Source organism: Trachurus trachurus (genome assembly GCF_905171665.1).
Source record: "Trachurus trachurus genome assembly, chromosome: 5".
NCBI lineage: Eukaryota > Metazoa > Chordata > Actinopteri > Carangiformes > Carangidae > Trachurus > Trachurus trachurus.
In genome coordinates, this window is record NC_139896.1 from 10,396,935 (window position 1) to 10,639,058 (window position 242,124).

Here is a 242,124-nt window from a genome sequence, read left to right on the forward strand (position 1 = left end):
CGCTAAGACTCGCCGCGGCTCGCCCGGTCCAAGTGCTGATTAGAGCGGCAGGGATCAGCTGCGGTGACCGCCGTGTAGCGGTTCTGTTGCGCTGACGGACCCGGTTTAAATTGGGGGGTGACAAGCTGCTGTGGCGGCAGTGTCATTATTACGTGACGCTTAGGGAGACGTTCAAAAAGTACCGATAAGAGTACCGTTAGTCCAGAATCTTAACGGTACTCTGTTACCGACGCAATTACGGACCGGTACCAAAAAGTACCGGTCCACGGTATACATCCCTAGTCAGCACTGCAGTAAAGAAAGCAGGAAAGCTATCATCAACTCCTCTGAACTTAAAGAACTGTGAGAGCTGTTGATCACACTCAATGATGACAGGCTGGGACATCTACAGTCCATTAGAGGTGTCTACATGACTGTTGATGTCCACCTTGCTGATGGACAGGTTAGATGGTGAGTCCAGGCAGCTGAAGGTCATTAGGTTAGTGGTGGTGGTGACACACTCGAGGTCAAACAACACAGAGATCATGTCAGCATTTACCAATTTGGGTGACACCAGGTTATTCAGACTATTGATTTTTCTTTTCTTTCCTTTTCTTTTCTTTTGAAAGGCAATCGACTTCCACTGATTTGGGATGTGGAGTGTCGCTTTGAGTGCAAAGTAAGAAAATACTTGCGTATACTTATATATTTTTTTTCACTGATTGTGTACTTTCCAGACATATGTTTTAGGCATTTAAGGCACAAAACGCTCCCAGTTTCAGAATCTTCAGCACATATTATTCTCCTCTTTCCTCTAATCAACAATCGTATCGTCATCCCTCTTTAAAAGGAATGGTTAAATCTTTTGGCTAATCTTTCGCTATGCTAGTTAGTTTCCTTTTTGAAATTCCTTTTTTGGCTGTGGCTGCAGATAAATTCAACACAGAAGAGAGAAGACATTGCAGTTAAAGACAGACATCAAACAGCATACTACTGCTTCACAATAATATCATTAAGAATCAAATCTCAAGTATTTGCCAAGAGTTAAATGACAAGTTTGATATCACTTTCATGTTGCTAAATTTGAAGCTAGAGCCAGTGGGCAATTAGCTTAGCCTAGCATAAAGTCTGAAAGACGGCAACAGCCAGCTTGTCTCTCTCCAGAGTTTAATAACGTACATATTGATCTTCACTGCCACTAGATGATGCTGTCAATCACTAGTGTCTCAAATCAAAACAAATGCTTTGTCGGCCTCATCCGGCCTCCCTTCAGCCGCAATGCTACAGAACGCACAGCACACAACAACACACATTACTACTGAATAATGACACAGCGAACAACAATGCAGCCACAGCCGTTATCCAATAGCAATTATTCTCTATTGCAAAGCCAGCGAGCAGTAGCAACATTTGCGGAAAACAAAACTCATTTCGGTCACATCTAGTTAGCGAACATCATCAATGGCCTCAGACACTTAATGACAACCGATACAGTATGTGTAGTACCCTTAAAACTACTTTAGGATAGAGGGCAGGAAAAGTCGGCTCTCCCTTGGAAAAACAAGAGCATTATTGACTGGGAAACAAATTCAGCCTCTCTGACTGACTGATACACTGGGACTGACTGGCTGCACAAATGACACAGATGAAACCTGTAAAACTTTATGGATGTTTTGGCCGACTGAGATTTGAGCTGGTAGTCCCCCTTATGTCTTTATTTGCCGGATGCCTTCTTAGCTGAAAAGAAGTGATTTCTTCACTGGAGGGTTGCTGTCACCTGATCGCTGCATACTGCGCTGTGCAATCTTGCGTGCAGGCAGTCGCTGTGTGTTCATAAACGTGAGGAGGACCCACAGTTTATCAGAGACAGGGTCACATGCACTAACTTGCATGTTCTGCTTTCCCGGATATAAGAACAAAGAACAGAGAGGCTCAGATTACAACACATACAGAAGGGGTTTGACTGTTAAAAATGCAAAATTACTGATATGTTTTTATATTAAAAATAAAATAGTTGTCAAATGCTATATAATTGCTTTTAAAATCTCATTTATAAACTATTTGTGACTCCTGTTGTTTAGTGTAACCCCAGGTAGTCATCACTGTGTCAAGTGAGCAATAGTGTAAATACATTTCTTTACCTAGCACTTTGCAATTGATGCTTCTGTCACCAGTGTTGCTCTGGAGAACATTAGTCACTGTTGTACGGTGGGTCAGTATTCATCTAATTATGGTACAGGCTGCAGGAAACAGGATCTGTTAAGTGTTTACACATACAGTGCGTACACACACACACACAGGTCCGTGCATACATAGTCATGCTTGAATTGAAGTTCACACACATGCACTCACACAGCTGCAAGAGCATGGTGTCATGTTAGGTCACAGTGCAGCAGTGGTGTGTCTCGTGGGGATTACTCTAGAGGGCAGGGGTTTCCCTAATTACAGTTTACGTGGCAGCCAGGCAGTGCACAGGCTATACATCCTCTCAATGGTCTCACTGAAGCACAGTCATCTCCAAGAAAACATTATACTTTATTTAATAAACTGCTTGTATGTTAGGATATAGCTATTGATCTTGATTGTTTTGTGAACGCCCATATTAAAGAGGGCCTATAGATTTGTAGTTTGAGCATTGGGATTAATAGGAGCTTGTTGGAAAAAAGAAATCATTGAATATCAAAAGCTTTGATAAAGCTCAGGAGATTGTTTGGCCTTGGGGAGGGGCGCAGAGGAAAAAAAGCTGGAATCAAAGGTGCAAAGATTATCAAAGCATCTACTCTCAAAGAAGAGATGCAAAGAAACGAGAGGATCAGTGGTGAAACCTAAAAAGCATAAAAGAAGCCAAAAAGGGATTCGAGCTGAAAATAGACCCTTGCAAAGCAAGAAACAGCTCATTCAGTCAGAAAGGAAGCCAGTCCTTGAACACGATATTAATGTTCCCACCGGTAGAATAAAGACATTTCAAGTTCAAGCACTTGGGCAAAATATTCTCCTCTGTTTCTCAGATCAACAAGCTCTTGATTCAGTTACATAAACAAGCAGACTCACCTTGACAGCAGCTTTCAGAGATGAATGCTGGAAGGCAGGTGCAGAATATGAGTAGGGAAGCAGACTAACAGGTAACAGGTAACCCCAGTGTATTCTTACAGATTAAAAAAGGAGAATGTGTGTCATACCCTGCAGCAAGATAGTTGCTCCAGCCCTGCTTTCAGTCTTTGTACTAAAGCTCCTGCCATTAACTTCATATGCAGAATACAATAGACAAGACATTGATCTTTATCTCAACTGTAATTTAAGCTAATTCCCTTATCATCGTGCTTAATACTGCCACACCCTGCAGCAAGTCATTGAAAAATTATATGAACAGGTGATCTTTGTGTTTGAATCTTAAGATTTATTACTGTACTTTGGTTTCATAAGAAATTATTGGTCCCATTTCTTCCCTTATCACACTATGTCTGCAGATTAGCGTTTGCATGATTTTAGCATTATTTTAACATTTGTCAGACAAAAAACATCCATAATGTACTTTAACAAGGCATCCAAACCCTCCAGGTTCAAGCAGGACAACAATGTTGGCTCAAGTCACAATGTGCCCTTGAGAAAAGGTAGGGAAAGATCCACCCTTGACATCAGGGGGCAATTATTCAAAATGATGGAAGTGAAGACTGAAAATAGCATCTCCATTGACTAGTTAATTCAATCTTCCTGTCAGCAATTGGCAATTGATGAAAAATCTAGTTTGTGTCCGTTCAATTGATGAGGAAATAACAAGGAGTGAAAACCATTTGACAACTTGTCAAAACCAGATGTTTACAAAATCCAAAGATAAATAAAGATAAATAAAATGGACTGAATGTAATGAATCATAATAGGAATGCTGGGAAACATTGACAATCTGTCAGACAGTTGGTGGTGAAATAGTGTCTGAGGCGATCGAAGATATATAAACTATAGTGCCAGGGCATACAATGCTTTAAAAAACAAAAGAATCTTCAAATCAATTCTCTTCTTGAAAGGAGGTCGGTACAGAGGAGATGTTGGTCTTTGTTCCTGGGACCAGTGAGGAGCTCTTTGGCTGCATTTTGGATGAGCTGCTGATAAGACGAGACTAAACTGACTTTCTCTCACAAAAAACACAGAAACTCATTTTTAAGAGCAGAATCAAAAATGACACCTATAGCCTCCCTGTGTGTGTGTGGACGTTTGACTCCCAGGAGGGCTGCTTAAACCTCTGAGGGAATTTTATGGGCTGAAAACAAAGACCTCTGCCTGGCTTTTCTTTGGCTAGAGAAAGTTTTTGATCATGTAGCTTTTGACATGCTGAAGGCAGCAAAGTGTCTACACTTTCCTAGAGTTGGACTGGTTTACACAACCGAGGTCTCAGTTTTCACAGTCCTGCACAGTGAGCCACAGGCCAGTTAAGGATAAAGGAGGGAAAAATACTGACTATTAGATAACTAGCCTCTTAGATTTACTGACATGACCACTCTAATTGACAGATTTTATCAGATGCAGCTCGTCATTAACTGTTTTCATATAAGTAGTAGTTTAACTAAACTTTGCAGTGACTTGCGACTGAATGAATGACTGAATGAATATGAGCATATAATTCAAGCAGTTGAATAACTTTTTTCCCATTTCCACAACAAATCATTTGGAGACATTATCATTGCTTCTCTACTCTAACTGAACCCCTGCTGCTCAGCCCCAACAGCTGTGAAGGCAGTCCAGACAATGCGTTTGTCAGGTAGTCCACACAACACACTTGACCTTTGTATAATGCATGTGCAAAAGCCAGGGATGGGCATTGCACAGTGATCACACAGCTACAATGTCATCATGGATAAACCTCTTGAATTTCAGCATGAGGAAGAATCACCATGGCCGTACTAATGTAATACAAAACCAAGGCTGACATTCCTCACACTTCCCCATGAATATTGTGCTATTCTAGTTTTTGGTAGACACTTTTTTCCCGCAATAAATTCATCTGGCATGCATGTGACATTTTGTTGTTATTATATGTAAATTACATGTCCAGGTTAGAACCTGTTTTCATAAAACCTTAGTGAACCAAACTAGTTTTCTCTCTATAGGATAGCGTTGCTGTAGTTCAGCCTCCTCCAGCCTTGGTAGCTTTCAGAGCTCTTCTTTCAACGTAGCTTCTCCAACACTGCCTGTAACCCTGCAAACAAGCTGTTAGTTATGGTGCTCCTCGTTATTGTAGGGTCACAAGTTCACATGCTAAATTTGTGTTCCTATAAACTGTCACAATAGCTGCTATACCCTTGGGTAGATTAATACAGTATTTTCATATTCACATGTGCCTTTCCTGGATTTGTTTTAATGATGCATCCGTGAGTAGTTTGTGTTTTATTTTTTTTTAATCGGATCCAGTTTCCTGTTTTCTCCAAAAACTGCCTTGCAGGCAAGACGTGGCTTCTGAAATTTGAGATCAAGTATGATTCACTTGCATCGAGGGAAGGTGTCCTGAGATTTTTAATACGATACCATTCCTGCAGATGCACTTCTATTTCTGCTCCGTATTTCTGATTGGATTCTTTTGAGCTACAATGTGAAGGAGAGATCCACTGACTGAAATTTTTAACACTTTTTCATGCTGATTAAATTCAGTATCAAATGGCCGATAAAGGAACATTTCTGGCACAGTGAAGTTGAATTTTCACACGTTATCTTGACCACCCGATTAGACTGTAACCACTTTCAACACATCAGCAGCAAAGTCATGGAAATCCTCCATTCCCCTGTCTACAAATTATATTCCATATAGCACAACAATGAGATTAATTTGTCAGACACATTGTGACAGTTCTGGGATCATGGGACTGATGAAGGTTTCCATTTCTGTCGTAGAGCGTCAGGTTGAGTCTCAGAGAGAGACAGGATGTCTCACTGATAAACAACAAATATCTCTTCACTTGTATTCACTCTCTTTTATTAAGTGCCCATCATGTTTGTTTGTTTGTTTGTTTGGCTGTTAATTAAAATATTACCCAGTACATTTCTATTTGTCTTTGAATTAAAGTAACAAGTAACATGGCCTATATTATCTGACAGTAGAATACAAGAACTCACTAATGGGTTATTCAGTGCATTTTCTAATAAATGTATTCTGTGTGTTTGTTTCTGATTGTGAAAGAGGCTATTTATTTGCTATCTTCTCCCCATGATGGACATAGCCTACTCATTACATTTAATTTTTTTTCTCATTTCATTCACTGCTCAGATTGATGTCTGTTTTCAGATAATATTAATTATATCAAGCTCCTTTGTTTTGTCCAGGCAGGAATTATATAACGGGGAATGAAATATTAAGCTAACAATAATGTCTTACATGATGTATAGCATTGCAATATATTTACAAGGACAGTGCATAGGGCTGGGTGTCAATCAAAAATGTTCAATACCGAAAATCGATACCAATACCGATACCTTCACTTCGATACCGCTGCTTTTTTTGATACCAATTTTATAATATCAATTCTAACTGTAATTCTAGTGTAAAGGGTTGCTGATTTGTTGAGAAAAATGCAAAACGTGTTACAACTGTCAAACTATGAAAACCAGACATTTTAATCTTTCATGATTTATATTTAAAAAAAAAAAAAAAAAAACCCAGACGCCATTATCCGATCTTGATCATGTGATTAACCCCTGGGAACCGAAACTTAGCACCGAAAGACGAGGCACGTTTTGATACTCGGTACCGAAGCATTTCGGTCGGTGCCACAAAAAAACTTCAACCCAGCCCTAACAGTGCAGCACTGTTTTATTTAATCTTGTGTTATATAGGCCGTCACCTCTCTTGTCCTTTAACTTTCCTGTTTCTCTATCATTACTGGCTTTTATTTTAAGAGCACCTGATGGATGCTGTATCAGCTTTTTCAGACATAGATCTTTGCATTGGCTCCCCTGGGGTTTGGCTGGAGTCATCCCTACCCTTTGACCCCTCCTGAGGACAAAGCTGCATTTGTCAAGTAAATGTGTCGCACAACTGAGCATACAGTCCTTATTGATTTTAGATAAACAGATGAGAAATGCTATATTAATTAAAACCATGAAAGATTTCTTTCAGATCTGATTTCCATCGTGTCTTATATCTTTCCGCCTTTTCTCTGCAGTTGCTTGGGACAGATTCTTCCTTTAAGTCTCCTTGAAACTGCCTGTTTTTCTTGTGGTTTTAAAAAAAGAGAAGCAACATTTTCTAAATCCATCAACACCAAAAGCTTTACTTAAACCTCTGAATGGCTCCATTAATGATTTCCAGCACAGCCAATTTGTCCTTTAATGGATTTTACAGAGATGGCTTTTTCACTGGTAACCTGATGTGAACTCTGTTTAGACTTGCTTTAAGGACCTGTTCAAGGCTCGTATATGAAACATAACTTAATGGGTCTGAATAAACGGTTCTGTGTGTGGGGAGGTGTTAGTAAATAACTCAGATCCTTTTGTTAAAAAATCAAATAATTCCTGAAATAGCACATCACAACCGCAATTATGCCCATATTATTGCAATATGATGTTTTTTGCACATCAGGCAGGCACAGCCCTATATCTAAAACCTGAAGTAGCTAGCTGTCAGGAGTAAAAAGTATGAAATGTTCAGATGAAATGAAATACAAGTAGTTGTGTTATTTAATTATGATTGAACATTTTGCAGGGTACAAGCTGTGAACACGACAAAAGAATACAATGTCCAAGTTTGAATGGTAAATGTTTCCCATTATACGTCCGCAGGCATGGATGGAGGAGCATTGACATTCATTTAAGTCGTATTCCTGGCCACTTGGTTAATGTAAATCCAATAGTCACTCTCCATTTGCTCTGTCTCCATCCTCATTGACTCCCTTGGGAAATCTAGTTCGTTAATTGATAAATGATTTTACCATGGTCATCATCTAGCCACTAACTTTCTGTCTGTTGTTTGGCCCTTGGGCAGCGAGCGTGCAGTTGCTTTTTTTTAGATCATTTTGAGAACAGCAGCCTTTCTCTGCTATGACAGGGGAGAGAGTGAACCTGAGCAGTAAAGTTGCAGGCAGGAAAACAAAATCTAAAAGTAAACTAAAACTGAGCAATATCACATGAGAGGGAGTGATGCAACTATGACTTAATCACTGATGGTCAGTAGCTACATCATCACAGCCTCAAGTGTGATATTGCTTCTATACCACAGGTCTACAAGCCCCATATAGTTAATAATAAGCAACAACAGATGATTATGTGTTTGATTATTTCATCATTCAACAACTGGACTGGTACTAGACTGTTGCTAAGCAATTTTTCTGACCTGACCTGCACACTTGTTACCTCAGGTGTGCACTGATGTAACCAGGCTTCCTTCCCTCCCTTCATCCTCCTCTGATAACCATATATCATATACTTCAAGGAGATTCATCTTTGCAAAGTTTGTTACAATCTCATATAGATAATGACCACTAATGTGACTAATTAATTATTGATTACTAAAACACTTGTACTTGTATTTTAAAGTCCAGCTGCTTTCTACTCTGTCAGAGCTCATGGGATTTTATATTGATATTAAATATTAATTCTATTTTTGTATTAAAGGGATAGTTCAACATTTTTGAAAATTGGCCCATCGCCATGATCCCCCTAATAATAGCAGTAGGTTCGTTACCTTTAATTGTTGGTCCAAGCTGCTTTTAGATCGGGGGAGAAGAATACCGAGCGGCGCAGCTACACTACGGAGGCTAATGGAATTTCTTGGTTTTGCTCATCAAACTCAGCAAATACACAACCAAAAAACTCAAAAACGCTGTGGTGGACAAGTTGTGACCTGCACATTCACCACGCTATGAGATAATAGCGGAAAGTTGCGAGATGGAGTTGTTTTAGAGGCAAAGTCGGACTTTACACTCTAGACGGCTGCTCGGCGGAGTGATTTCAAAAGTGCCTGTTTACTGCAGATACGTCCGTATACTACGGCACTGGCTGAGGTGCGCACACTGTGTCCCTCCGACCAGTGGTTCACTGAAGAAAGTAGTTCCGAGTATTTGCTTCACTTCTCTTAACTTTCCGCTATTATCTCATAGCGTGGTAAATGTGCAGGTCACAACTTGTCCACCACAGCGTTTTTGAGTTTTTTGGTTGTGTATTTGCTGAGTTTGATGAGCAAAACCAAGAAATTCCATTAGCCTCCGTAGTGTAGCTGCGCCGCTCGGTATTCTTCTCCCCCGATCTAAAAGCAGCTTGGACCAACAATTAAAGGTAACGAACCTACTGCTATTACTAGGGGGATCATGGCGATGGGCCAATTTTCAAAAATGTTGAACTATCCCTTTAAATATTTATACATTTCCTGGACCTAGCTTTAGATTATTAGTACTTTTAGCAGCAAGTGTATGAATAAACATCCGTGGTTACCTGACTACCTGAAAGTAGTAGCAGGTGAACACTGCAGCCACACTGAATATTGTCTCCCTTCTCTCTCACCTGAAATTTCATATTTCTCAATCACCACTTTATCTCTTAGCAAACACAGACACGTATGTTTCCCTTCCCCCTCTCTCTCTCTCTCACACACACACACACACACACACACTCTAATATCCACTGCTGTGTCAGTTGACAGGTCTTGCAACTTGATACCTCGGTTTCAGAAGGCAACGTGGTGCTGGCCACCACCCACCTCCCGGTCACTGATAAAACGTGCCTCACTCCCCATGTCGTCACAGGTCAGCACCCATGGGACAGCGCATCACCACGGATACAGTTACACCACCTCTACTCTCCATCCGCTCCGACACCCTGCAATGCTCCTACTTTAAACGATAAGACGCCGTGCAAAGGAGGCCCCTGCTTATTTTGTGTGAAAAAATGGTTCTCCAACAGACATTTAATTTGTTCTCTCTACATTGTTTCATGAAAAATACAGTAGAGGCTACTTTTTTTTTAAATGCTTGGTACGTCCTTGGAGGTCTTGCAATGACTTTCAGAACTGCACCTCTGATGTTGACATACGTATATACGGTGGGGAAAACTCCACATTTCTTAGTACCTTCTTCCTTCTGAGACCAACTTTGATTGCTCTGTAACAGATAGAATAGAATAGAACATAATAGAATAGAATAGAATATACTTTATTAAAAATAAATGCGGGAAATTATTTCGTCACAGCACTCCAGTGTACAAAGGTGAAGAATATTATAGCAGAATAATACAATACAACAACGTAAAAATTACAAATTAAATATTACAAAAATTACAAAGTTAAATATTACCAGAATTACAAACTACAAGAATAAGATGAGTAGATGAAGAAAGAGGAAGAAAATTGAAGGGTATGTCCATCAACAGATGATCACACAGGCATGATGACCATGTAAAGCTTATGCGAGATGATTAAAACATTCCCCTCTGATAGTTTACTTGAAGCCTTGAGGATATTATATTATATCTCTCCTTTCAAAACCAACAAACAATTGGGTGCTCATATAATCTAATATAATGCCATCAGGAAATGCTGCATGGATTGTCAGTGGATCAGAACTTGGTGGTAATTATCTAATCACTATAGGCAGCAGGGGAGACAGACTTTAATGTGATTATTAACCTCCCACATCTACGCTGCTTTGCTGCATGCTCGGATGTGTTGGTACCTGATACCACAATGATGTCATCAGTAGTGGTCTTATGGGATGGAATGATAATTAACATCAGGAAAGTATCTCAGATTATAATTGCTTGCATGCAGACAGCATAAGCCGCAGACTAATGAGTCTGTTGATTATAATGCCGATCGCAACAGTCAGTGCCTGGATGGAGTTTGGTGAAGAGGATAATGGAGCTTTTTGACATGATAGCTGTTTCTGTGACCTCTCCATTCATCTCTGGAGGATGAGCTTAGGCATGTTTATACTGTTATGATTCGGCATGATTGTTCCGGAGCAGCTGTGCAGCTGAGGTCCAGCACACAAACTGCAGGCTCAGTTGTAAGTGTCGGTCTGAGACTCTCTCACAGACACTGAGAATGAAGGCAACGTGAAAAGCAGCATCTGTTCACCTCATCTCGTAGGTCTGAACCCGAGACACATGAGTCTCCTTCTGAAGCTCTCATATGCACTCACACAAATTTAACACTCTCTTTGTTATCATCACTGTTTGACAAAAGCTTGGCAATCCAATCAAGGCATATTGAACTGAATAATCAGCTAATGCCTTGTGATGGATTCAGTTTATTCAGCAGTGTTGATACCATCATAGCCAACCTGTTTCTGTTGAGCACGATAACACTGGACAATAACCCATGTTTGCTGAATTGTGAACAGCTCAGCTCGATATGTGCGTTCCTGAAAATCTTATTGGAAATTCATGAGGTTTCATAGTCAGCTTGAGAACTTAAAACACCGAGTGAAGTCATTTCCATTTGAGGCCATTGAGCAGATATTATTGAGAACCCCTGCTGGGCAGGATTCACACAGTATGAAAATTTAATGAAGGTTAGCATACTATATCTGTCCCAGTAGCTGGTATAATAAAACATAAACTAATGATCTCAGTCTCAGAAGTTATATCAAGTGTGTCACTGAGAGTATTATAGCACTATGTAAATGTAAACTTCAATGAAAGAAGTATATTAATGGACAATGGCCTAAAATCAGAAGCCCTCAAAATATTATTATATTAGACGATAAATATCCAGCTGACATTAATCACTTGAGTCATTGGGAGATCTGGGAAGACTCTACCATATTTTATACAGTCATCACACTTAAGTGCAGCAGCATCTGTTAACACTATCATTTAAATTTCAATCAATGATCGGCTGCAGTGTCCATTAAAATGTAAGCCTGCAACTTTGTCCTGAACTTTCTGTTCAGAGGAAAGGAGAGCTACTGTTTGCAGCTACTATACAGCATAATAAACAGGGGGGTGGACTGTGGTGGTGGGAGGAAAGTATTGACGTTAGTAGAATAATTTTGGCAGAAGCAGAGGTCGTCTGATTAGGCGTTGCAGTGGGATTAATCTGTCGCTCTTACGTCATCGAAAATATCCGCACATAGATCAAGGTGGAAAGGTGAATGTTTTCTTAAAGTAGCGGCAACAAAATTCATGTTTCATTCATGAGGATTAGATGCTGAATGACTTGGACCAATGGCAGCATGCAAGTGTTAGAAACCAGCTAAAGCTACTATAGGTGTTAATTAATAGACGAGTTACAGAAGATGAACTTGATATGAAGTGAGAAATTTCTCTCACCTATACATCCTTCAGGTTTACATAAGACAGGCTGTGTGGAACTTTCCATCTGCAATGCAGGGGTCCACACACCAACTGTTTCACTGGTGATCATGAGAAAGTTGCATCAGCGTCAGAGATCCATAGTAGTGGTAACCATGGTAACTAATTCCCACACCTGCCTGCATACATGGTAAGAGAGGAGGAGCAGAATGAGAGTAAATGACAATTAGAACTTGAAGAAATTGTGGTTTCTCTGTCTAATCTGTCTGTGTGTAGCCGATGTCATATCTGGCCCTCTGCGTTGTGTTTCTTACGGCCTGCCCTAGGTGGGGTTCGATCCCACGACCTCCCGCACCGGAGGCGACGATGCTAACCTCTTCGCCAAGAGGTTGACAACTGCTTGGCAAGTTGGTTAGCACGTCTTTTATGGGTGGAGTGAGTGCACATCCGTTACACTCACCCCCGCTGAACTCACTCCACCCAGGGCATCCGGGTCACGGCACCACTGTAGCCGATGTCGATCTGGCCCTCTGCGTTGTGTTTCTCACGGCCTGCCCTAGGTGGGGTTCGATCCCACGACCTCCCGCACCGGAGGCGACGATGCTAACCTCTTCGCCAAGAGGTTGACAACCACTTGGCGGGTTGGTTAGCACGTCCTTTATGGGTGGAGTGAGTGCACATCCGTTACATGTGCACTGTCAACGTCATATCATGTGGCATCCTTAAACTCACCATGCAGCAAAGTTAGTTTACAGAAGGTCAAATTGTGCAATTTGTCCTGTTAGAGACTGTATTGTATATGATGTTCATGTGTTACTGGGTTCATTGGGAGATATAAAACATACTGGTGTGATTATGACCATAATGAAGGAGAAGGAGTTCAGCTCCGGCCCAGTCTCGCTATGTAATAGACAGAGTTGAACCAGACCATCTCATTCTCCCCATGAAAAGAATAGGGGAGTGAGTGGTTCAGTTGATGCATCGGTCACGGAGCGTTTAGACCTCAACTTGCAGGAGTTCAAACTTAAAATGCATTGACATGGTCACACGTTTAGAGTTGTCTGCAGTGAACAGTTCACCTTACTCTCACTAACGTTGCCCTCATACTGCAACCGCAGGTAGTGAGTGAACTCAGTGTCTCTGTCTGCATCCTGATGAAAGTGCAGGTATCAGACCAACTGAAAACAACTACAACACAAAACATGTGGGCAAAAAAAGAAAAACAGCCTCATGATGAATAATGATCATGCAACAACAATGTTTAATTGTTACTCACACTATATAAAATATACTTGCATATGCTGTGTAGTTTGGAGTCCTGCAAAATGTGCCAGAAATGAATCGTATTGGCTGTGGATCAGCTGATCATGCTCAGATAATCGGTGGTAATCCTTAATTAACACATTTAAAGCATCTTTAATTGATATTGTTACCATATTTATATTTTAATAAAAGTAATTTAAAAGAGTAATAAATATAACGTTATGATTTTTGGTTTACGCTTCTTATGGCTGAAGCCAAGTCAGAAATCTTTTTTTTTTTATATCAGGGGAAAGCCTAATTTATTAACTGCAGCCAAGCATATAATTACTCTGGAAATGACCATATTGCTACAAAGTAATTTTCTTCCACACAGAGCAGCTCTGCTTTCAGTCTCCTCAAATACTCGGTCTCAGTCCTACACCAATAAATCAACTCTGCCCATCATCACAGGAGGAAATCAAACCACTGACAGACAATGACTCCAATAGTCGTGCTCTGGAATAATAGATTTTATGATAATGAATCATCGTTCCTCATGGCAGTAATTGCTGCCGTATTTGTCATTGTCTCATTTCAGGAATTTACTGTCATATTTGTGTGCTGTTAACCTGAACGGGATGACCTGTATGGCAGTGCTGGGTTGTTTCCTATGGCAAGATGGCAGCTGACCTCGCACCCGGATGAACAAATAGGAGTTGGGGTGAAGTTTCTCCTCAGAGTCCTCCAGGATGCAGTTAAGCAGAGGTATCCCTCTTTTTCCTATTATTTCTTTATATTATTATGGAAAACTGCCATGTGGTTTTCTCTAATCCTCCCAGATTGTGTGATTTACTAGAAACATTTTTTACATTTTGTTTAAAACTAATGAGACATTGATCAAAAGCTTATCGCTCAAAAGTATACTCAGATTACATCATGGTAGAGAAATGTATTATCTAAACAACTGGTGTAAACAAAACAGAATCTAATTAACAGAGAGATGACCGGTCAGATGAAGTGTAATTTCCTGCACAACAGCAATCCATTATCGCTGTCTGCTAGATGAGAGTGAGGAAAACCTGAGTCACTGAGCCACTGGAAGTTGATGACCTACAACTCTTTACAGATATTCAGACAGGGTGCATGATTGTCTCCTCTGCAGGAGCTTTCATTGGTGAGCGGGGAGCGTTATACACCCCATAGTAAATGGTTTCATCCTTCCTATAAAACTCTTGCCTCATTGCCTTTGCTCTCATATTGGGTCTGTGTGGGTTATTCACCCAGCAGTCCTGCTAGTGAAACAATTCACTGACAAGCTATTAAGACATTCACTTGTGGCCTGGCTTTGTTTACCAGTAAGTGTGTGTGTGTGTTAATCTAATAGAAAAGAGCAATAAAGATAGGAATACATTTCTGTGGCAGTATCAGAAGCAATTTTAGTTTGTCACGCTTTCTTTCCATTTCTCCTATAGTTATGACTTGTTATCACATTATTTCCTGCTGAGGATCTCATAATTATGACACGGTATGCCATTATTACAAGAAAGCTATCTCACAGCCATAAGATTTGTATCTCATACTTGAAGATGTCAAGAAAACAATAAGTCAGTTTTTCATCATTGTTTTGTAATTGGTTACAGTGCAGTAGCATCCTCATGCAGTTCAGACTGTACTTCAGCAGAATAAACCCAGTAATTACTCATTACTGTAGAAACCAAATGTTAATAAAAAAACATTTGTCATTGCTACTTATAGTACTTATAGTAAGCAATGTAATTCTGAAACCCAGTCGTGGGGTTGTTTGCTCATGTTGGCAGACCACTGACCACTGACGAGGCAGATTAGTTGAGTTTCATGCGGTTAATATTGCTGTAAATACGGCAGGAGTAAAACTACCCTAATTGGCACTAAATGCCCCCAAGGTGGTGCTATTTAAATCACCTTTATGTTTAAAGCTTGTATGGTCATTTTACTATCTTAATTAATCGACATCCTTTGTTGAGAAAATGAGAAAGAGACTGTAATTTAGAAAAAAAAACAATTTTTTTATTATTTATGTATTTTTCAGAGGCTCAGCCTGTTTGAGAGTTTTTCGAACGGCATTGGGTTAAAATGCACAGTGGACCAGTTGCCTTTTGGGAAAAGAGACACCAGTCTTTCTCTTCATTCAAGCTCACTGAAAGTAACTCAAAACCGCAGGCTGCGTCAGAGATAGGAAGCAGATGAGATGGCAGCGAGAGGTGAAAGAAAGAGTTTCAAAGAGCAAAACATTTGATCTTCAAAGCTGAACTGTTCTCATACAGATATGCAACAATGGTTTGGTGATCTGAGTGAAGTCTCTCCTTTTAACGATGCAAGTCCAAAGACCGCAGCCTCAGTGATACAGTTTTTTTTTGTCATGTCATTAAACATGCCTTCATTAAAATTTAGGTGTAGGCTAATTGAAAGAAGAGTCGCAGTGTAAAGTGGAACATGGAAGTGTGGGTGTGTGTGATGAAGGAGGTGGCCAGATATTACAGTAATATTGGCTTATACTCAGACGTATCTGATAAGGCAGGTCAAGCTCAATCTACTGTAATTAAAGAGGTTCATTTACTCAACACCCATGTCGCTATGATACGGTTAAAGTGGTGTCACTCATGTTCAACCTGCTCCTCTGACAGGTAAAGGAAACGTGAAGCTAAGCAGCGTCTCTAATTTTCCCCAGATGAACAAAAATCATTTGAAGATGAAGGAGGAAGGAAGCATGCTGTGACCTGAGAGAGATGGAGTGTGTGTGTGTGTGTGTGTGTGAGCGTGTGTGCGTGCACGTCGCACACTGTATGTGAAGAGACAGAGAGGTTCAGAACAAATCTCTTTTAACAGTGCATCTACGAGTTAAAGTGTGTGCGTGTGTGTGCGCGTTTATGTGTGTACGGGCGGAAAGAGAGTGATTTTGATGAATGTGTCCTGACGGATGGTGTAACCCCCCTAAGCCTGCCTCCACTTCCTCTTCAGCCCTCCTGTCATGGCTGGATATCGAGGTCAAACCACCTTTCATATCTGTTCCACACTGCAAGGACACAACACGAAGAACAAGTAAACACCTCTTCCCCTGGGAAACACTGCTGCTTTCTTATTTCTTACTCATTTCATCTAAGAAAACAAAAAAGAAAAAGGAGAAAATCACAACATCGCCTCAGAGCATACTTATATCTGCTGATTATAAATGCAGAAAATGAAAATATTTAGCAGCATTATTCTAGTTTTGTTTAATATGCAGAAGCTCTAGCTGCATGTAAACTCATGGCTTAATATTATACGCTCCCAACAAGGCCAACTTTTTAAAAATGCAGTGTCAAAGTGCTTCCTGTCCTTCAGGCTGGATAAAGATCACACCAGTGGCATCTGTGTTCTCCAGTTTAATCACAGTCTGGCGAGTTGTCGTTGAGATATCACCTACACTTCAGGTCTGACAGACGCAACCTGATCCACAGTCGGATCTCCTCCCGTCCCCTCCCATCTTTCATGGCAGTGTGGGGAAACACTGATCAGGACAAGGGCGGAGCGAGGTGTGAGGTGAATAACACTGATCCTCAGAGCCACAGTTAACAGGCTTTCGCCTCAATGTCGTTTAATCTAATTTCCTCGGCAGCTGTGCGATTTTCACCTTTGAGGAGGGAAAATAACAGATTGTCTTAATTTTGGGGGCAAAATATATCAAGAGAGAACAGCGATGCCATTTTGGGTTAAACACGACTAAATTAAATTTCCCTTGTTCAACTGCAAAATCAGAGTTATGTAATAAGGTTTATGCATTTTTAAATACAAATGGTTAGTAATGTCAAATATGGCTTGTGCTGCTGTCTTTAAAAACTGTAGAGGATCCTGTGTATTCATCGTGTGAAGTAACTTAGTACATTTACTTATACTAATATGTGATTGTGATTTGGAAACACTGAATACAATATGATGCAGTGTTGCAGATCATTGTGACCATTGTTATATTAAAGAATTAGGTTGAAATCATCTCTTAATTACAATTCAGAACTACTGCTTAACATTTCTGTTGATCTTTTAACTCCATTCAACAGCTACAGTGACTTTTCAAATAAAGATTTTACATAAGGAAACCTTTAATGACCTAATAAAGTACTGTACATAAATATAGATTAAACTGTGCTAAGCATAAACACTACAACAGTATTGATGCTTACACACAAAGGCACTTTGACTGCTGTGGTACTTGAATATATTGCTGATGATGATAATAATTATGTACTTTTGCTCAAGTAGTAGTTTAATGCAGGAATTGGGGTATTTTTATGTTGTATATGCACTTGTACTTTAAAGACTCAGGATACATCATTCTTCTCTGCCTGTGTAAGATAAATGACAGTCAGCACATCAGGTGTTTAATAGGTTAATACAAAAAACTTGCTTTCAGAAAAAAGTTTTTTAAATGCAAATTGAGCTGTTGCAGATAAACTATCTAGTTTTCCCACGATGTACGTGGACATATTTGGGCAATAACTTCCTCCTGGCATGCAGATATAATGTAAATGCTTGTGGCATCTGAAACAATTGGGACAGACTTTACTTTTCTTTTGTTTATAATGTTGCTGTAAAAATGCATATTTTTCCCCCTCTCAGGCACAAAGCAAATGATTTATTCTATCTCTGCTCATATCAGATTCCCCAGGACATTGCACTCATCTTGAAAAAAAAATCAATTGAGTCTGAGGATAAAGTAGCCATGATCCAGAAGTTCATTTTAGGTAAATGGAAGGATTTTAATCTATATGATAGATCTAATGATACGAGTACAAAATAATAATTATAAAGTTAACTGGCCAACAATAGCCTCCACTATGAAGGACAGAGCTGCGTGCTCGGGGTGTGTTTTGCTTCCATGTTTGCTCTGTTTTTTGTTTGTTTGTTTTTCTTACTTTACGTGCATGTACGACTAACCTCTCGGCCTCTGCCAGAGGGAATGTTTCAGTTGTCTGAACCTCTGAAACACAGGTCAGACTTCCCCAGTGTGCTAGAGGAGCAGCCGCCTATAAGATGCTCACCACGTACAACCACAGTCCCCTTTTAGAGTCCGCCGGGAAGCCCTGTTGCATGTCATCCCTCGCTCCCTTTTTCCAATATTTCCCATCACCCTCCGCTGTCAGTCTGCCTCTGACAAAAGGCGAAATGTCAAAAAATACATTTTTAAAAAGAACAAGTCAGAGGTGGACATGCATGAGAGCAAACCTGCTGCTTAGCGCGGCTGAAATTAAAATGAAACGGAAGGTGAAACATCCTTTTTCCGAAGTCAATTTGTGAGAGCTAATAATGTCACCTTGCAGGAAGATACCAGAGCACTCTGTTCCTCTCAGCATGACAGCATTTTATTAGACAAATGATGACACACTTCACTGTTTAAAGGACAGCAGTATACATTCAGATCAGGTCATCTGTACAGTACAAAGATTAGAGGTGTGGGAGAGGTGATGTATGACATCCAGTTGTGTTTTTTTTGGCCCAGAGGCCTCACATGTGTGTAGGCTTTCAGTAGCAACGATCCCCCTGGTTGACAAAATGCTGTGGCCTCGTTGGAGGTTATTGGTGAGCTCCTTGAAATCTTTGGTCGTTCCTTTTCTCAGATTGTGTGGTTTCTAAAGCAGGACTTGTTCTGTGAATTTGGCCTCAATAAGAAATGTATAACCACAGAGAAGAACAACAGATTTGAGCTTTAAAGTGACTGCTGATTCTACTCAAAATGATTTGATTTGGATTAGTGAAGCCAGTACGAAGAGGCTCACATTAATGTGTTTATAGCATTACATTTTGTGCTTTTACACCATGTTTTTTTTTGCTCCATTAAAGCCTCCGGACATCTGAGCCTGGGTCAAACTGCTTAATAGTCCATGTGGTGCAGAGAGCAGGTGTGCTGGAGGAATCACTGGGGTGGGTACAGTGGGTAAACACTTTAATACTGCATTTGGCATCATGTAACTTAAGCTCCATACGTCACATTCCTTTCTTGTCTCGAAACTCTTCTTTGAATAAGCTATAAGGCGCTGAAATGACTGCATTTGAGTTAAAACTATCTTGATTGCACTGTCTGTAAGGCTGCCCTCCGGTGTCAGACTCAGTGGAAAGGCGGCACTGCACACACGTGAGGTTTATCAGCAGCAAAGTGTTTCCTTCATGAATCCTCAGAGTCTCTACAAACTTGTTCCCCTCCGAGTGGATGGACATGATGAGACGTGGACGCTCTGAGTAAAAAGCCTTTCCAGTAAACAACAGCTTCAACAACACTGAACCTTTGAACAAATGAACACAGACTTCACTTGTCATGTAAATAAACACCTACACGTCACTTTTTTTTTTTTTTTTTCAGAACAGGACAACAACATCACATCTCATATATGACAAAAAAGCCGAGGCAGGGTGGGCTGGTGGCTACAGAGACGTGTCCCCTGCTGAAGTGTCCAGGAGTAAAAGTCACTAGATCCCTCACCAGGAGCAGAGGGCGTCGCTCAGTAGCTCAGACGGCTCTGGCCTGCTGGCTCCCTGTGGTGAGGAGCTTCTAGGAGGAGGGGGCTGATTTGAACGATGACATTTGTTATCAATACATCCAATTACGCACGGGGGGGTGGGGAGACACAGAGTTGGAGTCAGTGTAATCCATTGGGTGTGAACGGTGACATCCTGTCAAGGCTGATATCTGCCTCGCAGTCATCCAGGTCACAAACCGAGTCGGTGGCGTTTTCATTGTTGTGAGAAAACTGTGAAATCCTGTCAAAAGTCTCTTCGTGCTCGATACATTCAACCACATTGGGGATCATATTGACATAGGCGTTCGCGATTTCCTTGTGGATGAGGGTATCTTGGTTATATGAGACCAGCTCGTTGCTGATGTTAACAGTTTCCACCGGCGTGTTGGAGCAGAAGTAGCGGCAGCCCAGGAGGCTGGCGAAGGCCTTCCTGAACTCGGCGTTGAAGGCGTAGATGATGGGGTTCAGGGAGGAGTTGGTCCAGCCGAACCACACGAAAACGTCGAAGGTCGTCTCGCTGACGCACGGTAGACCCGCGTCCTGGTCTGTGGCGGGCCTGTCGCAGAACGGGACCATGCAGTTTAGGACGAAGAAGGGCAACCAGCAACACACAAAGACGCCCATAATCACCGACAGAGTTTTGAACACTTTAGTTTCCCGTTTGATCGACGTTTTCAAGGTGTTGTGATGTTGGCACTCTATTCTGTTGCTCCTGCAGCTTTGCGCGTGTTCAGCCGCTCTCTCCAGGGAGGCTATTCTTCTAATTTGTATTTGTGCAATCCGGTATATGCGGGTGTAGGTCACAATCATAATTGCCACGGGGATATAGAAACTTATCAAAGAGGAGGAAATAGCGTACTCTCTGCTCAGGCTGGAGTCGCAGTTTTCCTCCATCTGCCGACTCGTGGAAGAGTTGTGCGCCCCAGCCATGTCATCTGCGCTGGCTTTGTGCCAATTTAGCTGGACCGGGATGAATGAAATGAGCACAGACAACGTCCAAGTGATGCTTATCATAACAAAGGCAACTCGCTGGGTCATTTTCCTCTCGTAGCGGAAGGGGCTCGAGATGGCCCAGTATCTATCCACGCTGATGATGCAGAGGTTGAGGATGGAAGCGGTGGAGCACATAATGTCAAAAGCGACCCAGACGTTGCAGAAAGTCCCAAACGGCCAGTACCCCGCCACCTCTGCTACAGCTTTCCATGGCATCACCAGGATGGCCACGAATAAATCCGATAGAGCCAAGGAGACGATGAAAATGTTGGTGACTTTGGTCCGCAGGTGCCTAAAGCGCAGCACCGCGGCGCAAACCATGATGTTCCCTAAGAGGGTCCATAGGATGAGCAGGGACAGCAGACAGCCCGTCAACGTGCGCACCACCAAATCCTTGCTCCCGCCGCTCGTTGCCTCTGTTTCGGTGCTGTTCCACATAATCTCTCCAAGGGGTGCCGGCACAGAGTCAATCCCCTGCACCGATGAGAGATACTTGGCTGGGTTCTCCATGTGCCTGTTTAAGTGAAACTGCAGTCCATTGCTCCGTGCGCGGGGACGGGCGCAGTTATCAGCCACTCACCGCACAGTCCCCATTGACCTGCTCCGCTGCCAGCCTGATGAGAAGTGCAAAACAGTCGGGAGGAGAGAAGTGAGCGCATCAAAACCGAACCAAGCGATGTACTACTGGCTGCGCTGAGGGGCTGAAACGCAGCAGGCAGTGGCGAGCGCATGTTGCAGCCTGGCCGGTCCGGTTGTCTGACCTGGCTGCGTCTGTGAATCTCTCAGTCCAAGATATCCTGAGCGCGGTGTGGGTGAGGAGGGAGTCCCTACAGCCTAACACACACTAACCTAACCAGCGCTGGGCGCATACACCCTCACGCCTCCTTTGTGCGTTGTTGTTACGCACAACAGTGCACTACTCCAGGATAGGGGTGTGAGAAAGCCCTCAACATCTTGAAGGTGTTTGTTGGTGGAAACTCCAAATTGCGCAATTACAAACTAATTCTGTCGAGAGCTTTCTTCCAATTGTGGATTATTTATGCTCTGATGCGCATCACAGTGCAGTCACAGGAGTGGCAATATAATTTGCAGGATTAAAGTGTGTGAGGAATATACTATGAAAAATATTCATGAAAAACCACTTTATTATGTTTTGTATTCAGGCTGCAGATAAAACCAGCCAGGTAACATATTGGTTACATGTGTAATGTAATTTATATAAGCGGCTTTACTATAACTGTCAATAGAAATGAGCCTCACACAGTCTGGTGCTGTCCATGGTGCTGAAACAGCCTGGTGCGTGCGTCTTAATGTAAACTGGGTCTTTTCACATCTCTTTTAGGGTGTCACTGAGCAGTGGTGGTTGTTTGCCCCGTGACGACCGCCGAGTGGAGGTCAGAGCTCGTGCACCTCACTGAGTTGCTTGAACAGGTGAGTCACATTCACACTCTCGGCGGGCATGGTGAGCCAGGAGCTCCGCGCGCGCTGCGCGTCATCCTATGTCTGTGCAACAACAGCAGCAGCAGCAGCAGCAGCAGCAGAAGCGCCGTTTCCGGCTTTGAAACGTCACGGATATTTTTGGATGTGTCTGCGTGCCTGTCAAATCGTTCTGACACTACGTCAAAATAATCCTCCGACGCCGATGCCAAACTCTCTGGAGTCGGCTAACCTATAATCTGTGGATGTCATGTCAGGAGGCAACCTGTGTCCGGCTCAACATTCCCTTAAGATGTTACTACAGCTGTTAACATAGTTGATAGATTAATATGCTAAGATCAAAATAATCATGTTACGGATCTAAAATGCTCATATGTGGAATATTGTTGTTGCATTTAAGTTGCACACCTGCGTCTTTGTGTGAACTGGTGCTGTTTTATGTAGGTCGCCAACTTTCTTTTAATTCAACTGCTTCTTGGTGTCTCTATTGTTCCTTTATTAGAGGAAAAATGGCACAATAATCCATTCTGTAGTCTCATAGTACAAGAGACTCAAAAGTGTCCTATCAAGCGCTTTAAAACACAATTAAACATAATTACTTGGCGCCATCGTGTGGCGCAAAGGCGTACTACAAATTCAGCCTGCGATGAATTCAGTAGGAAACCATGAGGAAGATATCACAGTTCAAAACAAATGTGGAGGCGATATAAGATGTGACAGTTGTTGTATATGAAAAAAGAAAACTATTCTTTATTTCAACAGGCAAAAGATATACATTCATCACTATTGTACACATCATTTCATATGAGCACCATTTCATTAGAATTTAGCAAAATTGTATCACAGTTTCTGAATGATTTTGATCAGTGTGGCAGTATTTACAGATCATTAACAGTTATTTTACAGTTTACACCTAACCAAAAAAAAAAAAAAAAAAAAAGGATCTTACCACAACTTGGCACATAGTGAGATTACATACAGCGGATAGCACCAGGTTGAGAACTCGCTGGACATCTGACTGAGATTACATATTGATTTGACATAGAATTGTACAGTACGTCTAGACAGTATATCTGAGCTCTATATCAAGAACAAACAAGTGATATCACAGACTGGGTTGGTTTTGTTTTTACTGCTAATTCTTTAGATGTAAACATACGATCTTCAGGGTAGCAGTTGTGATAATGGCAGCATGTTCCTGGAAAATCCTGGAACTATTGACACAAGATTCCCACTTTGTCACTGTGACGTTCCTTTTCATGTTACCATACGTTGAAAAAAAATGTTTAAGGTAAATTTGCCATCTGGCCGTGTACTTCTCGATATATTGCGGATACAGATCACAGGACTCTAAGTAGTAGTAGTAAATAGAAAACCGTGGCACCCAGTAACATAATTTCATCATAACTCGCTTCACCTCAAGAGAACTGAAAATCAATGACTGATGAACCTTAAATTACTTCTGAGAACTATTTTCCAACTCATTAAGATTACTCAAAATTTAGTGCTATTCTAAGATTGTCACTATCCTTGTAGCTAAAGTTTTGCACAACATCCATTAAAAATGTTTAACTACTAAGTAAAGTAAATGAGAACCTCATCCATATAGAGTATGCACATTTTAAATGCAGGTAAAATATGGGCTTAGTTGTACACCAATGCATTTGTGGCTTTGTGGGATACAGTACTAGTACCTTTTTAGAGCACATGAGAGTAACATTTATTCAGTGGCTTGACTTGAATTTTCAGATATGAAAAGTAGTCTAAACCAGCAGTAACCAATATGAAACAGTGCAAAATGTGTCAGATACATCAGACATTTTGCATAATGCACCAGTGAGAAAACCCTACTAAAACGTGACTATAAAACAAGAAGCACAGAGAGCCCTTTTTAATCCTTGAAATCAAAGGTTCTGCTTTGTTCATCAAGGTCCTCATGTTACACGAGGTAATTCTTCAAGGAACGCAGGCTAATAGGTTTGTTTCCTCTGTAATCCCCACACTCAAGGATCTACATTTTGTTTGTCTCCATGGCTTGCTGTCAGGTCTGCTGGAGTGTGACCCAGACTGCCTCCTGAACGGTTGACCTGCGCTATGAGACTGTCTCTGGAAGCCGGTGGTGACAAGTGTTCTTGTGCATATCATCTGGCATTGTCAGTCATCTGCTATTTTGTCAGACCCGACGGAAAACCTCGAAGAGGGAGGCGACTGAGTGCATGCGGTAGAATAGGTTCATAGGAATGGCAAAATTGAGAATTGTTGTCCATATGCTGAAGCCAAATGTCTCCTGTTCCAAACCGTTGTCATACTGTGGCCGGCAGCCAAAAGCAGGAAGGATCCATAGCTGAAAGACAGATTGGAATGAGATTAATTACACATACATTTGCTTATTTGCAGCAGATTTACATATGATCACATAATAAAGTAATTTTACTTAATGCATTTGTAAATAGTTGTCATGTAATTATCCAGTGGATTTGGATTCTCCATTTCAAATGCTTAGATTGAGCCTTGCTTGATTAAATTAAATTTAAATACTCACCGAAATGTTGCACATAATCAGGAAGACGGCGATGTTCTTCAGGATTTGCCTTTTTATATTCGGAGGCTCATCCACTTTGTTTCCCACAGGCAGGGGCACCTCCGATGGTTTCCTTGGACTCCTGTAGACCTGACCGCTCTCCTCCTGTTCGTTCTCCATGGTGACACAGGGCCTGTCCGGAGTCTCATAGGCTCGGTTGATGATGCCGTTGTACGGCGGGGCTAAGGAAGAAGTCACTGAGAAGATTTCTGGAGCAGATGGTAATTCTGGGTCCTCCCTTTCTCCTCCCTCCTGGCGGTAAAGAGATTCTACGATGAAGAGGTTCTGCAAGTACTTCTCCAACACAATTAGCAGAGAGTAGATGAAGTTGGTCCAGAGGTAAGGAGGGCTTCTGTTGGCACTTAACACAGCCACTATGCTGCACCAGGACATGAGCCAGGAGCCAGTAGAGGATCCAAACAGCAGCTCCGTGTCCAGCTGTCTCGACGGGTTCTTGGAAGTGTCCAGTGGCATATGGTCTGCTCGGTATATGAGTAGACCTGAGGCACCGGCAAAGCACATGAACACCAGCATGACGATGCCGTAAATGTAGAACATAGAAATGGCTGACTGTCGTGTTTGAAGCGACTCCACGTGAGTGATGTAGACCACCAGGATCCCAATAGTGCTGGCCAGAGCAAGTAGACCCAGAAGAGGGCCCAAAGACAGGCCCTCAGTTTTGGTAGCTGTCCTTTTCCGGTTCATAGAAAGGTCAATGGTCCGTCCGATGTTCTTCCACATGACGAAGAGCATGGCAGAGACAAAGATGTGGTACTCGATGTTGAAGGGATAGAGATAGTAGAGGCTGCTGGTGAACATAGAGCAAGTGCTGGTGGTGCAGTTACAAAGAGGCTCTGAGTGCGCTGTAAAACACAAAAACAAATGCAAACGCATGAGATTTGAGATATATCAGAAATAGATCGCTACAAAACAACATCAACAAAAAACAAAGTCATACAATCTGAGGGAAGATTGTCAAGTTATCCAATTATTTATAAGGAAAAAATAGAATCAGAAGTCTGACCCTTAATGTCTACACTAATACACTCAATGATTTGGATTATATTCGGCCATATGCACGTCTGAGTCGAAGGCGGATACTATTTCCTTTTTTTTTTTTTCAGGACATATTCATGCTGTGGACATCAATGAGTTTGTGCAGTTTTCTGCAGATCAAGATAATATTCTGTATCTGGTGGAATAAAACGTTGGATCTGCATTAAATATAGAGTTGTATATATAGAGCACCAGAAATAACATAATTCATAATTCATTCATCATAATAATTGCATTATAATATCATCAAAAAGTTAGACCACAAAAGAGTAAATCTCTTCTTTAGAATAAAAAAAATTCAGTTCAACTAAGTGCCAGTCTAATGTTTACATTTATGGTAAAACTTCAATCATTATTTTAAGTGCAGTGTAACTTTACAGTTTGCATCATGCTATATTCTACTGATTTGGATTTTAAATTGTACGCACTACAAACTCGCAAGCATCTTAGACACGGATGACAATACACTTTTTATACTTGTAAAGCCCACCCCAACATATGATAGTGACGCTGTTGCCCTCTAGAGATTATTTCAACAAAACCCTGTCATGTGCCCCCTCCGACCCCCCCACGGGCCACTACTATGGTCCTGCACCCTTTAATTAAAACAGGAACAACAGTCAGGGTGCAGCCAGCCTCACAGTCAGCCGGATATGAGGAGGAGCAGCTGAACCCCCCAACCCTCGGCTTAGATGTATCAGTTACTGTAATTGCAGCACCCTTGGGAGAACGAAGCCTGGGGACAAAGCCGTCTGAGGTCAAGCGGGGGGTTGCCAAGGAGGGTGGTGGTGGCTGAAGTGTGGGGAAAAGGCTGGGGAGGGGGCCTCCGTGCTAGCAACACTGTGTCTCCTGAAACCTAATAGAGGGACGTTCGACACAAACAAGACTCGCTGGGCCTGCTGGGCTAACCTCCCTACCCCTCACAGACCCTCCTCTCCTTCCCTTTACTTTCATCCATTGAAGTGAGATCTCAAGTGGACTATTGTACCTTTCTTCTAGGTACAAGCCAGCAATCGACCCCTTGGCCCTTACCTATGGTGAGGTTTCCGTATCCCAGGGCAGAGAGTCTTCTCATGTGATTGTTCAAGAAGTGCTCGGCCTCTGACATCACACCGTTGCACCACAGGAGGAGGTTGGTAAAGACTGCATGGATTACACCAAATCTGGAGAAAACAAACAGTTGAAAACAAGATTGAGAACAAGGATGACCCATCATCTACCATATGTGACAGTGTTATGATGCAGTCCTTTATATTTTGTACATTGAGCCATTTCATGACTTTGATTTTTTTTTAGGTTTAGGCTATGGTAAAGAGATATGACAACAACTAACGTGGAGAAATTATAATATCATAAATTTCACGTACCTCTCAAATGTTTCAAAGCTCTTGATGACATCCTTGATGTGAAACCAAAGAAAATGCACCTAAACACCAAAAATACAACACAGAGCATTTAATATAATAGGCAGGACAAAACATTATCCAAATTAAGATATTTATAACACACTTTATAAACAGAAAAAAATCAACTTGAGTAGTATTTAAGTCCATTTACCAGCAGGATTTCCCTTGTTACACTCACATAACATGGACAAAGATAGGATTATATTGTTGCAGCAACTCTGTACGCTCAACAACAAAGAGCACATTATTCAAAGACCTACCTGGTTAAGTTGTGCTCAGAAAAAAAAAGACACAGTGTCTAACGCTGCTGAAAGATTATCACCTTATTGAAATGAAAGTGGGGTTGTAAACTTGCCTGTGCAATGGTGTGAGTTGCATGGATGACAGGATATACCCCAAGCACAGCCGACACACAAGACTGATAGCCAACATAATACCCGATTCGGAAAGCATCCATAATCAGGGAGAGGAGTGCAAGTAGAGTCAAACCACCTACAGAGAGAACAGAAAGGTTAAGTTAGTGTATTGGCAAGAATACTACAACAATAAATAAATAAATTCATAAACAAATGTAAATAAATACATTCAAATGGTAAAACAAAGTCTGTTTTGCTTTTCTTTTCTTTTTTATTTTGAGAAGTTTGGCTTCACAAGTCATGTCAAATACAAACACTTAAATCTAAAGCTTTGGGGTGGCTGCATGCAGGCTGAAGTACACAGTAATCACCAAACACACTGACAAGAAAAAGAAAATCACTGACAAGAGTTAAATCAATCAGCCATTACGCCTTTGGTGCCATAATCTTACAAACTCACCTCTTATCCAGCATGTGGTGGCTTGGACATCTTTCTCAGTCCGCGCGTTCTTCTGTCTGTCCCGCACCAGGATGTACCACATCATCCAGATCAGCTGGAGGATCATGAGACAGGTGACAAAGGACAGCAGATGTTCTTCTTTGACCAAGGAGTCGTGGTGAGCCGTGGCCAGCATCAGCGCAGCCCCGATCAGCAGCAAGTTGGTGCCGTACTGACCGCTCAGCATCTCTGCGTTCTTCCTCGGGTAGTCCCCGGACAGATTGAGTTTTAATTTGGTGAAAATCTTCTTGTCGTGCTCGGAGCTGGACGACGAGGACGAGCTGTGACAGTACTTGTTCAGACACATGATATCCAGGCCGCTGTGTTCCACCATGGTGGGAGACATGTATGATGAAAGTCGCAGAACCGAGAGGAGAGGAGAGTCGCAAAGTCGCACGCTATAAGTGCACTTTGGGGAAGCCTGGTGCGTAACCTGTTGCAGCGAGGTGTGGATTCAGATGGAGAGGTACCGTGCCAAACATGCTCATTCAATCTTCAAGGTTCGGCTCAGTGGTCACGCATGGTCTCAATGTCCAGCCTCGCCGAGGATGGACTTGATAGATGCCAATGTCATCTTGAAACCCTGAAACTGAAATATTTGGCGCTGAGTCACTGAAAATGGGAGATTGCGTTTCAGTCTTTGGTGATCCCAGACCCCCGTCTTCTTGAAACACCCATATGTTTCAGAGAAACCACTGCGCTTGCCGTGCCAACCATTCACCGCCTAAAAATGCAAAAAAAAAAAAAACTACTCACACACACTGAGCGCGGAATTATCCACAATAACAGAAAAAACGAGCTTTGCCCAAAAGCACCTCTTCGGGGCAGCTGGCAGCCAGTCTGTCCAAGTCTGCTGAAATCCTCTCAGGGCGGCTATCGGATGTTACGGCCTATATGACATGAAAATGAAGATGGCATTTCACAAACCTGCGATTTTTAAAGGCTGGAGGCAAGTGACCTGTCCTGGCTTAATGCTCTTCAAATCCAAGTGCCACCTCCGCAAACTAATTTGTCTCCACACTGCTGGTGGAGATATGGTTGTTTGCTTTGAGGTTGGGGAAAAAAAGAAGAATCAGATTTCAGTGGTCAAATTCACAATGGCTTTTTGTGAATGGATGTCAAGAAGGAGAAGTTTGATACTGCTCCAGCACAGAGCTCTCCTGGATATGACCAAAGCAGCCTTTGGTACAATTTAAATATCCTGGGACGGATCCACGCAATCAGCATGACAATAGAAACTCTGCTGACACAGATTCACAGGTGATTGGTGTGATAGGAATACATCAGTGGGTGCTATTAATCACCGTTTAATCATTTAATCATGCATTTCCTTCAAAAAGAAACAAGGCTCATCTTTAGAGAACTTAGAACTGATTAAAATGTAAAAAAAAAAAAAAAAAAAAAAAAAACAATTAAGGAAACTGATAGGCTAAGTGCATTGTGGCTTCACAATAGTGCCTATTCTGCTTTGGGAGTCTCCTCAGTCCCTCGGGACCTCTGAGTCAGCCCTGACAAGCTGCTTGCACCAAAAGACGCATTTTTAAAAGCATCGATAAGCCTTTGGAGAACATAGGATGAGGGATATGAAATCAAAATCAAATCAAAAAACTTTATTTGTCCCCCAGGGGCAATTAAAAGCAGCAGGTAGAGCAGCAAGCTTAAGTTAAAAGCAAAACCAAACAAAACAAAGAGGATAAATATAAAATAAATTAATAAATACATATATTTATGACATTATTTATTGATCACTTAGCAGTAAATTATAATAAAGGTAACTTGTTAAATTTAATAGTACTGACAGTTTACTTAATATCATTTCTCACTTTTATCAGTTTTGTCAGTTTTTCAAACGAACCTATACGCATGAGGTGAAGTTGTATCAAAATATAAACTAATTATTTTCACCCTCTCACTTCCTTGTGATGGAAATGGCTTCAACTCACAGTTCTACGCAGCGAGGAATATTATGTTGTCAGGATTGTGCACATCTGTCCTTTTGATGTTTAGCGTGGTCGTTTCACACACTTCTACCAGACAAAGCCCATGTGGACCGCACACGCCGTGTGAGGTGAGTAACGTATTTGGTTCATCATCACGTTTTGGGGAGGACCCGTCACCTTTCCACTCTTTCCTTGGAGACCCTCTGTCTCTCATTGGCTGTGATGTTTGTTTTTCTCAAGCAACAGCATCACGAGACTTGATTAACATTAACTTGCTGTCTTGCTCCCCTGAGCCGACTGCCGCCCAGTATTGATTTCCTGATCACCAAGAAGCAGAGTGATAATGAAAGAGTAGTCTAAAATCTGTTTGTTATCAGGGAACTTTAATGGCCGCTTGATTAAGAACATTTTGATTGGATTTGGAAGCCTCATATTTGCTGTCTGGTGTTTGCACATCAGGGATATCAGAGTAACCTCTTCAACTGGCTAGAGACTCAGACAAATCATTGACAGCTTCACTCACAGAAAAAAGCCTTAGTGTCATGTTAAAAACAAAGGTTTTTAAAAGCTAAAAAAAAATAGGGTCAATACATTTTAGAGGGGAATACAATACAAATGTATTATTTCAACCCTAATAAGTTAGCAATATATAGTTAATTACAAAACAATAATATAGATTTAAGAGTCCACTATTTGATTATGATGCATCACTAAAAATAATGCAATGACATCAAATCCATACAAATCCTTTGTCAGAGGCCATTCTTGTTAATTTCTTTAATTTCAAAATTTTCTTAATACATCTGGACATTGACTTTAGCAAAAATTTGAAATGCAAGACTTTTACTTGTGTAAAGTATGTTTATCTATTGGTGTATAAACTGATAAGAGCGAGCGTTGAAGTTTGGGTAAAGTATGAGAAAAGATTTAAATCAATTTTTAAATGGCCTCTTGGTCACATGAGCTTTTATTGAAGTTGTCATACTTTCTTCTTAGCTTCTTGCACAGCTGGAAATGATCGTTTATTTCACTGTTGTGCTTTGTCAATTAATAGCAATAATTTTGCAAAGGCATTGAAATTAGTTATAAAAAATTTATTAAAGAAAAAAACATTTAACAGAATATAAGCAGACATCTTTAGATCTTTCCACAAAGTGCTTATTAAAAATAAATCTTTTAAAACTTGGTTGTTTTTTATTGACACAGCTATAAATAGTGGAACACATTTTTTGGAAGTTTTCTCCATTGCTCACACACTCTTTAGCACAACAGGCAAACTTAACAGAAGACATTTTGACATGTCACAGTAGAGAAAGCATAAGTGAACATTATCACATGGCTGAATTACATTTAGCTTCCTCAGTTTCATGGTTCATGTACTGTACATGTTGGCTCACTATTATCATGACTGTGCTGTACCGAGACCTGTGCTTTCTCCACTACGACAGGTCAACGTGACTTCTGTAAAAAACAAAAAAGGCCCGTTCTCAAAATCTTTGTTACAGCTGAGTATTGCGTATTTGAGTGTGTGTCAGTGTGTTAATGCTGTGAGCAATGGTGGAAAACATATCAAAGACACTAAAATGCAATGCTGCCGTTAACAAGGTGCCGTTCTGGAGCTGCAAAACAAAAGAAGACATTGTGTTAGGTTTGATTCTGAGAATCTTGAAACATTTAATTTAATTCCATATATGCGTTCAACATGGCCATAATGTTTCTTATTAAAAATGTGGAAATTAAAAGTCTCGTCCTCACCTTTCACATTCATCCAAGCAAAGAGATAAACATGACCACACCCATGAACTGGGTGAAGAGGATGAGTGGAGTGAAGAACGACCATACTGGCCACAGTGCTATGTTAAAGCTACAAGAGAATGAAAAACAACAAATTACAAATATGCAAAAATGTTTATTTAATTGAAAAAGTTGTTTAACTACTGCAAACAGTGTCAGCGACCTACAGTTTATAATGCATTTGATAAGACAGTAAATGCATGTAAATCTTTATTCACTAGGGCTCTATAAATTATACTATACTACTTTTTTGCATTTAAAGCTTCTTGCTTTCCTCTACTCACTGATTTAAAAAAAAATTACATGACAATGGACTTGTAATTTAATCAGACCTACAAACTCTGGAGTAGTGAAAAAGGTGACAAGTTACAAAACCAAAACCCTCTTCATTCACTTCTACTACTCTGGTTGACATTAAAAAAAAAGGTGACCAGTTTGCAGGTGTGTATTAGCAAAGAAAAAAGACAAATCATAAAGACAAAGAAAACTTGATGGCCCATCAATTAAGATTAAGACTCCAAATGTCATAGATCAAACCAGAAGCATTAGCCAGGACTAATTTCAATTCATAGTTGATAAATTGAGACATTACCGATCATGTTTAACTCCCTTCTTAACTGCTCATCAGCCACAAACTCTCATAGTTATGAAAGGAATACGTGCAAATGAAAAGCTCTATGACAAAGACGCCACTTTGTACTGTGATGAGATGCAGACCTCTTTACCTTGTCCTGGTCTTCTCTAATATACATGATTGATGGATTTCCATTTCTGTAAACAATATCTACATGTTCGTGCTCTGCGCAGTGCTGAGAAGACATGTAATCACACAAACTAAGTGAAAATACCCTTGTTGGGTTACAAGGGGTAAATGAGGACCAAAATACAATCAGGAAATATTTATGATATCAATACTTAAAGTTGAAAAATAATTTGGGTCCAAAATTGCTAGGTATAGGAGAATCAGCTGAAAATCACCCTCAGCTAATTCCAGAGTGAGAAACAGCAGAGAGCTGATGTAAAGTCACTGATGTAAAAGCTTTGAAAAAGTCAAAGGCCCAGAGCTAAAGAGCAAACCGAAGCCTGTCTTAACAGGCTGGTGAACACATCTTAACCCGCCCCACAATCTTTTAGTACTTGAGATATTGGTCTCTTTTTTTAATGGTCTGGCCTCGGCGTCTCAGTTGAATTCAAGATCAATTGTTAAAGGGGAATTGCTGTTTTTTACAATCTGGACCTTGGACGAGTCCTTCAGACGAAATTAGATCCAGCCGAGAGCTGCGTATATCCATATAATGCGAGTCTACAGGACAGCAGAATGCAGCCTCTAAAATTTTAACACATTATCTGCAACAAAACTCATTCATTTCACCCTTTGAGTCTGGGGTTACCTGTTATCAACATCCGGGGTCTGTAGGTTGACCTACTAACCTTTGACCTGGATGATATCATCTCTGATTGCCGTTTACCTTATTGCTTGTTTACCTGAAAGTTGCTACTGCTAATACTATGGTTAGTTTCTGCGTGTTTCCAAATTGTCAGAACAAAATGAGCAGCTGGACAAAGTTCAGCTTCCACAGGCTTCCTCTCCACAACCTGGACTCACTAAAGCTCTGGCTAGTTGAGCTAAAAATGGACCCAAATGCCGAAGTGGAAGCATTATTATCAGAATGAGCCGTGTAGCGCTCAGAGATGATATCACCCAGGTCAGAGCTTAGTGGGTCAACCTACAGACCCCGGATGTTGATCACAGGTAACCCCGGACTCAGAGGGGAATAGCACTAGCGTATCATAACAAAATATTGGTGAAATGATCTAATCTCGTTCGAAGGACTCGTAATAACACCAAAGTTATCTGGGTGAGTAAATGATCGTATTTTATGCTAGAAATAAGGTCCAGATTGTAAAAAAAAAAAAGGCAATTCCCCTTTAAGTTAAAAAAAATACAGTGACATTTTAGATAATAGTTTACCTATGGCAGCAGTTTGGGGAGTGCCCTTTTATGTTTAAATATGATGATGTTAGATGTTTTTTAAGCAGATACCAATGTCACTATACAGCTCATTGAAGCAGTCTGCACTTTGACTCTTTTGAATGGTTTACCTGCATGATGCAGCAATAAAGGCTGCGGTGGTGAGGGGAGGAATGGCAGGATACTCTTGGTCATAGTGCTGGATGCCTTTGAACCACTCCAGGTACACAATGCAAAACATGGCCAGGGATAGGCAGATCCCAAGGAGTACCAGGCCCACATTGAACCACCAACTGAAAAAATATGGGGATAAAGAGGGATAATTTGATGACAATGTAGTTGTAGCTGTTATGATACAAAAAGACAATCTCTATCATTTACCACTGAAAAGGGGAACACACTTCTTTTCTTCAGTGTTTTCCATGAGCAACAACCATCAATAATAATAATAGAGTGTTTCCTAGAAGAACATTTATAGAATGGATTACATATAAATGTATATGAGAGATCTGCAGTGATTTTTATGTCTTCCTGTGAACTCGGTCACCTTTTGATGTCATCGTTCTCCATGATATTGCGGAGGAAATCCACGTAGTAGGTCACACCTACGGCCGCCATGAGCCAGAAAATGGAATGTCTGTTAAAGCGAGGGAGAGGTTTGGCGTCTTTTTCCTCCTGACCTGAAAGAAAATAAAAAATAAATCTCTAAAATTATAAGAGCTGAATAAGAGCTACATTCATTAGCTTTCATTCAGGACTTTAAAAGTAGATAAGTACAGTACAGATTAGTTTGACTAGTTTTACAATGTTTTACCATTAAATACATCAGACATATCTAGAACATATGTTAAACACCAACGCCACATCACTTAGCATAGACCAAATACTAAGAGGCTCAGAAAGAGTTACAGAATGGCATATAATTTACTACTAAATATGAGATTAGTCTTGCCTTAACAGAATGTGCTAAATCCCTGCCTTTCAGGTTTAAGGAGCTTTTGAGGAGAAACTGATAGTTTTCTTTGAGATAATCTTACATCTCAGAAAACCATTAATCTCTATAATTTACTGGTTGATTAAGCATATCAGAGCCTGTTGTTGGCTGCTGAAGTGTTTCAGCATGCTGGTCTACTCTGTGCCGAGTTCACAATGAACTCAATGCCTCAGACAAATAGTTGGCCTACATCTTTAATCAAAGTTAGGTCTGGTGGTCCAACTTGTAAGCCAGATAAAGCGTAACAATTAGCCTTATCAGAAGGACCACTGCTGGAGTGTAAACTGTAATATACGCAGCCATTTATATGAAAGCGATGACCACTGGCATGACAACTGCTTGGTCTGTTGCTTGTATTACAGTCATCAGTTTACACTGGGCAAAGAGATGACCCTTGGACAAGGGACAGCATTGGAGTTAAGTTTCACTGTACTATGTTGCAGAGCTGACACAGCGTTTGCTCACAGTCAAAACAATCAAGAATTGCTGGATATCTGCCAGTGGGGGGGCTCAAACTTGGACAATTGTGTACTGTACAATCTACCTACAACCCCACCCCTACCCTGAGACTATGTTGTAGACACAATCGTTGACAGTCAGTCAACTGTCAATTTATTAGGGACATTAACATAAACACCAATGCAGCCCAATTCACCAGTCCGTAACTTAAGACATACGGTACTTTTATGAAAACACAACTTACAAAACTGTTCATTTCTTTTCAACCACGAGATCCTACTAAACTGTCAACTAAGTGCATTTAATCATAACGTTAGTTGAGTGAAAGAAAAAGTCTCAACAGATTTAACCAGTAAATGTTGGCGACTTCTCTAACACTAATGTTTGCACAGGTAATCAGACAAGCTGTGTTTATTGAACATTATGCCACAGGAAGGACGTTAACGCCCAAACCAGACCACCGTTTGTAACGTTGCAAAAAAAAGCTGTTAAAGTTGGCTAATAAACGCTAGCTCGTCATATGTTTCTGAGCCTTACTCTTTTCATCGTCGTCCCCCGATCTCGTTGTTTGCATAAGAAGCTCCGCATCTCTCTTAAATCGATTCCGCAGCGTCGCCAGCTCACTGTCGTTGAGCATTGTGTTGATGTTTTCATTAAATTGCATTGGAGGCTAAGCGCTAAATGCTAACTAGCTATTACAAAGCAACGCTCTGTCAGAGTCGCTTTTTAATGACGTGGCAGTTTGCGACAGTTGTAGTTTTTGTCGTTTTTTTTTTTTTTTTTAACTGAGATATAAAAACTAATAGGCTAGATACACATCTTAAACAAACACATAACATATTAACTGTATAATTAATGTTAAAGATTAAAAAGAAGCACACTGATTATTATCTTTTAAAAGGGCAGTTCATTGAAACCATAGACTGAAACTCAAACTCACATTAAATGTTACAATAAGAGTATCAATTTTTTGCTACATTAAACCCTTAAAAAAAAAGAGGACTACAATTGCTAGTAGTGTTCATTATCTCCAATGCAGATAACAGTGTCAGACAAAGTCAATTGAGATAAATAAAGGTATTTTGTGTTTATCTGCCTGAGGAACCATCTTGATGCAAACAGCATTAAACATACTGGACCACTGGTCTGGGAAAAGATTATATCCCCAATAGGATGTATGTTTTCACACACACACACACACACACACACACACACAAAAGTCCTACCAGGCAGATTTGCTCCCATCCTTCATAAACTTTGCAGAATGCATAGTCGCTGGCTGTATTCCAACGTTTATCTTGAATGTCTACCTTTACATAGCGCTGGCAAGAATCTGACACTGCTGATACCTTTGTCCTATTTCACTCTCAATTAAAAACTTTCAACGAGGCAAAGACAGGCCATGTGTGCAGTGAAGAAACATGAATAATAGTTTATTGTTGGCTGCTGCTACCACTCATTCTGTATTTCAGGAGCACAACAGTCACAACTGCCTACTTTTGTTCTACTTGAAGTATCTAAAACTAATGTGGACTAACACAGCAGTCCTGTAATAGATAGCTTGTTTGGTTTTCATGTTCGAACCTTGTTAATGGGGTAAACCGACCTCTCTGGTCTGTTGTCACCTAGGAAAATGGGACTTCTGCCCGCAAACAAGTAAACTGGGTCGGTACTTTGCATGGAGGAACAGCTGTTGTTCCAGAGTTACCTCACACTGAAGAAATTTAGTGCCGAGTCAAAGGATTAGTAAGAAACTAAATACCTGGTCAGTACAACCTGATCACAATACATGCAACATACAATAGGTGTACCCATTGTTGTACACTTTTTGTGTAATGACAACTTTAGAGTGAATCTGTACGGTTTTACTTTACACCGTAAACATTTTTTTTGACAATTACAAAGACCGAAAATAGACTAAATAACTTGACATACATAGAATAAACATACATTGAACAACATTATGAGATGGTCATACCAACTGCCAAAGTTGGCATATTGCAAGGCCCCCTTTTACCGTATTAATTGGTAATGGAACTTTAAACTAACCTGGATTTGTTTTTACAACAGTAAAGACAAGCTTAGTTTCAGTTGTTCTGGGTATCCTGTGGGGTCTGGATTAAAACAAAGTATCAAGGAATACTGAATCCCAATAAGGACTAGAAAACACCATTTTAATACTTGCAAACTTTAGTAACAGCTTGACTAATACCCAAAGTATGCAATATACAATTACAGGTAAGCAGTGTGATGAATGGACATCAGTGTTAAACCAGCTGGGATTAGCTGAGCTTCATAAAGCTGGGCAGATTTCCTCCTGTAGCTCCTCCTCTGTGTGTGTGCACACAGGGCACAGAGGCTGCTCATTCTAATGGTGGAAAAAATCAGACAGAATTAAAACTTCACCTGAGGCTGACACCAAGCATCTTGCTTCTATGGAGCTTCTGTGTCCCTGGCCAAGTGAACCCCGTTCGGGGTGCCGAGGAATGTGCATTAGCTTCGTCCCGTGTGAGAGTCAAATTCACCTCAGGTGCACCTCTCCTGTTTCCCTTCCCCCACTCCAACATCCAATCCCACAGATAAGGTGCCATTTCCCAGCCCTACCGTGGGCTAGGAATGTACAAGGGAGCAACGGTCTATCACAATTGTCATTTTATACATTAAACAACACTGACATGTTCTGAGGTAGTCTGTAAAAATCAGACTCAGTGCAGTCAGGGACAGGACACATTAATACAGTTATAAAATGATTTAATCTTTGAGATTATGTCATCTGTACAAAAGCAACCAGGGGAGGATGGCAGACAACATGAGGGCCATAACATTTTAAAAGTCTATGAACACAACATACATCTCATGTCAGAGGGATGATATAAACAAGTCTAGTTTATAAGTCTAACTCTTTCTTTCAGAACTCTAAATTTAGGATTGCTGTTGATCTTCTTGTTGAACAGCGCTAGAACCTCCTCCTCCGATTTAAAATTTCCATCTCCAGTGAAAGAGTAGTAAGCTGCCACAATCTGTGAAAGATGAACAAGCACTTAAAATCACAGACAGTTTTTACCTCCATGTATTCATATTCATTACAAGAACATCCTGGGTTTATAAGCCAGGTGGGATGCTACACTCCAAACCTCACCTTCTTCCTTAGTTTCTTCACTGGCAGTTCCTGGTCAGGTGAGTCTTTCAGCACTGCCTTGATACTCCCCTTCCAGTTGAATTTGCCTGTAAGTTGATCAGAAGCATAAATTAGCTTCTGGCAAAGGAGAACGTCCACAGACGGTCATTTTCTCTCTGTTCACAAACAACACTGACCCCTGGTGGCTCCACGTTTTAACAGCATCATTAGTCAACTTAAACACACGTCATTCAAAGTCATGCACCAGAACCACGTTACCTTTGGGCGCTGTTTGGTCCTCGGTCTCCTCTGACATGTCTGCATCAGCAGCCTCCGCTGTTTCATCAGCTGGAAAGAGAAGAGAGACATTTTATAGTATAGAGGAAAATTCAACTCTATTGCTTAAAAAATAAATAGATGGGCAAAGGGAGGATTATTAGGTCATAACAGTATACTTAAACATAAGTGTCTAATGTTACCAGATAGTAGCACTTGATTTCCTTATCTTCATTATTTCACTAAACAAAACTGCCTATACAAACATTGTATCACAACTGTTAGATACTATTAGAGAATATCCTCCATACTGGTTGACAGCAAGAGATAAATGTCAGAAAGATGTCTGTCTTACTCTTTGTTTTCTTCTTGGATGCCTTGTTTTCAGCACTGTGCCCGTTTTGCTCTTCATCTTCATCCTCTTCACAGCTACGCTTCCTCTTTTTGTCCTTTTTCTTCTTCTTGCCTGGCTGCTCTTCCTCTGGGTCTTGCGTTTCTGTTTTTTCCACATTTTTCGCAGCTTTCCCGTTCTTCTGCTGACGAGCCTCTTTGCGCTCCCGTTTGTTCAGTTTCTTCTTCTCACCATTGGGTTCCCCATTCTGCTTTTCATTTCCATTAGTATCCGCTTTGACTTCAGCCGCTGTCTGTTCGTCCTTTTTGGTCTGCTGAGGGGCCTCCTGCGCCTGTCAGACAGAAAATCTGTTTACATATTGAAAACACAGACTATCAAACCTATTTTCTCTTTACATGACATAATTTCATAATTTATTACAGGCACGGCAGAGCAAAAGCTGCATATTTCTGCCATGTCGCCCCTGATCAGATCAGAGCTGCAAACCAACCACCTCAAACACAGTTAAGTCTGGCTTTTATGCATTAATATGCTATTAACCACATGAAAAAAATTAACATTTGTAGCATAGTTTTCAAAGAATGTGAGCATGTATGTGTAGCATGCATATTTATCCCTATATGTCGGCCATGTGACAGACTTATGACCTTTCTGGGTCAGGATGTACCCCTGTCAGCTGGGATTGGCTCCAGCCCCCATGACCCTGCAGGATAAGTAATGTAAACCTGATAGCTGTTTTCATTATGTTTAAGCCAGTTGTTTAATTGAATTTCAGCAGATATCACACAAGGAAACAGCCAAACAAACAAATGAGCAACCTATGACTGAAGAAACTTACCTTGTCAGCTGCATTGAGGATCTCCCAGACTTCATCATGAATACCGGTGTTGGCTATTCTAAGACTGTTTCTCATCCAGTTCTGAGGAAGAGCCACAGCATGAAAACAATGAGTTCATCCATGGAAGTAACCCCCACTGTCAATCCACTACACTCAGTAAAGCATTATATTACATCATTGTTGCAGTTTGAAGAAACACCAACCTGAAACTTGGCCTTCTTTCTCGGAACATTATCGTACGCGCTGACTTGTCTGAGCACATCCTTTAACTTTGCACTGACCCCTGGTTTGTTCATGGCGTCGTTGATTCTCTACAGTAAAAAAAAACAAAAAAAACAGGTCAGTTATTCAAAGTTATATGTTAAGTTTTCCACAGACAAGGATATCATTTAATCTGCGCTTCACCTGGAGCCACTGCTGCTGCTTCACGTCTCCTTTGTTCGCCTTGGCTTCGTAGCCTTTGCCTCCATACTTCTGGTCTTCACTGATGCACTTCAGGTGGTTCTTGTAGTCATCACCCCTGTTCAAGACGTGCGGAGAAACATCATGTTGATTTAATGACCTATTTATCTTTTTTTTTAAGTTAACAGTAAAGCAAAACAGCAATCAGAAAGTTTTTTTTTTGTTTGTTTCTTACCAGAAATCTTTTCCACAGTCAATGCAGGACAGCACTTGGCAGCCCCGGCACATGCCCACGTGTTTATCCACCTGAGCTTTTTTCAGAGATTCCCCGCACGCGTTGCAGGTGAAAAACACCATTTTGAGTAACAATAAAGAAGAAAAAAACAGAAAAAAAACTGATGACTGGCGAGTCTGATAATGAAACGCCAAGAGCCTTTGCAACGAAACAGGCGCAGATACGAGCTAACGTTAGCCAAGAGGAAGGAGGGGGCTAGTTAGTTACGTTGCCAGGATACAGAGTGTAATATAACAAACCACTAGAGGACTAGAGGAGGGTTTCCCGTTCCCGTGCGCGTTAACGTGACGAATTGCGACGTTAAAACCGTTTGCCTTCAAAATCGCACTCCAAAGCGACGTACGATCCTGCTCGTTTCGGTTTCCATCCGTGCAAACTTTTCAAAACACACGTGACCACACGGATGGGCGCTGTAGCTGCAGCATTAGTCTTCCGTGTGCAAAATTGACCAAGGATCAGTTCCCACCAGAGTTTCTCCCCCACAAAACTTTATTGTAGATTTCAAATATTTACATAGGCTCTATATTGTATTATTTATTTTTTTTATCACATGGCATCAGTTTTCATAAATAAAAATCTACAAGGCTTTAAATACAGAAAATAGATAAGAAAAAAAAGTAAACACAAATCCAAGGCACTAAATCTCATATCCAAAATTATAACTATGTTTATCAGATCTGACCTTTTGGGGGGGACTTTATCTTTTAATAAAATAATTTGTTCTTTATTAAAGGGTGTGATATTTTCTATTTCATTTTTTAACCAGTCAAACAAAGTCTAACAGAATTGTGTCACTACTGGACAAGAATCCTGACAGAAGCCAGTAAGCCACATGGCTCCACCTCAAATCAAAACCTCTTTTCTTCTGTTTTTCTGCGGCTGGATAAGCATTGATTGAACAATTTTAAATTGTAACTCTTTTGCTTTTGGGGAGATTGGTCATTTATTTCAAATATTTAATGTACCTGTTTGAGATTTTTTGGAGTTGCTCTCACTTGTTTTAATGTTTATAGCTTTTGCAAGATCATGAAAAAGAAGAACATACCAGTATGACTGTATGTTTGTTTGTTTTTATTTCCAACTTGTCCATTTCGAATATCTTTAAACCAGAGTGAAGCAAATTGTGAAAACGTTTCGTTTTTTAAAATTGAAAAATCTTGTACGTCGACTTTCATCATGTCAACTTCACCCCCGTGGTGTGTCAATCATATAGACTGTAAAAAGAAGGTGTGGAAATCTTTCTCAAGCATTTATTTTGTATTCCGTCCCTGTTTCGGCGGACCGTAATAGAAGCTGCACCAGGATGTGACGCAGCAGTTGTCGCACTCGAAAAAGTGACCGATCATCCAAATGAAAGGTGGAAACATTTGATGCAGGTTTTTAACTTCTCTTTATCGCCAACGACATGCGACCAAACATTTTCGTGACTTCCAGTTTGTTGTTCTCCGACGCTGCGCCGGTCCGCAGACCTGTGGTCGGTTAGCTTAGCTTTGTAGCTCACTCGTTAGCAAATGTCCAATTTTTGCATGGGTGGTCTCGCAGCACAGACACTGGATTCTGCGCGGTTGTTGAATTATGTATCTGAATAATACACCATGATATTACCATTTGAAACATGTTGTCAACACTTGATTGCACCACTCTTAATTTGATTATACTTCACAGAGTGGTTGAGCACACGAATAATGAACTCCTTCATAAGTGACATGTATGTTTTCCTCTTCTTTAGTCTTTAGATGGAGAAGTTGGAGCTGAGTGGTTCAGCAGCTGAGTGACCATGGACACCCTGTCCAGCCACAGCTCCTACCTCCTGCAGCAGCTGCAGGAGCAGAGGATCCAGGGGCTGCTGTGTGACTGCATGCTGGTGGTCAAAGGTGTCTGCTTCAAAGCCCACAAAAATGTCCTGGCTGCTTTCAGCTCCTACTTCAGGTACCTTCACATACATAACTTTATATATTTAAAGGGATAGTTCACCCAAAATTCAAATTTCACTCATTATCTACTCACCCTCATGTCGACTAAGGGATGGGAGAATTTTCAGAGTCCTCCGTGCCTTCTTGGAGTTACAGGGGGGTCCGCGCAGCAGTATTTGTCCATATAATGGTTGTGAATGGTGCTCACTTTTCTTCGTCCAAAAAGACACACCAAAAAACATCCAAATACCTCCATATACTGCTTGTCTGTAATGTCCCTCTTGTATTGAAGCCCCGACATGAGAAATTGTTCCGCCGGTCAGTGCAGATTTGCACTGACACAGGAAGAGCAGTGAACTGAGACACTGGGAGCTTCCGCTGCAAACAAGCTTAAAATATAGACTTATTTAATTTTTTTCGGTACAATTTCTCATGTCGGGGCTTCAATACAAGAGGGACATTACAGACGAGCAGTATGGAGGTATTTGTTTTTTAGTTTGTCTTTTTGGACGTAGAAAAGTGAGCACCATTCACAACCATTATATGGACAAATACTGCTGCGCGGACCCTCCCGTAACTCCGAGAAGGCACGGAGGACTCTGAAACTTCTCCCAGCCCTTGGTCGACATGAGGGTGAGTAGATAATGAGTGAAATTTGAATTTTGGGTGAACTATCCCTTTAATCTAATGGCATATTTGTGAATTTTGAGTGAACCTTCACTCCATTTCTTTTCAGGTCTTTGTTCCAAAACTCACCAAGTCAGAAGAACGAGGTGTTTAACTTGGTTATCCAGGATGTTGGTGGCATCGGGCAAATATTGGACTACATGTACACCTCCCACCTCGACATCAACCAGGATAATGTACAAGCGCTGCTGGACATCGCTCAGTGCTTGCAGGTTCCAAATGTGCAGAGCATGTGTAATACTTTCCTCAAGCCTTGTCCTCCACCAGTGGAGATCCCCTCGTTTTCTCTCCCAGGTATGCTGAGCTCTGAGCACGACTGCCTCTTGGGTAGCAGTCTTCCTCATGATGTCGACCTCCACTGTCCCTCTGACGCTCAGAGACCCAGCCTCGGCAATGACATGGACCATACCAAAAGGGTGCAGGTGTCTGTGCCGAATAACAGCTCGAATAACTGCGACACATCTAGCAGCACTCAGGCACCCGTAGAAAAACAGTTGGTCCATGGCTACAAGCTCCGTAACTTCTACAGCAAGCAGTACTTCAAACAAAGTGCAATGCAGACCAACAGTGCAGCTTTAAATCAAGGTCCAGGTCCTTTGGTGTTAGTGGAAGAACAGCAGTGTCAGCTCGGGGTCAACCAGGGAGGGAGCAACACACCTGTCTGCTCAGGAAACACAGCCCAGCCGAATCCTCCCAGCACATCAGCGGCTGTGGAAAAGAACCCGGTCTCCTCTTTAACACCCTCGGAAAACTTAAATACTCCCAACGCTGACTCGGCAGACTCCATGCTCAACAGACCGGTGCGCCCGAAGAAGGCCGTGTACCTGAAAAAATACAACTACCTGAGGTCTCAGAAGGCTTTGGAAGAGATGTGTGCTGAATCTGTCAGCGAGCCTGTCCTCAGCTGTCCCAAAGAGAGCCATCATCAAGAGGAGGCTTTGGTTCAGGCTGAGACTCGAGAAGTTCCCGTCGACAGCATCACTGCAGGTGGGGAGAAGGTTCCTGAGACGGTGACGGATGTACAACATCCCAGTCCTCCTCCCGTGACCCAAGAGGAAGAGACTCTGCAGGCGGCGCCAGAGCCACAGCAGCAGACAGGACACAAGCAGTACTGCTGTGATGCGTGCGGGAAGATTTTCAAACACCCGAGCAACCTGGAGCTGCACAAGCGCTCACATACCGGTATGTTATAATTACCTTATAATAACCCGTTATACACAATAATACACTGAAGCTGAACTGATGATTTTGTAGGATTAATTGTAATGATATTATCAGACCTGAATTTTTACTTTCTTGTTGAAGGTGAGAAGCCCTTTCAGTGTAATGTTTGTGGGAGAAACTTCTCACAGGTACAGTGCAGTACAGTATTATTCTGATTTGGTAAAGCTGTTGTTGGGTTGTCAGATTATACAAGAATATGTAAGTAATTCTCTTTACCTTTTTTTTTTTTTTTACAGGCTGGAAATTTACAGACCCATTTGCGTCGACATTCAGGAGAGAAGCCGTACATCTGTGAGTTATGTGGTAAAAGGTGAAGTATCTCCAATTAATACCATGTCCTCGTTTATTAATAATTTCTCCCTAATTTCCTTCTCGGACTAAACCAAATCTGTTATTAATATATTTATTATAATATTCATCTGTGGTTTCCAGCTTTACGGCATCAGGAGATGTCCATCGTCACAAAGTGGTCCACACGGGAGAGAAGCCACATCTGTGTGATATATGTGGTCGAGGTACGTGACACATCTCAACACAATAAATAGTCCTCATTACACAGCACATAAATATTTCTGCATAGTCAAAAACTAGTTTGTAGAATTTACAGAGAATCAGTCCAGAAAATTGTGATTTTGACATTTTGTGCTCATGACATCAATGTGTCACTCTCTGTACATGTTTATCACCCAGGATTTAACAACCTGAGCAATCTGAAGGAGCACAAGAGGACTCATGCCACGGACAAGACGTTCACCTGTGACCAGTGTGGAAAATCTTTCAACACGCACAGAAAACTTCTGAAGCACAAGGCTCGCCACGCTGGAGAAAAACCACACAGCTGTGCTACCTGTGGTAAGGAGCAGTCTGAGTCTGTTTTGAAAGTTTTTTTTTGCCGTTTTGTAGATTCAGTAGAGACAGCTACATTTATAATCATATATTATATTTAATAATAAAAATTTGAGACGGGTGCAAAATGATCTGCTTTAAGTTTTGCCTGTTTAGGATTAATATAACTTTACTTTATTTGTTTTATTTGAATGGGACAGTGCACATTAATGGACAAAAACATGTAAATGTGCCGGATTATAGCAAGGTTCTAGTTTCCGTCCAGAGTCCCATAAACATAAAAACAGTTCAATAACAGTACACATAATAATGTAGACAACACAAAAAGACAAAAAGGCAACTATGACAATGAAGAACATATTGACAAACACATTCCACAGGTAGGGGGACCGTAAGAGTTTTGTTCGCGGAGATAAAGTGCACAAGTAACGGCTTTGTCTACTGCGTTTACCATGATTTATAAAACTTAAGACCTTAAATGGTACAGAAATTCAGTGTCACAATAATTGCACACAAAATTACCTTTGTTACCAATACTATCAGTGAACTGTTCAACTATGCCTAAAATGTATGAAAGGGAACAAAACAACCTGAAATTATATCACCAAGTGAAAATTTGCATGTAAACGTTAAAATAATAACATGCCAAACACATCTATATTATAAGGGACCAGTCTTGACACCACCTGACATTGATGACATTTCTTTTTACCTAGCATTCATCACCCACTCTTGACTAAAAAGTAAATTTTCTAACAAATGCACAGTGTTTAAACTCAGTGTGTATCTTTAATGAACACAGGGAAGTGCTTTATTGGCTCGGGGGACCTACAGCGTCACATACGATCCCACACCGGTGAGAAACCCTACGTCTGTAACGCCTGCGGTAAAAGCTTCACCCGCTCTGCAATGTTGAGGAGACACAGCAACATGCACTGCAAAGGGGCTCCAGCCGACAGCCCGGTCACCGACAGCTCCGAGCAGACGGGCAGCTCAGAGGGAGCAGCCTCGTTTCATAAAGCCGTCAGCCACAGTAAACCTCCTGCCTCCACCGGTGAGCAGAGTTACTCCACCATGATACCCCACACAGGGCTGGACAAGCCCTCGCCGCCTGCTCCTTCACCACCGCAGCCACCGCATATAGAGACTCCTTCCCCCAGCATGCACCTCAGCCCAGCTTCCACCCCCACGCCTCTCCCAGAGCTGCGATCGCTGGTTCCACATCACCTCCTCTCCTCCAACCACCAGGAGAGAAGCGACCACATGAAGCTGGCCAAACCCCACCTACCTCAGGAGGTTGTGTACGGCCCCTATGTGGAGAATGGGAATATGTCGGTGGAGATGGGCAGAGGTCTGGTGGGGAGGCCCTACCTGCCTCCCTCAGACAGTCAGTGCAGTTCATTCACATCCTCTAGCAGCAGGCCCACCGGTGGCTCCTACAGGTCCAACGAGGGCCAGTTCATCTCCAGCGTGACTCTGTGGGGCCTGGCAATGAAAACTCTGCAGAATGACAATGACATGGAGCAATAAAACACTTCTTCCAATAGTTCACAAGGTGCACACTTTTCACTAATGTTTACTGAGCTCTTCATTGGTTTAAACCGACCAAGTGAGAATCTCTTACATTTTCATATCAATTTAATAACACATTTACTCATAAGGATGAAAACTGTGACTGTGATGCTTTTCTGACCACGTCCAAGTTGGACAGGTGATGGAGGACACCTACGGTGACATCACTTATCAGGACGTGGACGTGGACAAGTACAACATGTGTGACCATTAGAGCCCATAAAGAGCTGTATGTATTTTTTTGCCCTCTGTTCCTTTAAAATTTCACCCAGCTAACATCCAATGATGCATCACAGTTGATAACAGTTTTTCAGTTTGTATATATAGCACTGCACTTTAAATTGTAAAAAGGCAAAAACCTATTTTCAATTATAAGTGTCAAATATTGACTAGTATTATATTCATATAAGAATAAAGGATGTAAATTCTATTCAATGTCTGCGTTCTTATTTAGTTGCTATATCTTGGGGACATGAGGAGACAGAATTACACTTTTTATTAATTCACTAATTAGTAATAATGCAGGAGATGAGAAGTAGGACCATGTCATTACCACAAAATCAGGATGGGATTATCCAGTAAGAACTCAGCCAATGTATAATGAAATGAAAACATCAGGCCATTATTGACAAATTATGAAATTAAATGTATATTAACCACATTAACAATGAAGCAATCTCATGTTCTTCCAATTGTTTTTTAATGAGTGTACAACAGAACATATACTGTAGGTCCACATAATAAAGAGCTATACTGAGCTACTAAATCCTGCACTAGTGAAGTGTTGTCCTGGTAAGAGGACAACAGAGGGAGCTAGAGATCCTGTGATGCAACTTTTTGTTAAATGTGCAAAAGGAATTTTGTGAGAAAACCTCAGATACTGTAAAGTCACAGGTATGGATCAGCTCTACATCCTTCAAATCAGTTACACACACACAAACACTACTAGCAACATACACTCAACATACAGACAGGCGACAACTTAAATGAAAGACTAAACTAAAAATGCCTGAGTATCAGGTGTTGAGCCACCACGTGCTGCCAGAGCAGCTTCAGTGCTTGTTCACATGGTGTTTGAACACAATCTCTCCCTCTCTTGATGTTTAGTTGATGGTGGACACTGTAGTCAGATAGATAGATAGATAAATACTTTATTTATCCCGAAGGAAATTCAGTTTCCCAGCTGCACAATAAACAACATCATTCACAGCAAGACATAAAATAGTAAATTGCAGTGGAAAGTGCAAATGCATAACTCTGACATGTTGGTCCTTGATGGGTGAAGATCTGGCGAGTGTGTGGTCATCATTCTTCAGTGACCCCTTCAGGTTTTTTCCTTTAATCTGTGCCCATCTGTAAAACCTTATGTAATCCCCTGTCCCCTCTGACCAAGAGCCTGGAGGTATGAACATTGCTCATGGGATGGATTTGGTGTTTTTTTTTTTTATGGAGTAAAAGTGTGATTCACATCCATAAACACTGTGCACCAGTAAACATTGTGCAGCACCACTGCAGCGCGCGAGACTAAAGCAGGACGCATTCGCTGCAAGATAGGCGGCCGATAATTGGCTGTCATTGTCAAAACATACTGGCCCTGTTACCCCAATGCCTGCTGGATTAGTTGCCTAGCAACACATCGGATATGTCTGTTATCATGGTGTCCTTTCTCCTTCATTTCCCTTTCCGTCAGTGACTCCGACCACGGATGGACAAGATGGGATTCTGGGTAGGGGAAGTGTATACCTGACCCTGATGCTTCGCGCTCTGAGAAGAGTGTCATCATGTGTGTGTGTGTGTGTGTGTGTGTGTGTGTGTGTGTGTGTGTGTGTGTGTGTGTGTGTGTGTGTGTGTGTGTGTGTGTGTGTGTGTGTGTGTGTGTGTGTGTGTGTGTGTGTGTGTGTGTGTGTCAGATATGTTTATGTCACAATATTCCTACGTTCTTGTGCTCTTGTCACACTCTATTACTCACGATACCTGCATGTTAAAGTTGTAGTTTGTTTTTTATTCACACAGTTTTGTTTCCTATACAATGTGTTAACTACATCTCAGACCACAAATGTGACGCTGGCTCATCTGTAGCTGATAGAAATAACATAAAAATGTGAACGTACACCTCACACAGGCTTACAATATGTATTTTTAACCTGCGTATTCACAGACACACACCTGGGCTTGAGAGAACCCTTCTGGTGTGGATGGATGAAGCATTTGGAAGAGACTCATTACACTGTAATAACCAGTGTTACTTTCCAATGCCAGGGTGAGTGACTTTGAGGGTGAATTGTCTCTTCTCATGACCCTCTCTTCTCCCTCACCCCCCCTCTTTCTCCCCTCCTCCTCCTCCTCTCTGTTGCTCTCTCTCTCTCTCTCTTTCCCCCCATCATGCTAAAGTTAATCCTGATTATGTACGCTGTCTAACTGGTGCAGAATGAAACCAGGGCTAATGCCATTTTACCCAGAAATATTTCCAAAGCTCGTCTATTGTTCCAGTATCTAATCATGTTTCATTGCTTTGTGTTGTCACAGGCATATGAGGATAGGTTTAATTAACAAGCGAGTGTGAAATATATGAATCCATCCAAATTCGGCCAACTGTGGCGTTGAACTGCGGAGAGTGAGCAGAACACAATCAGGTCTTGTGTTCTCTTTTGCTGTTTTTCACCTATAAATGTGCATATTTGATGAATTTCTTGCTTATCTTGATATTTCTATGATTCTTTTCCTGTTATTTCATTCTCATATAAAGAATCCTCCCATCTCTTCTTGCTTTTCTGACTAATAATACACATTTCAGATTGCCACAAGTGCTTCTAAATATTTACACCTCTTCTGCAGCCGAGCAGTCACTGTTGTTGTTGTTGTATTTGTTATTATTGCATCTGAACCAGCAGCAGCACCAGAGGACGTGGACGTGCTCTGGCAGCGGCTCAGGCTGAGCAGTAATTGCTGTGGAGTTGCGGCGTGTTGCATTGTTGGATGAGATGGATAAGTGGCTGACCTAGTCTCTGCGCTATAATTCCTCTGTGTGTCGCAATATGAAAGAGGCTTAAACCAGAGAGGAAGAATAGTGATTGTTCCTCTACTGTTGCTCTGCTGTCTCTCTCTCTCCGCTCTGCTTCTTATTGCTCCTCTCTCTCTCTTCCCCCCCCTCGGTGGCACCTGCTACATCTCCATCCATCCAGATTTCCACTGAAGGTGCCACTCACTCAGTGCGATCCATTACTATTAAGGCACGGATCCATTCAGGTTCACACAAGCGTTGGCAGGTTCATTTGCAGTCGTCATCTGGCTGATTTAAGACGCTGATCTCATGTGATGATGATGATGAGGCTTGGAGCTAAATGGCAGAGATACAAGAAAATATACACACACTGAATCATCATACCCTGCATCTTTCTCCCTGGTTATTATCTGCTGCTCTACTTCCTCTTGTGCTCTGTCTGTCTTCCCCACACACACACACACACACACACACACTCTGGCCTTTAGCGACGGTACCCAGGTGTGCTCTCAGTTTCTTGAAATGCATTTCGACACCTGTCAGTGTGTGTGACAGGTTCCTCTCTGTTGTCCCCTCCCCTACCTCGCTCCCTCCTCGAGCTTCAGCACATACATGTACAGTAACAGGCCCAGGACCAGGACTGGGGTTTTTTTTGCAGCAAAATACCAGTTGTCTTTTGAAACTCGATTCCACATGTTACATAGTAACACACAGTAGTGAAAGTTTAGAGATGAATGGCTGCATCTGGGAGCCCCTCAGGTTCTTTTGTGTCTATTTGTGGATTTTTATTTCCCGGCATGCAAAAAGACGTGGTCGTTGCTCTTCACCATGGTTGCATTAGCAATGACTTGAGCTTCAGTCAACTCAACACTCAGCCAAAGCTATGAGAGGAGAATTGTCCATAAGTGATATAGCTGAAGTCAGTTCACGTGACTCTTAAATAAATAGGCAAACAGGAAGTAAACAGATTTTTTACCTCACCAGAGTTTTGTTTACCTTCAGTCCAGTCGCCTCATGATGTCACATTGTCCTGCAATCGTTACAAGCAGGGCCGTTGTATAGGGGAGAAAGGTGATGATAATTCTAGGGGCCCAGCGACAAGTAGGGCCCACTAAAAACCCCATAGTCTAATCTTTGTATGACTGAATTATTCTGCTTAGACCCTGACTAATACTCATAGTAATGCTGCATTAGCATCAAAACTAAATAAAAGGCTGAATAAAAAAAATGATAATATGTACGTAGTCTAAGAAAAAAAGTGGAAAAGTGAGGGGGCAGGGGCCCACTTTAGTATTCTTTCAGGGGGGCCAGAATTTATAGCAACGGCCCTGGTTACAAGTGCCAATTGTTCAACAAAAGTGACACAGTCTCACTTTAAAGTGTCACTCTTTCTGCACCAGACTTACATGCTGATATGATCATCTTCTATCAGTTCTACCACCTTATTTGTGTCACTAATATAGCTTCATTTCTTTCTCCAACAGTCTACTGTCTGCATGGTGTTTCCATGATCAGCGTGCAGTCGGGTCAGACGACAGGCCTCTAGAAGTGTTTGGTCTCATTATCTGAGACAGATCCTAACTAAAGGGATGAAGCACACGCGAGACGCCGTTCTTCTTGCTCAGATCCTTCTGATTTCCTATGGTGGAAATATTAGCCAATCAGATTCAATGATTCCTTAATCGCATGGACAGAGCCCTTCAGGCAGAGAGAGAGAAAGAGAGAGGGAGAGCGAGAAAGAGACAGCGGAGGGAGAAAATGAAAGAATAAAAGCGAAGGAACGATGGGAGAGATGTTGTAAAATTAGCCACGCTGTCAGAGCAGTTTGCACTTGGCTTTACAGGGATTGTCATCAGCAGAGTCAGGGAAGCCCCCCTCGCTCTCTATCATCTCGCCTGCAGTAAGATTCAGGCTCTCTCTCTCTCCTCCCTCTCCCTCTCTCTCCTTCTCTCTCTGCCTGGGCTAACTCATTAGATGACAAACTGCCTGAGCTCCTACAGTGAATCTGGATAAAAACAGAATTCAGACAGTCAGGATCATCATGCAAAATTACCTGTGTGTGCTTGTGCATGCATGTGTGCGTGCATGTGCATGGCCCTTTGTTTGTTCCTGGTTGTCGACAATTGCATAAATGTGAGTCTCCACTCTGTGAGTCATGTTTCCAGTGTGTGGCAGATGTTGTGACTTATTCACCTGCTGCTTCTGAGCTTTGATCCCAAACTTTGTCAAGTAACAAGTGTAACGTGTGAATCCACACAGACCTAGACTGACATTTTTTGGAAAATGCACACATTTACAATTCTTGCTGAGACATAGATGGAAATATATAAATGTAACATGATCACTGAGGCTATCACTCAGGTCGGTTTTTCTGGTTTCCTGTAGATTATGGTGTACAAACATGCTGCTGCTGCTGATGGTGTTGTAGTTGACCGCATATTCTTATTATCTGATGTTTGGCAGCTGTGGCATGATAGTGAGATGTTACTCTTGTTCTTCATCATCTCTCCTGCAAGGTCACTTTACACATTACTTCCTCGTTTTTTTGTTTTACTATTGATGCTGTTTATCAAGCAATTTACACAGTATTATGTTATTTAACAACAGCAGCGTAAAGGTAGTTCAGTATCTACTTGTGTGATTCACTGTATCAATATGTGTGTCTTTCCCAGCATTAACAGTTTCTCCTACAGTCATGTGGGTATATTTACATATATTTACATTTTTGTTTGATTTGTATTTTTGGTCAGTTCAGTTTGATTTAGAGGATTATTTTTGTGCTATTTCAAAACAGAGAGTGAAAATATTATTTTATGGATATTCTCTTTCACTGCAGCTTCAGTAGCCTATAGCAGCCAAACTTATTCAAAATAATACAAATGCACTTTTATCCTTCATGTGGATACTGGAGAATTAGAATTTGGATAAAATAACAAATCTGTTCCCACCAATAGCAAAAAATGAAGGCGTCACTCCCCTTCTCTGCTGAGGCCAATCCCTGCCTGTCTCTATGGCAAAAGTCTGATACTCGTGGAAAAAAGAGAGAGAAAGAAACATAAAATCCATGAGTGTTCGGCTTTTTCCGGTCGGACTCGGACTCAGCCGAGAGCCCAGTGACTGTTAAACGCGCGACAGACACATCAGTCGGGTCTTGGCTTGTGCTTTCAGATTGTTTACATCCAATCAAACAAGTAGGCGAACCAAAAAAAAAAAGTAGCAGTGTGCTGACATGGACACCGCCAATCAGGTGCGTAACTAAAGCAAAGGAGAGATGATTCTGACTGATGTTGGTAGTTAGGAGCTAAATTGGTCAGTGTGTCGTTAATTGATGCCAGAAATGAGAATCCATTTATCCTCGTTGTGTCTTTGCAGCTCGCCTCTGCGGGGACGTTTCAAGTGCTGAAATTACCACTGGGATTTATCCGCGTTTTGGAGTGGGTGAGTTAATGCTACTTTGATGCAATAACTTCATCTTGCAGTGTAAATAGGCTGCATCAATTAATTATGTAATATAGGATGTGATATGTGTGCGTGTGTGTGTCTCTCTCTCTCCCTCTGTGTGTGTGTGTGTATTCCTAGATTGGGTTTTTGTTTTTTGATAAATTCCTGCATGTCTCTGGTTAAACTTCAAGTTTATCACATCTGCTCGGTTTTTGCGCCTTAATTCTGGTGTTTGCGTTACTTCCACCCGATGAGGGACCTTACCCGCAATCAGCCTGACTGAGATCCGTTTCACCGTGACTAAATGGCTCAAGTTTATGTAAGGTTTTGCAGCTCTGTGGGAACTAGATGTCAGTGGAAACCGCCGTGTAGCTTTTCAATTGATGCGTATTTTGGATGCGTTCGTGCCAAAAGAAAAAAACCTGCGCGTCTTTGCGTCAAGTCCACAGAAATTGCCCCATGTTACCCCAAATGGGATGATATAACAGGAGTCAACAATGAGAACGGGGTGTCCTAGCTCTGACTGAATCAAAGCTTTACTACCTCTGTGTGTCTGGCTGCCGTTTGTAGACTCTCGTGTTTATTGTACAGTGCAGAGAAGCCTCGAGGCAGAGAGAGATAAGTGATTTTCTTTGATGTGAGTTTAGAGAAATTACTGTAGCCATGAGGGTATTCAGCTTGTGTAGATTCAGTACAGTGTGTGTGTGTGTGTGTGTGTGTGTGTGTGTGTGTGTGTGTGTGTGTGTGTGTGTGTGTGTGTGTGTGTGTGTGTGTGTGTGTGTGTGTCTGTGTGTGTTTGAGCTTGTCTCTCTCACTTTCATAAATGCCATCAAATGTGCAGAGGATCCTCAAGCAGCAGTCCTCACTGCAGAAAAATGAAATGTAAAGCTTCTCTTTTTATTTTTATTTTCACATGCAATGGGAGTGAGCCTCATTCAAACTCACTTTTTGATCAGACACATGAGGTTTCAGATAGTGAGATAGTGCAGATGAGTGAGGTGCATCTGTTTTGGCTGTTTGCGTGTGTGTGTGTAAGACCACATTCGCTGTTAAGAACAAGCAGATGATCCAAAGCACCATCTGTATGATGAAAACTCTGTCGTAGCTCCCTCTGTGTGTTGACATGTCGTGTGTGTGTGTGTTTGATGGTGGAGGGCAGCATGTGTGATTGTGTGAGCATGACTGCACACCGTCCCTGTGACATCCAGTGACGTATTGATCTGGTAAAGCTCACTAAGATGGACTCATACAAACATGATCTTGCTCAAGCTACAGTTAATTTCACACACACATGCACACACACACACACACACAAGCATCACGAGGGCAGGCTACCTCCACGTCGTCACAGCACTGTTATAAATGTGACCTTTTCTGTGCAGCATCTTTTGTTTTGTTTTTTTTCTCCCTGCATGCGCATCTTAAAAGAGGGAAACGTTTCTAATGTCTCTGCTGCTCAGCGGACTCATAAAAATGCAAACAATTCAAATTATGACCCAGCTATTCTGATGTATTCTGCAGCATAGTGGTGTAGTTGTGGTCAGGCTGTTGCTGTCTATAACCACGGAGGAGAAGAATCTCTCACCTTCTCTACATCTGAATAATGTTGCGATACTATTTGCCTCATTGTGGCACCACATTAGTCCTGACTCTAGGTCAGATTCTTGGGGAAACCTCAGGAGACTCAACAACTCTGATTTTCAAAGTACGCTACACTGGAAAATTAGAGTTGTTGTTTTTTTTTTGTTTTGTTTTTTTCAACTCATCAGAGTATTTAAAGCAGAAGTAAGTGGTCCGGTCGTTTTCGCTAATGCTGCGTTCCAGGCAGGCTTTTGAAATCGTAAATTACAGCTTCAAGTCACAACTTACGACTTTGTAGCGTTCCAGGCAACCCACTCGTGTTTTTCCGACCTGTTTTACCGGTGAAAGTCACTATAACGGCCACTCGTAACTTCCGACCGGTGAAGTCGTACCAGATCGAACTGGTCGGAAAAATACGAGTTTCCTTGAACGCACCATAACAGTCCTCGTCCCTACGTCGCCACATTCACAGCGTCCCTTGGCTGCACACACAGCCCTGCATGCCGTTCTCTCTCCTCATTGGATAAAAACTGTAGGATACGATAAATGTTTTCTCCTCGACTCAGAGCAGAGTGACTGACAGACCCGTGTTTCAGACCAAACACTCTATGTAAGTGATTGCTGTCGGAAGATATAACTATTTAAGACTTATATTAACACAAATATATCACTTACTTCTGCTTTAATTTGACTATGTTTGGAGTCCTGGCTTTAAAACTTCAGAGCTACAAGTCTCCTCTTCCTGTTCATGGAGCTACTTCACTAACAAATCAATGTAAATCCTCAAATAATTGAAACAAGGATCTGAAAAGAAAAAGGAAAAAAAAAGACACAGATTAACAAAAACTATGTAATTTAAAGAGAAAACAAAATAAAAACCAACTAAATAGCCCAGAAATGTGGAAGCTTTACACGTCCTTGCGGTCTGAGGTCCCGGCTGAATGTGAGGAGAGAGGTGCCTGCGGGGACAGTCTCCCACTGTCCCTCACCAAAAAAGTGACATTCAGCTGGGACACGATGCCTCTCAAACAGCAGCGTCAGACTCCGGAGGAAACAGAGATAATGAGCTGAGTAGCATCACAGACAGCTGCTGTCGGTCAAACCCACCTGGTTCTCTTCAAGCTGACCGACACATTTTCCTGCAGAACAACATTCATGAGGGGAAACATTTTTACCCGTGCTGTCATGCATGCATATTCAGTATGTATGTAGTTATGTAATTCTCTTCCTGACCGCTGGCCTCTTGCAGCCTTGTAATGTATATATTCATTCAAGATGGCCCCTTTTTAGACTATAATTCAAACAGTGGCCTCCTGCCATCCTGCAAATCCAAGCAGTCGACCTAAGACTGACATAGCAGACACTTGTGAAGAGCCTGTGCATCCGTGAAAACAATGTTTTCTGTATGTGTGACAGTATCTACAGCCAGGCCTGCCCTGCAGCAAATCTCTTTGCACATTACAACACCAGTAAAAAACACATGTCTGTCAGTTTGCTTTGTTTTCATGCCTCAAGGCCGTACAGGCTTTTGTTCTGATTGACATTTACTTTGCTAATGACTATGAACCCTTGACTATCTGGCTGATTGGTCATGTGGACAAACAGAAGGTTGTTTAAAGGTTGTTTTAACTTAAGTCAAGATGTTGCTGTGGCCTAGTAGGTCTCCTGCACCTTCCATCAGGACTGTGTCTGCATATGGAGTGTGTGTGTGTGCATGTGTGCACGCGTGTATGCAATCAGCTCTTGGCCTGTTTGGCACACTGTCAGCGGCTGGCATATTCTGCTCCAAACAGCTGTAAGGTCCCCTCCTCTCCACCATGGACCAAGTCATGCAGAAGCTGTCCTTTGAGATGTGCCCAAACTCTTCACTGCATGTGTGCACGTTTGTGTGTGTATGTGTGTGTGTGTGTGCATACGAGAGAGATATGGAAGGAGAAAGAGAGCAAAATTCTACAGTTGATTGAGCACATGATGCAAATAATACACATGCATTTGTTATGCGCTGAAGCATGGTTGGTCATGGCTGTTGTATCATCGCACACACTGCAGATTTACGAGTACTGTAACGACTCTGTACTGTGCTGTACTGTAGCAAATACTCAGGCTGATGAGTCACAGAGAATGAGTCCCATCATGAGTCGGATTTATGAATAAAGATCCGCTTCTCTGCCAAAACCGCGGACTTGACCGACTGTCCTGTGATGTCATCCTCAGCACCTTACTGTACGCTGCTTCAGTTTGCCTCTGGGTTGTGTTTGTGTGTGTGTCACATAGATCTGTGCCACATTAGAAGATTGGTTTCAGCTATAGCTTGGACCTGACCAGAAGATGTAGTCAAAGACATGTAAAAAAAAAAAATGTTCGGGCTGAGTCCCGCCCCCACCAGTTACTGTTACTATGCCTGTCAAGGTCTTTATTCACAGACAGATTGAAAGAAAAATTAATACATATTTGAATGCGGATAATTCGTTTTGATGGGAACACTCCTATATAGGGTCTTATGCATATGATGGTTATATACATAATTTAAAGACAACAAAAAGATTTGTTTAGATAGATTGGATCTAGTTTCTGGTTGGACTTGTTTGGCTCTGTTGCTTCCCCTGGTTGAATACAACGAACATCACTGTCAGTAGACTCAAGTTTATTCAGATTAATTCAGTAACAGCTTCAATGAGACTTTAAATTGTTGGTTAACAGGATCTCTCGAAGTCACTCTCTGTACTCTGCTAAAGATAAAAGACAAGACACATCATTCTGTTAAATCTCTCTATAGGACTGCCAGGTAGTTGCAGTTAAATCAGAGCGGCATCTCTTTTCTAGAGAGATAATCAGCTGATAGTGGCGCTTCAGTCCCAGACAGTTTCACTTTTCATGCAGGTTGAATCAGCATTTTCACCCCTCAGCTCTGAATCAGGGCACCAGGTAGTTTGTTAGAGCAGGTAATAGTCCCCTATGTTATAACTGTTATTTTAATGTACAAACAGTCAACATTAGATAATTCTCTCCCTCTGCTGCATTATGTTCTCAGTTAGGTGCTAATGGTGGTGAATCTATTAGACCAGATCTTAATTAATGCTCATGTTGATTGATTAGGTTGCTGCTACGTAAATGGTCAGACAGGAGCAGGAGTCAAAGCTCCCATACATTGTGTTCGGCCATTGAGAGTGATACCTGTTACTATATTCATCTGAAGAAAGCATGAAATGTTTCTCTGATTAATGCAGATGTCTCCCATGTATCAGAGGGAAAATTAGTGTTGGTGTAGATGAAATGAATAATATTGCAAAACTGAATGAGACGGTTATTATGCAAATACAACAAAGCCTCGAGTGAGTAAGACACTTTTGAATGCTGTGGGATTGGCAAAATTAGATGCATATCTTCTCTTTCTCTCACTCTCCCGCTCACTCCCCCCTTGCTTTTATGTGTCATATTTTGTGTTACTTCATCATCGACTCTGTTATAGAGAAGGTTTTGACAGATTTTTGCACGATATTCACCATGAATATTTCGCAGGGGAATAAGCGCACGCACACATAGCCTACACACACACCAAAGGGGCAAAACAAATGAAAAAAGGGAGATGCCGTGAGATTGGCGACAGCTGCTGACAGATATCACAGGAGACTTGACACATTGAAGATCTGTTTTTCAGCATGGAAATCCAACATTTTCCTTTTGACAAGAGGCCGTGAGGCTGGAGAAAACAGACACCTCTTAAATTCTTCAAAAATAAATGACCTCAAGCTCAGACTTTATATTTAAAAACAAACATGTCAGAGCTGTGAGGTCTGCTGAGGTCAGAGAGGTGAAGTTCAGATCCACAGTAAATCAGCATTTTTTCACCTATTTCACCTCTCTCACATATACTGTTCGTAAGTGTTAACGATTTAAATCACCCCACCCCCCAATGTGCTGATAAAGCTTTCAAATAGGCAATTTTTTTTTTTTTACCTAAAGGCAGGTCCCTCTTTTGTTCAACGTATCTGTCTGTAAGCTCATCGCCTCCTGCAGTGGTGTGATCTTAAAAGTGAGTTTGTTGGGTTTCATGGGCTGTGGGAGCTGATGAGCTCCTGGATGTGACGTGGCCTTTTCCTGAGCCGTCCGGTCGGAGCTCGACCTCTGTCTCCTGCTCAACCCTGAGATGATGGTCCTGCCATCTGTGACTCAGACAGAGAAAGGTTATCCTGTCCTCTCCTGGAGGACTGTCCGTTCAAACGAGACATCCCACACACCCACAGTACACTGAGGAGCGCAGGTGTGGAGACACAGAGAAGAATGTGTAGAAATGGAAATGTCACAAAGAGAAACTGACTTTATATAATTACACACAAAGATTATTATAATTGTCAATTGACTATAGTGTTAAAAGCATTTTTACAAAACAACACACCATTGAATGTAATTTACACTGGTTTCTTTCAAATGTTTTTCACTGATTTAAAAGTATTTTTTTAATTTAAGAGCGTGTGTTTCCTGCCTTTCGCCTTTTTCAGTAGCCTTTGGTCAAAGTTTCTGTTTTTATGAGTCTTGTGTAAACACCATGTCCCATACGCCCCAGACATTTGGTGGCTGAACGTCACAGCTTGATAAAACAGATGCTCACTGAACAAAGGCCAGTCTCAATGTGACATCTCTATTTGTTCCCTAACATCAAAGCATCGTAGCTCCCCATCATTCACACCTGACGCCAAACACTGCACTAACACGACCCCAAAACCCAAACCCAGCCCCTCACATGGATTTCTAACAGTCACTCTTAGCAATTACATCTAAGGATCTAACATTTAAACAGAAGGAAATTTCATCTTTGGCTGAAAATCCACGGTTTTGTCTTACATTTACAGTGGTGAGTGTCCCCGTTGGGCGACTTGGACCCGGTTCTACATAGGTCACCTGATTGAGTAGCCATGGAAACCCCCGTGGGGAGAAGAGGAGAGCAGCAAGAAGGGACACTGTTACAAAAATAAATGGAGATTTTCTGCTTGCTTGTGGTCAGTCAAGCTTACAGAGAGGGAGCGCAGAGAGACAGTGAAATCTGTGCAGGTCACAAAGCGCTCCCCGTGCAGGGAGGGATTAGCCGCTGCTAAATGAGCCTCTGATTCTGTTGTGTGTTGCTGCCTGCCACCAAAACCCAAAAGATCGCACAGCTCTCACATGACGGCTTGTGGATGTCATAATTTGTGTCAGTGGAATAGTTGGGTGATCTCTAACGAATGCATCAGCCAAGATCCATATCACTGAGGTCATATAATCAGGATGCACTGTGGTGACTGTAATTGGTGCAGCTGTGATGTGATGAACACCAGTCTGTCAGTCAGGGTGATCTCCTGCATCACTAGTGTGACAAAGTTCAGTGTAAATATTCATCTGGCCGCTCACACCACTCATGTTGTTTTTTTGTTTATTGTAAATCAAGTCGGCGTAAAATTGCTCATGTTTGTGCACTGGCGGACCGCAGCAGTGACACAGTCTCACAGCGAATGTGTGTATACATGTGTTTGTGTGTGTGGGTGTGTGCTGATTCCCCTGCGCAAATGTTCATCATGAACACTGTGAATAAAGATCTACCAAAAGCCTCCACTATAGGTCTGTAGGTGTGGCTAATGCTCCTGCCTGTGTGGAGAGAGGGAGATATTTTTACTCTATGTTCACACGTAGCCTACACATTGAACGCTCACATCGAGGTTCTTCTGAAACTCTCCAAACACACATGTGCCCACAGAGGGTACACACACACTCTGAAGCACACATTCAGCCATGCACACACAAACATGGAGATTAAAAAAAAGAATTGACATAGTGTATGAATATATGAATAACAGAGGCAAACAGACTGCAGATGTAATGTTTAGCTGCACATTCAGGTTCTACATTAGGGACATTTGTTTGATCGATTATGTCCTCTTATAGGCCATCACATATATGTCTTTTAATGATCATAATTGTTACCTTTGCATGTGCAAACTACCTCATAGAGATTTGGAAAACACTAGACATAAAACATATTATAGACGTTATGAGCCATCATTGTAAAGCAAAAGTCTTAGGATGATAGTGTAAGACAAAGGGCTCGTTTCTATATTTATCTTTGGTTTGATGTAGAGACAAGTGATTGAAATCATTTTTTTTAAGATGCAGTAACTGATGGCATCTTATTGGCAGTGCAAACTAGATGTGAACTAGATGTATCACCTTTTATGTTGATGACAAAATGCTAACAAACAGCTGCCTTTCTGCTAATGCAGCAGTTATGGAAACATATCAGTAATCCGTTGGTTTTCTGTCAGTCCAGTATTCAGCCTCCTCTTAGCTCTGGTTTTGGTCTCTACCGACCTGTGTTGGAGATGTCCGGCTCTTTAGCTTGTTGCTACTATGTCTGTCTGTTGTTGGTGCTGACCACCAAGATTTTAAAGAGCAAGTGTGTGTATAAAGACGGTTAGTGGAGGAAACATCTCAGAGCCTCAGTCAGACCCAGACTCAGGAGTTTTACTGTAACTTGCTAGCTCAACTGGCAGCGTCTGACACATTGTTAGTGGTTGTGCTGATGCAAACTCTCGCTCTCTGTACTGACAAGCTGTCAGTTGATTGGCCTGGTTCTTACATATGAAACTCTGGCTTCTCTGTGTCTTGAATTATATACATAAAAAAACATCATATAGACAAGTTAACAAGGTTAAAACCTTGCATTTCCCCAGAGGGGGGTGAATTTGAGGTATCATCTTAAAAAGGTCTTACATCTACTTCTCAGATACCTGACATCTGCTCACTATTCAAACCACACAAGTAGTTTTTAAAGCCGTTTGATTCTCAATCCGTCTCATCTATCGCTTTCTTTCTGTCTTCATAAAGAGTGTCCTAGATTTTTTTTATCCTCCCTGTCAGGCTGAGAGGAGGGCTGAACATCTGAGGCATTTTTCTCCTCCTCAGGCAGCCACTTGACAACACAACGATTCATATCTACTTGAATAGAGCAGGTGGACTGTGTGTGTGTGTGGCATCTATGAGGAGGTTTTGCAGAAATGTCAAGTGCAGCTCATCAGTGAATGCACCTTTTAGCTTGTCAGCCACTTATCGTGATCCTCACCTCAACATCTCTATCTCCTCAGCTGCTAATATCACGTCCTCTTGTTTAAGCAGCTCCTCTCTTTCCTCTTGTTATTCTATTTATTTAACAGCCAAAGATTCCTCATGCGCCACCACCACTCAAATATCCCGCCTTTGTGCCCACTTCACTCCCTCTGAATGGCTCATCATTTGTACTACAGCCCTGTTTGTTGTTTGTTTGTGCTGGACAGTAGGTCTGGTTCCTGGTGGTCAAGCCTGAAGTGTGTGAGGATCAGTTTTATAATCCTCACCCGGCCTCTGCTCTTCCTCTCTGACCACGACTCTGCTGCATCACGTTCCTCTCACACTCCGCTCATTTTAAAATCTGCAGAAAATTTCACGAGTTGCATTTTTTTTTCTCTTTCTTTTTTTTCTCTTTGATTGAGTGCAAATGTATTTTATTCTGATTTGAAAGCACATCATGATCTTCACAGCGGTTCCACGCTCCTCAATGCCATGTAGGTCAGTGGAGAAGAGGGCAAACAGGGAGAGGTTTCACAGCTCTGTTTTCATTCCTGTATACCCTGTATTTTCTCTCTCTCTCTCTCTCTCTCTCTCTCTCTCTCTCTCTCTCTCTCTCTCTCTCTCTCTTTGTGTATGTGTTTATGTCTCTCTGTCGTTTGCTTTCCCTCCCTCTCTCCCTCTCTCTATCTCTTGTTCCCCGAGGAGCCCAGCTGGGAGAGGCAGATAAACACACGGGGGCGCGGGGCTTAGCACCCACCCTCCCTCCACAATGCCACGCTCTCCTGTTCAAAGGGCCCAGCCAGAAATGAGAGGGGCTAAACCCGAGCCGAAAATCACAGGGAGAGGAGGCAGCTGCAGGAGGGAGAGAGAGAGTATACATATATACAGAGAGAGAGAGAGAGGGAATCGGAAAGAGAGTGATGTTTATCTGAGGCTGTTTGTGATAATTAGGAGGGAGTATGGTCACTTTTCCTTCACCATTTGTTTGTTCTGAAGAAGCACAAGCTACCGTCTTGTGTGTCCAGTATTTAGATCTTGTAGCTGCATATCTGAATTTGTTAAAACATGAGCACATTTTTGTGTGTTCATTCATGGCAAAGCAAAGCTAAACGGACTCAATCAAATCCTAAAATCATTTTAGTAGAGGAATCCCCCTGCAGAGATTCCTGCTGTGCACCTTGACACCCAGGTAAGCAGCATTCAGCCTCCACCTGAAGCTGCAGGAAAAGAGTGAAAAGTTAAGTGTTTTGGTTTATTATCCAGCGTTTGGCTCTGATCTGAGCTGACCTTCCCCACGCAGCCAAACCTAGCTTATAGTCTTTTGTGGCCTAGATTAGCCTCACAAAGCATCATCAAGTATTGTGCGACAATGCCCCTGTGTGCAGTTAACAATGTTCAACAGTGGATATCAACAGTCTTAATGTGAAGACTACAACTATAGCAAACATAGAAACACAGATAACGATGCCTTTTTTTTTTAAGGGTGAAATCTCTTTGTTTTTGTGCCTGTGGGTCAGGATTTATCAGCTGTGGCAATGCTCTGATGTGACAATCAAAGTGTCAACCGGTTCCCTCGAACAACGCACTTGTTTGACTCAGCATCATCTCCCTTCATGTGTTTAACTAACCTCAGTCCAAACTGTGAAGGCAGAGGAGGCTGCAGAGGCTCTGTCCTGCATTCATCAGAAAAAGAACAAGTACTCACTGCATGTGAATCTAACAAAATTTGACACACGGAGCAGTAAATCCAACAAATTGTGGGTCCGTTAAGTTAAAATCAATTTGTCATAATATGACTTAAGAAACCTCATGTTATACATCAGCTTAATTTTCATTGTCGTACGACCCATTAAACTTTACATTAAGAATTTGCCCACACCCTGGCACTTTTACTCCAAATAATATCCTGGCAACTTCAAATACATTATTTCTGCATTATTTTCCTTGCACTGCCTGTTCATGATGGGTTTAAACAATGGCACAACTCCAATGATGTTATAATTCAACAAGGGTTTGTAATTTTCCTTCTAAATAGTTGTAGAAATTAGCTCTGAACATTTGCCTGCAACAGTCAAAATAATGATGTACAAGTCATCTTACTGTAGGGCAATGAAAATGGACCAATTAAACCATTGAAAACTCATTAAACACGACTATTACATCTGTTACTATGATTTATTTTTTCCACATGAGTTCTTATTAAGAAATACATGTGTACACACTGGGAGCCAATTTCAGCCACATTCATATTTCTCTATTCTCCACGGTGAAGCACTAAACTCACTGAGTTTGTAACCAGCTGGAAATGCCCTGGAACTGCAGAGTAGCTGACGGCCTCTGTGGAGCTGGGTAATTTGGGTCATTTTTTTCAATCACACACACACACACACACACACACAAAAACGGCTGCACTTCATGTCATTAAAGCTGCTCATCACTTTTGGAGCAAAGTGGAGCAAGAAGAACTTATTATCCCTCTTCTGTTTGTCACGCGCAGCAGGCAGAGCTGCGGCAAACCTCTCTGCATACAGCTCCATAATTTTGTGTCTCTTTTGGCCACAGCACTGTGGGAGTGGGCAGCAGAGGCAACAACTTAATTACAGAAGGGGTAGAGTATGTAAGTGTAGGATGTGAGAGCCCATGTATTGTTAAATATACTTAATTTACTTGCATAATAAAATTCATGAATAGTGTTATGACAGCTTTGCCTGGGGCTCTTCTGTGTGGAGTTTGCATGTTCTCCCTCGGCCTGCGTGGGTTTGTTCAGCTTCTTCCCACAGACCAAAGACTGCATGTTTGATCACCGGCTTAATTTGCCAAGGTGTGAATGTGAGTGTGTGCACTACATTGTCTCCATATGTCGGCCCCCTATGACCCTACGTATAAGGAATATACTGTACATGTAGACATGAATAGTTAATTAAGTATCATTAAGTGCATTATTTAAAAATAGGAGTCGGAGAAGAGACAGTGACCAGACCAAGGGTTTATGATGGATTTGGTTTCACTATGATGTTAAAACACTTTAGATTGGATATATAATGTATTGTGCATGTGAATGCAGGGTTTTGCCAATCAATGAGCTGCTGCAGTATTGATTGAATGATGTGAATGTGTTTATTAGGATGTAATGGTTAAATCCTGGATGGACCCATGGTTTATTTATTTGAAAGTTGTGGTTGCTGATGATCACCTTGTTAAGAGAACATGGTCATTTTCACAGCAGACATCTGATTTTTTTCCCCTTTCATGTCTCTGTGCAGCTTTTTGCCATTTTTGCCTTTGCAACATGTGGGGGCTACTCGGGGCTGCTGCGGCTCAGCGTGGACTGCATGGAGAAGGGCAGCAGCAACCTCAGCTTGGGCATCGACTTTGGTTATCCTTTCCGGTAAGTGGGCTTCATTTATAGTGAGTCACAACATCTGATGGCAGCAGTGTGAACCAGTGTATTCACTGACACTTACAAAGCTCATGATGATTACAAGTCACACCAGTTTTTATGAATTTTCTGACAATGTTCACACTGTCTTTTTCCCTGCATGATGAATTTTTAACATGAAGACAGAGAAGCAATCTGGGCCAAATAGGCATAGAGCAGTTTTAAGGCTCAATACAGTTATTGAAGTAGTACTAGGATCACAACTTTTTACAGAGATGTCTTGAGATTTTTCTCTCACATAAAGCCTGATGTTCACAGGACTCCGGGACACCATGTGGGAAGTTGAGGAATTCAGAAATAATGTGTGAGGGACCATTTCTTTAAAAGCAAGCTGGTCTCTTGAAGTAATTAGTTGATTCGGTGATCACTGTAAAATAAATTAGATTAATCTTTGCTGTATTAAGGTTAATGCAGAAATAACAAAGATGGAAAATTTAGGGAGACCTAAGATAAACCTGGTTCCATCTGTGCTGCTAAAAACAAAACTTGTGGGAGGGCTCTTAAACGAAACATCAGAGTTTTATTATAAGACAATCTGTGCCCTAAATTTCAGTTGGAGAACTGAATTACAATGGATGTATTTCTATCAGTAAATATTTAAACAATCAATCTAACCCTAATTCCAATCTTTAACAACTGCAACTGTTTTCAATGGCCTGCATAGTGCTTAAGACAGTGACGAGGATTTGACACCTGTTTGTGTCCCAGGTTGTACCAGGAGTCCTTTGAAGCGCCCACGTGTGAGGGCATGGGGAGGGAGCGCATCTTCCTCATCGGAGACTATTCATCCTCCGCAGAGTTCTTCGTCACCATTGCCGTCTTTGCCTTCCTGTATTCCCTGGTGGCCACCGTCGTCTACATCTTCTTCCTGAACAAATACCATGAAAACAGCCGAGCCCCGCTCATTGTGAGTGTAGCAGCCACTGAGACCTTTTTGTATCATTGAACTCTTTTGTTCTTCTGTTTGACATCTTGTGTCCACACTGTCAGCAGAATCAAAAGGCCTCATAGTGAGCCACATGATCAAATATCTGTACAAAGCAAAAACCCCAAGCAGAGACAAGGTAATGTTTCTGTCATGTTTCTTACAATGCCTGTTTGTCTGTTTGTCTCCTCTTTTGTCTGTATCATCAGGACTTTGTGGTGACCGTGGTGTTCTCCTTCATGTGGCTGGTCAGCTCCTCTGCTTGGGCAAAGGCTCTGTCCGATGTGAAACTGGCCACTGATCCAGATGAGGTGCAGCTTCTCATCTCCGCCTGCAAAGTCCAGACCAACAAGTGTGGCTCTGTGCACGGATCGCGCTGGTCCGGACTCAACACCTCAGTGGTAAGTTTGCAGGACAATGCTGCAGACGCTGCAAAATGCATGAATAAATGAACTACAACAGGCCTAAACTGTTGAGTTGAATGAGTTTGAAGACACTGAAGCTGAGTTGAATGAAAAATAAACTTTAAAAACTGCATGTTTCATCAGTTCTGAATGATATAAGGATGATCTGATAAACTTGGGTGTGTTTCTCTGCTGTTTCTCATCTTTCTCTTCAGGCTTTTGGGTTTCTCAACTTTGTTCTATGGGCTGGAAACATCTGGTTTGTCTTTAAGGAGACCAGTTGGCATAAGGGTGGGTCAAGGTTGACAGGCGCGGCATCTGAGAAACAGGCCGGCACCTTCAACCAGCAGCCGTACAACCAGGGGAGCTTCGACCAATCGGGGAGCTCCATCAACCAGGGAAACCTCGGTCCGCCGTCTGAGTACAGTCAGGTGGGAGGGCCCACCTCGTACTCCAATCAAATGTAGCCGTGCCTTTCTGTCTTATGAGCGGCACTTCTGCATTTCAATCCAGGGCAATCAGGGGGTGAAGGCAGAGGAGGAAAGCTGAGTAAACGTTCCCTCTCTGCTCAGGTTGTCATCAATATTATGTGCAAAAAAAACAAAACAAACAAAAAAAAAGATGGTGTCAAAGGTGTCGGTGTACACCCACTGTAGATACAGGTATTGTTGGGTATTGTACAAAATGATTAGATATAGTCTTTTACTCCTTCTCTCTCAGAGGTGTTGTTTGCTGAATGTTGTATTTCTTGTGGTTTGAAACACATTAGTGACCGTTTCTCTCTCTGTGCGTGGTCATTGGCATAGACTGGATGTCTCTTTCAAACTGGTTTGAACTTTGTGGTGGAAGGAAAAAGTGCTCTATGTTTGTATAATTCTTCACGTTTTCAAGTGCATGATGTTGTATGTGTATGTGTGTTAATATGCACTCTGTGATACTAGTGAAAAACAACTTGCATTTTATCTCTGAAAGTTTACAAATTCACACTGAGTCATTACTGAAAGTTTATTTTGATCAGTATTACTTTTTTAAAAATCTAACAGGAACTATATTTTGATAAAAAGGTATTTCTAATTCAGGTATAGATTCAGAAAATTACTTAGGGACAGCTCTCTGTGACATTTGTTACAAATACAGTACATTTCAATATGACTGACATTGGTTTTGAGAATGTCAGAAAAGGTGAAAAAGCCTAAAGCAATAACTCCATAATGAAAAATACACTATCAAGGGTTTGTCCACAAGCACAGTACAGTACAGCGTCTTATTTCTGTTTTCATCCTTTTTATATTTTTAGTTGCATCACATTTCATTTTATTTGAATAATGTGAAGAGGGAGTTTGTCTCCCTCATTGTTTACAAGTGGCCGCTCTTGCTACAGATTACTGTGACTGTTTTCTATGCTCTCCTCAGACAACTGGAAAATTATAATCATAAGTTATACTTCTCTAAAGCATGTCCAGAGTATCCATTTACACGTTTAAAGCCCAGCAAAAAAGCACATCAGTACCAGAGTGATAATAGAAGAGTGGTGTCTAGTGGGCTCATCTGTACATAGCCAACACTGAGTTTTTGTTTACTTCAGAATCACCATTCAGGTTTGTACAAGTCTGAAAAAAAATTGCATTTCACGTTAAAAAAAAATCACAGGATAATGCTTGGTTTGTTTACATTAATATGACTCGTGCAACCCTGTTTTTTGACCTCCTAAGCATGTGGCTTGCAACAGTGTAATAAAGCAGACTGAACATCCATGTATGTATAAAAATCTGACGTCCATGGTAAATGTGTACTGGTCTATATACTGAGTGTGGATCATGTTTTACAGGAATTCATGCTAACGATGAACACGTTTATCCATAAATTACACAAATTTGTGTATCTGCTCTGATCTCTCTTGTCTGGTCTCTTGTCTGCCGACCATTGACCTGCTGCTTTGGTTTCCACAGAAACAGGGATGCTTCACAATGTGAAGCACAGAGTGAAAGGGCTGAATTGCTCGCTCTTTGTGTTCGTCATCAGAAAGAGTAATGTGCAGCATTTTCCAAGGCAAGACAGGCCTGACATTAACAAGCTTTGTTGTTGTATGTCCCCTCCCTGAAAGTCATGTAATGAAAACTGCAGTTGTTTCAGTTTTGTCAGATTAGCTTGTTGATCTAACGTGGGTCAGATTGTGCTGCCCTGAGATCGGAGAGGGATGCTCTCAAGAGAAAATAAAATATTGTTTGTTGTGGGAAGGAACAAAGTGCATGTGAAAATATGATATGTTATATGCCTGTTGGAAGGGATTTGGTTGTGAAATGGAGCTAGACACGAACACTAGGCAGCTTGGGAGCACTTGTCACCACCACACAGATAAACTGTAGGCTGCTTACTGTAAGTGCACACAGAGACCCCAGAGATCTACAGACTGTAATAATGAGGCCATCTTGTGGCTGCAGTGCATCAGGACCATGATCATTTCCTTCTGCATGTCATACATTGTAATATTTAGTGTGCCAATAATTGAGAGGTGGAAGGGGGATATTTTACATGCATTTGCAAGGCTGCAAATTTGTTGGCACAGTTTTGTTTGAGAAGAGGTGTATATCTGTCTAGAAATTTTAGTCATTTCATTTAAATTAAAACAGAATTTTAAAAAATCAAAAAGAATTTAAAGAGGTGTTTATGGAAATGTTGCTCCCATCTAAAAAAATATTTCAGTCCATCAGTCTTTTTTTCCGCCTACAGGGACTGTAATTTTAGAAGCTGGATTAACTAGAATTATCAGTAAAATACACCTCCGCTAGCCGGTCAAGTTTCAGGAAATATGGCCACAATAGTCTCTTTTGTTCCTGAGTTACAGTGTTCAATGATTTATTTATTTATTTGTCTTTTGCAGAACTTCCTGATTTCACAGTGAAGTTTATAGAGTCTAGTTATATTCTCACAGTAAATGAGCTAACGCCACATAAGTTTCAAACATGAGTTCGACCATGTGAAAGGACTTGTTTTCTTTGTGATACATATGAGAAAAGTCTAGAAGGGAATATGGATCACTGTATTGTATTGCCTTTGCAGAAATGCAAAAGAAAAGCTGAGACAAAGCGCCCTATGGTGTCTGGTTCAATATAATGTGTGGACCTCAGAGGTGCAATAGTTCACCCTAGACCAGATTTGGCCATGTGGAGTTAATGGACATCATCCATCCCCTGTGGGATAGTTAATGCCTGGTGGATAATGGACCAATAGAGAAGTTCTGCTGCAGACCTGAAGGACTGGGAGCCTGCAAGAAAACCATGGCTACAAGGTAAGTTTGTGTGAGAGAATAAATTCACTCAAGACAAGTACTCTTTATACCATAGCTACAGTTGTTATGTTTATCAGTGCTGTTCCCGTGTCTTTATGTTTATTTGGCAATAACAAACTAGGCTTCAAATTACTACAGTAAAACATTATGATAGGCAGTTCACAGATTCCATGACTATGATTTATTCCAGTCATATGACTTCCTCATTTCCGGCCTTTGTCTAAACCAAAAAGTGAGTTATGAAATCTTAGTGTGATGTGTGTGTGATACCACTTGATGAGGAGCAGCAGTTTCCAGATTAACTTCTAAATCAACAGAACAGTTAAGAGCGAAGGTTTTGTTTAGTTAAATAACCTATGACCATTTCTACAAATTATTATAACATCCTACAAACCTTTTTATTCTGAAGGTTTGACAGTCGGTCAGTGCTTCAGTAATCATAGGATGTTTCAATTATCAAATTCTGTAAATATGGAAAAAAAAAAACTATGATCAAGTAGCCTATTTAAACTACTTTCACTTGTATTGGAGGAGCACAGGAAGTGGATCCTGAAGGAGAGAGGACCTTGGGTAAATAAATAGAGTTGATTTTAGAAAAGAAAGGGTCCAATTAGTTTATAGCTTGTAGTAGTTCTGAGTGATTCCCTCCATCTCTCTATATCCATCTCTCTTTCTCTCTTAGGTATCCTGACCAAGCCTGATTTGGTGGACAAAGGCACAGAGCAGACAACCATTAACATTGTCCATAATGAGGTCATCTACCTGAAGAAGGGCTACATGATCGTCAGGTGCAGGGGCCAGAAGGAGATCACAGAAAAGATGTCTCTAACTGAGGCAATAGATAAAGAGAAAGCCTTCTTTAAGGATCATGCACATTTCCAGTAAGTTTATTTGTTTTGTAAATATGGAGCTAGTCCACATAACCATATGCAACCATGGCTACAAGGTAAGTTTGTGTGAGAGAATAAATTCACTCAAGACAAGTACCTACTCTTTATACCATAGCTACAGACTACAGTTGTTATGTTTATATCAGTGCTGTTCCCGTGTCTTTATGTTTATTTGGCAATAACATATAGGCTTCAAATTACTACAGTAAAACATTATGATAGGCAGTTCACAGATTCCATGACCATGATTTATTCCAGTCGTATGACTTCCTCATTTCCAGCCTTTGTCTAAAACAAAAGTGTGTTAAGAAATCTTAGTGTGATGTGTGTGTGATACCACTTGATGAGGAGCAGCAGTTTCCAGATGAACTTCTAAATCAACAGAACAGTTAAGAGCGAAGGTTTTGTTTAGTCCTATGGCCATTTCTACAAAATTTTATAACATCCTACAAACCTTTTTATTCTGAAGGTTTGACAGTCGGTCAGTGCTTCAGTAATCATAGGATGTTTCAATTATCAAATTATGTAAATATGGAGAAAAAAAAAAACTATGATAAACTACTTTCACTTGTATTGGAGTAGTATTTGATACTTTGACTAATATAATGTTAGCCACCATTACCTTATTACCTTCTATTATCTACGTATTCTTGCAAATCACTTATTGGTTTATTTCGACGGGACAATGCATAGGGCACTGAGTAGGCCTACATGAGTACATGCGTACTTAGCACTGTTGCGAAAGTATCTGTGTCAAAGGTGATATTTTTTAATGGGCTGTCGACTTACTCAAACTGAAAAATTGACACCTAGACCTACATGCTAAATGTATTGATGAAAGCAGGTCCTCATTTCAGCACGAGAGCTATGGGTAAGACTCGAGGAAACAAAACCTACACTAAGTTTCGATTTCCTGATGTTATTGCGCTCCCTCACTGAGCTGAGCTGCTCCTTCTTTCACAGTGCGTTTATCGCCGAGGAGAGATACAGCAGCAGCAGACAAGAAATCAGACTCATCACCATGAACAGCCTGAACCAACAATATGAGGAGAAAGTTCGTCCCTGCATCGACCTCATCGACTCTCTCCGCTCTCTGGGTGTAGACCAGGACTTGGCTCTGCCTGCCATCGCCGTGATAGGAGACCAAAGCTCGGGGAAGAGCTCCGTGCTGGAGGCGCTGTCCGGGGTGGCTCTGCCGAGAGGAAGTGGTGAGTAGGCCTAATCATAAAAGAGTGGGGGAAAAAATCTATTATGATGATGTCACCAATTAAGACCTCATTATTTACTCTTTCATTATTCAGCCAGAATTAAAAGTGCCTCTTTTCCACCAAAGCACCTGCGGAGCTAAGTAGCCTAACCGGTTTTTCGTGTTTCCACAGACAAAAAAAAGTCGATCCTTAATAGCCATAGAAATAAATACTTCATAAAAAATATTTTAAGTAGACATTAAGTACATTGTCTCTGTTCATTTTCATTTGTTTATTTTTACTATGGTTATTTTATATTTTCAACATAAAAAATCAACACTTGCTCCCCCACTCACTTGAAGCTCTTTTATTTAGTCAACGTTTCGGGTCTATTGACCTTCATCAGGACTTTTTACTTCTGTTGTGTGACCTCCTTTTAACAGAAGAAGAACAACAGAAGTAAAATACTGAGTCCTGATGAAGGTCAATAGACCGAAACGTTGAGAGCTTCAAGTGAGTGCAGGAGCAAGTGTTGATTTTTTATGTTGAACTTGACTGGGGATCTGCTCCCAGCACCACCCAAAGGAGAATGTGCATGCTGATTAAGCCTATAAAGGCCTACTATATTTTTCCCATATTTTGTGAATTGCTCATTAAAGGCATTGTGACAAGATGTCCTCTGGAACTGAAGATGAAGAGAAAAGAAGAAGGAGATAAGTGGTGTGGAAAGATCTCCTACCGTGGTCATGAGCCAGAAGACATAAAAAACCCTGAAGCAGTGGAGAAGAAGATTCGTAACGGTACAGTAACAGAATGCAGCATTCATAAGCATTTTGAGTTGATTTGTTGTTTCAGTGGTCAACACATCTTCAGATGCTGAATCATGTCTTCTCTCTTTCTCCAGCTCAGAATGAAATTGCCGGGGTCGGTGTGGGGATCAGTGATGACCTGATCAGTCTGGAGATCGCCTCTCCTGATGTTCCAGACCTGACTCTCATTGACCTGCCTGGCATCACTAGAGTGGCTGTAAAGGGACAACCAGAAAACATTGGAGACCAGGTTTGTTTATTCATGTTATCCCCAGTAAAAAATATTGGTAGCTCTTGAACAGATTGCCATGAAGGCTGATGGAATCTCTGGAGATAAAAAAAACACCATTTTGGCTTCCTATGAAATACTGCTGTGGTTATTGCAGCAACTCAAATGGTGATTGGACTGTACGTTTAAGGTGCAGTGTAGTAGGTTTGTTACTTCAGCAAAAGAAATGTGGGAAAACATCTGCACAACTCCAAAACATTAATATCAGTGGGTCCGGGTGCATAGTAAAAGTTGCAAAGTTTGCAAAGTTTATTGGCCAATAAACTTTCCATGCATTTCCATACATGAGAGCTGGATTCTATCATTCTTTGTTACTTCAGGACCCCGAGTAAAACACATTGGCAGCTCTTGAACAGATTATCACAAATCTGCATGGTACAAACAGTCTTGTCCTCTATTAACTCTGGACATCAGCATACAAAAACAAACACGCCTCAGAAATTGATTTTTTGCTTCCTATGAAATACTGTTGTGGTTATTACAGCAACTCAAGTGGTGATTGGACTGTACGTTTAATGATACTTTTCAGATAAAGAGACTGATCCAGAAGTTCATCACCAAACAAGAGACCATCAGTCTGGTGGTTGTTCCATGCAACGTGGACATAGCAACCACAGAGGCCTTGAAGATGGCACAGGAAGTGGATCCTGAAGGAGAAAGGACCTTGGGTAAATAAAGAGTTGATTTTAGAAAAGTCCAATCAGTTTATAGCTTGTAGTAGTTCTGAGTGGTTTCCTCCATCTCTCTCTCTATCTGTCTCTCTTTCTCTCTTAGGTATCCTGACCAAGCCTGATTTGGTGGACAAAGGCACAGAGCAGACAACCATTAACATTGTCCATAATGAGGTCATCCCCCTGAAGAAGGGCTACATGATCGTCAGGTGCAGGGGCCAGAAGGAGATCACAGAAAAGATGTCTCTAACAGAGGCAATAGATAAAGAGAAAGCCTTCTTTAAGGATCATGCACATTTCCAGTAAGTTTATTTGTTTTGTAAATATGCAGCTAGTCCACATAACCATATGCAAATAGTGATTTGCAGTTTGACATACTTTGTAACATGTATACAGTAACTTTTTTTATATATTTTCCAGGATCCTCTATGATGAAGGTCATGCCACTGTTCCCAAACTGGCAGAAAAACTCACCCTTGAGCTGGTGCATCACATCCAGGTGAATACTCCACCTGATTGATTTACTTCAGATTACTTTTCCCACTTCAGATGTGAATGGTCTGACTCTCTGTGTGATTTGCAGATATCTCTGCCTCGACTGGGAGAGCAGATAGAGGAGAAGCTAAAACAGACCCGAGAGGAGCTTGACAAATATGGCAGTGGACCCCCATCTGAAGAAATTGGGAAACTTGGTTACCTCATTGATGTGAGTTTATCAGACAACACCTTCTATACTTGAACATTGTTCCTCCTATCCAGTATAGTGTAGCTGATATATTGATTGACTGAATTTACCATGTTGTTTTATCTTCTCTTCTAGAGGGTGACGGAGTTTACACAGGATGTCATCAGCGTCACCAAAGGAGAAGAACTAAGAACTATACGCAAGTTCAATATATTTTCCACACTCAGGAAGGAGTTTTCAGTGTGGAGAGACACCATAGATAACTCCGAAATAACATGTAAGGGCATTGACGACTTCATCAATACATCAGTTTAGCAACCTAATACGTTTTTTATGACACTTTTTGTTTTTAATGTGGAAAAGGTAACCTGTTACCTGTATCATTTTCAAATACAATATTATAAAACTACTGTTACATTTATATTGCAGTCACCTGGAATATTGAGAGAGAGGTGGCTAATTTTGATCGACGGTACCGTGGGAGAGAACTGCCAGGTTTCATCAACTACAAGATCTTTGAGGACATGGTCAAGGAGCAGATCAAAAACCTGGAAGAACCAGCTGTCATGAAACTCAACCAGGTGTCAGGTATGTCTTACGATGAAACAATAACAACAATGACTGGCCATGTCAAGATTGTGATTGCATAGTTGTACCTTCTGATTTGTTTTTTTGTTTTTAAAGAAATTGTGAAGAGGGAGCTGTTCAAGTTGGCAGACAGCAGCCTGGTTGGATTTCCTAACCTCCTCAGGGCAGCTAAGGTATCCTCCCTGTTGTCAGTTGGCATTGTAAACCTATGACTAAATCCTGCTGGAGGTTTTCTGACACATTTTGTTCTTTAGATGAAGATTGAATCCATCAGGAAGGAGAAGGAGGCTACAGCAGAAGCCACGCTGAGGACCCAGTTTAAGATGGAGATGATTGTTTACACGCAGGACGGCAGATACAGCAAGAAGTTAGGCAAGAGGAAGAGGGATGAAGAACAGGCCAGTCTTTTATCCAACTCCAGGAACAGCAATGCTAGCAATACTCAGAATGGGGCTACACTGAAAGAGATGACTAAACACCTTAAATCCTATTACCAGGTGAGTGTCATTTTCAGGCTGCACGTTTTATTTTTGTGCTATATCCGGATTCCACGTAATCTTAACTGTGAAAGACACACCAAAACATATTGAAGCAGAAGCAGCTGCCCAAAAGCATCAAAATCAAAAGCACTGTCTTTCTTCTCTGTAAACCACAGATTGCAGGCCAGCGTCTGGCCGACCAGATCCCACTGGTGATCCGCTACCACCTGCTGCAGGAGTTGGCCGTTCAGCTGCAGAGGGAGATGCTGCAGATGCTTCAGGACAAGAAGAAGGCCGAGTCCCTGCTTCAAGAGGACTCCAGAGTAAGAACCCAGAGGAACCACCTTCAGAAACGTCTGGAGCGTCTGTCGAAGGCGCGTGACTTGTTGCTTGAGTTCAGCATGAACATTTACAACTTCAGCACACCAGAGTTCTCATAGAGGAAGTTGCTAAGTTGTTTGGAGATATTATTTATCTTTATTATCGTATTTCTGACATAACAACTAATTAAGTCATCTTGTTAAATCATCTTCTATTACATTGTCAGAGATTTCAGAGATGTTTTTGTCATGGTCATGCTTGTTCTGAATGACATGTCATGGTATATTGTATGTGTGGTTGTAAATGTTTGTGTGATTGAATTATTTTGTGGTTTGAGTAGAGGGTGGCTAATAAACACAACTTAACTGTTAACTGTTTGACATTTATTTGTTCATTAAATCCGATCGATACATATTGTTAGATACAGATATGTAACCTGGTGCAACAGGTGTTTTGTAGAAGGGAGTTCTTCCTGCATGATCAGATTTTTTTTAAATTTAGGTTGTAATATCCAAAGGAATAACTATAAAGCAAAATCAGCATGAAAACAACAGAGCAAATAAATCCAACAGTTCGCATCATGTGTGTATGTACAGTATATGTGAAGGTATGTGGTACCAACAAGAATAATACAATGATTATGTGTTATTTATTATTACAGATGTATTCTTATACAGTGTATTATACACTTTTTATTCATTACTGTAACTTAGATGGAGATCGGACCGTATTTGAAAATACATTCACCTCGATAAAAATGTCATCATCAATGTTGATCTAGATAACCATGAGTAGTTTCAAAAAAAGAAAATCCACCTTTTGGAGTTGTCCAGTCAGTCCAATAAGGATGCTATGGAATGACTTCAAGAGAGCCATTCACACCAGACATCCTAATAACATGGCTGAGCTGAAGCTAAGGACCAAGCCTCCAAAATTCATCTTCATCCAGTGTTGTGCAATTCTGGTCTGTACATGAAACGTTTGGTTGAGCTTATTGCTGCCAAAGGAGGTTCAACCAGTTATTAAATCCAAGGGTTCACTTACTTTTTCCACCTACACTGTGAATGTTTAATGGATGTGTTCGACAATGACATGAAATATTGTTTGTGTGGTATTAGGTTAAGCACATTGTGTTTGTGTATACTTAATTAGATGTAGATCGGTTAACGGCCAATTAATGCCGAAAACTAAGAAATTCCAAAGGTTTCACATTCTTTTCCTTTGTTGGTACATGTCACAAGTAAACCTAAGGAAACGAAACCTAACACACCACAACTTAACTTTCAGTTTCCTGCATCAGTGAAATACCGGCATCACTCTCAAATGGTTTAGATGCTGCTACAGCTGCTGCAGAGCTTAGTCTCAGCAGACTTTTCCAGTTTTTCTCAACAGGAGGCAAGAAAGATTCATCACCATGAACACTCTGAACCAACAATATGAGGAGAAAGTTCGTCCCTGCATCGACCTCATCGACTCTCTCCGCTCTCTGGGTGTAGAGAAGGACTTGGCTCTGCCTGCCATCGCCGTGATAGGAGACCAAAGCTCGGGGAAGAGCTCCGTGCTGGAGGCGCTGTCCGGGGTGGCTCTGCCAAGAGGAAGTGGTGAGTTATAAACAACTAAGAAGCCTATTGGTCTTTCAACCAGCGGGACAACATGTGGAAGATGATTAATTGTATTGGTCAATAATTATAATTATATTTGGGTATCGTTGCAGGTATAGTAAAGCGCTAGGCTATATAAATTCAGACCATTTACCTATTAAAAATACAGTAATTTCTTGTACACATAGTTGTAGGCTACATGTCACAGACAATAATTTAAATAAATTGAGTACGTTAATTTTTCTTTTTAATTAATTGATTTTCTGATCAAGTTTAGTGAGGACCTAACAGGCTGAAAACAGTCTGGCCATTACGGTAATAGCCTGACAACGATTTTTTTTTTTTTTTTTTTTTTTTTACAAAGAATGGAAAAAAGTTTTCTTTTCATTCATTTTCAGTTGTTTTGCATAGATTACATAAAACAAATGAGTCATCAACGGAGATTAAATCGTCACAAACCTGTATGGCTTGTTCAATAGCTGTTTGTTCTGGTGTGGATGAGGGCACCATGGCAGTCTGTTCAATAAAACAAGAATGCCACAAGACAAGTCCTCTCATTACTGCTGGCCAGGGGCGCCGCTAGGGATTTTGGGCCCCATGAAAAGAATCTTTACAGGGCCCCCAACACAGCGGCGAAATTTTTTGATGCTATTTTATATAATATTATGCATTTTAATGGTATTTTTTGACTATCATTACCATATTTGTGAAAGAGGAACAACATGGCAGTTGACGTACAGTAGGGGAAGAACTGAGCACTCTGAATACAATGGAATTCATTTTTCATTTCCCAACAGATTCACTAGGGTTGCAAAATTCCGGGAATTTTCAAAGTTGGAAACTTTCCATGGGAATTAACGGGAATATATGGGAATTAACGGGAATAAATCAGAAATTTACAAAATTGAAGGTTGGCCCTTAACAGGGAACTTAAATATAGTTGGAGAAAATATATTGTAGCATAATCTTGGCTAAAACAACCAGATTTATTGCAAGTGCACTTTAATATCTATGCTATTCCATGCACACAGCATACTGCTTACTGCAGGGCTATAGACCACGCCCCCTACATGCATTGTGCAATCCTCCATCACATGCACAGATGATTTCTTGAACCCTGGACTCCTTTCATTTAAAGGGACAACGAGGAGTTTTTGAAAGTGAAGTGTTTTCACACTACATTTCCCATGAGCCTCCATGCACGGTGACATTCTTGGACCGGCGCAAGACGGACGAAAGCAAAACATTTGCCAAGAATATTTTCATTGATCAAGAATGAAAGTCGGAGGTTGGAAGACGATCAGATACCGTCATAGTTCCAACCATAAACAGCAATTCGGTGACGTTATTCCCATGACCAACAGGGCAGCATCCGCGAAACCAAAACTAGGAAATGCTGGGCGAGCCGACCACTAAATAATAACAAAATAACGATAAAGACAAAATGATATATTTATCGAAAGTGGACCCATTAACAAGTGGGTAATGTAGTTCATCCACATTAATATGAGTCTTTTTTATAACCAAATAACTCCTTGTCCCTTTAACATTTTGAATGGGATTCTTTTTTTTTTGGGGGGGGGGCGGGGGGTTATTTTACTCAACATTCATGTTTTTGTTGTTCAGTAAAATAATTGATTGTTCAAACAAGAATTAAAACTTGATAAAGTTCTACTCACAAATATCTGTTGAAATGTCATGTTTTTTAATTGTATTTTGCATGGACGTCTGCTTATGACAAAACAAAATATTTACATTTATGTTTGGACATGATACAGTTTGTTTAAATTACCCCCAATTAGTTTATTCCCATACATTCCCATAATTTTTTTTTTTTTTTCTATTTCCAATTTGGAATATTTCCAAAATTCCCCAGCTTAACTTCCCATGGAAAGTTTCCGGAAAGTTTCCGGAAATATACCGGAAATTTTCCACCCCTTTGCAACCCTAAGATTCACCTTTGTATTGTTTTGAGACTGTAGTAAAATGTATTGTTATTGCAGGCGTTGATGTTTCCAAAACAATAAAGTTATTGTTACCAGGACATTGAAAATAAAACATTTGTGATTATATGTTAGTTAAAGCAGAAGTAAGCAGAATGTTTGTGTTAATATAAGCCTTAAATAGTTATATCTTCCGACAGCAATCACTTATATAGAGTGTTTGGACCGAAACACAGGTCTGTCAGTCACTCTGCTCTGCCGTAAGCCGAGGAGAAAACTTTCCTTGCATCCTACAACCTTTATCCAATGAGGAGAGAGAACGGCGTAAAGGGGCGGTCCTCTCTGTGTGTACAGCCAAGGGATGCGCGTGAATGTGGTGACATAGGGACGAGGGCGGGGACTGCTAAATCCATCGGCTGACAAGAAGTTAGCCAAAACTTCTGCTTTAATAACTTGGTGTCATTATTTTTACTGTATTATCATTTTATCATCATTAGGGGCCTCTCTGGGCCCCCCTCAATCATGGGCCCCTAGAATCCGTCTCCTTTACCCCCCCCTTTTCGGCGCCCCAGCTGCTGGCTTTGCAAATAACGTTGAGATCCTATACTGTACCTCAGGCAGTTAACAGGTGAGCATGCTGTATCCGTGCTAACACATTGGTGAGAGGCTTGCATAACAGACCATTTCTGTTTACTGTTCATTTTCACCAAGCAGAGAGGATTTCACTTTGAATTTTTCCCATTTCTTGTCATTTGCTCATCTGTAATTTAGGCATTGTAACAAGATGTCCTCTTGAACTGAAGATGAAGAGAAAGAAAGAAGGAGAGGAGTGGTACGGGAAGATAAGCTACCAGGAACATGAGGAGGAACTAGATGACCCTGCAGATGTGGAGAAAAAGATCAGAGAAGGTAACTGGTTGTTCTTAACTGTCACAATGAAAGAGCATTTAAGGAATACATAAAGGTTCAATGTTTGAGACATCTCCGTCTCTTTGTTATCTTCATATGCTGAATCGTGTCCCCTTTCTTTCTCTCTCCAGCTCAGGATGAAATGGCCGGGGTCGGTGTGGGGATCAGCGATGACCTGATCAGTCTGGTGATCGCCTCTCCTGATGTTCCAGACCTGACTCTCATTGACCTGCCCGGCATCGCCAGGGTGGCTGTAAAGGGACAACCAGAAAACATTGGAGACCAGGTGTGTTACTTCAACACACAGGGTAAAAGATATTGGCAGCTCTTGAACAGATTGAACAGAATCTGCATGGTGCAAACAGTCACTGTCCTCACAGGGTGAATCTTTAGCGCTGTAAACAGATAACAAACATGCTTCAGAAGGGTATGCTGGCTCAGTGTCATCATTTAATATGCACAACTCAGACCTGGAGATCAGAGGCAAACAGGATCAGTAATTAGGTCAGCAAACAGATCCAAGAATGATTGAACAAAATAAAAATCGCATGCCTGCTACATACATGAGGAGGGGAAGACAATGAGTCACATGTTAGGGATGGGGCCGACAGTCATAGGAGCGAGAAACGAACGGTGGCAGGAAGTGTGAAGCTGAAATGTGACAAAAAGGCCAGGCAGATTAAAAGCAGGAAGTGATGGATAATTATAAAGATAACAGAGGACATAACCTAGGTTGAGGACGCAACATGAGAAGGTTACACAGATTGTAGATAGATTTTCACAAAGACATGTGACCTTTGTGTCCCATCTCTACACATGATTTCTCATTGACTTTCATTAATTATGTGATTTTAACTGACAACAGCCATCTGACACTCAACTCATAGCTTGAAACACAATGTGATTTAATTCTCTCAGATAAAGAGACTGATCCAGAAGTTCATCACCAAACAAGAGACCATCAGTCTGGTGGTTGTTCCAAGCAACGTGGACATAGCAACCACAGAGGCCTTGAAGATGGCACAGCAGGTGGATCCTGAAGGAGAGAGGACCTTGGGTAAATAAATAGAGTTGATTTTAGAACAGGTCCATTCGGTTTATGGCTAGCTGATGTTCTGAGTGATTTCCTTTCTCTCTCTCCCTCTCTCTTTCTCAGGTATCCTAACTAAGCCTGATTTGGTGGACAAAGGCACAGAGGAGACAATCATTGACATTGTCCACAATGAGGTCATCCACCTGAAGAAGGGCTACATGATCGTCAAGTGCAGGGGTCAGAAGGAGATCACAGAGAGAGTGTCTTTAACTGAAGCAACGGAGAGAGAGAAAGCCTTCTTTACGGATCATGTACATTTCCAGTAAGTTCATTCTTTTGGGTAATTATACAAAATATGTGGTGTTTGACGGGTTGTGTAGCATGTCATGCTTTTTATTCTTGCCATAGGACTCTCTACAATGACGGCCATGCCACGGTTCCCAAACTGGCTGAAAAACTGACGCTTGAGCTGGTGCATCACATTGAAGTGAGTTGCTATTATTGCATCGCCTCAGCAATTGCTGTACCGTGAAAATTACGATAAGTTCCCTAAGTTATCAAAGGTTTGACCCCTGCTCTGTGACTTCCAGAAATCTCTGCCTCGACTGGAAGAGCAGATTGAGGAGAAACTTGCACAGACTCAGTCAGAGCTGGAGAGATACGGCACCGGGCCACCGTCTGATGCAGCCGAGAGACTCGTCTTCCTCATTGATGTGAGCTCCCACACAACATAAGACTTACCTGGCAGCAAATGCTCACCATCCTCAGCATTCGCTCATCTTTAAATGTTTGTTGGATAAATGATAAACTATTTTTTAACAGCTGTTTCTCCTGTCTCACACGTGTGTTCCAGAAAGTGACAGCGTTCACTCAGGATGCCATCAGTCTGTCTGCGGGAGAGGAGCTCAAGTGTGGAGAAAAACTTAATGTCTTCTCTATGCTCAGAAGAGAGTTTGGGAAGTGGATTTACCACCTTGACCGCTCAGGAGAAAACTGTGAGTGTTTCAGTTTAATCTGCTGTTAAAGGGATAGTTCACCCAAAATTGAAATTGCACTCATTATCTACTCACTCTCATGTCAACTAAGGGCTGGGATAAGTCCTCCGTGGCTTCTCTGAGTTACAGGGGGTCTCGGCGTAGCAGTGCATGTCCATATAACGGTTGCAAATGGATACCAACTGTCTTCGTAACAAAAAGGCACCAAAAAACATCCAAATACCTGCTGCTCGTATGTAATGTCCGTCTTGTATTGAAGCCCCGAAATGCGAAATTGTCCTGAAAAAAATTAAAGAAGTCTACATTTCAAGCTTGTTTTGTACCGGAAGCTTCTCGAAGCTCCTCTTCCCGTTCGTCCAAATTTGATGAACCAGGAAGAGGAGCTTCCACTACAAAAAAGCTTGAAAAATAGACTTATTTAATTTTGTTCGTGACAATTTCGCATTTCGGGGCTTCAATACAAGACGGACATTACATACGAGCAGCATGGAGGTATTTGGATGTTTTTTGGTGTCTTTTTGTTACGAAGACAGTTGGTATCCATTTGCAACCGTTATATGGACATGCACTGCTATGCCGAGACCCCCTGTAACTCAGAGAAGCCACGGAGGACTCTGAAACTTCTCCCAGCCCTTAATCGACATGAGGGTGAGTAGATAATGAGTGAAATTTCAATTTTGAGCTTTAAGCTGTCCATCTGTTGTGTCCTGAAATACATGTTTGTGTGTCACAGTTAATAAAAGAATTGATAGAGAGGTGGAGGACTATGAAGACAGGTACCGTGGGAGAGAACTGCCAGGTTTCATCAACTACAAGACCTTTGAGGTCATGGTCAAGGAGCAGATCAAACAACTGGAAGAACCAGCTGTCAAGAAGCTCAAGGATATTGGAGGTATATGACTATGTGAAAGATTTACTGCTTTTCTTTATTGCTAAATATTCTGAAGGGAAAATCAAAATGCTTTGATTTTTGTTATATTTCCATTTTCTTCAGATGCTGTCAGGAAAGTGTTCATTCAGCTGGCCAGTGGTAGCTTCCCAGGATTTCCTAACCTCATGAAAACAGCAAAGGTCTTCTTTAAATCAGATTTTGATTTTGTACATCACTGTTATTATTTTGGCAGCCAAAATAATAAAATTGCATAAGTTTTGGTAGTGTTCTGACTGACCAGAGTTTCATTTTCCAGGCAAAGATTGAAGCCATAAAGCAAGAAAAAGAGGTCTCTGCTGAAACCATGCTGAGAACTCAGTTCAAGATGGAGATGATCGTTTACTCTCAGGACAGAACCTACAGCAGCAGTTTGACTGACAGGAAGAGAGAGGAGAATGAGGAGGATGAGGAAGACAAAAGGAGTATTGTGTACTGCAGGGATAATCATGCAACACTTCAGGAGCTGATGTTGCACCTCAAATCTTATTACAATGTAAGTTTTGATTTAGCACAAGATTCATGAACAAAAACAATAACCGTAAGTTATAGACAGAAGCTTTGTATTTCTTCAATAACTGGTCTGTTCTCTTTCCTCCCTCAGATTGCCAGCCAGCGTCTGGCTGACCAGATCCCACTGGTGATCCGCTTCCAGATGTTGCAAGAGTGTGCTGTCCAGCTGCAGAGGGAGATGCTGCAGATGCTTCAGGATAAGGAGAATGTGGACTTCTTGCTGAAGGAGGACATGGACATCGGCAACAAAAGAGCTGCTTTGCAGAGTCGCCTCAATCGTCTCATGAAGGCCCGTGCATATCTGGTTGAGTTCTAGAGGCTGAGGCCCTAAAAGTATGGTTATGGCACAGTTGTAGTTGGATTGTACTGTATACACAATGTACCTGGCTGAGACCAGTTTTTATGAATAGAGCAATAGATATAAGTCTGTTTCTGTCCTCTGCCTTTGAACTGTTGATAAAACCGTGTACTTTAGCTCCCCCTTGTGGCATTAGATTGGTATTAGATTGGTAACTGTAATAAATTATTTGGTGTCAGTCAATTAGCAAATGTGGTCAATCACCTTCAGCAATGTAAAAGTCTGCATAAGATATACATACAAAATTGATTTAGTCCTAAAACTACCTAAAATATGTAGTTTTTCTGATAACAACTAGTAGGTTATATAAAAGTATATTAACTGTTTTGATAAATAAACTGAACAATACAGATGGGAACAAGTCAAGTTTATTCAAAAATACATACAAAAACAATTCCTAGATAAAAACAAATAATTTAAAAGCAGTCAACTTCATTTCTTCAAGTCAGGATCTCTCCATGTTCATTCTCCATTATTATTATTCAAAGTAAAATCAGTCACATACACTGATTATCATGTCAAGCAAAACTGTCATGATAGAATAAGCAAAATGATTATACATTTGGAATAGACATAGACTGACTTACTTGAGTGTTTCGTGATGGTCTGGGTGTTGCTGGATAACCTTAGCTAAAGCGTCATACTCTGAAAAGAAATAAAGTCAGTGTGTCAAATATACATTTTTGCAACCCACATTGCTAATAAATAGATAAGAAATAGAAGCTACACTTGTTTTCTGTGTGATACCTGTGAGAAAAGTCTAGAAGAGAATATCAATCACTGAGAAATGCAAAAGACAAACCTGAGACAAAGCGCTCTCTGGTGTCTGGTTCAATATAATGTGTGGACCTCAGAGGCACAATAGTTAATCCTAGACCAGATTTGGCCATGTGGAGTTAATGGACATCATCCATTCCCTGTGGGATAGTTAATGCCTGGTGGATAACAACATAGAGAAGTTCTGCTGCAGACCTGAAGGAGTGGAAGCCTGCAAGAGAACCATGGTTACAAAGTAAGTTTGTGTGAGAGAATAAATTCACTCTCTGGAGAAAAGTACTCTTTAGCTACAGTTGTTATGTTCATATTAGTGTTGTTCCTGTGTCTTTATGTTTATTTTACAATCACAGACTAATAAGGCTACACATGACTACAATAAAACATAATGATAGGCAATTCACAGATTCCATGACAATGATTTATTCCAGTCATGTGACTTCCTCAAATCCAGTCTTTGTCTAAAACAAAAGTGTGTTAAGAAATCTCAGTTTGATGTGTGTGATACTACTTGATGAGGAGCAGCAGTTCTTCCGATGAACTTCTAAATCAACAGCTTAAGGCTGCTGTTTAAGGGTTTGGTCAAATAAGCTATATGGCCATTTCTACAGCATTTTATAACATCCTACAAACCTTTTATTCTGTAGGTTCAACAGTCAGTCAGTGCGTCAGTAATAATGGGATGTTTTAATAATCACATTTTGTAATGTGTAGACATAAAAAACAACGAAGTATTTAAACTACTTTCACTTGTATTCGAGTAGTATTTAAAAAGATATGAGCCACCATTAACTTTTTTAATCTACTAATTTATTGCAAATCATAGTATCTGTGTCAAAGGTCATATTTGTATAGGTTTAAATGGGTTGTCGACCTACACAAACTGAAAAATTGACACCTACTACATGCTTTCAAATCACGTCGTAGCCTGTTGATGAAAGCAGGTCCTCATCTCAGCAGGAGAGCTATGAGTAAAACTCGAGGAAACAATACACTTCAGTTTCGATTTCCTGATGTTATTGCGCTGCCCCCACTCCGAGCTGCTCCTCGTTCACAGTGCGTTCGTCGCCGAGGAGAGATACAGCAGCAGACAAGAAATCAGACTCATCACCATGAACAGCCTGAACCAGCAGTATGAGGAGAAAGTTCGTCCCTGCATCGACCTCATCGACTCTCTCCGCTCTCTGGGTGTAGAGAAGGACTTGGCTCTGCCTGCCATCGCCGTGATAGGAGACCAAAGCTCGGGGAAGAGCTCCGTGCTGGAGGCGCTGTCCGGGGTGGCTCTGCCGAGAGGAAGTGGTGAGTAATCATCATAAAAGAGTCAGTGTAAAAAAAAAAAACCCAAACCGGTTTTTGTGTTTCCACATCTGAATAGGCTTTATGCAGAGCCACTACTTCCTGAATTTAAAACAGGTTCCTTTATTTCCTCTCTAACATTATTGGACAAACTGATTAATCCGTGTGTCTGACTTCAGTAGTCACAACAATGGTCAGACACACCAGGATTAATCAGTTTGTCCAATAATGTTAGACAGAAAATAAAGTAACGTGTTTTAAGTTCAGGAAGTAGTGGAGCTCTGCATAAAGCCTATTGACCCTTATAGCCACAGGATATTTATATCATGTAGGCTAATGTAAAATCAAACAAAATGTAATATTTAGGTCTCTGTTCATTTCCATTTGTTTTATTTTAATGTGAAATGTCCCCCCCCCCCCCCATGTTTGTCAATTGCTCATCGGTATTCAAGGCATTGTGACAAGATGTCCTCTGGAACTGAAGATGAAGAGAAAGGAAGAAGGAGCGAAGTGGTGTGGAAAGATCTCCTACCGTGGTCATGAGCCAGAAGACATAAAAAACCCTGAAGCAGTAGAGAAGAAGATTCGTAAAGGTACAGTCACAGTATGCAACCTTCATAGCTTATTTTGAGTTGATTTGTTGGTTCAGTGGTCGACACATCTTCAAAAACCGAATCATGTCTTCTCTCTCTCTCTCCAGCTCAGAATGAAATTGCCGGGGTCGGTGTGGGGATCAGTGATGACCTGATCAGTCTGGAGATCGCCTCTCCTGATGTTCCAGACCTGACTCTCATTGACCTGCCCGGCATCGCCAGGGTGGCTGTAAAGGGACAACCAGAAAACATTGGAGACCAGGTTTGTTTATTCATGTTATCCCCAGTAAAAAATATTGGTAGCTCTTGAACAGATTGCCATGAAGGCTGATGGAATCTCTGGAGATCAAAAACAAATACAAAATTAAGAAACTGATTTGTAGCTTCCTATGAAATACTGCTGTGGTTATTACAGCAACTCAAATGGTGATTACTGTACGTTTAAGGTGTAGTGTATTGATACTTTTCAGATAAAGAGACTGATCCAGAAGTTCATCACCAAACAAGAGACCATCAGTCTGGTGGTTGTTCCATGCAACGTGGACATAGCAACAACAGAGGCCTTGAAGATGGCACAGGAAGTGGATCCTGAAGGAGAGAGGACCTTGGGTAAATAGAGTTAATTTTAGAACAGGTCCAATCAGTTTATAGCTTTATAGTAGTAGTAGTGGTTTCCTCCATCTCTCTTTCTTAGGTATCCTGACCAAGCCTGATTTGGTGGACAAAGGCACAGAGGAGACAATCATTGACATTGTCCATAATGAGGTCATCCCCCTGAAGAAGGGCTACATGATCGTCAGGTGCAGGGGCCAGAAGGAGATCACAGAGAGGGTGTCTCTAACTGAAGCAACAGAGAGAGAGAAAGCCTTCTTTACAGATAATGCACATTTCCAGTAAGTTCATTTGTTTTGTAAATATGCAGCTATTTGACATTAATACATGCGAAAAGTAATTTGCATTTTGACACACTTTGTAAGGATCCTCTATGATGAAGGTCATGCCACTGTCCCCAAACTGGCAGAAAAACTCACCCTTGAGCTGGTGCATCACATCCAGGTGAATACTCCTACCTGATTTATTTATTTGTTTATTTAAAAAGACAGTGTGCAGTGACATTAATTATTGAGAAAATAAAAGCTACCCACGAGGGTTGCCCCATCCCTGGAGGTACCCACCAAGGTAACCTAATGCAGTTCCAGTCTTGATGCTGGTACTGTATTTTCGGGTTGTTTTTTGGATGCCCGGTAGGGATGAGGCTACCCACAAGGGTAGTCTCATCCCTACAGGTGACTTTTCCAACTTCAGATGCGGATGTTCTGACTCTCTGTGTGATTTGCAGAGAACTCTGCCTCGACTGGGAGAGCAGATAGAGGAGAAGCTAAAACAGACCCGAGAGGAGCTTGACAAATATGGCAGTGGACCCCCATCTGAAGAAATTGGGAAACTTGGTTACCTCATTGACGTGAGTTTATCAGACAACACCTTCTATACTTGAACATTGTTCCTCCTATCCAGTATAGTGTAGCTGATATTGATTGACAGAATTTGCCATATTGTTTTATCTTCTCTTCTAGAGGGTGACAGAGTTTACACAGGATGTCATCAGCGTCACCAAAGGAGAAGAACTAAGAACTACACGCAAGTTCAATATATTTTCCATACTCAGGAAGGAGTTTTCAGTGTGGAGAGGGACCATAAATGTCTCTGAAATAACATGTAAGGGCATTGATGACTTGATCATTACGTCATTTTAACAATTCAATATGTAAAAAGTTTAGTAACACAGTTTTAATGATACGTTTTGTTTTTAACTTGAAAAAGTAACCTGTTTTACACTTTCAAATACAATATCATAAAACTACTGTTACATTCATATTGCAGTCACCAGTGATATAGAGAGAGAGGTGGGTAATTATGATCGACGGTACCGTGGGAGAGAACTGCCAGGTTTCATCAACTACAAGACCTTTGAGGACATGGTCAAGGAGCAGATCAAAAACCTGGAAGAACCAGCTGTCAAGAAACTCAACCAGGTGTCAGGTATGTCTTATCATGATGAAACAATAACAACAATGACTGGCCATGTCAGTGTGTGATTGCATAGTTGTACCTTCTGAATTGTATTTGTTTTTTTTGTTGTTTTTTTTAAAGAAATTGTGAAGAGGGAGCTGTTCAAGTTGGCAGACAGCAGTCTGGTTGGATTTCCTAACCTCCTCAGGGCAGCTAAGGTATCCTCCCTATTGTCAGTTGGCATTGTAAACCTATGACTAAATCCTGCTGGAGGTTTTCTGACACATTTTGTTCTTTAGATGAAGATTGAATCCATCAGGAAGGAGAAGGAGGCTACAGCAGAAGCCATGCTGAGGACCCAGTTTAAGATGGAGATGATTGTTTACACACAGGACGACAGATACAGCAAGAAGTTAGGCAAGTGGAAGAGGGATGAGGTACAGAGTGGTGTGAAGACCAACAAGACTGCCTTTGGGACCAATAGTCAGAATGGGGCTACACTGAAAGAGATGACTAAACACCTTAAATCCTATTACCAGGTACGTGTCTTTTACAGGCTGCACGTTTTATTTTTGTGCTATACAGAACACGTACACTGGTTTCCAAATCGTAACTGTGACAGAAAGACAAACATAAACATATTAAAGCAGTTATTTCACTGTTGTGTGTGAAAAGTGACAGTCATCGTGGACCGCTGTCACATTGAAGTGCTGCCCAAAAGCATCAAAATCAAAAGCACTGTCATTCTTCTCTGTAAACCACAGATTGCAGGCCAGCGTCTGGCCGACCAGATCCCGCTGGTGATCCGCTACCACCTGCTGCAGGAGTTGGCCGTCCAGCTGCAGAGGGAGATGCTGCAGATGCTTCAGGACAAGAAGAAGACTGAGTCCCTGCTTCAAGAGGACTCCAGAGTAAGAACCCAGAGGAAAAGCCTTCAGAAACGTCTGGAGCGTCTGTCAAAGGCGCGTGACTTGTTGCTTGAGTTCAGCATGAACATTTACAACTTCAGCACACCAGAGTTCTCATACGAAGATGAAGACGAATACGAAGACGAAGATGATTAATTTTATTAATCCCCAAAGGGAAATTCATTTGTCTGTCAGCTCATCTACCATTTGCAGAAAAATTTTAAAAGCCTGATGGCTGAAGGTACAAAGGATCTTCTATATTTCTCCATTCTGCAGTGAAGAGAGAGGAGCTGTCCACCACCACCGTTTTCTTGGTCCATCCAGGTGTTATGAAGTGGATGATCTGAGTTGTTCAGAATGGCCCCGACCATCTTCATTGCGCTTCACTCCACCACATCCCCCAGTGAATCCATCAGGGAAACATGATTGAAGTCTCTAGGTATTATTAAAAGTGCCTCATGATGTTTATGGATTTACACAAGTATTGTTATGATTTGAAAAAAAGTTGTTGGAGATATTATTTATCTTTGGAGATATTTGTATTTCTGAAATAACTAATGGATTCATCTTGTTACATTATCTTCTATTACATTTTCAGAGAATTCAGAGATTTTTATCATGGCCATGTTTTTCCTGAATGGCATGTCATACAGTACAGTATGTATGGTTGTTTTAAATGTTTGTCTTTATTTTGTGGTTTGAGGAGGGTGGCTAATAAACATGAGGTTAAAGTGACGTGTATTTGTACATTAAATCCGACTTAGATACAGATATGTAGCCTGGTGCAACAGTTGTTTTGTAGAAGGGAGTTCTTCCTGCATGGTCCGGTTATTTAAATTTGCATTTAAATATTCAAAGGAATAACTGTTAAGCAAATTAGCATGAAAACAACAGAGTAAATAAATCCAACTGGCCGCATGTGTGTATGTATATGTGAAGGTATGTGGTATAGACACAGACAATACAGTGATTTATTTGTTTATTATGGAACATTTATGTACTGTAGTAGATAAAAATCCCATCAGGTTCACGTACTTCTCCTTGTTACCTAATTGCCCATAGTAAAAGTTTATGGAGAATTGTAAATCAATTAAATGTCATCATCAGTGTTGATAGACTGATAGCTTCTCCCAACAGTATGAATTTACAAGGCCACTAGTAATTTAATTTATTAGCTATAACTGTGTCGCCCCTGCCTTGACACGAGAGCTATGAGTAAAACTCGAGGAAACAAAACCTACACTATAAGTTTCGATTTCCTGATGTTATTGCGCTGCCCCCACTCCGAGCTGCACCTTCTTTCACAGTGCGTTTATCGCCGAGGAGAGATACAGCAGCAGACAAGAAGTCATCATGAACAGCTTGAACCAACAATATGAGGAGAAAGTTCGTCCCTGCATCGACCTCATCGACTCTCTCCGCTCTCTGGGTGTAGAGAAGGACTTGGCTCTGCCTGCCATCGCCGTGATAGGAGACCAAAGCTCGGGGAAGAGCTCCGTGCTGGAGGCGCTGTCCGGGGTGGCTCTGCCAAGAGGAAGTGGTGAGTAATCATAAAATAGTGAAAAAAAAAAAAAAATCTATTATGATGATGTCACCAATTAAGACCTCATTATTTACTCTTTCATTATTCAGCCAGACACCATTAAAGTGCCTCTTTTCCACCAAAGCACCTGAGGAGTTAAAGTTGGAACCGGTTTGTCGTGTTTCCACAGATGAATTCACTTTATGCACAGCTACACTACTTCCTGAAATAAGCCAGCTCGTTAAATTCCTGTCTTACATTATTGGACCAACTGATTAATCCAGGTGTGTCTGACCACTGTGACTACTCAGACACACCTGGATTAATCAATTGGTCCAATAATGTAAGACAGGAATTAAACGAGCTGGTTTATTTCAGGAAGTAGTGTAGCTGTGCATAAAGTGAATTGAGCCGTATAGCCACAGAATATACTTTATATCATGTAATGTAAATCTAACAAAATGTAATATTTAAGTCTCTGTTAATTTCCATTTGTTTATTTTTACTGTGAAATGTTTTTTTTTTCTCTTCCCCCATTTCTTGTCAATTACTCATCGATATTTAAGGCATTGTGACAAGATGTCCTCTGGAACTGAAGATGAAGAGAAAAGAAGAAGGAGAGAAGTGGTGTGGAAAGATCTCCTACCGGGGTCATGAGCCAGAAGACATAAAAAACCCTGAAGCAGTAGAGGAGAAGATTCGTAAAGGTACAGTAACAGAATGCAGCGTTCATAAGCTTATTTTGAGTTGATTTGTCATTTCAGTGGTCAACACATCTTCAGATGCTGAATCGTGTCTTCTCTCTCTCTCTCTCCAGCTCAGGATGAAATTGCCGGGGTCGGTGTGGGGATCAGTGATGACCTGATCAGTCTGGAGATCGCCTCTCCTGATGTTCCAGACCTGACTCTCATTGACCTGCCCGGCATCACTAGAGTGGCTGTAAAGGGACAACCAGAAAACATTGGAGACCAGGTTTGTTACTTCATGTTACCCCAAGAAAAAAATATTGGTAGCTCCTGAACAGATTGCCATAAAGGCTGAATGAATCTCTGGAGATCAAAAACAAATACACTTAAAGGGATAGTTCACCCAAAATTCAAATTTCACTCATTATACTCGCCCTCATGTCGACTAAGGGCTGGGAGAATTTTCAGAGTCTTCCGTGCCTTCTCAGAGTTACGGGGGGGGGGGGGGGGGGGGGGGCGCAGCAGTATTTGTCCATATAATGGTTGTGAATGGTGCTCACTTTTCTTCGTCCAAAAAGACACACCAAAAAACATCCAAATACCTCCATACTGCTCGTATGTAATGTCCCTCTTGTATTGAAGCCCCGACATGAGAAATTGTTCCGCCGGTCAGTGCAAATCACGCGAGATTTGCACTGACACAGGAAGAGCAGTGAACTGAGACACTGGGAGCTTCCGCTACAAACAAGCTTAAAATATAGACTTATTTAATTTTTTTCTGAACAATTTCTCATGTCGGGGCTTCAATACAAGAGGGACATTACAGACGAGCAGTATGGAGGTATTTGGATGTTTTTTGGTTAGTCGACATGAGGGTGAGCAGATAATGAGTGAAATTTGAATTTTGGGTGAACTATCCCTTTAAGAAACTGATTTGTGGCTTCCTATGAAATACTGCTGTGGTTATTACAGCAACTCAAATGGTGATTGGACTGTACGTTTAAGGTGTAGTGTATTGATAATTTTCAGATAAAGAGACTGATCCAGAAGTTCATCACCAAACAAGAGACCATCAGTCTGGTGGTTGTTCCATGCAACGTGGACATAGCAACCACAGAGGCCTTGAAGATGGCGCAGGAAGTGGATCCTGAAGGAGAAAGGACCTTGGGTAAATAAATAGAGTTATTTATTTTAGAAAAGATCCAACCAGTTTATAGCTTGTAGTAATTCCGAGTGATTTCCTCCATCTCTCTATATCTGTCTCTCTTAGGTATCCTGACCAAGCCTGATTTGGTGGACAAAGGTACAGAGCAGACAACCATTAACATTGTCCATAATGAGGTCATCCCCCTGAAGAAGGGCTACATGATCGTCAGGTGCAGGGGCCAGAAGGAGATCACTGAAAATATGTCTCTAACAGAGGCAATAGATAAAGAGAAAGCCTTCTTTAAGGATCATGCACATTTCCAGTGAGTTCATTTGTTTTGTAAATATGCAGCTATTTGACACAAATACATGTTTGACACACTTTTTTTTTATATTTTCAAGGACCCTCTATGATGAAGGTCATGCCTCTGTTCCCAAACTGGCAGAAAAACTCACCCTTGAGCTGGTGCATCACATCCAGGTGAATACTCCACCTGATTGATTTACTTCAGATGACTTTTCCCACTTCACATGTGAATGGTTTGACTCTCTCTGTGATTTGCAGAGATCTCTGCCTCGACTGGGAGAGCAGATAGAGGAGAAGCTAAAACAGACCCGAGAGGAGCTTGACAAATATGGCAGTGGACCCCCATCTGAAGAAATTGGGAAACTTGGTTACCTCATTGATGTGAGTTTATCAGACAACACCTTCTATACTTGAACATTGTTCCTCCTATCCAGTATAGTGTAGCTGATATTGATTGACAGAATTTGCCATGTTGTTTTATCTTCTCTTCTAGAGGGTGACAGAGTTTACACAGGATGTTATCAGCGTCACCAAAGGAGAAGAACTAAGAACTACACGCAAGTTCAATATATTTTCCATACTCAGGAAGGAGTTTTCAGTGTGGAGAGGGACCATAGATGTCTCTGAAATAACATGTAAGGGCATTGATGACTTGATCATTACGCCATTTTAACAATTCAATATGTAAAAAGTTTAGTAACACAGTTTTAATGATACTTTTTGTTTTTAACTTGAAAAAGTAACCTGTTTTACACTTTCAAATACAATATCATAAAACTACTGTTACATTCATATTGCAGTCACCAGTGATATAGAGAGAGAGGTGGGTAATTATGATCGACGGTACCGTGGGAGAGAACTGCCAGGTTTCATCAACTACAAGACCTTTGAGGACATGGTCAAGGAGCAGATCAAAAACCTGGAAGAACCAGCTGTCATGAAACTCAACCAGGTGTCAGGTATGTCTTACGATGAAACAATAACAACACTGACTGGCCATGTCAAGATTGTGATTGCATGGTTGTACCTTCTGATTTGTTTTTTTGTTTTTCAAGAAATTGTGAAGAGGGAGCTGTTCAAGTTGGCAGACAGCAGCCTGGTTGGATTTCCTAACCTCCTCAGGGCAGCTAAGGTGTCCTCTCTATTGTCAGTTGGCATTGTAAACCTATGACTAAATCCTGCTGGAGGTTTTCTGACACATTTTGTTCTTTAGATGAAGATTGAATCCATCAGGAAGGAGAAGGAGGCTACAGCAGAAGCCATGCTGAGGACCCAGTTTAAGATGGAGATGATTGTTTACACGCAGGACGGCAGATACAGCAAGAAGTTAGGCAAGAGGAAGAGGGATGAAGAACAGAGTGGTGTGAAGACCAGCAAGACTGGTTTTGCCTTTGTGACCAATAGTCAGAATGGCTTTGGGACCAATAGTCAGAATGGCTTTGGGACCAATAGTCAGAATGGGGCTACGCTGAAAGAGATGACTAAACACCTTAAATCCTATTACCAGGTACGTGTCTTTTACAGGCTGCACGTTTTATTTTTGTGCTATACAGAACACGTACACTGGTTTCCAAATCGTAACTGTGACAGAAAGATAAACGCAAATATATTAAAGCAGTTATTTCACTGTTGTGTGTGAACAGTGACAGTCATCCTGGACCGCTGTCACGTTGAAGTGCTGCCCAAAAGCATCAAAATCAAAAGCACTGTCTTTCTTCTCTGTAAACCACAGATTGCAGGCCAGCGTCTGGCCGACCAGATCCCACTGGTGATCCGCTACCACCTGCTGCAGGAGTTGGCCGTCCAGCTGCAGAGGGAGATGCTGCAGATGCTTCAGGACAAGAAGAAGACTGAGTCCCTGCTTCAAGAGGACTCCAGAGTAAGAACCCAGAGGAAAAGCCTTCAGAAACGTCTGGAGCGTCTGTCGAAGGCGCGTGATTTGTTGCTTGAGTTCAGCATGAACATTTACAACTTCAGCACACCAGAGTTCTCATACGAAGATGAAGACGAATACGAAGACGAAGATGATTAATTTTATTAATCCCCAAAGGGAAATTCATTTGTCTGTCAGCTCATCTACGATTTGCAGAAGAATTAAAAAGCCTGATGGCTGAAGGTACAAAGGATCTTCTATATTTCTCCATTCTGCAGTGAAGAGAGAGGAGCTGTCCACCACCACCGTTTTCTTGGTCCATTATGAAGTGGATGATCTGAGTTGTTCAGAATGGCCCCAACCATCTTCATTGCGCTTCACTCCACCACATCCCCCAGTGAATCCACCAGGGAAACACGATTAAGTCTGCAGGTATTATAAAAAGTGCCTCATGATGTTTATGGTTATGGATTTACACAAGTATTGTTATGATTTGAAAAAAGTTGTTGGAGATATTATTTATCTTTGGAGATATTTGTATTTCTGAAATAACTAATGGATTAATCTTGTTACATTATCTTCTATTACATTTTCAGAGAATTCAGAGATTTTTTATCATGGCCATGTTTTTCCTGAATGGCATGTCATATGTATGGTTGTTTTAAATGTTTGTCTTTATTTTGTGGTTTGAGGAGGGTGGCTAATAAACATGAGGTTAAAGTGACGTGTATTTGTTCATTAAATCCGACTTAGATACAGATATGTAGCCTGGTGCAACAGTTGTTTTGTAGAAGGGAGTTCTTCCTGCATGGTCCGGTTATTTAAATTTGCATTTAAATATTCAAAGGAATAACTGTAAAGCAAAATTAGCATGAAAACAACAGAGTAAATAAATCCAACTGGCCGCATGTGTGTATGTATATGTGAAGTAGGGGTGGGACGATATGGGTAACTCACGATTCGATACTGTGGCGATATTTGGCCCACGATAATGATAATATCACGATACACGATATCTGCGATATTCGATATATTGCAAGAAATTTCATCAACGATATATCACGATATATGTGAATGAAAAAAAAACATAAAAAGGAAAAAGTCTCATGCATTTATTCCAAAACTTTGTACAATGTACAAATGAATAAACACTGTACAGCTGGAGACATTAAAGTGCATGAACATTAATAACATGTCTTATGTAAACCAAGACAGTGCTTTATGATACTGAAAAGTCAGTAGCAACTTGTTTTATGTAATTTTCCATTCATGGTATTTAAAAATCATTTTCTGTAACATTATAAGACAGCGCCGCCCCCATTTTATACAAGTGCAAGTTACAACAACATATTTCAATTGGATTTAGGTCTGAAACATGATTTATTATTTGAAAAAAAAATTGAAATTTTTTTTTTTTTTTTGATTTTTTTTTTTTTTTTTGAAAAAAAAAAATCGATATTTAAATATTGAATATCGATACCGTATCGCGGTATAACGTATCGCGATATATTGCCATATCGATATTTTTGCCCACCCCTAATGTGAAGGTATGTGGTATAGACACAGACAATACAGTGATTTATTTGTTTATTATGGAAGACAGTTTTTTATACATTATTGTAACTTAAATGGAGATTTGGCCATATCTGAAAATACATTTATCATATGTACTGTAGATAAAAATCCCATCAGGTTCACTTACTTCTCCTTGTTATCTAATTGCCCATAGTAAAAGTTTATGGAGAATTGTAAATAAATTAAATGTCATCATCAGTATTGATATACTGATAGTTTCTCCCAACAGTATGAATTTACAAGGCCACTAGTAATTTAATTTATTAGCTATAACTGTGTCGCCCCTGCCTTGACACACTTTACTGGTTTGCAGGCATTTGCTGGAGCATTACCCAATGCTTTTGTGCGATGTAAACCCTTTATCCTTCCGTTCATGTCACTGAAAGACTGAATGAGTCTACTCCTGGTGTTAAAAATGTGCTATATAAATAAATTGCTTACTCTGCATTGGTAGCCTATGGAAGGAAACTAAACCTAACATAACATCCTAATGTAACCTTTAAGGTGGGACTAGTACACAGGAGCTTCAATAAAGAGGACACAACAGTCAGTGTGGGTCATACACATGCCAATTATTTTACAATAACTAAAACTCTAAGAACACAGACAATAAAGCACAAGAGGGGAGACAGTCATACTACGGCTAGGAAACCAACCACTCACTGCTAGGGCACTGGGACTATACTAAGTATTCAAAAGAAATATAAACCCAACACCTGACACACTTTAAATAAAACACCACAATAATAACGATGTGCAACCACAAACCATATCACCATCTAAACTTGCTCCACTATCAGATTTTTCTACTTATTTCAAGTGAAAATCTGCTTGAAAGAAGTAAAAAGTGTCTAAAAACAAGCTGCTTTAGTGAACTCCCAGCATCCCAACCACACCCGTGAATGGAAGACCCCACCAGCCGGAGCACTAGAGACAGAAGGAGACAGAATGTTAACTCTAAAACTAAAACTAAACAAACTCAAATCCTATACTAAACAATAAAATTAATTAGGCTAAAATATGTAATACTAAAATAAAATAAACAACAGTCAGTGCTATATTATTATTCCACCTGTCCATGTTGCAGGTGAACACAAACTGCTGGGACCTGCTGCTGAGCCACCAACTTCTTTGGGGAGTTTTGCGATTACGTCACATCTTGGGAAGATGCCCATATCTTTCTCTTTGAAAGTAAAGCTTGGCTTACCATAAACAACTTTTCCTGTTTTCACGAACTTACTGTGATCTTGATTTAATAATTAAGACATTAACAGCCAAAATACATTCATTAAGTGTATTGAGAAGGTGGCTCAACTTACCCCACAGTTACCTTATTGACTTATTACTCCCCAGTTAATGGTGCACTTTCATGCCAAGTTTACTACCTCATAGCTCATAGATACCACAACTCATGTAAAACAAATTTATAATTATCTATTTTCATCTAAACACAATTCTCATGAAACTTATGATAAACAAAATTCACTTTTGAGATTGAAAAATGTTTATTGGACATGTTAAACCACTTTACCCATGTGGTTATTACTTTCACAGACTCCATTAAATAATTGTTAAATATTTAGTCACATGCTCAATTTTCCTTATGGTTTCCTAGAAACAACCATGCCTCTACCCCGTTCTCTACTACCTCTGTATAGTCAAGTTTTCAGTTTTCAGTCGGAAACAAGTTAGGGCAGCCTCACAATTAAAATCATTAAAATACAAATACCTACCTCAGAGTGCATGCACCCTAACAATTAAAATGCTAACATGATTATAAAACAATGCAAAAAGAAAAGAAAAAAAAAGTCCATCTTACCAGAGCCACAGGAATCAAACAGTCCCAGCCACATGGAGTGCACTGCACAAGGATTTGAGTGAAGTGAAGCCTGCAGTCACACCTGCTGCCAATCAGCCCTTCCTCCAGTTCCTGTGTCTCCTCTGATTGGTCGAGCCTCTGCAGAGTTTCCTCAGATCTCACCGCTCGGATGTTGCTCCATCGGTGAAAGGCGTCACTCTCAGGAGGTTTAGGTGCTGCTGTAGTTATCAGCCGGCTCACGGATAGTCAGTAGACTTTTCAGACTTTTCTAAACAGGAGTCAAGAAGAAGGCATCACCATGAACACTCTGAACCAACAGTATGAGGAGAAAGTTCGTCCCTGCATCGACCTCATCGACTCTCTCCGCTCTCTGGGTGTAGAGAAGGACTTGGCTCTGCCTGCCATCGCCGTGATAGGAGACCAAAGCTCGGGGAAGAGCTCCGTGCTGGAGGCGCTGTCCGGGGTGGCTCTGCCGAGAGGAAGTGGTAAGCAACAAGTTGTGTAGCAGACAATTATTTACTTAAAATTATGTTTGCGCTGTTGTTGTAGGCTACACAGTGTTGCATAATGTTATAGGTAATGCTTTACAATACACAATATTTCCTGAGTTGCCGCCCAATATTTCACTCCCCCCTTTCCAAAAGCTAGACCAAAGTATTCCTCTCTACCTTGAAATATCAAGTTCATGGTAGTGCTGTTGGTTTATATACTACGTACTCACAAAAAGTAGGGAATGATTGGCTTTTGGATGAAATTTCAGAATGCACCTAAAATGCACTATAACCTTTACAGGTGAACTTAATTTAACCTTCTCTACACTTTTGAGTGCACAATCCAATTGATCAGTGTTTCAGTACTTATTGAACAATATGCTGTTTTCTAACAATGTGATTAACCACAAAAATCACAAGCACCGTCTGATTTAGTAGTTCAATTGTCACTGAACCACTAAATGTTCTGGTTCAATGACAATTTGTATACAGTCCTCTTCTCTCTCCCTCTCCTCTCCAAGGTGTTCAGATTTTGGCATCATGAGACAATCAAGACGGCACTTTGATCAAATTGATCAAGTTATTGAGACATTGAGATTTTTGTTGTGCTATAGCCACCACTGTTGTTAGTTTTGCTTGAGATAAAGAAATTACTAAGCATCCTTCTACTTAAAAGGCCTCATGATAGAATATCACTGTAGCATGCATGAACTTTTTAAAGGGATATTCCTGTCAAATATCCCTAACTTTTTGTGAGTAGCCCTATACCCCAGGCAGTGAACAACATACAGTAGCTATAGACTGAGCCACACAGACTCTATATTGGGAACATATCAGTGCCTCAGTTCGCAGGGTGTCATCGCGATAACGCAGCAGGTTGCCATGGAGACGTCCTTGATCGGGTCCCAGACAAGAGTCAACAATCAACAGGTGTCCGTGAAGAAGGGAGGGAAGAATAGGAATACAGAGCGTCTCACTGTCGCGATCTCCTGGGGGAGTTGTCCAGGTGCTGCGGAGTTGGAGGGCCGGAATGCAGATTAGATTATGATTGTTTGGGTTAGGGCGGGTTTTGGGTTAGTTTGTCCATTCTGGTCTTCAAATCGATCCATTCGCCTTTGCAAAGCCAAAAGCTTCTCCAAGATATTTCCCGAGTTGTGATTAATGTCCACAGTCTGAGTGCTAACAGCTCTGCTCACTCCATCAATCATGTTGGGCAGCTTCATGGGGCTTTAGACTGCTGTCACCGTCTTCCGAATTTTTCCGATACACCAGGGCAATGCCTAATAATCCAATCAGCAGATAGCCTGTTATCATGGTTCCGAATATGTAGAGATCCTCGATGTCCTCAACGGAAAGAATCATGTAACCAGCGGTGAACTTTCCGTCAGGGCAGACAGGTTCCCCCGAACCTGAGCTTCTCATCGAGAAAATTCTGTCAATTGCGTTGAGAGACCAGTTGACCAATTCCATGATTTTAGATTTAGAGAGCAATGCAGAGAGAGGCTCCCAAAGTTTGAGACAAGACAGGACGAGACATGAGAAGCAAAGCAGGGAAGATAAGGGAGAGGGGAGAGAGGGTAGTGTTGTAACTGTGACAGTTCTTGTGTTATCTGTTCAATTTCACATTAACTTTTTTTTTGACTCCCTTGTCATTCTCTCATCTGTAATTCAGGCATTGTGACAAGATGTCCTCTTGAACTGAAGATGAAGAGAAAGAAGGAAGGAGAGGAGTGGTACGGGAAGATAAGCTACCAGAACCACGAGGAGGAGATCGATGACCCTGCAGATGTGGAGAAAAAGATCAGACAAGGTAACTTGTTGTTCTTAACTGTCACCAATGCAAGCCCAGCATTGAAGGAAAACATAAAGATTCAATGTTTCAGTGATCTGCCCTGTCCTCTGTTATCTTCATATTCCATGTCTTCTCTCTCTCTCCAGCTCAGGATAAAATGGCCGGAGTCGGTGTGGGGATCAGCGATGACCTGATCAGTCTGGTGATCGCCTCTCCTGATGTTCCAGACCTGACTCTCATTGACCTGCCCGGCATCGCCAGGGTGGCTGTAAAGGGACAACCAGAAAACATTGGAGACCAGGTGTGTTACTTCAACACACAGGGTAAAAGATACTGGCAGCTCTTGAACAGATTGCGAGGAATCTGCATGGCGCAAACAGTCACTGTCCTCACAGGGTGAATCCTGATGACTTTAGAGATCTTTAGCGCTGTAAACAGATTAACATACAATAACAAACATGCTTCAGAAAGGTATGCTGGCTCAGTGTCACCATTTATAATGCACAACTCAGACCTGGAGGCAAACAGGTTCAGTAATCAGGTCAGGCAAACAGATCCAAGCATATTGAACAAAAGAAAAGTAGCATGCTGACTATACATGAGGAAGACAATGAGACACAGTACAACATGTTTGGAATGGGTCAGTCACAGGAGCAGAAAACAAATGATGGCAGGAAGTGTGAAGCTGAAATGTGAGGAAAAGCCAGGAAGTGATGAATAATTATAAAGATAACAGAGAACATAACCTAAGCTGAAGATGCAACATGAGAAGGATAGATCACTCACATGATTTCTCATTGACTTTCATTAATTACACGATTTTAACTGACAACAGTGATCTGACAGCGTAAAACACAATGTGTTCCGCTTCCGGGTCACTGCTCATGTGGTTGACCGGTCAGCTCGTAGAGCAGCTTTTGTTTGTTTTTAATATTTAGCCGTTTTTAAAAACTTTTTGTGTAATCTGTCAATATGGACATTTACGAAGTCACACTTCTCCTCCTTTGGCTTCTCTGGGTATCGGTGTCGGCGCACGGAAACAACCTGCCTAACGGCCCGCGGATCACCTACTCCAGAGATTTCCTGATGCAGCTCAGACATCAGACGCACCTCACAGTCAGCACTGACACTTTCCCCAAGGAAATACTTCGCAACAAGTCTCCCGGACAGATCAGCTCTGCTCACAAGACCAAGGTAACCAGACGGGGAAAGAAAAAAGGCAGTGTTAGAAAACGAGAGACATGTAAACAACGCGCGCTCCCCTCCATCATCCTCGCTAATGTGCGCTCTCTCCAAGGAAAATTAGACGAACTACAGGCAAGCGTGAACCACATGCATGAATACAGGACGGCCAGCATCCTGGCATTCACTGAAACATGGCTAAATAAGAACGATTGTGATGCCTCTCTGCATGTGGACGGCTTTGCCCCTCCGCTACGACTCGACCGGGAGAGGGAGACGACAGGTAAACAACATGGTGGCGGTGTCTGTGTATATGTTAACACACGCTGGTGCTCCACGGTCGTCGTGAGGGAGAAACTGTGTTCCCCTGACATAGAACTTTTTGCCATCTCCCTCCGCCCCTTCTATCTCCCAAGAGAATTCCCTCAAGTATTCTTTATTCTGGTTTACATTCACCCCAGAGCCAACGCTGCAATAGCTACAGAACACATCATCAGTACTCTAAATAGATTTGAGCAGTTATCACCGGATGCTCCCATATTTATTCTTGGAGATTTCAACCACTGTTCTCCAGACAAGTCACTTAAAAACTTCCTCCAGTACACTACATGTGCAACCAGACTGGGGAAGACACTGGATAAATGTTATGGTTCTGTGTCAGACGCATACAGGTCTATCCCCCTTCCCCCCCTTGGTTCTGCTGACCATCATACCATCTTGTTGGCTCCAGCATACACACCAGTCATCAAGAGGATGAAGAAGATAATAAAAAACATAAAGGATTGGACATCAGACAGTATTTAAACACTTTAAGGATGCTTTGAATCCACAGACTGGGACAATCTTCTCACCGCCTCCATCAATATCGATGAGCAGGTAGATACCGTTACATCCTACATCTCTTTCTGTGTGGATCACATTATTCCTAACAAAACTGTCACCATATTTCCAAACAATAAACCCTGGATCACCAAAGAACTTAAAGCAATCCTCAATAAGAAGAAAAGGGTTTCCTACACTGGCTCTGAATCTGATAAGAAAGAAATCAACCGAGAGGTCAAGCAGGCTATAAAAACTGCCAAGCTGAAGTACAAGAACAAAGTGGAGCCTTCATGCAGCATGGCGCGGTATTCAAAACATGGCTACAGTGAACACTACTCCCATCAGCCACAGATCCATCACTATTCATGGAAGTAGTCCTGCATCTCTCCCTAACGACCTGAACTCCTTCTATACCAGATTCGAGACAGGCAACACCACCCAGCTTCAGGAGATACGATCAGCACTCATCCCTGGAAATCCATCATTCACCTTCAGCACAGAGGCTGTGGTGAGATCCCTCAGGAGGACCAAAGAAAGCTGTTCACCTGGCCCAGACAACATCAACGGCCGAGTCCTAAGGCAGTGTGCTTATCAGCTGGGGGGAGTGTTTAGGACGCTATTTCAGCGTTCTTTGGACAGCTGTATAGTCCCCCAACTGTGGAAATACTGCATTGCAATGGATCCACTACAGTTCGCATATCGTGCAGGAAGAGGCGTTGACGATGCAAAATGATTACCTCCAGAGCCCGTGGAACTAGTTGAGGAGTACAAATATCTGGGAACTATCTTCGACAGCCAACTGAAATTCTCCTCTAATACAGAGGAGATCCTCAGGAAAAGCCAGATGCAAGCTCAACTCCTTTGTAGTGAGCAGGAACATTCTGTTGACTTTTTACCAGTCTTTCATTGAGAGCATCATGACATTCTCATTAAATGCTGGTTTCATTTAATCAGCCTTCAGAACAGAAACCTCCTGCAAAGATCCCTGACTGTCTGCTCTAAGATTATTGGACATCCAGTTCGAACCTTAACATCAATCTACGAGCAGCAGACATGCGGACTAGCGAGGCGGATCTTAGGCGATCCCTCGCATGTACTCCACACAGCGTTTGTTTGGCTCCCCTCTGGACAGAGGCTCCGCTGCCCCATTTGCAAGACTCAGAGGACGAGGGCAACCTTCATCCCCCCCTGTCAGTCTCCTCAACTCTGAACTCTGAACTTATGAACACACATAAGCACACACACGTACACACACACATATCCACATCCCTCACCCCTTCTCCACTTCAATCGACGTACACTGTATGTCTAGAGACTATTTATTAATTTATTTTATATTTATCTTCTTTGTTTTTGTTTTTAACTTAAGCTTGCTGCTCTACCTGCTGCTTTTAAAAAGTTTTTGATTGATTGATTGATTGATGTGATTTAATCCTCTCAGATAAAGAGACTGATCCAGAAGTTCATTACCAAACAAGAGACCATCAGTCTGGTGGTTGTTCCATGCAACGTGGACATAGCAACCACAGAGGCCTTGAAGATGGCACAGCAGGTGGATCCTGACGGAGAGAGGACCTTGGGTAAATGAATAGAGTTAATTGTAGAACAGGTCCAATCAGTTTGTAATAGTAAAAGAGCTTTTCTCTCTCTCTCTTTCTCAGGTATCCTAACTAAGCCTGATTTGGTGGACAAAGGCACAGAGGAGACAGTTGTGGACATTGTCCACAATGAGGTCATCCACCTGAAGAAGGGCTACATGATCGTCAAGTGCAGGGGTCAGAAGGAGATCACAGAGAGGGTGTCTCTAACTGAAGCAACAGAGAGAGAGAAAGCCTTCTTTATGGATCATATGCATTTCCTGTAAGTTAATTGTCTTGGTTACAAAATATGTGGTGTTTGACAGGTTGTGTAGCATGTCATGCTTTTTATTCTTGCCGTAGGACTCTCTACAATGACGGCCATGCCACGGTTCCCAAACTGGCTGAGAAACTGACGCTTGAGCTGGTGCATCACATTGAAGTGAGTTGCTATTATTGCATCGCCTCAACAATTTACAATTTATAATGATTAGTCTCCTTTGTTATCAAAGGTTTGACCCCTGCTCTGTGACTTTCAGAAATCTCTGCCTCGACTGGAAGAGCAGATTGAGGAGAAACTTGCACAGACTCAGACAGAGCTGGAGAGATACGGCACCGGGCCACCGTCTGATGCAGCCGAGAGACTCGTCTTCCTCATTGATGTGAGCTCCCACACAACATAAGACTTACCTGGCAGCAAATGCTCACCATCCTCAGCATTCGCTCATCTTTAAATGTTTGTTGGATAAATGATAAACAACTTTTTAACAGCTGTTTCTCCTGTCTCACACGTGTGTTCCAGAAAGTGACAGCGTTCACTCAGGATGCCATCAGTCTGTCTGCAGGAGAGGAGCTCAAGTGTGGAGAAAAACTTAATGTCTTCTCTATGCTCAGAAGAGAGTTTGGGAAGTGGATTTCCCACCTTGACCTCTCAGGAGAAAACTGTGAGTGTTTCAGTTTGATCTGCTGTTAAGCTGTCCATCTGTTGTGTCCTGAAATACATGTTTGTGTGTCACAGTTAATAAAAGAATTGAAAGAGAGGTGGAGAACTACGAAGACAGGTACCGTGGGAGAGAACTGCCAGGTTTCATCAGCTACAAGACCTTTGAGGTCATGATCAAGGAGCAGATCAAACAACTGGAAGAACCAGCTGTCAAGAAACTCAAGGATATTGGAGGTATATGACTGTAGTAGCCGATTGTCAAACAAATAAAAGTTTCAAATCAAAGTTCAAATTATACGAATCAAAGGGCCACTGTTGCACCGGAGGGGAAAAACATAATGTCCAAACAAATGTCCAGTTTCAACAAAAAAACGTAGTTTATTTAACCAAAAAGCGAGCAAACAAAGAACAAAGAAAATTGCCTGTACCTCTCCCGCTCCGGTAAAAAAACATTTGCCCACCCAGGTGCATGCTGGTCCCTTACCGACAGCCTACCCATATAACTTTTCATTTTCTTCAGATGCTGTCAGGAAAGTGTTCATACAGCTGGCCAGTGGTAGCTTCACAGGATTTCCTAACCTCATGAAAACAGCAAAGGTCTTCTTCAAATCAGATTTAGATTTTCTTACAATTTGTACATCACTGTTATTATTTTGGTAGCCAAAATTTAATTTAATTGCATAATTTTTGGTAGTGTTCTGACTGACTAGAATCTCACTCTCCAGGCAAAGATTGAAGCCATAAAGCAAGAAAAAGAGGTCTCTGCTGAAACCATGCTGAGAACTCAGTTCAAGATGGAGATGATCGTTTACTCTCAGGACAGAACCTACAGCAGCAGTTTGACTGACAGGAAGAGAGAGGAGAATGAGGAGGATGAGGAAGAAGAGGAAGATGAAGAGGAAAGGAGTCTTCTGTACAGCGGGGATAATTACGCAACACTTCAGGAGCTGATGTTGCACCTCAAATCATATTACAGTGTAAGTTTCATGACCAAAAACAAAAACAGTAGACACAGAGGCAAAAACGTTTTAGACAGAGGGTCTGTGTATTTTTAGTAACTGGTCTTTCCTCCCTCAGATTGCCAACCAGCGTCTGGCTGACCAGATCCCACTGGTGATCCGCTTCCAGATGTTGCAAGAGTGTGCTGTCCAGCTGCAGAGGGAGATGCTGCAGATGCTTCAGGAGAAGGAGAACGTAGACTTCTTGCTGAAGGAGGACATGAACATGGGCAACAAAAGAGCTGCTTTGCAGAGTCGCCTCAATCGCCTCATGAAGGCCCGTGCATATCTGGTTGAGTTCTAGAGGCTGAGGCCCTAAAAATATGGTTCTGATGTGTTTGTGTCAAAGGTTACACAGTTGTAGTTGGATTGTACCGTTTACTTAAATGACCTAGCTGAGACCAGGTTCTGTGAATACAGCAAAATATAAGTTCTTTTCTGTGCTCTGCCTTGGGTTTTGATAAAACGTTGCACTTTAGCTCCCCCTTGTGGCTTTAGATTGGTAATTGAAATAAATTCCTTGAAGTCATCAATTAGCAAATGTGGTCAATCATCTTCAGCAATGGAAAGTCTGCATTAGATGTAAATACAAATTTGATTTAGTCCTAACTTCGAAAAAGAAATAGTTGAGAGCACATCCTTGAAACTAATATTAATCATTCTGAATTAACTATTTGAGTTATATGCACAAATATACAATATATTAATCGTTTTGATAAATAAACTGAACAATACAGATGGGAACAAGTCAACTTTATTCAAAAATACATACAAAAACAATTCCTAGACGTAAACAAATCATTTAAAAGCAGTCAACTTCATTTCTGCAAGTCAGGATCTCTCCATGTTCACTCTCCATTCTCAGCAGGGCTTTCCTGACTGTCATCATTGTCCGACTTCTCGTCATCTGGGAAATATGAAAATGATTTGCATTGAAATTAACATTTAAACACTTTCTGGTTAGTTGTACAGTGCAAAATGTATTGACAAACATTACATGGGGAAATAGAAAATCCCAAATGCTGTGAACATGGCACCCAATATACAGTAGGTGGCCCTCTTTTACTCACTTTCAAGCGTCTGCTGCAGTTCCTGAATGGTACTAAGGAGGACGTGGAATTGCTTCTTCCTTAACTCCAACTGAGTGGCAAAATAAGAGAGATAGAAACAACCAAAATAAAATATTGATTAAAAATTACTTAAGACAGTGTGGGTTAGGATAGAAGAGAGGCTGAGTGTGCTTGGTTTTACCTTTGCATCCACATTCTCCTTGATGTGAGACAGTTGCTGGAGTTCTTTATCAAGCGCCTCCAACTGTCTGTGAATTATTGTTCAAAGTAAAATCAGTCACATACACTGATTATCATGTCAAGCAAAACTGTCATGAGAGAATAAGCAAAATGATTATACATTTGGAACAGAAGACATTGACTTACTTGAGTGTTTCGTGACGGTCTGGGTGTTGCTGGATGACCTTAGCTAAAGCGTCGTACTCTGAAAAGAAATAAAGTCAGTGTGTCAAATAATTCATAATTTTCACAGCCCACATTGCTAATAAATAGATAAGAAATAGAAGCTGTGATTTTTAATCGTTAAAAAATCTTTTGATAACTCCCAAATATGTGGCCTAAATAAACTTTTTCAATTTAATTTTGAAATTCTAGAAGATTATTCCCCATTCATTACTTAAAGTAAGGAATTGTGAGCCGTGTTTCACAAATTATGATAAAAAATATTGCATTCAAGATGGAATAATATACAAACCAGTATTATACTATCCTCAAGGACATTTGTTTTCTACGATTAATCTGTAATATTTTTACAAAATTGTGGGGTCCAATACGTATAAAAGTAGAAGGAAATCTCATAGTAATAGTCTGAACCAGTTTACAGCCCTGAAGATGATCTTACCTTGGCGATTCTTTCTGATTCTCTTTGCTCTCTGGATTTCCTTTTTGCATTCGGTGATCTTCTCATGTGCTGATGTGATGTTTTGTTCTGCAAAGTGGACAGAAAGCTGGCAATGAAGTAAACTTGCAACACCCTTCAGACACAAATATATAGTCACTTCTAATTACTATGTATTGCAGAAAGTCTGGAACACATGAGCAAATAGGTTACATGCTATAATGCTCTGCTGAGTTATTATCAGCTTATTTACAGGAAGGGGATTGAGTGGCAAAACAATCCTGGTCATTTCCTACCTATGTTAGTGTAGATTTTCTCATAGTTTTCCATTTCCTTAAGATTCATGTCATACACCATCAACGTCTTCCCCATGGAGAACTCGCATTGAGCCAGTGTGCTCAACATCCTCTGGTACTGTGTGAAGCTGAACAAAAATAAAAGACAGCTTGTAATTTCAAGGTAAAACATCGCAGTTCTTTAACACAAATACAGTATATGCAATCATTCGTTGACATGGTCCAAGGCTGAGATCCGGAGGAACATTAGGGAAGCCCACTGACTTAACTTACCCTTCCTCGGGGCTTCCTGGCGTGTTGCACCATTTGGTGAAACTCTTTAGCAGCACGTTGATCCGGCGATCATCGCCAGCTCCGTCCCCGTCGATCAAAAGACGTTTACGAATAACTTCATCTAAGATAAAGCCGAAACACAAAATCACATACACACATAGCGCCCGTCAGACACAGCAGATGAATAAACAAGACACCACCAGCGCTAACTGTTAGCTAGCTAGCATGGCTGTTGTTATTTCATGGTTTGAACCCATTCTTCTACTTCTTTGTGTAAGATGAGCTTGTTTTTGTAAGTACAATGTGGTACATGTGTGTACATAACCCCCCCCCCCAGCTGAAATTTCCCCCTGTAACTATTACAAGAGATTTAAAATCAATTCATTTAACGATAGCTTACCATCCGTAACAGCCCCCATGTCTGTATTCAGTTGTATTCAAAACTTTATGTATACACAGGAAGTGAACAAAGCAATGGCAACGGTGGTGATTGGCTGGAGGTTTTTTTTTCTTTTTAAGCTTTATTATTCAAGGAAGAATTTAGATTTAATACATTTGAATGAATAAATAACGGAATAAGGCAAGAAAATTATAAGAAACAAACAATACTATTTTACTTTATTCATGCAAAAATAGATAACAATAATTTGTAATATACATCAGTCTAAAATATGCGTCTGTAACAAATTTTGGGCTGAATGTACAATCTAAACTACTTATTATAGTTATTATCATCATTAGTTATATAAGAGCCATTCTCAGAATATCTAAAACTGAAGTTTTTACATTGTTATTTAAACATTTTTGTTTATTTGTCTCAATGTTGTTTAAGGTGCTCCTGGAGCTGTTTTGCTACTATCCACTATCTACCGTATCATGTGTATATGTAGCATGCAGTACAGTGTAGCCTACTGTTCAAAAAAAGTGTACAGATAAAAAGGTATGTGAACTCTTCAAGGTATTTGAGCTCTTCAGCTCTTCATACTCAATCAAAAGACCATATAAAGTTGATGCCATGGGAGAATTAACTGTTTACATTTCAATGAGTTATTACGTCTCCACCATATATTATTTTACAATTAACACCTAAATTAGAAATAGTATTCTGTTATTGTTTGACTCTGTTGCTCTCTGAGTAAAACAGTGGATTTCAAGTGTCTCATCTCGAAAACATCCTGAAAAAATAAGATGGATATAATTATCTAATTTTTCCTTATTTTTATTCATAATGTATCTGTGAAATCTTGACAAATGCACAAAAAACATCCTCATAGTTCATCTCAGAGTCGGCTGTCAAATCACACACTTAGTACAGTAGCCCTATTTTGTGGCACCCATTTGCTCATCACAAGTTGTCAAAATAGTTGTTGCACTATCACTGAAGAAAACAGTCACTACCTTTTTATATACAGTCTGTGGTCATCACATATTTTGATTATGGAGAAGCGTGTGTGTGTGAGTGTGCGTGAGTGCGTGCTCACGCAGTGACGTCTCTGTCCCAGAATGCAGTCTGGTAAACAGACATGGAAGCACCAGGTGAAGACCTCCACAGCGGCTGAGCACTGCACTCGGTCTTTCCCACCGTCTTCTGTCTCTTTCGCCCAGTGCATCCAGTTGATTTACATCTGCCTGGTGTCACGTTTACGTCTACAGCATCCAGAGCCTCGGTAAGAGTGAAGTTGTGGTAGGTCCGTGACGACTGCTAATGACTTGTGCTGTGCTGTCAGGCTTCTGCCAGCTTCCTCGCTAACGCTAGTCATGGCTGGCTCCAGGCTGCGGCTAGCAGGCTAATGTAGCCTCCACTGCTCTCAAGTAACGTTTGTACCAGTCACAGACTAACGCCGCTTTCATGACACATTTCATGCTAGACATGTTTTGTTTTTTTGTTTTCTTGGCGTGTCGTTATTCACAATATGAAGACTTTGACTTTTTCTGTTTCTGAATGAAAAGTTAATGAGCGGTAGTATGGGTCAGTATGTGCAGTAGAGGTGGGATCAACGCGAGCCAATAAAACTGCTGGCTGCTTTTGGTCGCAGCTAGTGACTGGTTAGCTTGCTAGCTGAGTTGTCCTGTCAAGGTGTGCGCCCACTAGTTGTCAAAGACAAAAGCTTAGTTTATAAAGAAATTTCATGAGGTCATCTTTTGCTAATCGTGGCCACTGACGGTTTTCACTGAGCCCATATTAAACCTGAATGAACATAATTATTGATCATTGTTATTAATGATATGTTCATATTATATGATAGTGGATTATACAATGTTTACAGTCGGTTCAATTCAGCTTGATTCAACAGCTTTTAAAAGAAGGTGCAACGTGTTACATTTATTATGATAAAAGTTGCAAATAACATTTAAGTCACACCTATGAATTTCAGCTTGAAGGATGTTTGATCACTTTCAAGAAAGTACTGATGGCACTTATTTGAAACTTGAATGCAGCTATTATGATTTTTAGTTACATCTTTGTTTGTAAACAAAAACTGTGTGTCATAACAGAGGTATGCTGGTTGGGGTTAGCAACATCATCAAGCTTCAGTGTGATCTGTGATTGATCAGGACTTTTGAGCAGATATTTGTGTGTTTTTGGACACACTCTACATAGACACTAGTAGACTTTGCCCAGGCTGCACAACTACTTTGAAGATAGTTTACTGTCTGTGAACTCTGTCTCTGCATGTTTCATTGAAATATAAAATTCTAACCAAACTAGAAAAAATAGGGTTGATTTAAATTTTAAGATACCCGTCCATCGATCCATACATTGTTGATGGCGCCGGCCCAAAGGCTATAGTGCACATCATTAAGGGCGATACAGTTGCAGTTTGAGTTTGACAATAACCATTGTTATTCTACCACAATTTTTTTTCTTTTGAAAGGCTGCATTAAAAATGGTATGGACACTGTAAAAAATACCAAATGCTCTTATAATGAGTCATTAACAAGTAGAATATATCATTTATTTGAATATATAAAGTACATTACATTTTATTAAACGTGACAGTCATCACAAATACTGAAGGTCATATAGCTTGAAATAAAAATAAGTCTTTCTCCGTTATACATTGGATGCATCTCACAGGCACCCACCTGGGCAGTGAAAATTAGATCAACATATGCTGAAGATATAGGCATAAAATGTCACTTCTCAGTCACTGTGCTGCTGCCCTGTATCCTTCTGTTCAAATTGTATTGATACACTTCTGCAAATTCATGTTATTCCAATTTCAGGACATTTAATAAGATCCTAAAGCAGTAACTGCAATGATTTTTCAGCCACTGCAAAATGTACACAGCAGAAACACTGACTTTGATGTCATTAATTGTGAATTTATAGCAGTTGTATTTTTTATCATGTTCATGAATCCAGGTGGAACTGCATAACAGGGATGTTTCCAAAAGATATATGATTAAGTTTTTGTTCGCAAGTCAAAACATAGCACATGAACCGAGTCCTGGGCTTGAATGGGCAACAGCCGAGCTTTTGGCAAATAACTTCGAAAGAATTATGTAAATGTAACCCAAAAAAAAAGCAAGTTGATGTAATTCTCACACAATGCTTGTCACTGTATGTTTTTTTGTTTTGCTCAATCAAGCAACTGGCTACCTCTGTGAATATGTTACAGGATGTTTTGCATCAGTTTGGACCAGAAGTAATAAAAGGGTACGGTTTCAGTTCCTAGAAGGGATTACTGTGGTGCTGGAAAGGTCGTTAGGGATGGTACTTAATGGCTTGGATTACTGCATAGTGGTGAAGAACTCCATGACAAGGCCCAACAAGGTCAATGTTACCTGCTGCCAGACAATCCCCTGCTCACTGATTTACTCTATCAAGAAACAGCAAAACAAAGAACCTGATACTGACTTTTCTTCCTTTAATGCTCTCCTCTGTGTGTGTGTGTGTGTGTGTGTGTGTGTGTGTGTGTGTGTGCGTGTGTGTGTCTGGATGTGTGCATGTGTGTGTCTGTTTGGATGTGTTTATGTTTCTCTAGACTTTCTCCAGTCTGTGTGGCAGCCAGGGATCACCCAAACCGATGACGATCGGCTGATTGAGTTAAAAATAAGTTCCTTTTTTCTTATTTTGCTAAGGTAAGATCTCATAACTACTCAGTGTGACACTCCATTGACAAATAGTGTTTTCTATTACAATATGGTTATTCTGAATGGTCTTTCAAAGTTTCAATCAATGCACAACCTGTAATTTCCCTTTTTCCACTGCATGGTACTGGCTCAACCCGACTCTAGTCACATTTATTGGTTTTCCATTGGGCAAATGTTGGGGATAGTACCTTCTTTTTGGTATTGCTGCTACAGTATCAGCTGCATTGAGGGGCTACTAACTGCATTGGTTGTAGAGCAGTAGTAGAGTTGAAAAGAGTTGGTGTCATGTGGTGTAAAATGCTGTTGTATTGGTTCCCAGGTTTAGCTGGAACCTCCTGGATTTTCTTGAAGTCGTTTTTTGACACATATAAAATATTTTAACTCTATTTTCTATTTTCGAAAATAAGGGATAAAAAAAACACAGCTAGTTGCTTGTGTATATGTTTGTGCTGTACTAGAGGAAGCTAGTCAAAAAGAAAAAAAATCACTCTCTGTTACTCCTCCACATGAGTTCAGTTCAATTTATTCATGTTTTTATTAATATTTATAAATGATAAGTACACGTAGGAAAACTATTGCAACATTTTACACCCTGTAAATGCAGTGAATTCCAGCACAACAGTCCTGTGGTGAATGCTGTCACCACCTTTTGCCAAAGTATTCATTAATATTCAGTTTTTGTTGGGAATATGTCAAAGAGCTGTTGCTAACTGAGGCCACAGCACTATTGTGTGGCATATTTAGGGTGCAAGGTTTGTATCGGTGTTGTATCAGGATGCATTTATTAGATTAAACACCGTTCAGTGAAATGTAATTCAATACAACAGTCACCTCAGCAAACATGTTGCAATACAAGTTTCAGAAATGCAGTAATTACAAGCTCTTTTGTTTCAGACCACTTAACATTATGCAGAAGTTTGCCTTCACTGCCAGCTTTTACTCTCACTTGAGCAGTGTGAAAATGCAGCTATTTAAGAAAAATAACAAAATGTCAACAGATAAAATTATCAGATGGTGCGTAAGTAATAAACCTGTGATTATTTTTCTCTAGTTGTAGATTGACTAACACTGTGGCATTAGCATGTCACAATTTAAAGGGTTGCCTGGTGAAAGTGACAGAGTGATAATTGAAAAAGAAAAGGGGGAAAATGTTTTCCACAGGTTCATGTAAATTGTGGTGGTGGGTAAATGGGTTTCACATTTCAATGAAAAACAAGTTTGCTGTGCTTGTATCTTGGACAAAATACTGTTGATGTTTTGTTGCATTATGATTAATACATGTGGGGTTTAGATAATTGATCATCATTTGATCATCAAAGGTTGGATTGTAGTGATGCCATTGATTTAATGTACACAGCGCTAAAACCCCAAGAATTCTGAGATATCCGTTTTATATTCTTCCCAGAATCTGGATAATATCTGGGGATTTCTTGATATGACATCTTACAGTGCTGTCATCAGAGCATATGCAGCCCAGATTTTTATCATATACGGGGTCACACAGTTTGAAATATCTGAGAAAGTACATCTCGGGATCTGAGGGATGTTGTGCACAGTGATAGAAGTTCTATTTCCAATCTATGTGGAATATTAAGTCTTGACAGGATATTATAAAAGAAGATAACAAGGCACTAAAAGTCCATATAGTTTTTCTCAAGTTTTCACCATTAAACCACAGTCAGGGCAGCCAGCATCATGCTTGTTATGCCTGTATGTAGGTATATACTGTATATAAACGCTAACTTAGTAGTAAAGTAGGTTTTCTTGACAGGTTCTACACTCAGTGTCTTGTTGTGGAACAATAATGATGTCAAACAAACTGAATCCACAAAACAATGTTTTTACCATTTTAACAGTTACTGCATTAGCCTGTTGCCTGCAGAAAACTTGACATCCTACTAGTATTAACCAGTGCTAATGCTGATTTTTGAAATCATCACCCACTTTGGGAGTTTGTACAATTTGATACAGTGGTTCAGATTATCTCAAAAGCATGCACATGGAGTAAATGAAAACAAAAGAGAGGAGAAAAAAACAAGAACTTTTTTTACTATGAGTCACTGGTAACATCTTTAGGACAAGCTTCTCAATCTGTATTTCTAGACTCAGTGTTGGACTCAAGACGAAGCCAAGTGTCTGAGCTGCACACTTGAAACCAACAACAGAGGGTCCAAGATCATTTTTGTCAATGTTCCTCAGAGTACATGCCAAATGGGAGTACATTCACCTTCTCCAACATTTGTAAGAAGTTTTTTTTTCTGGTGTCTAAAAAATGTCAAATGACTGAGGTCAGGCTCAATTCACAAACATTACATTATTCATATAAAATAGGAAGAACACTACTTGAAACTAGAAATGCTTTTACTGTTTGTAAGTTACTGTTACTTAAGCAGTCACTCTCTCTTCACCCAGAATTTTCTTCCTCCTTGTCTTTTCTCTTGCATGCCAGTTTTTGTCAGTGTGCAGTATTACGGTAGATCACAAACATGTAATAATGAAAGTGAAAGTAAAGAAAACTTGGCGGTGGGTAACTTGTTTTAGCATGTTTGACAAATTAAGGAACAAGAAAGGGAATCTTCTCAAATATATATATATATATATATATATATATATATATATATATATATATATATATATATATATATATATATATATATATATATATATAATTATCATCATTATCATTTTAGACATTCTGTTTAACAGTGACATGACCTATATAATAGGTCTGTTTTATTTAAAACTGCAAATGATAACTGATCCATCATGCGTGAATATCAAGTCAACTTTTCTTCACATTCACTTTCTGCATGTTGCTGTGTGCAAGGGCTCACATAAATTGTCAATAATGTTAACACCCTAAATATGCATTGACAAAGTATATGTCAGTTTCACTCTAACACTAACAATAAGTTCCACATATCAATGAGCACAACATTTTATCACACACGTGCATCCTACATCCTAAGTTTGTTAACATCTTTATTGTAGGACTCAATGTGTGACAGCTTTTCTTGTGTTACACTTGTGTTACACTGTAACATCATGCAAAAATAAGAAGTTTAATTTGTGGTGTGGCTTTTGTTGTGCTTTCTCTAAGATGATAATGTTGTAGGTTTTAAGCGCTGTCCATTTCTTATCATTGGAAAAGTGTGAAATAAGTGTGATCATCACAAGATCTGTGTTAATTCATAATTTGCATAAGCAGTAGCCTATGTTGCTGTAATCATACATCACACCAACATAGGTGTTTGGAAAGCTTGGATGCTGTATATGGTTAATTGACCGTGGCATACAGTTAAGTAATTTAAGCTGTTTGAATGGTTCAAAATCAGAAATTTGCAGCAAAGTGCAGCAGTTTATTATGAATTATGAAGGTCAAACAGTAATTACAGTAATTCTTTAATAACTCAGCTATTAATGTTCCAAAATCCATGCATTTTTGATACTATTTATAAGGACAGCTGACGTATAAATAAATTATCCAGTAATTTATATAAGGATATACGCTGTCTTCTTATTATAATAAATATTAAATTGTGTTATGCATATAATTAAATATAAAAATTTAAATATTAGACGTTGCTGTGCCTGTGAAACTAGTGAATGAACCACAGCTTGTAGGCTATATGTATGTGTCATATCTATATCATAATAAATAAATTATCCACCAGCAAAAGTAGGACAGCACTGAATATAATTCAGATTTTAAAGGTAAAGCTAATAACTAGGCAGGGACCCAGAGTCATTCAGACAAATGCACTGTCTGCCAGTCGACCAATTTATCCGGTATATGTAAAGGTATATGTGATGTGTTGTGTAAGCTTTTGTACTTGTTGCTTGTCAAGTGGCCACACACAGTTTTTTTTTTTTTTTTTTTTTTTTTTGGAGGGGCGGGCGCGGTGAAACAACACGCGTTTGCCCGTGTCAATCAGTGAAAAAGTCCTCCTATCCCGAGCGCGACCAACGCTGACTCTTGTGTTGTTACATTGTAGCGGAAAGAATGTCGGAAAGGGCCGAGGATGACGTCAGGGGGGAGCAGCGCCGAGCGGCCAGGCAGCAGCTGAAGCAGCAGCAGATCCAGCGGGGAGAAGGCTCCACAGCAATGGCGACTGTTGCGGAGCGGAGATCCTTACCTAGTCCAGAAATAATGCTGGGACAGCCTTGGAGCAACTGGGTCGACGCCGCCAAACTCCACGGCAACGACGGTGAGTCCCCCAGCGTCCCAAATGTGCGCGGGGAAGCGAGGTAGAGCGCGACAGTTGCCAGTCCCGACCTGTTTTTTGGCCGATTGCATGCAGTTTTTGGTGGAATATGAAGAAACGCTACTGGTAGCAACAGCACGGGCAGGCAAGCAAGTGCAACTATTTATTTGTCTGTGTGTCGGATCGCCTCATTTTCAGGTGCTGAATCGGAGGAAAGTTTCAAAGACTTCGGGAAAAATCGAGAAGCCATGCGTTTGTGCAGAGAAGGTGAGTGTTTTTTTTTATTCGCCAGGGCCAAAGGTGTATTTTGGTTCGGGGGGCTTTGCTCACATACACATACAGTATATAGAATCAAACACTTCACACGCGTCGTTAAGCCAAAATGTACACATACTGTAAATCATGCACGCCATGAATTGACTGGACGACCGGATATAATCAGTGAAACATGTGTCTGTTATTCGTGCGGTAGCTGACATTTGCATCTGCCCCTAAAATAACTTAAAGGTTAACAACTTAGACTCGCTGTGGTAGGTGAGCATAGGCCCAAACATAGCTATAAAAATGTCATAATTTGTTTGCTGAAAACCTATGGATTTAGTTGTTTGCATCAAAAATCTCTGCCATTTTACACGTGAAACCTCCCAGCACATTTCATGATTCTCTCCAACACCAAGGTTTGTTGAAAGGTAGCAAAAGGTTCCAAAAGTTTATCTGTGGAAACGTATAAGATTGGTTAAAATAAATAAATAAAAAGACTGTTAAAACAACCTTTTTTAAGCCACCTTTAAAGTTCTGTTAAAATAATATGAGGCTGTAATATGGCCTGCTCCTATTCCACATGCTCCCTCAATACAAAATATGAACATCTATAATGTTTTTGTTACCGTATATGAAGACATCTAGTGGACGTAAACTGCACAAAATGGAAAAGTTAAGATGACTTTTTAAAGTACTCACCCACCAATGAATATGGTGTATAAATATCTAATTTATTCAGGTCAAACAGATCTAAACTCTGAAAGTCAACTATCACAGAGGATAAAACTAAATCAACCATACTACCCCGATAACAGAGTGAGAGGATGATTACGATCTTACAACTATCTATGATCTCAGGTTATTTCAGGATTTCCCTCTAAAGCCGAAACATACAGCAGCGTACATGTTTTTTTTTATTTATTTTTTTTAAAATCCTGTAACAGTCAACGATAGGTTCAGTCATGACACAATAAAGAGAAGGGACCTTGTTTGAGTTTGGTGATAAAAACCCAGAATGTCAGAAACGCACATCACCTGGCTTCTCAGCCGCACAATGATGTTTGAGAGCACTTTGTCCTGCGTTTTTATTTTTGGAAACGCCTCGATTAGCGTTAGCTGATTTGTCCTGCTGGCAGGCCTGGATTTAGAACAAGCTACACCACAAAGATACATCTGTTAATAACAATAAAATGAAAATCTCCTCTTTAATTACAACAACCTTGCAATCATTTTCCAGGTTGACCTGACATCAGACAGAGATGGGGAATAACCCCCTCCATGGAATACAAAAGAGTTTCATGCTTGCCTTGTGTCATGTGTAGTTTTGAAAAGTTGACTGGGCATCTTCTTAAAAGCGTGTGCCCATATAAATGTTACGTATATTTTTGAATTTCATACATTTTTGCAGCACATCCACAGCTACTTTTAAATGAGGATTGTTTTCATCTCTCACTCAGAGTCAGGAGCAGGGCACGGCGAATGTGACCTTGCTGTTACCGGACAGTCAATGCAGCGATCAGAACACTAAGATTAAGATGCAGCTTTTTCTTTGAGCCGAGCTCTATATCGCAACTAAGCAAGCAGTGAAAAATAGTCTTATTCTCTGTTGTTCCATGTTTTGAAATTCTAATTGTGTATATAATTTGGCAGAGAAAAATGTCAGTAATTAGCTAAAAACCACAAGGATCTCCTTCAGACACTCAAAACCATCATTAATTCTGCAGCCACCAACAAAGCGATCACTGTGGTGGGCATAATTGTCACAGACTTTGACAGGTTTCTGAATTAGGTGACTCACATACAACACCTATGACTTTCAGTCGGAGCAGCACGTGTGTGTGTGTGTAGAATGGCTGTTTCTGCTTCTTATTCATGCTCTCTAACAATGTATTTGCAGAACAGGGTGCGTGTCATAAGTGATTAATTGATGATTTTTGGCCCACGTTTATGCCACCAGTCAGTGTGCGTCCAGCTCTTATAGTTTTCTTTCTTTGTGTCTCTCTCTTGTTCTCTCCACGTGTTGCTCTAAAGGAAAAGGTTAATTGCAGGTTACGTGTCAGGGCACTTGTCTTGATGTTGCATTTGCATTGGTCAACAGTGTGGCCTCTTTGTGCGTGTGTGTGTACTCTTATACCATTGCGCGATTTTAGCACCAAATATCATGATACATATTTTACTATGTTTTAGTTTTTAGTTTTCCACTGATGTAAGAGAGATGTTGTCTGAAGAAATGTTATTTGAAAGTGAATGAGACTGGTGTATCAAAGCGGTCGTTTAAAATTCAAGGCTGTTCTGCTTCTTGTCATGAAACATGTCCCCTATCATGCAGCAGCGTCTATCAGTGACTGTTTGTGTCATGGGGCTGATCAACACATGCCGCCGGTGGCAGATGCGTGTGTTCGTAGAATGTAATTCTGTGTGTGTATGTGTCTAGTGGGGGTATTACAAGTGGATGACTACACCTCTCCACCATGACTCACCACCAGATTCCTCCTGTGGTGCAACCACCATTCTGACACACACATTGAAAACGGGATTGTCAAATAATGAGTGAATTTACTCATCAGCTGTTTTGCTTTTTTTTTTTTTAATATATATATATGTATATATAAATTAAACAGCTGCAGCGTTGCAGTCAGGGAAGCTGGGAAATGTAGTGTTGGTGACAGTGTCACAGGTCAGATTGCGCCAGCGTGCGTGCTGCTCAGAGGCAGCCGGAGCCGCTACTATTCCACCTAGATCATTCATCACTGCCAAGGATGAGGATACTGAAATTAACTGGACTCTCGTTCTCTTCCTCTGTCTCGTGCACACAGGCTCCCTTTCTCCTCCTCCAGCGCAGGTCCTCCGCTCGCTCCTTCTTTGTCTCGCTGAGGCCGCTGTGTTTTTTCTCCGTTGTGCTCGTTTTCTTGGCTCCGCACCGTTGTTCTGTCTCTTCTTTCTCCTCACTGGTGACTTCCTTTCTCTTGCTACCATTTTCATCTCCTGCTTGCACAGGAGGAAAATGGAGATTAAGAATAGACGCAGTGGCGTTATACCACTTTTAAAGGCAGGCCATTTCAGTGGTACAGCTCAGTCAGTGCCACTACGTTGCATGCGGAGTGGCGAGGCGATCTAAGCAGACTGCTTTTATAGTTGAGCAACGCTTTGGACAACGCTTCAGCTGAACAACAGCAGCAGTTTGAGAATGATTGTTGTTTGACCTTGCAATTGATTCAATGAGGAAATGTGGTTGGCCCATTGGTCTCTGCAGCTCTTTCCTGTTTCTTTAAGGTTCTTAGAGAAGGTAAAGTGGTAACGGAGAACACATGGAAAGTTATCGATTCCGAAAACGCTCTTTTCGTTTTAATTTCAGCATGTTAGTGTTACAGCAGAACGGTTTACATAGAGAATGAGATGAAAACAGACATGTTGAACAGAAAAAGAAGTTGCCCAGAGCTTTCAGGCCAGCTTCCAACTCCTCCTGTAATGGCTTATGATTCTGCAACTGGCAACCAGTGAACACATAGCGTCCACGCCACATCTCAACACTTGTTTTCTTAACAGTGCAATCAAACCCGCGACTGTACACATCAGCTGTGTGCTTTTCTACTCGAGCTCTATATAATTTACAAGCCTTTGTCAGTTAAGTGAAGACATTTGCTTTTTCTCGGTGGCAGACCCCCAGCCACTGTGAAAAAGTCTTTTCACTGCTCTGCCGTTGAAGGAGACACTTAGCAGAGTGGCTCCAGACAATTGACGCTCATTAAGTAGCATCGGCCTTGTCAGTTCTTCCACACAAGACCACCACTGACCTTCCTGAGAGGGAGCCCGCCAGGTAGACTCTTTTATATGGTCTTTGCTTAATGGCCCTCGTCCTTCCATATTCGGCCAGTGATGTTTGGAGCACCCTTGACGGCCCTGGCGGAGTACGTACTGGAGAGGGTCTCCACTTCTCTCCTCTTGTATCCTCTCCTCTGCTCATCTCATCATAATGCCCCAGGCAATCTCTTAATTAGCCTCCTTAATTAGGTGGTTTCTGGTTCTGTGCGCCTGGGTAAATATTGATCACATTCTGGAGAGGAGCGGCACTTCCCTCTGATTTGCCATAGAGAGGCTTGAGAAGCAGGAGGTTTATGATATTGGGTGAATAGGAAATCTGGAGCTACACACATGTATTCGTGTACATTGGCATTTGTATTAGCTATTATGGAGATCCGAAACTTTCAGATGAAAACTAAATAAATGGCTCAATGAATGTAATAAAATGCCATTAAATGCAGTAAAAATACAATAAATTATATCGAGATTCATGATATAATAACATGTAACATTAGCTGATACTCTTTGCCTCAATTTATTTACAGTTTGTTTTTATTTTCCCATTTACAAACTGTTCATTTTATTTATTTATTTATTTATCCATTTTTGTATTTCCTCTGCTTCATTATGCAAATTCGGGAGCAGAAGTAAGGCAGAATCAGGAGCCTGTTTGACAACTAAGGCACCTGTCTAATCTAGCTGAAAACGAGACTAGGTATACACCTAGTACATGGCTGTACCACATAGTGTTGTCACGATACCAACATTTTGGTACCGGTATCGGTACCAACATGTTTTTCGATACTTTTCGATACTTTTCGGTACTTTTCTACATAAAAAGAGAACACAAAAAATGTCATTATTGGCTTTATTTTAATAGAAAAATTTTGGACCATAAAACAGGAAATCAGTAAACAGTTACTGCTGCTGCAGGATTAACATTCCATCTATATTAATCTGAACTCTTCCTAAATTAAAAAATGTCTGTTTAAAAATGAACATCAACTTGTTTTCTTTGCATTATTTGAGGTCTGAAAACACTGCATCTTTTTTTGTTATTTTGACCAGTTGTAATTTTTGGGAGAAATTGTTATCAGTAGTTTATAGAATGAAACACAAATGTTCATGTTACTCAAACATACACCTATTGTTTCCCATATGTAGACCAAATTGATTCTGTTCCCCCCACCCCCATCAACGCAATATCGTTCCGTTAATTCATCTCTGCGTAGCGCTGCTTCGCCGTGCTCACTCACTCACAGAGAGAGAGAGAGAGGGAGAGAGAGAGAGGGAGAGAGAGAGAGAGAGAGAGAGAGACAGAGAGAGCATGCAGCCAGTGGTGATCCGCGGTAAAAACGAAACTTATTAACGAGGCTGTGGCGGCCGTCTCTCTCTCGCGCGCGGCGCACAGACACACACACAAACACAGGCACATGGACAGGTGGCGCTGTAACGGTAATGATAAAAAGCACCTTGCTTCGTTTGTGACTCGCTCTCTCGCGGCTCAAATTACAATGCGGCGACTTCACGCGGCGACGTCACCGCTGCCGGCGGCGCAGAATGAAAGTACCGGTCCCATCTAAGCGCAGTATGGTACCGTTTTAAATGCGTTAGTACCCCGGTACCAATCTAGTACCGGTATACCGTGCAACCCTAGTACCACATATGTTCGTGAACTGCGAGTTTAGGGCTGTGCTTCTCCTCAGGAGCTGCAGGGAAGCAGAGTTGTGCTTCCAATCCATTGAGCGTTGCCATTACGGTAAATAAATAGCATGTATTACATGAACCCTTATCGCCAAAGAAAGCAGAGGAATAACTAAACAGAAGACACACTGAGCAGGAGAGTGGGAGGGACAGGGAGCCGACTCATTTGAAACGGCTAAGCTAAAGAAACTAGCAGATCTGGATACCGTGTAAACAACAGGAACATCAGCCGCCGGAAATGAGACAGTGCGCTCACTGCGGCATGTCAGCATCGCAATACAAGCCTTGATAAGAAATAAGGGGTTTCTTTCCACTTAAATGCATGAAGGCTTTTCATCTGAAATGCTCACAGGAACTGTGGAGTTTGCATTAACACACTGGTGCAGTATAATGTAGTAACTTAAACAAGAGTGGATCAAAATGAGCCTTCATATACTAAAAATACTGCCATGACTAATTATATATAAATCAGGCCCGCTTCCAAAACAAGCCTCCCTCAAAAAATAGTTGAGATAAATAAAGGCCCTACTCACTATATATTACCGATGTGCTATGGCACAGGTAAACAGTTCACATTTACTGTAAATCTGCGCATTAAAGTGACTGCTTATAGAGGGTATCATGTCAGAGACAGTAGAGGAAATAGGGTGAAGCCATTTCTCGATTAAACTTAGACACTGTTCTTACACTCGTGTGTGTTTAATATCATATCACATCCACGCTTGTTGTTACGTACATTTTGTAAGTTTTGTTTGTTTATATGTGGGAGACTGACAAAAGCTAACCTTTGGTTTGCTGGCTCTGCCTTTTCCTGGTTCTTATCACTAGGACGAGGTACTTGGGTGTGATCTGTATTTGCATGTGCAGGCTTTGCTCTTCAGGTTTCCTTAAGTGAGCTTTTCATTTTCTTAATATTGTTAACATGAAAAAAGATGTTAATATTTATACTTTGTGCAACCCCGCAATGTCTGAATTTTGCCTCGGACGTGACCAATTTTCCGTTTTCGGTGTTATGCAAAAGAGATTATGCCATCTCACTGGAATGACCCTCTCTTGAGCTGTAACAGTGTTATGACAACAACTGATAGATGTCTCTGTGTAGATACAACTGCCAACTGGGGCACCAGGTGAACATATGTCTAATTTATTTGCCTCTCCTTGACTTGTGCTGTGTCTGCTTCCATCTTCCCCTGTGTACAGACATGCCCATATTTGGCCAGTGTCCTGCACAGGACGACTTCTACCTGGTGATGTGCAGCCACTGCAGTCAAGTAGTCAAACCCCAAGCCTTCCAAGCACACTACGGTAAGTGTGATGCAAACACACGCTCACACATGTATGTATGTATGTATGTATGTATGTATGTATGTATGTATGTACATGCTGTATATGTACAGTTACCTTTCATGCAAACACTATATAGGCCTATATTCAATAGTTAAATTGCCTAATTCTAGGACAAGCATGTATACTGCGGGTAAGAGTCGAGAGGGAAGTAACAAAGCACCTACACACATCTGTAACCCTGCACTCATACCATACGCTTCAAGGCTGGTAGTGATATTTCACACATTAGCACACTGTGTAGTATTACTTTTCCCTCCGTCTTTGTATTTCCTTGCCACATTTCCCTCTCCACTCAGTAACCTGAGAGGGGGCGCCACAGACTTTGATTTATTTATTTATCTCACTCACTGTCTCACTTGTGACTGTGTGTCTCTGTGTGTGTGTTTACAATTCCCCTGTTAATATTTGATGTGGCTCTCTCAGTCTTCCCAGTAATGTACTGTTTTAACACATAACAGCACAGATCAGGTTTCTGGTTCTGTTACTCTAGGGATGTGTATGTACAGTAGTATGCACATTTCAGCGCATAGATTACTGCTTCCTAGATACTTCGGCTGGATCTTGAATAAATGGGTGAATTATAGTTGCGTGAATATAGCAATTGCATGACTGTGGCTCGCAGTGTTCATGACAAATTCACAAAAGTCTGCAGTCTCTGCAAGCGCTATCTTTGAAATCATAAGGCTGCATGTTAGTTACAGCTAATGCCTCTTGTCATGTTGGGCTGATAGTTTAAAGTAAGAATTTCCACTAGTCTGTTTGAGTCAGGTCAGTTTAAGAGGACAGGAGTCGTTAGCTGCTCATGTGACCTTGTTATGACTGAAATGTGACGATTCGCATTAGTTTTTGTCTCCACGCTTCCACCTTCTGAGTCAGACGTCTCTGATAGTACTCTCTTCTTATTACACTTTTTATCCTGGATGTGAATTGAGTTTTAGTAACTGAATTCTTTTCAGTGGCACACTCTCTCCATGAAGTTAGACAACGCTTCCAGTTGTCAAGGTCAGCCACAAGAGGGAGGTATAACAGCACACTGTCCGACTTCTACTTGTGCTACGGTGTCAGCAACACTCAAAAAGAGAGGACTCCTCCCACACTGATACAATATAGACTGATACAAGTCTGTCTGGACCTTGTTATTATTATGTAATGCAGCATCCACCTGTGTTTTCTTACCTTCCTGGGGATTTTAAATGAGAAATTGACAAATACTGCACAAGCATTACAATGCCTGTGATGCAATACTGTATTGACAGCATCACACAGGATGCATACATCTGATCAGGGTGGTATTGTTCGAAGCACAATCTGATCCATGCAGTGCAAACACCTGAGTGATTTTAAGCTGATTATAGCAGTTAGTTCTTTTGTTTTTGTAATAGATTATTATGAGGAACACACCAGCCCAACGTTTTCTCTTCCAATAACTTGCATAAAATTAGATAAGGTATCATTATATCCTGGATTTTGTTGTTCCAACTGTTCGTAAGTTGGAGTGTTTAGACCTTGGAAGTCGGCAGCGGCGTCTTCCTAGTTTGAACCGAAATCAGGGTCTGCCATTAAAAACATCTAAAGTGAGTAAAGGCTTCTGTGAAGGATAAATCTTTTGCATTGTCTTAGAGTAATGAACTCTGTGAACAGGAAATCAGTGCAGCATCACTGCTGGCACAACATCCACAAATTACAAACATGATGCTGAGCTATTGAACACAGACACTGTCTTACACACACACACAGCACCACTCACATACAAGTTGGTATGTAATAAGTAATTGGTGGGGGATGTCTGTTGTTGTTGCCAAACAAAATTGATATGAAATAAAATCCTCTAATTTGTTTTATGTTGCACACAATTTTTGCACATCACAATAGTCATTTAATTCTCTGTTGATCAACTGATAACAGCAGCTCTACACTGGAACTGTCTAAAAAAACCTTAAGTGAAATTCTGCAGCTGCACTCCTGTATGTGGCCGTACAAAGTGGCAGTAGTGATAGCTTGCTGTGATTTTCCTCCCATCTTCCCTTCTCTCTGATGTCATTGTGAGAAGATCCCATGTGGCGTTAACATGGGGCAAAGGCACTGATCTCAGCACCGTCGAGATGGTCTCAATATGATTTTAGCGTGCTTCTTTGAGCCCATCTGTCTCCTGTTAGGTGTTTGTGCTTCTCGGCTGAGGCTGATCCCAGCAGGGGTGACGCTCACCGCAGAACGAGAAGCAGCAAAGCTCGGCTGCCGTTTTTTTTTTTTTTTTTTTGTATGCATTCATCTATGAACTTGTCGAACAAAGCCTTGTCTGCTCCGCTCGCAGCTCGGCTAACACACGTTGCCTTGGCTCAACAAACACACATTTTTGACTCAACCACCTTGAGCTTAGATAGCAAGAGAACTAAGTGTTTATTATTTTTGTTATAAAGACAAGGTCATTACTGATACATTTACAGTGTATGTATATTACAGACGCTTTGTTGTGCTGAGATTGGAGGCTGGTGCCCGGGGAGGGGACGGTTTTGAGGCTGTCACACTTGTCCATTGATGTTGTTCTCTCACTCCCATAGTCAGGGATTCCTCTTCACGTCGTGCCAATAATTTGACATTCTGAAAGAGGGTATTAATGCTCCTCCTGGTCCTTGTGTCTGTTGTTTTACCACCACCCCCTCCTCCTCTCCCATATTTTTTTTTTTTTTTTGACTCTCAATTTATTCCACTGCCGCTGGTGTTTGCTCGCCTCTCTCACTGCTAGTGCTTTGTCAACACAGCGCTGACTATCATGCTGGGGTTTCCTGGTGTGAGTTTGTGCTCAGGGTGTGCTTTTGACTGTGACCGAGACAGGACAAGACAGCGAGAATGAGAGAGAGAGAGAGAGGGATGGACGGAGGGAGGGAGGCAGAGAAAGAAAGGCCTTTGGGTTAATCGGCTGGTAAGAAGTGGGAGGGAAGATAAGTGGAATGTTTCGTGAATGGGTGTGTAGAGAGAGGCCCCTAGGTGAGAGGGGGGACGCTCTTAAAAGCTTTAAAAAAAAAAAAAAAAAAAAATTCCTTCCTGAAAAGGGAAATTGCAAGAAGGCTGAACAGTTTGAAGGTGTGTGTTGCTGTGGGTGTTTGTGGCTGAGGATGATCAGGGAGTGGCAGCTCTGTGTGTGTAGTTTCCCCTCCGCTGTTCCTGCAGCAACAAGCTGGTTTGCTGGTCACCTGCTGAGACCGAGCTTTGGCCGGGAGCCCACTCCCCAGGCAGCTTTACCATCATGGGGTTATCTTAGTAAACGCATCGCTAACTAGGCCCTCGCCATGGTAACTAGCTGTCGACACAGACACGCTTTCTATCAAAGCCTGTCGTCAGTGTTTCAGAAGCAGTGTCCTTTTTTACGTTCTCGAATCATGCTCTGCCATTTTGCTCACGCAACAAAATGTTGACAAGCAGAGGGTCGAGCTAACCTCCAGTAACCTAGTTCTCCTCAGTTCATCAGCAGACGCCTCTCTCTGTCTTGTATGTGTCGCTCTCTCTCCCCACTTATGGTCACAACAGCAGTGTGTAGAGTGTGTGTATGTGTGTGTGTGTGACCCCTCTGTGACCTCAGACACTCAGTATATCTCTAAGGGAGCTGCTGCATGGGAAAGATTCAGGTTGCAGTAACCATTGAATTTGAAGAAATGCCTTCATGAAGCTGCTTTGTGCTTTTTCTTTGGTGGCTTCTGCTTCAGTAGCTGATGAACTCTGGGACTCTATGAAATGAGTCTTCTGTGGTAAAATGCATCTTTGTTGTGAAACAGTAGTCGAAATTTCAATACAATTATTTTTAGTGTGCCGTTCCATTGCTATTACTAAGAATAGCAAGTGATGAGAGCTTCCTGCGAAAACCCAAGCTTTTGTGATTATTACGGGTGCACAAATAAGAGCTCTTTATTTACACATTTTGGGAATCATGATGGACTTACAGTATATATACTTTTATGAAAGTATATTCAGTTAAGTCGATCAGTTCCTTTTTTAAGATTTTTTTTTAATTAATCTATTTTTGTCTTGTGATTCACAGCTCATTATGGTTCGTTACTGAGTTGTGGATGGATTTGAGTTTGTCCCGATCCTTTTTTGGTGTCATACAGCCTTTTATCAGTTTGCACAGCAACTGTTCTAAGAAGCTCAGGCAGGAAATGAAGCACTTGACCTGTTGGCTGGATCTATTTCAGGCTGAGTTGGCATGAATCACAAATGCTGCTTATTTGTTGTGGAGGTACCGAGCTGTACCCACTGTCAGAGGAAGATTTTCTATGTTCCCACGTTTTCCCATGTCGCATTTTGTCTTGACTTATAATACAATCTCTCTCACATTTACCCACATAAACTAGTCTGTTCTAGTGTTTGATCAAAGCTTTGTGACACCTACATTTGTTAACTATTATGCTTTAATGCTCATGGTTTATGTCGTTGCTCCAGAGAGAAGACACAGTTCAGCCAGCAAGCCAGCCTCCACCTCGCCCTTCCCTGTGCCGGGCAGGAACCGGAGCAGCGGCAGTGGGCTCGGAACCGGACTGGGCTCGGGGTCCGTAGCTGGAATGGCAACTGGAGGCATTCTTGGCCGACCTTCTACTGCTGGATCCAGCTTATCGTCCTCTTCAACGTCCTCCTCGTCCTCCAACCCCAAACTACTCAAACCAGCCAAAGAGAAGCTGCCGCCTGGCATTCAGCGAAGACCACCCTTTGCACCTTTCAGGGTGCTCCAGACGACAGACAAGACACAGTAAGTCTCACTGTGTAGCATTTGCAGTATAGTGTGTTTATGAATAGTTTTTGCTTCATGAGCATAGTTGCCCCAAGTTCTCGTATAGACGTTTAATCCAAAGACAATAAATAAAGCTGGACAACATGACGGCTCCTTAAAAGTGAAGCCAAAGCATTTTGATCACTCCCTGGTGGCTAGCTGCAATAAAGGTCATAAAGCTAGTGAACCTGTATCTTTCCGACATCAGTGTATAAGTCTACAGCAGGACTGTGTCACCGCAGTTCATTTTAAGTCATTCTTATTATCATGCTAATGCAAGTGCAAATGTTTGGTGAAGTTTGGTTTTGATTAGTTATTTGTACGGGCGGGTCCTCTATGCTGCGGCTCCACTCCCTGCTCGCTGCTGCTGTGCTAACGTCACCAGCAGAAGATGGCAGCTGTCAAATCAGGAATATTTTGGCTTCATTTTTGCACAGTGGGAGGACGTGGAGACGCTTAATCCATCTTTATAAACAGTCAAGCACATATCACATATTCAAGTGTATCATCCTTAAAAGCCTTAAACGAAGACCCCCAGCTGTGACACTTAGGGAGCCGTCATCTTTACCATATAAAACACTGGACAATTGTTGTTGCAGTTCATTTTATAGTTACACTTTTGATCGTCCTAGGTGTTGTGATATCTCGTGAATATTGTAACACGCACAGTTTATTTTAAAATAAGTTCACATCACTTTGTACAGGTCTGTCTAGATGTAGATTCCCTTTTTAGAATCGTATAAACCTCAACACTGGGACAGCTACTGGAACTTAATCATTGTTAATGTTATGAATTCCACTGGTGCTTTATGACAAGAGAAGGGCCTATAAAGTGTAATTCATGTGTTATTAAAATCCCCATTTGATACAGGATCTGTGATATGAAATGAATATATTTAAACTGGTGTTTTTACAGTGCTGTGTGTTGAAAAATTATGGATCATATTAGTTTCATGTTCTGTCCACCCAGCTCCATTCATACATGCACATCTGTCACTTACCATGCTTTCCTCACTGGCTCAGTGTTTCTAACGCTCGGCTTCCTCCTTGCCGCCCTCTTCATCTCTGTAACCTTCTCTTTCAGCCTCACCCCGGCTGTCAAGGTGGAGAAGATGCACCTGAGGGTGGACTCGTCGACTAAGCTGGTGCAGGCCCCATCTGCCCCCAACACCACCTCATCCTCCTCCACATCCTCCTCTAGCACCACTGTGAGCTCCAACACTACCACCATCACCACCTCCTCCTCATCAGCCCTTAAACCAGGCCTTAACTGTCCCTCCATACCAAAGCCTCCATTACTGGCCCCGGGTCATATTCCCAATGGCAAGGGCCACCTCTCGGTCCTCTCGGACAAGAAGCAGGACAGCAGCAGCAGTGCCAGTAGCAGACGCCACATCAGCAAGAAAGTGACAGGTGTGCTGGATAAAAAAGAACAGCTGTTGTTTCATATTGTTTCAACTCTCAGTATGAATTCTTTTTGTGTATTTTTTTTAAGTGTGACCCAGAACCACTGATTTTGGCACGCCATATATGAGTTAACGGTTCTCCCTCACTTTTCTACTCTGTACCCTCAGAACGTGAGTTCAATGCAGATATCCACTGTGGCGTTGTGGATATAACAGCTCGGAAACCATGCACAAGATCTCTAACATGCAAGGTAACCAGTCTCTCTACTTCCTGTCTAGTGAACTGACTGTTCAATCATTTTAGACCTGAAGCAGACAACGTTCTGCTGTCGTCTTATTGTCAACAGATGTCAGTAATACACCGAAATCTTAAAATTTGAGTTTCTTTTGTAAGTAACAGGGACACTGCAGCTGTTAAGAATATTCTCAAAAATGTAAAAAAGAGACTAGATCAGTTTATTAGACACGTTAGCTGAAGCACCGATAAAGCATAGAGCCTCTAGGCTTGTGTTTTCCCCAGCAGCAGCGGACTGTGGTGTGGTACTCACTGGATCATGACGTAGCCCTATAAAGATAGAGAATGTAATGAAGGAATATGTTGCTGTGTGAGTTGGATGCTGATGTATTATTACATATTTGGACAATGGTGGAGGTATCAGACTTATTCTTATGTAGTTTTTAAAGGATGGTTGTGGTTATTTACAACAAAGTTACCTGCGAGAGATCTTTCTGCCATGTACCAATCTGTATAAAAAAACAAAAGCCATGTTAAGTCTAAACTCATCATTCCCTTTAACCAAACAACCCTTGTGACCTTTGACTGTTCCAATGTCACACCACCAGACACATTCCTTAAGCCAGCGGAGGGCGGTGCCAGGGCGGAGGAAGCGCTTTGACACACTGCTGGCAGAGCACAAGAACAGAACAAGGGAGCGGGACAGGGAGAGAGACCTCCACCCACCCCATTCCCAGCAACCCCCCCCTCTCAGGGACCCACACCCCTCCTCCCACATCGCTGCTGCCCATGACCCCCACCAGGTGGCTCATGGCAATGGCCCCGCCCTAGAAGCCACTAAGCCTTTGCCACTCAAACCCAAATTTCTTCCACGGTGAGTCCTGCGATCAGTTACGGCACTTAATGGCTTGAGTCTGAGTTTATGTGCCAGTGGCTTTCTCAAAGAGCTTTTTTTAATAATAAAGGTGAATATGAACAGCCACACTATCAATCTGTCCTTCAAACTAAACAGCAGTCACGGAGGTGGTACCCCCGGCGACCCTGCAGTAGTCCACGAGTCACCACACCATCCCCAAACGACCCCCGACGGGTTTTCTCGACCCTCCAGCGATGAGGGAGAGAACGAGGAGCGGGAGGACAACGCTGACAAACTGGACTGTCACTATTCAGGTTATCACCCTCGACCGGCAGCTGTAAGTACCCCACCATCACTGATCCCTTGATAAGCAGTAGACAATGTTTCTTTTTGTTAAATTCTGAAGGGCTGGTGATTTTTATTTCCTAATCTGTACCCCTTCCTGTGCCCAGTACTGTACCTTTGGAAGTCGACTGTTTGGGAGAGGCTGTTACTCCTTTGACCGACGATGGGACAGAGTGAGATGTGCCCTAACAACAATGATGGACAAGCATGTCAACTCTCAGATGTGGAAGTAAGTCTGTCGCCAAGCTCAGATTCTTTAAAAAATATATTTTTATTGATTCACAGTTGCAGTAAACAATACATCCAAAAACATTTGTAAGGTACATTTTCATTTTTCTGTATAACCCAACACCCACCCCACCCATCCGGAGACCCATACATCATTATATCAACAGTTTAATGTAACCAGATCAGTTTTAGATAACCGTGTGTACTTGTAAACTATATAAAAAAAAAAAACCTAAGCAGATAGTTACCTCCAGTTAAGTAAGTAAAGAAAGAAAGAAAGCAAGAGGGGAAAAAAAGAGAGAAGAGAGGATGTGACATAGGTTGTTTGCTGATCTCTGCATGTTCAACAGATCAGCCGATTGTTCCTGGGCCAGTCTGAGTGTAGGGAGTCCAGCTCAGATTCTTCATGTTAATACTGCAAGAAGTAGAAGCAGAAGTGAGATGCTAAAAACATCTATTAAATAGAGTGACATGTTTACACAGAGCAAAGAGATAATTGGTTGTCTTGCCTCTTTTAACAAGTCATTAATTCTTCCTTAAAAGTCGGAGCTAATGAATGATAATGTGCTTGTTGCAGGAAAATCCCCTTGGCCTTGGAGAACTCCTCCTCCGTTGCACCTACCCATAGGACAAGCACAAATTCCCATGGTAGCACTCCCTCCTCAGGCTTCCTGGGCCCCCCAGCCACCTTGCCCCAGACTCCTTATAGCCAATCCTACGAGGGCAAATCAGTGCTCTCCTATGGGACCACCTTAAATGCCCGCAGCTCCCAACAGGGCGGGGCTGAGCACCCGGCCTACGGCACCACGCAGGCCCGTCAAGTGTCTTCGTTGCCGCAGATGCCTTCAGCCCACTCGTCCTCATCCTCCTCTTCTTCAGCTCCTTCCCTAGCCTCAGGCCGGGCGCTCAAGTCCCGCTCCTCCAGCAGCAGCACTACCAAGTCGTCATCGTCCTTCAGGCCCAAGGAGATCTCCTCTGGCTCCTCCACACCTGTCATTCCCAACTCCACTGGTGGGGGCAGCAGCGGAGCCAACAGTAACAGTAGCAGCACTAGCTTCAGCTCGGGGAAGAAGAGGAAGAACAGCTCTCTCCTCTCTTCATCCCACGGCTCCTCTGAATCCTCCTCTTCTAATGCCAACTACTCTTCCTCCTCCTCCTCCTCCTCTTTCAAGAAGAACTGTGCAAATGTCAGCAGCTCAGGGAGCACCTACCACCACAGCTCATTAGGGTCTGCATCCTCATCGTCACTATCCTCCTCCCACAGCGGAGTCCACAGTGTGGGGCTTAACTGTGGCCCCACCGTGAGGACCAACTCACTTAGCCTCAAGGCCGAGTCCTCTGGAGGTTCAGCAGGCGGCTCTTCGGGGCCGCCGGCGCGAGGTCCTCCCTCGGGCAGCCCTGCAGAATCCATCAAGCGTATGAGCGTGGTGATGAACAGCAGTGACTCCACCCTTTCCCTGGGGCCCTTCGTGCACCACCAGTCCTCGTCCTCGTCCGACCACCACACCAGCTTCAGCCACCACTCTTCAGACGGGCGTCTGGAGGGCAAGAAGCGCAAAAGCTCTCCTGTCTCCAGCAGCATTAATAGTGGAGGTGGAGGCGGAGGGCTGGGAGGAGGAGGAGGAGGAGGAGGAGGGGGGGTAGGGGGACCCGGACCAGGTAGACCCAAAGTGGCCAAGTCACCTGCCATTAACAACATCCATGGGAAGCATGGGCGGAGCATTCCAGGGACACCAGGGCTGCCCAACAACTCCCATTTACATCAGGTGAGCTTTTGTTACCAGGATGTGTTTTAATTAGGGCCGGGACTTTATCGCGTTAATTACGCTTAATTAATTCCACAACAATTAACGCGTTAAAAAAAATTAACGCATTTTAAAAAATTTAAAAAAAAAAAAAAAAAAAAAAATTTCAAATTTTTTTTTTTTTTTTTTTTTTCTCACGTGTGTCTACGTGCGGTGCGCCCGCACGCGAGAGAGGCGGCAGTTTGAGAGGCTGACTGGCAGAGATGAGAGCTGGTGAAACGCTAGCATGGTTATTTAAAACACCATCTCTGATCTCTGCCTGCACATAGATACACAGACACGGGCGCACGCTAAATGCGCTATATCGCGCTAATTGCTCAGCTGCAGCGCTATATCTATGACCTGTCACTGTCACAGGTGCAGCTCATCTCATTATGATAGGACTTCACCCTCAGAGCTGTCTGTCTTCAGACTGTCCTGACCTGTCCCTGAACATCACACAGGGACAACATGGAGCTGCCTGTGTGATTGGTTACTGACTTTTATTAATGTTTACATCAGGCTGAGTTCAACAAATCAGTTTATGCTACTGTGATTTAAGTAGCCTAGTTAAATACTACAGTAATCATCATAGTGTATTGGAAGGAAAGACCATTTAATCTGTATGTATCAAATATCGATTAATGAATTAATCGATAATTTGCATCCCTAGTCTGTTGGTCTTGGTTAAGTACCACCTTGAATGCTTAAGCTTATGTATTCAGTCATTCAATGGTATACTAAAATCCATGTGGAAAAAAATGCTTCTCACTGTTCTCAGGTCAAATATTTATATGCGATTAAAATGCGATTAATTGCGATTAATTAATTACAAAGCCTCTAATTAATTCGATTAATTTTTTTAATCGAGTCCCGGCCCTAGTTTTAATATCTCTCCATGAGAATTAAAGGGATACTTCACCCAAAATCGATACTTCACTAATTTTCTACTCACCGTCTGGCCAAGGAAGGGTTTGGAGAACTTTCAGAGTTATCAAAACGCTTTTGGAGTTCCAGGGGGGGGGGTCTGGCTGGCAACGGATTTTCATATAATGGCGGCAGATAGTTCTCACTTTTGAATCGTCAAAAACACACACTATGAAACATCCAAATACCTCCATACTGCTTGTCTGTACTGACCCAAGTGATCTGAAGCCGCCACATGAAAAAATTGTTGGAAAAAATTTGATCTCTGTTTTTAGCCTTGTTGTAGCAGTAGCTCCCAGTGGCTCCCAGTGGCTCTGTTCTCGAGATTTGCTGCGAGATGTTCGTTCATTGTTGTAAACCAGGCATCACCAAATGGCGGACCTCGGTCCGGACCCGGACCAAGTGATGGTTCGATCCGTTTACTCTGCGCAGCCAGTGCGTCCGAGAGGGAAAGAGAGAGGAGACGGAGTGATGACAGCATGTCTTGCTCCAAAATAAAAAAAAGTTGATGCTGAAGTCAAAGGCGAGCCGCCTTGGTTTAAGCATGTGTGTGTGTGCGTGGGGGCCGTTTAGATGGGTCTCTTGTTGCGCGCACAAACCCATTACTGTCATGTGCGCTCACAACCGAAAGCGACGCCGTAGCGGTGCGTATTCGGTGCGACATGCTTGTTTCCTGCTTCTCCCACCCCCCCACCCCCGGTTCTCCCTCGGTCTGTAAACTTTTTCACGCGGAGCTCTGCCCCATTTGGAGGGATAAGGAGGACCGTATGCAGAAAGACGTCGCTTCAGATGTGTAGAATGTGTGTTATAGAAGAGAAACACCCAGGACTACTGACTTGTATCACCAGAACAGAACAGACATATCCTGTGATTTTCAGCCTCCTTCCATATTTAATGGAGGGGGACAATGCAATGACAGTGCAGCTATCAAGATGCTTTTGACACCTTGGCCTCAAAAAAAGCACCAAAAAAACAAACAGGGAAACCCCCTTATTTATTCTGTCGTGTTCTCTTTAATTGAAATACAGGCCTTAAATTAATTTGCCTGGGGGCTACTTTTGTTCATGGTAAAAAAAAAAAGAAAAAGGAAAACAAATGCTAGTTGTTTACTATACAAGTGCACTATGTTAAATGTTTCCTGTGTTGAAAATTGACAATATGAAAATGCACTTCGTTGATTTTATTTATTTGACATAGGGGTAGGCTATAAGACACCATTTGGACTTTATAAGGTTCGGACCTTTCACTTGGATGAAAGTTTAGTAACTGGACCTCAATTCATTTTAATTGAATACCCCTGTTGTAAACCATTGGATGTATGATGTAAACACTGAAGAACGTCTCGCAGCAAATCTTGTGTGTGTTTTGAACGATTCAAAAGTGAGCACTATCCGCCACCATTATATGAAAATCCGTTGCCAGCCGGACCCCCCCCGGAACTCCAAAAGCGTTTTGATAACTCCAAAAGTTCTCCAAACCCTTCCTTGGTATGACGGTGAGTAGAAAATTGGTGAATTATTGATTTTGGGTGAAGTATCCATTTAAATATGATGCGCATGACGTTAAGGAGGGTTATGTCAGTTTGTCTGCACCCTATGTTGCTTCAACCTGAGATTTCTCAACAAATATTGGATGGATTACGATGACATTCTCTGTAATTAAATACACAATCCAACAACTCCACAACGCTCTGGTGGACAAGTTGTGACCTGCACATTCACCACACTATGAAAGACGTACTTCTTACTAAACAGGTGCTTGTCAAGGAAATCATGGGAAGGGGAAAAGCTCCCAAAAGGAGTGGTGGCTGTCAGTGTCACAATTGATTCAATTTATATTGTTTCCATGACTAAAATTGCAGATTTTCATGTTTGCAGCCATGGTAACATCAGTGAAACATTTGCACTAATTATTTTGGCAGTATAGCGTAGCAACAAGAAGATACAAGAGGTGGAACTGTCATGGAAGAACAGCTTTTTACTTGGATTCAACTTTTCCATTCAATTCATTAGAGACACTGATGAAAACTGGGAAGTTTTACACTAGTAGAGTTACAGTTTGTGCTCAGGCCGAGGTCTTTCCACTTGAATGAAGGGAAAAGTGATGAATGGGACTGTTGTGATCTTTTGTGTTTGCCTAGAATGTGTTACTTTTATTGATTGAAACCGTTTTAACAAAGTGTATTTTTTTCCCCTCATCTTCCTCAGCCAAAGGCTCGTCCCTGACAGCGGTGTTCGGCTTCAGTGTATGGAACCGGCAGGCGGACGGGGAATAGTCCGGGGCAGTCCGCATACTGCTCTGGGCTGCACGAGGCCTTTTAAAGTCAAACCCACATTACTCTCAGCTTCCCGCAATCCTCAGGGTGGAGATGATCTGGACTGCCCAGTGAAGTCAATGTGGTCCTTACTAATTCTCCCAAAGCCATGTGTGCGTGTGCATGTGTGTGTGCGTGTGTGAGTGTGGACGTGGGAGTGGGGCAGGGGGTGCGGTGGTACTGTACGGGCAAGACAAAGAGTCAAAACGAGCGAGCCAAGGGACCCCCCCCCACCCCGCAAGTGTTGTCCCAGTATTCTGTGAGGTCTTCCTGTCTGGTTCAAGTAGGAGAAACAATAGCAGCAGCCACGAGCTGGGGTTCGAAGCTCATTGGGTTCAGGTTAAGGGCTGCGGCAACAAGTCGTCATGACGCTGAGCACTTGGGGAGACAACAAGCCGATCTCTTCCGTATGAGTGTGTGAATGTGTGCGTGTGTGTGTATAAGAGTATTTTTCTCATGTCAGATTCTGCTGGACTACTGGAATTTCCAACTTAAATACACCCCCAGCGCCTGATCTCAGAAGCCTTGGAAGGAGAGCAGGAGGAGCAGCAAACTGTTACTTGCAACACCTTAAACAACACACAATCACCTTGTTGTTTCACTTTTACATTAGTCTGAGTCTCTCTGGCGACACGTTGAGTAACCTCGGGTTGCGCACTCGTAGCCTGAGACGAGCCCGTAAGGACGATCTGGTCAATTCTTTTATTACCCAGAATAATTATGCAAGTGTTACCTTTTTATGATTTCTTATGAGCTTTTTACACTGAACTACAGTCTTTGTAGACGTGATGAAGACAGTTGTGCTTTCAAATGTGAAAAGGACGCCTGATGTGCCCCGTTCGAATTGAATCTTTTGTCACAGCGATAGCTTGGTATTGAGGACACCTGTTCATTTCCAGAATCTTTTCATTGTGCAAAAACGATAGCCACAGTAGACCTACCCCCAACTGTGAACAGCACTAAAAACCTGCTTTCTCCATCGGCATTGCTTACTTGTCCACAAAGCTAGCCAAAAGCTGCTATCAGCTTTGCCAACTGCCAACTTTTTCCTTTTTTAAATTTTTTATTTCTTAACTAAAAGGTGGGTTGTCTTGCTCATGAAGCGGTGATGGTGCGTTGCCTGGGTGGATATGAAGAAAATCTGTGCAAACCATGTTGTTATATTGCCACACCTTACCTTCTTTTTACCCATACAGCTGTCCGAAATCCACAGCAGCTTGTGGACAGATGTGAATTGTAACGTTTTATTTTTCCTTCACAAGGAAATCAGGTATGGTACGACTTAACTGGAGCAAGCTTTATGCACGTCACCTGTCTTCTGTGGGTATGATTGTCCCGTCTGTGTAACCACTACCCAAGCTCTGGATGTTAATTTCAACGCCTCGCTGTTAACACTACGTTGGTGTGAGCTGAGAGGAGATTTACTCTATTCCTTTTTTGTCAAAGCGGAGTCTTAAGTCAGGCAATACTCGGCCATTTAATTCGTTCTCGGATGTTTTGCTTATTTTGCGTGGTCTCGAGTGGGTTTTATGGTGCGGGATTCATGAAGATGGCTTCACGGGACATATTTAAACTTTCGGCAACACCTGTTGATTTATGGAACATCCACTGATGTCAGATAGCGTGGAAAAGTAGAGACGATTTTTAAGAAAAAGATTCTTAATTTAGCTTTTTTTCTTGTAGCCGATGTATCAAACAAGTATTGAAGTATCCCTATTTGAGAATACATATTTTGTTAACAAATTGTACATAGTGAAATATGTATTTTTGCACAGGCATTTTTCGTACACGCTGAATTTTTTGGTACAATTTAAAAAAAAAAAAGAAGTCATTATTTATTTAGTAAAAAAAAAGAAAAAAAGATGAAAAGTCAGAGAACCTGACTATTTGAAGTGGTTCACTGCCAAGTCTATATAATGCAATACACCTATATGTAGAAGCTGAAGCATCTCATGAATCGTTGTACTGAGATCCTTTAAGGAACAACGGTGAAGTGTTGCCACTGTAGCATGTGTCTGTATGACAGAATACCTTTATTCACACAATCACACGTGCTTTTACAAGACATTTTACGTTGCCTATGAATCAACACAACAACAAACAAATTTATGATGTGACCCAGTTAGCCTGTGATTTTGAAATGTCCTGCAGGCTTGAAGCTGTGCCCGTTGTCTAAACTACTTTCCATGTACTCTTCAGACACTTTGTAAGACCTTAAAACACATTTCATGATTGGAACACTTATGTTGTTATATAAAGGCTGTCATTGTTAGAAGGAGGAACTCTTCAGACAGTCCAGCTGCTTGCATCATTGTTGCCAAACAAATAATTTGAATCACAGCTTTTAAAGAAATAGTTTGCAGCTTTTAAAAGAAATATCAAATTAAGAAAGTGCCTGAATTTGTTTCACCATGACTGTTTGAGGACAGTATTTTTGGGTTGTTTTACCTTACTTGAATGTTTCGAAGTGTTTAGGAGTTTGCTTTTAAATCTGCCTATGAACCCTAAATGTGGTAAAACCTGAGCTTGTCAGCTGCCCAGTATGAAACACTTTAGTATTGTGCATTTGTTTTCCTTTTTTATTTTTGGGTTTATCCAAGTTTTCCAGACAACACGCTGAGATTTTCGGTTAGCCTTAGCGCGCGGCTTTAGCCCGCCTCTGGTTTACTGGGATTTGTACGCAAGAACCTTCAATCAAGTGTTTTGTTTACCCTCAAACTCCACTGACATCTTGACTATTGTTTCCTTTACGTGGAAACATTTTGCAAAGATGTTTTTTTTAAATCAGCACCATTGACTTGGAATGTGAAAGTGAGAGATAATACAGCTCGTGTCTGGGAGGAAAAAATAAATCCACCATTCATACTATGTAAAAGTGTGTATAGATTTTTTTTGTATACATTATCAGAATCATTTTCAGCTGGACTTATGTATTGGCTGCTATGTAATTCATGAACAAAACATAGGTTAGAATTAATATTTAAAGAAAAAAGATTGTATAGTATATTTGTTTTGTAACAAGTTTCTGTAAATAAAATAATTTATACTGCTATTTATATGAAATCATGTGTCTGCCTCTTTCCTAAAATGAACTGCAACAAGAAACATGTCAACAGTTAAACAAATTTTATTATATACACAATATAAGAAGTCACTTTGTCAGACAAACTACAGGTGTGGATATATCAAGATCAATTCCCCCTCACTGTAATGACAAAAAAAATGGCCACTGTTTTTACATGTTGATAACTCTTGACAACTTCTGGACTCTGTTGAGAAGCAGGTCGCCCTTCTTGATGGTTTCTTGGTACTGCCAGTTTTTGCTATCAGGTCTGGAAAGAAGACGAGGAAAAGATTCAGTGTTCTGCAACTGGTGATTGAGCTTCATGTTGGATTAATTAAGGTTTGGAGATGGTAATATTACCTATTGGTTTCCACGATCTCATTCACTTTATCAATTTTACAGTGGAGACGGCCAGCAGCTATGAATCGGGACAGTTCCCTGAGAGGAGGAGGAGAAAAAAAGTTAGCATCGACAGGAAGTTTCCTTTAAACCTTACCTTGAACACATGACAAAAAATGTAGACAGATGATGTAAAGGAATAGTTCAATGTTAAGGGAATACACTTATTCACATGCTGTGTGTTTGGATGAGATAACACTCATGTCTGTAAATGTGAAGCTAGTATATTCAATAATATACCCTTCATATTTGTGGGAAGCTTAAATTTGAACACGTGGTAAAAATGATCAATGATTCCTATTTATTGAGCCTCGGAAGTTTAACCCATCACTGGACCTACCCCACAGTGTTTGACCAGAATGTTTAGGTCTCAATTTCCAACCTGATGCCAATTTCTACATATAAATGCTTTTGGATCATTCATCTTACAATTTACTTTATTTAATACAACTATTCAATGTAAGCTTTTGTAAAGTACTGAGGACGCTGGAGAGGACTACTGACTCATTCTCGTGACACTGAGGCTTGATTTGTGTACGAGATTAATTTAGAAAATGTGACACTTAGATGTGGTGTGCTGGCACTCACTGGTCAATGAACTCTGTGCTGACACCAAAGGCCTCTGCCATGTAGCCCAGGGTGAGGGAACGGTAGGACTCTAGCAGCTGGCTGTAGGCCTGGATCCTCATCTCCCTCACATAGTAGCGGTAGTGTGGCGCAAAAAGCCAGTCCTTCTTCATCTCCTGCTCCACCGTGGCTGTGGTAAAAAAAGTTTCACATCCATTAAAACTGTCATGTGTCATGCTGTTATTCTGTTAAAATACAGACATGCTGGCTTTTTTTTTTTTTTTTTTTTATCTACAAGCAAGGATGAAAGAAACAAAAAAAAAAAAAACACAGCAGTTTTTTCACTGTAAAAAAGAGGTTTTCCTCACCTAAAGACTGGAAGAAGACGGAGTAACGGCACTCGTAGAGTGAAAAAAGATACTGGCGAACAGATGGCAGACTGTGCAGCACCTCCAAGATCTCTGCTCCCTTTATCACCTACAGAGAAACATATTTTAGACATTTAATAGCAGCAAATCAGCTAATTTACACATATTTCTAAAAATGCTGAATGTGTAGTTTCCATTGATTTCATCTTTTAAGTACATACAGTCATCCCCTCCCTTACCTTTTCACGGAGGTCAGGCCTTTTGAGGGCGATCATGCAGACGTAGACAGTGTAGGTAACGAAGGTCTTGTAGTCCATGAGCTCGTAGGAGGTGAAGGTGGACACTGTGTCGAGGAAGAGCTCAGCAGCTTGCTTGAAGTCCCTGATGGCCACACAGTACAGGCCCTGGTAGACCTTCAGGCGATTCCTCCTGTCCCAGTCTCCCCCCTCCTCAATAAGGCTGCAGAGGGGAAAAATAATGCATGGAAAGATGAGCACTACTGAACTATCTACTTGTGTAGTTGTTTCAAAACAAAACACACTGCAGCGTCTTTACCTCTTGGCTTTCTCCGAGTTGCGTGTGATGAGGTCACTGTCCATGTAGAAGAGGCCGATCCTCAGCAAGTAGAAGACGATGTCTAGTCTGTGACCCAGAGCCACTGTCTTGTCGTAGGTCTTCCTGAAGGCGGTGAGGGCGCTCTCCTGTGGATGCACATGACAAAAGCAGACAATGTCAAAAAATCTGCATCTAGCTAAGGATGTAACATGCAACCTTTCTGCCATTACAGAGAACCTGCTTAAAAACAATATAAAGCTGACATCATGTGTAAATATATTTTGTTTTACTCTAGATTCTGGCTCTAGGTGACGACTGAATATGAAAAGCATTAATGACTTTGAGTTCCCTTGAAAGATAGAGGTCACATTCACATGAGCTCTGCCTAAAACTTAACAAATTTGCACTCTGTAAAGGGCATATTCAACAATTAACATTTGGAATTTGCAGCTTTCCGTAGATAATGCTGGTGTGTCACTGAATCAAGCCATTGCAGATTAAAAAAGGAAAGTGGCTTTGAATTAAATATTAGAGCTGAATGACATGCCCTTTCACCACTGACAGCAATCTAATGACGGTGACTTGAGTAAAACTAACTGCATGATACAAAAAGCAGATGTGCAGGAATGCTTGAATCGGATGACTTCTTGTTTTCTTACTACTTGCACACACACTACATGCACACAGCCGATTACAAATCTAGTTATTAATACCAGTATGGTGTTGACTGATTATTTTTTTAAATCTTAAAGAGTGCCCTGAACTAATACACAAGCACTGATAGTTTAAGACTGTGCAATTGTGTTCATTTTTCATTTTCATGTACTCATAGCTGTTGACTGATTTGGGGAAAAAAAACCCATACCTTGTCTCCAATTCTGATCAGATATTCAGCTCTGGCCATCATGGCATCTCGTATCTCGCTCTCTCCCAGGCTCTTCTCAGCATCCTCCAGCACTTCGTCCAGACGCTTCAGCTCCTCCTCGTTGGCCTTCTTCATCTTACTCAGCAGGTCACCGTCCAGCTGCCACTTCAGGTCCTTACACAGACCCTCGTAATATGGGGCCATATCTGGAGAGAGAGAAAAAAACAAGTTTGAAATCATAATTGTGAGATTTTTTTTTAAACCAAAATTCTTTGTATTGTCTTTCATAACAAATAAATTCAATGACATGCATTGAACAAACATGTCAACCCCCGACCCTCCAAATTATTCCACTTCTTGGTTGGGGATCAATTTAGTCCATTTTTGTTCATTGTAACGTTATAGGGGGAAAAAAGAAAGAAGTGGAAACATTTTCTGCAATATTAAGTGAAGTAACGTTAAACGTCCCCAGGTTCAGACAAATCTGTGCTTAATAGTAAATGAAGTGGCCCCAGATCTGATTAAAATTATGTTGTTGATGTTTTCTTGTATAACGTTATGTAATTCATGTTTGTAAGATTTTAATTTGATTCAATTACAAAAACAATGCAAGCCATTTGTTTGTCTTTCCATGATAAACCAAAGCAAGGTGCATTTGGCTAATGTTACTGGAAATTTGACAGCCACAACAGCAACCCTACTTTAAACTGGTTTTGGGTTTGTAGCGTTTGGTTGTAGCGTTTGGTTGTAACGTTAGCTAACGAAGCTAACTCTTTTTTTTTCTCCTCGATGATTATTTGAGCTAGCTGAGAAAAAAACCTTTTTAGAGCATGAAACTGGAGAAAAAAATGCATCCGGTACAAAATGTGTGTGCATGAATCTGCAACACCACGTATATAAAGAGCAGGCTCTAAAATCAAGCCGGGTTAAAATAGTGCAGTAAGATGCTAACTCACTGTTAGCTTTGATAGCGTCCATGAGCTCGGTCTTCACTTTAGCATCCTGTCGGTGGCCGTCCATCGTCAGCAGAAACTTCAGCTGTGCTATCCTCAGGTCGGGGTTCTTGGGCAGACCCTCCTCCTCCAGGTTTTCCAGCGGCATTTTGTTTTGTTGGTCAAAATTTACAACCAAACGTACAAACTGATATTTTTTTCTTTGTGTTAGCCTAGACCGTTTCCCACCGCTCGCTGCTACTGCTACAACCAGCTAGTCTACGATGACTACGGAAAACACTGCACTGTGTTGCTTCCGTCGGAGCGTCTGTCACTGAGGGGAGACAAGAGCGGAGAGCAGCCTGACGTTTACTAACCAGCTTCTTGTGTACTGCCCCCTGCTGGACGTGACTGTGAACTGCACCTCCAAGTATAGTGGCATCATGGATGTATTGATTATCTTATAATAGATCCATGAGTGGTATTCAAAAAAGCTTGGGGACATCTGGTCAAAATCTTTGTTAATATGTCGAGAGTTAAGCAGGCGCCCATTTATATACATTTATTTATTGTTAAATCAGAGTTTGGGCTCTAAGTAGGCTGCAGGGTTCATATAGACTGTATATAGGTACAGACTGAGCACTGGGTGTTGCACCAAAGACACTTTGTAATGTTGTATTTATGTTGTGACTAGAATTAGGATGTAGTTTGTGTTTTGTTTAAATGTTACGTTTCTGTTATTTTGTGTGTTGAAACTTCGGACGTCATGGGACGCAAGACAAATTTCAGAGTAATCTGACAATAAAGTGCAATCTTATCTTATCTTATAGAGGCTAGCTACAGTCCTCGCTGCGGGCGACCCTTTCCTGCATGTCATTCCCTCTCTCTCTCTCTCTCTCTCTCTGTCTCTCTCAACTGTTCTATCTAATAAAGTCGTGAAAAGCCAACAACATAAATCTGTTAATGTGAACAGTTAAGGGGATGGAAGATGAAATGATCTCCAAAAGACATGAAATTACAGATAACAAATTCCCTTCATATTTTAAATATTTTATTTTCATATTTTACATTTTCAAAATGACAGAAAAGGAAAAGGACCCAGTCCTCCTGAGTGTGTCACAAGTGTTTGGTTGTCTGGTGTGTGTACGTATGTTGTAGCTAGTGTCTGGTGGCGTTTTTGGTTTTACATGTTGCTCAGTGTTGGTGATGTTTCTGTTTTTGGTTATGTATTCTTGTGGCTCAGTGTTGTATGTTGTTCAGTGAAAGAGTGTGAAGATGAATTTCCCATAAAGGCATTCTATGTAAAAGTTTTGACACCCTGCATAGTTCGTAGTACCCCATTTGGCAACGTGTAAATAGCAGAGATGGGACCGACCAAGTCACACATTGAAATTCTGAAGTCCTAAAGTCTCAAGTCATTTTTTCTTGGGCAAGTCAAGTCACAGGTTATGTAAAGTCACTGATTTTTTTGATTGAGTTTACATCCTATTTCACCATGAAATTAAGGATTGGATAAAACTGACTGTCCAGTATTACTAACAGGGAGTTTCATCAGCCCACAGAGCAAATTAACGACTCTCACAGGCGAAGTCACTTTGAGGATGACACAGTGATTCTCGGTCGCTCTGCCCCTTGTCAGGAAGTCAAAAAAGTTAATGATAACCAACATGAAATCCTTAACAAAGTCCATGCAGTCTGGACAGTACAGTGAGGTCGGCACCACTAAAGACAAAATGGAAACTTTGTTACAACAGCTGGTAGGCATTTCTATTTTTCCTGAGCAAACCAAACAATATGTTTTTTGCTCAAACAAACTTATTTATTAACATGGAAAATTGAAGAAAAATATGTCATAGAATAATAACAGCAGGAGCAGCAGTTTTTGTGTTATTTTTGATGACAAATCTTCTCCACAGTTTGAGCTGAGTCATTGCGCTCTGTTCATTTTGTAAACTTGTACACTCATTCAATAGAAAAATAATACAACACTCAACACATTTAGAACTGGACAGTCTTACAGTTATCATATGTTTTTTTTTTGTTTTTTTTTTGCAACCTATGTTACAGATTTCCCCCCATCAAAAACACTTGATAAATGTTGTAATTTTTTTGTGGTTATCCAGAACACTATTTAAAAATATTTTATAATCCCTGCTATCTCCCAATCCGGTTCTTTGGTTTGCTCTGGAGACCCGTGGAAATGCTCTGTTTCTCATTGTTGCTTTGGGAATTGGAGGAAGCTTTCAAGCTGGCTACCACATCACTGCTTCAGGTTCTCCTTCACCGGTGAGATACAGTACATCATGGAAAATGTTTCTTTTTATCCTGCTGTTAGTTATTTCACCTCTCTTTTTCTAAAAACATAACAAAAAAACATTAAAATTAGATAGAGGCTGGGAAAGTACAGTTAGCTGTTAAACTGTGATGTGAGCATCACTATCATCATATCTCACTGAGTTAACTCCACAATTTGTTGCCTCTTCAAAACTTCCTCCACAGTTTATACAGCGCTTTATTAACAGCAGCTGGTATAGCAGATATCAAGAGCCTCCACCTGCGCATACAGTGACGATGATCTGGTCTCTCGTTGTTTCAATGTATGCTGTTGGTGGACTCTTTGGGGCCATTAGTGTCAAAACGATCTCAGGAAGGCTGGGAAGGTGAGTAAGAAACTTGATACAACATGTAGTCCTATAGTTTGACTGTCCTTGAAGGGATGTATCTTCCTTTAATAGAAAAAGGGCGATGATCTGCAACAGCTTTATTGCCATCGTTGCAGCAGGGATCATGGTGACAAGTAAAGTGGCAAATTCTTATGAGATGATCATTGTGGCAAGGGTTTTGTATGGCTTCTCTGTAGGTAAGTCAACAGGACTGTGTCATGTTCTGTGACAAGCATAATAAATTGATTCATCAAGATTTGTACTTAATGTATCAAAATTGTCTTTTATCTCCTGCAGGTGTGGGATCAAACATTCATTTGATGTACCTGACAGAGGTTTCACCGCGAAAGATAAGGGGCATAGTGACTATGAGCTCAGTCACCTTTGGGTCACTCGGCAAACTGTTTGGGCAGTTTTGTGGGTTAAGGTACAGATTGGAAGAGTGTTGAGAACAAAATATATCAGTGATTCTGATCACTTTTTTTGATAGAGACTTTAAAAACTATTCAGCTCCATTATATTGAATTGAAATCATGTGCAAACTGCCATCCTCATGAGGAGGTTGATTGATGGGGTTCTGCTGATATAGTCTTTTATGCACCGTTCTTGGTCACTTCATATATAAATAAATATAAATCATAAATATGCAATTAAACTGAGCTGTACCGCAACACTCAATTTGGCTTTTTTTGTTTTTTTAGTGAGATCCTTGGGCGTGAGGAGCTGTGGAACATCGTTCTCTGTGTCCCCACATTTTTCTCTGTGGTCAATATCATCATGTTGCCTTTTTTTCCTGAGGCTCCCCGATACTTATTCATAGAGAAGGGTGATGATAAGGCATGCAAAAAAGGTTGGTATATTTCCTCATATTCACCAATGGCCTCCCACGGTAGATATCTATCTAACACTTATAATTCTGGAAAACTGTACTAATGTCACCAATGTATTTCAAGTATTGTCTGCAGAAATTGCATTTGTAAACCAATGAGCTCAGAAGTGTTTGAAAACATTATACACTCAGGGGGAGGTAAGCTTAAAAGGAAAAATAGCTGTCTTTGACATTAAATAAGATTCTGCATTGCCTTTACAAGATGAAAAAACACTGACTGAGTGATGCGGATATTTTCCTCTAGGACTGACTGAGCTGTCATTCATTCATTATTATTCACTTACATAATCATTTTGGACCAGTGCCACTGAGACACCATTATTTAGATATTGTTCAGCAGCAGATGTCTTGTGATCCTCATGTGGGCATAACAAGAAAGAAGAAAAAGTCTATATAATATTTGTAAATTTCACAGTGTCACACACAGTGAAGCACATTTTTAGTTTTCTATCTGTGTCTGTGATCTTTTTCTAACTGCAGCTCTACAGAGTCTGTGGGGCCAAGGTGACTACAAACAGGAGATGGATGAGATGTTGATTGAGCAGGCAGCCATTGATGCAGCTCCACCAAAAACCCCTCTGCAGCTGCTGCGGGACAAAACCGTTCGATGGCAGCTCATCTCCATGTCCTTCATCTATGCCTTCAACCAGCTGTCGGGCATGAGTACAGTGAGCATGCAGCTGATTTTACAGCAAATGGGAGAGAATGCGTTATGAAACCCTATGAAATCTAATCAGTGCTCTCCCTCCCAGATCAGTACCTTTTCTTTTGACATCTTCCTGAAGGCAGGCATACCGAGAGACCAGATCCGCTATATCACTCTTGGCCTTGGGGTAGCTGAAATAATCACAGCAGTCTCCTGTGTGCGTAACTCCTTCTGTATGTGCCTGAGCATGTTGACTGTGAACCCAGTACCCAAGCATATAGTGTCTCATTGTTGTTCATATTGTTTGTTATTATTTGTTTCATTGAAGCAGATACTGGAGGATTTTTCAATTTAATTTGTATTTTATCCCCTTTTCTCTCCCAGGGTCTGTTGATTGATCAGATTGGGAGGAGGCCGTTGTTCTGGGGGCCCTATGGTGTCATGTCTTTGAGTTGGGTGATGATCACTGTCATACTGAACCTGAAGGTAAACCTGTAACCTTTGAATTCTGCTGAAGATGTGTGAAGATTGATGTTCACTGCATCCTAAAGAGTCAGGTCAAAACTGATTAGTTTCGAATGCGTGAAATTAGACAAGACACTGGCTAATTTCTTTAGGAATAAATCATAGTGAGCTTGGATGACCTGCTTTTGGTTATTGTTGTACAAACCTCCTGGAACTACAAAGCACTTAATTATGTCATTGGAGCCTATTGGTCATTTTTTATTTTCAGTCTCCAACCTTTTAATCGCTATTACACCTGTTTTATTACTGTTCATTAATTGTATTTATATTTGGTTTAATCAAGCGTTTTAAATTGTTATTTTAATCTACTGCTTTACCCTCTGTGATTTCTGAGTTTAAATAAAGACATAATAATATATTTCCATGTCCCAGTTCTGTCAATCAATGCAGGGATTTTTAGCGGCATTTGCGTGGATTTCAGATTTTTATCTCTGAGTTTTTCGCCTCTACCCAGATACAGTGGAGACGACTGCAAGTTTTTTATGTGCCCACAGCATTAACATAGAAAATATTTCCCCATAAAGACTGTTCACAGTGGACAGTTTATTTATTTATTTTACTATTATTATTATTTATCTTATTTTACTATCAGTAAACTACTGACAACTACTACAGTAACTGAAATTACTATAAAAGTGAATTGACTTTGACCTCCACTGTGTGAGGGCAGAAACATGTCTGTGAAGATGAGATAAAAAAAAAAGCTTTTTTCCCACATTTCTCAGCACATGACACCACTAAGGATATAATGAGAAAGTGGTTTTGGTTTTGTAAATACAACAGACCTATTCACATACACTGTATAGGCACAAAATACCCTCTGATCTACATGTTATCTCTGTAGTAAACTGGACTAATGTTCACATATAAAATTGTCATCCATGCAGGATTCTAGTTACTGGGCTCCTTACGTTACTACCGGTTTGATCGTCCTTTTCATCATGTGCTTCTGTGGAGGACCTGGTATGTGCGGTTTACAGTTTTGAATGAGGAAAGTTGGTGCATTACACACTAAAATGTTTAGAGAAGAGATGTTTCGAAGCAGATTAATTCAGTCTTTGCTCTGGTTCACACAGGGGGAGTGGCATCGACTCTCAACGGTGAGATCTTCATTCAGTCTGATCGAATGGCATCATTTGTCCTTGTGGGAATCCAGCGCTGGGTGGTGTTTGCTGCTCAAAGCCTAATCTTCCCATTTCTTATTGTGAGTAAAACCAACCTGTGCACGGTGTAAGGAAAAAAATCTAAATGTTGCTTTAGAGGATAAAGGATAGAGTGACACAGTGACTGATGCAGTATGCTCTTTGTTTTCCAGAATGCCCTCGGCGCATACTGCTTTCTGCTGTTCGCCTGTGTGTGCCTGATGGGTTGTCTTTATACCTTCTTCGTCCTGCCTGAGACTAAAGGGAAGACCCTGCTGGATATCGCTGAGGAGTTTAAAGCCATCACTCTGTGTGGGAAATCCTTAGTAGAGAAGAAGAGAGAGGAGACCAGGCTATGAGGCAGTCCAGACATGAACTGAGGAATAATGGATAAGGGACAGTATTTTGACTTTGTGAAAGAATTAAAAGTAATTTACATAATGGCATCAAGCATGAACACGATGGGTTAATATGGAGAGTGGTACAAACAGCAACTGGAGTCAAAGTTGTAAACTGTGTTTTATTCTTTGTCATGTCCATAAATGGGTGTCACTTCTTACTACTTTCTGTCTGTTGTTTCTACTTTCTCAGTGTATCTTTGTTCCAATCCATTCTACAGAGGAATTAACAATAAAAAAAAGTTTTACAAAAGTAAAACAGGAACTTGCCTGAGGTTTTGCATAAATTATTTGCTAGATACTTGAATAAACAACATGCTTTGTTCTGTAACATATGTCTTGAAAAAAAGATTTTTAATTTTTACAAATTACTTTAATGGAGTAACACAAAGCTTTAGTTTTCTATGATTAATGTCAGCTTTTAATAATTAAGTAATACTGAGTTGAAAAGGAAACACAGTTCCAGATCGATGCAGCTGACAGCTGTGCTGTATGTTACCTAGATTGGCCTCATGATAAATAATTTAATGCACCTTCAGCTACAATGTTGTCACCATGTGGTCGCTAGTTTCCTTCCTCCAGATTTCCAGTAATATATCATCCATTGATCTCTTTGGTTCTTTCTTTAGCAAACTGTCCCACAGTGTCATGAAACACATTCTTTTTCTTTTGTCTCCCTCAGGGCCTGCAGCTGATTGAGCTCACAGGGAGGCGGCCATTTTTTGGAAGGGTCTTTGGAGACACGTTGGCGCTCTTGGTGTTAATCACCATCTCACTGACACTGAAGCTCAAGTGGTTTCTTTTACTCTATACTATTACCTTAGAGTGAGACAATGCAGCTTTTGCTGAACGTAGCCTGCAGCTAAAATGCTAAATGTGCTGAACTACCACCACTGTTTCACATGTATCAGTGACAAAACTTTTTAACAGTGAAATAAGTGGAGAAGAAAAGTCAGTGAAGCCATTAGTGCCAATTATGCAACAATATTTTACTGCCAACTTAATTAGCAAACATTACCCACCTTAAGCTCATGCTCATATCAGACCAACTGAGGTCAACTGAGTGTAGTAATGTTGCCCTCTCTTTCTTCCCTTACTTTTTTTGTGCCCATGAATTCAGTTTTCCTTGTGTAAGATTATTTTATTCATACTTTTAAGTTACTGAGTCTTGTTTAAAACAGGCTGTATGATAATTTAGTATAGTTAAACTTACTTTTGTGACTTCGCTCTTGCATTATTTTTTACAAGCATTTTCCATCATGTTACTTTTCCTCTTGCTTATACAGTATGTGTTATGCTAATGTAGGCCTACCACATCATGTCAGCATTTTCTGTCCACTAGAACAAAAACATTATAATGAGAATTGCCAACTGCACATTTTCTACCTGATGATATTCTACACACCACTATCTGTCGTTCCTTCATTAGTATGAATTCTGCAAATCATAATAAGTTCTGCTCTTCGAGACCCCCTCATCCTCCAGTGGGCTCTTGGAGTTGCTCACTGCCTATGATGATTTATATTTAAATCTTTGAAGGCCCCCTCTTCCTTATCACTACCCAGCAGCTGCTTGCTGCCACAGGGTCTTCATTAGCTGCTAAACCCACTCGGCCCCTCAGTTCAGCACTCTGGGGATGCCAGCAGTGATTGGCAGTATCTTGACTGGGCTGATCATCCTGCATCCATGTCCTGCTGTGCCTTGTTAACACTAGAGGATTAACTGGAGGATTAATTGCAGAAACCATCATAAATAGTTAACTGTTGCGGACCTGACTGGATCCTCTATCCTGTTCATGTTCTCAAAGGTGCAAAAAAGCAAAAAATGAATGATGGTGGGCAAAAAAGTTTTTAAAAAGAGAGGGAAAGGTTAATCCACTATAGCATTCACTAGACAATCATATGGACATGTAACTGACAATCTTGTAAAGAATGTGGGGCTTTAGTTTACAGCAATGTAGTAGCTCAATTACATCAACAGATGGCGATGTTAATCTTCTGCTGACATGCACTGTTCAAGCCCTCATGCTGCTTCTATGTCTTCCTATATAACAAGTCCTGTAAATTTCAGCCCGTTGTTCCCAAGATTCACCATTATCACAAGGGGGAACAGATGTGGCTATAAGATACAATTCACCCTGCATTACAGGAACATCACTGGGGTATCACATTGGGTAACGGTACAGGAACCGTAAGTTAAAGTCATCTTTTTGAATATTACTTCAGTAAAAAGTCTTAAGTTGTCTGATATTTACTTTTAAAAGCAAATTTTCTAACATGTTAAATATATTATTATTCTTACCCTTTCTTATACAAGTATTTTACCTTCAATTCTTAAATTGATTAAATTAAATTAAGACATTTTAGTAATTTGCCTTTTCACAAATGTGGACACCAAACTATGCCACTCCACATCAGTGTTGCTGAAATTTTGGATCTAATGGAAAAATACAACAAAACAGAGTTTTCCAATGCATAATGGTATATTTAGCTCTTTCATATCTGTCAGAGACTCTGGCAGAAAGTAAAACCCTCCTCCAGTGGTGAACTCATGCATAGCAAAGAAAAGGTGAAATGAAGGCCATTATTCCTCCGTCTCTCCGCCTGGCAACACTGAGCTCACTAGCAGCACTGCAAATCAGAGAGGAGTTGGATGTGTTACAGATTCTGTGAGTCACTGTTTCATGAGTCTCAAGTTGTACACCGATCGACTTGGACGGGTTCTGGACGTGCAACGGCTGCGCTCATTTCTCCAGTGAGTAGGCCTACACACGCTGCTCTGTGTAAGCCATGTGAATATGATTATTCACTGAAACAATGTCACATATTGCACGGGCTGCACAAAAAAGTCCACATGATTGAACTGTTCCATTGTGTCTGAAGATTATCTACTTTGTTTAAGTGGAGGAGAATGAGGAGCAGATGTCAGGGGAATTAGCAGGTCACAGTGACACTTGTCTGTGGAGCTAAGTGAAGGGCAATTTCATTTTGTCTGTAACAGCGAAACCACTCTTCAATATGTAAAAGTTTAGTTGTGGCTACAATATCCAATACAATTATTAACAAACCATTACAGTCATAATGTGCAACTTTTCAACAAAAAATGTTTTTTAAATCATATTTATTGATTTAGTTGCACCAAAACAGGGTATGAGCTATAAGGTCTTCAACTTTAAATCATTTAACAACTCTTTCTTTGCAAAATAGAGCCACTGTAAAGTATGGCGTGCTGACATACTGAATAAACCTTTGTCAAAACCCCTCAAGTAAACATTTCCATATATTTCATCCATAACAACTTTCCCAAATGCGTGTAATCTATTATAGCAACAGCTGCAAATGGTATAAGAGAAAATGGCCCATTTGCCTTTATATAAATCACAATGTAATGATAATTTGTAGGTCTTGGAAAATCTTGGAAAAATGTGTCACTGTAAAGTCAACATCACAGACTTGCTCTGCCTCATTTACAGCTCAAGGACTAATCGGTCCATCCATCATGTCTGCTAAACAGACAGAGTCAGAGAGAGGACGGGAGGGGAACGAGAGAGAGAAGAAAAGGCAGGAAATAAGTGAGCAGACTCAACAGGCACTTATGTAATATACTGTAGGGAACCACTGAAACAAATGTAAATGGTGTCCAGCATTAAATGTTGCTAGCTGTGGTGATTTCATACAGGTGGTACACAGATGGGACCCCTCCTGAGACCTGAGCTCGTTAATGAGTCACAGCGAGGAGGGGCGGAGTGGGCTGATATCATGAACCAGACGGAGCCCTCTGGCAGCGCAGCGTCGAGGTACCCAGCATGCCATTCTGCGTGATGGCGAGGTGCCCCTCGAGCCGTTGGATCTGCGGATTAACCCTAGACCTGGCAGAATCTACCACGCCACGTGTCACGCACAGCAAACATTGGAAATTAATAGTTATTTTCTCTCACTGTTGCTGAAATACAACAATCGGGGCTAATGAGGGCCCCCAAAGAGACTTATTATCAACTCTAATTAATGCTGCATTGTGTGTCATGAGTTCTATTTACGCTGTTTAATTACTTTTATAAACTTCGCAAAAACTTCCAAGTCTATTGAAGGACGGATTAGTCTGAGAAAATAAGCTGAGGGTGTTGCAAAATGTTGAATGGTCAGATCTGAGGGCAGTCTGAGGGCAAAGGTCGTGCTTAAGTGGGAGAGAATGCATTTTGAGATTAGTGGGTTTAGTTAAGGTCTATAGGTCTAATACTGTTATTGACCATTTGACTTTTGTTCATGATCCTTTCTCTGCAGACAACTCGAGGCTGCTTGAATGTGAACAGCAAGGAAGTTGTTGGGAGATAATCACATTTTGGGTCTGGCATGTGGGTTTGCAGTGAGAAAGTAGGAAGTAGAGAAGTAGAGAGAAGAGAAGAGAAGTAGAGAGAAGAGAAGAGAAGAGAAGAGAAGAGAAGAGAAGAGAAGAGAAGAGAAGAGGAAGAGAAATGGCAGATGGGCAGTGGGGTTACTGTCACACAGTATTAACACATCCACCTCACAAGGAGTGAGCCTGTCAAGTCAGGACACTGAGGCTGATTTGCTAAACAGAGGGGATTCAGTGAGTGGGCAATCAAGGAGGAAAATCCCCCTCCTTTACCCATAAGACCTCACATGCGGATTATGGGCCATATAGGGGGACTATCCCGGCCATATCCGGATATAGTGTCGATTCACAGGGGGAGAGCAGAAGACTCTCCAGGGGAGAGCAGAGGAATGAAATCTTAAATCTTATCACTCTCTTTTATGCACTTTATGCAAAGTCTGGCCCATGCATCCATTGTGAGACTGTGGGGGACTGTGATCTTGTATTTGTGCATCTGTTGACATTGTTCTGTTGCATTCTTGCCATGGTAATTGAACACACATGATGAGGCTAAGGGAGGAGAGACTGCTGGTAAGGCCTCAGTCAGTCCTGTCACGCGTTTCCTATTCACTTAGCCCAGTGTGTGTGAGTGTGTGTATGGGAGCGAGAGCATGTGTGCTTGCGTGCCTATGAGAGCAAGCTGGTTTTGAGTGTGTGTGTCTGTGTGTGTGTGTGTGTGTATGCGATAACACACCACTGGCATTCTTCATTTGTAAATAATTGAATCAGGCTATTTTAGTTTTCTCAGAGCGCAGCTGTAATTTGCAGGCGTTCTGCTCTTAAAGACCGGTAATTATGGCTTTTAGAGTCTCCCAAAACATCTCAAATGGCTTCAACTCATGACAGCTGTACATCTGGGCTTTCACACACTCACACATGCACGAACATATGTGTTACTATTAATTAAACTGGTACATTTTCATAATGAAGTGGATTTCAATACACTGGTGGGTACACAGGGTAAGCCCACCTGAGTAATTGAGGCACTTAGGTGGAAAGGTTTATAAATGGATGCAATATTAATACAATTATCTTTTTAACTAAATATGTTCGTATTATATCAAATGGACATAGGCCACACAGTATTAATATAATTATTTTTTACATCAAAATCTCCAGGGAATTGATTTAGTCTCTTTCAAAAATGTCAGATTATATAAAACTAAAATGAGACAAGTTTTTTTTTTGGCCAACTCTCGTTCTATCACATAATCCACATTTAAAAGAGACTAAATGATGATCTTGATGACAGTTCACACTACTGTAACACAGGGTCAAACAGGGTTTGATTGATCCTTCAAGACGACCTCTGTCTTTATTCAAATTGTCACCTGATTTGCTTGTTGTTTATTCAGCTCAGACACATACCTCAGAGGTAATGAAAGGATGGCTGTCTGTTCCCCTTACACTGGCTCGTCTGTCTGACCTTAATAAACCAGAGTGCAGTAAATCTAATTCGATGGGTGATTACTGTGGTAGGAAAAAATAGACAAAATTAACTTAAATCCCTCAACTTCTCCTTGAAATATAACAATATGCAGCAAAAAGTGATCACATGACAAAAAAAAAAGTCACATGACTATTTATTACTTTATAATTTTACTGAGAATTATCAAAGGAGAATTGATTTTGTTTCTTTTTTTCTGGCTGCATGTAAAAGCAGTTTTATTCTGTCAATGGTGTGCAGTTATTCTTTGTTTAGACAACATGTCTGTCCACTGTTTACCTCCATCAGACATTTCAGTCCTTGGGTTAGTCAGGTGTGATTAACTAAATTTGAGCCCATTAATGTTCTATATCACCATTATAAAAGGTTAATATTATAAATTGTAAATGAAACACAATGCAAACAACATTTTGACTGGCAAAGTGGCAGCAAAGAAGAATGACGTCTGAGGAATGAATGAATCCCAGAAGTGCTGTACCATATTATCATCAGGACGGTTGTGCATGACACACAGTAAAGTGGACCAACTTCTCACACAATCTGTCTGTGTAAATACAAATGCTTTCCATCCACAAGCTCTGTAAAAACATTATTGTTCGAATAAAGGCTACAGACACGTTGCACAGAAGCAGTACCCCTCCTCTCGTGGCTCTAATTCGCAGGCTATACGACCTTGGCTGACAATGCGACCATCACAACTGGAGGTGTCCACGCAAGTTGAGGATTATCCCCCCGCCATCCGTTACCTTGAATATGGCATGGCCCGGGAAGCATATGGCTGCAATCTGTGGCACCCCTCCATTTGCTTTTAATTAAACACATGGAGACACCACACACACACACACACTTGGGTAAAAGCCTGGCAAGGGGCTAATAAAGCAACAAACCGATATGGGCTTTGTTAATGATGATGTAAGGGAAGCTCAGGATTCAAGAACAATAACCCGAGACAGAGGCTTGAGTGTGTTTCATGGTATGTCTCATTACACTTGGAGACAGTGATTACAGTGATACACATCCAAGCATTCAGCTGATGTGACTAACAGTCTGCAGCCGTAGTTTAAAGACTTGCTAAAAGCAGGGGAAAGTCTACACTTAAGGACCGGGCCATCATCAGTCAGACATAATGTATCTCACGTGTTTGTGCAGCTGGTTTTGTCGTATCACGGCTGACTAAATTAGGACTCCTTCGCTCGCCGTCTGGGAGCTGTCCGGGTATCCCAGAGTAAACATGAAAACTGGTGCACACGCCCTGGAAGTTGAGGTTAGGTGAAGTAATCGCACTAATGTGCCAATAATGTCAACAGCATTAGTGCTTCAACGCCTCTAATCAAGAGATTGGCATTCACACACCTTGGTTCCAAACATATGTGTGGATGTGTGTGTGCGGATTATGGGGGCTAGCGGCAGTAATCCCCTGACCACATGGACGTCAGAGGGAATCCAATTTACAATATGACAGTGCTTAACACTTGCAGATGCAACCTGTTAAACTGTGTATACCAATATTTAGACAGAAGGGGTCGGCTCATTTAGGATTTGACTTGTAGATTAAGAGGCTACAGCCCTGCTGAAAGCTATCTGATCATTTCAGCTAGAGTGCTAGTGTAAGCATTACCAATAAGCGCTCGAGCTTAAGGCTGATGGGAATATCATTAGTTTTACAGGTATTTGGTCATAAACCAAACTGCTGGAAAAGTTAAAGACTTGACATGACGTTGGTGCCGCATGAAGTATCAGTGAATCACCAAAGTTATGACAATTTTTCCTGAGGGTGACAAATATTTCCGCCAAATGGTCATGGCTATCCATCCACAAGTCCATGAGATATTATAGTCTGGAAGTGGCCAACCCATAGCCCGACACAGCTCCTCCCCCAGAACCATGTGGAATGTGTGGGTAAAAACTGCTCAAACAAAGCATCACCAGATTTCATTAACTAAATCCCTAGACCTTTGTCAGCAGTTTCCAATGTGAATAGGCTGATGCAATAAACCAGAACTTCAGCTGTATCTGTTTCCAGGACAATGGAGCTCTGTGTGCTTGAATGTGACTGCACCCATTTACCGTCTAAGTATATACTGTACATTAACATGCCTGTGTGTGAGTGTGTGGTGGGGTATGACTCTCTAATCAACCTCTGCACCACATTGTCATTCATTTATGCATTAAACAGATGGAGAAGGTGACTGTTGTGAGCACTTGTGCACATCAGACACGTGTTGTCATTTTCTGGAGAGAAACACCAAACTGTCAATCACAAAAGTCACTGAAATACTCCTTTATTCCAAACGCAGGACGAGGTCAGCCAAATAAAACATGCATATGTTGTTTTGTAATTTTCTATCTCTACATTATAGATATTTAATACATAAATGATTCTATCCATACAAAATATAAAAATATGTGAGGCCTCATTTACAACCATATTTACATGGACTTCCTTAACTTAAAGTGAAATTATTAATTCATTTATCTATGTACATACTATGAACTGAATACAATAGTACAGTATATCCTATATCTAAATCACATTGCATGAAAAAGCTAAACTGTACCAAACCAACGACCTTGCGCACTCATTTGCTGCATGAAAATGAAGTTGTGATAAAAAGGAAAAAAAAGAAATTGCACATCAGCTTTTGATAAACGTTGTGACTTGATAGATCTGTGCTTGTAAGTGTAACAGCCTTAATACTCAGGAGATATTCTGAAACATTAAAATGAACAAACATGCAAACACTGTTGCTTTTTCACTGTTTACCAACTGTAGTTCATCACTGACTTTCAATTACGTAATATTCAACACTCAACAACACTGAATAAATGGCCTGGGAGTTTTGTTGTTCTGTTTTTTTTTGTTCCAGATGGAGAATGTTAGTGTACACAAGGCGGACAGAGAGAGAGAGTCATTGACTGTGCCAAATGTTAGGATGTTAGGAGATGATGCAGTTCTTGCTTTTTCTGCGTTTGTGGGTGTGTAACTGCCCACTGCGGTGGGGTCCTCCCATCCCTGTGTTGTTGTACTTATGAACAAGCTCCTGGTTGCTGAGGTAGCGCAGCTGGATGGGTCTGGGGATCGGCTCACCCAGAAAGTAACCTTCATCCTCTGACTCGGAGGATGAGGAGCAGGTGGAGCACCAGTCGTCGTCATCGTAATCATCCCAGGAGTACTGGTTCAAGCCGGTGCGTCGGCCGGCCCCGGGGTTCTGCAGCGTCAGGTCTGAAGTGGTCCTGGGGCACTGCCGGAAGAGTTGGGGCTGGTATCTTCCCCCTCCTCCTCCTCCTACACCGAACTGGTCCCTGCTGCTCCTCGGTGGCGGGAAACGGTCGTAATCCTCTCGGACGCGCAGCTGAGGCCTTTCCTGCGGTCTCGCCCTTCGCTCTGCCACCAAGTTGAGAGCGTTTTCCGAGCGAGAACGACGGGATCTACGGGAGCGGTGGTGGTGGTGCCGGCGCCTCTGTGGAGTCTCCTCTGGGGCATCGATCCGGACACTTGCTCCCCTACTACCACCTCCTCCTCCTCCTCCTACACCAACACCGCCCACCCTGCGCTCACTGATGGGTGGAAGACGGGCAGCATTGGCGCTGCTCACCAAACTCACCCGGTCCTCCTCCTGGAAGGTGAAGCCGGGGGGTAAATGAGGCATACCCATTCCCCCACCCATGCCAGGAGGGTCACAGTACTGTACCTTGTACTGAGAGGGCCTAGGCGGGTCCATTTCCATGTAGGGCTGACTGGCGTTGAGGCTGTGAATGGACTCAGAGCTACGAAACTGCACAGAGGAGTTGAGGGTGCCCATGTTGCTTTTCTCCGACACGTTCATTCCAGAGTCTTTGCTCAAGTCCGGCATGGAGAAACGAGAGAGGTGCTCCTGACGCTTTCCTCCTCCATCTGCTGAGTTTCCTGAAGGAAAAGGAAGAATTTATTAGTGTCATCCCATCACCCCAGAGTAGTTAGAGGAAACAACATTATAGCTTGATACCAAACATACAACAAGAAGGCCACACACAACAAATACTACCAGACGTACCTGTACCATTGGACAAGGCCAGGGACTCCATGGATCCTCTTGGGGTCTGCTCTAGGGGAGTAAGTTGCTCTGGGAAGTTAAGTGCATTAATGGGGTTCCTGCTTCTCGCCACCTGGGTTGCTGCCGGCGGGCCTGCATCTCTGTCCCTGTCCCTCTGAAAGCCATGCAAACTGATGGAGCGCTTGTCAGAGGAGAAGCCGTTGTGGTGCTGAGAGCAATGGGACATCTCAGTGAAGCTCTTTTGGGTCCTCAGCTTGGGTGGATAGTACTCCTCTGGAGGCTGCTGCTGCTGGAACCACGTCTCATTCAGAGAGTGGCCCTTCATGGCCGAGATGGGGGGTCTCTTTAAACCTGCGTTCTCCTTGATCCTGTGATCCTGCTGTTGATTGTTCTGTCCAGAGCAGGCGGGGTTATAGGCAGTCCTGACATTGCACTGGCTTAGAAGCTGGAGAGGAGTGGGGTTGGCAGTCGGGTTTGAATGGGATTCGTAATTATAACCGTCATCCGCCTGCTCCTGGTTCTGCCAGGACGGAGGCTCGCGAGTCAAACTAGGCGTTTGGCTGGAGAGACTCAGAAGATCCATTTGTAAAGACAGTGGGTCCACCTCACCTGAGAATCTCTCCGCCTGCACTCCGCTGCCTCCCCCTCCTCCACTCTTCCCCGTCTTGGAGCTGCGTCTGGACTCTCTGGTGGAGCGAGCACTTTGGAAGGCCGAATCAGACGAGTCAGAGCCATTAGGCTCCTCCCCCATACTGCAGGAGCGCGAGCAGAAGATTTGACCCTGCTTGGGCAGGAACGGCCGACCCAGCAGAGAGCGTTTACATCGGGCACAGCAGAAGCAGCCCTCAGTGGCGTGCCAGTGCTGCCCATCGTATGTCATCTGGCCTTGATCAATGCCTGCAGGAAAGAGAAAGAAGACATGAATTCACAAGGTTTAGATAAAATCACATATTGTGGGACTTGTGTAAAAATGCACTAGAAAAAAACACTATGTTTTCATCGAAGAGCTTGAAATTAAAAATCTTGATGTCTTTATTAAAAATGCTGTTTGATATGAAAACAGTAGCATATTACACGCTGCTTGTTGAGTGAGAAAATGGACCTGGGGGCTGCAACACATGACTATGCTTGGGGGCAAACTCATTATAGAACTTGCCCAGCACTGTACTGTAAGAACACACTGCAGTTTGAGTATGTTTCAAGTTGTCTCAGGGGGAAAGAAACCCAGCTATTTGCTAATGGCTGCCATCTGGTTTCAGCGTGTTTTTCTGATGGTTTCAATTTATAATCAGTTGTGCTTTTTAGCCAAATACTTTTCTGTATCCTGTCTGACAAATAATTATAGAGCAAATTTGTCGAGAGGTATGTGCCAAAATCACACCTGGGCATCCTGTCAGGGGAGCGCGCACACACATACACATACATATACACACAGAGTTCTTCCTGGGAGGTGGCATGGGGCCAAGAGGTGCTAATATGAGGGTTTTCCCATTTAAAAAATCCCCAGTTTTGTCTCTCAGTGGATTTGGACTCTACAGTGTTTGATATTTAAAAATTTGTAATAAACTGACATTTGGTGCATGTGTCTGTGATAAAAACAGATCCTGGATCTGGGCTGTTTCACACTGCATGATAAATATATGTGTGAATATATCAGTGATCTGTCAGTGGAGGTCTCTGTGACCCCCTGCTTTAAATTCCTTGCCATGGATGACTTCATTCAGCGATCTAAAAGTCATGCCATGTCTGTAGTATGATTTCCCCTCTGTTACTTGCTACAAAGAAAATGAAGTCACTCCCACATCCTCCTTGAAAGAAAAAAAAACCTTGCAGCCTAATCACATTCCACTTAATTTTTCCATGTATCCACGTGTTAAGCATATCATATTCTTTTTTGAAAGGGTTCCTTTGCTTGACCTGCAGGTGATTAATGCGGTTCTTGTTAACAGTGATAGATGCCGAGTGGTGGTGCAGCATACCAATATGTTCCCCACAGGAGTCACAGTACTCTGCGTAGAGGGACTCGAAGCAGGAGCAGCAGTAGGGCCGTCCCTCCTTCATGATGTAGCGCTGGCCCCCCAACACCGTCTCACACTCGAAGCAGCAGAAGTGCTTCATGTGCCAGTGACGTCCCTCCGCCTCGGTGCACTCATCCGCAAAGATGATCTAAGAAAGAAAGAGAAAGAGAGAGTATCGTTTATCACAAGTCCACAGAGGTAAAACCTCAATTGGGTTATTAATGCGCGCTGAATGACAGCACAAAGGCTCAGCTCGCCCTCCCTCCCTCCCCCCACCGTACAGACCACTTTCTCCTCTGCAACTTAGCACTTCTCTTTGTCACCGACTTGTGTAGGAGGCTAATGTGTGTGGGGACTTGCTGTAATCTTGATAGTGCATTTACTTTTAATTACGCTGCTGTTGAATCACCCGGGTGCTTTTTAAAGTACCAACAGTGTCCTTGTCCCCATTTGCAGAGGGAGTACGTCAGTGGTAATGGTTTTGAGATCAGGATATTGAGAGCTGACCCCATTAGACTTGAGAAACCCTTGCAAGACTTAAAACGGTGACAGTGTGTGTTGGGAGGCCTGTGAGCGTCATATGACAGCAGTTTGGTACATATGAAGGTATGCATTATGTGAAGAATGTGTGTGTGTGTGTGAATATTTTATAAATAGCTCTACAATCACCGTCCCACATTAGTGGCACAGTATGTTAAAGCAGGCGACATGTGTATCTGACACATGATCCTCAACGTGCAAACCTGTGTGTGTGTGTGTGTTTGTGTGCATGTGCATGTAACGGGCACCTACCTCATCACAGGCGGTGCAGCGCGGCTTCAGCCTCTCTGCGTGGTGTCGGCCGCAGTAGATCTTCCCGTCCTGGTGAAAGTAGATGAGATCCACCAGGAGCTCATTGCACATGCTGCACACAAAGCAGGCTGGGTGCCAGCACACGCCGTGACCCGCCCGCGATGCAAATACAGCAATATCGCCGCCGTTTATCTGGCCGCCACACTAGAAAGAGATGGAGGAAGAAAAGTGTTTTTTGAGAAATAAGTTACTGGCCTGTACATTCTGTCAGCATCTGTCAATGTTTAGATCCAACTCTCTCTTGAAAACATCAGAGTTTTTTCTTCACCAGTTTAAAACCTGTTGCCCTCATAGTGCAAAACTGATTGTGACTTTGTAACATGAGGCTGTTGAAGATGTTCATACACTAATATTCCCTAAGGCTTGTGTGGTTTCTAGAAAGGTTTATTCTATAACACTGATGCAGAGGAAGATGAATTATTTCAGGCAAAACAAAACCACTATTAAAATCATCACAGCAGTAAAATTGTAATAAAGCAAACATTAGAACCACTAAGGCAGTTCAAAAACCCAAAGAGTTTAGTATGACATAAGACAAAGGATCCTAACTTAACTGAGAAGCTAAAACTAGAGCATGTTTCAATGACAAATCAATTACTTTTCAAGTCTGCAGGAGATCACCCCTGAAGAGGCACTTTCAAAGAAAACCCCTTTGCACGCGATCCTCTTTGAATGATTTGGACGCACTGCATCTCAATCTTTTAACACAATTTTGCATGAAAACTGGACTAAACTGAGAGCACGAGGTCTGGGTGGGGGGGGGGGGGGGGGGGGGTCGGGGACACAGACAAGGAGAGGAAGTTAAGTGGCTCTTGGAGGACGTGGCAAAGGGGACGAATAAAAAATGGAGAGATATACGAGAGGATAAAAGGGAGAGCGGGATCGGCATGGAGGTGTAAAGGTAGGTTCCAGAGGCTGGAACGATAAACAAGAGGGAGTGCTAAGGAGACAGAGGGGAAAGGTCAGCTAGGCAAAGTAGATTTAGAGGGGTGGGAAGACGGATACAGAGGGAGAGTTACAATCAGGTTATCTAACTGGCACAAAGCCTATACTGCTGCAAGGAGGCCAAAGGGGGGTGGGGAATTTAATCAATACACACTCTCCCAACAATCTGCTCCCTGGCGCATGTGCATGTGTGTGTGTTGCTGAGTGGATGAGAAACACAAGCTGTAAAGCAACTATCCACCTGGGGCAGCAACACAACAGAGAGAAGCTGCACTTTGTTTGTGCACTTTGTAACAAATTGCTATCGGATGCTGAAGTTTGCTGGTTTGTTCTTGAGAGAACACTGTTCATTGCACTATGCCGTCCCACAAGGCCACAGCAGCAAGAGTGCACGAAGACAACACATTCAATATTTGATGGGACACTGGCTACAGCTGTTTTAACCGTATCTACTTCTCTGAGGTAACGCTTGACAAGAGAAGAGACAACACCGTGACTGGCTGAGTGCGACAGCTACTTACACGCACAGATTCAACACTTCACGATTCTTTATGGCCCGGGAATTTTTGAAATGTTTGACAAGGTCGCAGCGTTGTTATAAAAGCAGACAACTGTTTTGTCTCTGCCCTTTATATGTCAAGATAAAGCACCTCTCGTACATCACGACAGAGACCTGAAATGCCAGCAGCCTGTACAGAACGTCTCTCACACTATTCACGGCTTTCATTCCACCGTCCACATGACACACCTTTGCTCTTGTCACAGTTAATTCACTCATGTCACGGGATGCGGCGCAGAAATGACATTTAGAAGTGAAATGATGGCTTGCTTTCAGATGATCCTTGATCTTTTTATATATATATCCTCACTGCCGGGGGAAGTGATACAGAAATGATGGTTTTGACATTTCTGTCAGGTACCTGCTCGCAAATCGCTCCGGTCATCGTCACCGGGAACGGACGGACATTGCCGCGGCCCAGGTTCTCCCGCTTACGCTGGTTACTGAAGAGCTTCAGCTCTCTCTTCTCCTCATCATCCAGACCGTTACAGTAGCGGACCTGGAACAACACACACATGCATCACATTAACATACATTAGTTTGATCTGTTATGAAGAAGAAAAAAGAGGTTTATGGTGGAAAAACCTATTTCTCACTGTTAAACCCTGTTGTTGTTGTCACAGTGTATCTTTAATCACTGTGGAAATCCAATATCATAGACAGAAACTCCTACAAACTGTCTGTTCAACAGAAGTACATAGCTCAACATGCTTTCTTAATTAAAGTTAGACAGGAAATATTTGTAAAACTGATAAAGTTTGGCCGAGGTAAACAGGGCAAACTGAAATGAAAGGTATCTCTCTTTCTTCCTCTAAACCTTCAGATGTGGACTTAAGATCAGAGCACTGTCTCTGCTGAAAAGGCTTGTGCAAGAGTTGGCTGTGATTTGCTTTTCTCCTGTCTAAAATGTCAAGGGGTCAAATATATACTTAAAAATAATAACACTAGTGTAATACTGGAGGTAACAGCTGTCAACCAATCAGAGGTCAGAGATTAAGAATCTTTCTGATATGATGAATGAATGCAGAACAGGCACGAAGAGATTGTAGCAGCTGTAGATAAAGGTTAACTCCCAGAAATAACAAATCTCAAATGTCCATGGTGATAGTACCTGCTGTGGAAACCTTGCTGCTTCCATCTCCCTCAAAACAAAACAACCCTCTCTGCCAAATTGGCTTAGAGAGAAGCTGACGTTAAAGTAAAGTAATGCGTATGTGAAAATTAGTGTAGGTATTGTACCACTTGTTTATCTTAGCTCAAGATTAAAATTTCTTGATGTGAACTACATAAAAAAGGCAGCTCCACAAAAACACCTCACTATCCCATTCCCACCCATTAAAAAGACAGACATTTTTCCTGTGGCTGTCTCCTCCCTTTGCCCCCTCTTATCTCTGTATTGCCCCGAAGGAGGGGAAGAAGGGAGGGATAGATTTGTGGATAGATGGATGGATGAAGGTGTTGGGGGAGGGGGCCCAGTTTGGACTCTCACCTCATTGTCGTGAGGCGGGAGCTGATGGAGCAGCTGTTTGATGCGGTATTTCTCTCCTGGGCTGTTCACATAGGGCACCTTGTCCTCGGGCAGGGAGCTGTAATACTGATGAACCTGAGGAGGAGACACAGACCCAGACACAATGAACAACAACAGCAACAACATCATACCTGCAACATGTAAACAAAATGACCAATGAGAAACAAAGATTATTTTCACGATTGATTCACCTTGAGTATTTATTTTTTCTCCACTTATTTTGTCTTTATGTCTATCAAATAACACAAAATAAGGAAAAAATGTGCATCAAGCGGCCCCATAGTCAACAGTCAGTGTGTCTTGTAGGTGTGTTTTAGGTGCACAGCAGTTAACAAGCCTGGCCCTAAAACTCTTTAAATTCTCAACTGAAGCATAAAACTGCAAATGTTTGATATTACTATTTGATAAATTACATAAAATGGTTCATTTGCCCCCATAATTCTTTTGCTAAAACAGCACAAAGACCAATTAACAGGATCTATAACTGGGAGTGACATGCACACACGCACACTTAAAATCACTTTGATTTATAGGCCACCATCTGAGACTTAATGGAACCTCACCTCTTCATCCCCACACATTGACATGGGAATGTATTAATGCCCACAAGTGATTAACACAAATGCATATAGCAGTGCACATACATACGGCTGTGCACGACAGCACGATTAATGCTAATTTGGTCATTCAAAATTACTTGGACATTCTTCGCATTACAGCAGCAGACAATGAGTGTCATCTCAGAGTTATTTATTGCAGCCTTTTTTTATTACACTGTAACGGGGGGCCGGGGTACACCAGAGGTCAGCCACTCATATATGAATGTGAGTGGAGGAGAGGGAGGCAACCCACGAAAAGCCACAGGGCTTTAAAGGAAGATTTGAGGACAGAGGTCAAAGACAGATAGAGGAGAGGTGTGGAGAGGAAATAAAGACAGAACGAAAGTGTCAGATGGAGGAGAAAGAGAGGAACGAATGAACGAACGAACAAGACAAGCTTTGATCAAATTAAAGAAAAAACAATAGAGTAGAAAAGAGGATTTGAAAAGATACGATATGATCGATACCTGCTGACTAGGTCACAGCAATCTTAATCACCTGTCCGTCTACTGAATGGCTCTACTGACTAGAAGCCATCAGCTTTGTCCTTGGCAATAACACAGAGTCTGTCACTCACAAACAGATTAACTTGAATAATGAAGCCAAGCATGTGCGCCTAAAGACCAAAATTAAAACTGAATTGCCTTCAGACTCTCCAATCTTTAAACTGAGATGCCCTAAAGCATCACAGTCTGTAACAAAGGCAGACAATATAGTGCAGGCTTATAGAGGCATGTTTGTTGTTGGGATGAATTTATAGCTGGAGTTGTCTTAAGCGTAACCCAATTCCTCCTGCTCTGCTTTTGTTGGCTTCCCCTGGTGTTGGCGAGGGCTGCAGGATCCGTGTCCAGCAGCATGGCTCAGGCTGCCGAGGGGCTGGGGGTGTCTGAGAATAGTCCATGAAAGACTGACTGTGGTCAAGCACTGATAAATCACACAACGCCTATACAGCAGGAGCAACACACACACACACACACACAGACACACACACACTGATGACAAATTAGGGAACCTCGCTTCCAACAACGACAGGGTTACAATCTGGAGGTGAAAGGCACACTGCCCGGAGGAAAAGATCTAAAGACAAATACACACACACAAACACACACACACACGCATGCACATAATGGACACAGAGTTGCAGCGCGAGCCAGGAGGAGCAGCTTGTGATAATAACTGTAATCGAAAGCAGGCGAAACTAAAGACAGGGCAGAAGTTTGGAACTGCACTGAAAGGCGTGTTTTTAAAAGTTAAAGCGAATACGACGTTGCAGCTGAGTGACAAGAGCGATCGCTTCACACAGCTGGTTTCAATTGCTGTTAATGGCCTGACGGCCGGAGGAAAAGACACCACCAGGCACCGGGCCTGACATTCTCTCAACAAGCCACTTTACAGCGGTTAGTGGACGGAGATATAATATCACTGAGAGGACACCGGTGGTAACGGCCAAACATGGTGGGAAAGAGGGTGTTTTCATAGCAAAGAGAGTGGGTTTAATGGCTGTGTTTTCATTCTTTGTGCTTGTCTTCTCACGTTTTTTTTTTTTTTTTGCTGAAATGTGCGAGCAACCACGGCTCAGCGCTGCAGCCAGCACGGTTGTGGGAGCAAAATCATTGTATCTGGAAGTTAAAAAGGTGTGAGTGAGTGATTGGTTAATGCTTAATAAGCTATACTGAATGTTCTAAAAGTGCAGGTGCCACTTTCTATAGCCAAGCTAGCACCTGCGATGTAATATGTTAGGAACAGCAGCACTTGTGGGCTAATGTTAGCATGCATTCCTCACAATTAAAATTATAATATGTTTGTGTTTTGTTAGTGTAATATCTACCATAGCATCTTTCTTGGCATTTTGGCAAGGTAATATTTGCTGGTTAGCTTTAAACAAGCTTGTGGCAGTATGATGGTGATGGGCTCAGCAAATATGGTGGTGAACCTCTGGGAACCATGAATCTGTCCATCTGTAAACCCTAAGATATCCTATATGTTGTGTGTGTGTGTGTGTGTGTGTGTGTGTGTGTGTGTGTGTGTGTGTGTGTGTGTGTGTGTGTGTGTGTGTGTGTGTGTGTGTGTGTGTGTGTGTGTGTGTTTTGATCACTTTCATCTGATCTCCTTCTTTAGTTGTGGATAAAACACTCAAGACTCCCCTCTTACGACATTATCTCTCTCTATTCAAAGCTGACTGTAAACAGGTCAGACCACTGACTGACAGTTTTTACAGTCCTTCACCTCAGAATAGAGGGAGTCTAATTGACCTTAGGTCCACAGGTTAAGCAAGCCTCATATCCTTTTCAAACTGATCCTTTGTTGTCTAAAAGTTGATTTATCCACATCCAAACTGCGGGTCCATTTCAGATCCTGGAAAGACCTCCAGTTTGCATCAATAACCTTGAACTGAATTTCTTTTCAAATATCCCACATGTGAGCGGTCTGAAAAAAAAAAAAAACATACTTCATGTCCAACTGCAAATTAAAATCAGACCATGGTGGATGTTGAACAGAGTCTGCCCATTAGACTGAAGCTATTGCTGTGTGATGGTTAAAAAAAAGGGCCACTGCTGAGTAACATTCTTGGCCTTAACAAGCTGTAACTTGGCAACATCCAAGAATTTTATTTGAGAAGGATGGAGAGAGAAAATATTGGCAGGCCCTCCCTCACACTGCAGCTAAATAACATCTCCAACACACTCAGTCAGTAGTGGCTTTATGTTTGGAGAAAAAGATTCATGTTCTAGTATGAGTCTGTATTTCAGTGACAGAAACACAAAGACACATGGGAGAGCCGATCAGCCCCACCTAAGCGCTGAGTTTCCCCCCCTCGAAATCCTCAGATATATCAGACTGAATATCACAGTCCTCCTCTGAGATCTTCTTACCGAGTGGTGACCTTACACCACTTCAGGCTCAACAGCCGGCTCATACTCCATACACCAGCTCCCTATAGTGAAACCAAAACCCACTGTTAAGATCCTGGAGTTTAGCTTGATGTTTACCATCTCTCTCTATTCACGTTCTTGCTGTCTTTACCTTCTGCGGAGGAAATCAAGGTGTTGAAAAGCCGCACATCAGGCGCACTTCCGCTCCTCAGTAATGGGTCACACACATGTTTTCACAGCTTGAATGACTTGCACATCAGGTTGGGAAAATAGAAATTGCTATAGAAGTGGACACATTCCATGTATGTTGATATAAATGCTCTTAAATGTCACAGTTTTTTCCCCACGGTTCTACCTGATTGTTTCTGTTTATTGTCAAAGGGCAAAAAACATATAATTTTTTTCTGCTTTGTTTATCGCCTTGCTGCTGCAGTAAAGCGCTGCCCAGTTTCCATTAAGGCTTGCCTGTTCCTGAGGTCATATCGCCCCGAGACGAGAACCTAATTGACTTCAGGGTTAGACATGTGACCCTGGAGGGGGATGAAAAATTGCTGTGCTAAGTCCTCTGAGGTGAAAACAGGGGGCTGTGCCAACACCGTGTATTGACCAGTTCATTGCTTTCAGCTCATCAACAAAATGAAACCAGCTTCCATAAACGCTTCTATTGTCCCATAAAAGTGAAAAAACCTCCCACGTGTGCACACCTATGGTTCAACAGAGCGTTGTAAAAGAGGATTTTCATCAACAAGCATGAAGCTATTTAATGTGCACTTATAGCTGAGCGTTTGTGAGGGGCGATGAAACCTACTGTAAACATGTTTGGAGGCAGAATGAATTGGAGATTAATTTGACTGCTGGGGCCACATAATTCTTGTTACCCATTAGCCTGCAGAGAGCGCGGTCATCAGAACTAGTGAGCCATCGTGTAGTTACAAAATGTGGGCATGAGGTGTAACAGTATACACAGTCTAGTAGTGCTTGGAATTTTTATTAGGCTTACACCACACTCTACTGGTATGCATATATATTAACTTTTATTACTGAAACCTGTGTGTGCATAAGGCCTTTCGACCACAGTGAGATGATCGTTTACAACATTTTCTTTTGTGTGTAAATGTGAAGTCTCCCGAGTTCAAATCATATTGTTTATGGAGAAATCAGAGCTTTTTGAAAGTTTTTGGCACACAAACTGCATATTGAGAGCGGACAGGCTCCATGGATCAGGCTAACAATCAGGTGATTGACAACAGCTGACAAAACTGCACAATTTTTTACAGACAGCCCAGTGTGACTGTCATGTGGTGCACATTACGGTAAGTGAAAACATGCTCGTACCTGTTCAGGTTTGAGTCCTGGTGGTACCCAGGCGTACTCCTCCAGGGCACAGCCAGAGTCGTCATCTGAGGTGGAGTTCCTCTGGAAGTCGTACATCAGCTTGGTGACCGTCTTCTCCATCTCTACAGGCATGGCTGGTACTGCATGCTCCTCACGACGACACTTACAGTGCACACAGATTTTCCTACCATAGGAAAAAAAAAACAGAGACAAAGAACATTTGTCAGGACATTGTTGAATATAAATTACACTATTGTTCAACTGGCACAAATTAATGAAATCTTTTAAAATCAAATTAGAACGTCCGATTAGATTAAGAAACAGTTATTTGATCTCTTGAGTTAGACATCTGAAAAATATGCTTTACACATTTTAACCCACAATATCTCAAGAATACACAACCATTAGCTTGAAAACAAACCCTGAGTTTAATAAATCACTATGTAAACAGAAATGTATCCGGGGCGATAGGGTTTCAACAGAAACAAGACGTCATACTGTAGAGGCTGTTTGGGCCTCTGAAGCTTGCCATTAATCACAGAAAATAAAAATAACCCAAGCAGCTTTTTTCCCTGAAAGGTAACCTCAAGAGAAGCTGTGAAAAAAGGGAAAATCTGTCATCCAGCCGATTTGGTTGTGGGGATAGTGACCCCCCCCCCCCACACACCTTTAAAAAAAATCTGCAAAATCCCCTTGACTTTTGTTCAAAAGCACATAAGGCCTGTGCATGTTTGCAGACCCTCTATCCATAAAGCATGTGAACTCCACGCAGTTTAAAGGTCAAGGCATCCCGCTGCAGCTCTCACAGTAAAATACGGGTGCCACAATTACATTGCCCCCACAATCCTCTGGGGTATCAAGTACGAAGATATAATCACAAACAGGCGAGGGAAATTAGCAGAATAGAGCCCGGTGACGGTGATGGAAAGCAGTACTGTACAAACACACAAACACATACACACTTCCATGTGAACAAGGTTAGCTAGAAACACTAACAGATGCTAAGCCAGGACAGTGCTCTGCTCTCATTAGTCAAGTGGACCCGCCCTGCTATAAAATGGAAAGTATCCATGTGTGAGTTTCCACAGAAAATAAGGCCAGGAGTGTTTGACACTGACACTCCTCTTCCTCCCCGCTCTTTGATCTACAGTTGTGTCCAGAGAGCACTAAGGAGAGTTGTTTTATTCCATGGACTCAAACGAGCTTTCCTGAGTGTTGTTCTGCAAAATATTGAGATGAACAGACAGGGATTACTCCTCGGAGGACGACGCAGAACTTGTGCGACGTCTCACAAAAAGCAGAACAGGATGTGGGTTAAATACCTGATTGGTTGGATTAAAATGAAAATCACCAGGTCTGTATTCGGGATTCAAACGAGGGAAAAACTGCTCATAGACAGATTCCCATGTCCTTGACAAGTCTAAGCCCCTGTGTGAAGAAGAAAGTCTGGGTGGCCAGAAGGTTGCATCACTCTATGACCGTTGCTGCCCCTCGGGCGGCCAAGCCAGAGAGACAATCCCATTATCTTCCCAGGCGGACGCCCGATTCTCTGACAGACAGCGCTACGGAGGAGCTTAAGGACACTCAGGACAATGCTTGACAGACTGACAACCTGGTTGGCTATGGATCCGTCTGTGTCAAGTGCTTGGAGCGAAGACAGCACTGTGTGGAAAGCTGGCCAAGGCTCACATTGTCTGTTGGTCAGAGGAGCACTTCTTGTCTAAGGGTTAGGTCCTGGTTAACAAAGCACTCCAGTCTATTGGGCTTAGTACTGATGGATTTTGATGACAGAACAGACACTGGAATTACTTGGAAAGCCCTTCCTAGCCGCCTAAGTAAAACATCCCGCTGACATGCCAGAACTGGTTGTATGACATGCAATCGTTAAAAAGAAAATATACAGATCTGCAGGCCTTAATTTTTGGACAAATTCTCCAGCACCACTTGAAAATCCTTTCCATTCTCCAGCAGACAAACAAGGTATCACTGTCTGATCCCGCTTTCAGCACTGGCCTGAACAGAGCAGGCAAAACTCAACAAAATCTGCTGTCATTGCGGGGAAGGGCATGGCACAGACTTCACGAACCGACTCCATAAATATTAACAAAACTTACAAAGCGGTCAGGTATCTCTGCCCTGAATACTGATGGGTATGATAAATGGAGCGGCTCTGCAGCTTTGCCAGACAGAGTCATCAAGTAGCTGTCAAGTGAGCTCACTGGGAAAAGGCTGTTTGGAAAATCCCTGTCCCAGCGGCGTGATGCTACAGCCAGGGGCGACGCAGCTTGCCTCATTACAACCCAGCAACAGTCGTTACTAATCTGCAGCTGATTAGCTGGATGACCTGCTCGAAAATGCATGCATCTACAAGAACAAGACACACGGGTGATGATGACAGACAAAAAAACAAACAAACACATATAGACACCTCACCAAATTTTTCTTGACATGTTGCCAGGTGGTTAGCAGTTATTTTTGCCTTGGGCTGGGGAGGGACACTTGGAGATAAGAGTATACAAATAGCCAGAAGGAGCCGAGTGGACCTGAAGGAAAGCATTTCACACCGCATTCCTCCTGAAAGGACACATCACAACATCGTGGCCCTGCTCTTTGCTCGCTATAGTCTCTGTGGAGTTAAACCTGGGAGGCAGAAAATCTTGTGACCTTTAGAGCAATGCACCTTTTCTGACCCGCTCTCTAAGACCAGATGTGTGATGATGACCTTCCTCGTGTGATTCACCTCACAAACATCCTGATTTCTCCACATCAACGTCAGCAGAAACACTGTAAGCCGACAAGGGCCCGTTGCTCCTTCTCTCCCCTTGTATCCTCGTGATTTACAATGCGGTGCATGTCTGGGATTTCCCCTCCTCTGAAACATAATCCCCGAGCTTCCCCTTGTAATCTACATGATTTCAATTAGGAGAGATTTGGGGACTTTGGCAACACAAGTCAAGTACATCACTGACGCCCCATAAATGACTCCGAGGTAAAATGAGGGAAGTTAATAGGCCTGTTCCTTATTCAAACATGACTGGCACCTCATCCCCCTGGGAGATGTAAATGCTGACGTATCATTGGTCCGTTTGAGTGTGAGGTTTTTTCAAGACCTGGGGGGTATGTTGCTGGTTAGTGATCCCTGTGACCATGATGTCAGCGGACAATGATTCACCGTGTCGAGTTAATTATCATCACCCTGGTCTTCTAGATTAGCTTTGTAACCCAGGTAACGGGGTGTTTTTAATGTGTAACTAGGATGTGATAGGCCCCTCTAACAGTTGCATAGACTCCGGTTCAGTTGTTTTGGATCAATGCTGCATGGTCTTCAACAAGTACCAAACAAATTTGGCCAAACCCAAGCCTGAGAAAGCCATCTGATTCAGCTGCATCCCAAAAGCCTGTCAAAGAAGTATGGCCTTGCAGGGTATGAAGCAGAAGGCTCATTCCACTCTCATTCCTGAGCTGCTCCCAAAACCACCGCAAGGCCTTTCCACGGCATCACTCTAGATGGTCAGATTAAAACCCCATCTTTAAATGGCAGCCCTGCACAAAAGCTGAGGTTGGATGTTGAGAGAGAAGAGCACAGAGGGGGGAACAGCTGGGTGCACACCACAGCCAAGTGTTGAGTCCTTTTTTCCCCGTTTCTGCTTTTGTTTTCACTAGAAGAAGGTCGGAGAGGGGTGGGGTGGTGGGGGGCTTTCTATTTAATGGCCTTTTGTTTAGTGAATACAACATTTCCGTTTCGTGTTCTGAAGCCTTAGATGGAGTTTTTCAAGTGCTTTAACAAATGGCCCCATTTTCATAGATTACTGATACACAAGTATGCGCCGCAGTCCTTCTACCTCCGATGGGCTGCATGTTGACTTCAGAGCCATTAGGAGTTAATCACAGTTAAACATGACTGGAGGTGTTCCTGACAAGAATCAGGTTCGACAAAGACGTTTTCCATTAGTGGCTAATTAGTAAGAACCAGATGCAACATGTTCCCGCGGACAGAGATTAGGCCTGCATCCACCTGTCATAACAAATTATTGGAGAGCCGATCCTTGACCGTTTCTAAAGATTGTAAAAATAACCCTGATGACGGTGAGATCATAGGTGCTATTGATCTGCGTTTTGGGAAAGGTGGGCTGCTGCGTTTCTGGAGCTTGACCAACACAAGGCACGAAAAGTCAAAATATCAACCTCTACTGTTTCAAAATGTGATGGTTCTTCTGAATGACCCTTTTAGTACTGTATGTAAAACATGTGGAGGATGTAGATGTTAAATGCTAATCACTGCTTTGACAGTCTTAAATGTGCAACTCAATGGAGGTCATTTAACTTAAAAAAAAAGAGTGTAATGCCAATGTTTTAGTGCTTAGTAATGCTAAATCAATTGAAAGGCAAAAGCTTGCCGAACTGATGTTAACCAGGAAAAATTTCAACCGTATAATGTGTGCAGTGCCGGCTGTAGTAAGTGGTGATGGCAGATAAGTCACACATTTTTGTTCTCTACAAAAAAATATATTGTCATTGAAAAAAACTTGAGTATTGAAACGTCCCCCACTCTCTCCTCTCTCTGTCTCTAAGGACTGGTACGTAACTGGTGTGGTAAGTGGAAAGCACAGAGATATTTATGTAACATCAGACTGGGGCTCTTTTCAGCTGCAGCCCCTCTATACTTGAGACTGGATCACATTACTTATTCATACAGTGTTGACTTATTCCATAAAGTGACACTGCTTTGGACGGAAACTGGCAGAGTCATGGAGGAACGTGGTTCGAGGACAACCTCACTGCAGACCACGAGAGCATGCTCACACACCAGCAACCTGTCAACTACTTTGATGACCAACAACATTTAATTATTGGCTTTGGTCTCTTGACTTATGACAGATTTTGGGAGAACGTATCTACCAGTCCCTCTAGGAATTTTGCAGAATGATATGTTGACTTTTCTTTGAAAGTGTCAGTGGGAAAATGCAGTAACCAATAAGATACTGACATTTTTCCAGAGGCAGTTGTGGCTGTCAGAAATAATGTTGGTTTGGCATTTTGGCTGCTGTCAGCTCAGTTAATGTTTGGGCTGCTCTCAAACCTGAGGAGACCAGTGATACTGCAGCCAGCTGCTGAAGCCACATTCCCCCCTCACCCACTCCTCCCGGACATTCATGTGCTAATCAGTTACCCTTTACACTGCCAAAATGTAGCCTCCTTAACGGGTCAATTGGCCTGTATTGAGTCTTGTAACGTCCTTAAAACAACTGCCATGGAGATGCGATTACACCACTTGTTTCCAAAACAGCTTGCAGTAAACTACAGGAAATAATTAGAGCTTTTTATCAACTGAGATGACTCATAATTACAACAACATAACAGTACTTGACTGGAGAAACATCCTGAAACAAGTCGATTTGGAGGAAAACCAAACATTTGGAGATTCCAGAGTGCCTGTCCTATGGTTATTTACACAGCAGTCCACAATCCGTATGGCACAGAGGCTGCACAACAAAGACTTTCGGGCTGGAAAGCGCACAGTAGCCTGGCCACTGCGCTACAGGGGGTGGGGTGGGGGATAGAAACCAGTGCGAGCACGTCCGTGCAGGGAGAGCCACAGTTCAAGTCAGATAACTCGCTATTTTCTATCAGAATAACACCAAGCTGTGGGCGAGGACAGTGTCGATTAAACCCTGCTGGAAAAATCTTGAAGAAGGCGAAAGTTTCCAAAACAGAGACCAGTGTCTTCAAACTGTGGAGATGGCTTTAATATTTAGTCCCGATACCAGTTTACTTTCTCTTTGAAATGTGTGCGTAATGAGGTTTCAGTCCGAGAAAAGAAAAAAAACACGACTTCATGAGCAAATACATCTGTGCCACATTCCTCCTTTCCATTACGCATTTAAAGCCCCCAGCACAGATCGTCGGTCGCGCTACACAAGCAGCTCCAGAGCAAAACAACCACCACCAATAATCTGCTGCTTACCTTCTTATAATCAGCGGCTGAGGGCTGGAACCGTAGCCCCGACCTCGGTGCTGCTTGTGGTGGAGCAAGTTTTAAAATACGTCTTCCTCATCGCAGAATTTGTCGCACAAACTCCAACGCCACAGCTTTGCCACGAAAACACCCCGCTCTCACCCCGGCTGTGTGTCTGCACCCCTCTGTTATATTTAACTCCTCCGTTTAAAAGCCTTTGTCGGCCCCCCTGCTCTCCGCAAACACACTCAGGAGTTCTGCAAACGGGGAGCGAGAGTAGACGGAGAGCCAACTTATAGAGTGCGTAAAAGCAGATCCCAGTTTGCAATAAGTAACAGATCCAAACCGGAGCGCGAGTTCCACCGAAATACTTTCAATTCCAGAGAATTAGACAGAAACCTCCTTTGGTCGTTTCCGTTAAACGCCGCCGCCGAGCCGACGTGAAGATCCGTGCGGACTTTCAGTGCGTAAAAGCACGGAGAGCTGGAGATGCTGCTGGCCGACCCACTGACTAACAGCTTTAATTCTTAACCAGCGTCAAGCGCGCATATATAACATGCCACTTCCGGTTTGCACTTTCAACATAAAAGCCCCACTGTGGTAGTGGGAATCTGCGCAAGTCACATCAAATATCTCTTCAAGTTATAAAATGTTAAAGAATAGTTTTAATTCGATTAAATGATGAAGTTAGAAGGGACATATTTGAACAACTAAACACAGCTTTCAGAGGATTGCCATGATATGTGTTGAAAGATTTGGAAAGGGTGAAAAAGAACAAGAAAAACATCATATTTATTTATTTTCTTCTGTCTGAGGTAAATAATGAAGTCAAAACCATGATTGCTTTTTTGTACATTCATGTTGTATGTTGTCAACATGCAAGCAGTGTGATCATTATATACAAAAAAAACAAATAAAAAAGTATTTTTGCCAATTACTGCAATGTTGAATTCACAACATGTCACATATAAATGTAATTAGTACCAGTTTTATTTCTTTGGCCTTTGGATTTATCATTATAATCTTCCAAGGAGACTTCAGCCACTGTTCACTTCTGTTCAGTGAAAAGCTTTTATTTGAAAGAAAGTCATTGACTTCCTGTCTCCTCCTGGCCCTCTCTGATTGGCTTGACACACACACACACATACACGCACACACACACGCTGATATCCTGGTATGATGTCAGCAAGTCAGCCTCCCAACATTGGTATAATTAGCAGTGTGAATGACTGGTGCTCTGCTGGGATTTGCATGTGAATTAAACCACTTCCCTGAATCAACTGGCCATTGGCAAGAAGCGAGTGAGAGAGGTGGGAGAGAGGGGGAACTACAGGGTGCTGACCTGCATGGGGAAATGGGGAGGTGAGCCCTGTAAACAAAACACTGCTGTTTAACATAAGAAACAGACATTATTGAGGAGAAGGACAATGGGCTTACAGACCAATGAAAAACCACTGAATCAAAAACAAATGTATAGCCAAATTAGCAGGATCTTAAAACTACAGCGGTCTATTCTCCCTGTGTGCACAAATGCCACAGTCATAAACCGAGAACCAAAAAGACTATAATCATTTACAACCATCTATGCATATTTAAAAAAAACAAAAACAGTATGTCTTATGCTACAACAGACAGAAATGCTCTTGTGCCTCTGCTTTACAAAAGACCAAAGGCTGCTTGAGGCTAAAGCAGGGAACTGATTGATTAGCAGCAACATAAACAGCACAGTTGTTCCCTAGCAGATTGCCACCATCTCAGCTATTTTGGTGCCTTCTCTAAATCTCTCAAACACTCGCTTGGCTACAAAGTCCATATCTCTCTCATCTCTGGATTGCTCAGTGAGTGGTAGGAGTGTTTAAGATCGCCCCACTGCTTATTTGTCTTACGCCACAACATGTCATGAAAAAAAAGAAAAACACGTGAAGTTTACTGGCAATCAAAGCCTAACAGATTTATGAAGGATTTCAAAATGCAACTTTGGGAATGGACAGCATGGAAGTGGGTTAGTGAATAGAAGATTTGTGCATATTTCTACCAAAGTGTCCGACTGGTGCCTGGTGGCTAAATACAAGAAAAAAGAGTAAAGAAAAAAATGTGGAATGGAAAAAAAAAATCCTCTCCAAAGCTGCACGAGCAAGATATTTTTTTTTTTTGCTGCTGCTGCTGCTGCTGAAAACAGCCGGCAAGTTTGAATGACCTCAACAGTTTTTGAGGAGAGCTGCATATCTCTTTCCTCCGTCCAGGAATTGAACCGCTAGTTTCCCTGGAGTCACACTAAAGCTCTGCTTTTCTTTTCAGCGAAAGCCGTCTTTCTGCCCTGGACTCTCCCACACGTGGCGACTCTTGCTACGTCTTAGTCTCGTACATAAGAACATATAATCGCGTCCCCCTTTACAAGCACGAGAATATCCATTTCAGCTCAGGCTGTACTTATGGCCTTTACACTAGATTTTACAAGGAGCTCTAAGTGACAGTGTCCTGTGCTTGTAGCAACCACAGTGTAGGTCAGCTGGTTTGAGGCCAACCATCTACCCCAATAAGTCATTCCCTTTTCCCCAATAAACTGTTCTCCGACCTGCAGTGAACTGCTTTAAATGCCATTAGAGGACTGAATGAAAGCATAGAGGCCAGCTTGGGGGACATACCACAGATAGCACTGCCTTCATGGACCCCTGGCATGCAGAGAGAGCGTCTACTTGGTAATTTTAGACAGTGAGCCAAACAGGTTTACTCCCTTCCTAACCATGCATAAGCATATTGAGGCCTTTGTCTCTATCAAAGCACAGGATGAGCGATTTTGTAAATACAAGTTGCCCCGGGGCCGGGAGCCTATCTGAAATATGCACGAATGGATCTTATCCTACAAGAACATTTGTCATGTCTTACCAGGGAAGGAACTAATTTATATACTGTCTGATATGGTCAGAAAAACACTCCTGATAAATCAATGCCTTTATCTCGATTTGAAATGTAGCCAACACTCCAACATGGCCTCCCCATCTTTATTTCTCATCTGCTTTTTTAGGAACACCAGTCTCCTCTCCTTTCATGTGGCAAATGCTGATGGCTATCACTCCAGAGTCAACACACGAGGCAGCTGGGACTCACCCCAACAGCTGATAGCCGAGACATGTTGGGAGGGAGTGAGAGACCTAACTTCCTCTCCCATATAGCTTTTCTTCCCACTGCTGCAGTGGGTTTACTCAAACTACTGTAAGTGTTTCTGATCTATCTACTGGCTGTTTTAAAGAACCAACAAGAGCGTGCTAGTCTACCTGATGGAAAAGTGCTTGTTGAATCAGCTGAGCTTGACACCAAGCAGAAATCCTGACATATTACACTTTTATTTTTTCCACAAAGTAACTCTGTTTACATTCACGGTGTGATACATTGTGATGGTATGTGATAGACGTGTTGTAGTTACATCAAGAATCCCCTGTTTCTGTTTCATCATATCTTATTACTGAGTAGGAGACTGCTGCTGCGAAACAAACTTGTGTTTACATTCATTCACAGTGAGAGAGCAGCTATTGTGGGAAGCAGAAGTTTGGTGTGGAAATTGCTTTGCTTTGCTGTGTTACTGAAGAGGAGAAGACGGCATAAGGATTTTTTTCTTCAACCTCCTTATTGTTGCTTTCGCTATCAACAAAGCTGCAGTGAAAACCCCCTTAATGCATTATTAATAGGACATAATAACATCTGAAACCTGTTTCCGTCGCACCTTTCTGGAACTGTGTTTAATAGTTTATATCTCTTTGCAAAACTATTTCTCCCACCATGTCCATAATAATTGCCTCTCAGCCATCTCTGTGACTGCAGGCTTTTCACTCTGTCTTGCAAGTGCACCCTTCAGAATTAGTTGGTAACACGACTGTTTCAACCAGTTTGTCGCAAGCACAAAGCAGCCTAAATGAAAACCTGGAGCAGAACTAAATTATTTCTTTATTGCTAAATTCAGTGCTAGGATATCATCAAATCAAGCAGTTGGGGGAATTGAATCCAGCACACTGAAAGTTACTTGTAAACAACCAAAGACAATCCTTTCAAGCTTGGAGTCCTTTCTGTTTTTTGGTAACCGGCTGCTGGATAACTTTACTCACGCTACATTTGGGGTGTAATGGTTCATGTGAACACCTGCATCCACTCAGAGAGGACAGTTAGTGTAAAGGTTCACTGATTTTCCCAATCTAGCACCAGTCACTGTGTTGATGGAGATGCCTGACATTCAGTGAGAGCTCGGCAGCCTGAAAACACACTGACCTCCTTCCCACCATGACCTATCATTAATTTGCCCCAGCTACTCTGCACAGAAAGTAGATTTAGTGAGACATCAAGAATGGGGGCTCACTTCATTTCTTCCACCCAAGCACCCCTCTCTACCCATGTTCCTAGCAGATAAGTGGCCATTATTCATCCCGTGTTGAACATTAACTGGATTATTTCTGCACGGATTGTGGGGTGAAATTGTATTTGTCCAAAGGAAAGGAAATGGCAAGGAAATGAGGAGAGTAGCCAGCTTGGCTGAAATTCTAATTAGCTCGGGGGTTCGTTAACACACAAACTCTACTCTTGCTGATACAGAGGCCCTGGTAAGCCATTAAGAAGAGAGAGAGGGAGAGAGTACGGACATAAACTTTTCACGCATAAAGGCCCAGGGCAAAGCGGTGACCTTGTGGAGTGACTCCTCTAGGGGACCGGAGCTATTTTTTGCCCCTCCTGGCCCACTAACACAAGAGCTCTTCAGCACGGAGGAAAAACACTCTCCAAGTCCTCAACCTCTGTCTATCCATCACACCATCCATCTCCAGTACTGCAGACAGTACTCTCCAGGGCGATGCAGCTCACTTTCCAGCGTGCTGTGCCCAACATCGGCGGTTTGTCAGTGAGCTTCTCTCAGCTTTACTGTACATGTGGATTCTGACTCAAAACATAACTAGGTCATGCTCTGGTTTGAAAAAAAAAATGCTAGAGGGAGGAACAATTGTAGGAAATAAAGAAATACTGTAGTGGACGCAGCGGGATATTAGGAATGGCGACTATGAGACAATGACAAATTAGCTTTGACATTATTATTATTCCCGTGTTCATGCCTTAGAAACATTTGGGAGAGAATATTTGCTGTGTGAATGCTCCACCCTCCCATTTATACAGAAAAGTAATGTCTTTTAAAAAGTGTTGTGAAGTAATACAGAAAAATCTCTTCTTTTTTCCCCTAGCAACAAATAAAGCCAGAGCTGTGATGTAGCAAGATCTCTTGGCTGCATGAATGAACCACCCGCCTCCTAAACTCCCACATTCGGCACCCTGCAGCCATTTCTCTGACTCAACTCTCTAATTCAGCCTCCACTAATGTTCCTCTTCCCCACCTTGTCATCATGACCCAGATGAGTGGTGTGGGTGTCAATACTGATTTGCTGGCTCTCTCGCGCTATTACAGTGCAAGTTTTTGTTTCATTCACTACATCGCTCCATCAACTAAACCTCCCCTGACTTACAGTATATTTGTGGTGCTCCTCTCTGTAACGAATCACCTTGCAGCCCTCGCCTGTGGCCACAATCACATGCCGACTGACCAGATGTTCAATCATTAATAATGAATATTAGCATACTCATTAGTTGGACCACAATTGCAGGGTGGCAGCCACAGTCTTGATATATGATCTTACCACTTATTTTCAGAGGGCTGCATAAGGCAATGTCAACACAAAAGCCTTTATGTGGAGTTTGGGGGTTTGGATGCAGCAGTCGGTAAAAAGAAGCCAGGTAAAACCGATATGTCAAGTTGGGGTTAGAGGGTGTAACCAAACCTACCAACACATGCTAAATGTGTTTTTTGGATAAAGCCTCCGGAACGGGCCTGATGCTCACTGGGTTTTTTGGCGCTTAGCAACAGCTACTTACTTATGAGTTTAGAAGAAATGTTGCAAGTTAAAGGGATAGTTCAACATTTTGGCAAATTGGCCCATTGCCATAATCCCTATAGTTTTAGGAGTATGTTTGTTACCTATAATTGTCGGTGCAAGCTATTTCTAGAATAGCGGAGCTGAGCCGCTGCTCAGAGCTACGACACGGAGGCTAATGGGATTTCTTTTCCCTTATCAAACTCAACATATACACAATCCAACAACTCCAAAATGCTCATGTGGACAAGTTGTGACCTGCACATTCACCACGCTATGAGATAATAACGAAACGTTACGAGACAGAGTTGTTTTCGAGACAAATGCAGAGACTTCTTGCTGAAAAACTGCCCCTGACGGGAACGTGCAGGTTTTGCATGAATTTACCTTGAAAACAACTCTGTCTCGTAACGTTCTGTTATTATCTCATAATGTGCAGGTCACAACTTGTCCACGAGAGCGTTTTAGAGTTTTTGGATTGTGTATTTGATGAGTTTGATGAGGGAAACCAAGAAATCCCATTAGCCTCCGTAGCATAGCTCTGAGCAGCTCGCAGCTCTGCCGTTCTAAAAACAGCTTACACTGACAATTAAAGGTAATGAACCTACTGCTATGACTATAGGGATTATGGCAATGGGCCAAAATGTTGAACTGTCCCTTTAAGCATCAAACTTCATCACTTTCTGTGATATCTACCTGCTATCCTCTTGATTTCCTGACTTGATTTTTTCCACTGATGTTAGCATGTTAATCAGCTAGCTCTGGCTTTGTCTGTTTCATCACATTCTAATACCAAATCACTGTAGTGTGCAGTCCGTCCTGACAAAGCAGCGCTGCTCAGAGCGGGCATCATGACCTCAGTACTCAGTGATGCTTGAAGACTGGTAAGAAAACAATCTTAATACAAATAGGCTATTGGCTTTGCAATAGCAGAACTTACAAATAGACCGTTTAACACAGAGATGGTATGTGATAAAAACAAAGAATGAATAATTTGGACAGTGCAAAAAATCTTTGGCAATCAAGAAATACTCTGTTTAGAATATTATATTCTAAGCAAAGATGGTGGTGTGCACTCCACTCTCTTCAGAGACCTCCTGTAATGGTTTAAGCTCAAACTTTTACTTAAATAAACCCCAACACTCAGCTATGCCAGGTTTAAATATTTAGCTTTCGAGGACTTGTGGGCAATGCAGTGACAGACAGGATCAGTCCATCAAATACAGCTTGGTCCGAGTGCACGTAGCCTAATCCAGTGTGGAACTAACTCAAAAAATCATGAACGGGGCACTGTGCTGATGTAAAACTCTGCCATAAGTTTGGTGTTTTGAATTAGTTATCAGCACAGTTCAGCTGGACGGAAAAAAAGAGAGTTTCTTTTACCACGTTAACAAGACATCTGTGCTTACCCATCATGAAACCAGCCGGTGTTTACGTGTGTGGTTTCAGGGCAAAAGTAATTAATGACAAGAAAAATGCTTGAACATGAGTCATAATAGTCAAGTGGGGATATACCTCCATTTGTGCTGTATTTAGAGACTGGCTACAAGCAGCAACATGTTTGCGGTAGGAGGGGCAGTGCCGGCATTGTTCAAAGGTTTGAAGTCTTATAATGAAGAGCATTTAATTAGTAACTGGAAATGAAGGATGATTTTGCTTCAATGCACTCATGCAGAGTGATCTCTGACCACAGACACATACCGTACATTCACTATCCAGACAAAAAGTCTGTGAAATTAGAACAAGGGGTGGAGGAAGAACAGTTACAGGGCCTATTGGAAAATATGGGAATATAACATGTTTGTTTTGTTTGATCGCATATGTTCTGGCAGTTTAAAAAACACCAGCTCATATATTAAATATTTATCTATATCATAAAATATTCATAAGAAACTATTAAAAACACTATGATGGTGGTGAGGATGCATTTGGATCAGACTTGGACAGACAGCATGAACAAACAAACAAACAACTGTCACCAGATTGTGATCCAAATGTTGCTGAATGTGAAGTAAAAGAACAATAAAAACCGCTCTCTATGTTGTGAATCTGTAATAAAATGCCTGAAAGAGGAGGTTTTCGGGGTCTTCACATGTTCATTATTCTATTAAAATGCCACCTTGCTGGAGCCTTTGTGTCTTTACAGGTTGCCTACAGTGGGAAGAGAAACAGCCATACTAAAACATATTTAGTGCTATGCAGAACGGGGAGGACAGAAACCTCCCCAAACCCTTCTAACCCCAATAATCCAGCTCAAAGTGTTTCAATAAATGCACATCTCATGGGCTGACTGCATTAATATAGAGAAAGGAAGTGAATGAGTTGTGTGAGGAGGAAAGAGATAAACTCCAGCTGAGGTCATACGCGCTATAGTCTAAATAATGAACAGATATGGGATGAAATAAGGAGATAAAACACGTCCGATTAAGGAGGGAAAAAACGGAGTCACTTAAACTAATAGACTGGAAAAACCACACAGAACAACCGGTGAAAGACCACAGAAAATCTTCAAAGGTCAGTTTTGATTCAATAGCAGTGTTTTGTCTTGAAATGAGTCCTCACAGTCAGGTTTAGGCTGTTCAGTGTCCCCCTATTTCATCTTGTTACACTGTTTACACTAACAAAGGGTGATGGATGATGAGAAGATCTCTCTCTCTCTGTCGTCTCACACACCAGTGCCTCGGTACCACCCATATCAGTGAGGCCCCTGCAGCCTTGTCTCTACAGGGTCTTGAAAGCCAGAGGAGGTTGGAGGAGATTCTACCATTTCCAAGACGTGACATGCTTGTGGTGCGTCTCATCACTGCTCAATAATCACAAATGAACATGGACTTTATTGACTGATTGTGGCTGAGACTGTAGGCAGCAAATACACACACACACACACACACACACACACACGGACATGCAAGGCTATAGAGAAGGCACAGGAGGAGGAATGAGTCACACGGAGCGATTCACACACTCAGACAAATCCCATTAAACAACTTTTGTCAAACCAAGGTCAAATCCTTTGTGTGAACACATCTCAGTGGAAAACAGACCTTCAGTCTAGAATTTCTCATCGCTTTATAAAATGTACTGTTGAGCTTGTTTTGAATACCAGATCAGACCAACTGTCTGCCTATCAGTCTCTGGCTTTTTCTACCCCTGCTTCATTCCCCCACTTACTGTTGGGTCCCCTACCTACCTTCCCTATTTAAAGCACGGCCCATTAGGAGGCAGTGAAAGAGAGCAGTGCCCTGGGAGAAACTAAATCACCCCGGCCCGCTGCTGTTTACACCAGACCCGGCCCGCTGCTCGAGCTGCTGTTTATTTGAACTGTGAACCTCCGTGTGAGGTGTGTGTGAAAGGAAAAGTGTATGTCTGTGTGTGTGTGTAAGAGAGAGAGAAAGAAAGAGGGAGCATGTGTACTGCGGAGGTGAGGGGGAGGGAACGGTTCCACACAAAACCCAGTGTCTCGCCCTCTGATTTTCTTTCACACCTCTCTTAACACACTTTTCACAGCGTATTTATTTGCCCCGCGGGCTCCTGGCGCTCCTCGGGCTCTCCAGGCCACAGACGGGCCTCTGTGTAGCCCGGTCGGGGTGTAGCGAGGCCTAAAACAGACCTCTTACACTACCCCCCCCCCATGGTGCTCCAGACACAATAATGTCCTTCTGCCGACCCACATATGACATCACAGCCTGGTTCTCACACATTCACATATGCTTGCACACACAGTCACACAGAAAACTACAGTCTTGCTTCGTAGCATTTGCACACATATTTGAGAAAGAATGTGTGCAATTGTATGCATGATTATATTATATACACACACACACACACACACATAACCAGCCACACACACACACTTTTTTGGAACAGTAAGGTCAGTGTGGGTTTGGTTAAAACTGTCCAACTCAGGAGCAAAGGATAAGAAGACCTGAGAATCAATGAAGCCACTGTTCAGAAGGCGCAGACTGACTGGAAGAGCGACGAGGAATATGAAAGGCTGCCAAGTATTCAGACAGGAGAACAAGGACACTCACTGAGGAGACACATATACACGTGAAATAAGAGCACATAATGTACGCAAACACACACAAACACACATGCATCGCACAGACATCCACAGAAAGCTGGTGCTTATCTAAATGCTGACTGAATACACTGAAACACTCTGCATTTACCTATTGGTGGTGCTTTGGATGCTCTTTCAGCTCCATTTGTGTGTGGGTGGCTGTGAATTTGCAGCACAAGCATCAGTGGCCATAAACACGCCACTCACTCTTAATAAAACAATCACACTCACAAAAACAATGATATAACTGTTTTTTTGTCTTTCTTTAACATCAGATTGCAATGTTTGTGAGGCACGCAAATGTGAAAGGCCACAGAAGAAGAGAGCTAACAGCCAAAACTTGTTTTGAGTTAACATGATGACAAACAAGTGAGCTAACCAGCATCAGTTCCCTTAAGAATATTCACATGTGCTTCAGAATGACCAATCCGAAGAGACACACAAATCAAGGACTTAAATCCTAGAGTCATAAAAAAAAAAGAGGGGGAAAATGTTGCAGTTGTTCCCTGAAGCGTGGAACAGCTAATCATTGTTGTTAGGCTCCACATGTGTTGCTGGTAATGTCTGCACATTAACACACAGTACGTCCAGACAGGAACATACAGAGACAGAGCAAACACTTGATGCTGCAAAGTCTACGGGCGTCACAAGGACCGAAACTTTGGTGCCAAGTCATAAGTCAAAATCCACAAATGTGATCCAAAGGTTTTGCAGCTCATGCAGATGTGATTCCTCTGGGACTGATGAGGGCAGTTGAACAATCCTACCAGTGTCCTATAGTCTGATGTCAAAGTTGACGAACGGACAAAGGCAGGAACTGCAAATTATAACAACATGTGGAAGGAAGCAGCAAGTGCAGGTACAACAGGTCTGCTGGGAAGAAACACACCAAGAACTGTTGGAGGATATTTTGCATTTGACGCAGATCAGCAGGGACAAGTAATAGACAAACAAAGGTCAGTGTGCATAAAAGTGTTAAAGAGGATTTCAAATGATAGGAGAAAACAACTCAACCTTAATGCAGCTCAAAGACAAACATCTGGGTCTGTGCACAGATTTTAAGGAGAGTGAGTTTCACTTATTAACAACATCCTGAAATGTTGCTGCGACTGTTTATGAATTTTAATAATGGTTTGCGGCTAAAATGGGTTTTGTGTTTAGACGGTTGAAATAAGATCTCTGGTCAAAACAAGATGAAGACATTTTCAAATTATTCTATGACATAAAATTTGATTGTTCTAAAGTTTATGTCCCCTAATAAAGTTCAGTTGCTAACAAGAAAGAAGTGAAAGAGACTGTAGAGGTTAATGGGGACATTAAGCGCCATCATGCTACTCGAAAACCAATGCTGTTTTTACGGCTCTATTGTGTCATGCTCTTTCACTAACTTTCTAAGAGGAGAGGCTTTTGAGTAAGGATCATTTAAGCATCGAATACAAAACCATGTGTAGAACTCAGCCCCGGCCACTGGCGTTTTTGTCGAGGAAGCGGGGTGACACCAACATCTTAGTCAGCCAACAAAAATACATCATCCCTGCAGCAATCTGTTAGAAAGCTTCTGTCATCATTGTTCAGTCAGTAAAAACATAACATTGACTTCTTAGATTCATTTTTCACACCATGGATCTCTCACTATATCAGATTGACTGCTACTACTGGAACGCTGACTCATACCGGCAAACATTTAGGTTTGGAAATATGGGATATATTAAACACACATACTGTCACACACAACCATGCAAACAATCACATCACTGTCTTCTCAAGCTACGGGTAGCACAACAGACATTGACATACTAATCTGTGGAACAGCAATGTTGATATCCACCATGTCTAATCACATCGCAGCACTGCAGCTCAAGTATGTTTGGTGCCTGTTCTGGCTCCACTCTGGTATCTAGGGCAGCGAACCAGCCAGTAGAGTAAACTCTGGACAGGAAAGGCTGTTCTGTTCTGTGTGTGCATGTATGTGTGTATTTTTCACTGAGTGTGTGTATCTGCATGCCAAGACTGTGCCAGCCACAAGACTGATGCTGGCGTCAGAATGAATCACATTCAGTCTGCTATTTCTTCCCTGCAGCACAGCGAGAGGTTAGTGGAGGGAGAAAGACAAAAGACACACAGATCATAAAAACAGATCATAAAAGCAACATCAATGGGTGATGGACTAAGAGAGAGAGAGGGACACATAAAAGGGAGTGCGAAAAACAGGAGGGCATGTGAGATAATGCCTGAGAGAGGGAAAAAACATGACAGGGAGGGATGCTATCTCCAAGCCCATCCATCTGCTGCCAAGCTACATGCCAATACACCCATGCAATCTTTGGATCTGACCTATAGATTTGCCTAATTGCTGGTTCACATCCCATTGTATGCAACCCATACAATGGCATAAGAAGTACTGTGTTTAGCTCGATTTCCTACTAGTCTTATCCATCTTATCAAGCATTTAAGCACACAAGCATTTACAATACACATTTTTTGGGCTAAATTAATTTAAATCCTGGCAATCAGAAGATCGAAAAGAGTCGAACACAGAAAGAACTAATGTAGTCCATGAGCATGTACTTTTTCTTTTTTCTTTTTTTACACTCTACACTGGTCACATATAGGAAATGCAACATATACTTATAATATATACATTTAAATAGGCTTTCATTTCCCAAAACTAGCATGTTTAATCTAAAATCTCTCCTTAGGTTAATTCATTTTCTGCTTCCTGTATCCAAAATAGTGAACAGAACATTGTGATTTCAGACACTTACCATCATAATTTTGCCTTATTATTGGTCACACAGTAAATTGATACAATCTTACTCTCTTGGAAACTCCAATAATGGACAGTAGTAAACCAAATACACTTATAAGGAGACAACAAATCTAATTTCCCGATGCTAGCATGTTCCTGACTGGTTGGTTGGTGGTTAGCCACCAGCTAATGTGGAGCATCAGCAGTTCTTATGTCAGTGAACAGTGTCTATATTGCAGCAATGCATGGATTAACTTTTCTCTAATACTTTAACAGTCACCCTGAGTCCTCAGCAAATTTGACCAATAGCAAGCATCCTCGAAGCTGACCTCTTAACACAAGAGAAAACCTGGCATTGATCTCTATTGACCCTCAGCTACTTTGAATTTAGCTGCCGTGGCTGACCCTGTTTGTCCGTTTGATCCTCCACTGATCCCTCCTCAGTGCACTGCTTCACCATCATGAACTCTATTGATTACACATAAAAATCAAGAATCTGTGTTCGTCAACTGATCCTATTGGGACACGCTTTAATTTTCTCAAACAATATCTAATCAATTCACTGGAGGAGTCAGAGGGATGTAGTGAGAATAACCACAAGCTTCCCTTGATCATATTGGAAAATGAATAAATAGACGTGTAGACATAAACAATGGGGTATAAAAATGTCTCCTATGTTGGGAAGCGGATATGAGAGAGCACAATTTTTGATGACATAGCACAGATCTTGGGGTGCAGACAGCACGTCCTGAACAACACATGAAACTCTGTGCATCTGGGACACATTTAGTACCCATGTGCAATTTATTACATATTTCTGGAAACGAAGCCACGCTCGAGTCTGTAATCTGTTGATGGGAGTTTATTCCCGTTGTTCATGGTTTGGTCTGTTGTGACTTCAGTGTGGTCAGCAAAGTTTTTCTGAGATGAGCTGACAAAGAATGACTTAATGGGGGGAGGCGGCTGTATGAAGAAGTAGAGACAGTCAGCTGAAAGTTGAGAAATCAACTCAACACTCACTCAAAGTAAGTGCAGCTCCACCATCACCGAGCTCTTCACACTCCCAGGATTCTCAGCTGTAAATGACTGTTTTAGAGCAGAAGGGTGAAATTCATCACCCTCTGGATCGGCAGCCTGGGTAAACTTTAGAGATCCTGTGTCGGCCTGCAAACTGTGATCGTCAACTTGAGAAGTCCTGCCTTAACTTGGCAGTGAGTTGGTTGCAGCGAGCAGCATAATGACCAGTAATAGGTAACTCAACTCAACCTCAAAACAATATTATATTGCACATTATTTGATTTGTTTTTAATAGCATTCTTTTACTTATTCCACTAGCCTCGGGACTCTAATAGTAATATGATATTACTTTTTCATTACACCACTAAAAATCTGAGTATTTCCACTCTTACATTTGATTTTCTTCTTGTTGTGCTGCTGCATGAATAATCATAGAGACCATACAAAATTGGTATTCAGTTTTTCTTTTCTTTTTTTGGTGAATAAATGCCATGGAGTGGGAAAACTTCCATGAGGAGACTCTTTTTGCTCTTTGTGCTGATGATAAAAGGAAAACAACAAATGTTTGACGAGGGACGAAGGATTACAAATTTGTTAAGAATTTATTCTGTGCAAAAACACAGAAGTAATTCGTAAATGGAAAAGGGGATTTTTTTTCTGCATTACTACCATTCGACACTGTCAATACTAAGGAAAAACAGCATAAATCCAAATGTGCCTGCCTCTACCACTGACCGCATTAAATCCTAATTGGCAGCACACAGACCAATAAAGACATAAGGATTTGGCTTCAATAAACCTAGTTAACATGAAGCTTTAAGATGGCCCACACAACCCCCATTTAAACCTCAGTGCAAACCTCACTCAGTCTCTGTTTAGAGTCAGCACCCTCCTAGTGGCTCGCTACCGTGTTCGCTGGCTTTCTCAGCAGAATGCTAAGCAGCTGAGTGGCGGTGAGGCTACTGGCCAAGCAGCCACTTGTTAGGTCTGTGGGGTTAGACAGCCACATCTGGTCTGCCTGCACCCACTTAGAGCTCCACCGTGGTCGACTGTTCAGCCAAACCTCAGAGGTCAGGGACACAACCAGCGACCGTGTGTGTGCGTATAGTGTGTGTATAGTATACCCCTCACCCTTCCACAGAGTATATTCTACAGAAATAGGAATTGGATGTAAATTTAAAGCAGTTGTGCTCTGCCCTAAAAAAAAATACAAGATTTTCCTTGAAACACCAGATGAAAGGCTGCCACATCTCTCTTCTTTTTGGAGGAACGTGGATTTATGTGGGCTGGGTTGAGGAAGAGGAGAATAAATGGAGAAGGGACTGACGCAGAACTGAAGGCTAAGTAACTGAAACTGCCTTACTCATCGAGGCAAGATATTCCTGATCCTGTCCTTGAGCTCTTTCACCCCGAACCACTTTGTCATGATGCAAATGAAAGCATCTGATGCCATATATTTCCTTTAATGAGAGATACGGCCAAGAAATAGCTCCTTCATATGACACACTGAAATGAGAAAATAAATGACAAAGAGCCACCATCATATCTGCAATGAAAACCTGCTGCTTATGTGCAGAAGCTCTGATCACTGCTGTTGGAAATGAGCCCATATGGTTACGTCCATGCTCAATGACTCACGCATTATCTAGGTACTGTATGACACAGACCTGAGCCTGATGATTACGTCAGGACTCTGATGAAGACAGCGTGTGTCATACACCATGGTTTTATTTGTTACTTTCAACCTTTAAATGTCCGAATAGTAACAGCAAAAGATACAAGATCTCAAACGAACTTCAGGCAGAATGCAGCATGATGCAAGATATACGACGGACTACAGCTACTGTCATATTTAAGTGTGGTCTGTATTTTGCTCAGTGGCTCCTCTGCTCTGATTGCCTGTCTGTAAAAGCCACTGCACGCCACCGGAGTCCAGAAATGGCAAAGATAGTTTACACTGTGTCACCATAAGGGGCTGTATATAGGATTGCAGTAAAGCAGACAATCACTACATTGGGTGTTGGCACACATGGTAAAACACTGATGTTTGTTGGATATATATATATATATATATATATATATATATATAGACATACATATGTGGGGTATTACAATGGAAAAATAAAACAGTGTTCCACAACAGAGAGAAATGCAGATGTGAGTATCATGTTACTAGAGCAGTCAGCACTTTACTGTATATGCTGGTGCTTTGCTGCAGTATGTTGAACACCAATCAGCACATATGGTATCTGAACTGCACTGCACTGGCATGTTGCCATGTTCACCTTACCTGAGGTGGGCAGAAAAGGACAACATGGAAACAAAATGTACAGAACAGCAGGGTAAAGGCCAGGATTACTGTGTGGAAACGCGGGTATTTTTAGAATGACATGCAGGGATGCAGCGACCAGAACTGGACTCACAGTCACTGCACAGATCATGAACAATTAAGTCGAGGAAGCAGGTGGTTGTTAATGTGTCACATCAAGACAGACATAAAAGCTGGCACGGGGAGATGGCATGTCCTATTGTGTGGCACCTGCTGAATTTCAACAAAACAGTCACTAGAAAGGATGCGAGATGGTGACAGCGAAGGACAAAGCTACGGCGAGCAGCAGTGGAAGATATATTTGTCACAGCAGGGCATCAGATGGCAATGATGTCAATTTAGATTTTGTTTTTGACTTGATCGAAAAAAAAAAAGTGTTTGTATCTTTGTTTAGTGCAGTATGTGACAGATTCAGGTTAAATAGGGTGCTAGGAGCGGAGAAACATGTGCACGTTTTGTGCCTGCAGGTGCATGTGAGAGAAATGGCCTCGGCTCGATGGTGAATGGATATGTGAGAAGTGTGAGGGGAGAGAGATACAGAGCGCAGCGGAGATAAATAAAGGACATGAAGCACAGAATCACATCCCCGTGGCTCCAACTCAGCATCTTTCATTACCCAAGACCAACCGCCTGCCACACACGCACATACACACACACACTGACAGGCACATACACACAGGAGGAGATGGAAAGGGAGGGAGAACGTAATCGCTCACAAATGGAGGAAGCTTTTCTGTCACAAAACACTCCAGCAGCTCCAATGAGAGAAGCGACAAGTGTGCTTCCAATATATTGACTTGTCGCCAAACAAGAGAGCTATGTTTTGTGGGCGTCTCGCAGGGGGTTCAACCAGTGTGCTGTGTTTGTTTCTCGAAGCGTTGATTTCCTCTGCTGGAGCCGTATGTCCCACTTTGATTTCCCACCAGTGACTTGTTGTAAGGGACAGGTAGTGTAGTGAGTAACTCATGATTGTGTGTTCTGTGTGTGTGTGTGTGCTTTGTTTGAGGAGGACGGCAACTTGGTGTGCCAGATACCAGAGCATCTAACTGTATTATACAGATTAATTAAAAGCCTGAGTCTGTTTCCTATTATCTCTGTATGCCTCGAGATGGAAGTCCATGGCCACATGCAGAGCTGTGTGGGGGTTGTGGTCTGCTCTGATTACATCAGAGCCAGAGCCGCCAGGGATAATTTTCATGACCAAAAAAATAAAATCTCCAACAAATATCTCCATGGTGCTCCGACAGCGTACAAAAACAACTTCTTACAGATCAACAAGCTGCAAAATGAAAATAAGCAAAACCTTTTCTTGCTGAATCGGCCATACACACACACACACACACAAGCACACAGAACATCCAGGAAGTGTTTCCTTCAGGGGTGTTTTTCAGGATGGGGGTGTAGTGGATGTGTGTGTGTGTGTGTGTGTGTGTATGAATATAGAGGAAAGGGGGGTTGTCAGAAAGCAACAAGTTGGAGGTCATTGTCCAACTTCAAAGGAACCGCCCCTCCCCCCAAAATCCTTGTGACTTGCTGTTTTACGACACAAAGGCAGACAGACACCGTCAAATATCTGGCTGTGTGTGTGAGTGTGTGTGTGTGAGAGAGACTCAGTTCTGTGGTTTCCTGTGGGTTGGCAGCAGACACCAGCATGGATGGAGAGGTTGGTGCCTGGATGGATGGATGGATGGATGGAAGGATGGATGGATGGATGGATGGAAGGATGGGGGATGGGCAGAGGAGGAGGAGGAGGAGGGGAAACCAAACTTTCTCCACTAACATTGACCTGGAGCAAACAGTGGGGCTTTTTTTTTTTTTTTTTTTACTTCTATGTGGGGGCGCGGGGTTAAAGGCAGTGACAGCTTTTACACCTTGATGTCACTAACTTACGTTTGTGTGTGTGTGAGAGAGACAGAGTGAAGCACAACTATAAAAAAAAACACTATGCAACTGTGAGAAAATGTAGACAAAAAGAGAAGGAAGGAGGAAATGGATAAAACCAATACAGGCAACATTTTGACTTCTATTTGAAAACTAAATCACACTGTTTTGTCAGAAAGTAGTGGGTGGATAGAGATAAGAGCCTTGCGGTGCGAGGGCTGGGGCTATCTTATCTGTAACACGGGCTTTGTTAGAGACTGTGGGAACATTCAGGGGTGGTCTGAAAATCTGGGTTTTTCCGAGGAGTGAAATCTCTACGTCTGAGATGTAATAATGGGGCTCACAATACAACGCTGAAGACTACAGGTCACTGACAGGCTATAGGCTGCTATACAGCCTGCTGGCAGAAAATCCATCTAGAGAGTGGAGCTTTGGCAAACAAAGAGAAACTATGTCCATATAAAATGGCAGAAATAAACACCATCACATGGCAAAAACAATGACCTGGCCTTCCACACACACACACACACACACAAGCACACACACTTAGTTTAAAAGTCACATATTCTCCCCACATTTGTGATGATTGCAGCATAAGCTTTGTGTGCATTCCTGTATATTTATGCATTCGCATGTCCTTTGTCTGCACGTGTGTGTGTGCGTGTGTGCGTATGTGGATGTGTTACTTTGATTGGCCCTGCAGTACCGTAGCAAGGTCTGCGCTAAGCATTTATGAGCTAATTAAGGTCTGGCCAGGACTGGGAAGCTGGTGATAAGGCCTGTCTCCGGCCCTCTCATTAATGTTACACGCTCCGCTGGGGTTACGCATACACACACAGACACACACACACACACACACAGACACATACACACACCCATATAAGTCTGTCCTCCAAAACAACAGTGGCAGCACTATTCACTCATTATTTAGCAGGATCCTAGACTGATTTCCCAAATACTTTGCCATTGGGGAGCCTGACTGGGAATTCTTAATGAGTGACAGAAACTGAATAAGGAAACAGATATATAAGCAATAGTGTTCAACTAATAACACATAACTGGTGTGATTCTCTCTAGAGCTCTCTCTACCCCTGTAGTTGTGGAAATAATAATAATTGTATTAATGTAGTCTACTCACAGGAGGTTACAGAGGTTTCAAATAAATGTATCTCTCTCCAGCTGGACCAAAAACGTATCTTCCTTCCTCCATTGCTCTGGTTGTCAGTCTCTCTTCATCCTCCTTCCACTAAACTTGATCACTTCCCCTTTTCCGTCCACTCTTGTGCTCCACATTCCTTTGTATTTGATCACTGCTGATGTTTATCTCTCCCTCCCTCCTTCAGCTTCGCAAATTCAAACAAAGATCCAACATGCAAACTTTCCTTGAGAGAGAGGCACAACAAAACCTCAACAATTCACTGTGACAACAGTGCACATTAAGGGTATGTGTGTGTGTCTGTGTCTCTCTGTGTGTGTGTGTGTGTGTCCCTGCTGTATAGATTTGGCAAAACACAGCAGGAGGAGTCATGGATCACAGAATGCTGGGAATTAATCTCTAAACCATTAGTGGATAAATTACAGAGATAGAAAAAAAGATGGAAAGAAACAAAGCTAAAAAAGAAAGAAAGAAAGAAAGAAGGAAAGAAATCCTCCAGATGAGGATAAGTGGCAGGGAAAAGAACAGCTTGCAGCAGTGGAGGAGAAACAAGTTACAGAGAGCAGCATGTAGGCTGGTTCACTGGAAAGATGGCTTGTTTGGAACAAGACCAATCTCAAGGCTGTCTATCTGTATGAAGCCGAGCCAAAGTACACACACACACACACACACACATATATATATATATATATACACACACACACAGGCAGGGAGCACTCCAGTGACCTCTACCACCCTGAACACGATAAGCCAGGCCACGCTCTACTTCTAACTGTTTTGTGTATTTATTTATTTGCGTGCATGACTGAGAAACCAAGAAAGTGTGAGGGGAAACACACAAACCAAAGTGTGTATATTTATGTGTTTGGATTCGTTTGTGTAAACTGGTACATACTTTGCTTGGGATGTACATTGCATTGTGCAGGAGAGAAGCTGCTGCTGCGGATGGACTGGCCACAGTGGAGCAGGCGGCCAAGCTGCACAGAGAGAGAGAGGGGACTCCAGCCTACTGCCCTACTTACCATCAGGTCTCTACAATACAACCAAGCAAAATGAGGTGAAGTCCCTATATCAGCATTTTTAAAATATAATATTAATGGATCAAATGACAGTGATAGTATAAAAACAGTTACCTATAATAATGCCGCAGAGAATCACAGTCTACAAATCTTTTTTTCAGCTCTTTTTTGGGGGGGTTCACAGCCAACAGATTTACTGTTTTGGTTCAGATCCACTGCTTTCATACAACTATTTGAAGCCACAGCAGGGAAGCCACTTTCAGCGAAATAGCTCAATGCTACCTGCACAATAGCAGCCAAAGTTAACAACTGGCTAACTTGCTTGTGGTGCATGTAGCAGTTGGAGAATTAATTCAGACTAAGATAAAGCTAAAGAGAGTTTGCAACACATCTGCCACATATATAATATAAAGTGTACAATTTGTGATATGGTGACAAGAGGTCAGTGTTTTCATTGCCCCAAAGTAGTAACAAAAAAAGAAAAAAAGAAAAAGAGTCAGAACTTGTCATCAGTTTAGCTAATCGAGGCCAGCAATGGATTTACTACATATTCTACCTACTGGAGTGAACTGGTCACAGATACATAAGGGATGTGTAAAAAAAAAAAAAAACTGCAGAAAGCTAAGACGGCTTGGACGTTATGAACATGCAAAGGCATTGAGTGTTACAAAGGTAAGCGTTCACCAGGAGCTGCCCCTTTATGGGATACAGAGAAATGAGGTAATTCCACCAAGGATCAGTATTCAGCTGCATTCAACTGTGTATTCTCCGCAGATCTGATCCTGTGCCTGTATGCAGCACTGTGTATTGGCCAAGCTGCCTCCACCTTGCCAGGTTGGCATGGTGGGTGGTGGCAGGGGGCTAAATGAGGTGTCGGGGGGTGGGGGTGGTGCTCTAAAACCTGCTTCAACTGATTACGTGAGAGTGGGAACAAGCTTGACCATGGGTCCATATGGCTTTCTATACACAATGTGCTTATACATCAAGGACACATGAACACGTTTTAGTCATTCTAATTGTAGACATCCAGCTCGGATGCACCGAAGAGTCAATGCCAGGTATTCACACTGCTGAGGCCTTTACTTCCAACATGGGGATGTCTGCAGGAAGATTTAGATTTCATGTGATGAATAACATGCAGCGCCAAAACATGTGGTGTCCATGGTGCACACACACATAAGTGTAATCAGGACATATAGCCATGGGGAGGCTCAGGGTAATGTACCTTACAACATAAGAGCAGAGACAGAGAGAGTCGGTGAAAAGTCATGCACAAAGAGAGAAGCACAACAGAGAGATCCATCGTTCCTGTCCTACTTTCCACCACCAGTTCTCCTTCTCTCTCCCAGCCTCAGTCTTTTGGGAGGGATCAGTGAAAAACAGCCTGTCAGCAAAGTTCAGGCTACGCTGTGCATCCAGAGCCATTTCCTCCTAATTCAAAGCTTCCCCTCTGCAACACCGTCGATGAGGTGAGTAAAGAGAAATCCGTTTTACACTGCAGATGCTACCTCACAGGAGATACAGACTGGTGCAAAGCAGTGTAACTCTTGAAAGGCATTGTGCCATCATATTATTCTTAGATTTTAAGGGATGAATGCTTGGCTCCAACCGTTTCAATCTAGGTATGACTGTTGCACAATCAAGGGGGGCAGGCAAACACATGCAGAGACTCTGATATAAAAAGACACTTTTAGACTTCTATGATGTGTATCGACACTTTGACACTAATCTACCTGCAGATATTCGCTAGTGAAATGCACACTTGCAAACTCGTGTTTTAATCCGATCAAAGAAAAACAACAACGTTGTGCTGTTCTGTTTCTTGGTGACTGACAGATGAAGTTCACTTGCAGTCAGGAGGCCTGGAGTTTTCCCATTCTTTTAAATTGAACATGCAAATCCACAAATGCTCAGGTCCTATAGATTTTCCCCGCTCTCATGCCCTGGACCCCTCACTGACACTGACTGACACTACTGTTTGGATTTTTCATTTGGACCATATCACTGTGGTTTGGCCTAAGTGCCACCAGCTGAAAGGATGAATAAAGATTTGCTTTGGATCATGCTTTCTGGACTGTCACAATCCATCTGCTCACATATACATGTATGTTTAACCTATACAGTAGTTTGACTGTCTGTCTGCTGAGTTCCTCTTGAGTTCCTCTTGCTGGCTGTAGAATAAATTGGTAAGTCTCTGCTGATCTCCTCAGTGCTGAACACAATGAGCAGGCTGACATGTCTGGTCATATGCATGTGAGGAACATGCACTGTTAACCATTGTCTTTGCTGCACACAGGATGTATTGTTTGTGCACCAGCAGTGACAACCTGGCAGGCTGACGTGTCGGGACGCTGGTGACAGCGGAGGAAACCGCAGGACAGCACGACTTGTTTACTTGCAGAGGAGGAATTTACCATTTGTCTTGACTTCCATGACTGGTTGTGTGTGTGTGTGTGCGTGTGTCTGGGGAGAACCACAGTGTCTTGAGCATTCGCAGCTTGTCATACTGAACAATAGGTTGTTATACAAAACCCACACTCCACACTTGTGCCACCCTTCTGGGTCTGGGTGGAGAGAGAGAAACAGAATGAAGGTAGGGTGTGTGTGTGTGTGAGTGTGTGTGTGGGATGGGGATACGGTGGGTGGTAGGAAGAGACATATAATCTGTCATAAGTTTCTGTGTGTAAATGTGTGTGTGCTTTGTAACGCAGGGACTTGTCACAAATATCTGTGTGTGTATGTGTGTATAATCTAAACTTTGCTCTGTGTGTGTGTGTGTGTGCTCTCCTTGGCATGACTGAGCGGGTCTCAAGGCCGTGCCAAGGCTGCGGTTATTCTCCAGCCAGAGGCATAGGAGCACAGATACTTCATTATGGCCTCATTCATCACCCCTGGGACAGCTTGGCACCGCTCTCAGTCCCCCTTCTCCTCCTCCTCCTCCTCTTCCTCCTCCCACCTCCCTCTAACCTCCTCCCTCGCTCCTGTCTATACTTACAGCTGCACAGGTCTGTTTCCCAGCATCTCCTCAACCTCATCTCACTCGCTCACTCACTGCACTTTCCCTTTTATGTTTCTTTCCTCAGGTCAGATTCCTTCCTCTCGCTCTTTAGTGTTTCTTACTCCGCTCCAGCGTTTTCCTGCTCTTACTTTACTTACCTTTGTCTAACCTTCACTCTATACCTCCTCTTTCTGTTTTAATTAACTCTCTGTAATCCTCTGTGTCTGTCTGTCTTGACCCCTCCTCCCAGGCTTTCATTAACTCCCTCACTTCTTCTTCTCTCCCTCTCCCCTTGGTCTCAGCTCATTTTTCATTCCTGTTAGGGCCGCTGCTCCTGCTCCTCCTCCAATAACAGATCTACAGCAGGATCTGCTGCATTAGCTCAGTTGTGGCAACCACTGTTTGATATTTTGGAGAATGCGCTTGTTTTCTTTCTCTCTTAGAGTTAGACAAGATGATTGATATCGTCTATTATCTGTGTCTCAATTACAGAGCTAGAGCTTGTAGGCAATCAGCCTAGTTTCGCCTACAGACTGAAAGGGGGAAACAGCTTGCCCGGTTCTGTCCAAAGTTGAAAACCTACCTACCACAGGCTTTGAAGATACTTTCACATTTAATTTTATGCGCATGTCTAGTTCAGAGCAGATGTCCGAGCTGATGGTGGTTGAACTTTTTCGTGTAGTGCCGTGTTTGCCGTGGGTTTCACTGACCTCCTACACCTGTGCACCATTTTCAAACAACAAAAGATCTCACTCAGCAAAATCTGTTTTGATGTTTTTCTGCCAATAAACTATGTTCATGATATTATTTAGCCAAAGTTATTTAATCATTTGTTTCATTTTTGTAAAAAAGAAAAAGAAAAATCTATACTTTTGAGCATAGATATGAGTGGTATCAATTTTTCTTGTCTTGCTCAAGGAAAAGAAGGGAATAAATACAGAAAACAAATACGAGTGGAGCCTTAAATGATATGTTATGTTATTTGCCACAGATTGTATCATCACCACTTGGTGAAGCTTTAATCTCTTTTAAGGCACAAGAAGCAATTCGAGGAGCCTACGGCACAGAATGTGTGTGTTTGTGTCTGTGTGTGTTTGGCCCTTTACAGTACTTTTCCAAACCCACAACTTGTGTATGTAGTTAATGTGAGTGTGTATGTGTGTGTGTTTGTGTGTTTGGACCACACGTGTGGGGAGCCTACCTGCTGTCCCATATGGTTGGCATTCAGCCTAATTAAAGCTTTTGTTGCCCCACAAACTGGGTGTATAGCCATAAGTGCTCCCCGAAGTCCTGTATTTATGGCAACTTGGCATTATAAACAAGGATAAAAGGAGAGCTGAGACAAGTCTGATTTCTCTGCACGTCGCCATAGAGACAGAGGAAAAGTTCCCAGGCAACACAGCAGCAAACCGGCGATGCCAGCTCACAAGCCCACGATATGACTGTAAACGGTGCCAGTGGCATATAAACTGCCTTGATTTCACTTTTAATCATCTTTCAACTGATTTCTGGTCAGAAAGATGTTTAATTCTGCAAGATGAAGAAAAATGAGAAGGAGGTACATAAGGATTTCAATGTACTCATCACAGAAATATTATTGAAGCAAAAGGGTCCAAAACAAGGTTCTCAGGGAAGATAAACCGATGTGCCTTTAACTATCTCGCTCCTGCCATCTATGACACTGATCAAGTTGACAGTTATGTGGTCTCCATGCAACCTTTTCCACTCTCTATGCTGCTTACCCCACATAGCAGTCATACCTCTGGGACTAGCTAAGGGTGACCTGAGTAGGAGACATTTGACACCGAAACATTGACACATGACCCTGAGCTCGAAGGCTGAGGTCATCGCAGAGAAGCTGCCCTCACGCAGCCTGAATAATGACCACCCTCTCTCTACCCACCATGCAGACCCACCACACGAGAACCACACACAGTACATCAAGACTGAAGCCTCGATGAATTGGCAAACATAGACGAACTGCTATCAGCTCGGCTAAGAGCATGAAACCCATTGCTCTCGCTGTAATTCAGTTCATAATTATCCTCCATCAGGACTTTAATGAACTGTGTGAGAGCTGGCACTTCCTCCCGCTCGCTGTGAAACCAAAAATAGCTCTGTTTTGGGTGGCACATGCAGCAGATGGATCAAAAACAAAGTATTTCCACTGCCAAATTTTCCACCATGAAACTTTTTCCAACAGACAGAGGTGGTGTGTTGTCGGTCTGTTATGGGGCACTCTGTTCTTGACCGAACATGATGGAAAAACATGGGAGGTGTGGAACATAATCAAATTAGCTTGCCGCTAACGTTGTGGCTCAGCTGTGTGTCTCATTTCCTTATTAACCCACACTGGAGATCTAAGGCCACTCCACATCCTATGAAACCCCAATCCATCTCTTCATGTGTAATGAATGCTTGACAGGACAGGAGGCAGCCCCTCAGCTAAGCGAATGCTACTCAGGCCACTTTCACAACAATGTCAGGAGATGGTGAAAGGAGATAGGTGAAGAACAACATCTGGGGCCTCTTTGATCGCTGATGACTCTTCGTGGGAGAGAAAACGTGTGTGTGTGTGTGTGGTGGGGGGTTGGGGGGCAAGTCTGAACATATTTCTCCATCTCTATGTGTGTTATCAAGGGCAGAAATGACTCAGGAGTGACACGACCATCCGCTGCAAAAGCAAAAGCTTTTCCTCCCACGTCAGCATAAAAGTTCAGAAAGAAGAAGTTCAACTAGAGGATACTGGAGGGCTTCCACTCACCAGCCATTCACCCTGTGAGGACACATCCGACGTGCATGCCCTGAAAAACTGCTGCTAGAGGCCTTTTTTCACACATTTGAATTTGAAAAACACAAAAAAACATCTTCCACTGACAACCGTGAACAAAGCGCTATTGTTGTATCCAGGTCTCAGCATGACGATGACTTGATTTCCATGAGATTTTTATGGTAATTGACTTCATCTCTGTAACCTAATCAAGGTTTTAGGCAGTAAACAGCGAGAAAATGAGAACATCGAGTGGAGCTGTGGTTGAAATGTTAGAAAACGGAGAGTGTTGTTCTGGCTCGCTGCAGAGACAGCACTTTGACATGTTATTACATTAAGTTATGCTGCTGAAGATAGTTGGTTTGGCTGCCACATGACAAAGAGAGTCATATTCCTGGTGGAGACCCTTCAACCCATCTTCAATTTCATTTTCACTTCCCCCTCATTTTACCAATTTTTTATGGTTTCATGATGCCTTCCTGGTCCAGTTGTTCTTCCTCTGACCGGCTTCCACTCCCTTTCTCTTTATTCATCTGCCTCAATCCACTTATTCCCAAGCCACTCTATATCTGTCTCCCTGCCTCTCCATCTTTCCCTCTCACACTCCTCCCCCTTAATCACTCCCATCACTCTCATGTGAAGAGAGGGGAAGCGGGAGTGGGAGGGGGACTCTTGTGTTTGACGGACAGGTCCGGAGTGCAGACATCCCCCTGTGGTCGACCTTATCAACGGCAGACTTGAGTGGCAGCCTGCTTTTTCTGGGCGCACTTTTCGCCTCTGGTAGTCTCCAGAGCTCTGTCTATGGATGTGTGTGTGTGTGTGTGTGTGTGAATTTGTGTGTGTCCATGTGACACATCTGAGACTCGGCCTGTCTGATAAGATGGCTAAGTACACAAAGGAATGTAATTGAAATCTGTTGTTTAATTTAAATGAAGGTGGTGCTGATATATATTTTTTTAATTGAAATAACCTTCAGATGTCATTCAGCGTCTTCAGTGGAGAAGAAAACAGCTTTTGTTTCAGTTGAAGCAACCCCACAAATTCTATCCTAACTGTGACACAACCCAATTATCCACTTTCGTTGCTGTTTCATTCGGGTCCCATCCTTCCTGATCCCTCAGTCTGAGAGCTTCACTGCGGCTAAATGTCCCAAGATGGATGTTGTCTGGTAATAGATAAAGACAAAGTACAGCTTTTGTGTGATGCAGAAAGCAGCAAAGAAGGATGCGACAAAAAGAGGGTGTAGACGACCAGAGAGTATTTCTTTCTACTTAAAGGGACAACGAGGAGTTTTGGAAAGCGAAGTGTTTTCATACTACATTTACCATGAGCCTCCGTGCGCATGGTGAAATTCTTGGACCGGTGCAAGATGGACGTCTTGCCAAGAATGTTTTCATTCATCAAGAATGAAAGTCAGAGGTTCGAAGACGATCAGATACCGTTGTAGTTCCGACCAAACGGCGATTCGGTGGCGTTATTCTCATGACCCGCCGGGCAGCGTCCGCGAAACCGAAAGTAAGGAAACGCTGGTCGGCTCGCCCAGCATTTTCGCCACCATTAATAATAACAAAATAACGATAACAAAATAACGAGACAAAATGATATATTTATCGAAAATGGACCCATTACCAAGTGTGGGTAATGTAGATTCATCCATATTAATATGAGATTTTTATATTGTCGCGGAATTTTTCGTTCTACCGCTGGAGAAACTCCTCGTTGTCCCTTTAAGTAATCCTCTACATTTCAGAGTACCCCCACACGAATCTGGTACATTGATGTCCAGATGTTTGAGCCACAAAAGCTTGACAACTGAAATCAGATTTTTGGATACAGACTAAAATTTCTTAAACTCTTGAACTGATCATCACAATCTTTTGGTCAGACATTCTTGATGTTCAGAGGATGAATCCCAATGACTTTAGGTAATCAAGACTTTTTCCTTTTACATCACCAGTAGGTCAGTTTTCACTTACCATATAAAATATTTCTACTGGCTGAATTGTCACAAATAAAAAATCAGACGTTCATTGTCACCAGAGGACGAATCATAAAAACGTAGGTGATCCTAACACCTTTCCTGAAGTGTCACCAAGAGGTTAACACATTTTTAAAAAGGTCTCAAAAATTCTCTAGTGCTGTCATCAGGTCAAACATTCTCAGACATCATCAGCCTTTGTTGCACTTTGTGTTTAATTTTAATTGGCAAACGACACCATGCCAGTAGGCTTAATTAAGATGATGAACAGATCAGCATGTTATCATTGTTTACATGCAGCTGTTAGCATTTAGCTCAAGGCACCACTCTGCATCTTCTGTCGACTCGTTGCTTTAAAAATAAAAAAAAATCTCCCTTTCATCCACCTTGGAACAAACACAATGTTGCCAGGAGATGACGTCTCATTCGTGAAGAAAATTGTGGGAGGCGAAAAATTCACAGCTAAGGTGTCGAGCGTTACAGAGCCGAGTCTTCACAATAATAAAAGGACTCATTTCATAATTTTGATCCTGATCAAAGAAAAGAGGTATAAAAGAAGACAGAACGGTGCCACAGCAAACTAAAAGTGTAAGAGCTGCACAATCGCAGCCCTTTTAGAGATTCAGATGATGAAATGTAATTAGGATTAAAATCAATGGGACTGATCAATGCAGCTCTGAGTTGATACACCGCTGTGAGCCAGTTCCTTCGCATTGATCTGCCCTCTGTTGTAGGCTACTGCACAAATGCAGACACTGGGTTTGGCAGCAGACAGAGGGTTGGGGGCGTGGGGGGTGGGTGGGTGATGCGACTACTCGCTTACCAAATCAATTGCCACACACTCACTGCCTGGGGAGCGAGTACAGACCCACATGCAGAATCCAATTCATTCATCCTTCTGTTTTCCAAACCCCCACCCCTCCCTCCCTGGCTCCCAAATGTTCATCTTCCTCTTGCTTTAGTGAGCTCAGCAGAATTTTTTTGTTGTCCTCCTTTATTCCTGAGAAACTTTGACATGAAGGATGTTTGTCTTAAGGTCTGGAAGGAAGTGGTAAAAGGATGAGAGGGCACGTCTTTCCGCAACTGTCAACAAATCCATTTTATCTTGTAACTCCACTCATGATTTGATTTTCCTACACACACACATACGCGCGCACACACAACTACACAATATGTTCCCTAGCAACACTTAAATCAGTCAGCACACAGGCCGTTCTTTTGAAGGTGTTGTTGCTGTAGGTGGGTGCTCGCAGCCCAGGTGCAGAGACACTGTGAGGTGCGCAAGGTGCAGGAAGAACAGGAAGCTGCAGGACTTTTGCTGCATGCGCTTTAACTCCAAGCTACTTTTTTTTTTTTTTTACCTACCCCTTCCTTGTCTTTTAGCAGCTTCTCACACAAGGGTGTCATCAACAGAGCTGGCGGCATGTCTGTGTGGAATGCACTCTGGCAATTTACGGACACACTCCCATGGTCAATAAAGGCTGCTGGACCGGCGCTGGATCCCGCACATGTAAACTGTTCTTAAACTTGTCACGTCTGACATGATTTGAAGCAGAACACACACCCGAGGCTTTAAGGAAAAGGAGCCTTTGATATTGTCTGGTATAGGCAAACTCGCAGCACAGACATATATAGGCATGCAGTGATAGCGTCACACCAACACACATACGCCTGGCACATGCAGAGACCCAAACACATGGAACCACACATACAGAGCTTTAGAGACAATAGTCTGGACACTTCCTGGACCTGGCAGCCTGATATAGGTGTCCGGGTTAAAAATAAAAAAGGGAAGGCATGTCGCACAGCTGTGAGACACTGGGAGATTTGTGTGCTGTCAGCCCACTTAAATCACAACAGCTGAGATGACAAGGCGCTGCCTCTCAACTGCCTTTTCCTCTTCTCCCTTCTTTTGCTCACTTGCTTTTTATTTCCCCGTCGCTCTGATTCGATCCATCAGTCCACCTTTAGCCATTTTTCTTCTCCTTCGTACTCCCCTGACACACATTTTCTCACTTCCATCCTTTTTCTCTCTTGTCTAAAGATAAAGCCACCCACTCCTGACAACTACATTGGCAGCCCAACAAAGCAGCACCCGAGGGAATGGAAAGACAAGATTCAAGTGACGCTTTTACTCAGTTGTCACTAGTCGGTCGTAATTCAAAAATTCACCAAAGACCCAAACGCACACTGACCCTCAGGCACAATCACTTACAATTATCGTCACACACACACAGATCCTCGCAGACACATAACACAGATTGGCCAAAGTCATGGTATGCATGCCTTGCTGAAATAAAAACATTCAATAAAATCTAAATGGTCAAGATAAGTCAACAGTGTCCTTAAGAAAACTACCCAGCCACTGAGGAGATTAGCTATGCGTACTGAAGGTGTCAGAACGCCAAATTTACACCACCCAGGGGAAAATGTTGACACCCTGCCAAAGACAACTCCTCTCCGCCAATCAGCACCTCAGACGACGGCACGAACAAATCAGCAGCGGAATGAAAAAGGATGAAAATGTTTAAAAGTTACTCACCGCTTCCCGCTTCCCCCCCCGGCTGTGCTGGGAATGAGGTGGAGGGGGGAAAGAAACACACACTAAATGGCAAGAGTATCTCAGAGGGTGGGGGGGACAGAGGGAGCAGCAGCAGTGCGGCAGCCCGAAGCAAACACTTTCAACGGCTCTCCCTAATTGAAAAAGTCTGTTTTCATCTCTCTCAGATCGGGGAGTGTGAGAGAGGAGAGGGGGGAAAGAAATGATCGCCTTGAGCGGAGGTGATGAGGAGGAGACGAGGGATCTGACTTGCAGATGGTCAGCAGGGTGAGAGCAGCGAGTGTGAGTTAAACACCAAGAGGAAGTGCGAGAACGACAGAGTTTTTCAACAGACAAATGCAATCAGGAGTGACCACCAGGCTGGTGGTTGCTGAGAGGGCAAACAGTCCACAACATTAACCCCTCCCACCGCCTGCCAGCAGCAGTCAGCGTTTTTTTCCTAAACTCCTTCCCCACATGCGCTTAACCCATAAATGTTCTGGCAGTTTTCCGTACTGACACCATGTGGGAAGAGGAAGCGGAGTCGACTTTCATCATCAGCAATTTGTAGGATCAGGACCAAACAAGATATCTTCCACCACTTTTCAATCAAATGTAATAAAACAAAAGAAGCGGCATTCCTGGATAGAGCTTAAAAACGATGAGGATGATCTTACACATGACAAGTGTGAACAGTTACAGGAGATGTGAGAGGAGGTTGGTGGGAGGTTCTGACATCCAGGGACTGAGTGATGTGATGGTATTTACTGAGCAAGACAATACATGTTTGTGCGTTTGTAGATAGTTTTGTGTACTGTTTTTACAAATGTAACCATCCTGTAATTTGATGAAACAATGAAGGAGACCATGATGTGCCTCCTGGACCAAAAAGGCCAGGGCTATTTCACTTTTTAAAAGGAAAAAAAAAATCCAGTCAAGCCATGGTCATGCAGATGGCTCTGTTCACATGTGAGTGCAGTAGCCGTTAAGATTTCATCCATAACACTTTTATGACTTTTTATTGGAGTTGATTTAAAAGATGAGCATGAAGGTTCAATCTTGACCTTATAAATTACAGTTCCAACTTACTTCCCTTGGATCACAGCCATAGCTGTTTTATAGCCTGGATGTAAGAGCTCAGGGAAAACAGTAGTAAGTGGACTTACAGTGATTTTTTTTTTGTAATTTTCAGGGTCAAGATTGACATTGTTTAACTATTTTTATATTTCTGGTTCTATCGAGTAAGTACTGTATAGGCAGCACAGGAAACATTTTGGGAAAGACACTTATTTGCCTTCTGCTAAGGGGGAAGATGAGAGATTTGATTCTCCTCACATGACCCTCAGTCAGTTTTAAGATAGATGCCAGAAGATGGTTAGGTTAGCTTGGCATACAGCCTGCAAACACTGGTAAACAGTCAAAATGAGATTTAACAAGTTTTGCCAGAGGTCATGTCCTGAACTATATCTTGGCCAGGAGCAGTGGTTTCCCTTGGCAAAAAGAAAAAAACTGGAATGTCAATCCATACCTTTAATTAGGAGCAATTATTTGTGCCAGTACTGAATTTAATGGCATGCCTTGATTTGTTGGGTATGCAGCCTTTCCACTGGGCTGTTCTAAAGTTTTTCTATTGAACTGTCAGAACTGGATTCTCAAGCTATGCTGCAGAATATTAAATCCAGAAGACAAGTAATGAGAATTGATATAAATATGATATCTTCTTGCATCAACTGCTAAAAAACACCCTAGTTTTATGCAAAATAGGCAGATACAGTTGTACAATGAGTGATCTCCAAGCTTACAGTAGAGTACTAGTATTCCCTCTTCAGCAGTCAATCAGTCTACTCTCCCTCCTGCAAATCCACAGGGGCACCAGTGTATGGAAACATCTGCTAGAGCACTTGTCAAAATCCCTCCTCTGTAGAAGACGGACTAATGTACATTCAGTGAGCAACGGATAACTTAAATCAGCCCAATTTGACTGCGTCCTTGTAATGCGTCTCCGGATGCCAAATGCTAAACTAACCATAGCCCAAAATGGCCGACTCTGAAGGGAGGGTCTCTCCCTGCCAGTCATATGTCAAATAAATACAGGAAGAGGAACGGTGAGGGAGAGCGTACACAGGAAAGAGCGATCTATCTCCACGCAGTCTGAGGCTGAGGTTTCTGGCACCGTAAGCGACTGTGATGTGGGCAGAATGTCATCACTTCTTCTGCGGTGCTCACACTGTGCACCTACTGTTCTCAGGAGTGTGGGATAGCCAGACTCAGCTGTAAATCTTGAGGGATATCTGGAGAACAAGCAGGGCTGCAGCCAAGAGCGGGGGCGCCTGTCCACACCTGACAACCAGACTTGTGTTGCTCCTGCTGAGTATATGCACAGGTATTAACCTGACATTTACATTTCACAAGCTCAAACACACTCACACACACACAAAGGAAAACAACACAAAGGAAAACAAAAAGAGCCTCAGGCGAGGACAATTATGCGTATACAAAACCAGTCGCCAGCTTTAAGAACATACGAGGTCTCAAAACATTTATGTCGATTAAACGAGTTACAGGCAACAAACCACAGCATCTCATGTTGCCTTTCCTGCTACTATGGAAACTGAACTGCAGCAGTCAACATCACTCAAATCTGGCACAAAAGCTCAGCATCATCTTCAAAATATGCTGGGAGTCACCCTGCTGTGCGATACACAATTGGTCCCATTTGCACAGAGGGAAATAGAAGAAATGAGCAGGAAAACGGACATCACCTGACTGCATGCAAGAGCTCTGCAGCGACAAAAAAAGCCCTCACACCTCCCTTTCTTAATCACCGACCTAACGCTTTTCAAAAAATGAGACCATTCGTCACTGTTAAAACCGAGACGTGCGTGAAGAGGCCCTGAGGTGCGTCCAGGAAGAGGAGAAAAATATAAAAAAACCGCCCCCTCGTCTCTCCGTCCTCACACAGAAAGGACAAGTCATACTGATCCCCCTCTTCCCTTCAAGAACAAATGAAGTTATCAATCAATCTGACCATCCCACGGAGAGGGAGGAAGAGGCCAGAGGCACAGTGAGGAGAGCTGAGGCAGCCAAAAACACCAAGAAGAATACAAGCTGAGTGTTTGAGGCTGGACAGTAGAATACAGCTGATGATTCTGGTTAGTTTACATCAATGTTGTTTCCATTCTTATGGTATTAAGTACAACTAAGTGTAAATCACACAATGACACATTGCTGTGACATGAATTCAAATGTATCACTCATCTTGTATAAATAGTTTGGTCCTGAAGAGTTATTAACATCAATTAGAAAATCTGTGTCTGTGATAAGGCTTGTTATGTTACTAATATACATTAAAAACAATTAATAAAATAAATAAAAGCTGTACAGAAATGTCTACCGCTCTCCTGCAGCATTTTGTTTGAATAATTCACCATTGAAAGCCAATGTAATATGAATTTTCAGTCGGCTATTCCTTAAAACTGCACTAATCAATATTCATATATTAGCAACCAAACAAATGTCTAATGCAAAAGTATATTTTGACATTACAAGGCGATAATATGTCAGAAAAATATGCCCAAAAATTAATTTAACGAAGAAAATGAATCTTCCTTAATGCAGCAGCTTTTTGATCAGTTACGATAAACAATCAAAAATCATAGAGATACACCTAACACCCTGATATGTACAAGACGATACAGCTGTCAGAAAATTAAAATGAAGCATTAGTATGACTATAAAAACCACAGACACATTTTTACTGACTAGCTGTTCAAAACTAAAATTGGATGGAATCATCTACATTAACGGAGAGGGAAAAAAAAGTAAATAAGGTACAAATATAATTAGTTGCTATGCCTACCTGTGTGAATAGATTTAGCTTTGCACAGAGAGGATGAAGGCTACAGAAAGTAGTTCTTACACAAAGAGGGCCGCAGCTATTTCAGTCAATTGTGAAGTCATTATGTCATGCTGAAAATGCTCTTTGGATAATTACAGACAGAACAGAGAGTGATTAGGATGAAAATGTCAGTGTACACTGTAGAAGAAACGCAACCATTTCTCAAAGTCCTTGGACAGAAATAGATTATTTTAGATGAAGAGATAAAGACAAACACTGTAAAGTATAAAACCAAGTCCTTCACAATGTCAAAGTATCTGCTTAATGAAATCGCTGTGTGTGTGTGCGTCGTCTAGACACTCCTCAAAGCCACGCTCATCACATGTAGCCACAAAAAGGCCTGGAATTTGTCTTGTGACCCAGTATGTCCATACAGCTCACCAGTGAACTCATCATCTCATGGTCTCCGACTGTCAGTTCCCTCAGCTTATTAGCTTGGCTGCATTTCTCCCTCATACAGCGTGATGGGTGATGAGAGGAGCGGTGAGGCTGAAGACCACGAGCTGGGCTTTGGCCAAGAGCAATTTGGATAGAGAAAGAAAGATGGAGCGGGGTAGAAAACAAAAAAGAAAAAGAAAAAAAAAGAGCAAAAGAAGCATAAGAGAGGGACAGAGTGAAATATTTGTGCTTTTGTTTGAAGGAGAATAAAAACAGAGTTATGAGGAGGGAGGGAGGGAAATAAATGAACTGTGTGGCTGGGAGAAAAATCAAGAGACTGAAACAGAGAGGGATGAGAAGAAGAAGGAGGTTGCACCCGTTCTTCTACTCTCTCTCTCTCTCTTTCTCTCTGTGTGACCTGGCAGTCAGCCTTTTGGCAGAACCTGTGGTATCCCTTGCACGTGGGTAACCCTGTAGACAGAGAGAGAGAGAGAGAGAGACATACACAGACACAAACTAAAGGAGCAAAGTAAAAGCAACACTGCAAACTTTGAGGGGATTTTCAAGGCAGAGTGTGTGTTTTTTTTCTTTCCCTGGAAAAAAACTAAGTCTGAAGCATTGCACTGCAGCTAAGCAAGAAGCCAAGATTGGAGCTTATTAGACAAAATAATTTTCACAGCTGTTTCCGATCTGTTTTTGCTTCACGTGGATCCAGAAGAGAAGAGAAGAGGAGGGGAATGGAAAAGTGAGGAAATAAAAGGAAGGGCAGAAGCGCACATAAACTCCAGAGAGGGTGAAGAAGAGAAGATGCTGACCGCCACTTTCACAATAACACACAATAAACTTCTCTCACACACACACACAGTCTTCCATGAGTTAACAACATCTTTGCGGAGCTCTTGAGGGCCAATCCTTGTACTTAGAGGAAGACTTATATTTCATAGTGCCCAGCTGTTTCACTTGCACAAGCAAAGCCCATGAAAATTCCTTCTTACAGTGTGGCATCGCTATGGACACACAAACTGACACACACACACCTTCTCAAAGCAGTGAGGAAGATCAAGCCGCTAACTTCATAAGGGATCTTCTTTCCTCTGTATCTTTTAATCTCATCTTTGCTCCTCTTTTCTCATCTATCAAGCTGCCCCCCTCTCATTCCCTCAATGGGCCTTAAATCTCTGGGGAACAATGGACACACACACACACACACACACACACACACATATTCCCAACACATCCACACACTCCCACATTCATTTTAGCAGTCCACCCAGTAAGTCACTGTGTCATCATTAACTGTCCACCTCAAGCAGAGTAGACACAAGCTAATAACCCACTGCCAGAGCTGTCAGTCAAAGGGAACGGGAGGACGGCGCATTAGGACAAAGCAAACACCAGACATAGGTGTGATGATAAAGATGTGCCTCGCTGCCATAGGTTTAGTACAAGTACTGCATGGTTTTTTAATGAGAACATGGGACGAAGCCTGGCAGTGGTGAATGTAAAGAGCTCGAGTTATTACGGCGGCATAATGAATACTTTAATGCGTAATGAGATTTCACTTTGATGTCTTGTTTCATACAGAACTTTTCAGGGAGACGCGGCGAGGTGCAAGGAGGAATGGACTTTCACATTTACACCATTTAATGGCCATGTATTACACTGTGCTGTGCTCCATGGGTCCATTCCTGGACCATTAACACAATGATCTTGCTTTGCTTTCCTTTATATCTGGATCTGGAAACTCCTCCTAATATTTTCAGATGTTATTTCCAAATACTTCCAGATCAACTCATTGCCGGAAATGTATTCTGTGTGCTGATAAAGGTTCCTCAGTGAGAGAGTTCAACTCTGACAGCTGGTCTGTGGTTGTTTCTGAGAAAACTGTCTGCTAAAGTTTAAGTTGCCTGGTGAATCATATACCAGTCAGGGTCATCACATCATCAACTATTGATGAGAAGTGCTCAGCAGGAGTCCAGAGAGATAAACACACACGGTACAAGTGCACACACACACACACACACACACACACACACACACACACACACACACACACACACACACACACACACACACACACACACACACACACACACACACACACACACACACACACACACACACACACACACACACACACACACACACACACACACACACACACACACACACACACACACACACACACACACACACACACACACACAGCTGAGTAATCAAACGCTGGCTGTGATTGCAGACGGTCCATCTGCAGCGGGTATTTAATGTTGAGCATGAGACACCGCATCTCATCACAGACAGAGAAGGTATCATGCGTCACATACACACACACACACACACACGCACGCCTAGCCATGTCTGATTAGGCCATGGCCTGGGTGAACCCTGACCTGTGTGTGTGGGGGGTCATATTTGTGTATGTGTGTCACAGTGATACACAGTCATTGACTTCCTGAATAATACCCGAGTGACGGAGGTATCTCTTGCTCCAGCTGTGATTCTGATCCAACCACAAATTTCTCAACCCCCCCCCCCCCCCACCCCCCACCTAAAAGTCTCCATAAAAGGTTTGTGTTTGTGTCATCTGTGTACAACATTCATCATGCCAGGTTCTCAGTGTGTGTGTGTGTGTGTGTGTGTGTGTGTGTGTACAGCTGTGGGACTGCGTGGGTGAAATGCTGCCTTTGTTTATCACCACAGCCACATTGATGAACTGTGGCTGACAGGCTCATGCCATGTAAATCCTAACAACGAGTCCTTTCCCTCTTTAGACCTCAGAAGGGGGGAAACCTCCCTCCTCAGTAACCAGCTCCAAGTGTAACACTCCAGAGCAAAGCCTCTCACCATACACACAACACATGCTTTGCTCTTCAGTGTCATTAAAAAGCCATCGCCTTTCTCTCTCTCTCTCGTGAGCCCAAATAAATACAATCATAAATTGAGAGCATGGGCGGAGGAGAAGAAGAAAAAAACAAAAAACCTCACAAAATGGAGCCACTCTATTTGTGGTGACTGTGGTTTCACAATATGGGATTTCTGGAGTGTTTCCAAAACAGGCGTGTGGCCCCCTGTACTGACAACAGCTGAGGCCCCTAGACCTCCACCCCATCCCATCCCAACACACACACACACACACAAAAACACAAGCAAGGTCTCAAGAGATCAGCTCTGTGAACCGCAGTGACACAATCAATCAGTGGATATTGCTTCTATTGACAGTCCCCAGAAGAGTCTCCTTCTGTTTGATGATCTGTCGCTCTCTTTTTTTTTGTCTCTCGCTTCTCTCTTCTTACTTCACCCTCTGGTTTTTTTTTTTTTGGTTCCTTCATCCTTGTTTCAATCTTACACTGACCTTTTGAGTCCATATCTATTTCCTTTCCACTTTTTCATATTCTACGCCTCTGTCACCACAATCCACTCTGGTAACCCATCTTTCCTTTTTCATTTCTGCTGCCATTTGAAGAAAATACCACACGCAACCACTCAGATGGGGGGGGGGGGGGGGGGGGCACACACACACACACACACTTGCGCACACACAAAAACAATTCATTGATCCTAGCCCCTAACCCAATCAGACAACACAAAATGATTCCTTCCTGAGGGGGGAGGGAATAAGGGCATGGGGAGGGGAGTTGAAGCACAAGGGCTCATGCATATTTCATACCTACTATGATACACTTTCTGGTCCATGCATAATGCAGACACTGTTTAAGGATGAGCTTTGGGGGGTAGGGGGGGATTTAAGTTGGGGAAATGAAATGGAAAATGAGATAGCACCAGTTAACAGCCCATCACTGCATATGAACACAGTGTGTCTGCACACAAACACCCGGTGTCCAGACTTGAAGTCCGCCTCCTCAACAAAGGGTAGTCGGTGAACTAATTCGAACTGAGCCTGCTGTTTTGATCCAGTGAAGACTTCACATGTGGCGTACAAGATGTGTTAACTGGACCATCATGTGTATCTCTATTAAGTGGAAAAAAGGCAAAGGTCAGCGACTGCTGTTGTGAAACAATGATTGCTACTCCACAACAACAACAGAAGCTATTGTGCAGACATTGGTATTCATTAAACCCATTACATCTATTACATGCATTTAATGTTAATTAAATGTCAGCATGCTGGCATTATAAACTAAAATGGTCAACATGGTAAAAATTACCAACTAAACACCAGCAAGCACAACTGTGCCCTAGTCACAAAGCTGCAAGGTTAAGTCTTGTGTCCTGGTTTGAACTTCACTGTGTGGCCAGGAGATAATCTATCATTGTATGTGAAGTGTTATTTTGCTAATTTTAGCATTTAGCTCAAGCCACTTTGCCCAGGTGGCTACAACACTTTTAACAGAGTCTAATAACATTTTGTCTAATGCAATCTTGACAGACTTTGGTTTAAGTAATTCTGTAATGCACAAGTTTAGTCTTCACATGTCTCACGGGTGCAATGCTTGAAATATCATGGCTGAGGAGAGTGGAAGCGAAGTCAAGGCTGGTTGAGAAGCACATTTGCTATCCAAAGATACCTGGATTTATTCTCAAGACACAAACGTCCAAAGAATGCTGCTTTCTCCAAAGCCTTTGCCAATGGGACACAGACACACCCAAGAAACTGCCAGTATGTATTCAGGATTATACGAATACGTTATGAAGGTTAAGCTAATCAATGTCTGTTTTTAGCTTTTAAGCAGCAAGCACTGACAGCATTGCCACTGAAGAATCGTTACTTGGCTTCACCTATCAAGCGAAACTGCTCAACTTGTGGAAATGTCAGTGTTTCTACTGTCAGCAATTGATTTTGTGAGTACAATGTTATCATAACTAATAGAAATGGTGAAAACTATTTAAAAAAATAAGCCCAAGTGGTAATAAAAAGGATTAACCTTAAGTACTGGGAGGTGAGGCACAGAAAAACAGAGAAAATCTCAAATTCCCCAAGCAGTTGCTAATACGCTTCTTCCCTGAATTCCCCTCATGTGTAGGATCCAGTGCCAGTTAACCAGATGTCATATATCAGCCTCTCTGTGAGGAAGCCAAGCCACTTGTCCCATCAGTGAGGCTTTCAAGGCATATGATCTGAACATCCTCTGTATTCTGACTTAACATTCAACAGAGTACTGTGAGTGAAAGGGGGTCAATAACTTTAGCGTGACAAAGGAAATCCCCTCTGTTTAGTGGCTTTAACAGAAAGCTGCTAAAGTGCCTCATTCTTCTGCTTTATCAGTGGATGTACATTTAGACAGGAACCAGAGTCAAAGTGGATGCTGGAGGAAGAAAAGAGTTTGAGACGGTCTATCACTCGGATGGAAACAAGGCAATAACCTTTCTGGCAGCAGCCTGTCAGTTTAATGAGGCTTGATGTTGGCCTTCCTCTCTCTTTATAGCCTCACTTTCCCCCCGTTTCTCAATGAGTGATTCTCTCTCACCCTCGGTTTTTCATCCTTTTCTGGCTACCTTCTTACCCCCGTTCTTTCTTTCTCTTTCTCTGTGGTCTGGCATAGCTGACACTTTGCAGAGACACTTCAGCTATGAGTGAGTGAGTTGAGTTTTTCGTTATTTCTTTTTCAATCCAAACCTCTTTCCTCCTCCCTCCAGATGCTCAATGCATGGAGAAGATACCAGAGATGCATTTCCATGTGCCACTAGGGATGTCCACAATCCATTTCCAGTCAAACAGATGTCATATATCAACCTCTCTCTGAGGAAGCCACGCTAAGAGGGAGGGTGGGAGGGAGGGCGCAGGGAGGAGGAACAAAGGAATGATCAGGGAGGCTTTTGAAAGGCAGCAAGCTGCTCAAAGTCAGACCTCACATGCTACAATGTAAGCACGCGCACACACACACACACAAACACACGCAGTAGGATTGGAACAATAGTGAGGATGTGGTTACCACACCATTATCCAAACTCTCTACAACCTTCGTCACATTCCCTTCATTTTCCTTTTTTTTCACTCTCACAATCCTCATATCAACCTCTTCTCTTCCAGCCTCTGGTAAACAGTAAAGAAAGTAATTTGAGGTGAATTTACTTGCTTTTCCATTGAGAGACTACCCATTGTGCTTTTGCTTCCGGGCTACAAGGCACCGTAAAGGTTGTCAGATGGGCTCATTATGATTTGTTGGTCCCGAGCAGAAGTCATCAGTCACAGTGGAGGAAGGGGGTTGACTGGCTGTGCAGCTAGATGGTCATTAGATAGAAGGCAAGTTTAATGGACAGATAAATGACCCCTATACATCTGGTGTTAACATGCACACACTGGGTAATTAGATCCTAATTAGATTGTGGAAAAATGAATGAAATGCAGTCATAATTGCTCTCTGAAGATAAGATTATGCAAGCATGCTTGAAAAGTACTTTGAGGTACATTTGGACAATGTTAGCGTGAAGTGTATATCCAAATGTATGTCAGTGCCCTAAATTTGTATATTGGAGCTACACTGACAGAAAATGTCAGTCAGTCATAACTTGAAATATACAGCAGCTCTGTGTGGTTGCACTTAACCATTGTGGTGCCTTGAGATCACTGTTAATGTTGCTATATGCTTACATGTCGATGTCAAACAAATTTGCCCATGTTCACCATCTTTGTTTACTGTGATGTTAATTTAGCATATGCAAGTATTAAACACAAAGCACAACTCAGATTTATAGGAATATTGTAGATATTTTGGCATCAACAAATTTAACTGAATTCATATTGAGGGGAAAGTTGCAGTCTATCCAGTATTTAAAGTCAAAACCACAAATGTCAACTCCATGGTGCTAGAGGAAAGATTTGGGGATGACTGAAGTTATTTGGACAGTTCAGCTGGGAACCAGTCTGTAAAAAACATGCTATGGCACTGCAGAAAAAGTCAGGGGATCATCAAGGTCATTATGATTCATCCTTTGGCTATTAATGATCATTGTGCCCATTTTCATCGCAATCCATCCAAAAGTTGACAACATATTTCACTAAAAAAAACAAATCTTAACCTCATGAGTAAAAGTCAGGGAGTCCTACTACCAAAAACACCAGCAAATAAAACATAAAATAACAAGACAACCAATTATTCACTTTGGCAATGCAAGGGTGAATCAAATTTCATTGCATACACCAAATGTTGGTCCTAATGTTTTTTCGTTTTGTTTTCTTGAGTAGTTTGGTCTCGAAAGACACACAGGTTCAGTGAACAGGAAAATCTAGATTTCCAAATAAGTATGAATATGTTTGTCTGTTTTGGTCTGCTTGCCTCTCTACCTAATGCATGCTGGGTGAGGGTCTGGTCCTCCATCAACCTGAGCAGCAGGTAGAGATAAATGATGGTAGGATGAATGTAAATGTGTTCCAACTACATCGGCTCTGGACCAAACCTGGATATGATGGATGAATAATGGATGGGTGGATGGACGGAGCGTGACATGTGTTATAAATCCAAGATCTTGCTGTAAATTAATTCTGAACATCGCCTTGACAACCCACTGGGCTGAAATGTATTGTACATGGCATACGAAGATAATTACAAAGTGCTAAAACAAAAGACATCAGTTATGCATAGTCATGAGCTATTATTGCGCACTCAGTGACAAACTCCTATACATTGGAAAACCATGGGAAAAATAAACTGTGGCGCTGAATGTGACATGTCAACACTCAAACAGCAAAATGTCGCTTCATCTGTCCACCACCAGCACAAATTCTGTCACTTCATATTGATATTAATATCTGAAATGAACATCAGGAGTGAGACTGACAGCTAGTTAGGATGAGAGGCGGGGAGTTAGGCATCTGTCAGTTTATGACAATGACTATAATTTCTCAGTTTCTCCCCCCTGCTGTCATCCCCATCCCTCCTTCCCTCTCTTTCTCTCCCTCTGTCTGGTGTCCTATCTGTGTCCAGCCTTCGCTGTTCATGGTTCAGGGCTTCTATCTGCTTATGATGATTCCCTTGAGGTGCCATGAGAGCGAGAGAGAGAGAAGGAAAAGAAGAAAATCTCATTAAAAAAGGAATCATCTGCTGTCAACTATCGGCCTGGCCCCAGTCGAGCTCGGACACAGAGAAAATACAAATGGCAAGAAAGACCCACCAGTAATTTGGAGTGCCGCCATGCTGCACACTGCTTTGTGTCAGCTGTATATAGGACGGTGTCGTTTATTGAAGAAGAAAGACTGGGAAACCTCAAAACAAGTGAACATACTGCATGAAAATCTGCTGATGGAAATACCTGCCATTAATGTTTTTTTGTTTCAGTAACCTGAAATGTCAAAAAAAAAAATAATGATGATGACATGAAATGAAATAGAAACTATATCAAACCACAAAAGCTAGCGTGGCAATTGGTCTTCCATCTGAAACACCACAGATCAAAAGAACAAACTTTACTTTGCAGAAGTTGAAAATGAGGAGAATTATTTCTCATCAGTTTGTGGAAAGCAGTGAAGCTTAAATTAATTGCTTTGTTTGAGGCGCTGGTTGATATTAGATACTCGATTTGATCTCATGAGAAGCTGCGTTAGCACACAGGAGAGGAGATGAGAGCAGTAATTGTATCACGCTTGTAAATTGCAATCAATTAATCTGTTAATTATATTTCAAGTTATCGATCTAGTTAAAAAAAAAACAAAGCTATTCTGTTTTCAGGCAAACGGTCTCATTGAAGAAGCTGAAACCGTAAATCTTTCATGCAGCATTTTGACATGTTAGCTGGAAAATCTCAGGTGGAGCTTATGACAATAACAACGGAGCCATTAAACTGGTGTCCCAGACTGTGAGCCAAAACACACAACTGACAAATTTCATGGCAGATACTTTATAATATGTCAAATAACAGGAAAACCACAGGGCGGCAATAGACCTTAGCGTTCCATCATTAAAGGCGCACTGCACTGGGCTTATATACTGTATGAAGTACAGTTCACTAGTCCAACAGAGGATAACTCTGCCTCTGAAAACAACTGTGTAATGTCTCCTGTTGCTCCAATTCAAAGTTTTGAAAAAAATAATCCTGATAACAAAACTATGCAAATTGATTACGCAAGTGATAATACATGGAGCAGTAAATTAATCAAAAAGGACTGATTTCAGACCAGGGTTTTTCCTGCATAGAGAAGTGCTGTCATGGTCTAAAAATGTAGGACTGTTGGTCATTGGTTTGTTTTGTCCAAATATTTGCAAGAGATGCTCCTCACATCTTACTTTACACCTCTCTACTCAGAAAAATGAAAGAAAAGCAAGTGGCAGGCTGATATGGAAGTCCTTTGATCATTAACTCATCGTACAGTCAGACAACAATAACTTTATAATTGGCATCTTTTACATTTTTTTCTTCTTTCTAGGTGCCGTTATTGAAGAAGAAAGAACCTCTTCAAACACCAAATAATCTTCTAAATGTTTCTTGCTGCCCTATTTTTCCAAATGATACTATCCACCCCACTTGCATTGCAAATTTTCACCTGAAAAAGGTTGCCTCATCCCTAAAAATGTAGCTCTCTCGAATTCAGCACTCATTAACTGAAATTAAAGTGGGTTTCCTTTTGCACTACAAAGGTTGGAACCATGGAGATGTAAATCAATGCAAAAGTGAAAATGTGAGCTCAAGAAAAAAACAAGGGATGGAGACAGAGAAAGAGGGACTTCAAAGTGCGTGAAGAAATAATCATTCCTTCTGGTGGTAGTGCAACAGGTCACAGTGTACAAAGATGGTGTCAGCAGCCAATTTACAGCCCCCCAGGACCCATGAGGGTAGTAAGTGTACCCTCACAAACTTTTTCTCACCATCTTACTCGCCTTTGCTCCATATTCTTTCTGGAAAGTAGCATTTCTCAAAAGTTGAGCGTGTTGAAACATCCTGTCTCTGCATCTTCTCAGACTCCACCAGTGATGATGTGAGCTCTGCTCCCTGGTGTCTCCCAGTCAAACCCTATTTCCTCTACATCAAAGCCCCACCCCTGTGAGGAGCTCTGCTAGGAAAAAACCTGTTCTCCTCTGAGGTAGCTTAATCTGAGGTGACGCTCTAATAAAGCTAACACACTGTATTTTGGCAGAGAGCAGGCATCCACAGGAACACTGTCTGGTTTCCCACCTACACCTCCATCCCGCTCAGTTTCCTAGTTCGACCAGGACGCTGTTCAGAGCTCAGACCTTAGGACTGGACTGGCAGATGAATCCCATATGGCTCATTAAATCCAATCTAGCAGATTAATGCTAGTTGATCAAGACAGCCAATCTGAAACTGCATGCAGTTAAAAAAAACGCTCTCTAACAAGCAGCTGCAAACGCATGTGGCCCAGTTTATATTAGCAAGTTGGACGAAGAGAGATGGAATAAGAGGGTTTAGTTGTGTGTGTATATATGTGTGCGTGAGAGTCAGTGTGTATGGGGTATAAGCCAATATGCACTGTGACTCGGTGCATGGACCATATGGAGAACAAATTAGACACCACACAAATCACTGAGAAGTCTGGTGTGTTGAGCAGGAGTGACCTTGGATGCTTCTCCAGCTGTGGGATTTAAACAACGCTGAGAGGAACTGTCCATACCTGCCAGGACTGTAGGGCTATTGTGTGAAGGCAGGATGTTGTGCGTAGTGTTGAGAGTGAAGAGAAATATGTCATGACTTTAATCTCCGTTTTTGAAAGCTCTTGGTGAAATATGTTCAAAACAAAGCCAGAAAAAAAAAAACGGTGTGTACTGTGTAGCCATCTTCTTCTACGTGTGTTCAATGACAAAGTACAATAAAAGATGTCTCTAGGGGACATAAAGATAAGAACTTGTGAAAGAGAAGCTGTCAACTGCAAACTGTACACATCCCACACAGCAGCGCAGGAAGAGCATCTCATATTATGCCCGCCTCCACACCACCTCAACTCTGCTTCAACCTTTTTTCCATTAAGGAGCCAAAAAACAGTCTCCTAAAAGGACTAAACTGATGCTGTCGCATTTCAAACCTATTTCAGGACAAAATTGCAGTGAAATGGGATGACTCACGCCACAAAGACCGTCAGAAATATCACCGAGAATAGTTAAGAACAAGCCGCTGTGACGCAAGAGTGGAAAAGGAGACAACAACAGCAGTGACGTGGGTGTATAAAAAAAAAAAAAACACAGTGGCTGCAGAGATGACATATTTAGGCATGACGACAGAGGACAGAACAAACATGTCTCATTAAATCAACCTCAATCTTTATAAAAGCGAAGCCCCTCTGATTGAAGCTGGCAAAAGCTATTTAGATCAACAGCTCTCTTTAGCCATGACTGGACCTTGGACCTGGATGATGAGACACTATAAAAATGTTTTAAATAAAATTGTTGTTTATGAAGTTACTTTGCACAAAGCACAGCAAACAGAAAAAAAAAACATATAGATCAAATCAGTACTTGATGTGATCACCAGTTCCCTCAAGTACACTTGTGCATAGTTTTTCAAGGTACTTGGCAGGTAGGTTGTTCCAAACATGTTGCAGTTGTTGGGCTGCCTCAGTGTCTTCTTTCTCCATGATATTGAGATCAGGGTTATGTGGGGCCAAACCATCTGTTGCATGACTCCCTTGTTCTTCTTGTCTCTGGAGATAGTTGATTCTGGCTCTGTGTCTGTGGCCTGAGGACTGATCAGGTGCTGCTCTGCACATATTGCAGGATGAATAAGAAGCTAAACATGTAAAGTGCCTGACATGTTTGCACAACACTGTATAAGTGTAACAATATGAATACAAAAAATAACAAAAAATTGGGGGGTATTTGAGGCCACATGTCCCACAATCCAAAACGTACAACAAATGTTCAACTTAGTTGAGATCATGTACAGTAAATGACACCATTTTCCCTTACAAACTACTTGGCGCTCCACTGACTCTCTCCCTACATGCCCCCACTTTTAACTCTCCTGTGCCCTTGTAGGGAGGAGCGCCTCATAGTTTTATCATACTTCTGGCTCAGCGCTAAGTCTAGAAACAGGTGGAAACAACCCACCTGGCTCTGTCCTAAGGAAAAAGAATCCATCTAAGCAATGATTTCGTGGAGGTATCTGCTGGTTGCTCGACAGCGTCATACTGCTGACAGGACTCCAGGAAGTAACCATACCATGACATAGTCACATAGCTCCTGTAAAACCACAACAGTATAATTTTTACACTTTTGTTTTATAACATATTAAACATGATATATGACCAAACAGTAGGGATTGCTTAGAGTTGCTTTTCCATTTGATAGACTTAGGGTGAAACCCTAAGGAGTGAGTCACTATTCTTTGACAATTGTTCATTATTTCTCCTTACTGGTTTTTCAGATTCACCGCAGCCTGATTTCCAATCGGCTTCCTGAATTTTAATGGCTTCGACATTAGCTCTGACTCGATGAATGAAAGCATTCTGAAATATGATCATGACGGATGCCCATTTAGCAAGTGGACCCCAAAACTACCCACCCCCTCTGCCAGGCTAACCTCTGGACTAAAATAAGTCCCACATGTGCACCTTTGGCAGGAGCATGACCCTATTAACCCTTAAAAAGGCCGATGCTGGGCCTTGCTAATGACAACCCTCCACCCTCCCTCGTCTGGTCCACGATGTCTGACTGACAGTCATGGTCTGCACACACAAACACACCATATTATTGAGCATAGAAACACACACATACACAGGACCTGTGGAGGCTGGTTGTGTGCCAGTAGGTAGGAGGTCAAACAACAGATGGCAGACAGAGGATTAATACAATTCACAGGCAACTTATAGTCAAACATCAGACAGAAATGGACAATGTTGAACAATTATTGCTGTGTGTTGGAAGGTGTCCTAACTTTTACTTAAGTGTTCAATAATGCTTACTGTAGTTGCCAACACCCACATTTCAACACAAACATATAGTCACTTGTGAAGTACCATTAACCTCTTCATGCAGAGGCCATTTTTGGCAATTTCCGCCTGTTTTTGTATCACTGCAATTAAAGCTTAATAGCCACAGAAGTACTAATCCCACAACTATGGTTAATGGCTTAAATGAAAGACAACCTTTGTCCCTTTACATCTATATGTATAAAATATTGAATTGAGTCATTCCATAAAAAAATGGGCTTCTGGAATTGCTATTTTTTTTTGAAAAAAAAAAAAACGAGTTTGAAATTTTTGGTGAAAAGGTGATATATCAAAATCCTAATTATAAAACAGGTTGAATTTTACATATATGGTTCACACACTCCCTGTCCACATGTGTACCAAATTTTAGGTTGATATGTAAAACTACTGAGGCACTATAGAGTTTTTCCAAACAGTGTCCCTTGGCGATGTACAGTGTGCAAAACCTGTCCAAAATTGTCCAATTTGGCTAAAATGCACACTGCAAGATTTTAGTGAGATTTTTTTTTTTCCAACAGATAACCTATTGGGGCCAATCACACACTTGATGGGTTTTAGGAACACCAGTTACATAAGTAAAATGCCATTTGAAAATTTTATTTCTGGGGATGAATATTTAGTGTCCAAAACCCATCCAAACATGAATTTACCTATTTTCGCCTGTATTATATTGTTATTTTCCTTTAAAACTCCAGAAGTAAACATCCCACAACCATCAGTGATGGCTTAAATTAACAAGGACATTTGAAATAGTTCATTTTGTCTTTTATTATTATTTTTAATTAAACTTGGGGCAGTAAAAACACACTTTTTGTGTCGACTTGTATTGCTTACATGTTGACACTAGGGGGAGAGGGAACCACATGAACCAGCTGGGTGCAGGCTTAAGCTTTGCCCAATCAGGGATCATTATATATCAGGTCACACCTTAGAGTCTCTGCTATTGGACCAAAAAGTTTTCACCCCCGTGACTTTGATTGACAGGCGACGAGAGATGCGCAAAGCGGGTGCGCAGTCTGCCGGAGAATGCGAGTAGTATTAGAACTGCGGAGTTACGTAAAACGCCGTGGAATATCTGGTCACGATGGATAAAATCAATCAATGGATTATTTTCGAGCACATGTTCAGTTTTAAAAAAAGGGTAAGCTTGTAATTTTATTCAGTGTTTTAGTGGGTCTATTATTGATTATTGTCCGTCTTTTTCGGCACTCGAAAATGACTTCCGGGTTTGTTTTTGTTGAGTGAGCAGGCTTGTTTAAACCTTTGATGGGGTAAAAACTGCATTTTTGTGCTTTGCTTTTGTTTATATGACAGTTTATGATTTTTTGGTGGTGAAAGAAGAGGTGTACAGATGGTACATATATGTTAAAATCACCTTCGTTGTTGACGTGACGTCACTTGCGGGCTGCCGTAGTCTGATATTGTTTGAGACATTTTCAGTGACTGTGAAAAAACCGTAGCACCTAGAAACTTCTTTTTTTTTTTCTACCTGTTGCTGAAAGTGTCCTTAAAAGGTCTGTGGTGGAGTTTTCATTACAACATGCCTACTTTTCGTTATATTAAGGACGCCGTTCGTGTGTTATTGATTTGGGACGCCGGCGTCCCAACCACTAGGGGGCCTGCGTGAACGAACAGTTTGGCCTAACTATTGACCATCCAGCCAATATGCAAATACGTGCTTGGTAATTATGGAGGGCTGTAACTGCCTATATAAAAAATACATAACTAATTAAATAAAAAAAATCATAAAATAGATTAATATGCCATTACAAAACATATAAAAAGAAATAAAACCACTATTGAGGTAATAAAATGTGGCATCAACTGATATTTCTGTCTTAACTTGATTTAATTAATTGATGTAATTATAAAATTAGGCTAGCACAAAAAAAGTAAAAATCATGCATTTCTAATCATGCAGAAGCTGTAACCTAACCCTGTATGCCTGTTCATCCTCTCATTCCAACTCCAGCTATGTTTTTGCAACATTAGCTACATGCCTTATCTCCAGCAGAAGGTTTAACTGATGTGTCTCAATACATTATAGTAAAGTCAATGCAACTTTAATTAGAAAAAATGAGCCAGAGTTGAAATGTTATGATGTACTCAAAGTTAGTGAGACATGAGCTGCATGTCCAACTGGTGTTTACACATAGTGTCAGCCCACACAGATAAACTCAATGAAGAATCAGTTACATGTATCACAGACACAAAGCTGTCTAAAAGGGTAATCAGATATGACAAATGTTCTAATAAACTCCCCATCTCAGGTATATTGTGCAACAATAAAGGGTTTTGACAAGAAAGCGGAGCACTATATAAACAAGCCAGTGTGCTGTGCCGATGACAGTAAAAACACCGGATTATGAAACGGACACTTCCAAGTAACAGCAGGGTGAGGAGCTTCTTACAACATAAGCGATGCGCAACATGAACGCGTGTAGGCATTGATGTTTCGTCTTTGTTGCGCAACACCGACTGACTATAAACTTTTAGGGCCAAACACGCTCACGCTCCCACAGCTCTGCCAAATCCACCGAGGGCTCTGTGGATGCTTCGCAGCTGTCAGCCAGCATCATCACAGTGGCTTCCGCGGAGATTTGTGAAGCTCGATGCCGATCAACATCATGATTCTGACCCGTCTGCTGTGAGTTTCCAGATCAGTGCAGACAGAGCTCTCAGGATTAGATGTGTACAGTTTCTGTGCAGCCATATGCAAAGGTAAAGGGGCCTGTTCCCCATCTCTCTAGGTGTCGGTCAGGCAGTTGGCAGAGCACAGATTCACACACACACACACACACACACACACACACACGTATTTTATCACTTTCTTCTCATTATAACCTGCTGGAGCTCACAGGGGTCCCACTTCATCAGGCAGGCAGCCACTGAGGCAAGACCAAATTAGTAGTGTGTGTGCGTGTATGTGTGTGTGTTGTGTGTGTGTTTTAGCAAAAATCCAGAGTAGGTATATTGCACTCTATTGTGTTTGGGAAGCAGACCCATCCACTCTCCCTTCTGTTGTCACACATCATTAATCAGACCAGACAGAGGATAGTCTCTATGCTAATAGTATGCGTCACTAGCTCTGAAGCTAACCCAATGAAGACAATGACTTTGCCCGACTCAGTCGACTCGACACACTAACTGAGTAAGATCACGTTTAGAAGCACATCAAATCTGATCCAAAAATCAGCATGAAAAGTGACTATGTATATAATCGCCGGGGGGGTTCTTGATAAAGGGCGGCTGTGGCTCAGGTGGTAGAGCGGGTCGTTCACTAACCGGAAGGTCAGCGGTTCGATTCCCGGCTCCCCCTGTCTGCATGTCGAAGTGTCCTTGGGCAAGACACTGAACCCACACCTGCCCTGTGTGAATGTGTGTGAATGATTATCTTCCAAAGCCTGTCTGCGAGCAGTGCTGTATGAATGTGTGTGAAAGGGTGAATGCGACCATTACAGTGTAAAGCGCTTTGAGTGGTCCAAGTGACTAGAAAAGCGCTATATAAGTGCAAGTCCATTTACCATTTACCATAAAAGGAAAAATATACATTTTCCTCTCGTGGAAACAAGTTTTAATTGTTAATGGAACAGCAACCACAAGATGTTTCCAGCCATCAGAGTCTTTTATGAATTGACTGTCACACTCAAGAGTTTGAAGGGAAACAGCAGCAGTGAGTTCTTGTGACACCAACTGGAGCAACAGTGTAGGAAACACAACAACATACAAATCAAGGATAGCACACACACACACGCACACACACGCACACACAGAGTGAAGCAACCACTCACAAACACACACACATACTGGCTCCGATCAACTATTCTCCTCGCGCTCCAGATTCATTATTCAGGAGCCTGGAGCACAGCTTGTCTGAGTTAGAGCATCTGCGATTCAAACCACCATCATCCTCCACCCCTCCATTCAGCCTGTCTAACCTGCCTTCACCTTAACACACACACACACGCACACTAAGACGTGACCAGCTTACCTACACGGACAGCCACAGTAAGAGGTAGAGAAGCAGAGTGCGACTAAAATTGGAGAAATCTGACAATACAGCAGAGTGTGGACCTCTGTCTGCACAACCACACTCCATCATCAACACAAACACACAGAGGGAGGAGCGTTAGACAGTGAGTGATGATTGAAGATTATTTTTTTCCTGACTTGTTATCAGGGGTTCAAGATAAAGAAAACAACAAGGTCAGTGTGTCACGTCAGGACACACAAAAGACCATTTAGAGAGCACCCTCGGGTCCCGCTGCTCCCCACCTCGTCTTGCATTGGAGATCGCAACATGAGATTTAGGCTGAACGCCATCTGACAATGAAACACAAACTGAGGCACGCGTTCTGGCTCAAGTATCAAGCTATTAAATATTACAGGCTGTGTCTGTAGAGGCCGTTCTTCGTATGACGCTGGGCACGGGCAGGCACGTGTGGCAGCATACACAAACACAAACACACACACACACACACACACACAGGTGCACAGGGTCGTGCGTGGGCTACACACCTGCCTCAGGACATGCCTTATTTAAACAAAGAGTCTCCAGCATTTCGCACCTGCTGTCACACAAACACACATGCATGTCACTGCCCGCATATCATTCATACACACTCCGCATCCCACCTGTGTGGGGACGCTATCAATTTAGAAAGCAGAAGCAGAGGGAGATCGAGGGACACACACTACGTCAATAATCTCTATCCGGGTCCATTGTCTTTGCAAGACTTTTACTCTCGTGTGTCCATCCAAGGCTATAGAGTCTGGACCTGACTGGCTGGAATCCAGCTGAGGAAACTACCGGGGCGTTGCTACACACGGCCGTGACAGATGCGGATCAAACGGCGGCTTATAAAGAGCTACGAAGATGAAAACGGCCCTAAAACACATTAGAAGATAAACAAACAAAGCCAAGAGTCTCATAAGCCAACCAGATGGGAGTTAAAATGTGCCATAAAAATATATACAGGCCTAAAGCTCAGGCAGCAGCAAGCTCTGTGTTCCCACATGACAGGAGACAGGACTTTCCATACACTGCGGGTTATCCAATCTGTCTTCCTCCTGTTTCATCACCAGAGCTGCAGGCAAACAATTTACATTTCACTTCGAGTGCGCTCGCACAGCGTTCATTATATGTCAATTAGTTCCCGCTCCGCAAGGACATTAAAGCGGCTGTAATGAGGAAGAAGAGGTTTGGTTTTTACAGATAAATAAATAAATAAATAAACACAGAGATAACACATAAATAAAGGGCAGACTGGAATGGTCTCGTCAGAATCAAACGAGAGACAAATTACACCCCAAGACCACTTATAAATATTGGAGTCTTTGATCTCCACACACCAAATGAGCGATTCAGTCTGTGGGGGAAATGATGAGTGTGTATATGTGCGTGCGTGTGTGTGTGTGTGTGTGTGTGTGTGTGTGTGTGTGTAATGCTCTCTGTGTACGCCCCAGGCCACGCTATTTTACAGGGGGTTGAACTGAGGCAAAGCTACGCACGCTGTTAAGGAATGCAGAGAGACACAGCACAGATCACTAGCCTCCCTGACTAAGCAAGTCCAGTCAGCTTTACTGGCCTAAAGTGCTGACTCCCCGTTAGAGCGAAATGTGGACTGATGATAGCACCACTACAGAGAAGAGGCTCGTACGGCACAAAGTTGTTGCTGTGGTATTCACCCTCCTTCACACGCATACACCACTCTCATGAAGCATGTGCAGTGAAAATCATGTGCACAACATAATTAATAATAATGCCAAACTGCTTTTATTTTAAGTAGTTCTTAGGAGCCGAGTTGGAGCCATGGTTCTGCTGTTGTTGGACACATGCCAACTTGCATATCTAGTCTGTGGCCTGCAGGATACTGGGAGAGCATCACGCCTGTCTGTCTGCGCTCTGGTTGGTCCGAGATGAGCCCTGTGGTGTGGGAAAACCCCAGGGCAGGGGATTAGATGGGAGAAAGGGGGATTTGCTGGTTAAAAGCTGACCTCTGACATGCATACAACAGCCTTTTGATTCAACAGATCAGCTCACTCTGCTTTCGGCCTCTGGACCGACTGTGCAGTCACGCTGTCGTCTGAGGGAAGTCGCACTCGCTGCCACGGCTGGATAGGATAACACGGGCTTATTTGTGGCTTTGTTACGTGACAGACGACCAAGGAGACAGTTGTCAGCCTGGGACGCTGCCGCAAAACACAGATAGTGTGATCACACATTGCTGGCATTACAGCGAGCCCCCGAGAATAACGTGTCACACAATCACATTGTTCATGCGAATCATTTTATGAGACACTGCTGAAAGTCAAAGGTGACACTGCTGGCCTTCGTTTTGATTAAATTTCCAGGCACACGTTTGACTTTTTTAAAAAACCAAACCGACTATATGTTCCCAGTGTCGAGTATCATAATCATAGTGAAAGCTCTATCAAGCCCTTTCAACATCAATTTCGGGAATTGTTGCGGTGTGTCTGCTAGCTCCGACTACAAGCGTATCAGGTTGAGAAATAAATCACAGAGGGGGTTTACAAAGAAATGATACCTTGCTGGTGAGTTACTCTGTTCTCTGGTTTCACCAGACTTTCAGACTTTACAAATGGAGGGTATACCTCCACGGCTCAAGCACTCTTAAGAGACACGCTACCCAGTGAAGAATAAATCAGGGACATTTCTTTACATATGTATCAAAGCACTGCACTCCACCAAAGTCTGGTTTTGATTCTTGTGATGCGTGTGTCTGCTTTATGTTTCACAAGGGGAAGTTAATCAAATGTCACTGGCAGAAATGCAAACTATTTGGTATCTAGCAAAGAACTAGATCCTGCTGATTAGAGTGTGTATTCGAGGACAGACAAAAATAAATTAAACTGGAAACAAACGAGCGGCCCGTTTGGGACTGATAACTTTAAATACCTTCCATGACTGCATCAAATCCAGGTGTTGGATTGGGTCTCAAGCACAATACTGCGATTCGTTTTTGCTGCAACAACTGAATGCTGATAAGATTTTGATATTCAACGTAATTAAATTTGACACTTTTTATCAGGAGGGGAAAGTGCAGCGTTTCCCACAGAAGTGTATTCTTAGTACGGATCAAAAATGTTATGAAACGACCTTCACATCGTGGAAAACTAAAATATTTTTGTGAACCAGGGCCAATGCAACCACAGAAACAACGCAATATTAATTCTCCGAGGGTATCTGCTCAATCATACAGCTGTTATCTCTGTAATACCGACCACAAGGAGAGAGAAAAACACTGTGCAATCTCTGACGTCAAGTGACCAACACCGGCCTCTTTGTTACTCAGTTTTCTCTTTCTCCCCGATGTGTTCACTTCGTCTTTCCTCATTTGCTCTGCTGCTATTGTCATACTGATAATGCAGCACTTGTCTGGCCTGTTGTCAAGGCAGCAGCAAACTTACAGCACTCTCATTGCCTTGGCAACTGGTCAACCTGCACAAATAAACTTGGCCCGATGAGTGATAAAAGAAAGATGGAGAAGACGGTGAGAGAGGACCTGAATACAGCATTCAAATATGCAGAGCTCTGAGTAATTTAAGCTGCAGCAACACACACACCGTTTTGTGAAATGAGGGTGATGATGATGGCTTAAATCTGATCGCTGAGGTAACTGTCATTACTGGCTCCCATTGCCATCCATCTTAATCCAAGTGACTCAATGTCTGTGCCTGTACACAGTGCCCACGCCGTCTCTTCGCAACACGCAGGCCATAAAAGTACTCGTCAAGGTACTTCACATCCTCGTGTCTGAACTGGCCACAGCGCTCAACACGGATCTAAAAATGTCTGACCTGAGATGTTTGTCATGTGTTATCAATCCATCTATTCATCTGTCTGTTTTTCTCTTCCAGATCATCTCTCTCTCTCTTTATTCAGCAGAGATAACATTGAAAAATGAAGCTTTAAAATGTGGGGCATGCAAAAACAAGTGCTAGATACATATCAGCTAATTATGGCTGATGGATCTTTTAAGAAAATAGAAGTTACTGCAGATGAATGTTCAAGGGATAGTTTAGAAACAATGCTACAATAATGTCATTTGTCACCAGAGACCACAGACAAGTTTAATGTTTATGGCTTAGCAAATTGGATATAGTGACGTTGCGATGCCCTCTTTCCCCCCTTTTTGGGCAAATGTTTCAGCAGCAACCAGGTACAGATAATCACCGTCCCCAGAGCATGAATCCTAGTCACTCTGCTGATCCAACATCTTATCCTACAGCACCTCCTCAAAGTTAAGATTTCACTTAAAATGTTCTTGGCGGACTTTGTTCAGGCATTCATTAATCCTCTGTGGCATATGATGACTGCAGTAGTTGACCTTTCAGTGATACCACAGGGATGACTTTGACCATTTTTAATAAAAGATTTTATTATTTGATGGATTCTTGCCAACTCTACAAACCACAGGGAGTTTAGTGACTTGAATGAGCTGAGATGACGTGTAGCAGACAGCTAATGGCTGGACATTGAGAAGCTAACCAACTGAAAGTAGCCTTGCCCCTAATAATAGCTATAAGCCTCAATACAAGTTAAACCGGTGAATTCTATAAAAACTCAACCTGCTGCCATAAGGGATGGAATAAGTCAGATTCCCATACCAGACTAAACTTCCTTTTCTGCAGAATAGTTGAACATTTCAACATGTAAGTCTATGGGGAAAGAGTCAATTTTGGAGCCTGCCTCAAGTGGCCATTTGAAGAATTGCAGATTTTGGCTTTGGCACAGTCATTTACTGTAAACTCTTTACTTTAATTCAACTCTCAGTCACATTTAGGGCAGATCTTGGCTGTAATTCTTAAAACAAACAACTGATCCTAATCAGAAATGTGGTTATAAAGTGTCAAAAATCAACAGTGGAAAATCCAGAAGAGTTCAGGCTCCAGCAGGAGTCATAGAGGAGCAGTCTGTTATCTTAGAAATGTTTTGAATTGTTTCACAACACCTCAACATCTCCCAGCACAACCACCACCATGAAAATAAAGACCAGTCTTCTTGTCTGGTTGTATGTGTGTGTTCTGACCTGAGGTTTGAGTGTAGCAGTGTGTTACTTCAGACCTCTGTCAGAGGAAGCTGGCCATGCTTCAGAGCCTTTTTTCATCTCCTGCTTCCTGACCCCCTCCACCATCCCTGCTGCACCCAGATCAGTTGATAGATACCTGTACAGCCTGGCACTGAGAGCCAGCCATACTCTCTCATCCGTGAAATACACCCTTTACTTAAGAGCCTCTCTGCTGTTGATACCAACACACACGCACTTGTAGATTCAGGCTCGACTTATGCAGAGCTGTGAGCAGAACCAAGACAACACCTCACCCACGTCTCCGATGACGACAAATCAGAGACAGGCTGACAGGGGGAGGAAGTCAAAGAAAGAGATGAAGAGAGACTGGAGGAATAAACAGGGGTTTCAACAGTTTAAAAAACCCAATTTGGCTCACAAATGTAAATCACACAGACACACACTTGACATTTTGTTTTCCACTTAACACATCTGGTCTGAGAGATTAAAATGTAACATCAATACAGCAAATAAGCCTTGTGTTTCTTCCTCACAGCTGTTTGATGGAGAAGCCGTCTGGACCCCTCCTTTAATATTAGACAGCAGCAGTCAATTCTCCCAGGTCAATGTGCTACTTAAGCCGACCAATAATCAGCAGGCAGGCTGAATCAATAAACCAATCAAATAATTTAACACTGCAGAGTCATCAACCTCCTCTTTTGCAGTTTGGACAAATGAGACTTTGGGCTCCACGGGGATTTTGAGTCTGTAATGAAAATAGGGCACGTCATTAAAGTAATGGGAAAGTCAAATAATGACTGTCAGCATCTCTGTAGTTTAAATGTATGAGATTAAGCTAATGAACAAAGTGCTTATCTCTATCTACTGTCATACAGCGCTGGAGTTCAGAGAATTTGACCATTATTCTGATCTAAAAACTGTTAATCAGTTACGTGTGAGCCCATGATACAAAGATGACAAGCAGGGTGACACGCTGCCTTGCTGTTGGACGATGCTGACCTCTACTGGCAGCAACAGACACAGAACGGGCCACACTCCTGCCAAAAATCACCAAATACTTCCAAATACATGAAATCCATCTTAGACTGTGTGTTCAAACCTCAGTATTGGTACACCTCTGATCAAGCACCCACCGCCCCCCTCCCCTTCCAAACCCCACTGAGACATACACACACACTCACCCCTTGGATGGGAACAGGTGGCTGGACTGAGAGAACGAGGGGGGATGAAATAAAAGGAGGAGAGAATCAAAGCAATCTTTGAAGTGGTGCACTGCTTAAACCTCACTGCACTGGGCTCTTTAAACTGGTTAGATGAGGGGATGCATGGATGGATGGAGGCAGTGAGGAAGAGGGAGGAGGGAGGAAGGAGGAGGGAGGAGGGAGGAGGGAGGGGGGCAGGAATGAAGGTTTACTGAGGGGAGATGGACGCAGGGATACAGAACGAATTGTAGAATGAGAGTGAATGAGCTCAGATTTGTGAGGCAGCAAAGCATAAAGTCGGTTAAAGTGGCATTTGGGGTAAATTAAAGGGCAAGGGTATTGAATTGATTGTGAGTTAACTGACAGCCAGACAATTTGTCACTAATAATCCTAAGTGATCAATAACCTTAGTCTTGTTTATCACTAAATTAATCTTTAGGAAATTAAGTCCTCAGCCTCTTAGACACTGTGACTGGCTGTTATCTTTTTTTTTTTCTTTACAATTTTCCACTCTCTTAAATCGATAACAATTATAACTGTTGGTTGCAGCCCCACATCCATCTCTGCCACATCTACACCTTCACTAACGGACGAGCGTGTTACATCTCCAGAGTCAGGCCAAACCCTCCTGTTCATAAAACCCCTGAGGAAATCAGAGTTTGATGTGAGAGAGGCTTTAATGATTTCAAGACAAATCTGATCCAGTAAGTGTTTTCAAGCAGACCAGGATTTGGTATGCAGCTGTACAGCTACTGAGAGCTTGTGCACCTACTGGGAGACCACAGAGCTCACACAACAGGATGTGAACGAGCGCTCTCTGAATGAGAATGAAGGTGAGGTGAGCCGGTATGTGTTCGGACCAGTGATAATACATTTTACACATTCCTTAGTCACTGTGTGTGTGTATATATGTGGGTTGAAAGAGATAAAAGAAAGCGGTGGTGAGGTGATACTGTGTGTTGCCAGAGATTGCAACATATGCTCTAGGGAACATACAGTAAATAAAGGCCTGAACTATAGAATTAATCAAAGATGTGCTTTTGTTCAAAGCACAAAGAGCAAAATAAATCTAGGCTTTACTGGATAATGATATCAGTGTGCTCAAGTTCAGAAGCTGCATAAGTGCATGGAGTAACCAAACCGGAGAGATGGTCAGGATGACATGAATTAACTCTCTAACCGGGGTGGGCGGGTTGGAATTGCAGGCCCGAGCACTGTAAATGTTAACTTGCTGAGCGTATGACAGGGGTGAGCCTGCCTCTCTTTATTTTCAGTGACAGTTCAAAGGCAGCTTAGCACGCTAAGCCTTCATTAAGGCATGGATCAGCAGCAGGGCAAAAAGAAAAAAGAAAAAAGAATCGGGGTGAATTAGCATCGCTAGCACAAGTCACTGAGAATTACAGAGGTTTGCTAATGTGAGACGGGTGAGTTCTAGCTACAAGTGGTACAAGGCTGAAAGCATGCTGTGTTGGTTTACAGCCCAACACGCCTTAGTTGCAAAACAGTTGGTGTGATTGAGATCGTTTTTACACTTAATGTCAGTTATGCTGTGCTGTGCTGTGCTTTGATGCAGTCCCGTCGCCAAAGCTGTTCCACCATCACTAATACACCTCATCCATGCTAAGTGGCTGACATGCACAGAAGCAGTTAGTCAAGTATGGAGGAATACATGATGGTACTGACCTGCATATCTTGGGTTCCATGAACAGACAATATCTCCATGAATGGCAGTTTATTAAAACACACACATGCCATCTTTTGTGGGGGACTAAAAAGGACTTTTCTGATGCCTATCACTCTTAATCCAAATACATGAGCAGCTGTTAGAGATGACCTTGATAAGACAGGCAGAGAAAATACTGAAGATGTGGATCAGAGTAAAGCTACTGGCTTCATTACAGGAGCTGCCAGAAAACATTACACAGACTTTACTCAGCTGCTCTATATGGTAAATCTCTACGTGAGGTTTTGTTACAGCTTAAGCAGAGTGGTGCATTTTGTGCAGATAAATGAGATATTGTCAGTGGTTATTTTTATCAGTCGGCCTTATGGCTTAGGAGCAGTCATAGGATGCTCAGTGTGGTTTATCCGTTCATACACTGGAAAAATCTGAAAAAATGTATGTGCTGACATATGGGGAGGGGGGGTTGGCCTTTATGTTCGCTAATTTACTATGCCAGCATAGCTTTTTACTTACTTACATATTTCACATTTCTTCTTTCAAACACAGTAGCCTATAGTGACTGATGAGATGTTACCATGAAATATCTAAAGAAAGTACATGAAGTTTCTGAGTAGCAGCTGATCTGGGAATGATTGTGAGACCGTTCATGTCAAAGTGGAAAGTTGCTGGTTTCAGCTCCCTTCACACAGCTTGTGAGGGTCTAATACTTTCTTAATTTGATTAATCTAAATTCATTTTTGATTTATTAAAACAAAGTGCTTGGTGAGGAGATCATCTAGTAGATTTGGAAGAAAAAAGCAACTGTAGAACTGGCAACTGGAAACATACTTATGAGAAAAAAAAATCTTCAAAACGGCCTAAAAATGTGCTGCCTCTAGGCGGGACTAGTCATGCAGAGAGAAAAGACAAAAGCAACACAATACAGCTAAAAATATATATAGAGAAAGTCCAAATGACACCAATAATTATACTGCAGTGCCAACACTGCGCCCTTTAAATAGCTCCACTTGAACAGAGCTAAAATAGTGGTGGGGTGAAGGCAGCAGAAACAGCATTTTAATACCTGAGTTTCTTCTATTTAGTTTTACCTGAGGGTGAGATGAATAATAAACCTGGTCAATAAACCAAATTATGCTTCTGTGGGGAATAAATAGGCTGTCAAACATGTCATGCAATACTAATGATACAGGAACTATAGCAAGTTACAAAAGCAATTACAAGGATGGAGCACTAAAGCAACCCAACACCTCAGAGGATCTCCTCTTACACACCCAGAACCCACCTGGTGGATGAGATGACACCACCTGCTGCCGCGCCTTATAGCCCACTTCTTACACATCCATCTCTCTTTTTGACATCAAGTTGACACCATTACTCTGTTGGCAAATGCACTACGCACACACATACACAAATTCATTTGAGCAAACATATCAGGATACACAAACAAAAACACAGTCACGCTCTCTTTGTCTCAGGCTCGAGCATCTGCATCATACAAGCATAATTACAAGCTGCATCTACACCAGATGAGACGGATCATTTCCTCTCTCCTGATAGGGTCTACAAATACACAGCTGGCCAATAAAACATCCGCAACAAAAGCAGCTCTCTCTCAAATAGAACAGGCAAAAAATAATACGCCTGAAAAGGCAATAAATTGGGTTGTTATCTACGTTTGAGCAGCATGCATTCAGAATATCTAATAAAGTGATATCTACAAATCAGTGTATTCTCTTGCTACGGGCACTGAAAGCTGTCAAAATTACAAATCAGGCAATATGTCTGGATTGTGTACCGTCTTTTTTTATTCATTTATTTTTTTTTTACCTGTGCTGATTATTAAAAAAAAAAACACATGGAGAGAGGAAATGAAAAAATACTACAGGAATTCATCTGTGATCTGTGACCTCTGTGTGTGTTTTTGTGTCACATTTAGTCTCTCTGCTGAATTCTGATGCTTGGATTTCATTGGAATTCAGCAGCTGACCAACGGGCCCCTCAGGATCTCAGCCGGCCTCGGTGCGCGGACCATCTTTGCATAGCCGTGACCGCCACACGTAATCCTCACGGAGTCCGAATCATTATAGTCAAATAAAATGCTATTGGTCCCTGGATAGTAAAGGGGAAAAACAAGGAGGAATAGCAGACAGCAAGAAGAGGAAGAGACGACGAGCGAGGATAGGAGGCGAGGGGGAAACAACGGCACGAAATGAGAGACATGAGACGTTCAGCCCCACACTGTCTGAGAACCCACAGGTCAAACGATGATTTATTTCAGGGGCTTTGCAGCTCCCCTGGTTAGCATTATCTGTGAACATCACTCGTATATCACACCGCCCTGTGGCCCTGTCAAAATATAACCCTTTCAAAACAAATCTCCCCTAAATGACAAAGACAAACCACACCATTTACACAATAAAGAGCCCAACTTAACAAGTCATTTGCCTTCTGACCCATGTGAGCACCACCACAGCTGCTTTCTGCTCCAAAACAAGCCCAGAGAGGGGAAGAAGACAGCAGGACAGGGAGTGATTTCATCCTTGGAAACTGTCGAGCAAGGAGGCTTACCATCTCCATGCCAATACCCCGACACGGCTTTAGTGATAAATCTGCTCAAGTCTCTATTGTGTTACTCTGACCACCAATGGCTTCTTCTTTCTTTCTCCCCCCTCACCTCAAGTCTTCTTCTCCTCGGCCAAAATAGCCAGCGCCTATTCATATGCCTGGTCGCCCTGACAGTTTTATTTGCCAGGCCGTCTTGTTAACACAGTGAATAGCGGGGCCTTGCCTGTGTTATGCAGATCGGACTGGGTTACCGAGGGGACAGACGTCAGCAAGCCATTCAAGGCCGGGTTAAAACTCAACCTCAATTCCTCTTGTTCTACTGCAAGCAACCATCCTCCCTTTTCCTCCTTTTCTACCCTCTCACAACTGCTGCTTTTAGCCGGCTAAAGTTTCAGCCAAGGCCCTGTTGCATACAAGTACAAGCTTTGTCCAACTCTGGCAAAGCCTGAACTAAGCCGGCTCTCTTAAATAAGGTTTTATGTTGTGCTCCTGGCTGGAGGAAATGAAGAAATAGTAAATGCCAACACCTCATAGTATAAATCCTCTTTTCTAGTCTGATTCATGTCTGAACTGATCTAACCCCACACGGCAGGTCAAGTGTAACCTTTAAAGCGCAGCTCTAAAACACACACATGCATCACGAAGGGGAGGGTCATGTGATCGGGATCAGATAGCACGTTCACACTCAGGGCACATGTTAATAAGCCTGGTAATGAGTCTCATTAGCACAAAGAAAATCAATCAAGCCAAAGGCAAGCATTAATAATTCAGAAAGAGCATGTTGTGCAAGGAGAATCTTTCTCCTATAGTTAACCTGCCTACAGCAGTCAGCTCAGCTTACTGGGTTACACACAAGCAGCCAGGTAAGAGACTCCTCTTTCATCCATCTGTTTTCTGTCTGCATCAAGGTCACACAGAGAAGTGGGTGAAGAGAGCAAGCCCCTCGCTACAGCAATTTCCACCTCAGATGAGCTGAAGAAGAATGGTGTCCTACCAGGCTTTCAACCAGGCCACTCATGCTAGGCACATTTCTATAGGGAAAGGGGCCATTGGAAAACCATCCAGATGCATGAACAAAGAACTGGTTTCTCTCAATTTAAAGAACCAAACACTTATAGCATGTTTCTGTCACACAGGATGTGACCAAACACCATGTACGGACGAATAATTTCAGCTCCTGTTCATCGCATTTCAGTTTCTGTAACTTCAAAATTCAAAACTGTTTACCGTAAACCACTTCATTTTGATCTGAACTCTGAGCTAGCTTGTGCAACACCGATCACAAGGGAAGATTTATTTTAATATGCTTTCTGGCTGAACTCTAACAGTTTAACTTGCCCTATTGATAAGGTAACGCCACTGATAGGCCGGCCAAGTGTTTAAGTTTACCCATTTGCCGTTGAGCTTCCAAAGTGATTTAACAGTTTCTATTTTTTGCCAAACCTGCATTTTTCTTATTAGATTTCAAATGTTTTCAAAATCCATTTACCAACATTATCTGGAAAAGCATTTAGTGACAACTTTTTAGACAACCATTACTTCTGCTTACTTCTAATAAAATCACAGCAACAGCCTTGTTTTTTACTGATGGTATGTGCATAGTGATTTTGTCAGACAATGTCACAGTAATAAAAATCTGGATTTTAACATTGCAGCACGGCAGCTTGTAAATGCCTCGGGCTGCTGGTTAATGAGAGGTCTAAATGGGTCATGTTTTGGTCAGTGTGTTTCATTGCTACATGTTCTGCTGCCTGAAAACAAACATGTAACACATGAGGAACAACAGCTTTTCTGGGAATTTGGTCGTAATAAAATACCGCATATGAGAGCACAGAGAGCAGGAGAGAAGCAAACAGATAAAGGGGCGAAACCTGGGCCAACACTGGACAGAATACAAAAACAACACGGCCCTGCCACACAGCAGGTTTTGACCTCGTCTCCTTTGTATTTTTGGAGACACTGGGTTTATCGCTCACATTTGAGTCAAATTACATCTACCAAAAATTCTTCAGGGTAATGTTTAGGTAGGCCTGGGTGATTTTAAATACCCAGCACCAGACTGGCTCCTCTGTTCACTCTGAATTGGAAATGCTTCAACACACTCAGTCAACTTACTATAAAAGACCAGCCTGAAACACCCCCGGGAGCTTAGCTTAGTGGAAACATCTTATAGAGACGTAATATGGAAAAGGGAAGGAGACAAAAAAAAAAACACTACCAGTGCTATTCATCTACTAAATATTTAGAGAATCATCAATATTTCAGTGTGAAAAAGTGTGGAGAATGTGTGAAGTGTGGCTGAGCGCCATTCACTGTAACATATTCATTCTCATGAGAGCTCAAGTCTCCTGGCTGTGGTCAAGACAAACAACATGTGACAGAAAAAATATATAGTCTATGGTGGTCTGAGACTATATATACTATAAGTTGTCATAGAATATTATTTTCTCCCTGCTTACTTTTATTGTGAAATCCTTGATCATTTCATTGTCTCTAAAATATGTTTAAATGATACAATCTGAGAAGGAAATGAAAGTTTTGGTTGAACTACAAAGAGCTCATGTCCACATTTAATCTGTGGTAAGGAGACAAAAGTCGACAACTTTCCAAGACAAAGAGTGTAAAGTCATGCAAGCAGCTCTGTGAGGCTGCACTCTGGCACAACCTTGTTTTGTTCTATATGCCAAGCAGCAGCTGTAATGATTACCATGTTGGACAATGCTTTTTAGTAGCCTCTCTTAGGGATGCTAACAGTAGCTAATTTTCACTTCTGGGGAGTATTTCATGGTTTCAGATTTTTTCAGTCTGGATGAACAGATGGACATTTCCATCCATAAAGAGCCATAGAGGCCAGATCTCCAGTGAAATTATTTATTATTTTTGCCTGATAGGATTAGATGCAGATGAGCTTCAGAAAACAGCAATCCACATGCACTACTGTATATGACAGCATCATACATCAGCAAACCAAATCTGTTTGTTGTGTTGGCAGTGGGGAGCACCTACCCCTTCATCAGTAACCTCACGGTCACTTCAGGTCCAACACATTCCACAACACACATTACTACCATACCTTTTAAAATAAGCATGTAAACACTTTTATTTTGGCCCCAAGAAAGAAGCAGGAAATTCTTTGTGAAATTGGAAAGTTTTCTCCTACAGGAA

The 242,124-nt window shown here is 42.0% G+C and overlaps 16 protein-coding genes across 19 annotated transcripts; 9 read left to right on the forward strand and 7 right to left on the reverse strand.

Annotated features, from left to right (window-relative positions):
* Nucleotides 1-20,096: 20,096 nt before the first annotated feature.
* On the reverse strand, nt 20,097-21,494 carry drd5a (dopamine receptor D5a; the record flags this gene model as incomplete). Its single annotated transcript, XM_083971412.1, has 1 exon — nt 20,097-21,494. Exon 1 carries the CDS (start codon nt 21,477-21,479, stop codon nt 20,097-20,099), a length of 1,383 nt encoding a protein of 460 aa, XP_083827538.1. The 5' UTR covers nt 21,480-21,494.
* Nucleotides 21,495-24,575: 3,081 nt separating this feature from the next.
* otop1 (otopetrin 1) lies at nt 24,576-28,650 on the reverse strand (the record flags this gene model as incomplete). Its single annotated transcript, XM_083972070.1, has 6 exons — nt 24,576-24,750; nt 24,949-25,850; nt 27,076-27,206; nt 27,411-27,469; nt 27,805-27,941; nt 28,266-28,650. The coding sequence occupies 6 exons, from the start codon at nt 28,648-28,650 to the stop codon at nt 24,580-24,582; spliced, it is 1,785 nt and encodes a 594-aa protein (XP_083828196.1). The 3' UTR covers nt 24,576-24,579.
* Nucleotides 28,651-31,126: 2,476 nt separating this feature from the next.
* On the reverse strand, nt 31,127-36,180 carry tmem128 (transmembrane protein 128). The gene is made up of 5 exons (XM_083971520.1): nt 36,001-36,180; nt 34,558-34,690; nt 34,142-34,303; nt 32,000-32,108; nt 31,127-31,863 (listed from the first exon to the last, which is right to left on the reverse strand). Exons 1-4 carry the CDS (start codon nt 36,125-36,127, stop codon nt 32,009-32,011), a joined length of 522 nt encoding a protein of 173 aa, XP_083827646.1. The 5' UTR covers nt 36,128-36,180; the 3' UTR covers nt 31,127-31,863; nt 32,000-32,008.
* Nucleotides 36,181-38,256: 2,076 nt separating this feature from the next.
* lyar (Ly1 antibody reactive homolog (mouse)) lies at nt 38,257-41,135 on the reverse strand. Its single transcript, XM_083971680.1, has 8 exons — nt 40,685-41,135; nt 40,453-40,567; nt 40,251-40,358; nt 40,048-40,128; nt 39,213-39,540; nt 38,861-38,929; nt 38,603-38,688; nt 38,257-38,483 (listed from the first exon to the last, which is right to left on the reverse strand). The coding sequence occupies exons 1-8, from the start codon at nt 40,804-40,806 to the stop codon at nt 38,346-38,348; spliced, it is 1,047 nt and encodes a 348-aa protein (XP_083827806.1). The 5' UTR covers nt 40,807-41,135; the 3' UTR covers nt 38,257-38,345.
* Nucleotides 41,136-42,062: 927 nt separating this feature from the next.
* zbtb49 (zinc finger and BTB domain containing 49) lies at nt 42,063-47,080 on the forward strand. Of its 2 annotated transcripts, none has more exons than XM_083972467.1 (8): nt 42,063-42,101; nt 42,474-42,673; nt 43,394-44,526; nt 44,650-44,696; nt 44,805-44,878; nt 45,001-45,083; nt 45,259-45,420; nt 46,217-47,080. In XM_083972467.1, the coding sequence occupies exons 2-8, from the start codon at nt 42,522-42,524 to the stop codon at nt 46,942-46,944; spliced, it is 2,379 nt and encodes a 792-aa protein (XP_083828593.1). In that variant the 5' UTR covers nt 42,063-42,101; nt 42,474-42,521; the 3' UTR covers nt 46,945-47,080. The 2 variants fall into 2 exon arrangements, with proteins under 2 accessions (XP_083828593.1, XP_083828592.1); XM_083972466.1 differs by having other exon boundaries at nt 42,070-42,120.
* Nucleotides 47,081-53,216: 6,136 nt separating this feature from the next.
* Nucleotides 53,217-67,318, forward strand: synpra (synaptoporin a; the record flags this gene model as incomplete). The annotated part of the gene is made up of 6 exons (XM_083971459.1): nt 53,217-53,234; nt 53,360-53,425; nt 65,347-65,471; nt 66,231-66,429; nt 66,657-66,848; nt 67,067-67,318. 6 exons carry the CDS (start codon nt 53,217-53,219, stop codon nt 67,316-67,318), a joined length of 852 nt encoding a protein of 283 aa, XP_083827585.1.
* A 1,490-nt stretch (nt 67,319-68,808) lies between these two features.
* LOC310985633 (interferon-induced GTP-binding protein Mx-like) lies at nt 68,809-76,400 on the forward strand (the record flags this gene model as incomplete). The annotated part of the gene is made up of 14 exons (XM_083971252.1): nt 68,809-68,878; nt 70,823-71,021; nt 71,994-72,238; nt 72,877-73,017; nt 73,122-73,276; nt 73,845-73,983; nt 74,090-74,288; nt 74,407-74,485; nt 74,570-74,692; nt 74,807-74,948; nt 75,101-75,259; nt 75,356-75,432; nt 75,514-75,756; nt 75,915-76,400. The coding sequence occupies 14 exons, from the start codon at nt 68,809-68,811 to the stop codon at nt 76,176-76,178; spliced, it is 2,235 nt and encodes a 744-aa protein (XP_083827378.1). The 3' UTR covers nt 76,179-76,400.
* LOC310986606 (interferon-induced GTP-binding protein Mx) lies at nt 72,073-84,630 on the forward strand. 2 transcript variants are annotated; one of them, XM_083972581.1, is made up of 12 exons: nt 72,073-72,238; nt 80,375-80,512; nt 80,644-80,798; nt 81,431-81,569; nt 81,669-81,867; nt 81,954-82,032; nt 82,136-82,258; nt 82,399-82,540; nt 83,274-83,432; nt 83,535-83,611; nt 83,728-83,964; nt 84,073-84,630. In XM_083972581.1, exons 2-12 carry the CDS (start codon nt 80,407-80,409, stop codon nt 84,295-84,297), a joined length of 1,641 nt encoding a protein of 546 aa, XP_083828707.1. In that variant the 5' UTR covers nt 72,073-72,238; nt 80,375-80,406; the 3' UTR covers nt 84,298-84,630. The 2 variants fall into 2 exon arrangements, with proteins under 2 accessions (XP_083828707.1, XP_083828706.1); XM_083972580.1 differs by lacking the exon at nt 72,073-72,238 and adding an exon at nt 77,365-77,660.
* A 1,556-nt stretch (nt 84,631-86,186) lies between these two features.
* LOC310986605 (interferon-induced GTP-binding protein Mx-like) lies at nt 86,187-90,655 on the forward strand. The gene is made up of 12 exons (XM_083972579.1): nt 86,187-86,412; nt 86,862-87,002; nt 87,110-87,264; nt 87,473-87,611; nt 87,697-87,895; nt 87,980-88,058; nt 88,342-88,464; nt 88,577-88,718; nt 88,884-89,042; nt 89,154-89,230; nt 89,312-89,551; nt 89,777-90,655. The coding sequence occupies exons 1-12, from the start codon at nt 86,226-86,228 to the stop codon at nt 90,074-90,076; spliced, it is 1,941 nt and encodes a 646-aa protein (XP_083828705.1). The 5' UTR covers nt 86,187-86,225; the 3' UTR covers nt 90,077-90,655.
* Nucleotides 90,656-91,242: 587 nt separating this feature from the next.
* LOC310985443 (interferon-induced GTP-binding protein Mx-like) lies at nt 91,243-95,875 on the forward strand. The gene is made up of 12 exons (XM_083971037.1): nt 91,243-91,460; nt 92,009-92,149; nt 92,260-92,414; nt 93,158-93,296; nt 93,399-93,597; nt 93,677-93,755; nt 93,840-93,962; nt 94,075-94,216; nt 94,382-94,540; nt 94,637-94,713; nt 94,795-95,088; nt 95,314-95,875. Exons 1-12 carry the CDS (start codon nt 91,274-91,276, stop codon nt 95,611-95,613), a joined length of 1,995 nt encoding a protein of 664 aa, XP_083827163.1. The 5' UTR covers nt 91,243-91,273; the 3' UTR covers nt 95,614-95,875.
* Nucleotides 95,876-99,098: 3,223 nt separating this feature from the next.
* On the forward strand, nt 99,099-106,957 carry LOC310986607 (interferon-induced GTP-binding protein Mx-like; the record flags this gene model as incomplete). Its single annotated transcript, XM_083972582.1, has 12 exons — nt 99,099-99,333; nt 101,012-101,149; nt 101,278-101,432; nt 104,577-104,715; nt 104,797-104,995; nt 105,076-105,154; nt 105,252-105,374; nt 105,515-105,656; nt 105,731-105,889; nt 106,176-106,252; nt 106,381-106,632; nt 106,733-106,957. Exons 1-12 carry the CDS (start codon nt 99,147-99,149, stop codon nt 106,955-106,957), a joined length of 1,875 nt encoding a protein of 624 aa, XP_083828708.1. The 5' UTR covers nt 99,099-99,146.
* Nucleotides 106,958-107,395: 438 nt separating this feature from the next.
* Nucleotides 107,396-109,578, reverse strand: thoc7 (THO complex 7). Its single transcript, XM_083972750.1, has 8 exons — nt 109,531-109,578; nt 109,131-109,251; nt 108,858-108,985; nt 108,565-108,651; nt 108,090-108,147; nt 107,905-107,971; nt 107,724-107,793; nt 107,396-107,560 (listed from the first exon to the last, which is right to left on the reverse strand). The coding sequence occupies exons 1-8, from the start codon at nt 109,547-109,549 to the stop codon at nt 107,502-107,504; spliced, it is 609 nt and encodes a 202-aa protein (XP_083828876.1). The 5' UTR covers nt 109,550-109,578; the 3' UTR covers nt 107,396-107,501.
* Nucleotides 109,579-110,634: 1,056 nt separating this feature from the next.
* Nucleotides 110,635-140,432, forward strand: atxn7 (ataxin 7). Of its 2 annotated transcripts, none has more exons than XM_083972447.1 (13): nt 110,635-110,797; nt 113,120-113,216; nt 117,224-117,436; nt 117,632-117,700; nt 124,400-124,504; nt 128,981-129,284; nt 130,390-130,718; nt 130,880-130,962; nt 131,555-131,820; nt 131,959-132,139; nt 132,255-132,376; nt 132,953-134,141; nt 137,294-140,432. In XM_083972447.1, the coding sequence occupies exons 3-13, from the start codon at nt 117,232-117,234 to the stop codon at nt 137,309-137,311; spliced, it is 2,871 nt and encodes a 956-aa protein (XP_083828573.1). In that variant the 5' UTR covers nt 110,635-110,797; nt 113,120-113,216; nt 117,224-117,231; the 3' UTR covers nt 137,312-140,432. The 2 variants fall into 2 exon arrangements, with proteins under 2 accessions (XP_083828573.1, XP_083828574.1); XM_083972448.1 differs by having other exon boundaries at nt 131,962-132,139.
* A 79-nt stretch (nt 140,433-140,511) lies between these two features.
* Nucleotides 140,512-144,474, reverse strand: psmd6 (proteasome 26S subunit, non-ATPase 6). The gene is made up of 8 exons (XM_083971305.1): nt 144,175-144,474; nt 143,219-143,424; nt 142,354-142,499; nt 142,038-142,257; nt 141,799-141,907; nt 141,452-141,620; nt 140,825-140,902; nt 140,512-140,732 (listed from the first exon to the last, which is right to left on the reverse strand). The coding sequence occupies exons 1-8, from the start codon at nt 144,317-144,319 to the stop codon at nt 140,636-140,638; spliced, it is 1,170 nt and encodes a 389-aa protein (XP_083827431.1). The 5' UTR covers nt 144,320-144,474; the 3' UTR covers nt 140,512-140,635.
* Nucleotides 144,475-145,883: 1,409 nt separating this feature from the next.
* slc2a9l1 (solute carrier family 2 member 9, like 1) lies at nt 145,884-150,374 on the forward strand (the record flags this gene model as incomplete). Its single annotated transcript, XM_083971254.1, has 12 exons — nt 145,884-145,907; nt 146,341-146,436; nt 146,650-146,810; nt 146,886-147,010; nt 147,111-147,240; nt 147,515-147,663; nt 148,183-148,370; nt 148,455-148,565; nt 148,733-148,834; nt 149,761-149,836; nt 149,950-150,077; nt 150,189-150,374. 12 exons carry the CDS (start codon nt 145,884-145,886, stop codon nt 150,372-150,374), a joined length of 1,476 nt encoding a protein of 491 aa, XP_083827380.1.
* Nucleotides 150,375-158,704: 8,330 nt separating this feature from the next.
* prickle2b (prickle homolog 2b) lies at nt 158,705-177,420 on the reverse strand. Its single transcript, XM_083971307.1, has 8 exons — nt 176,958-177,420; nt 170,993-171,176; nt 166,147-166,260; nt 165,019-165,156; nt 163,094-163,297; nt 162,263-162,449; nt 160,284-161,180; nt 158,705-160,156 (listed from the first exon to the last, which is right to left on the reverse strand). Exons 2-8 carry the CDS (start codon nt 171,122-171,124, stop codon nt 159,186-159,188), a joined length of 2,643 nt encoding a protein of 880 aa, XP_083827433.1. The 5' UTR covers nt 171,125-171,176; nt 176,958-177,420; the 3' UTR covers nt 158,705-159,185.
* Between the last annotated feature and the right edge of the window lie 64,704 nt (nt 177,421-242,124).

What these genes read in the sequence shown, in the direction of transcription:
- tmem128 (XM_083971520.1), bottom strand. Translation starts at nt 36,127, where the DNA reads ATGCAATTTAATGAAAACATCAACACAATGCTCAACGACAGTGAGCTG. An exon ending in GGGGGACGACGATGAAAAGA is followed by an intron (nt 34,691 to 36,000) that starts GTAAGGCTCAGA and finishes ATTTTCTTTCAG; the next exon opens with GTCAGGAGGAAAAAGACGCC. An exon ending in GAGAACGATGACATCAAAAG is followed by an intron (nt 34,304 to 34,557) that starts GTGACCGAGTTC and finishes ATATTTTTTCAG; the next exon opens with TTGGTGGTTCAATGTGGGCC.
- lyar (XM_083971680.1), bottom strand. Translation starts at nt 40,806, where the DNA reads ATGGTGTTTTTCACCTGCAACGCGTGCGGGGAATCTCTGAAAAAAGCT. An exon ending in GACTGTGGAAAAGATTTCTG is followed by an intron (nt 40,568 to 40,684) that starts GTAAGAAACAAA and finishes CGTCTTGAACAG; the next exon opens with GGGTGATGACTACAAGAACC. An exon ending in GGACCAAACAGCGCCCAAAG is followed by an intron (nt 38,689 to 38,860) that starts GTAACGTGGTTC and finishes ATCAACTTACAG; the next exon opens with GCAAATTCAACTGGAAGGGG.
- zbtb49 (XM_083972467.1), top strand. Translation starts at nt 42,522, where the DNA reads ATGGACACCCTGTCCAGCCACAGCTCCTACCTCCTGCAGCAGCTGCAG. An exon ending in GCACAAGCGCTCACATACCG is followed by an intron (nt 44,527 to 44,649) that starts GTATGTTATAAT and finishes TTCTTGTTGAAG; the next exon opens with GTGAGAAGCCCTTTCAGTGT. An exon ending in TGTGAGTTATGTGGTAAAAG is followed by an intron (nt 44,879 to 45,000) that starts GTGAAGTATCTC and finishes TGTGGTTTCCAG; the next exon opens with CTTTACGGCATCAGGAGATG.
- LOC310986606 (XM_083972580.1), top strand. Translation starts at nt 77,474, where the DNA reads ATGAACACTCTGAACCAACAATATGAGGAGAAAGTTCGTCCCTGCATC. An exon ending in CAGAAAACATTGGAGACCAG is followed by an intron (nt 80,799 to 81,430) that starts GTGTGTTACTTC and finishes TAATTCTCTCAG; the next exon opens with ATAAAGAGACTGATCCAGAA. An exon ending in TGAAGGAGAGAGGACCTTGG is followed by an intron (nt 81,570 to 81,668) that starts GTAAATAAATAG and finishes TCTCTTTCTCAG; the next exon opens with GTATCCTAACTAAGCCTGAT.
- LOC310986605 (XM_083972579.1), top strand. Translation starts at nt 86,226, where the DNA reads ATGAACAGCCTGAACCAGCAGTATGAGGAGAAAGTTCGTCCCTGCATC. An exon ending in ACAGATAATGCACATTTCCA is followed by an intron (nt 87,896 to 87,979) that starts GTAAGTTCATTT and finishes ACACTTTGTAAG; the next exon opens with GATCCTCTATGATGAAGGTC. An exon ending in AAATGTCTCTGAAATAACAT is followed by an intron (nt 88,719 to 88,883) that starts GTAAGGGCATTG and finishes TTCATATTGCAG; the next exon opens with TCACCAGTGATATAGAGAGA.
- LOC310985443 (XM_083971037.1), top strand. Translation starts at nt 91,274, where the DNA reads ATGAACAGCTTGAACCAACAATATGAGGAGAAAGTTCGTCCCTGCATC. An exon ending in AAGGATCATGCACATTTCCA is followed by an intron (nt 93,598 to 93,676) that starts GTGAGTTCATTT and finishes TATATTTTCAAG; the next exon opens with GACCCTCTATGATGAAGGTC. An exon ending in AGATGTCTCTGAAATAACAT is followed by an intron (nt 94,217 to 94,381) that starts GTAAGGGCATTG and finishes TTCATATTGCAG; the next exon opens with TCACCAGTGATATAGAGAGA.
- thoc7 (XM_083972750.1), bottom strand. An exon ending in CCAGGAAGCCCCGAGGAAGG is followed by an intron (nt 108,986 to 109,130) that starts GTAAGTTAAGTC and finishes ATTTTTGTTCAG; the next exon opens with CTTCACACAGTACCAGAGGA. An exon ending in AATCAGAAAGAATCGCCAAG is followed by an intron (nt 108,148 to 108,564) that starts GTAAGATCATCT and finishes ATTTCTTTTCAG; the next exon opens with AGTACGACGCTTTAGCTAAG.
- atxn7 (XM_083972447.1), top strand. Translation starts at nt 117,232, where the DNA reads ATGTCGGAAAGGGCCGAGGATGACGTCAGGGGGGAGCAGCGCCGAGCG. An exon ending in AGCCTTCCAAGCACACTACG is followed by an intron (nt 124,505 to 128,980) that starts GTAAGTGTGATG and finishes TCGTTGCTCCAG; the next exon opens with AGAGAAGACACAGTTCAGCC. An exon ending in CAGACGACAGACAAGACACA is followed by an intron (nt 129,285 to 130,389) that starts GTAAGTCTCACT and finishes CTTCTCTTTCAG; the next exon opens with CCTCACCCCGGCTGTCAAGG.
- psmd6 (XM_083971305.1), bottom strand. Translation starts at nt 144,319, where the DNA reads ATGCCGCTGGAAAACCTGGAGGAGGAGGGTCTGCCCAAGAACCCCGAC. An exon ending in TGATCAGAATTGGAGACAAG is followed by an intron (nt 142,500 to 143,218) that starts GTATGGGTTTTT and finishes GTGCATCCACAG; the next exon opens with GAGAGCGCCCTCACCGCCTT. An exon ending in AGCACAGAGTTCATTGACCA is followed by an intron (nt 140,903 to 141,451) that starts GTGAGTGCCAGC and finishes TCCTCCTCTCAG; the next exon opens with GGAACTGTCCCGATTCATAG.
- prickle2b (XM_083971307.1), bottom strand. Translation starts at nt 171,124, where the DNA reads ATGCCTGTAGAGATGGAGAAGACGGTCACCAAGCTGATGTACGACTTC. An exon ending in CCGGAGCGATTTGCGAGCAG is followed by an intron (nt 163,298 to 165,018) that starts GTACCTGACAGA and finishes ATCTCTTTCTAG; the next exon opens with TGTGGCGGCCAGATAAACGG. An exon ending in GCTGCACCGCCTGTGATGAG is followed by an intron (nt 162,450 to 163,093) that starts GTAGGTGCCCGT and finishes TTTCTTTCTTAG; the next exon opens with ATCATCTTTGCGGATGAGTG.